Source organism: Xiphophorus hellerii, chromosome 3, assembly GCF_003331165.1.
Source record: "Xiphophorus hellerii strain 12219 chromosome 3, Xiphophorus_hellerii-4.1, whole genome shotgun sequence".
Classification (NCBI taxonomy): domain Eukaryota; kingdom Metazoa; phylum Chordata; class Actinopteri; order Cyprinodontiformes; family Poeciliidae; genus Xiphophorus; species Xiphophorus hellerii.
The window spans coordinates 8,650,415-8,938,772 of NC_045674.1; the positions used below are offsets into that span (position 1 = coordinate 8,650,415).

The 288,358-nt window shown below is 36.1% G+C and overlaps 1 protein-coding gene and 1 long non-coding RNA gene across 2 annotated transcripts; both read left to right on the forward strand.

Annotated features, from left to right (window-relative positions):
* The first annotated feature begins 22,445 nt into the window (after window positions 1-22,445).
* Window positions 22,446-38,971, forward strand: LOC116716451 (uncharacterized). Its single transcript, XR_004338489.1, has 2 exons — window positions 22,446-22,549; window positions 36,609-38,971. It is a non-coding gene; the product is annotated as an uncharacterized LOC116716451 (long non-coding RNA).
* Window positions 38,972-69,335: 30,364 nt separating this feature from the next.
* Window positions 69,336-189,499, forward strand: grik3 (glutamate ionotropic receptor kainate type subunit 3). The gene is made up of 16 exons (XM_032558977.1): window positions 69,336-70,423; window positions 134,982-135,155; window positions 136,426-136,683; window positions 136,798-136,979; window positions 140,356-140,409; window positions 144,879-145,049; window positions 146,618-146,761; window positions 150,972-151,079; window positions 153,270-153,383; window positions 157,433-157,636; window positions 166,125-166,348; window positions 171,651-171,769; window positions 178,140-178,357; window positions 181,204-181,429; window positions 181,702-181,952; window positions 183,236-189,499. The coding sequence occupies exons 1-16, from the start codon at window positions 70,309-70,311 to the stop codon at window positions 183,599-183,601; spliced, it is 2,928 nt and encodes a 975-aa protein (XP_032414868.1). The 5' UTR covers window positions 69,336-70,308; the 3' UTR covers window positions 183,602-189,499.
* Window positions 189,500-288,358: the final 98,859 nt, after the last annotated feature.

Sequence of the window (288,358 nt, forward strand, 5' to 3'; positions counted from 1 at the left end):
AGTTGAAGTCACTTCAAAATGTCATGTTTTATGGCATATAATAGACCTTAACAAAAAAGCCAACTATATATACAGTATATACTGTATATACTGTATATATACGTATATACAGTATATATACAGTATATACAGTACAGACCAAAAGTTTGGACACAACTGTGTGTCTGTGTGTGTGTCTTTTGGTCTGTACTGTATATATATATATATATATAATTCTAAATAAGGCCTTTTAAATTCTAAATTTAATTTAGAAATGATATTTTTATAATTTCTAAAAATAATTAAGTATGTTGAGAGCTAAAGTCAATAATGGCCTTTATAGAATTGCTGGAAATCTATAGCATCATTATTAGTAGCATTATAAACCATTTGCTTTTTGCTTTCTTTTTTTCAACTTGTGATATAGTCATACTAGTCATTTACTATACATTTGTACAGGCTCATTTTTGTACATTTTGGTTATCCATGTTGAGAAGATTTACACGTGTTTTACATTGGAACTGATATCCACTATGTGAGATCATCTGGTTGACGGGCATTAAACATTGCACCACGGGTTTCTAGAGTTCTCTACAACATTTTCATTGAGCTTTTAATGTTGCCTCTCAGCATCCAAACATCCTATATTCCAATAACAATAGAGCAGGAACCTTCACTCTGATCAATCCATTATGCACTGTTGGATTTTATTCTGACTTTGCTGCCACAACTGACTGTTCTTCTTAAAACTAGAAAGTGCTTCCATCTTCTAGTGCTAATCAAAATTCCTTCTACTATTTAGTCAGGTGGTTTCTGATATTTTCCGCTATTCATGTGTGCAGTTTTCTGCAGAGGCAGATTGCTGGCCCATAGTTAAATGAAATTGCCCCTCTCAAGGGTCCAGCCTTGGGTAAATAGCTTTGGATGGGTTCTATGAATTTGTAAAGGGGTTCATTAGTTTTTGGCATTTGTGGAGAACAATTGCATGGCTTTTTTGCCAGTAGGTATGAAACATGCTTGAACATATTGCATTTAAACTCATTATCCTTGGGTGTCTGCAGATAAAATGACCTTTGCTTGGTGTTTCAGAGGGTTCTATGGTTGTTTTTCAATTCCTGTCACTATGAAATGTGATTATATATTACGCTATTTAATAGTTATATTGTTGGATCATTCATTTTATGTCTTACTACACAATTAACAAGCTAAGGTATGAGAATATAATGTTTAATTAAAGAAAATCGAGTTAAGTATGCTGTTTTTTCAATTGAAAAGAAAAATGTAGAGTGTGTCAGTGAAAAAAAAAACATGTAAAAAGAAATCCACAGGCCATCAGTCCACCGTCTCAGTTTAATGGGCACATGCTGTATATTGCAGGCCACTGGGTGAGAGATCTTTAATGCAACTGTCTGAGAAAATCAGAGGCTGTAAAGAATTAATAAAGGCAGTGATCCACCCTTTTAACCATTTTGTAATTCACAGATTCAAATCTCATTTGTAAACTGTAATAGCAAGGATATCCTTTCATAAGACTAGTGTGACAGGGAGCTGCCTGCCTCAGTTGGACCAACTCATGCTTGATAGTGCATTATCATTAACAGGGAGCTGCAGATTAATATTTCATTAGGATTGTGGCTTTGAAGGGGCTTCCAGGCATACCAAGTGATATGTTATTCCCTGCTTCACACCAATCTCTCTCTCAGGGCCACAGACGGGATTTGAGGGCTCTTATTATAATGGACAGAAAGGTGAAGCAAGGTGGTCAGAAAAAAGTAATATCCCTATTCAAAGGTGAATAAGTCTGGTGAGCCTAAAACATGCTTAAAACATTTAGCGTAATGAACCAGTGTTGTACTTCTATGGGTCCCTGGGAGGGTCAGTGATGGGTCTCTTGTGGTGTTAGCTAATCCATAGCCCCCATCTCTCCAAATGAATAAGTCTGGATGAGATTTTGAAACAAAATCTTAACACAAAATGAAAAGAATAAATAACATGTCAAGCTTTTGGTTATTTATTTAGCTTTTTCAATTTTAAGAGGAAGCATGTAATTTCAATTATTGTTTAATGGAAAAATAAATCTCACCTTGGCTACAATTTTGCAAAACTGCTCAAGGAGAACGCAAGATCTTAATTTTTTTTTCTGAAAAACAAAAAGACAATATAAAAAACCCCCCAAAACATTCCAGTCTTTGTTTTTAAAGTGCAATAATTGGGCACTGTAGTATTTTCTTGTTCATAAAAACAGAAACATTTGGCTAGTTTCTATAATACTGAAAACCCTCCATCATTTCCATCCTTGATTATTTTTTTGGAGTTGGTTTACATTAATAAGTAGTGAAATGTGGGAGAATTTTACAGTCTTAGTTTTTTAAGAGTGAAGAAAGATTGTTCTATAGAACCACTGAAAATACTAGGACAGCTGTCTCTTGAGTGAGCATGCTGTGGACTTGCAGCTGTAAATAATCCAACATGTTGTCCAGTGAAGGAAAAATACCAAGCTAATACACAATTGTAGCTTGGTTCCTTCCAGTCTGCTCTTGTCTTTTAACAGTTTTTCTGCCAAGCCTGCTTGGGACTTAGTGACCAACAAAACCACAATGGATGACTTGCAGCGAATACTGGTTGAAAAATGGGATGTCATTCCATAGCAGTTGTGACCACCCTGGTGACCATTGGTGACAATTGAGGCATCTTGGTTTACCAAAGTAATGCGCATTTCTGCAATGCTTCCGTTGTCACTTTTTAAATATTAGTTTTACCTATAGTTTATCCGCAGACAACAGAATGATCAAAAACGATGTACATATACAAGTATGCAGTTTATTTGCAGGTGCTCAAAGGGGTTGCTTAATACTTGACATGTTTATCCGCAGATTTGGAAGGGAGACCAAGATTTCCAATTGAGGGAAAGAGGTAGAGGGATTGCAGACTGAAGCAGAGGTCGAGTGTCATGATGACCCAAGGTGAGGACAAACAGAGGAAATTGAAAAGAACTTAGAACCAGGAATATCACACAAAGGGAGGTTACAGGAACAGGATCCAGGAAACACGAAGGCCGCAGGCCACAAAGAGACACAAATAAGTAAAACGTCTGATGTTGATCTGCCGAATAGTAACTAAAGTTCCAGCAATGAGGTTTGATCTGCCTCAGCCTAATATACCCCTAGTAGCAATTTGATGGGATAGAAGCCTGCTGGGGAAAATCAGACTCCATCTTACTCCTCGGGATTTCGCACAACCCAGGAATCAGCCCAGTGTTCCTCCATTAGCCTACTGTTTTTTTGAACAATTTCTATCTGGCAGAAGATGTACAAGTCTACAAGCCTTTAACGAACTGCCACAGTTATTACCTCAAGCTACTTCCTTTTTAAAAGAACTGACCTGATCATTTTCTTTTATCTTGCTCTATTTTATATATGTAAACGCTAAACTATAGCATCTGAACTCACCTTATTTTCACCATTACTATTAGGGCAATGTTTAAGTAATGTCTGTAAATTAGTTTTGTATAAAAAATTGCATTTATTATTTTTGTACCACCTAAGTACGGAAGAGGATTAGGGCCACCGAAAAAAAAAAACCAAAAGAATTCTGACATTAAACTCAGAATTCTGACTTTAATCTCAGAATTCTGACTTTAAAGTGAGAATTCTTTTTTTTTTTTCGGTGGCCCTAATCCTCTTCCGTACATAAGAGATACGATACCCAGATGTAAATTCCTTGTGTGGGTTACACCAATATACCTAATTCTGATTTAATGTAAAATATACAACAGCCAAATTTTTAGTTAAATTAGTTAATTACTATTTGGTGCAAGATTTGCTAATTTACCTTAAATATTCAATCTGAACAACCAGTGTGTGGTATTTTTTTACTCTGCCTTTTCAAAGATTCTTTGATAAGTGTATGCATGTCTTGGCTACAAGAAGAAATTGACTTTTTTCCCTTGAGTTTGAGTTGCTTACACGCTTGGCTGTGTTGAACAGAATTACATTTCATCAAGACAACTGTTTGATAAAACCTAAGAAAATCCTTTTCTCTGCAAAGTGTCTGTATTATTTTTGACATTCCCTTGAAACTGGGAGTCTTCAAAGACAGTGCGCTTAAACCTCGAACTATTTGAAATATCAAAGTAGTGGAATGGCAACTTTCTAAATGTCACGGTGGAGGATCTTCCAGTCTTTTGATGCTCATTTCTTCAGGAACAGTAATAATGGGTCTGAAAGTATTTCTGCAATCCTGTCATTGCTGCAGTGCTTTTCTTGTGGCAATTTTCCCTCTCCCTGAAAACTTAATTCAGAAAATGAATGTAGTTTTTTTAATATATTTGGACTGTTGTGAATTCTAGATATCAATTGCTCCCATCAGAAGTGTATTTTACTCAGTGAAACATTATGCAAATATAACTAGAATATAAATCCCTGGAAGGAAAAAAAATAGCTGATAACCTTATTTATATCCTAGATATGGACTTGGGGAAAGTTAATCAGACTTCTGATCTTTTTAATGTCCTGATGGCCACACGTGTTGCTGTGTGGTTCACAGCTGTTTCTGACAGATTGAGTTATGTATAAGTGAATAGATTTAGCTGCAAGGCTTTTGTGTTAAATGCGATCTCTATTATTGACTTGATTGACCCAACAGGGAGTATGTAGAAGACCAGTTTAATTCCACCATGTTCTAATTAGCAGCTTAAACAACACAATTCTCTTTGTGATGGTTATCCAACACAAGGAAGGCCTTGTCTGTTTGTGTTCTGGCTTGGTTTCATTTATCAGTGTGAACTTCAGTTCATTTTAATTCATATCAACACTCATCCCATGCTCCTCATAGAATATTTAATAGGTGTTAATTAAGTTGCTCAAACAACTTCTTTTTCTTTTTTTTCTCTGCCATTCTTTTGGGATCATGAAGGCCCTGGGAAAAAATAAACAAAAGCCTGTCATTTCTAAATAAATTAAAGTATAACAAAAAAAAGAGATAAAAAAAAACTCTAGCGACATGCACAAAGTGAAAAGGTGATATTGAAAAATAAACAAAATGAAATTATGTGTTTCTTGCAGAATTCAAACCAGAGCTCTGAAGGCCAATATGTTAGAGACAAACCATCATACTAGTATCTTTATACTCATGAATCGTAAATAATGATGAATTAAACAGGTTGAACTAAAAAAAAAACAAATAATCCAGGTATCTTCACCCTCAAATTAGAAAAGTTTCAAGGCAACAGAAACTCAGATATTTTTGCTGAAACATTGCATTTACAACTAAGTGCACTTGAATTTTTCTACATGACTTAAAAGGACAATTATTACTAATGTTTTGCAAGAGGGATAATTTTGTGATTATGCCATGTTCAGGTTTTTGCTAAAGCAATTTTAAGAAGGAATGACTAAGAAGTACTCAAGCATATAAATAGTTGCTGCAACTTAGTCACAAAAATAACTGTTAGGTTCTTCTACACAAACTGTCACTCTTTGTCATATATTTAGTAAAAATCCAATTTTAGACAATGCTTTCAAGAACATTTTTTTAACTTTAAATATATTGAGTTGCCACAGTTGATAAACCTCAAAACAACAACATTTAGTCAGGACAACTTTGAGGACAGGATCAAAACATGCATTCATGAAATATATCCAGTTCCTCTGAAATTGCTTTATAATTCTGTTACATGTTTTGTAAAATTAGATTTTGGCGTACATATTCATTTTAACAAATCAAACAGACACTTCTAATAGGTTCAAAATTTATCAAGACAGTATGTGTAATATTTTAGGTTGTTTTATATTTTCAGTGGCGAGCTGCTGGATGGGTGCTGAGGTGTACTGTTGCCTCTACTTGCCATTGCATCTTCCATTCAGTTTAACATTCAGCATGGTTTCCCCGTTGCTCCCAGCCCTTTGACCCCTTCTCAATATTCTTCCAGACTGTTTCTGACTCTTTCTGACCTTGAGCTGTGAGCTCAGCAGATGTCCAGAAGAAGGACTGGGAATCGTCTTCCTCCAACAGCATCAGCATTTCAGGCTCCATGTTGACATATTCAGAAATCAAGTGGGAGTAAGCCAAATTAATTTTACTTATACAGTTTCCCATTCTATTTTTAAGAGTAAGAACAGCATAGTCATTGTCACATTTTTATAGAAATAAGCACAGAGTGTTCGGATGAAATGCTTAATGAACTACTAATCTGGCTACCTACAGCTTGATGGTTTTGTTATACAGGTAACCAGCTTTAATTGCTTTTTACCTTGCTGTCATTCAGAGCAGACAGGAAATATGACATGTGGATTTCTCAAATTACTTTTTTTTTCAAAGTTAACAAAGCTCCTTCTACTTAGAATGCTGAAAAAGTCAAATTCCCAGGGCACTTTTGTAACAGTTTCTGTGTAACTCTGCGTGGTTGATGTTATGGCTTCAAGAGGGTCCTCTGAAGTCCCAAGCTCGTCAGAGCTGATGCAGTGTGGAGTTGGAACCATCAGAAAACAAAGGGCTGAGGGAGCATAAGCTCTCATTTTCCAGAGAAAGTTAAAAGCAGCACAGCTTCTTTAATGCTCAGAGGCCTATTTTAGATATTCTGAGCTTTTAATGTCAAACGCATGCAGCTGGGCTCACCGACAATGTCAATGATGGAATAGGGGCTTAAAAATCTAAATCACCTAACAAGCAATTTTCTACTCGTGTGGGAAGCTGAATGCAAAGTTGTGTAAGGATTTTTTTTTAATGAAAATGACCAAATGTTGCTGCATATTGTAACTGGTTACAATTTAAATATTGTTTGGATAAGTAGAACATGCTGCCATTTGAAAAGATTTGGTGCACATAGAGGGAAAATATCTGTTCATTTTCTGCAGCCTCGCCTCCTGCTGAGGATTGCAGAGATGTTGCGGTCTATGTCAGCAGGAATTAGATATGAGACTTTATGTGCATGGGAGAAACACATTGTAAAGTGCTGTGTTCTGCTCCTAGATTTAAAGCTCTATATAAAAGAAACATCTTCAGATTTTTCTTGCATCTTTGTATTTTTCTAGTGTTATCTTGAGCCATTTGCATAGCAAATATATGGAGATTTTAAAAACAATAAACAAACCAAACTCTTGTCTCAATAAATGCCTGCCAGTCAATAAAAAGACATTAAAACACTATAAATACACATTATGAGAAGGTTTTACACTTATTACCCATGCTCTGTTTCATATGACCTTGGATTTCAACTACAGGGATTGTTTCAAAGACAGGAAACATGTTAAGATTTTAAATTAACCGACTCTTAAAGAATGCAAAGAATCCCTTATAACTTATTGCTGGTTATTGACTATTTTCATTATCCCACTAAAAACCTTGAACAAATATTCAAAATTGATAGGAGTCATTGGACTAAATGCATATCAATAAAAATGTTGCAAACAAAGCAGTCATAAAGTTCTTATACTTTATGACTGTAAGATTAAAGTGTCTTAAAAAGTAATTTTGGGGAAAAAAATAGGAAACAAGCAAATTTTTCTAGAATTAAGAAATAACATTAGTTCCTATTTTTAATAAAATCAAAACGTAAAAAAAGAGATGAGGGTCTAACCCAAGGTTGAGTTGACATGAAACAACCAGATAATTTTTCTATTACGTGATCATCGAAGTGTAAATTATTGCTTGTTTCTAAATTATACATATAAAAAACTACATTGAAGAAGCACTTGTTTCAGAAGACACCTCACAATGAATCATATGTAGTGCAGATTAGGCTGAAATGTAAACCCAAAGACAGAAATTAATTTAAACTGTTTTTTGCTTAACAGTGAGACATTTTAAAATGGTCTACAAGTGTGTTTAGTAATGAAGTAGTTGTAAACATATCACAAGTGTCACTGATTCATTTAAAAGTGTAAAGAAACTGATTGGGTTGTTGAGAAAACTATATTCTGCTGCTCACAGTACATCTAAGGAATTTGTTGTTGACTACCTACCTGTAAAACAAGATTGCCATACATCTTTAATATGAAACTGTGGCTTTGATAATATAAGTTGTATTATTATCACTGCTGTGATGACTGAAGGGTACTAAACTTAAATGGAAGTGGAACTACAAGTTCTCATTAAGTCTTGTTCTGGCTTTGCTGAAAGGCATGCATTTAGACTTGAAAAACTTGTTGTTGAAGGATACTCCAGGGTAAAAGTATGCAGAGGAATATTTGAAAACAATTTATTCCTATCCAAAATGTCAACAATTCTAGTGGCATGACTGCATTTTCAGAATATCCTCCAAATACAGCACAGGTTCTTTATTTTTTTAGCCCTCTTATTTCCCTTTACACCCCAGTGTCTTAAGCTTATCTTTGCTGCCATTAAGCATAAACACCTTTTAAGGTTTTCAATGCTATCAACATGGAATATTTTAAATATACATACAGAATAAACTTAACCTGATTTTAAGTTGACTTTGCTTGTAAATATTCTGCTCTCATACGTGAATTTAGTTGTTTTTGAGTATATCAGGCTCACACTTCCATCCTCCTGAAGCCATTTTTCATCTTAGCACTTTATATCCTTTTTGTCACTTTGTTTCTGTTGCTCATGAGAACAGTTCTGTCTCCAGCCACACTGTGTGGCCTACAGTGATGTGTACTAGATGTCTGCCACTTTTCCTTAACCTTAAATGTCACTCCGAGAGATCATGTTAGAAGGGATAATACACTCTCAGCCAATTCAATTGGTCTAGCTTCCACACTGCAGCTTCATTGTGCTGAGAGAACCCCATGATAACAATCAGCTGTACTGATCTGTAATGACAGGACAGGGGTATTGGGGGTCTGGCTGAGTAGATCTGATGAAGGAGTGGAGAGAGGGACAAAATTGCAAACAGAGAGTCCCTCTTGCCAGTAGAGGGCTCTGCATGTTAGAAAACTAATGGCTCTTCTTCACGGCACTAAATGTCATTCTTCACAATTATTCAAATGAGGTATTCCTGCTATCATCTTTATCATCATCTCACTCGTTTTGTTCATCTTCTTCTGTCAGTACACCCTTTTACCCCCTTATTCCCTCTCTGCTACCCTTGCCCTCTTCTCTTTATCCTGCACACCAAGAAACCGAGCATTAACACCCTGGTCGAGTCTGACTTGTGTTGAATATTTCAATATGGCTCTGCTTATCAGCCAGCCCCTATGACCTGCCTGGATGAGCAAGTGAGAAGCAGAGATTCGCATGACGAGCTGTGGAATGGATACTATACACAGTCATATATAAGTGAAGAGCTTGCCTCTAGGTGCACAAGCTCATGAATATCAGATCTACTCCCACTCTCATTTATGTGGACGAATAAAAATTCTTGATCGGACAAATTTCAGATTCCATTTATGATTTTGTCCTCTGATTAAAGTCAAATAAAGTACAATCTTGATATATCGTCTTTATTTCTGATTGTTTTTTCTAGATGTTTTGCAAAACTATTAAAAAAATAAATTAGTGACTAGTCCAGAACAATAGCACTGATGGGAGTTTGAAATCATTTTTCTATTCTATAAATTTTCCTTCTATAAAACATATGTTTTTTTATTCTTAACTCAAAGAAAAACAATTAACTACAGACTAATGTAATATAAAGCATGGACACTCTAACACAGGTGTAGAGCAGGAATTTCATTTTAAGTAATTACTAACAGCAAACTTTATCTATACAACTCTAACATTTTTGAAATCATTTCCTCTGTTGAGTATTTCCACATTTTGGATACAACTTCCACAGACAGTATTTCATGAAGATGTGTCTCTAGTCATATGTGCTTCATGTACACCTTTAGGTGTGGCTTTATTGAAATGTTTGATTCTTGTTATAGAAAATAATAATTTTCTTGCATCTGGTTGTCTGCGTAGTGGAGGTTTATACACAGGCTGAAGATGAATCAGTTTGTGTTCTGCTATGTAGTTTGTCATAATTTTTTCAACCTCCTGCTCCAGCATCCAGTATTTGGTTTTTGATAAAAGTCCAACTGACAATGTGAATGCAGATATATCAGATATCTGCAGTTATATCAAATATCACTTTTAAAAAAGTATCCAGAATAGCATATGTGAAAAAAATGCATTACCAAGCACTGTTAGGTGAAAATCACTCAGTCAGGTTTATTTAATACCATGCGCATGATATGAGAGCCACCAGATCAAAAACTCATGAACAGGTCAGACTGAAGCTCCAAGTAAGGCTCAGTGGTTTCTTTCTTGCCTTTATGTGGACTCAAAGTTGGCTCTGACAAATTTGAGTCAACATAAACCCAGAATTTATGTGGACTTTGACTGCCATCATCAAAACAGTGCCACCATCACTATTTTGATGATGGCAGACAACATAACAGTTTTATACCACGTATAAGAAACCTTCTGGAAAATTGCTAAGCAGCTGAAACAGTGAGTTCCTATAAATCAAGGCTAAAAACCCACCTGTTTAGAGTTGCTGGTGAACCATAATAAATAGAATCTTCACCAACATATTTGATGTGTATTGATGACAAAATGTAATATTTGTCACTGGTTTCTCACTTGTTGACTTTATGGTGTTCTTTAAGACTTTTTATTTTTGTGTTTTTTTATGATGTGAAGCAGTTATGAACTGCCTTGTTGATAAAATGTCCTATACGAAAAACTTGATTGATTGATTGAGTTGTCCTGTATGTACTTTGCCTTTCGCTGTCTGAGCACCAAAGATAGTACCAGCTGCCCTATCCACTTAACACCCATTTGATCCAGCAAGAGCCCAAAATAATCCACATTTCTCATAGAAGACATTCTCAACTCCAAATATATTGTTTTGAACTAAAAAAATGTAAAACTTAAGAAGGTAGCAAAACTAATTTTGGAAAAAAAGTTTTGTTTTTTTAATGTGAAAGTGAGCAAATGGTTGTACAAGTGTAAGTAAAGTTTTGAAAACTAACTACTTTTGCTTACATTTTGAGAAGCAGCAGTTTTCTTGACCTATTAATTAGGTTACAATGACCTGCATATCATTGAACAAGGGTGCATCCTTGTCAATATCTATTGCCATTAGACTGATGATTTTATAACTATTGTCAATACATCTTACCACAGCTCTTGAGTGGAGTCTGGCACGCCACTGAAATGCAAAATTGAGCCGGGAATACGCAAACAGAAAAAAAATACCCTCATGGTTTGTAATACTTGTGAGTTGACTTTGTTGTTACCAAAACTAACTCTAAAAACTAGGAAAGTCTTAGTCTTTGCAGTAAAGTCAGACCATTGGGATATTGGTCAGTGAACCACGAAGAACAGGAGGAGGCCCTGGCCCCCAAATCAAGATTTTCAGCCAAACATTATGATTGCATTGCTTGAGGAAAGGCTTGACTCAAACCAATAGTGGGGAGTTAAAAGGATCATGGGGTAGCACTGTGTGGGGGACCAAGGAGGGCAAAAGACACAATGCAGCCTCTAATTGGTTTTTCTTTCTGAAACCACTGCTCTTTTTCTCTTGAAGATGTGCTGTGCTCAGACAATCACAACTGAGAGGCCTGCAAAGCCTATTGGATTTAAAGGGAATCCGTATCTTAAAGGGGTGCTGTGCTGCCGAGGGGAGGGGCACTGCAATCAATAATTCATAAGGCCTTTCCTTATTAGGATTTCTCCTGACTGGGCTTGCAGTTTTTATGCCCAGCTCTGTGTCGGATGAGAAGGTTCCATCGAAGGCAAAGCCACACTGGAACTGCCTGTTCTTCACTGTTGCAACGGCTGCCTACTTTGTCATTCCCACCATGCACTCACAGCTTTTTCAATCTGTAGAGATCCTTTTGTTACTCTTGATTTCTCAGACTCTTTAAATACAAATACAAGTTTAGCATTACAATGAGGATACTATAGACTATTTAGTATGTAGAACTGCTTTTTCACTGCGACAGACTGGCGACCTGTCCAGGGTGTACCGTGCCTCTCGCCCGGAACGTTAGCTGGAGATAGGCACCAGCAACCCTCCTGACCCCTCTAAGGGACAAGGGTGTACAGAAAATGGATGGATGGATGGAAGTGCTTTTTCATAGCCACAATAGAGATTTTAAAATATCCTTAAAATATATCACACATTTTACCTTGTTAAATATATTTAAAGATTTATTTAAATCAGTAGGTATTTAATTATTATTATTATGTGTTGATATGGAATGTGTCAGTCAATGTGATGGTACTTGTATACAAACATTTATACCTACCTTTAACCCTCCTGTTATGTTCGTTTCTAGGGTACAGCAAAAATGTTCGTGGGTCAATTTGACCCAGGGAGTGTTTAATCATGCAATAGTGTCAGAAACCAAAAAATTCCTCCAAAACATTTTTGTATCTGATTATTAACTCCAATACTAACCATTTCAATCAATATTTGTGCAATGATGTTTTATTATTTCTCAGAAATTAAGGATCAATGACGACAACCTGCTCATTTACTCATTTGGACATAAAAAATGGAATTTAGATTTTTAATGTCCAATGAAAAAAACCTAGACACAAAAAAACAATAATTTCCTTGAAGTTGACCTTTGGTAAATTATTTTATATTATACTTTTTTTTTTTACCAAAGGGTGATCTTTATAATTGAACTTGAGACACACATACTGTTCTGGGTCAAATTGACCCGCTGATTAAAATCAAGATAAATGAGTCATGCAGAGAGTATTTATGTTTTTCTCCACTTCTGCTGAGTGTCCACTCAGTGTGGGTGGAGTTTGTCCACAGGAACAGAAAAGATTCCCGTCAAAGGTTGTGTGAACACCTGCTTTCTCGCAGTTTCCTAGTGAAGTAAAGAGAATAGTGAGAAAGTGGGCTTGTGTGTGTGTGGTTGCGTGTGTGCGTGGGTGAGTGTGTGTGTGGTGAAATATGGTTCATAACTGCAAGGAAACATATAGAATTGGACATTATAAAATCTTTTTTTGCACTTTAACCTGACTGCCGGGTCAAATTGACCCGAACAGTATCGATGTAAAAAGTAGACCTAGGGTTTGGTACAAATGTGTAAAATGAATAAATTTTCAACTTATGTCTAGAGTGCACCTATTAAGACAAATAGAAAACGTTTCATGCAAAAAAAATGCTTCTATTTATTTTTTTTTAATTTGTAAATTTTAAAACGGGTCAATTTGACCCGGAACATAACAGGAGGGTTAAGCTTGTGGTTTGTCTTCCTCTACTCTGAACATTTGAGGTCTGCTGAGTTCAGAGTCACGGGTAGCTTCTGGTCAGATCATTCTCATTATACTGCAGCTGGAGCACATTAGGAACTGATAAAATACTTATCTGTCATGTGTTAAGAACTAATCACACACACAGGATTTTGCTGGATGCCTCTCTATCATTAATTCTCCCTTATTTTCTCCCACACCTTGTTTGGCTTGTCATCCCAACCCATACAATCTATATCATTTATTATACTTAGTTTAAATTATCTTCCAGTTACCAATCCTTTAACCAGGGATGATTAAAATTACTTCAGTTTGCCTTATCACATCTGTAACTACTGTGATCGTCCTGCTATGATGAATGAGATTTTAAACATCCTGCATTACTGTTGAAGTTTCTGAAGGAATATCTTCCAGGCGGCCTGAATTCCACATGTTCATTTAATGACACTAGAAATGACTGCTGTGCAGGTAGGAGCCATGATGCGAAACAGATAAACAGTGATTACACTCACCATGATAAATGAAAGGGCAGCTCGCCAATGTGAGGAGTTTTGCTCATCATAGATCACAATTTGTAAATGCTGCTTGCTCAGGGTGCCATAGTGGAGTGGAGGGCAGCTCTCCCTAATCCAATCAATAAGATTTTATGCAACTGAATGCTACATTAAAAAGGTGGGTCCAAACAAGCAGTTTCTAAATAGAGCATTTTTAATCCATCCTAATAAAAGTATTTGTCACATGTATGAGATTGCGAGCAATAGGTGTATTTCAGTCTCCAACAAAAAAAACCTATTTCAGCCTCTTTTAAAATATTCCACCTTTGTATGTCATTTCTGGGTTTTGTGGCAATTCAGTTCCCTGACAAAATGTAATATGTTAATATTTTGAATAGCTTGTTACCACAGGTGATTTTTTTTTTTACATGCAATTTCATTAGATCAAAAAAATCTTTAGTGTGGTGGATGTCGTTTTTCTTTCATCAAATAGCATCTAAAATTTACAAGACAGTATGAAATGAATATATGCAACAGAAACTAAATCTTACGCAATATGAAAAGGTGCAACTTTTCTCCACAATACTTGTGGAGATTCACAATCCTCTTTGTGATATCATGTCTTGCCTGATTTATTTAGATTTTCCCGAGATGTCATTGAAGGAAGCAGTGTGTTTGAAGTTTTGCCTTAAAATACATCCACAAGTGTCACTCCATTTGACTCTCATGTTGTGAAATAACCAAAAGCTGACAAGTGCGTCACATCATCATCTGGGCTTTCTTTGATAATTTAAAGGCCTAATAATGTTACTGTGTCTAAAGTAAAATAAATAAAAGTTATAAAATCTGAACAAAATTCACAAATTATTCCGGTGTTGAATTAAATGCGATACATTTTGCATTGCATTAGTTACTTTTCTTACAAACCTCTGAAAGAGAACAAAGATTAAAAACAAAGTGACCGTTGCTTCATTACTGTTGTTCCTAACACAATAATGTACTGTATGTGCAAGAAGAGGGTCACTTTGATTGTTTCAATTTGACAAGTTTTTTTATCAGTTCTCCTGTTTGCAAGAGAACAACAAGTGCAATAGAGAAAAAAAGGGGAAAAAATGGCTTTTAATATCGTGGAAAGAGCATATATGTGTATGGGTACAAATTCCAGAAATAAATATGTGTGACTTGAGTTTGATAACCTTTGACATTAAAATGGCTGAGAATTTTATCTTTGTGCAACCATAGACAGGAAAGTATGTGTGTAAAAAAGATTTGTATTTATAAAAAATAATTACACAAAGTAAACATTTTTTGGTCTTTTTACAGATACAAATAAAAAAAACAGCTGACCTTAAAATTCCTCCCAGAATTACAAAAATATATGCCAAGCTATTGACTTCACACCAAGTGTTTTAAAAGCTTGGAAGCCATTCATATTTTAAAACAGAAACTTAAAGTTAAAAAACGTCATTGTTGACACACATTTTGTGCCTTGGAGCAGATGAGAAGCATGAACAGGAAGGGGTAAAAACCTTACATGATTCCAAAAGTCCTCTTTCCCATATGTCAGTGATGTTTCCCTCCTTCAGCATTCTGGAGTTCACTGAATGAGTCATCAGCCGTCTTCAGTAAAACAGGATGACAAAATTATTCAAAACAGCTGAATTATGTGTTGCAGCAAGAAAACATGTAGGATAGCAGAAGTGGGTTGGGGACCTGGGAGCTGAACTCCACCTAGCAGTGGATATGAAACAAGTGGGCTGCCAGTTGCTGCCATAAAGGAACAAATCACAAGCATGTAAAGATATACAACTAAAACACTTTATTTAAAAATTCATCTTAATAGGCTACACTACTATTGGTTAAAGTCACTTACAGTCATGATCTTTGGGACTTTGGTTTTGCTTTTTTACAATTGTGAAAAAGTAAAACCTGTATTCAATTTGGTGTTTAGTTTTAAGATTCTTCTTGCTGTTGGTTTTGTATTTTAGCATCTTGTATGTTTTTCTTTTATTCTTTGTTCCTCTGGTTCTTTTCTCCTTCAGTTTAATCAAAGGTATTTCACAATCTGTAGTATTTAAGTCTCTTTCTGTTCTTAGATTTGCATTCTGCTTATATTTCCTGGGTAAACCTGTGTTTGCCCAGTGTCTCAGTCTGTGGCAATTTAGTCTCCCTGGTATGAGTATTGGTTGGTACTCTTGTTTGTCTCAGATCCTCTGCCATTGGCACCAGCCTATTTTTGTTCTTTGTGGTCCAGCTGAAACATTGTATTTTAACCTGTATTTTAACCTGTTTGATTCTGGATCTTACATGACACAAAATGCTCTAGGGCTTGTATAAAATCAATCGTTTATTCCCTAAATCTATTAGAAAAAAATACTTGTCTGTTTTTACGTCTGCCTAGACATGTTAGTTAAGGGATACTCAAGGCTTTCTAATTGACTTCTACCCATCTCCATGGCTGCCCAAATTTTCAATATTGTCCAACAGACCTCTAATTTCAACTAAATACCCGCTCCAAAATGTGCATTGAGTGCACAGTTGGAAGCAGAAATTGTTGCATTTCCATGTATCACAGTCTTTCCATGAAATTGACTCTGAATTATTTTTGTTTTTTCTTCTCTTCTCTTTCTCCCTCTGCCTGTTATCTGGCATTTTCTTTTAGGGTTTAACTTGTTTTGCTTCTGCTTTATCTGTAGTTGGCAGCTGCGGTATTAAGTTTGCAAAAGTTTAAAAATGCAACAACAAATAATTTTTTAGATTTCGGTTACAATTGACAGAAGACATGTCTATTAAAGACATATTATAACAACCAGGTTAATATTGAATGTAGTTTTGCAGTGGAAAATGAAACAAACAAGACATTGCATCTTCTTGACAGAGAAATTGTTTATACTCCCTGCATTCAGGTGCTTTTTATACCCTCTCCACTTCATCATTTTGTACCTCACTTTTCGGGTAAAAAATTGTACCGTTTGTCTCGGGTTATTTGCAAATGGCAATTTAGACCCACCAAGGAGATGTTTTGTTCTGACTGTGTTTAAATTTGTACCCACCACAGGAACTTTTTATAGTGACACAGACAATGGATGATTTTATAGTAATTTTCTCTATTCTATTCATAGTATGCTGCAGAAAAATTTGACTCCTCTAATTAGTATCTACCGGCAAGTAGTCACTTAACATTTTTATTGCATATTTTTTATTATAATCTAAGTCTAAGTCCCAACAATGAATCAAAAACAAAATAAAAGGTAATAAAGTGTGACTGAAAATTGAAAAGTGATTTTTTTTTTCAGATAGTGTAATATAATTCAATCAAAATATGTGAGAATTTAGCATCTTTATGACAATTTATTTCCTCTTAAAACATTTTACCACAAAAAAAGAGAAAAAACATGATCTAAATTGCAATGGGTAAAGTACATATTTTGTTTACAAAGTGCAAATGGTTGTTTTTAACCATGTAACGGAGACAAGAATTTACCACAGTTATTGAAGTTGTTAGAATGACAATGGGGTGTGTGTGCGGGCGGGGGCGCGCGTGTGTGTGTGATAGAGAGTGAGAGAGAATCAATTTATCAAAAACAAAAAGTAGGTTACACAGAGAGGAGAAAAAACACTTTAAAAGTTAGAAAGTTGCTGCAAATCATCTTCTGACCTCAGGGATCTACATATTCTCTATCTGACAAATGACTCAAATGTATTTTAAATCACAAAAATAACTCACAAACTAAATCATTAAATCTTTTAAGTATATTCAATTAATTATTGAATTCTGTTTTTGATGCTTTGCTATTTGCTAATTGCTGGTTTCTTTCATGCATTGCTTTCTGCCCATGCTTCATTTTTTTGTCTTTGCTGTCTTGTGAAGCACTTTGGATTGTCTTGTATGAATAATGCTATACAGGTAAACTTGCCTTGTCTTGCCTTACCTAAAGACTAGCAAAATGCCAATTCTATCTTGGATTCTTGCAAGATTCACAATATCACAAACACAGGAGAATTCATTTTGCCAGACTTCAAGCTGTGACTCTGAAACCAAAGCACAGTTGTTTGTGATCAATCAGCATCTTCTACTAGCAGCTACAAGGAGGTTTTAGGATGTGAAGACAGTCAGTAGTGGCAGGTCCGGAAGATGTATTTGAAGAATGCTGCTTTAACAGCAGCTATATTAGAACAGGAGAGCATCTCTGTTAAAAAAAGGCAACAGAAATTTACTAAAAGCTTCTCTGTGCAACGATCTATGTATTTTTTTAAACTCTTGTACAGACTGGCCTAAGCACAAATTTAATTTCCTCAACTGGCTCCACTCTGTTGATTTGATTGTAACAGATGGTTCAACTAATCACCTGCCAATTATTTTTTAAACACTTGCCCTTCTCCAAACTGTGTTCCACACTGACTTTTCCAATAATTCTTTCTAACAAACCATCTGGAGCATTAGCTTAGCTGGTTCCCAGCACTTTCACTTCTGTCCCTAATTAAATGTAAAATAGAAAACTAAAACATTAAATAGCTAAAGATAACTTAATAGTTTTTATTGTATGTGATTATTTCACACACTGCTGTTTTGCTCAAACAATGGAAGCCAATTGAAACAAAAACTGGCTAATGCAATATCAAAGGACTTTTAGACCTTTTTCAGACTCATAGTCCACTCATAGAATTTATTTGGATGAGACACATTAAAGTACAGAATGATACAAAGAAAACATACATTTAAAAAAAAGATATATATATTTTTTACATTTATTCATAGTATGAGTGTCATACTATTGACTGTTGCCACTCACTTTGCAGAAGTATACACAAATTTTACTTGTGCAAAGTAAAATTTGCTTACTTTGCATCTTATCTGTGTCTTATTGTTCAACTAACAATAAGAATATGTTAAAATTTATGCACCAACTTCAGAATAATAAGAGATGCTGACCATGACTCAATAAAAATGTATTGCTAGTTGGACTTGATGCAAAGAAGTCCAAGTTGACTAGCAGGGGCTTTTCTGGGCCATGCAGGTAAATCAGTGGCTATAAATAAGACACCAACTTCAACATTGTAAGGACTGGACTCAAGAATGTAACTTTTTGAAACTGTTACTTAATGCAAAAATTAGGTTAGTATATTCACCAACATTTTGGAAAATAAAATGAAGACAAGAAAGAAAAAGCTAAATGGTGAATTTATTCAATTATTAAAGCATATTTATCTTAAATCAGTATTTAAGATAAATAAATATTTTAAATCAAATATTTGATTACAGGTGAGATATCCTCAGCTGCTCATGTAGAATATAAGCAACATCAGTAAATGTTAATGGATTAATGAAAGCACATTTATTTTGAACACATATTTATTTTAAACAAAAAAGAAAAAAGGACAAGAAAAAAAACGTCTCTGATCTCACACATAATTTGAACTTTGATTTAAATTATTGTTATGCACCTGTCTAAATTCTAAATATTATTATAATGTGTCTTTTTATTTGTGATAGTGTTTTGGAAAAAAAAATAGCATTGCTGTAACTTTAGTGAAAATGAAATGTATGTCTTACACTCACATCTTAGCTAAAGGACAAACCAAGAACAAACACATATTACCAATACAAACTTTGTACTTTATCTTCTTGCTTCAGGGATTTATTGTTTGTGTCTAACAACAACACTATCATTAGTTGTTTTATCATAATAAGTGTCAGATTGGGAGAGCGAATGCTGCATGAAAGACTTCTTTGTACACTGTGAAGGTATTCCAAAATAATCTCAAATAACACAGGAACGATTAGATGTTGTTTGCTATGGAAATTAATCAGGCTTTTGTTTATCAAAAGTTCATCTTAATGTTGTATTCTCTTTGAAATAATGAACCGCACCAAGATAAAAAACAAGTTAATTTCTTAATCCATTCATCACTTTGCATTGCCTTATTACCCATGAGTATTGTCAAGTTTTTTGTTTTTGCTTTTTTATTTATGTGTTTCTAGAAAACAAACAAAAAATGTTTCATTGCCATTTTACTCTAGGCTTGCTTGGAGGATAATTTAGCCTCTATTATTATTTAAATGTGTGAGTTCAGTTAATGTTCCATGTTTTAGTGCTGCAAGATAATGAATTAATAAGGTTGACGCAAGGCATGTTGTTGCTATGTTTGTAAAAGTCAGATATGAAAATAAAGACAGCAAAAAAACAAAAACAGGATGAAATAGAGGGAGATGATCAGCAAAAGATGAGAAAGCAGTAAGAATAAGAGAACCAATTATTCAATAAAAATAACTGTAATTTATTGGTTTATTTACATTTTTTGAGGAGTTTGTAACAATGTAAACAGTGGATGTATAAAAACAATGGTTAGCATCAATACATGCATTGAAGCATTGACACTGATATAAAAATAAAAGAAAATGTTGCAGACTATGGGAAACTACAGTTTATATTAATATTAAATATTTTCCTTCATTTTGAAAGTGGTTGGATTAAATCCTAATGTACTGTGTAACAAAAGATAAGAGTTCAAAAGTTCTGATTTTTTTGTTGTTTTAACAGTTACGATATGACTGATGAGAAAAACTGCTGTTATTGACTTCTCTCTGCAACAACAATAGAACAACGTCTTGTAATAAAAATAATTTTTGCATCATCATCACGTAAAATGAAAAGTGTAAGTATATGGCCATTCACCTTTCATTCACCTTCCGTCTGGGTTTTATGATAACAGTTTACAGCAGGCAGGCTTCTCCTAAAAAAGCTGAAGTGACACCTAGGAGGCATAATAGCTTCCTGGTTAAACGAAAGCTGACTGCTCATATGCATGTATTGTGTTGTCAGGAGGTTTGTTTTGTTTTCTTTTCCATGTCTGTACCGATGGATTCCTACATGCTTCATCTCAGCAGCATCACCTGCTTGTCGGGGAGCTTTAAGCTGATATAAATAGCTCCACTTTCTGTTGGTGTGTTTTGTTAGTCAGTGCTGCTGTCAAAGCCTGTTTACGCCATAAACAGCCTCTTCCTAAGGTCTGCGGTCCTCATACTGTCACATGTGATTGGCCGTCTGCTGCTCGATGGCCCATTCTGCCGACATGCAGCAGAGGGAGGGAGGAGCTGCCCCAGAAGCACCAGCCGCCGCTGTCAACTGTGGGCCTAACTCTTGGCGAAAAAGCAAAGGTAAAGATTGATAGATGACATGAACAAAATGTTGTTTAGGAGGTAGGGGGGCAGCTGACAGAATATGCTTCCGAGGTCCTGAGAGGGCTAACTTGACTTCAACCACACATGACTAACTGCCCTGAAGGCAGGTAGAGAAAAGGCCCTGTCATAATCTATTACTGCATCTATGCTCTTGAGGGAACATTACAACTACACAACAAATGCATCTGAGCCTTCTGTATTGAGTTGAGGACACACAGTCTGCAGTATCCATGTTGGCTGTACTAAAGTACAAGTTTTAGACCTAAAACAAGACACATTGCCAGCATCCCCTGAGTAATGGGTGTGATAAAGCTGTTTTCATGACATGTTTATCATGCAAATGACAGCAGAGTAGTCCAAGAAACACTTGGAATGAGATGTGTCACATTTTGTGGTTGAAGAATTATTTGGTACACAGTTTACCAAAACTGCTGTTGATGATGAACTAACATAATATATTGGTTATAGATTCCTCCATGCTTCATATTGCGGTGAGCTGCATCAGTTGCTGAGTTCCAATGCAGCAGTTTCCACATTGACTTCCGTTAAGATTTATCTTGCCATCAGGTGCATGTGTAATCTGCGGCAGCATTTGGAACATGTTTCCTTTATGAAGGAGGAAAGAAGTGGTGGTGAGCTTTGTTCTAATGTATCTCTTTCACACCTCTTTTGATTACCAGTTATTCTGATAGACTGAATCTCTTAATGTGTACTTTATCAGGTATGTCGGATGCACACATGGCAACAATGTGTTGCATTTAGGGATCTAGATATTAAGACTATATGCAGGATTTCTTACTGAGAATCAGAATAGGGAAGAAAGGAATGAACAGAAAATTATCTACACAATGAAACGTCCAGTTCTGTGGACTAAACAACCTTGTTTATGTTAAAAATCAGATGAGAATTGATACTAGTTCCACAGGATGGAAAGAAAACAGAAGGTATGGGAAATAATAACATTGTGCTGAAAACTGGTTAAAATGTTCTATAAGCAAGTACTACATAATTTGTTATATTACTTTATCTTAATTTATGCGGGCTAGATAGTCTAGTCTGTGGTCTAGAGGCCCACATGAACAGTTATGATGGACCAGATTTGGCCCACAGATCTTGAGTTTGATTTTAACAAACACCTTCTTTTTTTTCCTTGATAATTTGATAAGTTTTCCCAAGTCAGCAAGGAGAGCTGAACATGGATTTGCTCTCTGTTATTCTGCTGTGATTTTATTGTATTGATCAGGGCAGAACATGTTGGCCATGTTATTATAGGGTTGCACAATTTTATTTAGCCATGCTTGTATAATAGTCCACTGCTGAATGATAAGTGAAATATTTCATATGCGAAGCTAAGATTTGTGTTTTAATATATTAGTTTATGTTAATTTGAACCTTTTTTCATGGTTTTATGTAAGCACACATTGCTTGTAAACCTGTTTAATCTTACTGCAAAATAGTCTTAATTTTTTGACCTCACAGTTCAGTTGTGTGCTTCAGGGATTCTTCTGAATTGTTGGAGATATATTTTAAGTGAAAGGACAAAAAAAACTTTTTTTGAGAGTTTAAAATACATTTCTGTTATCATCATTATTACTCCCCCCTGTTTTTCTTTATCCAGATGGGTGCCTTTCACCTATCCATAGAGTGGTCACTCAAGTGTCACTCCATGAATAGGAGTCTGATCAAGCGGAGGCTGTTGTCATAGCAACTGCCAAGGGGAACACAGGTAAGGGCACAGTTGATTGCCTGAACTGAAGAGCGCTTGATGAGGGGTAGGGCTGCTGTACAATCACAGCTCAGTGTGTCGGGTCTCACGTGACAAAACTGGAGGGAAAAAATGCATTGACTGAGCAGAAGTTTCCAAATTTTTCATGACTTCTCTGGTTGTGCATCCGTCTTCAAGCCCTCTGTTCTTACAGCCCACAAAATGTAGACAGGGACACTTTAATGTGATGGGCGTTTTTGAAAAACAATAGAGTTAAAAAAAGAAAATGCCTCCACCAAAAAAATGATTGGAGATCATGAAAGTTTTGTCTCTGCAATACCCATTTATCCAGTATTATGTCTTTTACTCCTGACATTATCCTTGTGCAAGGTGTACCGGACTTTCTGTGAATTATAAGGATGCTGCCTCATGTAAGATTATGCCTCTAATAGACCTCTACAGGTGCCCTATTATTGATTTTTGTACAGAGGGAGAATAGTCAGCTTAATGTACCAAGCCACTCAAGCAAAGCTGACATAAGCCAAGGCTCTCTTTTTAACACAGGTCATAGAGATAAATCTCTGTCTTAACATCACAGCTTATATTTGAATCTTAATCCGGGCTAATGAAATTATGAAATAAAGAATACTTTTTTCTGCTTCCAGTTTTACGAAACATGTTGAGAGAAAATGTGCAAACGAGAGACAACATCCCAGAATGACCACTTGCACAATGCCACAGTGTGGAATTCCTATCTTTTTTGTTAAACCCTGCGTGAAGTCTTTGTGGCCATGCTCTGGCATTGCATCAAATGTGGGGAGCAAACGGGACAAATAGCACTTAAAGTCAAAATCAGGCTTGTGAGAAAGAAAAGATGTCAGCGGGTAAAAAGAATAGCAAGACAGCTGCATTTGTCACAAGAGGTGTGAAAGATTTCCAGTGCTTTTACAGCTTGGTTTGTCACACTTTAAAGTCATCAGTTTCTTAAAAGCAGAACAGAAGTACATTTTAGTGGTGAATTTAGAATTCTCACTTTGTTCATAAAAAAGAAAAAAATATTTTTTTATATGGTGTGGTTCATTTCCCTCATGCAGTGAAATATTATCAGGTAAAACTAGTATTTACTGGTGTGTATTATATAAATAGTGCCTTTTAAAAGTATTCGCTGCGCTTCATATTTTTTACATTTTGTCACATTACAAATACAAATATTGTGGTATTTGTACCACAATATTACCATTATTGAGGGTAATAATGTTGTGTGACAGCCCAACACAATGTAGCACATAACAGAAGTAGAACAGAAGAGATACAATGCCTTAGTGGGTTTGTTAGACTACATTAATAAGAAAAAGGCAGCGTAATCAAGACCAAGAAATGTGCCACACACTTCAGAGTTAAAACTATAGAGAAGTAGGGGAAAAATAAAATCCCAGACTACTGTTCAAACCACCATCCATTCATCCTCTATATCTGTTTAACTGTGTATTGTCACAGAGGAGGTGGTACCGCTTATCTCCACTGGTCATTGAGGACAAGCAGGAGACTCTAACAATAAGAGAATTAACACATTTCAATTGTTATCTATGAAAGGTCAGAAGGTCAAGTGAAGTATATAATGATAACATGAGGTTTGTGTAAACAGTCACTGGCAAAACTTAAAGGCACAAAAATCATTTCCAATGTGCAATGAGAGATGCTGAGATAAATCTGAAGTTTGAGTGAGTTCACCCACCATTGTTCTGAAAAAAAAATGGTAAGAGCTCTGATGGAGCTTCACTGTTTTTTGAAAGTCTTATAAACTCTAGTGTATGTAACATCTTAAAGGGAGTTCCATTCAATGTTGTCAGTCACTTGTTGATTTTTTAAAATTATTTCTTATTTGGTCATCCTCCTATTCCTTGACATACTTTTATTCATAGAAATCCTTGACTCTTCTACTCCATGAGCTAAAATTCAGATGTTTTTTGACACATTTAAAATGTATGTCTCAGCAGGCATCCTTCTTGCTGATGTCAGCAGGTATAAAGAGACCTTTTCCAGACAAGCATGGCAGTCATCTCTGATGGGATGGCTTTTGCTGACATTTGTCTATTCAAATAGCATCAGCACCAAAGACTGTTTGACCCTGGATGTCCTTCGTTCAGTCAGGGACAGCATGCAGTTGGTCTGTGTGATGGGTGCGATTAAAACAAACTTCCAGTGTTAGTCATGGCAATTTTACATTTATTTCTCTGCAGTAAATTTTGAATCGTAAATGTGAAGTGCTGTTTTCTGTTAATTGTCTCCAAAATATATAATAGGTAATGTGTTTTGTCTGCCTGTTTTTAAACAATGGACAGATTCACAGAGAGTTGGAAGATTTGTACATAAAGTTTAGCTCACTACAGGCATGTTGTTTTTTTGTTTTTTGTTTTAACTTGCAGAGGCATAGGATCTAAATTGCTCCATTTTTTTTGCATCATGATTTTGTGATGCCTGCGGTGAGTCTATCTTGAATTGGTATGAACTGCAAAATTAGAGCAGCCAGCATGTATACTCTATTGCCTTATATTTCTCTGTGTGGGCCAAAGAGGGAATATGACAGTGATGATTGGACCACTTGGTGAAACAAATTATTAGATAGACATTTTAATTTCAATTTTGAACTCTGTGAGCACAAGCACTGGACTTCAAAGAGCCATTTAATTCCTCCACTTCATACATTAGGATGGTTGGCTCTGGACAGAAAAATGGTACTTATCCAGCTGATAGAAACCAAAACCACTGCTTATGGAACTTATTTCAGTTTTTTAAACAGTTTTAATCATGCAGTTGCAGGATATATTACAGGAAAATGTAACATGTTATATTCATGTAAAATCCGACATTTCCTGTATAGTTTTACTTTCCTACTACAACGGTCAGAACTTTAACTTTTATCATTATTTACCTTTAAAGTACACATAATATTCACCAGTATTATCACAAACTTTTGCTATATTTATTTTTTGTTTAAAATAGTTGTCATCCATGAATGATTTGTTTTAAAGCATAAAAGGTAAGATATATAACATTTAATACATATTTTATAACACTCACACATGACTTGTAAGTTTTTTCCTTGAGATTTATTAACAAGTGACAATGTCTTACTTTATATTTTATTTAAATATACTTTTTCCTAATGTTTTTGGCTTTTGAAATAATGCTCTTTTTATTTTTTTTTCTGTTTAAAATACTCAATGTTCATGATTATTTGAGACAGAATGGCATTTTCTCATATTTTTTTATTGGTATAAGACTCAAAATATTCACAATGTTACTGTTTTTAATATTTGTTGTCCTTTTAAAATATTCAGAACATTTTTTATATATTTTTCCTCTTAAAATGCTAATAGTGAAACACAATTTTTTTCTCACATATTATTTCCTATGAAAATACACAAGGCTTGGGACATTGTCCACATTTTTTTTTTTCTTTTCTGTATATACTGATAATAGCAATGGCAAACAATGCAACTTTTAGATAAGTCCCTGTACTGAACAGGTAAAAAGTATAAGCTAAAAAAAAAGCCTGATATGGAGGCAAGAGCAGCTCCCAGAGTCCCCGAGTACTCATTTATTATCATTTGTAGGTACAGTTCTATGAAAATGGTTGTAGCCCTGTTGTGTGCAAGGAGCTAATACATTCCGATTTGGCTCTTTCTCTTGAGGCAGACCTGAGGTGTCAGACTTCATCCACTTCCGTGCTGCTGGAGGGGATATCTCCCGGTTTGATATATGATGAATTCCTGACGGATCGCCTCCAGTCAGTTAGTACACAGAAAATAGCTCAGAGCTCATATGACAAATGTTACCCTATCCGCACACTCCATTTGACCTTAGGAAGGATGGAGAGCCTGCCTTTTTGTTATTTTTTCCCTCTATCTTTATAAACAACATGCTTAGCTGTCAGTAATGCTAACAATTACCATGTCCACCCACCAAATGAGTACATTTTCAGTGGACAGATTTAATCTGGTTAACATACGCCTGGATTGATTTTAAGCTTTGAAATCATTAATTAAAGCACAGAACATTTCCTGGGAAGCTGCACATTGATGGAGAGCAGATCATTAGTGGTCCTTTGGGTCCTTGTAATATACTCTTCTGACAGTGGGCAATTCAGCATGACTTGGGTAGGAGGACCCAACTCACAAATCAAGCTTGTTGACCTGTAATTTGTTGTGGGGTGTATTTTCCAGCTGTTTCAAGAATAAGGAGCTATTCCCTGTTGGTGAAGTGGGAATTAAATGTCTAATGAAACTACAAAGTATATATATAGTAATTTATATTGAGATAGACAAATAGAGAGATTAGACCATTTATGTTTTTTCAGTACTGCAGTAAGTTGAATTATGTTCTAGCACAGGAGGTAAGGGACTTGGTTCAATAACTATGATCACCAATTTCACAATCATGTCCTTATTTCCACGTTTGTGAATATTGGCATTTTGATAGATCTCCTAACTTCAGGGTGTTGCATGCAATGAAAAGGCTTTCTAAGAAAACTTGCGGTTGCCAGGCTTTTTCTATGAGATTTCATCACTTTTACAATCATACCTTGATGGGGAAGAAGAAATATTAAATGGCAGAATTTCCGAGAATATGAAACAAAATGATATTCAGTGTCCCTGCCAACACTTTGTAGAGTAGTGACCTTTAAGAAAGAGAGAAGTATTTATACTCCATTGACAAAAAGCTCAGATATAGAAAATGTTCCATTGTTTCACTAAAAGAACATATATCACAATTTGTACAACTGTCCCTTTCTAAAAATGTAGCTCACGATAGTTAACATTTATTTCCATCACTAAGTCATAATGTCTGCAATATTAAACTCAAGTATCTTCGCATGAGACAGTGTCCAACCAAGACAAAATTAGTAACAATAAAGTCCTCAACTCAATTTTTTATTCACCAAGTGAAAATTTAGATTCTAAGATTTAGATATCAAATAATCAGAAAGTCCAGACAAAAAATGTCTGTGTGTTAGTTTATAGACTGAAGAAACTGGGACCCTATGGAGGAATTGCTCTTGTTCTGACAATTGTTACATGATGGTAACTATGATGGATGCCTGTGGTATCTGCAGCCAAACGTGTTCTTCTTCTTTTGACTTATTTGGTTGAATTGTAGAAAAAATGCTACAGCTAATGATCAATAAAATTTATTTCCTGATAAACAATATTCTCAGACAACACCCATCATTGTCTCAGTGGTCTGGCTGTTGACTCCGCTTAAAGCTGTCGGTTACAGCTGTAGCATGAACTGTGCTTTGTCCACATTCATCAGTTTTTGGTTCTGTTTTCAGCCTTAGATATAATGTCCCAACAGAAAGTGGCTAAGGAGAACTCTGACTTACATCTTTGTGTTCACTATCTCTCCACCTTTTTCTGCCAATGGGCTCACTCTATCCATTTTCTGTCAACCATCCATTCTTTTTTGTCAAGAAAACCATTTATTTTTTGATTACAATGAGAGATGTCCAAAAGGTGCTGCTACAGATGCTGTACCATAATCCAACGTTGTAAGTTGTGTCCTGTTTTCCTGGATGTGGCTCACAGTTCTTTTTGTTTCAGAAAATATGTTTCAAAATTACTTTTCTGCTTGTAAGGTATCTAGTCTTTTGAGAGGCTCTACATTTGATACATGCCTTCTAAAAACTACAAAACATAATGAATCAAATAGTGGCCTGCCTTTAGAGCAATATTTATAGGTGATTAAACATTTTAGTGGTTGCAGACTGCAAATTGTTGAATAGCACAACCTCAGGTCACAAATCAAATTAAGTCCTTGACTGCAACCCCCATTGATTTCTTGGGTCTGCAGATGACCACAATTCAATGGCTTGCTTCTGATTAAACACCAGCACCATGTTTTTTTTTTAAAAATACCAGACGTTATCTCCTGCATCCCTGTTATACCATTGGGAATTCAGTTGCGATATCTCCATGGTTTGCTCACTGAGCAGTTTGTTAATGACCAGCCCCTCTGACATATAGGTGGTTTCCAAATATCTTGATAAGCCAATAGCAAAGTAATTAAAAACCTAAACACCACAAAGGCATGTGTCAAGAAAATGGTTTAATATGGTGATATACAATGTAATTTTGTAATAAATACAATGTAATTTATACATATATATATAATTAACTTTCAAGCCTACAATGTAAAAAAAGATCAAACTAAATGAATAGATGGTGATTAAAAATCTAGCTGTACCACCATGTATGGGTTTATCAAACATTTTTATGAAGCAACATTGACCCACTCTTTTTTTTTATAACATTGTGTTAGCTAATTTAAGATTAAAGGCAATTATTTATTATTTTGGATGCTAAAAAGTTTGCCATCTTTCTGAATCCTCTGCACTTGTAAATAATAGTCCAAGCAGTAAAATGATGAAATTCATATTCCTCTCACCCTTTCCCTTCCAGAGAAATTAGCACCCACCACTGCTACTGTAAGGTTTTTTTCCCGATGTTGTCATTTGTATACTCTACACCAGCAAACTGCCAAATAATCAGTTGCATTTAATAAGCATCACCTGGCTTCCATTTTCCCTCCGGAATTTCCTGGAAGTAGCAACGGTGTTTTGTTTTCCCAGTGACTGTAATAGAACTGGACTGGACTCTCCTGTAGTCATATATTTTTCCTCAGTCCCATTGCTGTACATGGAGAAATTAATTTTACAATCTGTTCAGGTGCATCTAACAGCAAATCATGAGAGACTTTCAGCAAATATAACCCCATAACTTGTAACAATGCCCTTCCATTAACTCAAGTCATGTTGTCCAACTTAAGCATTGAAATATTTGGATGAATCAAAAAAAAAAACACAGGTTTCTGTGCTTTTGCTTTTTAACCCTAATAAAACAGCACTTTTTGCTTAGCTTTTTCTTCACCACAACATACCAGAACAATGTTTAAATTACTGCACACAAGGTCCCAATTTGTCTCTTCATTTTAAGGTTTTTGAAAAAGATACAAAGATAGTCGACCCTCCAGGTAAGGGGCGGTAATTTACCCCTAGCTGGAGGAAGCAATCTATTTTTGTCCAGTTGAGAACCATGAACTCAGGTTTCGAGGAACTGACTCTTATCCCAGTGATGGAATCCAGTCCAGTCCGGTGCATGCTCAACTTTGTGTTAGGAATACACATGCTGCTCTTGCTTCAGGTATACAATAACAAAACTGGAAGTAAAAGCAATCCAAGTATCTCATATTCATGCAGCATTGCACACAAAATACTTTTAAGGGACATGGTTGAAGGCTTTCCTCAATTTCAAAAATTGACCAAACAACCAAATTCCCAGGAACTCCTCAGAAATTTGGCAGGGACAAGGATCTGGTCCCTGCCAAATCCAGGACTCATCCAGGACAAGAGCTACCCTGATCCTCCTGAATCCATGGTTAAACAGATGGTCAGAGCCTAATTTCTAACATTCTGGTTTAAAAGAAAATGTGGAATTGCATTACAAATCTGCTGCTATTTTAATACTGTTGTGTTTTTGTGCTTATGATAAGTTTTGATTGATCCTCCAGAAATGTAACTTGCACTTAAAAAAATATTGTTAGGACAGTGCTCAGTCTTATCTGATGACTTGCTGAACACCCAAAGAAAATGTGCAGTAAGGAGTTTTCTCCTTCAAGGAGGATGTAAACGGATGGGGTGCTTTGCTAAAGTGGATTTGGGGGAACCAGCAGAGGCTGACTAATCAGGGGGTGCTTGGGAGAGCATTAAGACAGACGTGTGGAGGGGAAATGTGACACCTGGAAATTACACAATGTAATGGAATCAGCCAAGTGGTAAATGTAGCTTTTAAATAGGTTTTGTGTTCTCCATTAACTTGCCAGACACTGATTGGTTTTGACAGCAAGGGATAGTGATGGTCAGCATGTTTCACCCCCTCCCTTCAGTACTAGCCCTCATGCACATGCATGCACAGACACAGACACACAGACTTTAGAGTGTGTGACATAAAGTTCTTTGTAGTTAGTACAGTGTCTGGAGTAAAATAAAGGGCTGGCAGAAGCTCTTAGTACAGATGATCACAGCAAAGTGCTGCAGTTATGTTAAATTCAGCCTTTTGTGTTACTTTTGTAACGGCTTGTCTTTTAACGTAATCACTTTCAGTCAGAAAGATGACATCTGTAAAAAGATACAGGTAAGAATAACATATCTTTCTTTTTATGAGAGTCCATTATCTTTTTACTTCTAACTGTCCTGTGTACCTTGCTTTCTTAATGAAAATATTATTTTAGTTTTCAAATGTAATTTAGTGCTCAAAGTCAAGGTAGGACTGAATTTTTATGTAAAATCATTTTACACGTATTGAGTACAAATTATGAGACGCAATAGCAAGCTGCTTATTCTATGAAATAAATAGGCAGATTTGGTTAGTAATCATCAGCTACCAATCAAATTTTTAACTATTTTGTCATTTTCATTATTATATTATCAGATTTGAGAAATTTCTATATAGCCTTGTCCAGTAACTGTTTCAATAGTCAAGCCACTCAAGGAAATTCATTTGGTATCTAAAAATGAAGAGATGGGTTTATTTTGATTGATAGAATAAAAAGTATGATGTAGTTACAGTCAAATTGACAATATGCCACTGTTCGTTCATTTAGCAAAAATAATTGGTATTTTAAAAGTATGACCAGTCAAGTCAAGTTTATTTGTATAGCACATTTCAGCAACAAGGCAGTTCAAAGTGCTTTACATGATTAAAGAAACACACACAACACAGTAGCCAATTGTGGAACAACCAACAAACATTATATTTTGTCAAATGTCATCACAGAATTAGACTTGAATTAACACCTCTGCTGTTTTTACCTTTGTGTTTATGTCACAAAGGCATTCAGGCTGCATTACATGGATTGAATTTAAAAACTATACATTTTCTGGTTAACTTCAGGAGCACTTTGCAACATTCCATCACACTTTTAGATTTATTGTGACTAGACTAGGATTCAAAGTGAAATAGATGGCTGTTGTTAACAGCTAATGTTTGGACTGATGATAATGGTCTTCTTTGAGTACACTTTAAAGTGCATTGTGGTGTTGAAGGATAGATGTTTTGCTATAGTGTTCCTTTGTCTCAAAAACACAATAATTAGTATTCTTACAGGCATAGTATTATAACATGATGTCACAAGCATCCACTATACTTCCAGTTTCTCATTGGTTCACAAATTGGCATCATTGCTGTATTACAGTATTGCTTATTTATAATCACTGACGGACTGATCATTTCTTGTGCACATAAGCACCCACTAAGGTTTGTTAACAAGTCTGGCATTCAGTTTTGTACAGATGGTTATGCTGTTGACTTTTTAAACTGTGTTTTGCATCCCTTATTAGAAATTAACATACTTGTGCAGCTGGAATTAATAAGACAGCAGTCTCTGTGGTTATTAATTAGCCTTATAGTTCCAAAATGCTGTGAACATTACCAAACACAACATGTTCAATGACAGAGAAGTTAAACAAAACAGTGCAACTTTGCTGTACCTCATTCAGTCATTCTGTTATGCTCTCAAAGTCTTGTACTTTCTTTCACTGAAAGAGCAGAGGTTACTTAAAATGAAAACAGTTTCATTTTAAGTAACCTCTTTTGTCCCTGTGCTTTCTACGACTTCATTGAAAACTTTTTCTGACATCTACCTTTGAATAGATGTCAGATGTTAAACCCCCCCCCCCCAGATCCAATGAAATCGTTTTATTTTCTTCCAACCTGTTGAAGTTACTCATTTCCTGTGCGCTCTATGCATTTTTTTTTTTTTTTCCTAAAAAAACTTGGTAACTTATGTTTCCATGTTTGTGTATTTACTGATTAAAAATGATTTTTTTAGTTTTTGAGCCACCAATAACCATTCAAAGCAGAATAAATGGAGAGTTTTCTTATTTCATGGTGGATTTACACTTCTATTCTGTATAAAGGTAGCTTGAGAAGTAGGAAAATACTGTACCTGAAATAGAAAACATTTAACAATTTGGTGACTGAACCTTACCAGTACTTGTGATTAGTTTTAGGCTGGCAATATATCACTTCAAATAGATAAATGTAATATTTATTTTCACTTAATCAATCCTCAGTGCAGATCAAATACTTCTTACCGATGCTACTCTTTTGCCAACCACAAAAAAGAATATCACAAAATGGTTCTATAGTCTCTCTATTTTAGAAGCAAAATAGAGAAAAAAATGAAGATGCATCAACATTCCCTCTAGCAGATAAGGGGGAAAGATCTACAAAATAACTGAGAATGGAAGGCTCAAAATGACTGAATACTTAGCAGTGACTAATACCTCCGTCACACTGTTGCGTATGAGCATTTTATTTTAATGGTGATGAAAGACACAATGCCATAGGGAAATAACGTTCTTCTTCTCCTTTTTCACATTTAACACTGTAGTACACACACAATTTGATCACTGCCTAAACCAGCCTGTCACAGATTGTTGTGGAAAATGTCAAAAAATTCTCCCACACAAGCGCTGCAGTGCTCGCATGCCAACACATAAACATCAGGATCAACATATGCGTAGTAATGTTTTGCACAATAAATACACACATAATGACTCGTTACCTGGTAATAACATCACTTCATCTCACCCAGTGCTATACAGGTGGGATGGTCAGTATCAATTAGTTCCACATATACAACCAGACTGTACTTCAGTAATGGCCAGGGTGACATTGAATATAGAGCAGAACAAATTAAACTGTAACTGTATTCTCTTTTTGTGCTTACACATTTAAAACACCCCCAAAGTAAGTGTAAGATCAGTTTCCTAAGCAAACAACTGTTTAACGTTCTATTTGACTCTGATATAGTAAAACTGACGTAACCTAAAAATTATTTTCTGCAAAAAATATTCAGCCCAACCAGCCAAGTGAAATACCACCAGACCCCATAGCACATTAAAATATTCGGTACTTGAGTATTTATCCAAGTGTTTGCATTATGCATAGCGGCCTGAAAAAAAGGGACTGGGAAAAGTGAGAGCTACTTTCCAAGCCAGTGCTCAGAGCTCTTACATGTTCTCCAATATGTGGGAGTATCAGCTGGCTCAAGGGGGGCCCACACATTGACATGAAGCTCATGAGCGTCAGCCTTCACACAAGCCCTGCAGTCCCTTTCAATGCAAATGAGAGAGGAAAAGAAAGGAGGGCTTAGCTGCGTACATTCAGTATCTGCCTCCCTGCTTTTGCATTTCAAATGAATATAAGATAAAAGCTCACTTTTTAGTCAGCTGGTGACTGTCCTTTCTCAGTTCTCTCTCCCTTTACTCAACATCCCAACTCTCTGCTGACATACAATCGTTCCCATTTTAAGTTTGCTGTGACTTTCACGTGACTGCCAGGTTGTTCACCCTATTATTAACCTGAAGGTTCTTTTGCGTAACTAATGCTCATATTAAACAGCTAATTGGACCAGATGCTGTTAATTTTTTTGTGTTATACCTAATTTATTAAAAAGACCTTACAGCTGGCCATTGTAAAGAAAGACAATGGCCACTGAACGTGGGGTATTAATAAATGGTTTGTCAGGTTTAGTTTTACTAAGAAATACCTGCATTTAACTGTGGCTCAACTGTAATAGGGTGGTAATACCTATCCTCCCATCATTATTTGCACCTCTGCTCTTTAGCCTTAGCAGCCCGTGCTGCAGTCAGTACACATAGAAATAATGGGCCATTATTACTTTTTTTTTTTCAGAGAAATACTGGATGGCCATGTTCACAGAATAGTGGGAGGGTGTGTTGAAAACTGTGCCCTTCCTCATGGGATGCGGGGGTGGAAAAGAGTATGCCGAAGTCAAACACCAATTACCGTAGGCGCCGAGAGAAATACTTGTTGGAAATCTGTAGACTTGTTCACGTGTATCAGTGTTGGTGGAAATTTGTAGTATGTGAGGAAAGAAATTATATGAGTTTATCAATTTATACTGTTGCTCTCAGAAGCTCCAGATCAGGCATAAAGTGAGAAGATTTTTCTTTAGTCACTGAGGGCAATTCAGTAGTACTGTTATGCACGATATATACACAACAATAGACATTTTCTTGGTCTGGTGTGATTCTGATTGTCCATAAATGCACAGTGTACCTGTTGACTGGTAGAGAATACAGTAGTTAATTACTGCACAGAAGTTTGTTAAACACAACATGAGTATACATGGAAATAACGGGTCCCAGGTGGAGAGATGCAAGAAAATGTCCATGTCACAAAAACAATAGCATTACAAAGCATTATAGTATTCTTCGCACGTGGATCTACATATTGTTGAATGAGCATAGATTTTTAATTTCAAGGGTCTTTTAGTTTTATAGTTTTTGAGAGTGATTGATGTGTCCGTGCTTTGTAGATCTCTGCCATCTTAGTTTTTGCTCTTTTTCTTTAGGAAACATATTTGCAAGTGAATGCTTCATTAAACACTTTAAGCTTTAAGCTTCTTCGTAAACTGTTGTGTACATTCATGTGCATGACAAATACCGTAATTTGCAATATTTCTATTTCATTCGCAACTTCCAATTTCCAATAGTGTTTTATCAACTAGTGAAAAAACAGTGAAGCAGGTGAACACTGATGGGAAGAGAGCAAGGTCAGCTTACTGAACGCTGGAGATGTATATGTTGGATCAAATTTGTCTTTGGAATCTGTTTCATCTGAAGAGTTTTCAGAAACGTATTTTAGCTTTTTAGCCAAGTTAGCTGATGTTGTGCAGCATATTGATGCTGACCTGCAGAATCTGTGGTTTAGATAGAATTTCTGTTGCTGTTGGGAATAAAATGCAGTCTGCTCCATCCAGAAAGTGGATAGTAAAGGAGCTTTCTAATGATACTGATGAAATGTAGTTATATTTTATTGCACTCTAAAGGTACCCACAATCTTACTCAACTATTTTCAAATCACTGTAATAGGAATTCAAGAGAATACCTACTACAGGTCTTTGAGAAAGGAAGACCTGTAGTAATTTTTGATAGTTTGTCTCTTGATTTTAATAACCTTTTTATATAGATATAAATATGCACCTGCTGTAACATTAATTGCCCATTTGGGACTTGAATAAATCTGAACTGAACTGAACTGAAAGGAGTATGGTTGTCATGTTTTAACAGCTTGTATGCAGAATTTATATAAATAAATAATAAAAAAACACTGAGATGTTAGTGTAGCCTTTAGTAACTTCACGTTGAACAAGTTCTTAGCAGAATTTTTAATATTCTGAGGGACATGTTTCAGAACTGCAGGAATCATCTCATCATGCTTAGTGGTGCAGGGCATATGGTGACTGTGCCTCTGGAGAGCTGCATAAAATACATTAAGTGAAGAAGTTGTTTACAGTCAATAAACTACAGGCAAAGGATTTAGCTGCTGCAATTTTTTTTGTTAAATCACTAAACTAAAGGGAACTGAGACCTCCCACTCCTAATTTGGCCTGGTAGTTTTCTCTTTACCCTCCTGGCACACATGCAAATTGGCAAATAGCACCAAAAACTGACTGTGCCTGTGCTGTCGCTTTGCACCTGTGTGAAGGAATGAGTAATACAGGATGAGTATGGCAACATTTTCCAGTAACCAGTCTGAAACTGATGCAAACAGATGCAAACATTGGTTTCACACAGACAGGAAAATTGATACTGTTCTTCAGGGGGAAAGAAAAAAAAAATCCTGAGTTTAAATAAAACTACTTCAGAAAAATAACCTCGAGGGGAGAAAAAAAAAAAAACGACTGGAAGACAGTAACAGGAAAAAATAGAGCTCCTGTTGAGTTCTGAAATCAAGAGTTGACACCCAAGAAGACTGCACACAAATCTCAGGTTGTACTTGTGTGTCTTGCTATCCACAGAATCAGAGCGGCAGGGTAAATTCACTGACGAGCTGGTAGGATTAAATATCACCTCATTTATGTCTGAATATACCTGTGACCTAGTGTGCTCATCTTCAACAAAACAAGAGTGCTTCCAACATTAAGACAGTTCAGAATGTAAACTGGGACATGATCTGACAAACCTAACATTTTCTATTTCTATTTTCAGCTGAAAAATTGGGCTGTGATTGCATGAAGGTGACACTGAAAAGAAGTCCCATCACTCTGAATCCTGAATGATGCTTTTCCGGCAGACTTTTCATCCCCAGGGACTCACTGAAGAGTCACAGCATGACATTCATCACCGCGTCATTCTCTGTACCTGAACTCTATGATGTTACTTTGTATAAAGCCTGTTTTTGAAACTTGGTCTCATGAATTTGCACATGAATAGAGTGCCAGATCATGTCATGTGTCAGTGCAATGGATTTTGCATGTTTCATTTTTCATTTGTCGCTGCATGCCATGTCCTGCAAAAGCATGGCATCACTGAGCTTAGTGCAGCCATGAATTATTTTTATTACTTTATGCTGCATATTGTATGGCATGCTGCCCTGTTACCCTAATCAAATGACAGATCAATGTAACACAGCATAATTGTTAGTAGTAGTAAAGTAGATTGAAGATTATAAATTGTTTTATTTTTTTTATTTTTAGATTAGAAAAGTGTTACCAATCCCTCTACCAATCCACACATTGAAGAGCTACATATGACTTCAATTACAGCTGTAAGTTTTTCGATGCATGTCTCAACCAGCACATCTAGAGAGCCAGCTTTCTGCCCATTCTTCTTTGCAAAATAGCTTGAGATTGAGTGAAAATTAATCTCAAAGCATAAATGTTCAAGTCAACAAATTCTTAATTGGATTTAGATGTGGACTTTTGTTGGGGACATTCACACACGCGATTTTGATCTAAGGCAGAGATGTCACACTACACTGCTCGAGACTGGTGTCGCCCCTGCTTCAAGACCCCTGAATCAAATGACTAGATTGTCTTCTTGCCACCAAGCTCCACAGAGTGCTGGTAATTAACTATTTATAATGTTGAAGTTTTCTGAAGCAGAGACACTTCTAAAAGTTGCAGGACACCACCACTCAAGGAAAGGGGTTTGACAACCCTGATCTAAGGTATTCCACAGTTACTTAGGCTGAATGTTTGGGTCTGTTTCCTGATGGAGGTTGAAATCCATCCCTTAGCTTGATTATTTTTCAGGTTTTCTTCCAGTACTGACATATTTTGACTTATTTTGACCTTCTCATCAAGTCCGACCAGCATTCCTGTTCCTGCTGAAAATATTCCTTACAATAAGATGGTGCTACCATCATCTTCCAGTGAAAGGATGATGACCTAAGTGCCTTTTTCCACATGTTTGCTGTGTCTCCTTGATAGTTTGTGGCAAACTGCAAACATGAATTTGTGGGGCTCTTTCTTATTAATGGTTTTCATTAGTGTGTGACTAATAGTTGACCTACCAGCAGATTCTTCTGCTTCTCTGATTAATATTCTGATTGTTAGCTTAGCTGGAGGGCAAAATCTTGGCAAGAATGCATTTGTACACAGAATGTCACAGTGATGTGCCAAAATCTGACCTTTCAAAGGGCATAAATAGTTTTACAAGGAACTTTATTGCTCAAAGATGGAAGCTATCCATGCTCTGCCATAAGAGCCTATTGTTTTGTTACAAAGTGTACCAGCGTCATCAGATGAAATCACAAAAATAAAGTTAATAAGAATGTGAAATGTGAAAAATTTCTGAACTCAGAAATTCCTCTTCAGAATGCACTTAAGACTTTGAGATTGAACTTTATTCATAATTGATGCTAATACAAAAATGAACATAGTCAGAATCCTGAACTACTTGTAGCACATGATGATAAAATTAAAACTTAATTTTCTTCTCTTTTTTTTCCCTTAGTTTTGACTACAGACAGTTTGCATGCTAAAAATCTGGGACAAATTCATTCATTATTGATACAGCTTTTATTTCAACACTTTCTCATTTGATTATCCACTGTCTGGTGGATGGCAGCACTCATTTGCCTTCATCCATTAATAATTTAAGATTTACACTGGTTCTCAGACACAGATACATTCGCACTCGAGGTGTTGTGTAACAGTGATTCCACAAATCCTTTTCACATGCAGTTAGAGTCTCCTTTGTAGGTTTTATTGCAGTTATCAGAAGAAAAAAAAACAACTTTAAAACAAATATGTAAAAAATTTGATCTGTTGATGAAGTTGTCATCCTAGCCAGTTTTTGACTAAAACTATCAAGTAGAAAGAAAATAAGACATTCAGCAAGATGTATTCTGAAGTCAAAATCTCAAACATTGATGCACTAGTGCTTTTTGTAGTATATGTTTTGATTCCTACATAATTTTGAGGTCGGGTTCAGTCTTAAAGAAACTGATTAATTCAGAGGTAAGACTTGTCTAATTTCTTTCTTTTCTTTTTTCTTTTTTGCAGTGCAAACAGTATGACCACTGCATGTATTTTCAAGTGCATTATAAAGAGACTCATTCACCCAAACAAGTTTCTTCTGGTTTTGATTATTATTATTATTATTGATATTTTGCCTAAATTAAATAAATTGTTCACTCCTTAGGCTGCAACTGATACAAACTGGCAATATTGTTTTAATTCAAGAATTTTGGGGGTTATTTTGTATTTTTTGCACCTGAGGCTTAAGGTGATAATCTGGGAATTATGTGTCACTTTTGACATCTTTTAGCCCACTTCCTATTGTCAGCTTGTTCTGTCAAGGGATTTTTTTTTGATTCTACAATTTACGAAGTAATCAGGAACTTGGTGTGCCTTGTGGAATTAAACCAAAAATAAGTGGTTAATCACAGTTACTTTATGATTTGATTTAACAAGGGACCAATTATGGTTTTGACATAGGAATAGGTCTTTTTTAAAATATATTTTTTCCTTTAGTAACCATCAGTTAAAAAACACTTGTGCGCACTTGTCTAATATTAAAGTTAGTTTGATTATCTGAAATATTTTTCATTGAAAAATATCAACTATAGAAACAATTCTGTAAGGGAACAAATACTTGTATGAGCATTTCTTAAAAATACCTTGTTACATAAATTGCATGTGCATTCGGATGAAGAGTGTAAAATTCATCAGTCTTTGTTCTTTGAATGGACAGAGTAAGTGACTTTCTTGAATTTATTTTTCTTTGCTTAATCATTGTTTGACCATCTTGGTCTTGGAGCTCCCAGGTGGTTAAATAACTGTAAGCCGATTTATTCAGAAAATAGTAGCAGATAATGGCATGTTGGATATTTGTTATTACATTTGTGCAACATTTATGTACATTTTGTAGCAGAGGTCCCCACAAATTGTGATGTTCTTGACAAAGAAAAAACATGTCCAAAACAAATTTATGGCAGCCAAGTTTAGCTCAAGGTCACATGTATGCAGCAGTAAAATGTCAAGCATTAATCATGTCTATCAACATATTTTTCATTCACCAAAGAAATACAGGAATACACAATATTGAGATGTATGCATTTTATTTGTTAAATAAAAAAATCAACACAACGTTCTCTTTTTTGCCCCTTTTTTCAAATAACACATCCACTGAAATCATCCATGCCTTGCTAAAATGTTCAAGCCATGATGCAAGACAGGTCTTATCAGAGAAGACAGATGGGATTGTTGATAGATGACAGACATGCTGATAAAGGATTTTGATTTTATCTCTGCTCACTTCATAGGGTGGGAAACCTGACAGTCTGCATCTTCAAAGCAAAGAAAGGAGGCCAGAAACTCGCCATGGTGTAGCAGATGGAAAGACTGTGTTTTTAATAACCTCACTTCCTCAACTGCCCAGCAATGACGCCAGGCATCAGCGTGTCAGTGAGCAACGCCACACAGTTGTGCCTACTCGGTTGTCAAATCTGTAACATGGCCAAGGTGATAACATCTTTTCTAGTGTTACAAAAATTACAATATGGTAGAATGAGCACTTGCCATCTGGAATTTGCTCTTTCTGCTCACTTTGAAATGGTAATGTCTCCTGTTTTACATGAGGTCAGATTTAATTATCAGCCAGCCAGGCCAGATGTCCAGTCACAACTTAGCATTCCTTTGAGGTTTCTTAATTTAAACACACTGAATTCAATATTCCCAGAGCTGATGCTGTCAACTTCATATTGTGCTCCAGATATTTCGACTTAATTGTTTTTTATGCAATCTCTCGCTGCAGATTCAAAAAGTCGCAATTAATGTCAGGTCAATGCCACTGCTCTTAAGTAGTAAAGCTCAACTCATGTGACATTCGCGCAGCTGGGTTGATGTTTCACAAGGTGCTTTAACTGCCTCTGTGACAGTTGGAGGAAGATTCACAGCTGACCACAGAACATTAATGTGGCCTGATCTTGTCTTTGAACCCTGAAATTAATTATAATTGCTAGAGACATGCTCCTTTTCAGCAATATGAATCACTACATTGGTTTATCATGCTGTTGCTTTGGTAATGACTCACTGCTGTGTAGGTTCACTCTAACATCAACAATCCATCCTCCCTGGACTGAAATCAAACAAAAAGGATCATTCAAAGCAATCAGAAAAGGATATCTGAAACAAGAACCTCATCTTTCACATGCCTTCCATTACATATATTACCTTAAAAAGAGAAACAAAAGGAGCTCTTTAGAGCAATAAAGCTGATTGTACACTGCCCATTGATAATTAAAAAGTAACTTGACAATATCAGTGGATATTGTCCACTGAAAAGGTTTAAGGGGTTTGTTAAAGGCTTTGATAAAGCAAACATTTGCAAAACAATTTAAATGTATTTATAATTTAAATTTTTGACATAATTGATTACATTTTTTTTCTTAATTTTTCAGAAGAGCATTTCTCATTTTGACAAGGGAGATATTTTATTTTAATTAATTTTTGGAAAAAAAAATCTTATTTCTTGAAATCCTGAATAATTCATCTAAAACAGTTTGTTTTTGTAATCATACTTTACTATTTTGTCTAAATATTAAGGTCTCCAAGAACTTTTAATCTGTAAAACATTTCTGCAACTGTGTTTAACATATTTTAGGTCAACATATTAGTGTGCTTTGATGTTTTGTTTTCTTTTTCTTCTCTAAATGAGTCAACACTACCTGAACAACAACATAATTGTCCTCCAAAATAGCAATAGACTGTTGATGAGCAGCGGGAACCTCAGGCTTCATGAAGGCACATCTGTCAGGTAGTTTTGAACAAAAGCGAGTTGAAATATTAATGAAGTACCGCTTGGAGGCTAAGCCCAGGGATGACATTTGACAGAGAAGAGCACATCTCTTTCTGGTTTGTGGCACTTTATTTAAGACTAAACACAAAGACTGAACTGTGTATGAGTTTTAGAGTTCTTCCAAATTGACTTCCTGTAAGCATAAGCTTTATTCATTACCCTCTTTTCCTACAAATTTCAATGCACTCTTACACTGCACTGCTTTGTGGTGCTTTGTCAAACAACACGCTTCAGGCTGTTTTAGAACTCATTAGTTTAATTGGCAATAAACTGCAATTATTTTTGCAACTGCAGACTGCATTCCTAAGCTCCTACATACACAATAGGACGTGCAAATGAAAAGGATACCAGCAGCAGATTCCCCAGATCCCTCCCTCGGTGTCCTGGACAGAGCAATCATAATTACTGCTCAAGGGGTAGATAGGTATGTCCAACCAGAACGTTCTCTGCACCAAAAGAGTCCCCTGCTTTAATACCAATACATTTGTAGGCTTGTCAGTGGCCTACATGACTCAATAAGAAATAGATGAATTAATAATAGCCTCAATTGAAGGTATCTGGTTGACATTCATGTTTCATCCAGCTTTATCTACCTTACACTGAAACCTCCCTTTTCCCTGTTCACATAAATTATTCATGCATTTAGGAATGCAAGTGGGTGGTTGGAAACCTTACTGATTGGGGGATTTGTACAGTCATTGATTGCTGTTAGTATGCAGACATCTAATTTTATTTTGTTTCTATAAGCTTGTGCAGTTATTAAACACACAGGTTTTCACAGTAAAAACTGGTAATGACTTCATTCCAACTTGTGAAAGTGTTATTTGTAAATATATTGTTTAGTGGAGTGAAAAATGATAGTTGGCAGGAACATGAAATCTAATATAAATAAAAGTTTAAAATTCATCTGAAGCCAGTTACTACAAAAAACTTAAAGAGCAAGCCAGCCAGCCAGTCGGCCATCAATTGCTTATTGATTTAACCATCCATCCTGTGGTCTGTGCCTTTTATCAGTTTCCCATTTATTGTGTGATCACTGTTGAAATAACTGCAAGAAACACTTTTGTATTTATATTTTTCTATTTACATTTTAAATGTTTTCTAAAATTAACTAAACACTTTACAAATGTGAGCTTGTTCATTTAACCTCTGTAAACAAACTGTTAACTCAAAGGTTTGGATTTATTGTGCATTCATGTATGTGCAGATTTTTCCATAGACTTGTTTTCTGCGTGTGCATGTGTGATTGTACATTTCTGGCAATGAGACCTTGGACAGGAGAGTAATTGATTCAGAGAATCTTCAAATCAATTCTTGGACAGCTGGGGCCGAGGAGATTAGAAGTGAAGCACAGGCGGCCTGCAGTGCAGTCAGACAGGCCCCAGAGCAAACAGTCATCTCAGGATTATAGACCTGGGGGAGATGTACCTGTTTTCTCTTATTCCATTCCCTCCTGGTCTCCTTGCAGTGACAGTCTATACTCACTACTAACCACTCTTAAAAAAAAAAAAGGAATCCTGCTGTCCATCTTCAGTGCTTCTCAATAGAAGAATAACCAAACGCTTCTGCTGACACTGTGGTGAATTATGTGAATGTAAGGCTGAGTGATGCATTCTGGCGAATAAATTTTGACCTTATAAATCTCCTTTTGTTCTCCAAATTAAGCTAACTGCAAAAGTAGCAAACTCAGGGTTAGGTACATATCATATGCCTGTGTGGCTCAAAGGAGCCACTTATCCTAATGAAGTAAATAAAGTAATGTGTTCAAAGGTCATTTGTATAATTGTTTTGGTCGGACTGGACAGATGAATTGGACTGACCTTTATTCCACGTCTCAGATATATCTTACCTATCCAGCCAATTGATTCAATTAAATCAGAAGAGTAAATGTGGCAGCTTGATGGCAGAAAAATTAGGCTTAGAAGATAGAGAAGAAAAAATGAGAAAAAGTAATGCCACAAAATGAACACTTGGCACAGTCTGTTATATTTACAGTTTAAACTTGATATGTGAAGAAGCTTGAAAAATGCTGTCTTAGATATCTGAATTGATCTTGTAGCATAAATTCTGACTGGTAATATCATTTCATGTGCTTGTTTGAATAGAAAAATAAATAAATAAAATAAGCATTGATATCTTCTTTTCTAAAAAAAAAAAAACGTTTTGAGTTACATATAGGCACTACCAAACTCTTTAACGTTAAAGACATACACAAAAATAAACATTTAAAACCAAAATGTGTCAAATATTACTTAATGGTGGCAGAAAGCAAATTTAGTGAGAACATTTGCTCCAAACAACAACAGCTTACCAGGAAATGTGGGGTGAATGAGGATGGATTTCTTTTCACTCGTCAAAACCATAAAAGTTGTGAGAATACAACACAGTTCATGGCCTAATTATGAGAGAGCACTCATGCAGAATCAACAGCCAGACAATGATTCGACCACAGCTGGGTTTTTTATAAGCATAGAGTTTATCAGGTAAGAAAATGCTTTCTTTTACTGATAATTAGATGTAGCAGCATCATTATATGGTGGGCCTGAGACAAAACTAACTAACTTCAGGTGCTGTCTGAATATTTTAACTTTCCTTCCAAGCATGTCAAGTAGCTTTTTTTAGGAAAAATAACATTTGGTTGTAAATTAACAAAGTAAATGTAGAGAGCTTGATTGACCTGAGTCATGGTTGTTGTGACAACTTTGACAACTGCATGAATCCATAGTAATGAATTGTTGTAAACCAACTGTTTACAATTGCTAGTCAGAACCACAGCAAAAATTGCATAGCTACTTGAATGTTTGTGTTTCATATTACAGTTTTTGTAGCAAAAGGTTTTGCCTGTTTTTTTTGTGAATTACCGACAGACTTTGTTCAGAGAGCAATTTAAGCCCCTTCACAGGGTGGCAATTTGCTTAGTCTCCAAGTCATTGCTCTGACAAGTTTTCCTGGCTTCTTCCGTGTCACTGCACTTTGCTGTGACAAATTTTATGTTTGATTTGCATTGGTTTATGCATACAGCTGGAGACAGCAACCACCACAATTATGCAAGAATAAGCAGGTGTAACTGTGATTGAGCTACATCCTGTCCAGGTTGTAACCTGCCTCTTACCCAATGACCGTTGGAGATAGCCACCAGAAGCGCCAGTTGGGTTGGATTGATGAATGAATGGATGATCCACTGATGCCTAACATAGCTCTGCAAACGTGTCAATACTTTATTTCACAACTTTCTGCTGTGTTTGACAAGTTCTAGCTGGCTTCTTAAGACTGAGTTAAAGTTGTGCTTTATTGCGTTGAGCATGTCTGAGCCGAGCAAGTGTTGTGGCTTTCATAGTTTTTACGTACCTCAGTGCAGTGTTCTTCAAAAATGAGCCCTCACAGAAAACTCATAGTGCAGGTGGACCTGCTCTGCGAAAGCACCTACCAAATCATACAGTTAGAGTGAATCTTTGCACATGCTGCAAAGATTCAGAGGAGCACATCAGCGCGTCAGGCCAAGCAGGTTCAGTGAAAGCTAAAGTAGGACTTCCTGCCTGTTCTTTGCGTCTGATGCTGGTGGAGTTAGTTGACCACAAAGATGCTCCCAACAATGTATTACACCTCCTACACAACCCTCCCTCGTAGAGGGAGCTGGGCATTCAAATTATAGATTAGACCCAAGACATTTTGGGTTTCTGAAAAATAGAAAATCTTCTGGCATTGTGTAGGTTACAAGTGTTATTTTGATTCAGTCTGTTAAATGTTTGTTTTGGACAATTTCTGTTATCCAGATAATTAATAGTGGATTGTTATTTTTGGATTGAAAATACATTTCCTTTGCAATTTTATTAGTGATCAGCTGTTTTTATATTTTTATTGAAGTGTCAATTTATTTTCATTTTAAATAAATTCAGGATACTTAAATACAGATATATCCAAGTGATCTGTTTTAGCATCATTTACAGAACTTATTGGAAATCACTGTGCCACTTGATTTTGAAAAGTTATGAGAGTGAATGCTTAGAAATATTCACATAATTTAACTTCTTTAGAAAGTTTTCATTCAGAACCATTCACGTTGTACTTGAGTGTTTAAATTGTAAAAAGTAACAAATTGAGGTGGATGTCTCTCATGCAGCCACATAGATGAGAATGTTGCGTTCCACTCTGCTTCATCAAGGACCTGCTGTTTCTCAAGGTGATTACTGGGTGATTAGCTGTACAGTAATCAGAAGATAATTCTTGATATGGATGTGATTGTTTCTCTGGGGTTTGTGACCTCTGCAGATGCATCCTTCATGGAAAAATGAGGCTGGGCAGATGAGAAACCTCTGACCACCCATGCAGGAACATGATAAATTTGTCATACAATAGAGAGCTGTCACAATGAACCTGCCAGCTTGTCCTGCAGTGTAATATTGAATCTGTAGTGAAAAAGAAATTTTGGATGAATTTTACTGTCTTTATTTATAGATGGGATATTTTTTTTAAATACTAGTCAATTCTGCAGTTTTATTTAAAGTTTTTTAAGTTCAATATTATTTTTGATGGCTATAGAAACTTGTTTCATTATTTTACTCTGGCTCCTAAGATGGCCTCTGTGTTAGATCTATTTGATTTCATTAAACAACATTTAAAATGTTTTTATAGTAAATGCAGTTGCATTTATTTGTAACGTATATGTGGTGAAGTGAGCCAAATACTAAAAATGATGGTATCAAATAAACAAAATGAGGGAAAACATGTGCTGTTTACCATTACCCTCCAGTTCTGTTTGCTGGGCTTGCTATTTCTGTGTTTGTGTTTATTACAAAACATTTGTGCTTAGCAACGCTGAAGAGGGTACCAATGAGCAAATATGGACCACTAGATTAAACCTGTACTTGAAAAGGCAAAAAAAAAGAACAGATGAGTGTAATAATCATATTTCTGCTTTCTAAATCTAACAAGTTTAGCAATGAGAGCTCTAAGTCCACTTCAATCTACAAACTGATTCCATGTGGGGTCTTTTTGTATTTAACTACAATTTAAACAGCTGGTAGATTTAAACATGAGATACATTAGTAGGAGATTTGATGGCGAGATTTGATTTTAGATAAACAATTATGCAAAGCTCTCAACTTTAGCTGATTTTGACTTCTTTATGAGAGCTATAAATGACAATAAAAGTTTACTTTTGGATAAACTAAAAAAAAAAAAAAATCTTAAAAATTATTTGTTTATAGTAAAATAAAATGCCAATTTCTTAACAACAGTCCAAAGTTGTAGAGATGTCTTAACGTCCCTGAAAATCGTCAGATACAATATACTGGTGTTTCACAATCCTGGATCCATTGTCCTGGATGTTTTAGGTGATTATCTGCTGCCACACATCTGACTTAAATTAATGAATCACTGAAATGCTTCTGCAGCACTTGATGGTATGCTAAGGAGTTAATGCAACCAGTTGAATCAGCTGGACTGGAGCACAGGCGCATCATGTGGGGCAGTGGGCCCTGAGGATCAGTTATGAGAACCTCTGCAGTAAAGTATGCCACAGAAATATTTAAACAGATAAAATCTAACTAAACAAATTGCAGTGCATGTGTTTGCTAATGTGCAAGTCAGATTATAGCTCATATGTTTTTTTTCTTTATTTATTCCACACAGCTTTTGCATCATTATATTTCATCAGATATGCATCAGTTTTTACTTGCAGCAATCTCTGGGGATTTAGTAGAACATTGTATTAAGTGTGAGATTTCCAAAAGCTTGCCAACATTTTGTAATCCAACATTTTTAATGAGATATAGAATTTGACAAATTAAAAGAGTAAAACCAAGCAAATATGTTGTAATATGTTCAATTTTTACTTTTCTGGTGATGTCAAATTCCCAATGTGGCTGCCTGAAGGAACAGCTAATATGCCTGAAAATAAAGTTTCCTTTTTTAAGCCCCTCTTACACCTTTATGCTTCCTCTGAGTAAATTTTTACATTTTAGTTTGTTTTGTGTAGTATAACAACTTCCACATCACAGAGTCTTTTTGCCAGTGCCACCCAATTGTCATGAGGTGTGGTGCGGGTTGGTGAGGCAGACGCTGTAGACCCAGATGAGATGAATATGATGATTTAATGACGAAAATAAGTCCAGTAACGACGAACAGCAGGCACAAGGAAACACTGACGACACAGAAGCTAACATTGACGAATAATTGACGAGGACCCGACGAGGAACAAAGAACACAGGTGGAGTTAAATACACGGGAGGGTAATCACAGAGACGAGACACACCTGGGAACAATCAAGGGAAGGACAGGACAACGAAGAGACGCAAGGACACAAAAAACTCTAAATGACACAGAAAACACAGATCCTGACAGTACCCCCCCCTCAAGGGCGGCTACCAGACGCCCAAAAAAAAAAAAAAAAAAAACCACAACAAGGGTGGGCGGAGGGGCGCCGGATGGGGGGCCAGAGTCCAGAAAAAACAAAAACACAACAAGGGTGGGCGGAGGGGCGCTGGACGGGGGGCCAGAGTCCAGAAAAACAAAAAACAACCCACCATCGTGGGCGGAAACACAAGAAGGGCCAAGAGTCCAAAAACAAACAAAAAACTACCCACAGGGTGGGCGGAGGCAAAGGAGGCAGGAACCACGGAGGTGGTCCGGCGGTCGTCCGCGGCGGCGGGAACCACGGAGGCGGTCCGGCGGCCGTCCGCGGCGCTGGAGGCGGGAACCACGGAGGCGGTCCGGCGGCCGTCCGCGGCGCTGGAGGCGGGAACCACAGAGGCCGTCCGGCGGCCGTCCGCGGCGCTGGAGGCGGGAACTACGGAGGCCGTCCGGCGGCCGTCCGCGGCGCTGGAGGTGGCGATGAGTCCCGGGGGCCGCCCACAGACGGCGACGACGAGCCCCCCGAGGCAGGGTCTCTGGTGGAGCACAGGGGGTCTCGGTCGGAACGCTGGGGGTCTCGGTCTCGGGTGGAACGCAGGGAGTCTCGGTCTCGGGTGGAACGCAGGGAGTCTCGGTCTTGGGTAGAACGCAGGGAGTCTCGGTCTCGGGTGGAACGCAGGGAGTCTCGGTCTCGGGTGGAACGCAGGAGGTCAGGGTCTCAGGAGGAACGCAGGAGGTCAGGGTCTCAGGAGGAACGCAGGAGGTCAGGGTCTCAGGAGGAACGCAGGAGGTCAGGGTCTCAGGAGGAACGCAGGAGGTCAGGGTCTCAGGAGGAATGCAGAAGGTCAGGGTCTCAGGAGGAACGCAGAAGGTCAGGGTCTCAGGAGGAACGCAGAGGGTCTCGGGAGTCGGGGTCTCGGAGGGAACGTAGAGGGTCTCGGGAGTCGGGGTCTCGGTAGGAACACAGGGAGTCTCTGGAGGAACACAGGGAGTCTGAGTCGGAGCGCTGGGGGTCTGGGTCTCGGAAGGAACACTGGGAGTCTCGGAAGGAACACTGGGAGTCTCGGAAGGAACGCCGGCTGGAACGCCGGCTGACTCGGCCTCGGGTGCGCCGGCTGGAATGCCGGCTGACTCGGCCTCGGGTGCGCCGGCTGGAACGCCGGCTGATTCGGCCTCGGGTGCGCCGGCTGGAACGCCGGCTGATTCGGCCTCGGGTGCGCCGGCTGGAACGCCGGCTGATTCGGCCTCGGGTGCGCCGGCTGGAACGCCGGCTGATTCGGCCTCGGGTGCGCCGGCTGGAACGCCGGCTGATTCGGCCTCGGGTGCGCCGGCTGGAGGTGAGCCGGAGCGGAGCCTCGGGGCCGGCTGCGGGGGCGAGCCGCAGCGAAGCCTGGGAACCGGCTGCGGGGGCGAGCCGCAGCGGAGCCTGGGAACCGGCAGCGGAGGTGACAGCTCCGGAAGGCGACGAGGGGCCGGGTCCACCGGCGGCTCACGTCGCTGTCTCCGGGCGGCCTGGGGTGCGCCGGCTGGAACACCGGCTGATTCGGCCTGGGGTGCGCCGGCTGGAACGCCGGCTGATTCGGCCTGCGGTGCGCCGGCTGGAACGCCGGCTGATTCGGCCTGCGGTGCGCCGGCTGGAACGCCGGCTGAAACGGCCTCGGGTGCGCCGGCTGGAACGCCGGCTGAAACGGCCTCGGGTGCGCCGGCTGGAACGCCGGCTGAAACGGCCCCGGGTGCGCCGGCCGCACCGGTTGGGGGTGCTGGTCCCGGAACTGGAGCGGGATCTGGGCTGGCGGAGAACGTGTGCGGCTTGGGAGGCAGAGGTTCGCCAGCCATGACGGCTAGAGCCGCCATACGCTCCCACTCTGCCTCCCTCTGCAACTCCACCAACCCCGGGTGCGGAAAACGAGGAACCCAGTAATCCAACAGGAGCCCCAAGCGGATGGCGAAACCGAGCCGTCTGCAGGCAGCGTATGGTTTCGCCATCGCCTCCTTATATTCCCCGATCGTTTCCGTGAGTTCCTTAACATCTTCTGGGTCCATGATATAAAAATAGCGTGCCTCACCGTACTTTCTGGTCGGGTCCTACTGTCATGAGGTGTGGTGCGGGTTGGTGAGGCAGACGCTGTAGACCCAGATGAGATGAATATGATGATTTAATGACGAAAATAAGTCCAGTAACGACGAACAGCAGGCACAAGGAAACACTGACGACACAGAAGCTAACATTGACGAATAATTGACGAGGACCCGACGAGGAACAAAGAACACAGGTGGAGTTAAATACACGGGAGGGTAATCACAGAGACGAGACACACCTGGGAACAATCAAGGGAAGGACAGGACAACGAAGAGACGCAAGGACACAAAAAACTCTAAATGACACAGAAAACACAGATCCTGACACCAATAATGCTGATGTTATTTTAACTGATTTTAAAAAGATTCAATTTTGTATTCAGACTTTCAGAAAGACGGTTCTCCTGCTCTGTCATCTTGAGCAATAAGATTGTGCAAAAAAATGCATCAGATCATAAACAAATAGCATTCTTGCAGTTTTTGACTGCTTGTTTAATATTTTTGAGCTTTTGATAACAAAGAGAAAAAAACTGCAAAGAAGGACAGTGAAGAGGGCCAGGATTTCCGGGATTTCTAAAAATGTAGCTAAAATTGAGACGACAAATTATATTTTTACACAGACTTCCATTAGTTGCCTAAAGTTAAAAACCATGCTGTGCAATTTTTATACTTGTCAGAATTCATAGAAGATCTGTCTCATGTAAATTGAATTGACAACAAAAGCTAGGGGGCAGGAAAGGCAGCTGAGGTCTGAGGTTAACCCAAAAATCTAAACGAGCTGTGAGGTTCCTCCATCACTCTCCAGTAACATAGGGGTGGGAAGGATGAAATCCCTATACCTCACTTGTCTATTAATGCCAGTGGCAGTCTAAAAAATCAATATGTCCAAAATAAGACTCTATGATCACTCCCACATCATGGATACTTTCTGCAAATAGTGTCTTGGCTTTTCTGCCTCAGATAAATTGATTCGAATCTGCAAAACAGCTGGACCTGTTCCTTTAAAATCATGAAGGAAATCTTAAAGGTGTCATGTCTGTTTAACTTTTAGAAGTTAATAGCATAGTTGTTTTTGGCTATTGTCGGAAGAACATTTTTATTTTTCAGACTTCTTGTTTCATCAGACAGATGAAGAAACTGGCATCAGTAGGCCGGCCAAAGGAGAAGGTGAGGTGTCTACTTTGCAGAACCCACCTTGAGAAAAAAATCTGTAAGGTAGTGGCATCAAACTCAAGTCCATGGAACAGGACAGCAAGACAACATCTAAAAGTTATATGACACCTGGCCCCGAGTCTAAGAGTTTGACAAGCCACCTTTAAGAGATGAGTGATTCAGAGATAGATAAAACGCTGACTGGAAAATCTCTGTAATCTGGGATGAGAGCGCTGATGGGTAGAGCTATGTTGTGTACTTTTGTAATGTGTGTTATCTATGTGGTATTGTTGCTACAGTATAACATTTATACAATTTGATGTACTATACATAAGAATGAACAAAAAATGTTTGTGGGATCACTTGTTTCAGAAATCACAACTATCTTCAATTTAAAGAAATACATGAGCTTAGCACAGCTAAAGAGCCCTCTAGGGCCTTCATAAACGTCAACATACTTTGATGTATTCCCTATTGCAATGCATCTTTTTATAGTGACACGGTAACTGACAGGTTACTGACAATATCAGACGCAACTCATGAGTATAATAAATAAGGGGAAACAAATCAAAAGTAAACAAACCTTTGGCTCTACTCGCAATTTAAAGTATTTTCTTTTTTTCAAAGTATTTGGCTTTCTTAGGAAGTCAGATGATTAACATTTCCTCTACAATGCCAATCCTTTGCCTTTAATCCCCTCAAGTCCAATTTATTGCAGTGTCATTAGCCATCTATAGCTGGTAAATCCAACTTGTTTCCCATTTCAGTGTCCACTCCACAGGAAATTGGAGTATCACCTCCTCAGCAGCTTCCCCATCAGGAGAACCAAACAGCACACAGAAACTGCCTCAGTTGTTTCTGAAAATATGAAGCTACAATACATGACATCACTTAGCAGTAAAAGGACAGGTCTTCTACTGGTCTGCCATTATTGAAAGAGCAAACACGGTGCCTAATCAGAGTTTTGGAACTTTCTGGGAGTGAAACCGTTTAAAACTTGGTCTTTAAGTTGAGCTACCGACTGTCAGACTGTTCTTTCCAGAGCTTTCTAGTAGTCATTAGGTCTTTGTCCATTGGAAGACACAATTTCACCCAAATTTTATTTTCACTGTAAATATTATTTCATGATGATGCCATCTATTTTGTCAAGTGCACCAATGATCTTCCTCATATGTCAACTAATTTCCTTTTATTCTTCAATTATGTGGAATAATTAAGGAATTTGTTTGAGCTGTTGCCTCTAAATCACTCAACGAATATGAATTACACAATCAGAAACATACAAAGTCGTAAGATCATAATCTGGGCTTCCATATGTGTAATAAAACATTGACTTTGTGAAAAAAATTAAAAATAAAATAAATAACTGACATAAAACAGAATATTTATAGTGTAATTTAGTTTAAGAAAACCTGAATTTTTAAAAATGTTTTTATGCAGTTTATGAAAATATATCTTGTGTTTCTACATGTTTTATAGTTTTTAAAATATAGCTGAACCGGTAAAGGTGAGGGAAATAATAATAATAAAAAAAATTTAAAGACCTTTAGATCTGCTACATGCACCCATATTGTAGTTAATCTGTCAACTTTAAAATGCAGAAGTGGATCTTTAAGAGTTTTCAAATGAATACAAAACCAACAATTGTGTAAAGCTATTTCCAATCTTCAAGCTATGAAAGAAACACAATCAATATCCAACTGTAGCCCTTAAATAACTGGGAAAGTGATAGTGTGAAGCACAGGATAAAGTGAGAGTGATTCCTGTAATTCAATATATGCAAATATCAGACTGGCAAGGTTCACGTGTAGCGATTATCCATGTACAAGATCCTTGATTAAGCCAACAGAGAGCAGTGTACATTGATTAAAAGGCCACATTTTCAATGACCCTTACCTCTAATTACAAATCTTTTTTTTTTCTTAACCCACTCATTGATTACTAGGGAGTGTCAGTATTTTAAATGCAGTGACACACTGTACTGTGCCGAGGTCAGAATTGTAAGTGAAAAGTAGTTCTCAAACATTTCACCGGTTCGAAAAATGTTAAATAAATAAAATAAACCTGTTGTCATAATGTTCTTTATCTAGCCAACTTATTTTGGCATATCACAAAGTATTCTGTCTGTCCAATCATGAGACTTTGTCAAACATTCCTTTTATATCCATGAAGTATTAATGTATGTCAGTTATAATGTAATTCTCCCCTGTGTAGAAAGTGTGTGTAAAAGGGAGGGTGTGAAAAGTACAGTGCACTGCATTATACAGAGAGTGAGTTACTTTAAGATCACCAAACCATCTGGGGATGACAGTTCAATGCGTCTTGTATGACTGCCCCCAAGTGGTCAAACAGTTGTTATCTTAATCATAAATTGGATCGTATCTCCATCAGTTGGGGCCAATTGAGGCATTTTGCGTTCCAGGGTGGGTGAATCATTAGCAATTCTGCTAGAGAATCTTAATATTGTGAGATTCTTTGACTGCTAATATCACAGTATTGTAGACATTTTTTATGTGAAACATACTGTCTCAACCTTCCTGGGATTACCAACAAATTATTCAATATTTCCAAAAACCTGTAGCATCTTTACTTATAAATCAAATTGTGTATGCTAAAGTTTAAGATGTGTAAAAAAAAACAATTGATTATTGATATAAAGCATTGAATCTTCAGATTAAATTTAGATTAAATTGTGATGGGGATGTCAAAATAATGCCCATCTATGTCTGCATTTTTTCATCATTCTGTGTATTCATTGGGATGTACCATTCCCATTATTTTGATGTTCTAAAAATGGCAGTTTTGCTGCCCTACAATTAGACTTCCTGTTATCTGCATTAAGTCTTGCTCTCTCTTGTAGCCTGAGTGCTACTTTTTCTCTGGTTTCCTCTGACTCCATTTTAAATACCACATTGATACTACAGTAACAACACAAAAGAGGGCAACTATAGCACCAGCTGACAGAACTTGATTGAAGGACAGATTTTTGATCAGTGGAAGGGTGATTTCTTTTAGATATAGTTATTTTTATTGTCTTCTGTCCTTCATTTCAAATTATGGGATTAGTTAACCCATTTTTGCAACATTGTATTGAACACAGTTGCAGTTCATGTGCTGTAAGTTGGCTATCATTCTAAATATTTAAGTAAATGTATTAAAATAAATTCTCTGTTTAAAGTTTGATTTGGGTATGTTTTATCTCTTGTGTTGCTGAGCAAAGCTGTTTGTTCTCAAGCAGTCATACCTCAGATTCTTTAACTCCGTTCGTTGAGGAGTTAAACGAACTCCTGGACAACACTGGACAGTCAGTGTTGTCCAGTGTGACAACAGCCCAACATGTAGCTATGAGTGGCTGACATGCAGCTGACTCAGACAAGCTTTACCTCACAATACTGCTCCTAGACAACATTGTCATTCATTATTTTCTGAATAACTTTCAGAAAAGGGCTGTGAAATACAAAAAAATATCCATAATGCTCCAGGGATGTACTAAAGTGAGTTTATTTATTCATATTGTGAGCAACATTTGTGATGTTTTAGCTCTTTAAAAGAAAAAAAAAATCCTGCTTTTAAACTACTTTTTTTTTTCATTTCTATTTAACTCTGTGATAAATTTACTAAAATATCTGGCACAGCAACAAACATCACACTGTTAACTCATAAGATTGATAAAAATATTTTCATGATTTAAGGAAAATATTCACAACATGAGAAAGATGGCGAGCGAGACAGAGACAAAGAGAGTAATTATTAAAGACTCCAGTCATTAATGCTGGAGAGAAAGTTCACTTTGTAACATAATTAAAAGTTGTTCAGGAGCAAGCATTGCTGCAGGGTGCAATTACTCATAAATGCCAATGCGATAACATGAAAGTGAATGAATCCATGCATTGTACGCAAATTCAAATAAATTTGAAGTTGGCTCAGACACACTTTCCTTTACACACTGATCCTGAGGAAAAGTGTATCAGATTAAGACTTAGATGTATGTGATAAAAACGCAAACACACACACACACAGAAACATGCAGTCTACATGCACAGCCTACCTTTAACTGATGCACTTTAAACATCAAATGTAGTAAATGTTATGATTTCTTTTACCAGAGAAAGTTGAAAAATAAGCAACCTGGTTTTCACTCTTCCAAGATATTTGACAAGTGTGTAGTTATCTTGCTGGGGGAGAAATGGTAATGGTAAATCAGTAAGCAGCTGGATACCCTTGCATGCACCTGCAATTTTCCCCCTTCCTCAATACTGGCCCTATGATGGCACCTGCAGATTTTCTAATGGGCCATTATTTTGGCAAATACAAATGAAACCAGGGTAAAATTGCCTTTTTTACTATTTATAATGCAGTTTTGAAGTAGCTAAGGTTGTCATAGTTGCATGATGCATACAATTATTTTCTCATTGTTGGCGTTATATAGGGTCATTGAGGTTAATTGAGTCTTACTTCAGTATTCTGACAGGAAGTCACACAAGCTCTTTTCACAGCATATTCATTTTAATTAACGTGAAAGAAGTAAAAAGCTGGGCCTGCATGCGCAATGATGAGCAAACGTATAAACAACAATAAAGACCGGCTGTTCAGCTGTCTGCGGTCTTTGAAGCTGTGGAGTTAAATCGTTCTCTGTCTGTCGCTGCTGCTCTTTTACTGTAACTGAAAGATGGGATACTCAAGTGAAATGAGTAGAGAATTCAGATAACCTTCTAAACAAAGCCTTGTGGATACTGACTGCTAGAGCATTTTGAATATACAGGTTAATACAGACTTTCACTCTGCAGGAGTTTAAAAAACTCTCTTAGGTGAGTTTCTGTGCTCTAAACATTACCCTCCTCAGTTATGCATATTTTTCCACATATTTTTAGCTTTTAAACCTTCCAGTTTATTGAAAACTAAGTAGAACCAGAAAGATGGAAATGTTACAGTTTTACCCTATTGTTCAGTACTGATTGCAGTTATCTGAAATGGCAATGCAGTCCCGTACTTGAACACATAATAGCAATGTTGGTCTCCATTGTTAAAGAAATGTAGTATGGCAGTGATTTTCCTTCTTGTCTTTATGTGCTTGCAATCATGTCAAGTTCAAAAATAGATCACAAAGTCCATTCTTGCCATTGATTAGATTGGTACCCAGCAAAAAAGCTTCTTGTTTGATTTTTGGCTGAGTCCAATGTCCTTCCACTGTCCAGGCATGTATGACAGGCAAATTGGAGATTTCATGCTGTGTTTAGGAGTGAGAGTGAGAGGGCATGGCATCTGTATTATCTTATCTGCATCTCTGATTAACTAGTGATTGCACTTTTCATAACTGTTGGCATAGTTATGATAATACATGGAGGAACATAGATCAAAACACAGATCTTTCAATTAGAGCCTTTATATACCTCTCCATAGTTTGATAAGAAGTTTTGATTTATTTAAATATTTGAAACAAATGTATGGAAAAAAGAGTACATTATAACAAGTTTACCAATGGAGATAGATGAGAAAGACAGGGGAAATAAAAGGATTAAAGAGAAAAAAGAACAAAACACTTAAAAATAGGGTCATATTCAATTTTATCACAATATGACAACACACTGATGGATAGGAATACTAAAGCATTTGTCAGTATATTGCAGTCACCTTCCACCTCACAACCATGACTCAATTAAAACAAATCCACAAGACAACTTAACTATTAAAAAAAGAAGTTTAGTTATCCTTTTGACAAAAACACAATTAAAAAAAGAAGTTTGCCTTAATAGCAGCCTTTAGTTCGTCTGCATTGATCGTTCTGCTGTCTCTCATTTTCTTCTTGACTATACTTCATAAATTCTCTCCTGTGAGAAAATAAAATCAACATCTTTATAAAGCTTGTCAGCAGAGAGGGAAGCATGGAGGCTGTAAAATATTCTTGTAAGATGGCGAAGTTGACTTTGGAAGTGAGAAAACACAGCTGACCAAAAAAAAAAAACAATTAACATGGTGCCCCAAATTGAACTTTACCGCGGATCTCAGACAACTTGGAATCTGTATCGCTTCTTCCATGGCCAGGTAAAATTATTTGGTTTAAAAGTGGTTAACACTAGCAAAGTTCTTTTCAGTTCTAGCAGTTCTTTTCATGTCCTGATGGTTCCTGAAGATTTGAGTCAAGCTGCAGCCACAACTTGTGAACTAACCTCAAACTCTTGAAGGGGTTCTAACTTGTAACCCTCTGAATTCTGCAGTTTTTCCTGTAGCCACACTTTTTCCTTCCACCCAAGTTTCCATTAACATGCTTGGATGCAGCACATGAAAACAGCCAAGTTCCTTAACATTGACCCTTTGTGAATTATCCCTCTTCTGAAGAGTGGCAATGACTGTCTGCTGGATACTATCAACTTACTGTCTTCCATATGAGTGTAGGCCATAACATATAATTTAAAACAATATTATAATAATAACAATTTCCAAAAAAAAAACCATGATTGGGTTTAGATTTGTTACAAGCCATAATAATAAAAATGAACATAAATAAATGTTTGAAAATGTGCCACTCTGTGTATAACAACTCATCAATTCATGAACTTTTTCCATTTTTTGAACTGAATTAATGAAATAATGCTACAGTACATTTAGATGAATCTTTACTGTGACAATGTGTGTCACACAACAAGGGTAGAACTGAAAGACAAACTGAATACATACAGACCTTCTGCAACCATTACAACCAAAGCATCTCAATGACTTTGGAAACAGTATGACCTTTGATTTAGAGAGAAAATCATGATTACATTGTAATGACAGTCGGAGTGTAGGTCAGGAGCAGTGCTGCATATTGTACGTTCACAGGTCAGGAATAATCACGCAGGGTTTAGTGAGAAAATTAATAGCTCTTTGATTGCGATCTATAGGTTATCGTATTGAAGAGTTCAAGAGGATTTTTACTTCTCCAGTTTGCCTCCTTGACCTGAAAGGTTTTTATGAAGGAGTATTTACATGATAACCTAACAAGTCTGGATCTGTGGAGTGGATGTTTGTGTGTGTATGGGGGGGGATGAAGGGTTGCGAGGCAGGCCCATAGAGCAGTCTTTGGAAGTATGACATTCATGATGCTATTTCCTGATGCATCCAAACACTTGAGCTCCAAATGGAGAATAGCTTATTTAAAAGTTATGAAGCTGTAGCAGTTTCTTTTCCTGTCATACGCATGTATAAACTGCTCTCAAATTTGAAGCTGGCGTTCAGTGGTTACAGAAGACAAATGGCAAGGATGATGAGTATGATAACACTAATAATTCAATTGATAAATCAGGTTGGTCAGAAATCCATTATTACTCACTGCCTTTCTCATCTATAACCAGTGGCTGAATCCCGCTAGCAATCGCTTCCCATCTCACAGACTGTCTGGATGACTGATCAGGGTTGTGATTGTCTCCACTCTCCCCATCACACCACTGCCACATGCGTCAGCAACAGCACATACATCTTGAGCGGTCTCTAACTCCGAGCCAGCATAGTCTAGAGCCTCGGTAAACGTTGCAATCAGCAGAAGAATTGGGCCAATTCCTCATAACCTTGTCTGCACATGGCACCTCGCCTTGAATCATAAGACTCTGCTCCTGTAGAAAGCCTTGAGTTTGCCGGCACAGAAACTGTATGGCCCAAGTAATGTTGAAAATGGGTAAATGGATATTTAATTATCTGCCTTGTCCCACAAAAACTGGGCATGGTGGATGTATCGGGGTGACCACAGACTCATGGATAACAATGTGCACCAAAAAATACGCATGGCAATGCTGCATGTTTCAAAGCATTCTGTGCCATGATAGTGGAGAACTAGTGCTCACAAAAAAATTAAATAAATACAATAAAAATAATTGAAATCCAACATATCTGTGATCTCTTTGACTTGCATATACACATAGCTGTTCAAAATAATAGCAGTTCAACATAGCTCACTGGATCAGTAACACTTTTGGAAAAAAATATTGATTAATGTCAAACAATTTACAATATTTCTTATCAGCGTGATCTCAGTGTCCCAGGTCATTCTGCAAAAAAACAACAAAAAATATTTTAGATTTTGGATGCTGCTTGCAGTAAATCCCTGTGAAAATCAGAGTAAAACTAGTTAATCCAGATATTGCTCAGAAGATCTTTGTAAAAGTAATTGAATAACAAAGTGATTGGAGAGGGCTAAACAAATAGAGAAGTGCAAAAATACAGTCTGCTCAGCTAAACAAAAACTCCAGGAAGACAATAAAAAAGTCTTATTACAATTTAAAGAGATCAAAGGTACCCAAACTGGCTTAGACTCAGCAAATTATTAATAAAGCTTTATAGTCCCCTGTGAGTACTCTAACAATTAGATTAAATGTGCTTAAGAGGCTACAACCTGCCATAGAACACATTAAGTGATCTAAAGACAAATTGTGCAACATTTTGTGTCTGGAAGCAAAATATTCTTGTTAGGACTAGACACTTTTGATGACCCATAAGCAATGAAGTTAAGCTAAAGTACACCGTGAAACATGGAGAGTCAGGCCTCCTGTTATGAGGATGTTCCAAATATTACATTGTTGCGGTAATTATTCAATTGAAATTTATTATGGATAAGTTTGAATGGATCGACATACTCTACAGGCTCATGTTAACATGTTAAAAATAAGAAAATGCCATTAAATTACTCTTTTCATAACATATTGATACCAAATACACCAGTAAGCGAGCAGCATCTCAATGCCAAACCAACAAGGTTAGCTTCATGGACTTGCCATTAACTACTCCAACACAAAACTTGTGGGAGGCATAAAAATGCTTTTTTGGGGTTAAAACCAAGAAATTCTCATATATTTTGGAACAGCTGTTCACACAGGCCAAAGCTGGTTGACTCCACACAACACAGGTGTGCAAAGTTCTTAGAAACAATAGGTATGCTTCTAAATATCAGCTAAGTGATATACAGAAAACATAAATCTCCAAGAATTTTCCAGTTTATACATTAAATGTTTGAGTTTGTAACGAAAAATGTAGGCAGTGCTATCTATTAATAACCTAAAGTAAATTTTCTTTGTTTTGTTTGTAGTAGAGTGTGCACTATTCCCTGTGCATTTGGCTGTGAGGAAATAACACTTAAAAATTTTGAGCTTTACTCTCTTTTTTAAGCACTGCTATTTTTTCAACTGTATGAGTCAGTCACCGTTCTCCCCTTTCATGTAATCAATACAACTTTCAGAGTTTGAAAAGTTGACTTTGTGGTTTTGATGAAACGATAATATTTAAATAAAGCCTGAGCTGCTGCTTCAAAAATATGTACTCCATCAAAGAGACATCAGAAAAGCAGACATGAACTTTATAACACATTAGACTTAGAGATGAGTTCCCATTCACTATTGTTAAGGGGAGATGTTCGATCTCGAGCACTGCATTCAGTCTAGTGCCAGAGCTCTGTATGTTTTTTTTTCTTCTTTTGAGCAGAAAATCTAAATCAATAGTGAAAATGTCTCACGTGATTCATTTGTTCGGCTCAATCGAAGCAGCAGCAATTTTTCCAAATAATTATGAGCAATCTAACATCTTGGAGTGCACATCTTCTCCGTCCAATCACAGACTTACGAGCGAGCAGAGAAACACATCATGGAAAGTGATTGTCCTTTCTCAAAGACTTCAGGAAAAAAAATAAACAACAATGGGCTGATCAATCTAGTAACATAAGTATACCTCTTGTCAATGTCCCTCTCTTTACAATGGGGACTTGATGTTTTAGGAGCTATTTGTTATGACCAACTTGCCTGAAGAGACATCGATCGCCGGCTGCTTGCAAATGCAGCATCAGTCAGTTTCCAAAGAAAAATGGAGCTAACTGTGCTGTGCCACGTGTGGATCTGAGTCTTGCATAAAACGCATCAACTTAAATGACTTTTTAATTTACTCAAAAAGAGGACTGACGTTATTTTAATGGTAGCTCTTATTACAAACCTTGCCTTCCTTTACCATCATTTTTTTCACTTCTTGCTTTTTGCATCAGTCCAGGCTTTGAACAGTCACATCAAATAACCACAACTCTTGATAAAATACTTTCCTTTCTTTCAGACCTCAAAGAGAAGTCTGTTCAAACAAATTGTAGAAATTTGTTTGCTGAAGAGTACTGTCTGCTTAGCAGCTTCAAACACAAGTGGCTGGGCAGTGCAGTTTTTATTCTGTCGTAAAACTGAGGGATCATTATGCATACATGATTAATTTTGGTTTAAATATAGATTAGAGCTTTTTTTCTTTCTGTTTTATTATGTTTCATCAGTGCTAAACAAATATCCTCTTCTACTTGAATGTGTACACTGTGTAACACATTTTAAACTTCAATTGATCATTTTAATATTTGTCTTTGCTCGTGTCGACTTTTTAGTCAAACGTTACACTACAACACTTTATAAGAGCATTCAAAGGGCTCAAATAATGGATGATTAATGGTAAACCTATTCTACATAAAGATTAAAAACTATTTGGTTTATTCCAAGTAGCCTCGATTTATGGTTTAACTTTGCTGAAACTACATTAGGATCTCACGATTCTTATTATTAGTATGAAGTCTTTTGGAGCACTTTTCTGTCGCTGTCATTATAAAATTTAATATCAATGGCGACGTGGTGTAAAGGAGAGTGCTTTAAGCTCAATACAATGTATTTGTGTCTGAACCTTATTTTAAATTATAAGTGGAAATAGTTCTTCCCATTTTATTTTGATAAAAAACTTGCTAAAAGGGGGTATGGTCCCATATGGTCCTAATATCACAGTTCCCACTTCTTCCCCAATTTCACATAAGAAAGAAAAGAAGTACAGACTGCTCTGTCCCTTCATTCAGGTGGCATCTTTAGTCTGGTCTGTTGTCCTGTTGAACACAGAAGTATTTATGCTCCTCCAGCACCTTCACATCTGGAGGTGGTGGAGGATTAATACTGAAATATTGGTACCCAACAAACTCTTACGAGAATAAAGTCACAGACTACCTGAAATAATTGGAAAAAGATAAAGTAATTAACAAATTTGATCACGTTATAGTATGGTGAGACCATACCATGCATATACTGTTAGTTTTAGTACTGTTTAATATTTTTTTATAATGTATAAAACTAAATGCAGAAGCTTGCAAATCAATTAACAAAAGAAAACTAAGTCAGGACACAAAATATTTGCTTTCAGAAAATGTAAGGAAATGTGTGTTGGACAAAATTTCTAATGAAAGAATGCATATCAATGACCACATTATTAAAGTTCTCTTGTCAATAATTAGTAAATTAGATAAGGTATAAAAAACGTAAACATGTAAAAGGCTTTAAGCAAATTAAATTTAGAAGCTAAGTCTCAGAGTGAACATTTTGCTGCAGTTCTTCAGAAATAACAGGGCAGCATGATGTAAAATCTACTTTTTTTGAGTTTTACGTCATGTTATAAAGCTATTCCCTCATCAAGAACCTTCCTGAAGTGTGATTCTTTCATGCATGTTTGTTAAATACTTTAATCTCTAGTGGCAGCCATTCAGGACTTCAAAATGCTTGGTCTCACTGAGCACTGCCTTTTCCACGCAGCTCCTCCTTGGAGTTGCAGTCTCCAGGGTGAGCTCCTGCCTCACAGAGCACGCCATCACCACGGCTCCCCACTCAGCTTCTTCAGACTAGCCACCAGCAATTAGCAAACACCAGATGGGACTGCACATCTGCTGAACTTATCATATGAACTACTTTTCAGCAGAACACTCTGTGCTGATGTGTTGAAGTCAGAGCGTTCACATTTACCTTATAAGGCTAACATGTTTTCTTGCCTTTCACATTTTAAAGGGTGACAGAGAGAATGGGGTTTGTGTCATACTTTACCAACATAACTTATACATAATAACAACTTCCCTGGTGTTAGTAATTGTGTCACCAGATAATTTGGAAATGAATAAAAAATGTACTGCTGAATGTATTTACCTAAATTAAAGATTAAGTTAATTTTTTTTAGAATGAGATTAGGCTTTTACTTATTTGTTTGTTTTTCTGAATGTTTTCAATAAGGATATGTCACAGCAACATTGATCTGGTCTGTTCCAGCTGTATTCCTTACTCCACTACTATTGCACTAACACTGCCATACTCTATAGCTATTGTTCTCGTAATGGTAGAGAAATTATAACACATAATGGCCTATTTTTTCAGATACAACACTGAATGTTATGAGAATTAAAATGTATTGCCAGCAGAGATGGAAAATTCAAACACTTCCAATGTAATTCAACAATTCAAATTCAGGAACTTAACAGAGTTCCTTAATTTTATTCTCAATATTTTCTCAGTGAGGTATTCCTCAAATTTGAAATCCAGTTTCCAGCTGAGGTGATTGAGAGCACAGACCAAGATCTCTCTATAGAGGGCACCCACAGACCCGGAATGTCTTGTTTGCTTGGCCTGTGTACATTTTGTATTTGAAAGAGCAGCAAGTCAATGAATCTCCATAATGCGAGAGCCAGGCCACATAACTCACGTTGATAGTCCTTACATTGTGCCAAGAGGCGATAAATCTGCTCTGTAAGACATGAATATGCAGTGGCAGTCAGCCTGGCTTGTTCTTGTTCGCGTGTCCCCTGATGAACAGTTTATTCCTCTCCTCTATTCACAACAGAAAAAATTAAGCCAATGAGCTGCAGCACTGTCTCATCAAGACGCTTGTATTAAGCACCAAAATATGTAACATTGTTTATTCTTTCCTCAAATGTTTGCTAATTTATGCAAATATCTTTTGTGATATATATGGTAGCGAGGGAGTTTAATATCTATCTATCTATCTATCTATCTATCTATCTATCTATCTATCTATCTATCTATCTATCTATCTATCTATCTATCTATCTATCTATCTATCTATAGCACATCCCAGTTTTATGTGTCTGCTGGTTTTATATGTATACAGTATTTCTGATGCGTGAACTTACTATACAATTTAGTTATTTCTTTTTCAAAGCAAACCATTTTCTTTTTTGATTGATTAATGACAGGATTTGTAATATTATTTTCTTTAGAATGCTATAAATTTAGCAAAGTTGCTGTGCAGAGTTACACTTACAAACTTTCATACTGTTTTTATGAGTGAAATACAAAAAAAGTATTCTATTCAAACCTTTAAGTTGTTCCAGCAATACGGCTGAAAATTCTTTCACGGCTTTTGTTTGTGGTGGGTCGTCTCCAAGAGTATTTGTGGCCCTTATCTGGCCACCTCAATCAAAAGTTTCTGGAGGCAGCCCTGGAAGCCAACATTTTGCAATTTGTCTTTGATGACTCTTTGCAGTCATCAAAGAGTCATCTTTGAAGTCAGGAACTTAATAGAGTTCCTTAATTTTATTCTCAATATTTTCTCAGTGGGGTATTCCTGAAAAAATGGACAAGAGGACAAGCAGAAAGTCACTGCAGGTTATTCACACCACCACACACACCAACAGAGTGACTAATAATTAGCGGAGACTTTTTGGTATTTTTTTTTTTTTGCCTGACACTCAGCTGAAACCTATTTTCCATAAGTATCTCTGCTGTTGAGATACTTTGGGGAAAGTGTTCACCTTTCTGCTTTTGCTTGCATTCTATCATGAACATGATCCACATGTTTTAGTAATTGGACTTTGCCACCAAAAACCAGAAGTGAAAAACAACCACGTTGTTTTATTGTTGCATCCATTTTGATAAACCAAAAAAAAATGGTCTACTTTATCATACTTCTGATACTCAACATAGATTAGCAAAGCTATATTTCCCCTGTGACGTCACTGCCCATGCGCAGTAGGGATGAGTAGGTTTTTGTTTTGTTTTGTTTTTTTGATGGAAGTTTGACTTACCTGCGACCAAACTAAAAATTTCTTTTGTGACAAAAAATTATGTGGGGCACTACTTTTGAGGTTCAAACAATAAACTGCCCCTCTATTTGTCTCAATATGGTCATATAATACCATGTCTGATACAACACTATATTCCGGTCATTGGGGCCTGCCATGCAAAGCAATGGCAGGAACCTATTACTATTGTCGGAGAGAAGCGTCTCTTTAATCTTCTTTATTTTTCTTCCGTCACCGTTAATGCGGCTCGTACCGCTGGGTGCACACCTACAAATGAGGTATCAAAACGTGCAGAAAATTCACGCCATTGGAGCTATTACTTCTGGTGGGATTTGGGCTTAACGTGGCGACATAATTCGCAAAAAACTACGAAAAAAACCCCATTATAACTCAATGGGAAAAATCCTAGAAATACCCTATTTTTGAGGATTTGCTGTGTCGTCACAAATTCACCTAGAAATGCCATTCAAATTTCATTTTGTAGATACGTCTGTGATCTCTTCGAAAGTGAAGACGGCTCGTCGATACCAGTTACGGTTTGTCCACAATTTGCCTCTAAGCGACCCAAAGTTTCTCATTTTTCTTCAAATTAGAGTGACAGCCCATCTCGGTTCATATCTGGGCACAACATTTCTTTCTCTCATCACTGTAAATGTTCTGAGTGAGGTACAGATATGAATCTCGGGACTATCGCAGAAGACACATTGAACTGTCATACGCTTAAAACGCTTTTCCAATATGTATTACGGTTCCCGAACAAGAAGGATTTGTTTCCAATGCTTTTTTTCAGTAAAGTGTGTTTGCTCAAACACACTTGTGTGTTTGAGAGCTCAGAGCTCACAGCTCACACCTGCTGAGACCATTATTTACCATAGCAACGGAACTCAAGAGGCTATTGGCTGCTGGTTAGGACTACGAATACGCATCACTGTAGTTCTATCTACCCTCAGTTGAAACAGATCAGGACTGAGAACTGGCCTTTAGAACTACCTGCTGCTATCGGCTGTATATAACTGATTTAACTCAGTAACTGTTACACATGGGATTAGTTTTAAACTTTAAAATGAAGCATACTGAAAATTTCAAAATAAAAGCCTTGAATATTTTACATGACGTAATTGCTCTTTTTGGCCGTATATGACTTTTTCATCCAAAGCAATGTTACACATGGGATTAGTTCGGAACTTTAAAATGGAGCATAATAATAATTTCAAAATAAAAGCCTTGAATATTTTTACATCAGGTAATTGCTGTTTTTGGCCGTATATGACTTTTTCATCCAAAGCACTGTTACACATGGGATTAGTTTGGAACTTTAAAATGGAGCATAATAATAATTTCAAAATAAAAGCCCTGAATATTTTTACATCATGTAATTGCTCTTTTTGGCTTTATCTGACTTTTCCATCCAAAGCACTGTTACACATGGGATTAGTTTGGAACTTTAAAATTAAGCATACTGAAAATTTCAAAATAAAAGCCTTGAATATTTTACATGACGTAATTGCTCTTTTTGGCCGTATATGACTTTTTCATCCAAAGCACTGTTACACGTGGTATTAGTTTGGCCCTCTGAAATGAAGCATACTGAAAATTTCAAAATAAAAGCCTTGAATATTTTTACATCATGTAATTGCTTTTTTTGGCCGTATATGACTTTTTCATCCAAAGCACTGTTACACATGGGATTAGTTTGGAACTTTAAAATGGAGCATAATAATAATTTCAAAATAAAAGCCTTGAATATTTTTACATGAGGTAATAGCTCTTTTTGGCTTTTTTTGACTTTTTCATCCAAAGCACTCTTACACGTGGTATTAGTTCGGAACTTAAAAATGAAGCATACTGAAAATTTCAAAATAAAAGCCTTGCATTTTTTTACATCAGCTACTTGTGTTTTGAGCATTATATAACTATTTTAACCCAAGGACTATTACGCATGGGATTAGTTTGGCCCTTTGAAATGAAGTTTAACAAAACTTCCAAAATAAAAGCTTTGACAACATTTTAAATCGTACCGAATGGTGCACGTCCGCCTCGCTTAACGTTCTTGCGGTTCTCCGCGTGCCACTGATTACGTCGCGGCGTTCTTTAGCGTCGACGCCGATTTGTGGCGTGACGACGCCGGGCCCAAGCCCGACGGGCGCGCCTTGGCAGGCCCCGGCTAAATTTCTTCCGAAATTTTCTAGTTCTTTATTTTTCTTCCGTAACCGTTAATGCGGCTCATACCGCTGGGTGCACACCTACAAATGAGGTATCAAAACGTGCAGAAAATTCACGCCATTGGAGCTATTACTTCTGGTGGGATTTGGGCTTAACGTGGCGACATAATTCGCAAAAAACTACGAAAAAAAACCCATTATAAGTCAATGGGAAAAATCCTGGAAATACCCTATTTTTGAGGATTTTCTGTGTCGTCACAAATTCACCTAGAAATGCCATTCAAATTTCATTTTGTAGATACGTCTGTGATCTCTTCGAAAGTGAAGACGGCTCGTCGATACCAGTTACGGTTTGTCCACAATTTGCCTCTAAGCGACCCAAAGTTTCTCATTTTTCCTAAAGTTAGAGTGCGTCTCTCGCTGATTAGAGTGAGAGATCAAGACAACTTTTTCAGCCCAAATCATTTTTGAAATTGCCCTCACGCCCACAAATATCGCACGATTAGTATCAAAATCGGTCCTGACATTGATACGCATGTCTGCTCCAGTAAAATGTTTTCGAAATTTATCTAGACCGTACGGTTTTCTGTCACGGTGCTTCAGAGCAAAGTCATGCGACAGGATTTTCTGAGGCTCTCAGGCTCTTTCACTAACAGTTCACACCTTGGTGTGAAACTTATTTAACATAGCAACGGAACTCAAGAGGCTATTGGCTGCTGGTTAGGACTACAAATACGCATCACTGTAGTTCTATCTATAGTGGAACGCTCAGTTGAAACAGATCAGGACTGAACTGGCCTTTAGAACTATTTGCTGCTATGGGCTGTATATAACTGATTTAACTCAGTAACTGTTACACATGGGATTAGTTTGGCCCTTTGAAATGAAGCTTAACAAAAATTTCAAAATAAAAGCCTTGAATATTTTTACATCATGTAATTGCTCTTTTTGGCTTTATTTGACTTTTTCATCCAAAGCACTGTTACACGTGGTATTAGTTCAGAACTTTAAAATGAAGCATACTAAAAATTTCAAAATAAAAGCCTTGAATATTTTTACATCAGCTACTTGTGTTTTGAGCATTATATAACTATTTTAACCCAAGGACTATTACGCATGGGATTAGTTTGGCCCTTTGAAATGAAGCTTAACAAAAATTTCAAAATAAAAGCCTTGAATATTTTTACATCAGAAAATTGCTCTTTTGAGCTTTATATAACTGATTTAACCCAGCAATTGTTACACATGGGATTAGTGTGGCAATTTAAAATTAAACTTGATGAAAATTTCAAAATAAAAGCCTTGAATATTTTTACATCAGGTAATTGCTGTTTTTGGCTTTATTTGACTTTTTCATCCAAAGCACTGTTACACGGTGTTAGTTTGGCCCTTTGAAATGAAGCATACTGAAAATTTCAAAATAAAAGCCTTGAATATTTTTACATGACGTAATTGCTCTTTTTGGCTTTATTTGACTGTTTCATCCAAAGCACTGTTACACATGGTATTAGTTTGTCCCTTTGAAATGAAGCATACTGAAAATTTCAAAATAAAAGCCTTGAAGATTTTTAAATCAGATAATTGCTCTGTTGAGCATTATATAACTATTTTAACCCAAGGACTATTACGCATGGGATTAGTTTGGCCCTTTGAAATGAAGTTTAACAAAACTTCCAAAATAAAAGCCTTGACAAAAATTTTAAATCGTACTGAATGGTCCACGTCCGCCTCGCTTAACGTTCTTGCGGTTCTCCGCGTGCCATTGATTATGTTGCGGCGTTCTTTAGCGTCGATGCCAATTTGTGGCGTGACGACGCCGGGCCCAAACCCCATGGGCGCGCCTTGGCAGGCCCCGGCTAAATTTCTTCCGAAATTTTCTAGTTTTTTGTTTTTCTTCGCCATTTATGTTATGTTATATTATCTTTTCTTGTTTTAAATAACAAAAATTTAGCCTAATTTTAACTCCCAACTAATAGTTTTTGACAGCCAAATACAAAAAAAAAACATATGTCTATGTAATATTTTAATTTTAAAACACAAATCAAGTAAACACTTGCTTTGGTTTTCCATGTTTGAGGTCAAAGAAGCCAATTAACAAAACATGCACGGACCAAAAAAAGAAAAAAAAAAAAAAAGAAAAAATCACGTTAAGGACAAGAAATAATGTATGGACTGAAACAAAAGCACCGACAAATTCAGAAAAGTAGAGAACCGGGTGGTGATTCGGATCCCTCTCACCTCCACGGAACACTTGGACATAGTTGACAGCAATGCGTAACGACGCGTGCCTCTAGTGGCACCGTGGAAGCAGGGTCGTCAGACGCACGAGGATACACGGCTGCCCGCATTATATCCCAAACCAACACATAGTGAAACGTTCGTTAATTCAAAGCTAAGTAGCAAGAATCTCTTTGGACAGATGGACCTTCCTCAGTGACCTCCCTTTTGCCAATGACGGCGCGCAACCGGACCGGAGCGGGTTTCCTTTCCCTGCGTTCTGAGCAGTTTGCAGAAGTGAAGCGATTAGGACTGGAGTGACTAAACTACGAGAAGCATTTCTGAGTCACCGAAGTATGTTGAAATTTCTCAACAATCACAGTGCAAGCTGACGAAGACAAAATCATTCGAGGAGAGCCAAACTTCCGCAGGCGCAGTTCTAGTCGTCCACAGTGGCGCAGCGAAGCGCAGGAGTTCGGCTCGGCTTTTCTGCCTGTAGACAGACAGCACCGTGTGCAGGAGGGTATACAGAGAGACTCCTGCGGGGTAATTGTTTGCAGCCTGCAGAAGCAGGTGTTTTCGCTGATCCGCCTGCGAGAGACGGAGGGGGGCTTATCCTCATCTTTCTTTCTAAGACTGGTGAGAAGAAAAAAGAAAAGAAACCCGAGGAGAATGTTGCACCAAGAACAATGAGCGCAGAGTTGTCGCATTTTACCCAAATCCACACATGCTCTGTAGAATTCAGTTTTCATGAGCAATTCTGACTCGTCTTTGGAATTTTTAGAGCGAAAAAAGTGGATCCAACGACTTTGCAACCATGCGAAATACTTGGCTGTCTCCCCGGAGTGCGATTTGGGAATATTGGACTTCGCTGATTGCATTCCTCTTTTGGATTCAGTACTCTTACGGAATGCCTCACGTTATACGAATTGGTAAGTTGGAAACATATTAGCTGTATCCACTCATGCGAGCACTCACTCAGGTTTGGATGTAACCTTGGAAGTTGCTCCCAGATCATCACATTTACGCGCGAGTCACAGTTAGATATTGTTGGAAATGAGCAGCCTCTTACCAAACTCTAAGGTCGTGTGAATATTTAGAAATAATCTCAACGAGAGTGCCGATAAGTAACATTGCAGGAGTAAATTGTGAATGCCTTCTGCACTCAGGTGCCGCGCAAGTAAACACTGTGGGCTTGTGTGACCTCTATGCACTCTGCCTTGTGTGCTCCATTTTCTACGGGCAGCGTGTTGAGTCACCGACTATATTCACATTGCCTCCTGGAAATGTGTTTTAAGGACGCATTTCTGTATTTGAAAAATACTTTTAAAACAAGACAAAAATAGCACCCTTCTAAAGTTTAAAACATAAATTCTTCATGCAAACCCAAATAGTAGGAAGCATTTTTGAAATACTTATTGAATTAAATACTTGCACAAAAGTCAACTGCATAAAAAGTATTGGCAAACACTAAGTAAAAGTTGTCCCCATCAGTTATATCTCACCATTGAGGAAAAAAAGATGATGAAGCCAAGTTTCATTAGCTTTCTTTCTCAAATCACTCAGTGAGGAAACAATGTGAGAATTGTCTTTCGCAGACTGACCATGTGATAAAACATTGTGTGCGACTAAGAGACAGGGACAGAATGAAGATCAATATGTTTCTTTTATATTTTTTTGCCACAAGGGGTATAGTTTTTTACATTTAGTGGAATGATGTAAGGACAATTACTCACAAATGGCAGTAGCCCCCTCATTAAAATGCCACTACTACAGCCAGAGTATAGTCATTGGGTAAAACCATCTTAAAAGGAACTGGGCTTTTTTTTTCTTCCATATGGCTTAAAGTGGATTAATTGATATCTTGTATTCTCAGAGCTGGAAATTGTCTCTCTGTTTGGTACATCAGATCATCAACACTGTTATTGTAAATAGTAATTTCTCTGCAAGCCTCTTGGGTGCCCAATATATATGTGAGGTGAGCACAAGTTAAAGATAAATAGATTTTAGAGGACAGTGAGTCAAGAATGTTGTTTATCTTTATTTTTAATATATTTTTAGCATTTACATCTAGAGAAATGGAAAACATGAAGTGTAGTGATGTGCAAAACGAGACGTCATCTAGCTTTTAAGGGAGGCCCAGCGCAAGCTGTGATTTTTCATATCACTGTGTTCAGAATATATTGACGTTTCAGAAACTGCACAAATTCAAAAGTTTTCTCATTACTGATCTGAACTTAAATTGTTTGGGTCAAGGGTTATTTTCTTTTCATTCTCTGATCTTCTTTTCAAGTGGCAGCAGCTGAAGTGAAGACCCAAAATAGATTTGACAGGCTTTGTTTTCAAAAAATGTCAAGGTGCAAAGACAAATTTACCCAGAAATGTGCTACAATAGCACCATTGCTTTTTATAGGATCTGTCATTGCTTGTGTTGTAGAAGCGGTAAACGTGTGTGTGTGCCAAGAGGTGAGAGATGCAAGAAAAGGTTCCTTCACCCTAATAACCAAAGAGAAGAAAAGAATAATCACAATACATATCTCTTGTTGTTATCTTTTTAAAGGAAATGTTTGTGCAAAGCGGCTGGCTTAATTAATATATATTTTTCCTATGTAAAAATAATGCAAGAATCTAATATTCTCTTTAAAAACTACTCCCACATAAGCTTAATGTGTGCATAAATCATGCAAAATGCATATGTAACATTACTTCTAGTGAAAGTTTGTTCTATAAGTGCACAGATTATTTATAGCTGAACGGATTTCTGAAGGAGATGTTAGTGGGGGTTTTTTCCCGTTCTTGTTTTCAAATTTGTAGTTTGTTTGGGCGCTCTTTGTCTCTCACTCACTTTGCAGAGGCCAACAGAGGGGTCTCTCATAGTCAGCACAGTGTGGCTAATGTTGCTTCTCAGCACTGGTTACCAATCCCAGCGAACCAGTGAAACTCATCGAGGTGGGCGGTAGTATGTCTGTGCCGTGTCTGCTCTGAGTTAGGTGGCCTGCAGTTCTCCAAGTACACCATCTGGGTAATGGTGGGCATCCAAGGTGGAGTTGTTGCCATTGATTTTAGTGCTTTTACAGTGCATTGCTCCGAGTTGATGCCAGATGGTTGCTCTGTATCATTCAGCAGCTTCTATCTGTTGGAGGGAATAAAAGACCATTTCTACTGTATTTGTCCTCTCACATGCTGCGTTCCTCTTTAGTTTCCCTCTGCTTAGCCTTTGCAGTTCTTTTTTCCCTCCTTCCTGACATGTTTTGCAGCCTCCTATCTCATAAAGGAGCCATTTAAGCAGAGCATGGAGCGTTTTCTGTAAGGACAAAAAGTGATCACGGAAGCAGGGGAGATATTTTTCCCTTCACAAATAATATTTTTAGATAATTTGCATGCTTGGAGAGATAAAAGGACACTAATAATGCAGTTGCTTTTGTCTTTGTCTATAACCACATTCTATCATCAGTTGAGAAATGTCATGCACTCGTTATTTTTAGCCTCCATATTAATTCAGATATATATTTATGTAAAAATAACATTATTGCAAGTTTAAGTTCAAAGATAAAAGATAGAAATTATTTATTGAACAATTAATTTTTCTGGGGAAATATATTTCTTTCAAGCCTTTTGACATGTTAATAACAAGTCAAGTAATCCACACAAAGACATTGGAAATGCATAAATCATTTGTAATAAAATTTAATGATATGGAACAGCTACTGACATTTACTAACAGAAAAGCTTTTTGGGTCATAAAAATTTCCAGATGTTTTCCTTGTAGAGATGCTGCATGCATTGCTTACGTATGACAGGAAGTAAGCAAAATGTAATGCGATTTTGATTTATTCTTCCCCACAAACTGTTTTCTCCTCCTAATTGTTCTTGTGCAATGTGATCTTATTACTGTAGTATTTCTCTGGCTTGTTTGTATTTGTTTTGCAATACGATTTAAATTAGCGTCAACATGCTTTCTCTTTAGCAGTGGAGTTTTGTATAACAGATGTGCCAGAGGAGTGAAATAAATTACTTCATTGAAAAATTGGACCTGTTAATTTAAATAGTCTTTGGAGTGGTCCTAAACACATGAACAACAATTTTATATTATTTTGGTTCCTGAGGTCAAAGGAATAATGACCTCGGCACTATTAGTGCTAACTGGTACACTCGGAAGTTTAGAGATCCGTCTGTAACCGGTCCCAATAGTATTTTTTGGAGCAATACGGGTTCTTTGCTTTTCAGAAACCATAGGTTGATTGTTGTTTGATACCTTGGTAAAACTAATCTTTTCTATTGACTGGGATATATAATGAATTAATTTGCATTGATAAGGACAGAATAGGAAGGGCCAACTAGTTTTCAATACTGATAGACTTCAACTATTTTGTTGGTTTCTTTGCCTTCTTGTTTGTATTTTTTTGCAAGCAAGATTTTTTCTTTCAAGATTTTTTATTTTCTGTATGTATTCAAAACTTTATTATGCATAACTTGATTTGTTTTGTTTGTTTCGCCTTTTTGCACACGTGGATTACTTTGATTGTTGCTGAAATATAAATAAGTTCATAAAAAATATATTTATAGACAGAAATGCTGACTATGTTCCTCACTTATTTTCCCCAATGTGTTACCAATAGATTATACAAAGATAATCAAATATTATGTGCAGTTTCTTTTATCAGTACAGTGATGAGACTAATTTATCATTTGTTGTCACTTTTCTGTGTGTGAGGCTAGTCACTGTATGACAGGGATTTATTGAATAATCAATTACTTTATCTATTTTATACTTAAGTCACTTAATCAGTGCCACATAACCGATCTCCCTCATGATTTTATGTTTATTTCATTATCTCCACTCTTTGCTGCTCCCCTACAACATCTGCATGCATACATTTTTCATTTCGTTTTTCCAAAAATGATTTGAGAAGGCAACTTTCCCAGCTTTCATTATTGCCTTTGAAACAGCCTCAAAGTTTCAATGCGAGCTGACAAATGTGCAAGCACTTGAAGCCGCATTGTGCAGCATGAGCTCCTCGCAAGCTTCAGCAGGATAAATCAGGTTTGTGGTCACCTCTTTTAGTTGAAATCTTCAAACACAAGGAAGCACTTCAGTGGCTTGTTGTTATCCCCGCACAAGCAGCAGGAGAAGGCTGTGAGAAGTTTTCATGTGTTTCACTCGTCTGCAGGGAGCTGCAAGCAGCACACTCTCCACTCACATCCTCCCCGAGATCCTCATCGACTGGGTGTGTGCAAATGTTTCATCTGAAATGATTTAGACACATTTCAGCAGCATGCAACAAGCTGTAATGGTACTTTAGAATTCTACATCTCAACAAAGCCAGATTCAAAACGGAGGTGCTTGTATGGAGAATTACCCAAAGGAGAGCGATGTAGCTGGGTCAGAAGAGTGGGGAAGAGGATGCGTTTGGTGATGAAAAAGAACAATGAGGATGTCGCATCAAAAGTTTTATCAAATTAAGATGGCCATCAGTTGCTTAGTGGAAATGAATATTATATTAATATTTCATTTTCATCTAAATTTAATCTCTCCCTTGACAGAGATATAAAGTGAGCAAGGAGAAGGCTGCAGGCGGGCGCAGAGGGCCGGGGAGTTGTTGTGGTGAATATGAACAAAGGCTTGTAGAGGTCACAGAAGAATTGGATACACAGAGAGGCTTCTTTGATGTGTAATTCCATTATCTGTAAGTGAAAGCAAAGATTGAAATGGGAGGAACAGTGTGGTTGTTTTACCTGCTTTCACGTGTGCCTCCTTCATCCACATGTATAAGCCCAGATGGGATAAACAAAGTGCAGAAGAAATAGCACAGGGCCCATTTCCTGTCTCCTTCACTATCAGGCATCTGTACCTCAACTCTCTCTCTCACACACACACACGCCCACACATGCTTTATAAAAGCCGTACTCGATTCACAGTATTTTCTAAAACATATGTCCGGTCTCACCGGGCCTCTTGTACACAATCCAATTCCTTTCTCTCTGTCAGCGGACTCGTGGCTCATCATTAGCTTCAATCTTGCTGATGAGAAACTGCAGATGTTCTTTTTGTTGAGTGAACAACTCATCTCTGAATGTGCAGTCTCCTCTGCTCATCTGTGATTCTGTTAAAACACACTAGAGAATGTTGCGCTTTGCATAAGACATGACATTATCTGTCAGGAAAGACATGTAAGAAACATATAGCTTTACTCCAAGTCAAAAAAAATTAAAGCTTGCTTGCTTGATAAGATGAAATGGATGCATAGTCATAAATACTTTAATCTACACGTAATGGGAGGTGTTAACAAGCCTGAACTCCATCAGGGAAGCACAAGTACCTACCTCCAAATTCAGTCACACATGGTAATGATCATCCAATAATCCAACCCACCAGGGGCTAATAGAGCGGATCTACCAGACAGTATGATAATCCTGTGACATACCAGGTTCCTATCTACCCCCAGCTAGCTTATCTTTGCCGATGCTCACACACCAGATGGTGTTTTCATATCGTACTACAGAGTGGGTGCTCACCAGTGAAAGGTTCTCTGCAAACATATGGTTCTGCCTATTGATATAAATGAGGCTGTGATTTCCTGATGACTGTGATTTTCTTTTTTGTGGCATTGGAAAAATATAAATTAATTAGCATGGGCTGGTGTAAGATGTTCAAAATATGATAGGTTTGAGTAAAAGTACCACCGTTTTACAATATGTACAGAATGTTTATATTAATTTAAAACAGATACTCAACAATTATTCTTTCCGATATTTAAATAACATAATTGATTAATTATCCTGATTTTTAAAATATTAGGCAAGTACATTTATTGAGTAAATGTTTGCATAAATCAACTCAAATCTTACTAGGAGATATTCGCTGAACATTTTCTGGGGCTATCTGCAGGTAGACAGCCTGCTGTCGTCTGCTTTGTTTACATTTTGTCAACTTTAATAGATTGCCAATCTAGTCCCAAAACAATGAACAAGAATGAGTTTTGGGAAAGGAAAGAACTTCCAAATAGCTGAATTTATCTTTCTTGTAACCAAGGAAAAAGTTTAATAGCCATCTATTGTCTATGTCAGCCAGCTAACCAGCCATGTCCAGCAGCAAGTGGGGGAGTGGCAGGTCTGAATTTCTTTAAACTCCATGAAGCTTAAAAAAAACCCTTTTGTGACTCTGGCACTAACTCTGGCATTTCAGTACAACAATTTTAAACACTAAAAATTTGGAACATTTTAGCAGTTTTAAAAAATGATCTTTTTAATCCTTGGTTGTTACATTTACCTGGTACATGCCTTCAAGATATATAGATTATTTCTGTTGTGGGGAAAACTACAATAAACCATGATCTAATTGTTTTTATTTGAAACAGAAAAGCAGCTAAAATACATTAATATTCATGATAAAAAGCATAAATTTTACATGTAAATCATAGTGTGCCTTTTGTTTATCCAGCATGTTTCATAATGGAAGATGAGACTAGAACTTTGAATGAAAATACCAGTTTCATAGTATTGGGGTAACTTTACTATTTTGATTATATAGAAACGGAGAGAACAGTGGTGAGTGTTCTCAGTCATTGTTTAGAATCAGCCACCTATTACACATACTCGTGATTTTGATTTACAAATCACTTCTGGATTTCGCATAGGCTAAAGATGAAAAAAATAATCAATTATTTACTTTTGCATATGTACACAGTGATGGAAAACAAGCAAAATGCACAACACACAACTGCAGAATGTAGGAGGAGTAGCTTTCTGCACAGATAGAAGGGAAGCTTGCTAGTAGCACAGAGAGTGATCCCTTTGTGCCCTTATGCTCGAATAACACTGGGAGTCCGACAAACTGATACTAGCTGGTTAATGGATCGTCTCACCTAGTGACCTTGCAGTCAGCTGCTGTGCAGAATGCTGCTCTTCATCCCGAAGGAGTGGTACCTTAACACCTAAGTGATGGGCAGTACTCCTGAAAGTTTCACACAATAACTGATTAAAAAAAAAAAAAATTACATTAATTGTGAACAAGAGAAATGTGTAGGAGTTATCACCAGAAGCGGGAAAGTGGACCAGCTCCTCAACTCAAAAAGAAAAATCTCTGGTTACTGTAAAAGTTTGTATGTTATCCAATTAAAATACTTTAAAATGTAGGAATGGTATAATGTAAAATTTACTTCTGAAACCATATTATTTTTTGGCTTTAAGGGATTGCTGCCCCTACCCAACCAGTTGCTGTTAACTGCAGTCTCTCTGCTGTTCTTAAGCCCAGCTCAGCTGTTTTTCAATGTGTTCATTTGGGAAAACACAGACAAGGTCTCTTTAAGCTAAAAGTCCAATGGCTATCACTTTTATAAATCTAACTTTATTATTTTTAAAGTTGGAAAGCTGATTTAATCCAATATAATAATGCCATGTTTTCTTACAATTTTATTTGAAGTTATTGAGTTATTACCATGATAACGTAGCACTATGGTGTAAGGTTTTAATAATGTTGGAATCTCCAGTCAGCCCATGTAAGAAAAAAAAGACTGATTTCTATTTAAAGGAATTACAAGTCATGACTTGAGACTAATTTGTAATGTGTACAAATGCAAAGTTAAATCTGCAACTGAATTCTGTTGCAAAACATTTCTTATAGTTATTGACAATGAAAAACAATAATACCAAACAAATTACTTTTATAGACTTAAAACAGGCGTTGTGATTGTGGTTGTTGAGGTAAATGTTTGCACAAAGACATATTGAACTATGTCCACTTTTTCTTTGCATATTCATAAGTTACCAGTTTTTTGAATGGAACTTAAGTTTCAGTTGGAATGCAAGTGTAGATTGGTATTAACGTGAATGCTAATAATGTGCATTAATTTTTAAGGAATAACTAAAAAATAAATGTTGGTTAATTTGCTTAATAATTGGAATTTGTCTCAAAATTAACTATACAATAGTTGCATAGTCAGTTCTAAAGCTAAAATTTAAAAGACAATTCCAGTGATTTATATAATTTTGCCCAAGTAAATGCTCTTCGATGAGTCTTGCAATCAGTTAATTTAAACAAAATGTTATTTTCTTACATCTAGTTCAAACAGTGGAGCCAACAGGCAGGAAACTGCAATTGCACCTACAACTAAACAGAAGAGGAAAAAGAAAAAGAACAGACAAGGCCACTGGCTGTAACACTTCAGTCTATAGCTTGCTGAAAGGCCTTTGAAGTGTCTTCCCATAAGTGCTGCAGCTGTCCTTATTTGGATTTAAATTTATTTGAGTAGAGAAAACAAAGGGAGAAGCAGAGCAAAAGCTTCAGTTTTTTTTTACACCTGTAGTTTGTTTATTTTGGTCCCAATTAATTGGTTGGTTTGTTAGGTTGTAACTTTTTCCAGTGGTTGGCTTCCTTTTCACACAGAGAAAACTCAAGGCAAACATAAATCTTGTCAATGCAAGAACATTCAGCCTGTTTATTGGTCAGATGTTTCAGGAGAAGGAGTACCAAATGTAAATACAAGAAATAAAAGCTCTGTTCTGACTCCATAGAAAACACAGAGAATTGCATCATATCATTAGTGTATTTCTACACTAAATACACTAAATTAGATCAATTTATTTTAAATTGATCTAATGATTTTGACAAGACAGCTTCAAGTTGACAGGACTTTGTTAGTTTGCTTACTCTACCACATTTCACAATGCATTTCAAACCTGCCTACAGACAAAGGTTTGGCTCAAACTTACAGTGTACACTTGGTAGCTAGGGTTTCTTTGTAACTGTACAGAAAGCACCTTCGCCAAATGGTTCCAGTACAGTTGTTTTGGTTAGGAATTGCTGTATTTCCAACTACAAAAATGAACTGCACCAAGGGGGGAGAACGAAACGGAAATAATGGAAAAGACCTCTATTCTGATGAACGTGGAAGACATAGTGGCACGGGTAAAATGGAGATTGTGTTTTTGTAGCCACAAGGTAATCAGTCCATTTAAAACCTTGTGACACTCATCTCTAAAACTTGTGTCCTTCAGCATGTTGCTTGAAAGCTTTCCTGTGTTGTATGCTTAAGGAAGTTTTTAATCTTAGACATATTAATTTACAGTTTGATTGATACGATGCATTAATTGGGTTGAAGCTCCCTATGGGCCTTTAAGGTATTCAAAGTCATTATAGAAGGCTTTGAGGGCGGGGCTCTGACAATGTTTTGAAATTCATGTCATGTCAATTTTGGCCATTTCCTTGTGAACATTACTGTAGCAAGGCAATGAATCAAATTTCATGCTCTAGCCATTTGTCTTTATTATGTGCCCTTGTCCTTTCCATTTGACTCCCACCACAGTTCTCCTTGGGCTCCATTGGAAATCTCAAATCATTTCAAAACTGTTTGGGAAGAAACAAAAAGCTTGATGAAAGGGCATTGTGCTTAAAGGGTCATGCTTGCAATGTAACATAGTTAATTAGAGTGAGTTTTTTTCTAGATAATCTGGTGATTATTTTTTTACATTTCAGCACAAAGTAATTTGTCTTCCTTTATCCCACACACACTCTCACACCGTGTATGTTGGCAAACATTGCAGACACTCTAGGCACGCAAAATAATGCAGCAAAACAGGCAGAGAGAAAAAAAATAGCAGCGGGTACAAGGATGATGCTGGAGGACTTTTATTTAGCTGGTTAATTAGCTCGAACCTTTTGATCCCAATTTTAAAACTAGCCACATTGCATTTGCTGCGTTTCTTTTGTATGTTGTTCCATGCCCGATAAAAATCAGCTTTATTTGGCTGCCTTTCAAACACCGTAGCATTCACTGAACCAATATGAGCTTTGCTTTGCCTCCCTGCGTTAAGCGTCCAGCTTATCTCATCCCAGACGCACTGTGTAAACTTGGTCACCTTAGACACCTCGCTTACATACAGTCAAACACCTGCATTGCAATAGCCGTCCCTTTTCTTCTCGCTGCTTTAAAGCAATCAGAATTTGACAGTGGAGGTATCAGCCGCAGTGCACAGGTTTAAAATCCTATTTAACTTGGGCTAAGGACAATGAGTGGAGGGTGACACCATTTCATTCTGCCCTTTTAATCAAGCTCTCATTGTTATAGGTGCACCGCAAATGTCAGGTCTTGGTTGTGCGATTCCCTCCAATTGCTGTTCCATGACTGTAGGGAGATTTGTGTGCGGCAGCGTTCATTGAAGGTGGGGGAGAGGCGGGGATGAAGTGTGTGAATAACGGGGGGATGTATAAGGGGAACTGGCATAGGATCCCTGGAGCGTATGGGTAGAGCAGGAGTTACTAATCAACTGTGAGAGAGGAGACCGGAGAAGACTCACCCTCTATTTCCCCCATGCGAGAAAGAGAATGAACAGATAAGACAAACCTCCTCGGGCCAAAAACACTAGAAATGAATGGCTATCACCTAAAATATGAGGGGGGGGAGGAGTGGAGCGTTTCTTTCTTCCATGTTTTGCCTCACACAGATCTTCTTTTTCTCTGTCTTATTCATGCTGGCAGTAAAAAAATGCCACGACTACCGAAGGGAATGCAATAGACTCGAGGGTTACCTCTCAGGGCCTCTGCTCGCCCCTTCACTGATGGATAGCCTGGAGGTTAGAAGCCAATGTCAATTTAGTTAGCACAGCCGATACCCAGAAGATTCCACTCAGCACCCACGGTGTGTAGAGGCAAGACAATCTTTGAGGGTCTGTCCCCCGTCTTGGGGAGTGTTTCTTCATCTGACAATCCTCTGTCCAGGTCGCCTCTGGAGAGCAGTGTGGTTAACCACAAAATGTTCCCCTGTGACTCATGTGAAGACAGGCTGACGGCATGTAGCCACCTTCAGACATATGAAACAAGCAGGAGATTATTGTTGACAGGGAAGGGAAGCAGAGAATGTGGGCGGTTTGAGGCTGGCAGCACATTGTAGTAAGGCTGTTAGTGACGCTTGTATGAATTAGGACCTTTAATGTGGAGCCAGAAATGCTGCTAACTGTCCTGTAGGTTTAAATACTGTTTTAGATCTGCTTTTCCAGAAGTACAGATGGCTGTCATAGTAACCAATTTGTGGAAAACTAGATTGATTAGGGGAGATTGTAGCTTGTAATTAAGCAGCAGGCTCTTTTTGGTCAAATCAATTCTTTATCACAGAGAGTTAATGAAGAGTCAGCCCTCTGATTGTTTCTAAATCGTAGTTTTCAGTCTCAAAGGTTTCTCAGCAAAATGTATTATATATATATATATATATATATATATATATATATATATGTTGTTTTTTTTTTCTTTCTTTTTCATTTATTCCACTACAACTTTCATAATTTCTTGTTACTCCAATAGGATTTTCCTTCCTACTGCCATTTTAATACAGCTATTAAACATATTTGTTTAATAGCTGAAACAAATATGTGTCTTTGGTAAATAATCAATAATGTAGACATGCCACATATTTTGGTAATGTCAAAAAATTAAAGATGAAACATATCACATAGATGTATCAATCCTATAAACTTTTAATTCAAATGCTAGGCAAATGTTGCAGGAATAATAACACAGAAACTCTTTTCACACTTAAGAAGATTCACACACCTCAGAATGCTTTGATACTTCTGTAGAAGTGTCCAACCTACTTTCTGATTATTTCAACTAATAGTTAAACATTGGGGACACTAAGACTACATGCATAAAATTGAACCCTAAATGATTAGATAATTAAGTCTGGGAAAAGAAAAAGAAAACAGTCATTTGCAATTAATCATCACAATTATTCACAAATGAACATTCAATGTAGCACTCAGTCAATATTCATTGTCTGAAAGCAAAAGACCTTCATATCTTAAACATTTTTCTTTTAAATTTTAATGGAAATAAACTGGAATCATGATATTTTTCCTCAAGGTTATGACAACAAAACAAGTGTGACAACAATTTAATCTCTTGTTTTTCTTTTCTCAAACTGTCAGAATGGGCAAAGATTTCACCATTTTCAACACCATTCTGGGTTGGAGTTAGTACATGATATGTCTAACAAGCAAGTAAATTTACACAAGTAAGTCAGGGTCCCAGGAGTGGATGAATGAAAACAATTCTGAAAAAAGTCCAACTAAAACATATGGATGAGTGGTGATGGGAGAAGTCAATTTCTTTTTTGCTACTTTGACTCAATAATGTTAACAGTGATGTTTGTTGGTTTTCCATGTAAAATCCATACAGTTTGAGATTGTCTCTGAGTTTGACAACATTATCTCCACCATTTTGTCCGAACAAAAATTTTTTATTTTACATAAAATTAGTACAATACATCAGCCAAAGAAACAACTTTGACAGATAGACATTGAAATAGGGATGCACGTTATTGACTAATAAGTAAATCTAAAGTTGATTGATCTTATCAATTGACTAACATTTAGTTGACAGGAGGCCATTTTCTTTAAAACCTTACTTTTTTCCTATATCAAGGTCAGCTGTCTTTCCATGACATGAAGGGCTACATCTTATAGAATAAGATATATTTAAAAAAAAATCACATCCTTATTTTGTAACTATTTCTTTTACCAAATGTATTAAATACTGACTGAATAAAAAGAAGTAACAAGAAAACATTAACACAGCCCAGGGTGAGACCCAACACCGACAACCTGATAGTGTCAGCAGTGACAGTAGCAAAGGTTGAACATTTTTCAGTCTTGGATGTAACGTTCCATGCCTGCGTTCGCATGTTTGGGTGTACACACTCAAAAGTTGAGGATGTTGCCAGTCGCTTGCCGATTCTATCCTCATCATATAAGTTCCATAGATAATGATTAGAAAGGTTATTACCTCTTTTGTCCTTACGTTGTGCTTCCAATTCAGCTAAATATTTTTATAGGGCCTCTCTAAGCAGGTGGTTATAGTTGCTCTTTAGGGAATGTTAAATCTTTGCTCCATGAAGTGCATTAACTCGCATTTTTCTTGCGTAATTCCCTCTGTCTTTCTGTTAATACATCTTCGCCTTCTCAGCACAACAATAATCTTTAGTTGACAACTTGACTTTAGTCTACTATGCAACATGGATGAGTGCTAGGTGGTAAAGATGATAACTTAAAGAGCCAGTCAAGAATGTATACCTCAAAACACAACTGCAAAAAGTAAAATTTGCATCCCATATTAGTCTCCATTTGGACCATTTCGCTTTCCTGTTCCAGGAAAGCTTTCCTTGGATGTTTCCCCCAAGATTATTTTTCATACAACCATCAAGAAACTACAGCACTGAAAGAAAGTCCATCTAAGCGGATGTTTGTAGTTAATTGAATGGAATGAATTTGAATCTATTAAACCATTATTTGATTATTTGTTTACATCTCTATACAGAGAAGGTATTTATTATTTTTTCTGTTGTTTTGCCTCAGATCAGTTTGGGACTCTCTTTTTTTACTCCCATGTTTTTCATTAAAAAAAAAAAACTTTTTATATCATGTATTTTTTTAAGTGGAGGCTTAAAATTACATTTATGCCCTTTTTTTTTTTACCAAGACAAAACAATATACCACAAAATATGTGCAAGCCAAAACAATATGCAATCACCAAGAATTATCACTTTGATGAAAAGGATCCATTGAAATAATGCTGGAATAATCACGTGCATATTTAATGATGCATCTGCAACATATTAGGCTGATTATTTTCATTGCTTAAGCAAATGTTGAATCTGAATGCCAGTTTAGTGAGAAATGTCACAAGACATGAATATTAAATTCATATGCAGACACGTTAAGTGGGTTCTGTTTATAGTGACATTTAATATGTGAATGCATAAACTGTGTGCGTGTGATTGTGTGAATTTGCGACTCATAATCATATATGTAGAAATCTTGAAAATGTATTATTGTAAGTAGAAAAAATAATAAGATGAGGTATTCTTTGTTGATTTAAAACATAAAGAGGGCTTTAACTAATATTCAGAATCGCTGTGCATTGCTTAAATGCAGTTGTGACTATTATGTGTACATAATGGATGTTGTCTGTTAAAAATATAATTGGATAAATGCATGTAAAGCATAACTGGACTTCATCAAATTCCTTTTTGTTTTGTAAAATTTTAGGTTTTAGTTAGATTTCAATGATGATTTTATTAAAAAAAATATCTCCAACAAAATCAATGATCCATCCATCCATCCATCCATCGTTCTTACCTTCTCGTTCCGACTCAGGGTTAATGAATCAAAGGGCCAAATGCAGGCTACACCTAACACATATTTATGTATTAGTCTATGACCTCAAAGCTAGTATCTAACATAAAATATCTGATTTATATATACTAGAACAGTGCATAAACTTCATATTGTGTATGTCGAAGGCAATAGGACTAATTATTAGTCAGAAAATTTCTGATTCTCAACTGTCTGATGTGCATATGTCAACAGTCCTGATTAAAAAAAAACAAATGATAAAGAAAACATTGATTAAGTAATGCCTTTTAATTGTGTTTGTCTTCAGTTTCAAGGTTTAGATAACTGTTAAACTATATTAAAGTTTTACGATCTAAATTTTTATTCTGTTGTTTAAAGACAGATCAAAGATATTTTTTCCCCTTTTTCTCTTTTAATGTTGCACAATTGAGGGAAGAGATAATATGACAAGAGACCGATATGAGGGTGTTTGTGTTTTTCTGAGTGGAGCCTATTAGTCGAGAAAGGGTCTCTAAGTGACTGTCAAACTTAAAACACTGGACTGGGAGGGTATTACCTCCAATTATGTGCTTTGGGACATTGGAGAATATGTGCACTATGCACCTGCAGACATTTTTGCTACACTTTTGAAAAGGAGTTATTTGTTCCCACCTTTCTTGTCTCCATTCTCTATTCCCCATCCTTATTGTTTTGGCCCCATTCACAGTTCTTCTTCTTTTCTTTTCAGACAGAAAATGTGACCCATCCTAACATATGCTCATTGTGTTAATCCCCTGCCAGAGCAAAAATGAGAACTCCTCTCTCACCTGTCTTGACCCACACACCTTCTATCTCCTTAACACACTTTATTACACGCCGCACATTTCAATTTGCAAGCCCAATCACCTGGATCTTATGAGCTGCTTGTTGGAAAGCAATTGAGTCTCATTCAATCTGTTCCCCTTATGTTCCCACTGGATTTATGATTATTTAAAGAAATGAAAGGGCCCGCATTTACAGAACCAACATTTTTCTCTCTTGTTCTTTTCTTTCTGTGTTTTTTGAGCACTTCCTTTGATTGCACCCACCAGCCAAGTTTTCTTCCACCCCGTGTTTCTCTGGTCTTCTGTAGACCTTGATTTCAGAATCGAAAGTTGGGCGAGGGGGGGGGGGGGGGGGGGAATAATAGCACATGGAAATGACCTGGTGATTGCCTTCCTCCTGGCGTAGTGATAGAGGGTTTGAGCGATCGCACACCTCCGGCCCCTCCCTCCTTGGTGGCTGATTAGCTTTGAAGCCCCGGAGCTCTGGCACAGTGGCTCATCAGACCCCGCTCAGACTGTCAGGAACCCACTTGATTGCGCAATCCCTCATAATTGTCTCCTGTCCAGCTTTGGTGTACAGCATACTGCCATTTCATTTTCATGCTACATGATGCTCAACCTTCCCTGTAGGTTGTTACAATTTTTCACATATTTGACTTATTAGCTTAAAGCCACAATAGTATGGCTTTTGAGACATCAATGTGGCATAACTATCAATATGTGTAAAAAATTAATTAAATCATTTGGTAATATTTTATAATCATTCACACAGATGTTTTTAAACATATGCAAGGTTCAATGGAATCCAATGCTGCAGGAAATTGGACACTATTTTTTGTCAGGAAGTTGTTCTTTAACCATGTGTTTAACCTGCCAACACCAGCAGCTGAAATGGGCCTGGTGCAATATAAATATTTTTAGGAAGGCAATTGGAAAAGAATTGCCATCATGGCATTTATAATTATTGAAGTGTTAGACAAGATTGAATGTTAAGGCGGCCTAGAACTCGAAGGGCTCCAGCCCCTGCTATTGATTCATATAGCACAAGTGAGGGAATTGCCTGAGGTAAGGAACTCATCATAGACTGCATCAATTATTTTTATGTCCCCGCATTAGCCTCAGGGGACATTTGAGGTTCTTCAAGTTGAGTCTAATCTCACTGTGATCAAGCTGTAATTCTCCAGCTCAGATTAATTTGTTAGTCTTTGGAGACTCCAGCTGATAGTTTTGAGGTAGGACTTATGTGTAATTCATCTATGAATAAAAACAAAAACAGAATACATCAATGGAAAGGCAGATTGAGGTGGTGGTGTCAAGTCATAAGGGGAGAATGTTACAACTATTGTTGGGATCACACTTTTCAGACTTCCAGGGCATATTTACTCAAGGGTGTTGGAAAAGAGTGCAACTTTGACCAGTAACCCTTTTGCCCAAGGAACTCCTCAGGAATGAGCTAGAGAGTGGATCTCGGAGGAAGCGTATCACTCCTGGATCTGATTCCCCATCAATCCATCTGGGACTCCATCTAAAATGGAATACTATGTCTGGATAGATAAAAAATACAGGAATCTGCTGCACAAGTTTGTCTGTTGGACACAAAAGTTATGGTTATAGTGGAATCTTGACACATTGTTGGTAAAATAAAGGGTCAAAATTTCCACATACTGTATATCTTCTTTGATTGAATTATTCACAAAACAAAATGTTAATACCACCTTATCAAACGTATCTTTTAAATTGTTATCCAGAATACATATTTCCATTGTAATCATTGGAAAAAATAAAAAATAAAACAATACAAATAAGGAAACTATGTAGGTAGCACTGGTCCATGTGTGATCTCATGTGGATGAAATTAATCATATCACATTTAGAAGTATAAAAAAATAACTGTGCTCCAAAACTTCTATGTTTGTGTAGCGTAGAGTTAAATTTTCCCATTGCCTCTGGAAAAAGCTTTTCATTTTGTTAGACTTGTGGCTACAAACACTTTTGCCTGACTGCTGAGGCAGAAATAGTTTGTTGCTGGGGTGGTGTGGATCTTTTGTAATCCCACAAGCTTTGAATTTGCAGAGTTGAGAGCACAGATCCAATGCTACTTGCACCAAAGAAGAGAAAACTTCTGTCTGTGTGTATGGACTATTTCAGATTCCGTTTGTTTGGACTATGAAGCAGGTGCTTGAGATGCTGTCGAGCTGCTTCATACCACATATTTATGTCGGTACAGACAGTAAATCTGGGAGCCGTTAGGCATTTGGAGCGGCTCAAAGGGGCTTTTCAAACAGAGCGGGCATGGTTCTCATTCTTAAAGGTTTCTCCTGACAGTTTGACCAAAAAAAAAGTTTAAACAGGCTTACATTCTTTTTAGCCCACTGAAACATTAATTGTGATGACATGTGTTTGTACTACCAGCTGAAGAGAGTTGCTGATTGTATGCTGTGATTGTTATTGTTTTTTGCGACTTATGATGCTTTAATGCAGCAATCTGTTTGAAGTGATTTGTACCTAAAGTAGAGTTTGAACAACACACTAAAACTCAAGCTGTGCGTTCCTCTCTATTCTTCTTCCACTCTCTCTTCTTCTACCCTTTTTTCTTCATACTCATTCACTCCATTGTCATACAGTACAGAACCTGAAACCATGTTTCCTTTCTCTAATTTTATGTTTGAGTTTTATGATTGGTGGTGGGCTCCTGTGGATCTGGGCAGTGTCCCTAAAACTGACATTAGCCATTTTCACCGCCCCACTCTTGTTTCCCCCACCTCATCCCTCTCATTTCATTCTTTCTTGTTTTTAATTATTTTATTAGTTAGAGTTTTGTTTCAGTTTTCCATTTTGTTCATCATTGTTTGTTCATTAATTTATTTGGATAGTTTACCTGTTATGTAAGTTTTATTTTTATTTTTCATTAGATAGAAGGTTGGTAGCTAGGTGAAGAGATTTATTTATGGGATATTTCAGCTGTAAAGTTGGGATGTTTTGTTCATAAATGCTTATTTGGAGTCGAGTGTTTGTGACCATTCTTTGTTGTGTGAGGAGTTTTCTGCTTGAAGCCTTTAATTCAGTCCTGAGAGAATTACAAGTTTGGCTTATAGATACTGGAATTGGTGCAAATAAAAAACTAAACTTTATGAACAATTTAATTAATAGTAAATTGATAAACATAATTATTAATAATTACATAAGCCAAACATTGATGCAAATTTACATTCATAACACAAGTTATCATCAAATGTATGAGATGGTCATGTCATTTAAATATACTTTTAGATTATATGTTGTTGCCACTGGGGACAGGGGTAGATGGACTACTTTGCCCTGCACCAGGCTTTCCACTTACCAAATAGCTTGGATGACCTCCAGTTACTCAGTTCAGCAGCTGCTTATCAAGACACAGAAAATGACATTTTTCCCTCGCCTTCACCAATGTTGAAGTCTTTTGCTTTAGTGCAGCAACGTTCAAAGAAAACTTTCATGTTTTGTAAAATAATTTGCCCACTTTATGATGTGTGCAATTGCATTTAAGTGAATGCCAGTTTGTATTTTATTTTTCACAGACGATGTGATGACTGTGGCCACAGGCTTGTTTCTGTCCAAACTCTTACCCAGGCTTTTACTCTTGTCAGCATTTGGATGGAGAGTTTCTTGTTGTACTCCTTTCCTTCTTTTATTTCTAAAAGTAGTTTTCACTGTCTTTTGTGTTTTTTCTGCAATTTTTCTTGTGCTTTCTCCCATGTAATCTATCTACGTTGACAAATTTGCTTTATTCGTCTGTAATGGCAGCAGTTATTCCACCAGATGCACATTCACACATTCTTTATATTGTTGCTGCTCTCGAATGAAATTGGAATCAATGTCAGCTTTGTACAAGGTGATAGACTTCATTGTATTGGAAGAAACTTGTGATAAATTGTAAAGCTGCCATCAAATTCAGGACAAGCCCTTACATAAGTAGAAGCTGAGTGGATTGTTGTGACATTACACATTTGTTCAGTCAAAAAAATGAGTCAAGGTGTTTGCCATCCACACAAGGCCTCAGAGAAAATATCAGCTTCCTCAAGAATCTCTGAAGAGCGCTGTGAAAAATGACATGTTGGTTTATCTTACCTCTTCATCACTGTCATGTGTTTGAATCACTGCACAATGAAAATAATCTAAGAGAGAAAGACATTGAAGTATTTCTAGCAGAACCTAAAATTTTCGGCTGTCCTTTCATTTGTCATGTGATTTTAGTCTTAGAGAAATGCATTGAAATCAGTTTATCCTATTGTTTGATTGCACTGTTTGCTCCATTGCTTTATGAGACCCATTTTGTATACTTTTAGCACTGGGTTCTACACAGATAACTTGTCTCTTATATCAAACGATACAAATGTTAACAATTCACATAGACCTTTTTTTTTCTTACTTATTCTGTACAAACCAAGTACAATACTTTGGGTGTCAACCTGAGTTATTTTTGGGCTGGTGTCAGAAACACCATCTCTTCACACTTGTTTACATTTTGAAAAATTTGACTAAATATACAGACAACTGTGACATCGTCAGAGCTATGAAAGGCGGAAGTATGGAAAAGTTCTTGAAGTTAAAAATAGAACTATTGGAGAATGTTCTCCTAGCTTAATCATGTGCAGCAGTCAATTATTGCCCTTACTCTGAATGTAGAGATGCATTCCTGACCAAGCGATGACGCACATTGCCTAACCAAGGGCAGTTCCTTCAGTTTAGGACTAAATATATAATTGCTGCTGCTCTAAAAGGAAACACTACTTCATTTGAACCCTTTTTTCAAAAAAGATGCAATTTAATTTTGGATTCTTCAATTGATATAAAAGGAGAGCAGTTGTTTATTTTTCATTTATCAAGTTTCTTTTATGTCAAAATTATGAAGTTATCTCTCTGAGTCTTTTTTTCTGTCTTGCATTTGTCCAGAACCAAATTCACTAAAGTTGATTAATATAAGACATCTCCATCTGCAGTTGAGCTCACAGTTGTGCTGATTCCATTATGATGAAGTAATATGAGTCTTTTGATATAATACCATGTCTACAGTGAGCGCCTGTTGCATGTGGCTTAATAAATGAGTTCACTGTGGGTGTTGCTGCTTATGCCACCTTTTTGAACAGAAAACTGAAGGCAGTAGATGACTAATGCTTTACCACTCTGTAACGGAAAATTGTATTTGCAATAATGCACACGTGAATATATCAGACCTCATTAAAGTACTGAGTAGAACAGGAAATAAATAAAACCTGTTTCACAACTTCATGTTACCTCACAGTTGATTGTCTTTTCTTACCATTTAGTCAAGATGTGATTGTAAAATCAGAAGTAGTCTCCAATTTACTGTATATTGTCATTAATCACAGCTGCTTTGTTTTTAATTTGTTATATGTGGCTCTTGTGCTCACTCTCTGTACAGTTCTTTTTAATATTCTGAATGCTATGTAAGATTTTTCAGAGTTGAAAATTTAATGTGCCACCAGTAGAGATAGATATTTGCTTGTGCTCAAAGTATATGATGTCAGTTTGTTAATAATTGGCTGGCAATGGGCAGTGGTGAATCTACAGAAGAAGACATTTAGTATAATTTTTTTAGAGTTACTCATTAAATTCATTAAACAAGACCATTTAGCTGTGACTTAATATTTATTGTAACGTAGTTGTGAACTTGCAGAGGCTTGAGTGTTCCACCCTAAAAACAGACTGAACCAGGTGAAGACTGAATGCTTTGATCTATTCAAACTGGTATTGTCCATCTTCTTGGCTTTTGCCCATATTTAATGGTTTGCATCGTATGTAACACACACAGTACATATACACTTTAAATATAAGAATAATTTAGAACATAAATAAAATTATACATTCATTAGATCAAGACAGATTCGCCCAGCTTGATATAAAATATTTTCTTGTATCTGTTAATATTTTTGTGGAAAATTCACATTAGAGCCACATGTCCAGCTAACTCAACGCTTAATATGTTTGCATAATGATCTTGAAATTTTGTTGGTTTAATTATAGATGTCATTAGTAAAATGTTTGTTTAATTGCGTTATCTATCTAATTTCAAATGCACATGCTATCTTACGCACAAACCCATCCACCTCAGTGCTTTTGGTCGACTAGCTTTTTGTAATTTTTTGAACTCAGAAATGTAAAAAAGGCAAAGGAACAGATTACACACTGGCCAAATATGAGATGTATCATCGTAATTGGGTAATTACTCCTCAGTGGATCTGCTAAACAATACTCTGGTTCAAGATAGTCAAAAAGAATCATCAAATAAGCTATAAAATTTTAATGACCAGCAATTTTTAAACATAGTCTTTCCATTTTATTTAACTTTCATACTATCCCCCTGCAACTGTCTTAAAGTCTGTCTAAAGGAAGCTATATAATGTAAGAATGTCTGAATAAACTTGCTGCTACTACTAAAAGCTGATCTTGATAAAATGACTTTGTGGAGAAGAAAATTAATCCAAAGCAATGCAGATGGCATGCTTTTACTTGTGACAGTCATTAAGAAAAACAGTAGTAACTTAGAGGTGGCAAGGGAAAATATAAACCATAGCGACTGGACACTGACATATTATTGCTGCCAGATTTTAAACTAATGAATGATAAAGAATGCTGCGAGTCCTTTCACCATTTGTACTTTTGTATTTCATATTTGGCTGTTTGGGACAAGAAGCCATCTGTCAAGGGATGTTCTGTGTCAAACATGCATGAGTCTACTCTGCTTTTTCAACTGACTCAGATTCATTAGGGATCTGAATCATAGTCAGTGGAAACTGGGTGTAATAAAAAGTCTTAATATATTGTGATGTCTTAAACTTAACTATATTTAAGAACTGTTACTTTTTAAAAATTATTTATCAGCTTGTTTCCTGCAAAGTGAGGCAAAGTTTACATTCAAACATACATTTAGCATCTCTGAATGCAAAGACGGCATTCAAAATGTGGGATGTTTCACACAAATGCATTAGTTTACTGAAGTTGGTTTATGAGTTTACAAGTTTTTCTTTAGTTGAAGTAGCCACATGAAACATAAGAGAATGGATTAATTCTTAACAAAACATGGTGGTTTCTGGTAAAATTGGTATGTATTATTATAATGCTTGTTATAAAATGTTTTAGTCATTCCCCTTGAGCCATCTGCAATATTGAAATTCGGATAATTTGAAACTCATGCAGGCTTATTGCCCTGTTTGAACATTTATATGACATAAAGCTTTAATTCATTTAAGCTAATCTTGAAATTTATACAAAACAACATATTTCTTGTTGCAAACAAGCCAATCTAAAAAGGCACCTAACAAAACTGTTGATAGAATGTTTTATAATAACTTTATGTGGAAGCACGGACTGAGAAGTAGAGAATCTCTTGGCTGTTCAGTTTGTTGCACCTTCTGTGCAGAAAAAAAGGAATTATTAGATTTAATAGTATGTAGGAGAGGGGAAAGCAATGAATAAATAAGAGGTTATACAGTGCTGCAATTCAAATCAGCCTTGGTTTCAATTTGTTGATGGAATGGTAATAGCTAAGGCAGAGAGTGAAGGCAGAAAATGGTGTGTGATTTCCCACACTTGCTTGCATCAGACCATGCTAATTTGTGTTTTCATGCTCTGAAGCTGAAAAGCAAACCTGTGTACAACATTATTTTTTATTTATGAGAACCATGTTCTACATAATTATTTATTTGATTATTTTTAAAAGAGTTCATACCTGTCCTTGGCTTTAATTTGTTATTGATAAAAACCTTCACTGCTAGCGTTGGCTCCTGGATAATTTTTGTCATGTCTGAGTAGGCTTGTGGATCTCTTCAAAGACGACAAAAAAAGTATGTGAATAAGAAAAGCACAGCGTAAATGTCCCTCCTAATGACTCTCAGCAGGACTGCTCCTCATATCTTTTATGAGCCAGGAAGAAAGGCGTGGATCATTATGGGGTGCCCATGTGAAATCTACTACCAGCATGATGCTCCACAAAAAGAATCCCCTCCTGGCAAATCGGGCGTAATGGGACACATTAGCGTATCGTTAGCCTGTTAGCATGCCTGGAGGTCAGACACTAGCTGCCAAATTCCTGCTGCTGCGGAAAAGAAGAGCTGGCTCTAGATGTCTGCTCAGTCATTTCAGAACAGATAAGACAGAGAGGAAGACATTTCTTAATAAGACTAAATATATTCCAGGGATTTAGGGAGGAAGGGGATTAATAAATGCAATCCCAACCAGTTTTTCCTAGTTTAGTTTTAACATCACCCAAACACTGCAATCTGCAGTACCTTTCAAAAATGTGATATTTCTTTACCAATGTGCTCTAATAATCTAATAGATATTGCAAGACACCTGTGTTGATAAGATTATATGGGCGTGCTGTGGTGGCATAGGGGATAGCGCGACCCACGTTTGGAGGCCTTGAGTCCTCGACGCGGCCGTCGCGGGTTCGATTCCCGGACCCGGCGACATTTGCCGCATATCTTCCCTCTTCTCCTTCCCCCTTTCCTGTCAGCCTACTTTTAAATAAGGGACACTAGAGCCCACAAAAAAGACCCCCTGGAGGGGAGAAAAAAAAAAAAAGATTATATGACGCTCATGTGTATGTAATGTATAATGATGATCGTTTACAGTGGATTTTATTTAGGGATTTTAGAGAAAATGTGGTTAAATTCAAATGTTAATTTTTCAGATTTTTATCTGTAAAAAAAAAAAGAAAATTAAAAATTCTGAAATGTTCAATTTACTTTAAGTTGATGTTGGAAAATGCCAAAATGTAAAACAAGGTGAACAAGTATCAATATTTCTCTGACAAACTGGATAGAATAAGTCATCCCCATAGACACACCTTGTCTACTTAATACTTTTTGGATGTTTTCAGTAAGTTTTAGTGTTAAAATGCACTGAAAAACACTTTAGATGTCCATTGTGTTATTCGATTACTAAACTGCACCAGAGAAAAAAGTTCTGTTTTAATGACTAATCAATTTTCTGGCCCCGAGTCTGAAACTGCCTGGAGTCTGAAAACAGTGGAGGATAAAATGTCACCAGCTAGAGCTGGAGCAAAATATGAGTCTATAAAAGAGGAGAGGCTCTTCAAGATGCCCGATGCATCAATCAAGGAAAATCTTTTATTTTGAGAGTTGCTAATGGAGAGCTCGGCTTCATTTATTGGTTTTGCTTCCTCATAAACTTATAATGCTCATCTCCCTCATACTTATAATAGTTCCATTATTAAGCTGTCAGTAACTTGAAAAAGAGAACATGAGGCTTATTTACTTAAACAGTTTACACCACAGCATGGAAGAGATAAATAGTAGAGCGACAAAGACTATGTTTGCAAGGAGAGATGATTTTCAGTTCAACAGTGGAATATGAGGGTTCTATAAGTCACTTCTCTGTTGTCAGTTTTTCTGGTGGAAATGTAACTCAAAATCTGATCGAATTCAAAGGATATTCACCAAGAGAATAACAAACACTCAACAGTAAAGCAGATGATCTAAAAGACTGCACTGCTCCATCAGGCAGTATTAAACAAGAGATATTTAGATTTCCTTAAAATGATAAGCGACATCTCCATGCACTATCATGCAATCTTGTCTAGACCTGAAAGGTGAAAGATGAGGGTTTTCTAGGCCAAATTAGAGCAGAAGCTAGTCAGCAAATAATGGGCAAGTTATCTGTGACCGATGACTATCAATTAAAGACACTTAAGGCACTAATGATCAGCAAAGGGTTACTAATGAGGATATGTGAAGGTGGGAACACGTCTCTGGAAGTCAAGTGCGGTGTTAAGATTCCAGCAGTATGCTAAAAGCCATCAAGACACACAGGCCCACTCATCACACTATCAAGGTCATTATACGCTATAATCTACTTAGTTAGCATTGTTTTTACAGGAAGCAAAGTTGCCTCACTTTAATGTGGCGTTTGGAAACCATGTACTGTGTTACAGCAGGTGATTACACTAATTAGTTCCCTCTGTCAGCTAGAAGGCATGCTAATCAGTGAAATCGTTTTGTGTGGTGTTTGGCTGGAATTAAAACTTGCACACTCTGGGCTATTATCTGTCACACGGTTGCTTATTCCCACATTATAGGTGAGATTTTAAGACAATAAACTCAGCAGGGTCCTTCTAACTGTGAATAGAGGCTCAAATAATTAGTTAACATGCTTCAAATATGAAACTAGTTTAAGACCATCTGACATCATAAGCTACAAAGCCTTATAGCAAATGATGACAAAAAAAGCCCAGTGGCTTTAATTTTACTGATGCCTTGAAGCTGTATCTGACTCATTCTTTATTTTTATTCTAGAATGAGCTCAGAGTCCAGCTGTTTTTCTTGTGCTTTGAAATAATCATTATAAATTCTCTATTGTAAATATTTAGAATGTCCATTTTAGAACTATAGGCCTGACTTTAATGACTTGGTCTCCCCTCCATTGAAGTTTTCCTCTTGACTCAATCTCAGGATTTGTGGTCTTAACAACATTACCCTCAGTCCTCCTGCTTTACCAATTGCAATTGGTAAAGCAATGTGTTTGAAGGACTTAATGTTTTAACTGTCAAGATTTAAGTTATAAAGAACATGTTGATCTCATTAGGCTCACTGAAGCAACTTACTGTCTTTTAGTTTTAAATGTTAACATCGCTAAACTATTTAGAAAACTACTAATTTCTGTTTATTTTGTTTCTGTTTATTTTGTGTCTTAGCTTAGCTTAATCATTTTAGAGAGTGGTCTTAAATCTAAATGTAGGATTTAAGAATGCAAGTTATTGATTAATGGGTTAATCTAAAGTTGATTGATCTTATTGATTGACTAACAATTAATTTATATGTAGCTATTTTCTTAAAAATGTGAATTTTTATGAAGAATGTCTTCCCATAACATGAAGGGCAAAATGGATTATACTTTTTAATAAACCAACTGAAAACATTTTAAGCTAGGTTGCTGAATGGAACAAAGATAAAAAGAATAACATGGGGGCGTGCTGTGGTGGCGCAGGGGGTTAGCATGACCCACGTTTGGAGGCCTTAGTCCTCGACGCGGATGTCGCGGGTTCGACTCCCGGTCCCGGCGACCTTTACCGCATGTCTTTCCCCCTCTCCTCACCCTCCTTCCTCTCTGCCTACTGTACAAAAAAATACGAGCCACTAGCGCCGCAAAAACTCTTCGGAGAAAAAAAAAAAAAAATGAATAACATATATGAAACGCTTAACCCCCTATGAACAGTGAGATGTAAAACTATAATTTACAGACAATGTAGTATCTAAGATTATGTGAAAAACTCCTGATGATGAATATACATGAGGTATGAGTCAAGATTTTTTCACAATACTCTAATTTGACAGGGCAATTTTTTTTCTTTGCAGTCACACACTTGAATGTACAGTATGTCTATGGCTACTTAAGGATTCAGCAACTTGACCAAGGACTCTTAAACTTTTGCAGTGATGGTCAAGCCAGAAAGACAACATTTTATTGTTTCCACATAGCTGTCTTTTGCAACAGTTTGTTCTGATCTCCATCGGCTGCTGGAAGGTACAAGAACAGGCAGCAGATATTGTACATTTAGAGTCATTCACACATTCTATTTCTCCACCCACTTGGCTCCATTCAAGGTTGTCAGAGGGCTACAAGCAATATCTGATCAGGTTTATAACCCATCATCGGGCTACACTAAGCCAAGCATTATACTGTATGTGTAGAATATTATTGATGTCTTTATAACCAAAATAATAGTAAATAACATGTGCATTTGATTACAATATCTCAAAAACCTATTAAACTTTACTCTAATTATTTATATATATATATATATATATATATATATATATATATATATATATATATATATATATATATATATATATATATATATATATATATATAACAAAACAAACAACAACAAAAAAAACATTGCTTTCTGCGTTTTAAAACCCAGAACTTTGGTGAAGTCTAAATCAAATGAGCGAATAAGCTGTGAAGGATGAAGCTTTCCGTGTAGAGGAGGGAAATATTGTCTGGGCAGGAAAGAGCATGATACCAATGACACTGAAAACTCTCTCACACCTCAGGGTGTTTTATTATCTCCTTAGCAACCTGCTCACAGCTGACCCCCATTACCACCCTGGCACACAGGTCAGGCATGTATTGCATCAAATAAAATGTATTTCCTGACAATCTCACACAGAAGGCAGCAGAAGAACACAGAAAAACTAAACAAGTATGTTTTAGGACAATATAGCTTGATGGAAATGTTCCATGAGCGTCATCCATCCCAGATGACTGGACAAAACTGAAGGGTTTTACTTTCATTGATCAAGGCAACTAATGTCTGGGATTTTAAAAGTTTAGTATTTATTTACAGAAAATGAGAAATGGTCAAAATAACAAAGATCTCAAAAGATGCAAAGAAAACACGTTCATATTCATTTAGAAAGAACAAAACTAATGTTTTAATTAAGCAAGAGTTCAGAAAACCATGAGGTTTTCAATGGGATTCAGTGCAGTGGCCTCTTATATTTTTCCAGAGCTGCATATATGCATATATACACATCCACATTTTGCAAGGGTTTATTTGAACGTGTTGACGTTACTTTATTGTGCCAATTTAAGAGATTTTCTAACCGTAATGAAATTGTATGGTTTAATCCTGTTTAGATTTAGAAAAATTAAAATTAAAACAATTTCTAAGAGGGTGACATCTTAAAAAAAAAAAAAACATTCTATTTGCTAACCAATATATATATATATATATATATATATATATATATATATATATATATATATATATATATATATATATATATATATATATATATATATATATATATATATATATATATATTTTAGTTATAATAAAATATCATCATTAAAAGCAAATTGGAACTAAAATTAAAACATATTCTGATTCTGTAGCTCTTTGCTGTGTGTTTCAGAGGTAGAGATAGTAAATCCTTAAGAAACTTTGTCTGGATTTTTGCATCATTTCAGGCAGTTCATTTGTGAAACCACAATTACAATGAGTGCAAGTTCCTCAGAGAAAAATAGAGAGCGTTATTTTATGGATGCCAGAAGCAGTAATCATTTTAATAGAGGTCCTTTTCTCACCCTGTTTCCTCTGGCAAAGTCGAAGTGTGTCTGAATATGTCTGTGTCATTTGGTCATGTGGGTGTGCTGGAGTAGACGGCAAGCTTTCACATATCTTGTAGGTTATTTTTTCAGTCACTCAGCTGTGGTAAGAAAATGGTGAAAACATATGCGGTTCGTCAGTTATTATGTTCCTGTCCTTGAAAATTATGAAGAGAATGGTTTTCCATATGTTGCAGAAATAGTGTTGTTCTTGAACTGTGTATAAAGGAAGCAGTGCCTAAGTGATTGTGTTTTGATGCTCAAGCAAATTGAAATTAACTTAGTAATTTACTTGGATTTGCTTCAGTGTTAGTCTAACATCCATTACTAATGGCATGCACAATGTAAAACAGACTACAAATATGTTCAAATAAAAATAAATAAAAAATAAAATAAAAAATCTAGACCATAGTTTAATCAATTGTAAATGCACATTCGGCATATTTCACTGTTTGAAAATCAAGTGAAAGTAATGGTTTTCTTGAAGAAAGCAGGATTTTTCCAGATTCAGATAGATCGCTCAGTAATTAGAGTATCATTGAGAAGGTAATTTATATAGCTCATATACAGATTCATTACACAAAGTGATATTTTTCAGCTAGTCATCACTCTTATTGCTCATGACAACGGTTTACTAATGAAAACTTAAAATTCAGCTTTTCAGAAAATTTAAGAATTTAAGAACATTTCCTGAAATATTAAAAAAAACCTGATTTTTGTAAACAGATATATCAATCCACTCACAAGTATATCCATCCTGCGCAGTAAATGCGATATGCCTGTGGCATGGCTGAGGAAACAAAGCCCACTATACTTAAGTAGCAGCTTTTGGATTGTCTGTGTTGGCTTACACAGATTTTCTCTGTTAAGGCCTGATATTGATAAAGTTTGCATCTCCTCTTATTTTAAACTTAAACACAATACTTTTTCTCTGGTTTAAGTTTAACAATGTCAAAATTAATAGACACACCCTAGCTAATTAAGCTGAGATACGTTTCTTGCTCTCTGATTTTGCAGTTGTATGCATTCTGTCATCTCTGTTTTTTGTTGTTGTTGTTTTTATCTCGGTTCACCGTACATTAGTGTAAGTAGCTTAAATGACAAAACAAATGTCTGTAATTTACTTGTGTGACAATTTTGTCAGCTGACATTCTTAAGAATTAGGATTTTGTTAACACATAATTCTTTAATGTTATTGCAGTAACAGAAATATTCTTAATGGATTGCTTTTCAATCAACATTCCAGACTAGCTTTGCTTTCTGACAACAAACACATATAAATATATGAATGAGAAGTGCTGTTTTGGGAATTTGGCCAAAACAAAGCATAATTTGTGTTAGCAAAGAGAACAAAATAAAGTCCGGGTTGCAAAAACTGGGTAATGATATTTGATGTACCAATAGGTGAGTGATATCATAATCGACCTATTTATGCATTTTTACATGTTATTTCAGACAAAATATAACAAATTAATAGTAACTTTTTCCATTTTGGAGCTGAGAATTTATTTCAGGATGTTTAGATGGTAAAACAAATATGTGAAGTATTTCTATTTAACCTGGCTGAACTGAATTTAGAACTAGTTTTTGTTTGGTATGAACTCACACAACTCTGAGTGGGTCCTAGCACTCAAGGAAACTTGCACTGAATGGAAAGAGTGATTATTTTTGTTTAGTTTGTGTGAAATAGTTTATAAAAACTATTTTACAAAATAGTTTAAACTATTTCAGTTTGCATAGCTGAAGTAGTTCAGTTGTGTAAACTGAACTATTTATTCAATTTACACAAAACAAATACATAAATGTTGTTTTCAGTGATAGGACTACTCAATTTCTTTCCAAAAGCAAACAGACATGATTTTAACATTTGGTTTTTACTAATGTAGGTTTCCCATCTTCATGTTTCCTTTTTTTCCTGAATTCAAACTGTACACCAGAATAACAACAATTCCCTGTATTTATTCACATCATTTTAATTTAAGTTGAAGTTAATGGTTTTGAAGATGTGTCATTTCATTTTTGGTGAGGAAAACATTTGGTTAAATTCTGTTTTTCTGTATTTATACAAACTGATGGAAATTATCTTTGTGGTAGCCACAGTGACTTCAAAAGACTAGCAAGTTTCTGACAGTACCAAGCAGTTTTTTACCAAACTGAGCTCCAACTGGGGAGGATCTACATGACGCTCTCAAGAGATGTTCCTAAAGCACCCTCCCACACCTGCCTGGGACAGGCTTTCCTACCAATCCCTTTCCGCTTCCTCCTCCCACTGGCAGCAGGGCAGGCTGTAATTAATTTCCACATTTTAACTAGGAGGCAAAATGCTAGTGTCCTGGGACCGAGGCGCATGCCACCAGTCTAGGTTCTGGATTCAAGGGATTGGGATAATTAGCCCCCGGAAGATTGGGCAGACAGATGGAGAGAGTAGACGGTGGCACCTTATGGCCTAGGAGCCTGATCTCGCCTGTTCTTTTCACTAGCTTATAGAGTAGCTGTAAACAATTATTTCCTAACTTAGTGAAAAAAAATGCAACACAAACAGCTGAATATTTTTGCCTCAGGATATATATTTTTTTCAGCTAATATACTTTTGGGAAGATTTCAGCTTGTGTTTCTGTGGCATAAAATCCTCCTAACCTTTTACAAACATCCAGAACTGAATAAGAGATAAATCTTAGGATGTGTGTTAATGTGTATGAACACAAATATTTCCTAAAATGGGTGGCTGCTAATGTGTGCGTTGACTGTGCAGACTGTTTTGACAGCAGCTATGCTCTCCGTCTCACTCAGCCTGCAGGAGCCCTCAGTCACTTAATGAAAAAGAGAGTGAACTTGTTGTAAGTCACTGATGCAGAAAACAGATTAACTCTGGTGGGCCACACTCATTCAATATCATGTACAACAAAAGCACCACCCCAAGTGGGCATGAACATAGAAAGACCCTGCATGATGAAGAATATATACGCTGCATCAATGCTTAGTAGTGGCTATATTAACCTGGCTAATTTACAGGTGCATCTTAGTAATTTCTACTATCATAAAAACATAATTTATTTCAGCAATTCACTTCAAAAAGTGGAACTTACACTTTATATCTGATCACCACACAGAACACTATGTTTATTTCATATTTATTTCTGTATATTTTGATGGTTATGGTTTTCAGCTACTGGAAACCCTAAATTCAGTTTTTCAGAAAATTTGAACATTACATAAGACCAATGAAATAAATACATTAATAAAATGGTAGACTATTGAAATGCATGTTCATGTACTGAACTCTATGTTTGCTCAGTCTCTGTACTATTTTTGAGTAAATCACTGCATTAATGTGGCATGTCATGAAAGCAGTTGGTCTGTGGCACTGCTAGTCCCAGGTTGCTTTAATGGCAGCCTCCAGCTTGTCCACATTGTTGGGGCCGGTGTATAGCTTCTTCTAGGCAATACCTCATGAAATCTCTATTGGGTTTATGTCAGAGGAGTTTGTTTGCCATTCAAGTGAACCATGAGTATTTACCAGATATTGCTACTTGTGATAGTTCTTTGTTTGACAAAACAAAGATCAACACTTGCAGATGTTATGGCTTCTCAAATCATCACTCACTGTGTGAGTGGTATATTGACTTTGATTCACATTGTTTTGAATACTGCAATATTTTGTACATGGAATTCTGTTTGCTATAAATGTTTCTTATGCATTATGATACAGTAATTACCATATTTTCGGGACTATAAATCACACTTTTTTATAGTTTTGTTATAAAAAACAAAACTATAAGGTAGTTTTGTGGGACTTACAGTATATGTTCTTATTTACACTGCATGCATCTCCTCTCCGTTGCGCACTTTGCCAGCAGAGTGGAGATGTTCCTGACCACTGAGATTTAGAGCAGTGGTTCTCAATCCTGGTCCTCAGTTATCCTGTCCTACATGTTTTAGATATATCTCTGTTCCAGCTCACTTGTTTAAAATGACCTCCACTGCATATTATCTAGTGCTGTTGAAAGCCTGTTAATCACAGGGTTATTTAACTCAGGTGTATGGCAGCAGAGAAGCACCTGAAACATTCAGGACAGATGAGCTTGAGAATCAGGGTTGAGAACCACTGATTGAGAGGACAGACATCAGTGCGTCAGAAACTGGCAGCAGACTTTTAAGCCAATGCTGGCAGTTTCTGTGAGTCTGTTGAAAAGCAGGTAACTGAACACAGCATGTCACAAGATTATATCATTAAAATTGACAAGGTACCCTTTATGTTTGACAATTTCTAAATAAATAAATGCAACTTACAGTCCAATGTGACATATTGTTCTTCTCTTCTTCCTGGCATAGTTTTTCACCTGTGCAGATTATAGTCCAGAAAATATACTATACAAGTTGTTTTGTGGGGCAGTCAGAACGCTGCATTTGTTGATTTGCTTTGATGTACTTTCAGTGTTTTATAGTGCCCATATTTAGTTTAGTTAGTATTCAGATATCAATATCAATAAATGAACAGAAGTAGGATTTCAAGAATGCTTAATAAATAATTAGTGGACAAGCCAAATTATAAAAGCATTTTGGATATGTTGTCATTAAAATAAGAAAAAGAGAAACTATTATTTATATAAGTAAGATCAACAAGACTACTTGAATAATGATTGTATTATTCACCTAAGGTAAATTCCAAACATTCAATTGGTTAACAGACTGCGGCACACACCAAAAATGAAAATAAATAAGTAAATAAATTGAGTCAGAAAAGGTTCACAAATAGTGAATTGTTGCATTTTTCTGTGCAAAAGAGAGTTGGCTGTGCACATGGGAGTAATTTATTCTACCACAAAATCAAACCACGTCATATTACTGTGAGTGTTGATACACAGCTCAAATTGCTTCCAATCCTCAACGTGAGCAAAGTATAACACTCAATATTTGCTGTCCAGGCAATCTGCTGTTACAACTGGCCTTTCATGTTTTTCTAGGGATAATTTCCGGCTGACACATTATATAATTCAGGATACGCAAACACAGCTACAACCGCTTCCCTGTCAGTTTCACAGTTACGAGACACAGCTTCTGAGTATTGCATTGGTTTGTCTGAAAAGCAAACATGGTAGTCTGAAACAAGGGAAACAAACAAGAAGCTTCCTTAAGAGTGCAGAAATTTTATCTAGAAAAACCTGTAGTTTTTTCATATATACACACAGAAACACACAGAGATATGAAAGGGAAAGTGCTTTTCTGATTTTCCTGGGAGTTACAGCTTTTTTTTCCTAGGCATCAATGTACAGCTACCTGTATCTGATCTCTTCTTATGGGGAACAGTAGAAGGAGCTTACTGTTCCCACAGGCACAATTACACCCATATAACCAGTCAGGTATTAAAAGGTTAAAAATTAACTTTAAAAATGTGAAAATGAAAATCAGATTTAAAGTAGCTGGTAAACTGAGCGGAGCTTAGGTCAGCTAAAATGGATTGCTCTGATTGTCATAATGGATTACAGATTTCTGAGAATATTTAACTTCTGTATTATATTCAAACTTTTCTATCTGTATGTCAAAATCTAAGTTTGTTTGGCTTTGAGTTTACATTGATCCTGCATTGTGTTAACTTGTACTTAGTGTAAAGGCTGTCAGTTTAGCATCTTAGCATCATTGGGGAGCTGCATAGCACATTAGATTATAGTTGTCATCACAATATCAATATGTGCAATACTAAAATCTCAAAGGACTGCTTAGAAACAATATTTGATAACCTACTTTATTCCACATCCCATGCATCCAACCTTTGAATGCCAAAATTATATTTACCTAGTTAGATGGATTTTCACTGCCCTTGATGCCCAAACCTGATATGCATTTTTTCAACAGAGAAGCAAATCTCATGTAGAGAGGTGGAGGGCATCATAATAAAAGAAAAAAAACAAAGAGTGATGAAAATATGGCCTAAATGTAACTGATAGTGCCATCTCAATATTCAGTCATAAAACTGAGGTCAAATGTTTCTCCGATATGCAGCATGATAGAAAGATTGTTTACATCAATTGAAATTATGTCAGTGTGATCGAATAGTAACCTGAGCTTGTTATTTTTCAGACAGGATTTGGCTGGTTGAGTAAGTGGATAAATAAATGATGCTTATCGGCTAATATACATTTACATAAAAACGTATGAACCATTATATTGAAGTGTGTTTGGCTATGCTTGCATGTCATTCTGTGGTTAAAGAATCTAAATAAAATCAATCAGTTTTATGGCTATTTGTCATTTGAGGTGGGTTCTGTCTGCACACAAAGGAAGAAAGGCAGATAAAAGACAAATGTGTCAAGAAAGGGACCAAGTTTAGAACTGGTTAACATAGAGAATAAATGGGTTTTATGTGCTATTAATGGTAAACCATGCAACACAAGTTTGTGAGAATTAAATTACTTAAGTCTCAAGATTAGAAGAAAAAAAATTACCATGTATTCAGGGTTATATTTGGAGCAAAATGTCATGTGATGACTAATAAAGTTGGTTGCAGGTTAATCAAGAAAATTCAGTACTTATTCTGAGAGTTGTTCAAAAAGTTATGATAACTGCAAGCTACTGGAGTGTAAGTACTAAAATTTAATGAAGTTAATGTTGTGAAATTAATTAGATAATCAAGCCTATAAAGTAGTTTTATTATCATTATCACACACAGGTCCCAATAATGTATGTCCTCTATTTTATCTGTCCACTGCCCCTCCTTGCTCTAAATTATACAATAAAGATGCTGAAATCTGACACCAAAATCTGCTGATCATTATATGCTGACGGCACATAAATGCAACATATGGTGTAAAGGGGGAGAAAATTCAGATATCTGCCTTGCCCCTTAGCATACTGTAACAACATCACTGGCTACACTAATATTACATGCCTCCCAACATGTGTGCAGCCTAACGATTCCCATCTTCAACTGACAGTTTTGGCCGTGTCTTCCCTCCCTGAGTGGGTTTTTGCGCTTTTTGCTTCCTCGCCCTGTGAAAAGCACGAGAAAGAAATAAGTGACAGTTAACTCCAGAGACTCCTGCGCAGTGGTGCAACATGTCTGAGGCTGCTATCTGACAGACAGCAGTAGGGGGCCTGTAAATTGTGAAAAAGGCTGAGGTAATGTGGGGGGCCTGGCAGTAAAGGAAGGGGAGCCAGAAGTATTTTGAAGGCTGTTGACAGGTAGACAGCAGGAGTGTGTAAAAAGGATATGCTTCTACCTGCGCACAGGGGCTACATCAATCTTGGTGTCTTTGATATCATCCTTTTTATAAAAATATATAAATATGGTAAGATGTTTATGTGAATTTAGGTTGTGTGGACTGAATGGTGAGCTCTTGCTCCACTTATTTTAAAGGCCATAAAACTCCTGCTCACACTATTCTACTGATGTACTTTGTAGATTTCTGGTCACTCTTTTAAAATGTCAAAGAAATGGCTACTTGTTGATCAGTAATCACTCTCTCAACTGTTCTAGAAAACACGGTGAATGGAAAAATGCCTTTGAGGTCAACTTATTGAAATGCTGCTGTTTCTATTTTGTGTAATTAGACCTCACTCTGAAGTTAACTGCACTGTTTGAATTAATTTCTGCCCAGTTCCCATTTTCAATTAAGTTGACCTTGAGTTTCTGAAGTGAGTCAGTTAAATGAATGCAAAATAAGTATATTGTATATATATGTATACTGTATATATATGGTGCTCGTGTGGGGGTGTGTGTGTAGGGGTGAAATCGGGTCACACGCCTGTTGAGTTGGCACTTCTGCATTATCCTCATCAAACAGAGAAAGAATGATTGAAAACATTCATTTTTTATTTTAATCAAAATGTGTTTATTTTGTTTTCTTTTAAGAACATAAGTTTCAAAGAGACCAGGTGATATACCTGCAGATTAATAATTCTTTGATTTGTATAAGAGCATAACAGAACTTCTCATGAACTTTCCATGAAATAAATTGCTGACTCTTGCTGTTTTGTTTGTTGTGAACACTCCCAAAGACAAATAAAATTTGCTGTTAGTGTCAAATTTCTGCTTATAAATTCAGACAGATTTAGTGGCTAAATGTGGGTCACCAGAAGGAGACAGGTGGTAGCTGAGCAAGCTTAATTGCTTTACATCTCCTAAGGTTTGAGAGGAACAAAAATAAGAGTGCCCTCGACTGAAGTGAAACAAGGCTACACAAATGCTAAGACTAGTTATTATTATTTTATTATTATCATCAGGACAATTAGAACAAACATGATAAATTATACTAAGTTTCTTTCCAATCATAAATCTCTTCTGGGAAGTTGAGCAAACAATCAAGCTCTTGAATTTATAAGCCTTAGTCTAAGTTTAACATTATTCCACCTTTACAGAAACATATAGAGCTTTTTAGGTTTTTAACATCAGCAGCTGGCAGAAAGAACAACCGTGTAAAGTCATGCTGCTCACTATAACTTGAAAAAAAGAAAAATGATGTCCAGATTAGTTGGTAAGCAATCATTTAATTTTCCCTGTCACAATGAATAAGGATTAATTTGCAGGCAAATATTACAAAATGAATTATTAAGCAACTCATCTCCAAGGCCAAATTAATCTTGAGGATTGATGATGTGCATGTAACCTGTGATCGGAGGAACATATTTCATGTGTCATTGGCCAGTACAGTTTGCATTCACAGGGGCATTACCAAATGATGACTTGATTCTGACTGGCTCTCCCCATTTGGAATCTAGGTTATATAAACAAACAGGAGACACTGGTTGGGCAGCAGACCGAATTCTGATTGCTTGGAAAGTCAGCTTTTTAATTAAGTTCATTAACGAATTATGACAGTTACTGAAACATTGTGATTTGCATGTAATGGCTCATGAAGCGGCCCTTCCTGATTCCAGCAGACACCCAAAATGATTTATTGGAGTGTCCTTTAAAAGCTGAGTGAGTCTCCCTTGCTGTTTGGGTTTGGTACTCAGCAAAATGCATCAGCTCTACTACTTTATTTTCTACAATCTGTCATTTTTCTTCAGAAAAATCATAGCATAATGGACATGATAGTCTAGATCATGTTGAAGTGTCCTTAAAAATCATACTGCTTTCTGTTGACTCTACTTTGAATGACAAATTGTAGATATTTGACTCCACATTTAAATTGTATACACAGTATTGCTGCTGTTTAAATCAAAATGACTGTACTAGTTCTGTGTGAAAGCCCAAAGGGAAAAAAGTTTGTCATGGTGGATTTTCTTTGTACTGACCTTTTTCTGCTGCCGCACTATTGGCTCTCTTTAGGTCAGGTGTTACGCTTGCTTTAGGCTCTTGATCACAAAAGCACCCTTGAGATTTGCCAGGTAGGATTTAATTTCTGCCTCCGGCTTATGGTCTTCATTTTACTCTTGGAGTAAAGACTATGTGAGGTTCAAAGGAATCAGCAACATGACATAATAGTTCTTAGCCACCTTTAACGCTGCATCTTATGCCTCCTTTAAGGAAACTTGCATTAATTACATTAATGTCAGGATAATAGTTGTACCAGGAAGTGGTAGCAGGATGGCAGGGTGATTCAAAGATAAGAACACTTTAATAAAAATACAAGTTCAAATTCCAGAATCCAGAGTTAATACAGGCAGCAAACAGGAGAAACAAACAGTAAAGAAACAGAGAAGTAAACAGAAGGCAGAATAAGACTGGTATAACAAAAACGAACAAGAAGATCTGACAATGAATAGAAAAAAACAATGAATGGAATGGAGTCCATCTCAGAGCAGTGAGTGCGTCTCAAGTGATTGCATAAAGACATCCGTATCTGAAAAGTCCAATCATTGGTTTGTATTACTGGGTACAATTACTGTACGAAGTCAAAAGAACATTCCAAACTGACCAGAGAAAAAGTTATTAAAAAGTATAAATCATAGAATGCTTTCTGTATTAAAGTTAAATCATCCAAATATAAATGTACATATGATCATTTTAAATTATATTTCATGAAATGCTGCAAGTGCGACCCCTTGAACATCAGACAATGGTTGGTTGATTTGGGATTTTAAGAACACATGGTGAAAAATTTCAGAGAGTATATTGGGTTCTTCTGTCAGACACTGTTGTTAAATAACATGGATACTTTTTGAGAGGCACTTTATTTAGGAAAGTTTATTCAGCTTTTGAAAGGAACAAACAGAAATCAATAATTATTTTGGGATCCATTTATGTTGAGATATATGAAGGATTAGGAAACTGAAGTATTGAGGGAAAGTGAGTGCACTCCTTAAGCGCTATCAGAGGACTAAACATGGTAGAACGTATTGACAAGTTGGAGTGGAAGGGGTTTTCTTTTTTAATGGGGTGGAGGGGTGGGGAGTGTTTTTTGCCAGTGGGAGGAGGTCAGACACATCCTGTCAGTTCGATTGATTATTATGTCATTAACCACTGACAACATAAATGAGCGAAAATGAAATATAAGCTATCAGAGATGCCCTCCTGGCTAACATAACCTGAAAGTCATCATATTCTATGGATTTCCTGACATTATGCACTACACTGGGCACATTTTTATCTTGACATATAAACATATAAACTACTTTTTATGTTTATTTCTATCACATGGTCTCACAGGTAAATCTTAAAGAAGAATGCATACACTAACGCATGATTCGAAATGGTTTGCAAACAAATATCCAGCACCCCTTCTCCCCCCAGTTGGCAATGGCGTTCTTCCATTGATTTGAATTGATGCTGAATGGAAACAAACACAAAGGAAACACAGAAATCAAAAAACAATCAGTAATTACATTATGGATTACAAAAGTTCAAGAGCCAACCATAAAAATCAAATAGCAGTTTAAATACATTTTATTTTATCAGTGATTATCCTACACTATCCTTTAATAATGGCTACTGTGAATGTAAACTGTTGCCAATAACAATTTTTTTTCCAAGCAAATGTAATTAAGAGAGCTTCTTTTTGCAGGTAAGATAGTGACTGCTGCTATCCTTGCCACCAAATTCCACTTTAAAACTATTTCAGCCATCTGTCCATCTGCTTTTCATCTAAAAGGGCCTCACATCCTCCTCTACGATGCTTCAGTTCCTATTGAAGAAATGTAAGTTTTTAGAATGACTATGACCTTCATTTTACATTCCGTATTGACATTCTGTAACATACCAGATATGTTAATGACATTTTATTGTTTGAATAAAATACTTGCTGGGTAATGTAAAATTTATGAAAAGACATTTAGCATATTAGTGTTTTTATATATAAATACAATTTATATTGAAAATAAAATAACACTCTTCTAGCAGTGGTTTTGTAAGTGTGTATTTGTGTTATACTTTATGCATTTGCATGATTTATTCACATTTAAATATGTGGCTCACCCTTCCACTACTTTGGACTGAAAATTTATCTTCTAGGTTTTTCTTATTGCACATGGACAGTCCGCTGTCTCTTCCTTTGAAGAATAGAATACAAATCTGCTGAGTATGATATGCAACATCAGCTACAGAAAATGTGTGTGAGAGCAACTGTAAAGCATAGAAGTAAAATCATGACCCTGAGTCGACACCAAACTAGTAGCAACCATATAGAAAATGCAGAGTTTGCAGTTATTTTTGTTTCCTTTTCTGTTGAAGGTACATAAAAAAAGCTGTTAGCTAGGTGATTTCATCTGGTAATAAAGTTGTCACCAGTTGTTTTTTTTTTTTTGCTTTATTATTTTCCTGTGATTATTCAGCTCACCACCTTGCACACTGTTTACTGTGCTCTCTTTTAACACTTTAGTTTTCCCACTGACCCATACGTACTTAGCTACCTCCCTTTTAAAATAAATGATCTGCTTTGGACACTTTCCAACTGTATTACAAAAATGCTATGCAGCTAATTCTAACAGAATTCATTTGTTAAGAACTCAAAGAATTTGTGGTAGATAAATCATATCAGCAAATGTTACACTGGCATGAAGTTAGTCATTTCTCAGCTAAAGATGTTTTTGTTGGTAATTTTTATTGATGAACTTGAGAAATATGTATTTAAACAACACAAAATCAGAAACAAACACACTTCTTACTGTTTGTATAAACCGTTTCCTGTTTTCTATAATTTAGGATGATCAAAACTGTCTCTGTTTGATAAGTTGTATTTCTTATAGAAATATATTAGTTTTACCTTTTTAAAAATTTGATTCATAGAGTAGCGCTTTACAATATTCTGACGTATATTGCCAACTGTTAAATTAAGTGTTAAATAAAAAATAATAAGTTACGTTACCATACATAACTGTATCTTTAAGCCAGATTACAGGAAGTATAAACTTTCTTTCAAACATTTGACTACAGCAACAGGTGGGGGAGGGCACCACTCTGGTTACTGTCTTTTTTTTCTGGCATTTAACTAAGATAAAAGATCTTGGTTTTAAAACCATAACGTTTTGCCATCTTTGTGGTGCTTTGTACTAGTTAATGAACTACACTTACTTGGCACTCTACACAGCCATAAGCTAACAAAAAGGTTTGCATTAAAGAGTAAGCATTGTTGTCTTTCTACAGGCTGCCACCTGCATCATTCATGACTCACTGTGTATTTCCTTTCCCAAAAAATGTGAATGCATCTGAATATGTAAGAGTCTATGTCATAAAAAAAATATCCCTTTTTAATTAGAATTTTAGTCTTGCATGAGAACTTTCTGCAATCAACTGATAATGTCAGAACAATAATTACAAAGGATGAGCATAGGGTAGATGTCAACAAGGAAGCAATTTATGTTGATCACATTTTAATGTAGGGATAACAGGCCGGAGTGAGTGTGTCATGTACAGTGCACTTCTAAGCTAAACTTCTTATATTAAAATAATAGCAATCCATTGATAGACATCCAATTTTTCAAATGGATAGGACAGAATAACAAGTGGGACAGAAAAAAACTAAGTTGGTAGAAGTTGTAACACATCAAACAATTTATTGTATTTGTCATTTATTGTCCAAATATTGGTTCACATTTTTAAAGTAATGGTCCAATACATCACAAAAAAAATAAAAAATAGAATAGAAAAAAATATTGTGTGTGCTTGAAAACTTATCAGCTGTGAAGTGCTACAAAGTGCCACATTTAATCTGTTTTAGAAAACAACAGATATTATGTACCACCAGAAGTTTCATCAGTCAGAGGACCTACAGTCTTCAGTAATCTATATGTTACTGCTGCTGACATCTTTTGTATAGAGGAAGGCAAATACAAGCAAGCTTAACCTTGGTTTGACTTGTTGACTTGCTATTCTTTTTGAGGACTGTCAAAATTTGATGTAGTGTTTTAGATGCTCACTATCCAACTGTCGCTCCTATATTGAGAGCTGTCTGGGGATGTCAAAGCAGAGTGCAGAGCAGGTCACATGTCAGAGACAAACATGCCATTGCAGCAGTAATACAGTCACTTTTTTCCAAGAAGCATTCTTTTAACGAGTGAAAAACACATGTAGGGGAGATTCCCAACGAAGAAAATAATGTGCATGGCCACAAAAAAGACTGGTTTTGTGAAACATGGCTTTAAGCAGATATGGAATACTGAAAGAATCAAACAACATCTATTTAAATGGTGGTTGCTATTACAATTCTCACTATTACATTTATTCCAGGTCTCTCCTGTGGCTGAAATAAAGTTGCAGACAGTTTGCTGACGGTAATTATTTTGTGATGAGTTTAATCTGGTACTCCAATACTGATCATTTAAAATTCTCTTGTAGGGGAGACTCCACACAAGAGATCGTCTGTAGACTCTCATTGCACTGCCAACACCATACATTCCCCTTGGAAAATTGTGTTAATGAGCAAGTTTGAAATTCTCAGTTCTAAAAGTAACTTCAATAAATCAGATCCAAAGGTTAGTACTAGTCTCCTTTGAGCCTGTTTGTCCCTTTTCTGAATCAGCAAAAATATGATTCAGATTCATCAAGTGATGATTAGACTTAGACTTAGACTTAGACTGACTTTATTGTCATTTTGCATGCACAGGGTGTATACAGAACGAAATTTCGTTGCATACGGCTCAGGACATGATTGTTGAGATCATCACTTCCAATGATCCCAACAAAAACTTTGGTGTCTTTAACTTTATTTAGCAAAAATCTAATTTTTGTGCCAACCAAAAAATTAAACAATACTAAGAGTAGGCCACAACCTAACAGCCTTCAGTTCTTAAATAATTTTTAACAGCAATATGCATGCAAATTTGAAAACTTTACATTTATTGCACATGCATTAGCTGCATTTAACTGAAAGTTAAAATAAATGAAACATCTTTCTGTGGAGATATGTAAATACATGCTTACATGGCAGCTCTTATCTATTGCTTGTCATAACTAATCAATAAATTTTGTGAAGCTAAATAAATTATATTTACACTTTAATTTAGGAACTCTGCCATTTATAATAAAGACTTTATAATACTAGCCTTTATTATAAAGTTAGTATTCTGCTTACAGTGTTATAGTTTATAGACCAAGTACAGATGGTTTAAAATTTCTGGTTCTGTTTTCAAGACTAACACAGGATAACTATATACCTGCTCTATGAGATTTTCAAAAGGTGCACACATCTTGTGTTCTTTGAACAACAGAGTGTTGAATGATTGCTAGTGAGTCCACACGATTCTGCTTTAGCAGAATGCCATGTACATGCCAAGGATCAAAGCAAACTGTTTTTACAGTTTGCTTTGCAGCATGTGTGACTATCAAACACTGGGAGAGTGAGAGAGAAGCTACCTGAAAATAAAACAAGCTGCATGGTGGAGAACTTGCTATTAGAGCTCCTCTACGAGTTTTTCTCAAGAGTTTTCTTGGGCATTTGTTAAATTCTGTTTTTAGTAACTTTGAAAGCGATGATAATTGAAGGCCATTCTAAGCTACATGTTGATATGTTTTCATTTAGTTTATCAAGTCATTGAACACTGATTATGTAGATTGGTCTTTTAGATACTATGTGTCAAACTCAAGGCCTGCTAGCCAAATCCAGCCATAACTATTTATGGGACTCATAAATAATTATAATTGTTCAGGGTCAGGTGGGATAATAGGTATTTTAGGAATCAAATCAGGTTTTCTTTGTATCAAGCCAAATTACATCAACGTGAAAAGATGTTCAAAATTTTAAGAAGTACTCATCAAATGCAGAGATGGCTATTTATTAATTCTTTTTTTAAAATGTGTAGCTCTATCAGTACATTCTGCCACAACTGGCCTTCTGATCTTTATGTGGCCCAAAATGAAAATGAGCCTGACACCCCTGCTTTAGATAAACAAGTTGCTCTTAATTTTTGTGATTTAATAGTCATCAACAGACTACAGTGTACTGAAAAAGTTAGCTGCAGCCACATTAAATTAATTTCCTTAGTAGGTCAGAATAAATACAGGACTACTAGAGGTAAACTATACAACATAGTTTCCTTATTTAAATATCAAATCAAGCTGCTCTTTTCCTGTTTTTTTGTGTATTTAATGGAAGAAAATTAAACAACATATCTGTATTGCCTCGGGACTTTATCAGTTGTGCAATAAAACACACACTTAATGGGTTTGTTTAAAATGGCCTAATGGTGTTCTTGGTCTCTGTCCAAAATACCCAGAAAGGCAATGCAGGAATAATTTAGACATTTAACTCTAAGCCGTATGTTTTTGTCAAGGGCACTAGTCTAATTAGAAATATTCCCCAGTGCTACCAAATAACTCTTGTTTTTTGCTATTTGACTTTTTGACTCAGAAATGTTTTCTTTGATTTTGACTTCACTGCTCTTGGTGGTGCAAGGGGTTCTTGGCACTATGAACACAGCTGAGCGAGGAGACTCTCTACACCTGTCAGAGCTGACCAGATCAGGTAATGAGGATAGTCCCTCAGGATGTTAACGAAGCCATTAAGCGCTCAAGTGTGAAACTGCTAAGAAGTCGTTGTGTTAAACTGCGGTGGCCAAATTAAAATTCCCTGCACATGGCACTGAAATGTAAATATCCAGCCTTCGCAAGGATGAGCTGGCCTCCTTTTCCGTGCCCCTAATCGGCTTTGAAAAGACGGTGCAAAGTGCTGGGGAATAATGCTTGTGTGCTGAGATAAAACAGGCACTCTTTATTATAAAGCTACAATAGGCATGCCATGTTTAAAGAAAAAAAGAGCTTTGTGCATTTTGTTCCTTACACTGAGTAGAAATGGCTCTAATTCAGGAGATAAATGCAAAAGTTTTTTCTCACAGTATCTCATGGCTTATCATTTTGTTTTGTCTCATCAGAGCCAGAGAGACACTGATGTGCCTGGTATCTGCTAAATTTTTTTAACAAGAATGTTTTGAAGTAAAACCATCAAAGAAACAATGCTTTTGCCATTCAGAGCTACAGCTTTTTCTTTAGCAGTTTCACGAAACTAAACAATCATTCTTTTTTGAATTTTACAAAAGAGATGAAAAAGTATTAAACACAACTTTTTCCAAAGTAAATATATTTCTAATATATTTTACTAACAGCCAATGAAATACACACAAACAAAGACATAAAACTGCATTATTCTTAACGGGGAATAGATTAATATGTTTCTATGAAACTAAATGAGAGTCCTTTTCTAATACCCTAAATATAAATTTTCATAAGTGCAGACTTTGGCTCCCAACCATCATTTAATGTTGCTTGGTTGACTGGTCCTTCACATTCCTTGCTCCTTGCTCTTTGCTAATCCTCTTGACTACATGGTCCTCTACACATGTTCTGAGGGGGAATAATCTCCCTCCAAGCGCCACCAAAAACGTTGAAGAACATGGATACAATGTTGGTGCCTTAGGCTTTCAGTCCAGATGTTTTAAGATCGGTCTTGCTCAAGGAGTTGCACACATTTGTGTCCGTTGCAAAGTTATTTTTAATTTCAACCTCTTTTGTCCCAGAAACTAGTCAGAGGTGCCCCATATGACCTGACCAATGTGTTCTCCCCTCATTTGTCTACATTAACTTTGCATGTGTGGTCCATCCAATAATAAGTGGGGCAAGGTTTATTTTTAGCAGCACCTGCAAGGACTTTGACAAAAAAGGTTAATTCTGTCTTGTCCTCAATCAACATTTTAATCCCATTGTTCTGTCATGGGCCATAAACCTAAGTTTTAAAATTTGAGTTCATTAAAAAAAATTTGACATCTCTTTGTCAGTATTTGGGATGCATCCAAACTGCATGCAGTTTTTTCTGCCTCATGGCTGAAAATGTTACAAAGCCTGCCAGAGATGTTTATTGTTTTTTAGCAAAGTAGAGCAAGAGATCATAAAACACGCTTAACATCCAATTTCCATTACGCCTCTGGCAAAAGACACTAATTTCTGAGGGTGGGTGACCATAATAGCACTGTCAAAGGCTTAAATGTGTTGCTGAAAATCGTGTTCTAATTATGTAAAACATTAAAGCAACTAAGTGGCTGTCAAAACCACACAGTGGTATTGTGGCCTGAACTAAACAATACCCTTCCATTTTATCTTGGACTCTTAAGAAACATGTAATGATAGACCAAGGCCTCGCTAATAATTTCAGCCCGGATAGTAAAATCAATGTGCTAAATATAACTATTAAACTGTTTGCCACATAAACTCCAATGGATTCCACAAATTTCTATCCTTTCTTTATTCCGGTGGTTAGCTTTTGTTTTTCCAATAAAGTCATGATATAATAAACTGTGATGTAATGGTAAACATTATAGACTATTGATCAGCTCCTACGTAATAAATGTAGTCCTCTCAGATTCATTTTGGACTATTGTTTATAAAAATTATTTTATTGTGAGTTAGATATCATGGGTTTTGGAACAGAGTTAATTTACTTTTCCACTGTGTAGAAAAAAAAATATGTATATAATATTTTGAAACCAATGCTTAGTATGTAATTACCAAAAGTAACTGAAGTATGCAGCCAGAAGAAATAAAAAGAGTGGAATAGTTTAGATTAAAGCATTTTTTGTTGTAAGAATGATCCAGTCAGAATCCAGATCTAACCTCAATTGAGAATCTGATACATAACCTGAAAATTGATTCAAATGCAATCTGAGTGATACTGAACCGTTTTGGGAAGACATTTTACATTTTTTCGCTTTTTACATGGTGTGATGCTACTGTGAAGATGCTTGACAATAATTTCTCTATTTTTCTGAGTACAAAACCCACTTACTAACACACTTGAGTAGATCACTTATTTAAAGCAACCTGCTTAAGTGTGTGAGCACATCGCTTTAAATAAGCAATCTACTTGGGTGTATGAGTAGATCACTTATTTAAAGAACAACAGGCTTTGAAAATGCATGAATTTTTGGGATTCTACTGGTGCACAAGCTGTGCTTACAGATCTGTGAAGGAACAATGCAGCTGTCCTGTATGATGGCTGCTTTCTGCTCTGTGAAGATTTTTACATGTTCATGCTTATAAATGTATTTTCTTTTCTTGAAATCTAACACAAATACAAGGTTGCTGTTGGTAAAGAAGACTTGTTACATTTTAATCATAAAACACTTTTACTAATCCAGTCATAATCAGTCTTCAGTAAACTTTTTTACATGTTGCTGTAAAATAATATCGCATATTTTACTGTGATAGTCATTTTTCTCTATCTGATACCCATTGTGAACATTTACGTTGAATATAAAGGTGGATATACTACACATGTAGAACAAGAAACTATCTTTACTCTGCTACTTAGCAAAGAATTACCATTTAAAAGTGAACAAGTCCAAGGTTACATCCAGTCTCTGTGCATTAATGTTTTAAGACTTTTCACAGTTGCATAAATACTGCTGACATTACAGGGATGTGCTAAAAAGAGAGGATATGCATGGCCAACGGCAAAATAAGTGTGAGGCTTTATAGTTGGATTGTGTGCTAAATTGTGTCTTTGGGGACAATATCATGTTACAGAAAGGTTAAAATGTTATTTTAAAAGGCACATTTAGAATTGTACTTCTGCTTATATCTCAATGTAGTTATCTTAATTGTAATGATCAAAATAGAGCAATATGAAAAAAGATACAAAAGAAAAAAGCCAGCACAATTCAGTTCATAATTCAATCAAAAATGGTCTAATAGTGATGATGTCACATTTGGAGCACCAAGCTTGGCAAATCATTGCATAAAATTACATCCAGCTAGGAGTAACAATAAAGTCTCCAGTCTAAATGTGAGTTCATGAAATGAATCTTTCTATGATCATTTATCGAGTGAGAAAGAAGTCAGGACAAACTTTGTTTGAGCAGTAAGCTTGGAGATCTAACAAACTGGCACCCTGTGGTGGGATTTAACATTGCTGTTAACCTAAAGCAGCTTGTCAAAAAAACTATAAACTATAAGCAAACAACAGTTACAGTTATCTGTTCCAGCTGCTGTTCCTAACTCACCTATTCTTTATCAATCCTTTTTCTGTCTTCCCAGTGATGCTGGCATTTAACCCCTTCGCTGTCACTTCCAAAACACTTACAAATCACTTATGTTCCATGCGGACATCAGTGTTCTTATGATAGTTATAAGGTTAAAAGAAATTTATTTACCAGCTCTGAAACACAATGAAAATACTTATGATCTCTCTGTAATTCATACTTCACTTGTTTTTTATTAAACTTGTTTCCTAAACACCCACACACGTAGGCAAAGACACACACACATACAGATATTATAAGAAGGTACATCTTCCAATCCTTTTTTTTTTCATGCACAGTGTGGAGCTTTTTTGTGCTTTTGGCCTGCTTTGAGTCCCACTGAGATAAAATGCCAAGGCTGCAGGTCTGCATATTCCTCCCAACACATGTGGACAAAGAAAGGTGACTGCAGATGAGGAGATGGATGGGGTAAGGGATGGTGGCAGACACAGGTAGCTTGGCAGATCTCAGAGCCACTGCCCACCTGGCGTTACTTACTATTGTCTCATCCCCAGTTTTCCTGGCAAAGCCTTTGATTGAACTGGCACTGAGACAGGGATTTGGCAAAGGGAGTGTTTTACCTCCATGACAACAATAGGCCTACAGAACTGGGAGGTGGTTGTTTGTGTCATGCATTGTGCAGCAGTATTGTGTAATGTAGATTTACTGTGCATTGTTTTAGCTTTCTGGAAACGGATTTGTGATTTGCCAGCTGTCAATCAATTCTGTGTACTCTGCTGTTATCCTCACACAGTATATAGCAGATTCTCTCAACTGAAAGATCAGATTAACAATTGTTTAAACTTGTAGGGAGAGAAGGACATTCCCATTATTTATACTTTAAGTGAAAAAATTTTATTTTTATTGCAAGCACGCCCCTACCTCTAATCATGGCCAGGGTGCCCTGCATGGTGCGAAGCATAGGCCCCCGCCCTGACAGATTATCCAGTGTGAATGTTTGGGAATGATAATGAGATCAAAATACCTCACTCACAGCTGGGAGGAGAGGGTAAAGACTGAAGAAGAGAAGGGAGTGAGAGAAAAGTTAGTGGGAGCGTGCAGAAGGAGAAGGTGAGCGATAGCTGCGATAAATTGCAGAAGCAGAACCACTTGAGCATAAAATTAGATTTTACAATTGTGTTGTTACCTGACAGTTCTCTGACAGTGGAGATATCACAACATTATAGGGCTGCATGAGTGGTACTAATCGTATCAAATAAATAGGAACCTTTAAGCTGTGATGGAGCTAAATGAGATTCAGTGAGACATTAAGTGCGATGTTGAAAGAAGTAATTAAAATAGCATATATTTTTATGAACTCAAATGCTAAAGTCTCCAAATAAATCTATAGTATAATATACAGTGTGAAAGCAAAGCGATATCTATTGTATCTGTCCCCATGGTCTATGGGTTAAAAAATGTCACTCATTGCTGATTTCATACGTTGAAGAGCTTTTACACTTTAGAAATGAGATTTTTAAGCTTTGTTACATACATTATTTGGAATTTTGCTACTGTTTTATGTCTTCTAGTGTATGCTATGAAAATACTCAGCATGTTGGATTGTTCAGGATAATACTTTGAAAATTACATGTGGATTGAGATTACTTAAACAGTGAGATTTGTTTTGTTTGGGATTCTACAAAAAACCTGATTGAGAAGAATCTTCCCTTTATTAGATGGTAAATGTGTATAAAGTAATACAATAAAACATACATTTTACTATTAGCACAGCACGTCAAAGTAAATAGTAATTCTACGTAACGGATGGCGATGAGGGATTAGAGGAAGCAATTATTTGTTGCTGGGGGTTACAATAGTAAGTTAAATGCATCATTATGACAACAATGAGGACTGAGTGAATCAGTCTGAATGACAAATGGAAGCTCTAAGTCGAGTCAGCTTACAAGAGAGACAGTGTAAGGAAGACACGTCGGAAAGCAGGCTTTATCTGTAGTTTTCTGAAAAGGAAAAAGAGCTTCTTAGTATAAATCCTTCACAATGAACAAATGCACGAAAGGTTTAAAACCTTTAGAGAACTATTTTGTCCTATTGTTTATTGCTTGATATTGAAAAGCGATAGAGTCTTCATCAAACTAGTGCCAATATTAGAAATTAGTTCCACCTGACACTGCGGATCCTCAGCCTTCTGAACAATAAATTGAACTGATAGTGATTTAATAAAAGTTTTGGAAAATATTTTCTGTTTTATTCAATTCAGTGGTCTGTGATCATTGTGTTTGCTATGAGGGCTCTAAAATGATTATTTCTGGAAGCAATGATCTCACTGTATGAGAAAAGCTTAAAACCTTTTTTTAAGTTCTGCTTTTCAGGTTTGATATCTGAATTTATGTATCTGAAGATATTGATATTTTCCAATGCAGAACAAATTTCATTCCGTATTATTTTTAGTTCTCCGGTTGCAAAATCTAACATAAGTAACCCAGGCAAGAACAGTCAGAAAGTTGTTTATATTTACAAGATGGTTGATAAAATAATGAGGATCGGGATGATCTTTGCAAATCTATGTTCACTTTTCATCAGCTGCAGAGCTGCTAACTCTGGACTACAAACTGTAGGTGGGCAGAGAGATGGCAAAATGGTATAAGGGTAACAAAATTAAACAACAAAATTACTTGCATATTGTGTAATTTAATAGCATTTTCATCACAAACAGTGTTTAATCATGTACACATGTCAGAGATTGAGGGAAATCATACCTAACATTTCTATAAAATGGATGATTAGCATTATTAAACAAAGTTGGAACATATGAATGTGAAATATTAAGGCAGTTTTTAAACTACAATAGTCATCAGCACCATAAGCATTTGTAACTATAACAGCAGTAAAAGTGTTCATACCTTTACAACAAATGCAAACATTTCTAGATCCTGCATGTCCCAGTAAGCCTGTCAGTCGGCATGCATTGTGTGCTAATCTGTAGAGCACAATGTTGCAAACTGTGTCCTTAGTAATTACTATTGTACAACTGTATTGACACACATTTTAAGGTTGTAAACATTTGCACTAAATACCAACAGCTATCTTATACTATCTCTCAACTTTAGCATATTTCCACAAATATAATGTTCACTGAGGAGAAGACTATTGTAAAAAGAGCTGCAGGTAACATTAAATCTTCAATGAGCTCACTCCTCTGAGAAATGCATCCAAGACATCTCCTTATGTGTACATCATGATATTACTGTGAATATTTTAGAATTTAAATGGGCTATAATTACAGTTACATAGTATTATCAACCAAAATGTGACCTGCTACTGCACAGTATCATATTGTGTGGATCCATGACTTCAGTCCAATATCTGTTCTTAAATTCACATCAGCATCATGTCCAGTGCTGATGCTAAATTAGATAACTCCCATCTCTTTATACATGTCCGAAAAAATTTAAATATAAAATTAGTACTTCTTATATGTATTCTCCGATGAATTCAGATGTTAAATTTTCTGCTTTTTGTATCCATTAATTATCTCTGCCTAAACAAACATCACACTCACATTTAGTCTGTGAGAACACAGAACAATAAAACATCCTCCCAAAAAAACCCTCTCCTGTTTAGCAAACCTTTTGTAGTATATTTTAAAGCCCACATCTAAAACAATCAGTTGTTTGATCAGATAAGAGCCAGACAGTTCATCATTTCCCAAGGTAATGCAGTAAATACAGAGTGGTGGCAGCTTCAGGTTCTCAAAACTGCAATTAGTTGTGAACAACTGGATGATGTGGAACTACTCCCATCTTGGTTTGAATGACAACACAGAAGTTAGACAGAAATATAGTACCTAGAAAGCATGGCGAAAAAAAGTGTTTTCCCCTTTGTGGTTTGTGGTCTTTTTGTTTGTAAAAAGTATGTAAATGTTTAAGATCATCAAACAAATTAAAATATGAAACGAAAATAACAGAAAACACTAAATCCAGTGTATATATGAAGGTATTTATAATGGAGATTCAGAATTCACCAGAACCTATTAATCATAAAATATGGTTGAGATATGCACATCTGTTGTGCTAATGTGCACTAAAATATTTTGTGTTGCGTTGCTTGAGCAATCTTCAAAAGTATCAATTTTTTTCCAAGTAGTTTAAGTGGCTCGGTCCATTGATGTTATGTATCAACTATTCACAACTATTCAGCTTATACTATAGGAAAAGTAATCAAAACTAAATTTTGCCTTTGCGTTGTAGCAAAAAATTTTGTCTGTCGGAAGTGGGCATGACCAGTGTAAAAGTGATGCAGACTCATCACTTTTACCACATTGCTTTATCAATTTTTTTCCTGCATTTTCAATTTTTTCCAACTAACACTTTTTATCAGACGGCTGCACAGTGGCAAAGTTGGTAGCACTGTTGCCTTGCAGCAAGCAGCTCCTGGGTCGAATCCTGCCCCCGGGGTCTTTCTGCATGGAGTTTGCATGTCTTCGGGTAGTCTGGCTTCCTCACACAGTCCAAAAACATGATGTCAGGCTGATGGGTCTCTTCTCCTTAGGTGTGGGTATGTGCGTGCATGCTTGTTTTTCCTATCTCATCTCTCTGTGTTTCCTGCGATGGACTGACGACCTGTTCAGGGTTTACCCCAGCACCTCTTACAACCTCACTAGGGATAAGCATGTAAAGATAATGAATAGATGAACCTTTTATCAGAGGAGAAGAATAATGAACAAGAATAAAGAATCCGTACAATTACAATAGCTGGAGCTATTGGGAGCAGGTGAAGAGTCATGCTTTGCATGACTTGTTTGCTCTCTTCCACAGTCTTGGAGCCCTAAAAATAAATAACCAATTATTTCGTACTAGTCAATAAACTGTAATACAGTAACAAAATGTATTCTGCTATTATAATGAATCACATTTTTGTAGTGAAAGTGATAGTGAATTATGAGATCGAATTATATCTTATAATTCAAAAGCTTTTTTGATGATGCTAAGGTCTAATGTTTATTTGTTTAGAATGTTAATCAATGAACATATTTGTATATTAGGTCACCTGCTAATCTATACTTCACCAATGCCTTTCATTGATAAGGCTTATATGATAACTCACAAGTAAAGAGGTGTAAACAACATGTGCTGATCACCTCTCCTCATTCTAAAGACAATTTAAAGTCTTTCATTCATTTAAACTGAATTTGTTCAGACTCCAAGAAGTAACCAGAGCCACAGGGTGAGGGAGGAGGGAACATGAACAGATATACCACAGCTAAGATCAAACTCTGAACTGTCTTGCTGTGAGGTGACTTTGCTAACTAATGAGCCAGCTTGCTGCCAGACACCATTAATTAACCAGCAACCTTAATTTCCTCTCATGATACTCATCATTGATTAAATGAAACAGATTCTTGGCCTGATTTTCTTTGTCTGGTATAAAATACAACACTGGCTAAGTCTAGCACTAGCTCTCAGTATTTTATAAATGTTGGTCCCTAGTGTTGTGTTGTTACCCATAATTACGAATGAACGCATTCTTTCCAAAATTGGCTGTGTTTCCAAATGTTCATGGTGATTTGTGTATGCGCTTTGTGCTGGTCATTGTTTGCTGCCATCATTGTGTTGTTGCACATCCAGGGAGACGGGAAGCTATTCAGAAGGAGATTGGTAATCCCACCAGTGAGAAGAATTACAAAAGAGCAACACTCAGAAATGCAGTGGGCGAGTACACATGCATCCAAGAGCATAATGAGTGAGTTATATTGTTTGGGCTGCTGAATTGGTTCGTCTGGAAGCAAGGAATTTGTTCTAACAGGCTGTATGCATGGGGCAATGAATGAAAACCTCAGATTCTATTTATTTATCTAACTTTTTTCTCAGCTTAGACCAGATTGAAGTTGCATGGTGCTTATCTGACTTGAATTGAATCCATAATACTTCGCACAAGAATATGTATTTTCAGTGTGCATAAAATGCATTGTCCATTTTTCCTTAAACAAAAATTAGTTCTGAAAATTGAGGATTGGTCAGATTCAGAATGATGAATTATTTTTATTTTAAGTATCTATCCATAAATAATGGATTTTAGCTCTTGATAAGAACAAAAACTTCACATGGATTTCATTCTACTAAAGTGGGCCCAAGTTAAACACCTCCTTTTGAAACCTGTCTAAAAATAGCTGGCAGTATCTGCAGATACAGTATGGCCAGATTCCTACTGGCAAGAAAATTATAGAAAAGGTCATTGATCTTGCCTCACCCCAGCACAAATTTCATGTTGGACAAGGGCAGGGGCACTGCCATTTTTTTGCTACCTCAGTAGCAAAAAAGTTCAGCTAGCAAATTCGACCTTTCCTTCAGTTTGAAATTGTGGTTGCTACATTTATATTGAGTGTGCATCTTGTTTGACAGAAGGAATAAAAAAAGGGGGAAAAACTCCACTGTGATTTTTATAGCAAGAACATGCTGGGAATATTTTAGGTGAATGTTAAAGGTTTCTCTATGCTCCAGGTGATGAATCCTAATGTAAAAGATCTTTGGTTGAAACACAGAGAACATTAGAAGCATCATACTAAGGGCAAGGAGCAATAGGCCTGGACTGCTATTCAGTGTCTCACAGTCCTTTTTTTATTCATTTATAGACTGCACATTTTATTTCTAATTCTTAGTCACTAAGGTTGCAGGAAGAGAGGTGAGGCAAAGTATCCAAGAAGATTTAGGTCTACTGCGAAATGTCCAAAGTCATTGAAGATTTGGAGCCTCATGTGATCTGCTGGTATTGGTCAACTGTGTTTTCTGAATACAATTTTAGAGCGCTTCATACTTCCAGCTGCTAACACATTTTATGCAAATGTCATGCTTTTTGTTGATTTCTTTTTTTCCAGCAGGTTGTGGAGTGTGCCTGTAGTACCAAAAGTACTTATACTTGCTTTAATGATTATGGTATCACTGTGCTTGATTAACTTAAACCCCATAGAAAATCAATGGAGCATTGTCAAGAGATCCAACCATGGAGAAGAGCTGAGGCTATTATTAAATCAACCTAAATACCTCCATGCCATGCTGCATTGGTGTTTGATTAATGCAAAAGGAGCCCAAGCCAAAAATTGAATGCATTCACTGTCATAGTACAAGGACATATTTTTTTTATAAAGGGTTGACTTTAAGATTCTTTTTTTTTACTCGTGTGATTTTATAATTCTCAGACAACCTGAATTTGAAGTTCAGTAATTGGATTAGAGACACTGATGTCATTTTGTCTTATTTCATTGATTTTAATGCAGTTTTCCTACCACATAGGATCACATTCCTAAAGTTTTATATTCCAGTGGTATCTTCATGATTCCAAACAAATTAACTAAGCTGTCTTACAGCCGCCTGCTGCTACGTAGCAGCAGAGGTTGGGGGTTCATGCCTAAGTGTAAGCCTGTGTTGCTTGCGGGTACATGACATGTGAAGCTTCCATGCTGCTACATCAATTTTTGGGCGGGCATATACATTTAAAATGTGAAACCTCTAATTCTGACTCGACACAGCATGTCTCTGTCAGTTCCTTCAGGCCCAGCAGACCTCGCAGCACCCACTGGTTCTGTTTGAGATTAAAATTCAGCCTCATTTTTATTCATACCACAAGTTACTGAGGGCTTTCATTTTTACACAGACCACATGTTTTAATGTATAATTTATTCCCTCAAATAACAACCTGTTATCAACATTAAAGAGGGGCTTTAGTCACATATTTAATGTGACTATGGATCATTTAATTTAAAATGGTCTGTTTTAAAACTGCAATAATTGTATACTTATTATTTGTTCTATTACTAATATTTAATAAAACACACATACTGTGCATCTTTTTTTTATTTTAGCTGCTTTTTGGCAGTCAGTCTCATCTATTTTTAACCTTTTTCTTTTTTTCATGTGTATCTTGCTGCAAATTTTTAAATGTTATGTAAGTGTTCAAGCAAAGTTTTGACACCACTGATTCAGCTTTAATCTTTTAACACCTGGTGCAAGATATGGTAGCCATAAAATTAAATGTTTAAAACTTTGAATTCATTATTGAATGTCTTTATTTTTGTATTGAATGATTTTAACGTTTTTCTTCTATTCACCAACAACCTGCCCCTTTGTGAAAAAGAAATGGCATACCTTGTTAAACCATTAATTAACTGATTAACCACATTTTTGGAAACCCTATTTCAATTTAATAGGTCAAACTCAGGCCTGATTTCTGCCACATCTGTACAGTCAAGAAATTATTTTAATAAAACCTTTCTGAATACATGAAATGAGATAAAAGATTTCAGAAATCGTTTATCCTCATAAAGGAGGATAAAAATATTTCTATGATATTTGGGAATATCATAGAAATTCCCAAATAGATAAAAAACAAAGTCATAAAAAACAGATTAGTCTGAAAAAAGGCTGCAAAGCTATTTCCAAGGCTTTGGGAATCCCGAAAACCACAGTAAGAGCCGTTGTCCACAAATGGAGAAAACATGCAACGATGGAGAGCATTCCCAGGAGTAAAAGGTTCAGAAAACAATAACTCAGTATTGTATGGACAGGAAAAACGACAGTGAAACTTTTTGTAAGGTGTTTCTATTTAAGTCTATCACAAAGCTAACACATTACAGAAAAAGAACATTGTACCGAGAGGAAACATGAGGATGATTGCTTGATGGTCTATAATTACTGAAAAAGCAAACAAAAAAAAAACAATATGAAGGTTTTGATGTAGACGTAAATCTGTGTTTTCTCTCAAAACTGGGTCATCATTGGAAAGCTGGTTTTACGTTTCCTCAGGTTATCTTTGTATGACAGTCAGATTTGTTTATCCATCCATCCATCCTTGTCCCTAGTGGGGTCAGGAGGTGCTGGTGCATATCTCCAGCGAACGTTTCGGGCAAGAGGCGGGTTACACCCTTGACAGGTCACCACTCTGTCGCAGGGCATCACAGAGAAAGACAGCACAAACAGCCATACACACACACACTCACACCTAGGGAGAATTTAGAGAGACCAATTAACCTGACAGTCATGTTTTCGGAGGAAGCCGGACCCACGCATGTACAGGGAGAACATGCAAACGCCATGCAGAAAGACCCCAGGCTGGGAATCAAACCCAGGACCTTCTTGCTGCAAGGCAACAGTGCTAGATTTGTTTATATATCAAAAAATAAAATCAGAAAACAGTGGGCAAATACTTCCTCACCATCAGTGGTGGGAAGTAACGAAGTACAAGTACTTCGTTACTGTACTTAAGTACAATTTTCATGTATCTGTACTTTACTTAAGTAGATTTAATAATGGGTACTTTCTACTTTTACTCCACTACATTTTACAGTAAGTATCTGTACTTTCTACTTCACTACATTTCTACAAAAGTGTCGCGTTACTCGTTACATCCAAGTCGCACTGCTCTCTTTTTGTCCGTTAAAATATGAAGTTCAGGGACTTTAAGGTGGCGCCGTAAAATCCAAGCAATAACGTGACTTAGTGTCTGTTGTCACCCATCGCCTCCCCCTTTACTAGCACGCAGAGCTCCAGACATGCGCAGTGGTTTCCTCTGAGCGGGAGAAGATGTCTAACTAATTGATAATAGCTGCATAAATCATAAGATATGACGACATGTAAAACCAGCAGCGCTTCGCTTTCACAGACGGTGGGACTTTGTCCAACTTTTAGCGTCACTTGGAAGGAAAGCTTAAAGAAAGGTAAGATCTGTGGACGTGATGCTAGCAAAGCTAGCTGTACTGAGACACATGTTGCATCTGCGATGAAAAAAAGTTGTCACTCATGCGCTGAATTATTGTGTGGATTCAGGAACGATCCGATTCTTCTGGACGGATCTTTACTAAGGTTGATGGGACTGAAGCCTCACTGAGAGCCATTCTTTGTTCTTGTATACACTGCAATAGCTATATATAGCTATATATATATATATATATATATATATATATATATATATATATATATATATATATATACACACACACACACATTTATTTAATTGCCGAATAAGTAAAAGTTGAACGTATGAACACAGAGCATGCTCATTGATTGATTTTGTCTCCTGTCATGGTGGCAAACATGCAGTGGGAGGGAGGATGAAAACAGTCATGGTGCTCCTTCTGCTTGTTGCGCCGTTGGACAGTGTTCATAGTGTTGTTGTAATGTTACAATTACAACTGTAATTGTAACATAACAATTACAGTTAATTGCTATGTTTCATGGTTTAATGGTGCAGACAGTTGTGGTTTCCGACATGGGCAATATGGGCAACCGCCCAGGGCGTTATTTTTATAGGGATGGCAGGCGACCTCTGCGGATTGTAGCACAGCGATGAAAGCAAAACAGAATGAAATGAGTTGTAATTGATACTGGTTAAATATATTTCAGCTCTAAGTATTTATATCTAGGTGTTTTTATGGAAATGTGGATCTTTCAGATCAATCTGAGAACCAATTTTGATAGGTGCACTTCATTTTATTGTGTCATGTAGCGCAGGGCGCTGGTCTTGGTCTCGTGTTCAGTGGTCTTGACTACAACTCTGCTACGTGGCTCCTCGATTGCATGTCTTCCCCCCCACACCTTCGTTCCATCCCCTTTCAGTTGGATTTCTTTCTAAATAAATGTCACTAATGAAGTTCATGCTACGTTAGGACAGGAAATAAGATGTTTCCATCCCTGAAATTATGATGCATAGAATCACATATCTAAGTCTAAACTCTTACAGAGAATAAACACAATAAGAACATGTTTAATCTGTGACATTGTTTATTAAAATGGCACATTTATGATGTATTCAAATTAAATACTATCGGCACACTTAATGATATTAGCGATTAGGTTATGTATTCAGCAAGTACTTTTACTTTTAATACTTAAGTATTTTTAAAAGCCAGTACTTTTTTACTTTTACTTAAGTAAAATGTTAATGTGGTACTTTGACTTTTACTTGAGTACATTTTTGCCTGTGTATTTGTACTTTTACTTAAGTACATTTTTTGAGTACTTTCTCCACCACTGCTCACCATGCTAGAAATCTTTCACCTGAAGGCAAGAGACAAGTGTAGCATTCAATAGAGCAGATTTTTAAGAAGGGCAACAAATAAACAAATAAAGGACTCACCAAGTTATGAGGTGCATCACATTATTGATAGTGACAAATTTTCTTTCTATGCACAGTTTAAACTACTTAAACATGGCCTTATGTAGTAAATCACCTTAGTGGCAATGATGAAACCCAGTAGTGACACTCTGCCGAGGTGTACTAAGTTTAGGTGATCCATGCAGTTAAAGTTTTAATCATCTGCTATTCACGCATATCCTTATGTGGCTTTCAAACAGAGATGATCCACAAAGTCCTCAAAGGACAAATTATGGAAACAGCTGCAATTAGTGTCTGATTTATATATTGTGGTAAAACCTTAGAGACTAATTAAAGGCCTTTGTGCTCCTGTCTATTGGAGACATGCTAATTTAAAGCCTTTTGACTGTGATTCACGAGGAACAAAATCTGAAATTCATGCATCTCAATTCATGCACGCCCACTACGATAACGAACACTCAGCGTAGTTGTTTAAACGGGGCCTAGTAAACATCCAATCTCTGCATCATTAGACCAGAATCTCCTATGAGGCTAAAAGGAACAGCTTGTCCTTTATTTGATGGCGTTGCGGGAGGTCTACTGCATAAAGCCCTCCGTATTGTGCTTATGGCAGATATCTGGAGAAAGGCAGAGCAAATTATCTGCAGGATTTTCCTCCCAAGAAGCGGGATTCCTAGTGTTTATTAAATTTTTTAGAGTGCTTCTGAGCAATGCACATTTTATCCTCTTAACAGTCAAATTACTATATACTCCAGCAATTACTTAATGTACTCTAATGAGATTTCCCCATGAAATGGAAGGATTCATTTATTTTAATGTGACGCATTCCACTGGGCAGGTTTATGCATCACATCCCCTTTGCCATCCAGAGGAGGCTTTGAGTCATAAATAGTAAGATGAGCTTGGCTTCCAGGTTTACCATTTCCCCCACAGCAACTGAGGTATATGACTCTGTGATCCAGGCACACAGGATCTGATCAGGGGCATCAGCAGGTCACTGTCACCGTTCTGAAGCTTAGCTCTCTACAACCAGACATTTTCTGGGATTAGTAAAATAATACCATCCTGACAGGTAGTGTTAATATCATGGACCATGGAAGTGCAAAATCCACCACACAACTAAAACACAAAGATGATGCAGTGTTGCTTCTCACTGTAAAATAAACATTTTTAGATTTTTATAATCCTAAGGCATCTAACATGAATTACATTTGTACCCTGTTTTATACAACATAGACTGGTGTGAGATTCTCAGAGTAATAATGTTGAATAAAAATACCAAGTTTTCAAGATATGATACTGCTTAAAAAGCATGGTGCCGATAGCTTGAAAATTCATGTTATTAACTGCCAGAAATGTTTCCAAACATCCAAATTGATTAATAGAGAACAGCAGTAGCTTTTATCTGACAACTTACTAGCAATGTGCTGCAACAAGTTTTGGAAGGGACTTCTACTTATAAATTCAAATTACAGTAGATCAGCATAATTTATTAACAACTGTATGCAATGCAATGACTATACTTGGTACTTTATGTCAATAGGCAGAAGGTCATCTAAAAAGCACCACCCATAGGCGGCAGGTCTGTGTCTGGTGTATTTTTGGTTAGCATGTTTTTTCTTCATTGATAGGAAGTCAGGTTATCCAAACTGGTAAGCCGTATTAATAAAATAATAGTGAAATAATACATTAAATAACCACTAAACAATGTATTCATAAAATATATATAAAAAATTTAAATAAAACATACAGACAGCCCTAATAAACCTTTTAAAATTGTATTTAAATATACATTGCCATTTAAATTGCCATTTATATTATTTTTGTCGGATACTATTATACAATAAGCAAATAATCAAACCATAATAGTCTAAAAGCACAATAAGAAACTTAATCATGGCTAAACGTTCTGTACCATATCAGCCTGCAGGAGATGATTGAGGGATGAAGAGACCATGTCGCTGACGTGTGGTTCTTTAGGTTCTGACGGGTCTGCGTCTGTGTTCCTCTCTGATCCATTCTGTCTGGTATCACACTTAAGTGCCCTATGTTCATCCTCACTGACATTGTTCAGTCTGGGATTTGCCTCTTCCCTCTCACGTCTGTATCTTTAAGAGTTCTTGCTTCTAAGGACATGGTGAAGTATCGGATCGAGGACAAACAACCAATGAGAAGCAGGAGGCGGGTTTTAGCGCTGTCAATCACAATCTCGTGGCTGCTCATCCTCACCTCCTCTCCCCTCCGCTCTGTGCTATGCTGTAGCTAGTGCAGCCTGTTGTGAATACTCAGTTTAGTTGGCATAGATACCAATGATTTCAGATAAATGATTTTCCTGTAACAATAAGTTGTTTATCCACCATTAGCACATTTAGTAGTGAGTGAATGAAGTTGACTGACAGCACTAAGACCCTCCTCTTGGTTCTGATTGGTTGTTTTTAGTTGGAACAGTGCATTACGTTAGCCAGTTATAGTAGTTCAGGGAGGAGATGGAGGAGATTGATTGTTCTCACAAGTTATCTGTCTCATAACAAACTGTCACGACATGGTGACAATTTTAACAAATACGGAGAAAACATATTTTTTATTAAAGTTATATACTGCTGCTTGAATAAAATGCAACAATATAGCATTTTTGAGAAGTGTGAATTGCTACATGTATATTTTGCACATTGCCTATGTTGCTCGTGGGGACAGACAAGCAACAGTTATTTCAGTAATCTAAAACTAAGAAAAAATTTAAGCAACCTACTTGCATACTGTATGCAGACTGTTGCATGCAAAATTCATGAGCAGTAAATATTGTGCTAGTATTGAACCAAAGAAAGCAAGGCAGTTGCAAGCCTTTAAAATTATGCCGTTTTTTATGGGTCAAATAAACTCAAGAAATTGTAACAGTAGCTGCATGGGGTGGCCCAATCTAATTTTTTGTCATGGGGCCCAAGATTCCTGGCGGCGCCCCTGTGTATTATTCACTTATCTTGTGTTATGTTATACATAAACTGTGTGTACTTCCTTGAATACATCTCTCATACAGATGCAAAGCTGGAAAAGCTCTCAGATTTTCCAGTATTATTTATCACCACAATTAATTATGTTTTTATTAGCGTAGAATTTCAGAAAACCTCATAACCAATTTATGCTACTCTGTCTTCCCTTGTTCTCTTTCACTAAGCTCACCATGCTGCACCACTTTGTTTGAACACCTTAGCAGGCATACGAAACACTGGTTCCAAAATAGTATTTGTTGTAGCCTCCATTAATTTTTCAGGGCTTCAGAGAAGTAAAGGTGATGCTGAAGATTTTTAGTTGGTTGCTGTCTGAAACTTCACCATAGATCTCAAAATATATTCTAAACATATTCTCCTTCATCAGTATGTATGGTGATGCAGTTTCAGACTCCCACTGTAGAAAAGAATTGTTTCAAAAATCATATCGCACAGCAATGTAAAAATGGTAAAATAAATTAAAGGACAAATTGTTAGGACAAAGCTTTAACAGCACCAACTTCAAATCCGATCCGAACTTCAAATCAAGATCACTTGACGCAGCAGCTTTAAGTTATCCTAGGATGTTTCTCGTTTTAGTCTGTTACCTTTACATAAAGAGAATAAGTTTAAATTTTATTTTATGCTAGAATTTAATAAATTACTTTTTTTTTTTACAAACGCTTATTAGAGCTCCATTTATAGATTTTTGTGATAATCAGAATATTCAAAACTTCAATAAAAAATTATACAATTATACAAAATGTAGTTACACTCTAATAGATGCCACTTCTGTGTCGAAATTTTTATAACTTGGCTATCTTAAGGATTTCTCCCTATCATGTATGATATGGTTTCAATTATCTGTTACTCAATATTTGTTGATCATTAGCCACTTCCTTTTTTAATCTAATTGAGGCTTTTTCCATTTTCAAAGCTGGATTTTTTTATTATTTGGTGGTGTCCATAGATTACCACCAGCAACTTCAATTGAACCTTTTAAATCAGTTATTATTTTATAAAATTTGAATTCTCAGAGATGATATTCTTAATAGTCAAAGAAATAGGGGAACCAAAACTATAACTTCACTTTAGTTATACATATTTTTAAGCATTGAAATGTGGAAAGGTTTTGAAAGGTTGTGTCTGTGACTCAAATGATGAATAAAAGTAAACCTGATGACAGACATTCAGTCGCTGATAAAAGTGGAAATTGTCTTTCTTAACTTTGTTGACAGAAGAGGAGCGGAGACATTTTGGTTTCTGACAGAGGGGGATAATTTGATGAGAGTGGAGGTTGAGGAACGAATCTCTCTTCATAAACTGATGTTTCTGCAAACATCTTTTAAGAAGCTGTCTGAGCTGTCTTCTTAGTCTGTTGCCAAGCCACAGGGAGACTTTGTTGTCTTCCATTCGACAGAAGATGCTACATTCATAGTCTTGCCAATTAGCCATGAGTTGTGCTTCTTCACATATTTTAGTTTTAAACATCAGGCATCATGTTTGAATGTGTTGAATGTTTTTAGCTGTTTTCGCAGCAGTAGTAGTCTGGATGGTTACTTTGTGAATGAGTAAGAAATGTGCACCAGGTTAAAAAAAATTTTTCTGCTAACTCCACACATCCTGGTTTCAAATTGTTTAAATGTATACCTGAAGATCGGTGCTACAAAGCAGTTTATGCAAAAACCAACCACCACTGAGACAGATTTTTCCCCATACAGTTTCTGATGAACACAAAGAACACCTCACAAGAAGAGTAAAGTAAGACCACAACATGTACACATTCTTCTTTCCCCTTGTATATATGTGTATGAGATATAAAACAGGGAAAAAGAGCAATGTGTACATGTTCTTCATGTTCTTGCAGTTGTAAAGTACAGTATATAAATATACTGTCAGCACTTGAAGACTGAAGTCAAATTCACATTTTGGGGCCACGGTCTTCGAACTGCAAATGTAGGCTAATATTAACCTTTTAGATTGACCCTGATCTCTACTGAAAATTTGTGAACTAAAAACTGATTCTGTGCCAGGGAAACAGTTCAAATGAAGTCTGCTATTTTTGAGAAAAGGGTGGTCAAATGTCCAACTAAAATTCTGTCTGAACCTAGTTGATGGAGACAAAACATGCATGGTTTCTGCACAGCTTGCCAACCAACATTCATTTAAAAATCACTGAAGTGCATTTTATTATCAGTCTATCTATAAAAATCCTAAAATGATGGTATCTATTTCTAGCTGTCTTTGAGTGAGAAGTGGGCAGGCTGCCAGTGCATTGGGTAGCAAGACTATTTTTATTTAATATGTTTTAATGTTTTTATAGGTCCTTATTTTATGGATTAACTTGAGGAAACTTGATAAATGCTTGAAATATTAAAATAAAACAGGTTTTTCTCTCTCTCGCTACACTGTAGGGTGTAGAACTGAACTGATGGTCTAACACTCACTACTATCTGAAGCAACACTTTACTTTGATGTTGATATAGACATGTTTTGTAAGTTTTGAGCTGTAGTCTATGCCATCTTAAAAGGAAAAAAAAGGCATTTCTTTGAATTTTATGTAAAAGAACAGTGCTGAAGTCCAGTTATTTGCTCTACCAATGTGGCATTCAGGTGAAATGAAAGGATATCCTAATGGAGAGACAAGAGCTTAAGATATTCTGCTGGTTTGATGGAGTGGACATACAAGCACAAACACACACACCTACATACATGCTCCTTAAATCCATTACGGCCTCAGACTTCAAAGCTCATATTGGGTTTTTTTTTGTATTCCCTGAAAATGGAGAGGGTTCCTGAATGTTTGCAGAGTAAATTCAATACCTCATGTAATGTGCACTGCTGCCTTTACTGCTATTCCTACGTGTAAATGTCTCTCAATATTTTCCTGTCTGTGACTATCCAAAACTATGCCTGTATATCTTTTTTTCACCTCTCTTTATGTTTGAGAGCTGATCTCATGACCGCCTTGTGTGCTTTTGTCTTCTGTTTTTCAGGTGGGATTTTCGAACAAACAGACGGACCTGTTTCACTTGTTAGTGCAGAAGAACTTGCCTTTAAATTTGCTGTGAATAATATAAACAGAAACAGGACTTTGTTGCCAAACACAACACTAACATACGACATACAGAGGATTAATATCTACGACAGCTTTGAGGCATCAAGAAAAGGTAAGTGATGTTATTTATTGAAGGATTTGTTAATGACGGTCATTGCATTAACAAGCATTCAACTGTAAAATCTAACAAATAAATTTGGGAGCATTGCCTTATTTAAACAAGAAAACTTTCTCTTTATAATACAATGTAAAACTGGTAAAAAAATATATATATATATATATATATTCTAGTTTTAATGAGATTAAAAAAACTCATTATACCAAAATTTATCTCTCAATGAAACCAAAATATATTATTTTTTAAGTAAGAAAGGTCATAACAGTAAATAGCAAAACCTCTTGGGATTTTTAGATGTAGTCTTAAAGAAAGGGTGAGAGGAGAGAGAGTTATGGTGATCCCCTCTATGCCTTTTTTGCAAGTCGCAAGTAGTCAGAAGAGTGTAATCTTATATCTTGTTAAAATAAGAGACTTTGTTGTTAAAATAATTTATAAAACTCCTCTAGTTTCTACAGGAAACTTTCTTGTGAAAATGAGAATTGAATCTTGTTATGACAAGACACTTTATAGTTAAAATGAGAAAAAAATGACTTAAAAGAACTCATCTCGTTATAACGACAATGTATTCTTCTTTAATTAGAAAATTAATTGTTTTAATAAGAATAAGGACATAATGCACCTGAATTTATTTACCAGATCTGGCATCGAGTCGCTTCCCGTAAATCTTAATAAATAAGAATATAATTGAAATGTTGTTTATGTTGTGTACAGTATGCCTTTTAAGCTTGGCTGGAATGTGTTTGCATGTATTACTGCTCCCCCACCCCAACAAAAGTACTTTAGTAAAGAGGAGTTTGGACCATTGAGTAACAGTCTAGACCTTCCTCTCATCGTCCCAACTAACTTTCATCTGATGTCTCTTGTTCAGGACTGGCTTAAGACAAGCAATGTGACAGTTAACAATGACCCATTTTGGCTGACCATCATAACCTAGAGTGCAAATGGCCGTTTTCTGAACAACAATTGTTACCTTAATTTTGACTGCTTTGTTATGTCGTCATTTGTAAGTCATTTTTGATCAAAGCCCCTGACAAATGCATTAGCATCAACATAAACAACTGTTAAGTCAGTGGTTGTGTTTGTCTGGAAGTTTTTATTTCAACTCTAGTTTAGAGGAACAATATCAGAGCCCCCTACGTGCACAGTTTTTCTGAAATAAATAACTAACATTTGCATTTAAAATCTTGTATTAGAGTTTTCTTGTTCTAGGTGCTGCACAGCAAGCGTACACATTATCAAGCTCTCATCTCTTTCCTTCCATTAGCTTGTGACCAGCTGTCGTTAGGTGTGGTTGCAATATTTGGACCTTCACATAGCTCATCTTCAAATGCTGTGCAGTCCATCTGCAATGCACTGGAAGTGCCACACATCCAGGTGCGGTGGAAACATCACCCAATGGACAACAGGGACACTTTTTATGCCAATTTATACCCAGATTATTCATCATTAAGTTATGCCATTCTGGACCTCGTGCAGTATCTTAAATGGAAAACAGCCACTGTTGTATATGACGACAGCACAGGTGAGGAGACTACAAATAACTGCATATTTTTAAACAGAAATGTATGTGTGTAAAAAACTGCTATGCTCTAGTAACAGAAAAAGCTGTGCCTTTATTTGTGCTGTTTTCTGCAAGGTCTAATAAGGTTACAGGAGCTGATAATGGCCCCATCAAGGTATAACATTCGATTAAAGATCCGCCAGCTTCCTCTAGATACAGAGGATACAAGGCCTCTTCTTAAGGAAATGAAGAGAAGTCGGGAGTTCCGCATCATCTTTGACTGCAGTCACCACATGGCTGCACAAATTCTCAAACAGGTGAGTTCTAAACTCTTATAGACAACCTTATCAAACCGGAAGACTAGACAACTTTAGGTTCCCATCTAACCAGTTCCAGCTTCAGTTACCTCAGCTATGATTCTAATGCTGTGAGATCTGTAAAACATCAGCTGCACATTTTGAGATGCACTGAAGAAGAGACTGTTCTCCTGTTCTCCAATGGAAAAACGGAATGCAGGCGTTCCATTGCTTGTTATAGGGATTAAAGCAATATTTGATGCACTCATGCATTACCTTGCTGAAAGCATTAATGTCTCTTAAACATTTTCATATTTTGTCAAAAACTTAAATGTACTCCATGTGATGCACCAACATAAAGTAGTGCAATAATGTAGTGTTGAGTGAAAGCAGTGGATACATGTTTTTTTTTTTTTACAATTAGAGTTTGGACGGGTAACATTTATATATGTATTCAGCCAAAATGAAGTGTAATACCATTAATTAAAATCTAGAGTCACAAATTGCCTTTAGAAATCACTTAATCATAAGCGGAGTCAAGCTGTGTGTAAATTATTGTCAGCATCAAGACATCTGTTCTGTGAAGGTCTCTATTTTTTGTATAGAATATTAATTAATTTTCTTATTTATACAGAAACATCCAAGACACATTAAAATTATATACATGCAGCACTGCACCATTACTGTATATTTGCCTCCTTTATATCTTAAGGTTCTCATTAGTCACAACCTGTTTGACTGTAGATTATATTTCCATTTTGTGAATTTCATTGTTTTGATGCATTCTTTCACACAGTTTATGAATGCAAAGCTGCATAGTGAAAGTGGATCAATCCAAAAGCATATTTGCATATTCCAAACCTAACACCATGTTATGCTTGCTTATTGAAACACAACATAAATATGATTTGATATGAATGTCAGTCAACAGGGAGCTGTCAGCATTTTGCACTAAGTGATGAATGTGTAGGTGGTCTGATGTTTTATAGATGTCAAGAATAGGCTGTTGAATCCCCCTCATTTCTATATATTTCTGTCAACTCATATTAACATGCTTACCAAAGGCATCATTGCCAAAAAAGTTGTTTAAATAGCTCAGTCCTCTATTGTTGCTGTGATAGAAGATGACATGATCGCTCCTAGCCAGAGCGCACATCTAATGCAAAGAAGTCAGTGTCTTGTGGAGTCGTGAGATAAAACTTTGAGGCAAAAAAGTTGCACCATCAAGTTTCAGTTTCAATATGACACATTTTAATCAGTTCTTTATCCAGAGGTTGTTCGTGTGCCTTGGAACAATAAAAAAATAATGACTTATTACAACAATTGAATAGATGTTCAATAAAAAGATTACTGGAGTGACAATTAAATGCTCTAACTGTGATGATAATAGCATCAAGCAACAGATATGTTTTTCTGATATTGTTATTTTATGGGTTAAACTAGGAAAACTTTTCCTCTGCCATAACACTTTGTGTAATTTTTCTCAATAAGATGAAGCAACAGCAGCAATTAGAACAATCTTTTAGACAGGAAGAACCCTTTGTTTGTCCCTCAGCCTTGAAATTAATATTGCTACAGTAAGTAGCTCTAAAAGACACTGCTGTCTGACAAAACTTTCAGTTCTTTTTCTAACTTCGCTTGGTGTTTCACTATGGGAATCGCCTCAGCGTGACCCAACTACTGAGGCGATTCCCATAGTGAAACACCTCACTCTTTTATGAAAGAACCAGGGATTACGTTAAGTAACCCAATGTTTCTATTTTTAGAATTTTTTGTACATACGTCAGGGGTGTACAAAGTCAGTCCAGTTATTCAGTTTTGGGCAACCTCTATAAATTGTAGTCTCAGTTTCTTGTCCTTTGCTAACAGGAGTAACACTCATTCTGGTCATCTGCTGCCGTGGACCATTTGCTTCTAGATTTGACATGTTGGACTTCCAGAGATGGCTTTCTATGTCCCTTGGTTGGAAGAAGAGGTTAATTAAGCCAGTAATTAATGTACTAATGTACTTTAATTTGTACATTACCTTGTATAAAATTGTTTGCCCATTCTCTTCTATATCCTAACATAATAAAAAAAAATGGTCATTTGCACATATGCTGGTCACTAGAAAGTTTTTAAATTATAGACCATTCTCCATAAAGCCAAGAGATGTTTGTGCATGAAAATCCCAATAATTCCAACCAGCCTGTCTGCCACCAGCAACTGTGCCATATTCAAAATCTCTAAAATCCAATTTCCTCTGAATTCTATTGCTGTGTTTGAACTTCATGTACGCCACATCTAGATGCCTAAATGCACTGAATTGCTTTACAACCAGATTCCAAGGCAAAATAATAATAATTGTTCTTCACTTCCAGTCTATGTATTATTCATGCATGACAATATGAATCCTAAAATAATATGTTTTGCAGCACTACAGAGCTAAATTATGTTAAAATACAGATCACCTCTCTGTCATGTCTTTGGATTTTCTTCTTGACATTCGATGATGCTTAACAAAATGAAAGGCTACTTTTTTCTTAAAAATCTCATTGTGACTCAACATGCATCTATCAAATTATATTCAATTTCTGATTAAGAAAATGAAAATGATAGGGAGGCCTGTTTCTTACTTACAAAATAACTGCCTTTATCCCATGGCTTAACCATATTATTGATGAGAATATTTGAAAAATAATAAAATAAGTAGATGGTACGTTGTTTGAGTCTGAATGGAGATATTGAATAGTAATAATAACCTCTGAATGGATTAAATATATAAGACAAAGTTTCAATGTCAGGTATTTGGCTTGATGTCTTTAGCTGCAGAGGTGAATTTTCTCCACAGAGGCTTAACATCTCTTTTGCATAACCTTGAGTTTTGAATGTTGTTTTTTTGTTGGTTTTTTTTTATAACACATGGTACAGTAGAATGGAAAGCACAGACACCATGGTGGATGCGGTGCTTTGAATGTAGATGGAGTGAAACAAGTCGGAGTGATGGAGTGTTTGGATATAATGCAAAGACTAGTAAGCTCTTGATTGGAGACTCTTTTCTCTGTTGCGGTGGTATCAAATGCCCCAAACCATCTGCAAACAGTTTAAATACAAAGAAAAACATTAAAGACATGCTAGTATATGGTAAATCAACAGTCTGCTTATGCTTAAGAAACATTAGCCAGTGGTAGCGGAATCTTGCTTGGAAAACTATCATGATAAGAGTCAATAATCTCATTAAAACAAATGTTTTCTCCATCACTGATGGCTCCTTTATTGAATCTTTGTGAGACTGCTTGTTGTAAAGACGCTGTTTGGGATAATGAACACTTGCAAATGACAAAATAATAATTTTCCCTACCCCAGCTCATTTCATTCACACCTTTAATTCTATGTTTTTGTCTCTGTATACTTCCAGGCCCAGACCATGGGGATGATGACAGAGTATTACCACTATATCTTCACCACTCTGGTAATGTACCATGCTTGTTAATGCAAATAGTCTCGTTTGTTCTCATCTCTTCTCCGCTAGAATTTTTCATGAATAGTGGCTAATTGCCAATGGAGTTTGGATCCACTCCATAACATCAATTTAGTTTGACAAGTTGGAGGCACAATGGAGTCCCAGGTTTGCAGTGGTAAACACTGCTTCCTAGGACTGTCAACAGCAGTCTTTGAAATACCACAAAACACCAGATTAAGATTAAAAATGTAAGGTTTCATCATTGTAAACTGATGAAGATTAGACCTATTGCTTTGGAAATTAAAATAAACAGTTAAAAATAATGGGAAGTTTGGTAAAATGTGAAATGAATGATTACAACCTAAATATATAAAACAAAGTTTCAATGTCAGGTATTTGGCTTGATGTCTTTAGCTGCAGAGGTAAATTTTCTCCACAGAGGCTTAACATCTCTTCTGCATAACCTTGCAGAAGAGATGTTATCTCTTCTGGTACCTATCATACCTATGCAGTATGATAGGTAACATCATACTGCAAAAATTACAGGTCAGACTACAAACATGTACAGTGCCTTTAAAAAGTACTCACCCTTTGAATGTTTTATATTTTTGTTTCTTTTACAAACCAAAAATAATGATAAACAAAACGTGTTTTTCATGACAAAAATTCAAAAACACTATAGTTCAAGTGGAAGCTTATTTCCATGAAATAATGAAAATGAAATAAAAATATCAAACATAAAACAGGTTATTGCATAAATATTCACCCTCTTTAAAGTGACTGACCAAATTCAACAGAGGACCAGCCAATTGTTGATGGTACTCTAACAACGACTGGAATTGAAATCACCTGAGTGCATTTCAATAGATTGTAGTATAAATACACCTGTGTTTGAAACATCCATTATCTGTTTAATAATGGCTACCATTACCATGTTGAAGAAAACCCATGTTAACAATGTTCTTTGGTCTGACAAGACCAAAGTTAAGCTTTATGTCAACTAGACAAGATGTAAACAATAAACGCTGAACATCGCTATAAGCACACTATCCCTAATGCGAAGTATACTGCCTTTGCCATATGAAATGTAACTAGACAATACACATTCAAAAATATTTAACATCCACCTCAACAACCAGACATGATGTAAGAAATGATATATAATAATATATTAAACATAACCTACCCACAATGCTTTGTCCGGGCAAAGATGGATACAGATTGAACTGGATTGACTAAACACATGGGTGACATGAAATCTAACTCAGCTTGGCTTCCTGGCCAAAGTCACATGACATGCAGCTGGGCTGCGCCTCTTAAAGGGAAAGCCCCTACACATACACACCCACATAAATCCCCAACAACACAGGAAGCATTGTGGTGGCAGCATCATGCCTTGGGGAGGTTTTTCTGTTGCAGGTCCTGGAAGCTCTTGTAAAGGTGGAAGATAAAATAAATGCAACAAAATATAGAAAAATTGTGGAAGTCTTGTTTCAACTGTAAGAGAACATTTAACTTTCAGACTTTCAGGACTTGAAGCATTGGACTTGGGTTGCCCACGCAATTTGACAATAGTTTAACACTTTTGGAAAAATGGAGTAAAATTGCAATGTCAGATGTTCAAGTCTGATTGAAACTTGACTGTACAGACTCTGTTCAGTCACTACTGACTTGGAGGGGGTGAATATTTATGCAATCACTTATTTTAGGTTAAATATTTTTATTTAATTTTGTTGATAATGATGACTTACAGAGCAATGAAGATGTAAAACATCCACATGGATGAGGGCACTGTCGTATGATGAACTTCAGAAAATCCTGCGCGGTACAAAGTCTAAAAATAGAAATGTCTACACAAACAAAAATTCCAGCCAGTTCTTTTTTTATTTACTATTTTATTGCTAATAATGTAAACTACTTAAAATAACTGGCTTTATAGAAATGACCTTCTCACCTTGTATGATAGAATTAAAAAAACTCAACACAAGTGTCCGTAGGGTATTGCTTTTCTCCGTTACCCTGCCTAAATGGGAACCAGCAGATTGAACTGGAATACAAAGCAGCATGCTCTGTGCTGTTCCTTTCACCCCTTGTTACTGTCTTTGTCTCCTGACTCTCTTGAGCGCTCACACTCACTGTCTCTGCAGGCATGGCCAGTCTGTTGTGATAATATGTTATGACACAGGGGTCCAGATATGATGTGTGTCATTTCTCACAGTTGACAGCGTAGCAATGACATTGTTATGTGGTGTGTCATGTTCATGTAGCATCTGTTTTGCTTTAACATGGATATCTGAAAATTATTTTTTATTCTTGTATTGTCTTTTTGTGTATTCAACAGCATTTTTATGTATTTGTTTTATTGCATTTTCCCAACTATCTTTTTTGTACATAAGACATGGGTATCTTGATAGGATCAGTGTTATACCTATCTAAAACTGCAATATGGTGTCTTACTGATAGATATCCCATTAAGAAGATTATACCTGGCAACTTTATTTGATCCAAAGTAATGAATTCTTGCACGGTGTACATGGCAATACAATTTCCTCTCGATGGAGTTCACTGATGTCTATGTTTTATCTTCAGAGGTGAGGGAAGTGCCGACTTATTAGAGCGTGAAAAGGCAAAAGCACAGAGCTATGGGGGTAATAACTTCCTTGTCCTTTGAAATGAAACTGTCATAGCTCTTGTCTTGCCACAGCGATCTTAGAGAGCTTTAGGCTAAGAACTTAGTTGTGTTTTCCCCTACTGTAACACTTTTGCATTCTCTCAACGCATCTTAAACTGGAGAAAACAATTCTGTATAAGGCAAATGTAGGATCATTTTACGTGTGTGTTTTGTTTTGCATGTGTGCGTGTGTGTGTGATACTTAGTTCTGGTAAAAGTAAACTAGAACTTTTCATAAGTTTTTTTATTTGTCTGACTTTCTGTAATATGAAAAACAGGTACAGAACAAATCACCATTTTCTCTGTAAATACAATTCTACTTGTATAATTCATGTGGAATTCACAAAAGATGTTGGTATTAGTCTCAATAATCAAATTATTACCTAACTTATATTATGCGAAATAAAACTGAATGACATAGTAAAAGAGGATTGAACATGTTTTGCTTTAATACTTTGTAGCAAAGTCAAGACGCCTCCTGTATTGAGAAACGGTTCACATCCTTTGTTCAAGTGTGATTTTGAATCTTTCTTACGTGCAAAATGCCTTCAAATCTGGGAGGTTCTGGCGTTCTCTTCTAATCACACTGATCTTCAGGTCTTTGTATCAAGTACATCAGTAACATATCCTGAAAAACAGTCCCACACAATGAGTATGAGCTTTTTGAGGTAGTTTACAGTGCCAATTTCACTTTTAACATTATGTTTTCAATGGTATTTAAGGAGTTTAAAGTCACATCTAATATCTTGGCATTAAAAACATTCTAATACATTCAATTACAGCTAGCCAGTTGATAGTAGAAATACGCTCTTAACACTGACAGATTTCAGATATTTTGTTGTTTAGTATTTTTTGCACTCTCTTTTCTTAATTTGTTAATAGGTTTTCCTGTCAGTGCACTTTATTACTCATCATTTATTTGTCTTGCTTAGATTTTTTTAAATACAGAACAAAATCATCAGTATGTTCAGTGCTGCATCTCAACATCTTAGTTTCAACATTGTATTGAAAAAATAAAATAGAATTCTTATAGTCAAAAGATACTGTTTCCGTTAGTTTACTTTCCTAACTTCAAATCTATACCTCAGACATTTTCAGCTGTGGTAATTTGGGTTACTCTTTACTTCATTTAGAAAGGAGAAATTATTCTGCACGCTAAAATAAGGAAAAGGACAGCTTTATCAGAGGGTAACAATGACCATTCTTTAGTGAATGTCTTACATGCTCTCCGTCCCCCGGCTCTTACTCCACAGGGTGCTAATGAAATATCTATGTTCATCCAAATGTCTTTTCCAAGCCCCGCGGCCCAATTTCACATGACGTGTGTCAACATGTGACTTCACACATCAGATACAACCGCTGCCCCAGAAATAACAAAGGCTCAGACTGAATATTAATACAATACAAAACAAATGATTTGTTTTGGTGTTTTCTTTAATTTTCCAAGCTACAAGCAAATAATTAATAATCTCCCAGCCTGAAAAAAATGCCTTTTTAAATCCAATTTAAAAAGAAAAAAGTGGATGGGATGTTTGTTGCTTGGGCTGTTTAGCCATTTTTCATATAAATGTGACAATGTTAAGAAAAAAATTAAAACTCTAGTGCTCTGTCTGATTTGATTTATAATGGAAAGTTTAAATTATTCTTTGTTCTGTCTTAAATAGATATTTCTCTGTTTTTATTTGATGCTGTCCAAATCTATCTCTTTATGAGGACAATGATACAGAGTATGTACTTCAAACACAAGATGTTCAGTACTGCCTGACTGCATAACAACCTTTCATTTCTTTCTTTTGTCTCTCAAAAGGACTTGATGGCTATTGATCTTGAGCCATATCGCTTTTGTGGTGTCAACATGACTGGCTTTCGCATCCTCAATGTGGAAAATCCCCAGGTTGCATCTATTGTGGAGAAATGGTCAATGGAAAGGCAAATTCCACCTAAGCCAGATTCAGGCCTGCTGGAAGGCATCATGACGGTATAAATATAGAATTTTTAATTTCTTTTTAAAACTACAAAATCAGAAACATATTCAGTTTGTTTTTCATATCTAATGATAATTTTTATTACATGAATACAGTATTTCGAAAAGTAATCCAGTGCACCGTATGGATACTATTTTTCATGAACTATTTTGTAATATTTTTCAAATTCCACACTTGAAATGCGGAATGGGCAGGCATGATATTTTGATTTGTTTTAAAAGTAGTGCAGTCAGTATTGCACAACCATTGAAAATGAATTTTGTTTTATTTCATTTTGGCTTAGAGATCATCTATGTCATGAGAATTATCTGCACATCTATAGACTGAAGTAGAAATCATTACGAAAAATCACTTCAAATTGAAAATTGATTTAGTATCGAATTGTGACACAAAAATTTAATCAAATCATGAGACACTAAAATATTCCCACCTGTAAAATAATAGGTACCTTCTGTGCCAGTATGTTTTAACAAAATTTATAGTAACTTTTGCCCATTCAGACTTGACAGCAGACAATGTTAAGAACATAAAATGTCTTTACAAAAAACAAGACACTATCTATTTCATATGTTTCTTGTCATCTCTTCGATGACTTAAAGAAGACAAAATACGAGATACTTACCAGCTGGGATAAACACAAGACAACTCAAGATTTTAACTTTTTACTGAATGTGTGGGTTAGTTAAAAATACTAATTCTTAATTTGTGATTTATTCTGAGAGTCTGAAGTAGAATTTGGCATGAAATCTTATTAAAGTCCAGTATGTACCACTGACTGCTGTCACTTAAAACAAATTCAGACACACCATTCCAGGGAAAACAGTCACAATCATACTTTCTAAAAGAATAACTAACAATGCCATTTTGTTGTCTTTTTCATGAAAGTTGTTTGTCTTGTATTAGCAGATACCATGAAATGTGTTTATGCTTAGAATATGAAGTGTATCCAAAAAGTATTCACAATACTTCACTTTTTCCGCATTTTGTTATGTTACTGCTTGATTTTAAAATATAAATTTAATTTTGTTGTACATTATTTTCTAAAGATTTATAGGGATCATTTTTGTGGCTCGTAAGCATGATTTACATTTGTGAAATCTGTATTCCACCAATCTGGACAGATCGTGACTTCTGATCAAATCAAAGGAACTCTGTGTGACCTCCTGCTGATAGATATATTATTTTTTGTTTGTTTTTTTCCTAACAGGCTGACATTATTCACAAATTTTGAGTGGTTGCCAGTGTCACCTCTTGACACAAATGTCACACAAAATTGCCATTTACTTCTTCTTATAAAAAGAGTTGCATTAACAGCAATCTAATAGCAGCTCTCATTCATTTATACACCCAACAGTAGAAGCAATTAAATGCCACTCTCCTGTTTAAATTGTAACCTAGCCAAATTTACCAGACAGATAAATGTCCCTGCATTTGGCTTGTGGTGTGCGTTAATTTCTACCCCTAATAGTGTCTGTGTTGAAATGGATTTTCAGTGTTATGTCAGTGTAAAAAAATATTTTCTATAGCCACCAGCTGAAATAATGTTCACCCCTTATTCCAGACAGATGCGGCTCTGACCTATGATGCTGTCCACATTGTGTCCGTCTCATATCAGCACGCTCCACAGATGACTGTGAACTCACTGCAGTGCCACCGACATAAACCCTGGAGATTCGGAGGCCGCTTCATGAGTTTCATCAAAGAGGTGATGGGTCACCTTTGGCCTGCTGCTGTTTTACTCTCAGTTATTTATGTTGAAACACACTGAGTGGTTAACCAGAGAACAGAAGTGGAAGCCTAGTAACTGTGTCTTATTTAGATCTTTAGCTAAATATGTCAAACCCGCTACCGAGAGAAACTAAGCTTGACTCACACATCAAAACAGTTTTTTTGTCAGCTTCATCATTTCTTTGTACTCATAACCTATTTTTCAGGATGAAAGATGAGATAACCTTTTGGAGGCACATGTTGTATAATTGCCTTTTATCACATTCAACATAAGCATTTGACAGTGCCTCAGACAAAATGACAAATTACAGATGTGCAGAGTTGCTTCAGTTTGTATCTGGAAGTTTAAATAAGAAAATCATTTGTCATATATTTTTTTTTTCTTTTGTATATTCAGATATTTTACAAATAGTAGGAATTTTGTTTATTTATTGATTAAACTTTAGCTTTAATAACATAAAGCTACATAATTTTTAAAGTTTAATCAGTAATACTTTTTCAACAAATTTATGTCAGATCATGATTTCTTGGTTATTGTCAAGTTATCATAAGGAAGACATTTTGAATAATGCCAACTTTGTATTAAAAGTGTCATGATTTACCGAATGACACTTTATGACAACAGTTATAAATATTCATGAAGACTTACTCATGTTCATGACAGGTGTTACGTCATGTTTATGACGATGCCATTACAGTCTTATTCACAACCCGTCAAATAAAGTGTTACTGAAAATTCTTGTAATTTTCCACAACAATTCTTTATTTTGTCAGAGAAAATTACTGACAACCTTTCCCATCCAATGTTGACAGAAAGATCTCTGTGCTGCACGTGCTATCAGAATTTGCAGCCAGCATTACATGTGCTATTTCTTGTAGGGTTCCCCCTGAGCCTTCATTGTGATGTGATTCAGGCAAATTATCTCTCTAGATATCTCGATCTCCGCGTTTTTCTTTAAGATCTATAACAGTATTCAAAATATTTTGTTAAATCCCTACTGCTATGCATGGTCATAAATTTGTGATATTTTGACCATGCATAGTCTCATGCATAGTCAAAATATGTATGGAGTTTTCTGAATGTACTCCATTCAGAGTACAGCTACTCTAAATGGAGTAGCTGTACTAAATTCAGACTTTTTGTTAACTGGTAAATGTCTTACTCTCTTATAGACTGAATGAAGCACAAATATATCTCAACAGATTGTAGAAAATACAATTTCTTTTCAACCAGCTTCTTACAATTACTCCATATATAGTATCTTACCGGAAATACATTACTAATACCAAAAGTAGCACATGACATTTACTCAGTAACAGCATCTACACTGATAAGTATCCTTGTTCATTGTTACTCAGATTCGTACTAACCTTGACTGGGGAAAAATGAACCGTTTGAATTTTTGTTGCATCTCTTGTGCAGATAAGTGTTTATGTAGTTCATCTTTTGACTTGTGTAAAAGTACTACTGCATGAATCCAGACTTAGTTACTGCATTGCTTTTACCTAAATAATAGAATGAAGAATTAAAAAGTACAAATATGATGTTTAGAAGATTCGTAAACAGAAAGAGAATCAATGCTAAAACATTTTTATCTTTTCCTTGCTCTAATGTGAAGCTTTGATAGAAAGCGTAGGCGAGGTGTATATTTTGATCAGACACAGCTTGTGGGTTTTTCAAGAATTTCTTTTTACCAGCTGATATCTTTGACAGAGATAAGCCAGATAGTTCTGTATGGTATCCCTGGCTCAATAACTTCACATACGTTCAAGCAATACATTGCTTGAAATTGGTGTAGCCGAAATCCTCTGCTCACTCCAGTGAATATGAAGCAACGTATCATTTGTGTCTGACCTGCAAAGATACCTAAGGTGGGATGATTCAAGTCATTTCTGCTTTTCATTCAGCCTCTGTTCTCAAGATAACAGCCCCTTTGCACACATGTTCAAGATTTTCTTGAGGTCTATGAATTACACAAAAAGAAACCTGTTAGGATTTTAGAAGGTATTTGTGATTTTGGTACACTTCACTACAGCCTTTGAGGTATTTGCAACCGTGCACGCTGATATTTTATATTTGTGTGCTAAAACAGCCTACCTTTGTCAGTTCGCAGAGACACTAATTTTACTGTCGGTGATATGAAATATTATGTTCAGACTTGCAGTAATGAGGGTTTTTTCTGTGCTTAAACAACATCTAAGGACTTAGAATGTGTATATAACATAAGAGATTACAAGGATTTTGATTGAATTAAATAACCTTGTATTTTACATACAGTTGATTCACAAATCCTTTGCAAAATAGATGTGTGCTTCCAAGTGCAAAGTCAAGCAAATAGCTACACAAATTTGTATATATTTTTGCTTGTTATTTCCAGGGTAATAAAACATCAGATTCCTAAAGATCAGTCTCAATAGTAATAAACAGTAACTACAAATTATTGAGAGTATTGTTAAAGATAGAGTCCACATTTTACTTCAAAAAAGAAAAGGCAAGAAAGTGACAGGGTAGATATAGATATTGGATGGATGGAGCAAAACCATCCACTTATAAAACACTGTCTGGGTGAAATGACCACAGTCTGCGTTGGTTGGCACAAAATGGCAATATGTAATTTGTAAAAGAGTTCCAATGGAATAAAGTTAATCAGATTGAGTAGATAACTGTAGCAAATGAAGTAGGAATAGCACAATATGTGAATCAGTACTATGAGTCTTTTATATATTAACCTCCACATAGTAATCAGTCTTTACTTACTTAATAAAAGATTACTTTAAAGAACTGTTAGAGCTGTAGAGGCAATCCTTTCAGCCAAAAGATAAGCCAGAAATGTGTTATTTGCATAACATGTACATGCTTGTACGACAATGTCTGGTGTTTATTTGTTCCAATTAGACTAAGTAAACATCAAAGTATTGTTGGCCAATTTTTCTTTCGGAATTATGTTGGAAAAGAGTAGCAAATCCTGATAAAGGTTAAACAAATGCTAAACATTTACTGTTTGGTAATAAAACATTAACTCACCGCTGATTTACACTTGCTTCAAGATCAGAGGCTGACATGTTCTGAAGGTTGAATTGGCCCTCCGGATGTGATACGGCTGAGGCATAGTATATGTCATTTTCTGAATTAAAGCTGTTTGAACATGCCTCCCACCTCGGTGGCAATAGGCCAGAGGGAATGAGGTATGGGAGGATTTTGAAAAATAGAGTGTCACAGATTTCTCCTTGAAGATTCGATCTTTGCACAACAAGTTCTTGCAAGCTAGAGGCTGGACAGATAGCTGGTTGTGAGGTTGTCATAGAATGGGTTTTAAATATTAGTAAAGTGCAATAGGTTGACACACAGTGATTGATTGCCTTATTGTGTGAAGACCTGTTAAACATCCAGTGTACACATCAGAGACTGACAGGATGAGAGTGACATTGATGCCTAATTAGAAAGCTCTTTTTCTATGCAGAAGCGTTAATTTATACACATTCTTTAGTTGGTATAGCATTTAAAAATAAAAATGCTAATTCAGGGGCAACGTCATCAGCTGTTAGTATCATACAAGCTTACAGATGGCTTACATTTGAGAGGATCAGGTAAGTAGCATACTGTTGTGGCTGCACCTGCAGTCATTTCTGGAGGGTGCCAGTATCAAGGAATCATAATAGGGGGCAATCGTGTTTTTCTCCTTCGGGTGGAATCAAGAAAAAGATGATGGTTGTTAATTAACTACGTAGTCTGGAGGGAAAATGTGTCGGAGGCGTTGAGATGTAAAATGTAATTAAAAAAAGGAAATGCAGCTTGTATAGTTTGTGTTTATGCTTTTGGTCTGTGTATGTGTGGGAGTGAATTTTTTTTCAGCAGGAAGAAAAAGTGCACTTTTTTTGGCAGGAAATATATTTCATTTTATGTGTTTGAGCTATCAAAGTATTCGCTAAATATAAAGAATACAAAATAAATTAAATAACAAAAACAATAGTGTAAAATTTACATTTAGGCAAAGCTTTTACAATTTACGCAACAAGCAAATATATTCTGTTATTCCACCTCCTAATGACATTGTAGCAAGAAGGGCAGATGATAGAAAGATGAATGGATGGATCACTCAAGCCTCCATATTAAAAATAAATCTGCTATTGTGCTGATGTAATTCAAATGTTCCTTAATATTAATATGCAACATTTTTATGTTTCAGTCTCACTGGGATGGTTTGACTGGAAGATTGTCCTTCAACAAGACAACTGGGTTACGTACAGACTTTGACTTGGACATCGTCAGTCTAAAGGAGGATGGACTTGAAAAGGTGAGTTTGTTTCACCGAACTGGGATCTGCTGAAGATTTCTTCCTGTTAAAGGAAAGCTGTTCCTTTCCACTGAGGCCGTATGCTTACTCAGGATGGGGGCGATAGCTGCAAAGTCAGTGAATGAATACAATCTGCTTTTACTACATCCTTTGCAAATTATATTTCATTATTTGAAACAATAAAGTATGTATGCACTCCAATGTGAATCTGTCTTTAGAAGTAGATTGATGATATATTTATTAAGATAATTGTAGATGTTCGTCTTGAGATTGCAGCTATAGAAAACATTTTCTTTAGATTCTGTTTCACATCTTTCGGTATTAATCACAGATTTTTTTAAAATATTGAAATATTAATGTTAAAGCGTAATTTGACTTTTTTAAGAGGAGTATTGGGAGCTAAAACATAAGCATAAGTTAGTAGATAATAAAATAAATTGTTTGGCTACACAATTGGGTGTTAATAGCAGAATGTCTAAGTGATCATTTTAGGTAATGCTTAAATTACCTAATTTATGTTTGGTACTAAAATGAATAAGGACATTTTACAAAAAGATTAAAACAACATCTACCAGGTCAAAATTGTAGAATGTATTTTATTATACTGGAGGGCAACTACAACAGCTATTATCTGCTAAGTGGCTTTCGTACAGTATGAATGAATAAAATAAGGATGAGTCCCATTATGACTTCTTCAAAAACTCCCTAAAGGCTTAGGACTCTACAGTATAATAGCAGAGACTTTTCAGCTTGTAACCCTCCGGAAAAGAGCTTTGAAATAATTCTTCTCCTTTTCACTGGCGCCTTGTCCTGCGCGCAGCCATTTAAACTGAAGCGTTGCAAAAATTATTTGATGCCATATTATTATTGTGCTTTTGACAAATCCTTCACTCAGACATGTTAGCGTTGATCCACAACCTGCTGCAGTTTGCTAGATTTTTTTTTTCCTTCCTTGTATATCCACGGAATCGGCTTTAACTGGGTGAGCCTGTTAAGATGTGGACTTTTTTTATCCCCAACTAATCCCTTGTAATTGAATATTAGCCTAAGTTTATGAACAGGTTTTCAGTGTCACTTTTGGTAGATGAGAGCATGCCCAGGATGGTGAATTAAGTGTAATGCTCTTTGTGTATTTGCATGAGAAAATAACTTTTGAATCAACTAATTCATGCTAATCATGTTAAATGAATTGAACTAATTGTAATTGGATACTATTAGAAGGAGTTTTGCAAAGCGGGAGCATCCTGATATTTTTAAATTCTCTCCTGGAGTCCTCTTCGGTTTTGTGAGACAAGCTGTAACTAATGTGGTTTTCAAATTAGAGCATATGCCTCTCCCTGGATTAGCCAGGGAGGACATTAACAGGCATTTTTCATGCTTTTGTGTGTGCTTGTGTCTCTGTGTGTTGGATGGTGAGCGTCTTTAAATGGATTCACCTCAAGCACAAATCCCAGTGAATATTAAAAGCTCAGAGTGTAGCAATAGAGGAAACAGAGGAGGGCTTGGTGGAAAGCTTGAGTTGCAAACAGAGATTGCTATAGACAGCCACAGGACTATTTGTGCTAATGATATGTTCCAGAGTGTGTTTCTACAATGTGCTGAGATATTTGCCTTAAGGCTTCTTACACGTGTAACATCTTTTTATTTGCTCAAATCACTTTGCTTATTTCACTGACACTGCAGAGAAAAATTACTCGCACAATGGAATCCAAGCTCCAATTTTTCTCCTTCTGTATTCTTTTCAAATTAGCTGTAAGATTTAAAATAAGCATTGTGTTTGTTAGTGTCCTACTCAACATTAAGTTGTTTTTTTCATTCATTGTTACATATTGTTAAAACTGAGAGCACTAATAATATAATTACATATGAGGTAATATGGTTTGTTTTTAGCAGTTCAATAGAATTTTAATGATCACCTCAGGCAAATAACAACACTATTCAAAGAATTTTATCATTGTGTGGTTTACCCAATATCTTTTTTTTTTCTATCAGTGTATATTCTTGACTACCCATACTTTGCAGAGCACCTTAGCCTGCTGATAAAAGGTGACACAGCCAATCATCTAATGCTGCTGGAGATGTGTTCAACCTGGCACTAATGCAGGAAACAGTTGGCGGAGGAGTTTGTGGAGGTCATAGCTCGTCAACAGACACAGCACACTTAGCTTGCACACTTTTCATCTTCTACAGGTGGGGAAGTGGAGTGCGTCAGGAGGTCTTAACATCACGGAAGTGCCGAAGCGAAAAGGGATGAACATCACTGATTCTCTGTCTAACCGTTCTCTTGTCATCACAACCATTCTGGTAGGTCACAAGACGTCACCATGTCTTCCTACTTTTCTTACGATGATGCTGATCCCTAGGAATCAGGTTTAATTCTATTAACATATTTACCTTTCTTTTTTTTAAAAATCCACTCCAAAAATATTTTTTTAATACACTATATTGCCACAATTAAAATAACAACCGCTTTTGCAAACACACAAGCTTTAGTGATTAATATTCCATTACAATATATAGGCTGTAACATGTTTAATCTTCTAGGAAAGCTTTCCACATGCTTTTGGAAGGATCACTTTTAAGGGAGCACTTGAGCTCAGGCAATGACATTAGACAAGATAGCCTGGATGACAATCTATGCTCTAATTCATCCCCATGGTTTTTTGTTGGGTTTAAACAATAAACTCATTCATCCATGTGTTTATGGACTTTACTTTGTGTACTTCTGTCACTGGAACGAAGGGACCTAGCCCATACCCTGAAAAAATGTACACTTGGTATAATAAAGTCTAACAATACCACTTTCCTGATGACTTCCAAACCAAGACTCGTCGGTTTGATTACCAGACAGAGAAGAGTGATTTCTCATTCCTGAGTTGATTGGTGCATAGTGTTGTGTTTACACGTCTACATCTTACAATTTGCATTGCTCTTGATGAAGTAAAGTTTATATGGAGCTCCAACGCCATGAAAACCCATTTTATGTGCTTCTCCACTCATCATTCTTTAGCTAATCTAAGGGCCATGTAAAGGGCATCTGCAGGGTGTTATGCACTCTGTTCACTTTATTATCTACATTTATTTTAGTCTCTGTAAACCTGATAGATGGTTGTTTGTGAAAATCCTAGTAAACCACGTTGACTGGAGCAAACGTCCATTTCTCATTCAACTTCACTTAAATCTTTTTTCTACCTCATTCTGATGCTCTGTTTGAACTTTAGCAAATTGTCATCACCTCTTCTAGATGTCTAAATGGTTTGAGTCTTAACCAGGGAATGCTTTTACTGTTTCTACTATGTTGTCTACTAACATCATAGGATAATATTTTTGCCGAATTGTGTGTTGTAACAACTTGGCTCACTGGATATTTAAGCTTTGGGAGTGGAGATCAGGAAGAAAGCAGCACAAATGGAGCAAGTGAGACTATAAACGAGCATTAATTACACGTTCAGACAAAAAGACCTAGAAAATGCCTCTTTTAGACCCACATTGCCATTTACTTGGCGTTTGTCCTTAGCTCTGTCACCTCCGGTTGGTGTCTGTGGAGGAGCTATTACAGAGGTGATGGCACAGACCTTCCCCTGCACACCCCTTAAAGTTACAATGATAAACACTGTTATTATGCCTGTATTGAGCCACAAAGCTATAATTATGACAAGCAGGATTGTGGTAAGGAATAATTATTGCCTATCAGGTGCCATCTATATTAATTCTGTCTCAGAATGGAGAAAATGAACAAGGATTTAAATGGTCTAATGTTGAACCGCGATACAGTACCAGTCACTGATTTTATGCCATCGTGGTGTTAAGTAGCTTTTATTTTCTTTCTATCTTCTTAAATATATATTTTTTGGATCTGACAAGCCTTCTTCATTTTGCAGTTTCTTCGGGAATCATTAGTTTAGGAACATAAAACTTTCAAACTGTTAAGAAGAGCTTATATTTTAATATCAATCTCCCCTCGTAGTGTAATGAAATTGCATCACACTGATTCTCAGTGATGCATGAGCAAGACATCTGACAGCTTTATACTGATAACTTTGCAGTAGAGATTAGGGCACTTAATGTGTTTTTCCTCTTACAATAATTGTTTGCACTCCATTGCCTGTAATGTCTATTTGCAAGCCTGCCTTCCTCCTCTTTTTGTTGTGCACGCTCATGCTGCGACTGGAAGGGTTGAGCTGGTATAAAGACTTTGATTTGAGTCCAAACCTTGGGGAATTGCATAAACGGGAAGGCTAGAAACAGATGGTAATGGCCTTCTCGTTAAACATGCAAACTTTTTGATCAAGTTAATTGGACAACTTAAGCGAAGTTTTTGGCCAAGCATTTTGCTATTTAAATGCATTGTCATCAAGTATTCATGTCACGTTGTTTATTTAAGAGGAAGTTTTGTGTGTATAATATCCAAATAGATTTAAACAGGAACAGTCAGAGAAATTTTGCTAGCACTCAGTGGGGAAAATTTGGGAACCTGTGTACCCTTCTTCATTTTTTGCTGATATTTTATTTGTTCAATTTCTGTACCAGATTCATGAAGAATATTTCTGTATTTAAATGCAGAAGCAAATAGGCCCATGTTAGATGGACAATTTCTCAGACAAAAAAAGTAATATCTTCTTTGCAGAGATCATTTATGGGAGTTTTATTTATTAACCTATTAATGTGAAGCATTTCTTGACCCACAATCTTGAAATGGTGATAATGTATTAAAAAATGTAACACATTTTTTTAAAAACATAAAATTTAATACATTTAATTTAACAAAATATAATAAAAAAACTGCAAAAAATCAAGCACAGCTAACTAAAAACGAAGACCCTTTGTGATGATTCTATTTTATTTTACATCAATAGTTCAACTGGTTTCTGATTTTTGAGTATGTCAAGTTATTTGCATTGGGTGTAATAAATATTAACAAATATGGGTTGGGTGCCCCCTAGTATATCCCTAACTCTTGATTCTCCAATAATTGATAATTTCCTGATGGTCATTCCTCAAGTGCTATGGTCACCAGTTTTCTCCTTTGTGTCTCCCCCTTTTTTCTTTTGTACCTCTCTCTCCCACTGACAAAACACAATGGCATGGGGTCACCTTCACAAGAAAATTAATTACTCTGCTTCTGAGCTCAGTTAGTAAATTATACAATGGCAGTTGCGTGTAATAAATTGTAGCTTACTTTTGCATAAATGGACCGACATGTTTTTAAATGTGCAGGAGTATTTGCAAATCTGTCTTTCAGGGAAATAGTAACAAGCACCAAATAAAGGAAATCATTTATGAACAATTCAGATTTAGTCATTGTCTCTGCGGGCAACAGTGCCGTTGCTGTCATTTGGAGGATGATGACAATTTATGAAGGCACCATCGTGTTCATGTTCCTTTTCACATTTGCTTTCCATCTGTAATCAGACAGTCAAAGTTTGATGAGTTGGGTGGATTATCGCAGGCCTCTAAAGATTGTTGGGTAACTGAACAGAAAATGTTACTTCTTTATACTAATAACGCTGTCTCTGTTACTTTCATATATAATGTTTAGTTATTTTGATATTGAATATTGAAAAACTAATCACTGAATTGTGTAGCTCCAATTATATTTATTTCTCATGCAAATAATACCTATTTGCCATACTGGTCTTTATACGAGAATTACTTGTACCAGTCACTGATTTTATGCCAGTGACTGGTTGGGGTTTGTGCTCAAACAGCTAGTCTGCAATTACTACTTATTAGCTTAACGACATCATCTGCCTGTTTTTCCCTGAATGTGTCTTTCTTGTACATTGTAAAAAAACGGACAACCCCCTTTGGTTAAATGTTCCTATTTTATTTGTTAAATGCCATTTGCCATAATGAGTCTTTTTTACACAGAATTTAAGTTTGCATGTTTTCCAGTATTTTGCTCATGGTTGTACATACCCCTCGATCTTTTTTACACTTGTCACCACTGATTTAACTTATAGCTGAAAGCTGATTTTCCTCATAGTTTTAAAGCAGATATGAACTTTTGTTTCTAGGTTAAGGGACTTTGTCACAGTTTATTACAGCATCTGGCTACGATGTATCCACCAGCTAAATAAGTTAATATCCATCAATATGTTTAGTTTGTATAGGCCTATTGGAGCTTAGCATTTGGGTATTTCATGTTTCTGTATGTGAAAAACTTCAATCTCCTTTCATATTTTAAGTCTCTGTAGCTGCACACTGAACTTGAATCTGCTGTCACTATCTGTTAAGTGCTACAGCGACTCGTCAGCTCAGATCGCTTTTCTTCAATTAGGTGCATGTGCTGAAACAAATTGAAAAAGCTGACCTCACCATTGCTTCTCATTTGATCTTTTGGGTCCGTGCAGGAGGAGCCATATGTCATGCTTAAGAAGTCTGACAAGGCACTGGTTGGGAACGACCGTTTTGAAGGATTCTGCATCGACTTGCTGAAAGAGCTTGCTAAAATCCTGGGCTTCACGTATGAGATCCGCCTGGTGCCTGATGGAAAATACGGCTCACTGGATGACAAGGGACAGTGGAATGGCATGATTAGGGAACTTATAGAACATGTAAGTCTTGCTTTATATAATTTTTTTTTTCTTTTTTTTTTCTCTGGCTTCAGCCGATGAGATAATGACTAAAAAAAAGCACCTTTTGCTTTGCATAATGGGAATAAAATAAACCTGTCAGCATCTGCAAGCCTCACTAATTAACACCATAATTGTGTTTGAAATGTTCACACAAGCATTCACTCACTATAGCGATGAATATGAGCAGTCGGATGTTTTTGCATTTCAAAGACTGCCTGGGTGCTGCAGTAGTATGAGAATTCCCAGTTATATTTCATGTAAATAAACACAAGCGGGACGAAACAAAATGCTTGGAAGCCATGCTAGGCCAAGGTCCATTCCAGATTGTGCATATAGTAAAGAAAGATGGTTTGAGGTCCCTTCCAATTCAAAAAAGGGCAAATTATTGAAGAAATAAAATCTTCTAATTTTACTTTCTTGTTAGGGGTGAGTGGTAGAGTAAGATGTCAATGTTATATTTGAGAATTCAAATAAATGAAAATTTTTCAAATATCTTAAACCAAACAACTGTTTTCAATCAGGATGTCCTGATCAATAATGTTAATAAAATCAATTCGAAATGCATGCTGTAAGAAAGACTACATTTATTTTATCAGTATTGCATTGTCAGCATTGGTAATGTTATTTTATCCCACTCACCTCAAAGAATATGATCCGGACACTTCATTTTCAATCTGTTTACCTTGACAGTGACATATATTTTGTCCCATCCAATTTTTATGTTTTAAAGCTCACAATTTTTTCATGTAGTGTGAAACTGCTAGACTAACACTAGCATAATTTGTCTCTGTTTTGATATGACTCATTGATTATTTGTGTCGTAGCTTGTTTCATGTTAATTATGGCCGAGAAAGTTCTCTTTCTTCATCAATTCAGCTTTTTTGGTTTGAACATTCTAGACATTAATGGCACTTGCTTTAGCTGCTTCTTCTCCAATTCTCCAGCTTTTAGTGGATGTTACACTTTTGTACATTTTGTACACTTGTAAAACCTTGCGTTCTTTTTACACTTCTCAATGATCAGTGGTTGCTTGTTAAGTGTAAAAACAGAAGTGTGAGTTCTTCACAGGCGCCCGAGTTCTTGAGCCACAATTTCTCTCAGGTTCAGTTAGAGCCACTCACTTTATGCCCAGACTGCTTATGAATATAGCAGTGATTATTATGTGTACTTAAAAACATACAAAGCTTTAAAAGGTGTCCATGAGAAAAAAATTATTAACTTTAGAAAATAGGTTTTATTAACTTTATCTGTTTCTACTCCTCAGGTGAGCTTAATTTTAAATACTCAATGATTTTTTGTCTTTGAACTAAGAAAAAAAATTATTTAGAATATTATTATATATAAGTCAAAATATTCCTTTTAATATTAGATATCATTGCTATTTACTTTGTAAATAGCACTTTGTACATTTTGTGTCATTGTAGAATTTTCAAAGGCCTGCCTTTCAGCTGAACTGCAGGTTGTGTCCTCCATGTAGACAGTGATATAGTTATGATTGAATACAAGTCAGGAAGAGCCTTCTAACCTGTCAGTTACATTTATGGCACAATTATGTCAAGGTTGCCTAAAAGTTATGAGTGTGCTGATGTCACTCGGTGAAACGCAACGCTTGCCACAGCTGGATGACCAGAGGTCTGGAAGAAAGCGTGTGATGAAGCACATCTTGAAAGGATTTTTGCAAACACGTCGACCATCGTCTTTCCACAGGACAGTAGGTGATCGCAGCAGTCTCTGTCAAACTCAAAACTTTAGCAGTCATGAAATAGCCTTGCATTCAATTGGTGGTGGTTATTCTCTGCTGGCATTTCATAAGTGTCCCTGTCGGTGCACTCCCTTTGTCCTCAGCCCCATCAGGTCAGAGCTGTACGCAGCTGAAAACTTGTAATAGCGTAAGTGGCATTTAGTGCAGGGAATTGTGTGGCAGGAGTCAATGGCTTGGTGCTGAAAGGGTTGGAAAAGGTGGACTCCCACTGCAGCACTTTATTTTTACACGCAAGCTTTTTGCCAGATCCACGTTGATAACTATAACCTTTAAGGGAACAAATGGATTACCAGAGGCAGACAAGTCAGGCACAAACTGGAAATGCACGAGGCCACAATTTAAAAGCACATATGTTTTTTGTCTTTGGTTTTTAAGTGAAAAGTTCCTCGTTACCATAGTGAAAAAGGTTACCGGTTTGTAGGCAAAGAAAAAAGCTGTAGTACTAATAAATGACTGCTTATGACTTAAGATATAAATACTGTTTTGCAAAGAGGTAGCGTCAGGTGATAGACACCTCTGTGCTGTGTATAAATTCTAATATAAGCTGTTAAAGGGCAAAACATAAGTAAGCAGTAGCATCTAGAGTTTAAACAAGATATTTACATTAACTGCATGCAGACACAACAAATTTTCCTCTTTTTTAACTTCAAATTAACTCAATCAGGATTACAAATTGAGGCGACCATAATTAAAGTTTTTTCTGAGATTATTTCTTTGTTTTGTTTTTTAGATTTAGATGTTTATAAAGAGTTACTTACTAATAATAGAATTGTTTCTTAAACTGTATGACTGGGTCAAATGTTTTGAGTATCACACTAGTTGAAATAACTGGAAGTTTGGCTCATTCCTCTTCATAGACCTTAGTCAGCTTTCCAGGCCAACTTGCGATCGGAGCCCTTATTCTCAAAGATTCCCAAGACTAAACCTTTGCTGCCAGTGGCATTATTTTAGCAAAATTCTTAGAAGTTCTTGAATTGTAAAATTTTTCTTAAATTTTGCCCTGGTAATGTGTCGTTCATACAGCAAGATTTAAAAATTGTCATTGACTTTGAAATCCTGAGAGACCACACACATAATGCCAAAAATCTTTGATGTAACAATTTTGGTTGGGTCACACAACAAGAGCAACACACCACAGACAAACTGATTTCCCAGACAGGAAGTTTTAAAAAAAACTTCTAGAATTCCAACGTGACTTCAGTCTAAACAAACATGGCAGACTTGGAAGAAGCCAGTTTTGACAGTGTTGTGAGCTTTTGTTGTTTTTTTTGTCAGTCATTTCACCAGATCAAATACAATGAGGCAGTCAGAGTAAATTGCTGACAGCTGAACGTCCGCATTAATATCAAGTAGATGACATAATGAAATGACCAACATGGTGAGAGGCTGTAATGAATGACAATAATGATGAGAATGTAAATATGGTACAATCAAACATGTTGATACTGTGTGGTAATTAATTACATTTGGTATAGTTACATCATCATAACAGTTTTCTTAATTCAGACTAGATTTTATGACAGGTTCATTTCTATCAATGGATTGTTTTAGGTGTACACACACACGCACCCCCCCGCCCCCCCCCCACACACACACACACACACACAAATATATACTGTATATATATATATAGTAATGGCCACTTCAAAACATTAACTTTGTTTTGCTTTAGCCAGTTTATAGCCAATTTAATTATATTCGTAGACTTATTGTGCATTAGGAGAAACTATTTGTTCCTAAGCCTCAACTTGTCTAAGGCTTAGTAACATCTAAGATATTCTCTAATCAATTTTTTAACATTTAGGAAAATAAAAAATTAAAATACTTATCCTAACTGGCCTAAAACAGAAATTTTTAGTCTGACTTATTGCCACAAAGTGAAGAAAATAACTTTATTTGCTTATAGAGTTTACATAAACATCAGGGCTTAACTATTGGTGTATTTTCTTTTAGTTTATAGCTTTGAAAAGCAAGAGAATCTAAAACCATTGAAGAGCTCACCCAAAGTGTCATCTGAATCATCAGTTTACTCATTGCTTCCAGTGCAACACCTGAATTGAAGATCAGCATCTATACTGCCGGTTATTGCTTTTACTTCTTCTTATCCAAGTATTATGGATGCAAGGAGATAACGCTGTAGATATTTATTCAGTTCTATTTTTTGGTTCAGTGCTTTTGGTTCAGTGCCTTGTTGATAAGAGTAAGCTGATCATAATTCGGCAGACCTGAAGCATGGGCTAAAAGGCAAGCTCAGTCGATTTGACCCCGAGATGACATGAGACGCAGGCATCAAAAGGAATCCTCATATCTACAAATCTGTTGGAAGGAAAAGTAATAACAGTTATGCACAAGATAAAGAAAGTACATGTGGACATGCTGGTATTTCTTTCATTTTTGTAATTACTTTGTGTTAACCTCCTATAACCCATTGGCCCTTCTGTTTAGAGGCAGTAGATAAGCTGTATAATATTTGAAAGTGTTTTTTTTTTTAGAAGGGGTACAAAAATAAGTCAGGAAAACACATACCGGTAATTGTCCCCGAACACATAATGTTGCTTACTACAGTTGATATGCTTTGAAAGAATTGAAAGCATTCTTTCAAAGCATTCTTTTTATTGATATTTATATATAAATAAATATTCATTGATATTTATCTATAAATCTATGAATATCAACTTATCTGATTTTCTCCACAAGAAGGGACATTTTGGGTTGACATTGCCAAGTGTCACAATTTTATATGTGCAACATGCAGTGGTTTATTTTACTGTAGTCACAAAACTCACTGCTGTGCCAAAGGGCATTGTTTGTAAGGTGCTAAATGATGCAATAGGCCTTGTTAAACTTGATTTAGTCAAAATAGATGATCACGTTAATCATGCTGTGATGCAAATGTTAATAGCATTCTTACCACATCGTTTGTTTCAAGGCAATTAATCTCTTCACCGACAGATACACTGAAAGGTTTTAACCAGCACACTTACTCTTTGTCTGTGCATGTTGTCAGATAGATTTATGGTAAAAACATAAAGTTGGAGATTATTTAACAGTGCTTTAGCAGTATTTTATTTGAAAAAACCCCAAAACAAAACAAAAAAATTATTTGTGAGGAATTCATTCTAACCTGCATGAGAGTGACTTTGATTTTTATCAGACACAGCAGGGCAACTTGTTGATGCTATTGACCTGTACTGTTATTGCAGTCCTATAATTGATTTATTTGCCTCAGAAGACACACCTTTTGTTAAATCAGTTACAGGCTGCAACTAAATAATGCTTTTGTTTTTTTTCCCCTCCAACTTCTTTGTATGCTTCAATACTGCAAGACCAGAATCCCCACAAACATCTTTTAAAACACATTTTCGGGTCATCCAGCCATCACCCCTATTTAACCTCACGAAAAAAATAAATAAATCGACTGGAATATCGACTTTTTTTTACCATATACCAGAATGTCCAAATAAAGGTGCAATAAAGACAGTAGAAGTATGCAGCAGGACTGATGATAAAATGTTATTGTTTATTGTCAGAGCACTTGTCAATCTATTCTCTTAAAATGTAAAGAATAAGCCACACCTAAAAACCTAAAAATATATGGCCGTTCACCTAAACTCATAGACAGGTCAAACAATGAATCAGAGAAGCAGCCAACTGGCCACAAATATAGCATGAAAAAACCCAGAACCCCACAAGAAATCACATTATTAATTTGTCAAAAGTCATACAGGGCACACAGAAAACATCTGGGAAATGTGCTCTTTTCAAATTAGGCAAGAATTGAAGGTTTCGGTTTGTATGTATGACAAAACAACAACCGCCTTGAACACATCTGTAGCATTGTAAGACATGATGTTGTAGGAATGTTGATCTTTAGCAGGGATGGGGAAGCTGGTCAGAGCTGATGGGAAGATGAGTGCAGTTAAATGCAAAGCATAATTGAAATTGTGTCTCAATTTGGACTTAAGAAAAATATAACATTTATTTAATTCTGCGTGCTTATGTAACACAACAGAAGGAGAACATGCATGCCTGATAAAAAGCATTGTGGGTAATATTTAATTACTGCATGCTGAGAGCGGCCAGAATATATAGCTCTAGCTTACAGTGCTATGTATTAGTGCCTCTTGAGAATATGTTGATCATGTTAGTGTTAATAAATGTTCTCAAGGTTGTTATCAGGTGAGAAGGTCTGCAGGGACAGCAATGTTAAGCCTACCATCTGCAAACCCAGATAACACTGCACCATGTGGCACATACTAGGACATTGTGTGTGTAGTGCTTGCGCCCGGTTTGTGTGCAGAAGCAGAAAGCAGAACAAGGACATGCTGCATGTATATTAACCCACCGTAGGGATCTTTGGAATAGCATGCTGGCTGATCTTATGGCTGAGTGGCAGGTTGGTTCAAAGCAGCAGTTGGCAGCAGAGAATACAGTGAACAGGATGTGATATGCGAATTTGAATAGTTTAGGAGAAACAGCGAATACGCGGCAGGATTCTCTGGTTTTTCTGTCTTTTTATCAACTGTGTGTTTAACCACCATGGTGCAGACCACAGGAGCACATAATTCAAGGTGCCACATGTGAAGTGAAAATGTTTAATTTCTGACCTGCTTTTACGGGTACACAGAGTGTAGATCTAGGCCAAGAGTTGTGTAAAACAACAGAGTTTAATTCTGACTAAGTTCAATGTTAAGGATAATATATGACAGAGGAAGACAAAAGAATTTCTATTCAGTGCTCAACTGCAACAACCTATAAACATAAATTATTGTGTAACAAAGCCCATCGAAAAAACACAGCTTTTACACATTCTTAATTTTTCTCTATACTTGATTTAAATCTGTTTTTGAATAAGCCTTATTTTCACAAAATAGATAAAACATAAAAAAACCTATCATTTCTATGTGTTGAAAATGCAGTTCTGTGAACTGTTGTATATTCAAGCCCTGTTACTCTTGCACTGCTCAACATGGAGGAATTAAAGAAAGCCTTCCTTTGTGGGTTGTGTCGTTTCTTGGAAGGGAAAAGGGTATCCGAGCGTGAACCAAGCAGCTGGTTTCATTAACCTCCTGCCCAGCCATCATGTAGGGGGAGAGGATGGTGGTGGTTCTCGGGTTGCACAGCGTACGTGGGTGGTTGGGGCATGGATATTGAGACCATTTAAATTTGCAGTCCACGCATACTTCTATAATGGGTGGCGACCGCAACTTAACCTGCTATGCCATGCGTGTCTCAACTATGTGTTGTTCTATGTATTCACAAACTCACAGCCTAGCTCTTACACTTTGACATGTTATTCTCTGTATCAGTTTGATTTATTGAAATTATTCACAATGTGCGATCAGGGGCTTCCGACGCAAATTTTATATAAATTCTTTATCAGACACAGTACCTTCCTTAAGTCTCATACCTCCTCAACTGTGACAAATTTTGTCATTACAGTCTCAAAAAATGTGACATGTAATGCTATTCAGCCTCATTGAGTTCATACTTTGTAGAGCCACCTTTTATTGCAATTACTTCACCAAAGCTTGCAATAAAATGAATATATTTTTGCCCTTTCTTCTTTCCAAATTAGCTCAAGCTCAATCAGCTAGGATGAAAAGCATCTGGAAACATAAACTTTCAATCATTCTCAGTGGTGTGAAAACGTTTTTCCCTTCCTGATTTCTTTATTTTATTTTTTTTTTGCCTGATTGTCACATTTCATTGTTTCAGAATATTATTGGTTTTAGTGGGTATTCACTTTTTCAAGCAGAGCCATGCAGGTTTGGATTTATTTTTCCCTTAATAACAAGCATTCACAAAATTAATTTAAAAAATACATTTTATGTTAACTTTTATTGGCTTTGGCTAATATTTAAATTGGTTTGATGTCCTGAAACATCTTTGTTTTTTTTTAAAAAAAAAGGAAATCAGGGAGGGCACATGCATTTTTTCATACCACTGTAGTTTGGGATTTTAGATCTAAGACATTAAAATCTAGATCCTTTGATTTATGTAGTTCACTTATGATTTTACCTGCTTGTTTTCTTGCTAGAAGATAAACCCTTGCCTGTTTCAAATATGGCCACTCACCATTGTTTTAACTACATCCATCTCTACTGCTTCTCTCTCTTTACCAATGAACTTTAGATGTTCTCTTATAAACTTACTACACTTTAAATTTATTTACAACTTTATCCCTGACTTGTCTGATGACTTTCTTAGTGCTCATTATGGCAGTTGTTCCTTAATGTTCTCCAACAAACATATTAGGATAAACACAACTGTTCTCTGAAGGCCTGAGATTAAATTAAACACAGTGGGAGTTTATTAATTAGGTGATTTCTGAAGATTTTGATGCTCCAGATTGTGCTTAGGTATATCAGAGTGAAATTTACTAATTAAATGTACAACATTCTTCAGTTAAAATGAAGAATGTTTAACTGAAGAATGTTAAAGTTAAAGAAGACTGTTCGTCTTTAACTGAAAAAAAAAATTGCAAAGTTGCAATTTTGTGAAATTGCAACTTTTTGTTGCAATTTAAGTGTGAACAATTCTTAATACTTCTGTGAAGTACAATAAATCAAAAGTTGAGATTTTAGTAGTTTGATTAACAAATGAATGTATACATGCAGACTGTTGGCCCAGGATAGCCAAAATTAAAGTGTTGGTCTGAAAAAACAAATCTACAACTAAAACCGTTTTATTTTCCCTTTTCAGAGAGCAGACTTGGCAGTGGCCCCTCTCACCATTACCTATGTGCGTGAAAAAGTCATTGACTTCTCAAAACCCTTCATGAGTATGGGCATCAGCATCCTGTATCGCAGACCCAATGCCACAAACAACGGCTTCTTCTCCTTCCTAAACCCCATGACTCCAGACATCTGGGTGTACATTCTGCTGGCGTACCTGGGTGTTAGCTGTGTTCTTTTTGTCATTGCAAGGTAAGTACAGATGCTTTAAGCTGTTTGTCCTTTCAGTCCTTCATTCCTCTCCTCATGTGGTTTTCAGGAGTCACAGTAATTTGTTATCATTGCGCGTCGAGTTTTGAGAACATGAGTCCAGTCTTTCATACTGTGTTAACTGCTGGGTAGTGATCAAGGCAGTTATGTCTGCATGAGCTCTCTACAGCCCAGCAGTGTGAATATAAAAAAAACCCTTCAAGCATAGTTTTAAAGCCCCATCCGGTAAGTAATTTCTGGTTTCCTACATGATGTCTTTGGGAATCGCAAGGGGCCTTATAAAGACTTTTGAAGAAGAAAAAGAAGAAAAAAAGACAATCTTGTGTAATTATCATATTCAGCAGCATAAAAAAAACATTCACACCTGATGTGAAATTACATCTGAGGAGTTTATTTATAGTTAATCATCCACATTTACATATTTTATAAATAATGAAGTTCAGGTTGTCAGCATATTTTTTTTAGTGGGGGATTATCTGTTTTTTTTGTTTGTTTTGTTTAGTTTTTTTGGTCCTGAATACGATTAATATCCTTTTAGTGTCACTGCCTGCATTTCCTGCTGCTTCTCATGCAAAGTGGTGCTTGAGGAAGTTCTAGAAAACAGGCGCTGGAGGAAGTTCAAGGGCTTGAGAGCAAACAGCTGCACTCCTTCATCCTCATTTGCTTCTGTGAAACTAAACTAATTATGGAGTGGCTTTACATAAGTTTAAAATCATCTTAAATTTTTGCAATCATTCACTAAAGGGTACCCCAGAGAGCTCAATGGCTGTCTGTGCCAGGGAGAAGTAAATTGCCTTAAATATTCTTAAATCTATATAAAAGTTAATGTACAGGATAATTACAGTGTTCTTTCAGACAGAAAGGGGTAATTTTAAAGGGATAATAGAAACTTCAGTGTGTTCTTAACAATATCACACCTAAACTGAACCGTGATAATTATATTGCTGAATATCGTTTTTGTCAAATGTAAAAGTTTCATAATAACATATAAATACTAGAAGAACAGGAGCTTCCTTTCATATGGTATAAAACGTGTGAAAGGCTTAAAATTAATATGTTTTTAGTTGCTGTAAAATAAATTTGCCTTGTATAAAGTATCAAAGTCCAACTTTAAATCTGTACATCATGAAGTAAGGGAAAAAACACCCACTTTAACATTTTTTTGTACCAAAAAAAATCAACAATTCTTCCAAAATACAACAGATTGAGACATCTGTTTTTCAATATATGCTTTACTTTAAGTAACCTCTGTCAGTCATACCACAAAATGAGAAAAGACAAGAGGCCAACCTATTCAAAATAAAGATGATTTGACACTTGTCTGTATCTGTTGTGCAAAGAACAAATAACGGTTTCAAAACAGTTAAAATTTTTATAAACTAGTTTGGAAGATAACCTAAGTTTGTCTTGACACTAGGCACCCTGAGGAGGATGATAACAGTTAAAGAACTGCTGCAAAGAGTGGTATTTTGGGATCACTCTTTATTTTAAGGCTTTTGTATTTAAATATAAATATAAATTCCCTTAAACTTCCATCTTAAATTTCCACCTTAAATTTCCTTTAAGGTGTAACTATAAATTCCATCTTAAAGGGAATTTAAAATTTGCATTAATTATAATTTATGCTCTGTTTATTTGTTACATTGGGATAGTTAATTTAACACAGATATCCCCAGGCAAATACTTTTTTTCTGTTTTGCTATTGCATTTTTTATTTGTAGAGAAGATTTTTGTGTTATAACACATTTCTTCCAACGGGATGTAAAGGTGTTCTGAAAGTGAAGTTGTTTTACTAATCCATTTATTTTCATGTCAGTGGTTTAATCTTTACATTTTATACTTTGTTATGTCAATACAATTCAAATATAAAGTACTATTTTTTGCTACTCCTAAACAGTACCACAATAATATAAAGAGTAAACATAAATTGAACTTTCTGTGCATATTTTGTTCAATATAGTGAAAAAAGACACGGTGCCTCGATATTGCACAAATGGATATCAAAAGATATTTTTCACAAATATATATATATTGCTGTTTAAATTAGGACTATATAAACTGACACTCAGTCTTTGTCCAGAATGATTTGTTGGCCTGCAAGGATTTAACTGAGAAATTGCACAAGAACTCAGAGTGGTTAAATAATTGTACTGCATAACAAAATCTATGCATCTGTTCATTGATAGTCAATTTCCCCTTTTACTTCCTTGGTTCTTTTGTGATCAGAGTATTATTACCTTAATGTGATTAACTGGGTGAAATAAACTTTTCTGCAGTATTAAACAATGTTCTATTAAACAGATCACCAATGGTTTAGGTTAAAGGCAAAATCTCTAATGTGGAGTTGAGATTAATAGTGACTTTGGAATTAAATTCTACATACAACATATATTATAAAAATAGACTAGGACAGAGTTTCTTAAAGAAACAAAATCAAAAAAAAAATGAAACAGTTTTTGATTTATGTGTGTGATTTTGTGTTTTCATACAAACATATTTCTAGATTTCTTCCTCGTTGTGCAGCCTTTAGGACTGTAAGCATGTGATCTGAGGCAAACTAAAGTCTTTGACGGACAATAATCTTTAAAGATACTAGCAGAGAAAACAGAAGTAAGTGCTCCAATTTTACATACAGCCATTTAAACCTTTTATAGGCAGCACTCTTTTTAGAACATACAGTTCTTGCTAATAAATATTTGTCCTCAGTATATGTGCAGGTTTTATGGGCTTATTGATAGTGAGCTCATCCAAATTGCCTCGTAGTCATGGCAATGTGTACAAATTGACCCCCAAAATTCTAACTGGACGGCACTCTACCATTAAGCTATGGCCAAAAATGTCTGAACTATTCTTCCAATATGTCTCAATTCAAGGAATGCACTCAAATCATTTGTGGCCGTTTTAAGGCTTATTCATGTGTCTTTCAGCTACACAGAAGGTCTCTTTGAGTCTCTGTGCCTCTTCACCATCATGTAATTATTTGGCAATGGCTTTCCATTTTAACATTTAAGTAATACAAAATGAGGCTGAAAGGATTGGTCAAAATGGAGACAAGTCAACAGCCAGACGGAGCCTGACTGCAAATGCCACCCAGGTAAAAGATAGCAAAGTAGTAGAATATAACTTAACAGAAAACTTCACCTATGGAGACTTTTTGTTCGTAAAAAATAAAAAACATTTGATTGATTTTTTCTAAATAATTCAATACATATAATGTTAAATATTTTTTTAGCAAATAGATATGACATTTTTAAATGAAATGTTCATAATCAATCTCATTCAGGTCTGTGTGGATACATTCTTAACATACATTAGAGAAAATCCATTTTGGGCATTTTCCCAAAATAAAGACAACAGTATTGAAAGAAAACTTTTGTAATCGGCTAAGCAGTGACGTTTCATTCAGCATCTGATGTCAAAACCAATGTTTACCCTAATGGTATTGCAAAGTTTATGGCAGATAGTAAAGTAAATGGCAAATGGTTTCACATTCTCAAAGATGACATTTAATACCCTGTTTGTGTATCCATGACTCATTGGTCACCTTTAAGCACAAAACATGTTTTAAAAAGGCATAAGGATTACCAAAGGTAATCCTTAAAAACCAGGTCAGAAGAGTTTGAAAGTATTTTGATGTCCTGTTTGATTAGATAAAATAGATATTGCAGCTGTGAAAAGAATTCTGGCCAACGCCTTGGAATGGCAACACAATAATGGAAAATATTCTTGCAAAACAGCTAAAGTTAAAAATAAATGCCAGACAATTATTCAGTCTTTAATGTGGAAAGGTTATAAAATATTTATGGCATACAGTGTGAGCTGTCTGTGTAAACAAACAGCTTGCTAAAATGGGAAATTGGGTAGTATTTAGCCAAAAGCTTTCAGTAGTTTTCTGTTTGGCACATAGAATTACAATAATAAGTAAAATTGTTCGAAGCTCAGGAATTTCTTGCATCAAACTGTTAAACCTTAACAAAGATAAATTATGGCTTTTTGTCACACATACATTTTATTCTCTCAAACTAACTTTAAAGTTAGACAATGATAACATGAGCAAATATGAATGCAGTTTTCCAATGATAATGCCATATTAAGGAGAGAAAGCTATTAAGACTAAACTGTATCTATGTGAAAAAGTAATTGTCTTCTAAATCTGATTGTTCCAACATTGGCAGCCACAGCTACCCTCAAGCTTTTATAGTAATTGGCTCACTATTCTTTACAGAATTGTTCAGCTAGAGGGTTTTAAAAATATGACCAGTATGGTCAGTTTAAATCTAGGCTTTGACTAGACTTGCTGATATGCAATTTGGGTTTGAGGTCACAAACAAATGATTTATAGTTTTCACAATTTCAGAAGTTCTTTTTCAAAATTGTGTGTTGAGATGTAACGGGACATGGAACTTTGACTTTACTCTTCCTGGAATATTTTCCGGAAAGTTTAAAATTCAACAACACGTTTTTTAAAAGAAAATTTGATATGGGCCTTTGTTTTTGTTTTTCCTGTGGTTGTTTTTCATCTCATACATGGATGCCATTTTTGCCCCAATTCTTTCTTTTTGTTGAATCGTGAACATTGACTTTACCTGATGCTCGGTTGTTACTACTGGTAAAAAACATGAAGAAGATGACAGGAAGTAGTAGGAGGATGATAGTTAGTTCCTCTTATGGTTGTCAACTTACAATGTCTTAAATCTGGATTTGTAACCCTTTGCAGGCTGACTTTGTTCTGATCTGTTTTTCTTTAAAAATGTGGTACATTGAGATTATTTAAGATTACATTATGTAATCAGGATTACTTCTAATAGTCAGTCAGTAATCTGGGTGTGGCTTGTGAAATAGTCTTTTCACAAAATGTGGTTAGTCAAAGTTAATTTCCGTTTAACAAGGGGGCAATTACTTTTCACATAGGACTTGTATGAGTTTGCTAGTTTATCTGTTAATCAATCACATTATAATTAAAAAAGAAAAATCCTTTGATTTATTGGGTAGCCTTTGTGACCAAAAAGTAAAGCAAAACAAATACTAACTCTGTTAGAAATATATTTTCCAAAATTTATAGTTAGCACTGTACATCAATTTTTTTTATTCCAATAAGAAGATTGAATCAGCATCTTCAAAATTTTTTTTTTTTTTTTTAACCAAGATAAAAAATTGTAGTGATGTCCACATTATAGATTTTAGTCTGGTTTATTCCAAAATTCTTAAACAGCCCAGTCAGTTCAGTTCTGAGCTGAAATAATTTACAGAAACAGTATTTCAACCTGCTCTTCCTCCACCCCAGGTTTAGCCCGTATGAATGGTACGACGCTCATCCCTGTAATCCTGGGTCGGACGTGGTGGAGAACAACTTCACGCTCCTCAACAGCTTCTGGTTTGGAGTTGGTTCCTTAATGCAACAAGGTATGTCAGCGAACACGGCTGCTTATCTTTTCAAAAACAGTGTAATCATCGCATGACCTCCTCCTCTTCATCATCAGGTCCTAGTTTGTGCCTCTTTAGCTGACAAGCTCCAAGATTTCCTTCACCTGACTGTTTCATAAGACGTTTACCTGTCAGGAACAACTGCAGGGCTCTGTCTCACATGACAGACAAAGGCTGTTGTCACCTAGCTGCTGTTTTAAAAAAAGCAAAGAGTAGGTGCCAGGTACTTGTCAGAGATTGGCAGGTCGGGATGGAAAACATTGTTCCATGTATCTCCCTGTAACACAGTCACTGGCCCTGTTTAAGAGCATCATGTGTTGGGAGAAAAATAATAAAATGAGAAAGAGGTTTGACAAATGCCTTTTGTCAGCTATGCTAGATCTGAGTGGTGTGATGTTTTCAACTCTAGGACTTATACAGAAGTTGACCTAGTGAAAGAAATGTATATGCCTGACTCATAGCTGTGCAATACACAACCAGATATTACAATGATCCTGCAAAACACTGTTTTTGTTCTGTCAGTGCACTTTTATGATACCATTGCTAATCTTATTAACTCCTTTTGCATACTTTGTGCTTTTTAAGCTATTTGAGTCTCACATCATTCAGTTCATTGAGTAGATGTGTGTCACCATGTTTGGTGTTTAGACCTTTTGTACTTTTGTCAATACTCAGATTTCTGTAAAAAATGTATTTTTCCAACATAAAGTGAAGGGGGAAGCTTTCAAACAATTTAAATACCTCATGTTCTTTAAGGGCTAAATGCTAGCTTTCAACTAGCAAATATTTTCAAACTCTAAGCAAGTCCCAAGACATTAGGATTTTAGGAAACAAGTCAGTGTTTGATCTTTATTGTTAAATGACAGTTTGTTTGATAAATATTTCAGTCAAATACTACACTTTTCAACAATGACATTGCCCAATGTAGGATTCAAATGAGCTCCTACCTTCCACATTTTTTGCAAACAAATTTTTACTGGTACCACAACTTAAGCAAAAGTTAACAATTTATTAAACAAAGAAAATATATTGTCTTTAACATTGTTTCCCTTTGACATAACATTAGACGAACTACATGACACATGAAAATACCATCTTCAGCTTTAAAGTCTGTACCGCTTAACACTTATTGATATCAATTTGAACTATCTATACTAAAATGTATTTTTGTTTTTGCAATTTCCTTGTAAAATCTTTTGGCCAATTTGAGCTACTCCTATCCGCTTATACTATTCACTCTTATGATTTGAAGTACTTAACATTGACTCAAGGAGCTGATTGTTCAGAGTATAAAAACAAGGAAGGGAAGTCCTTTCCTTCTCCAAGGTATTCCTTAAAGGGATGAATAAACAGAGGAAGGGCCAGGATTTACATAATGGAGTTAACTGCGGCAAAAAGGACCCAAGTAAGAAAATGTTTAACCTCAGTGTAACAAGACAAATCAAGAAGGTTTAGTTAGGCTCAGTGGATCTTTGGCTGCAAGGATTGCAAACACATTCAGCAATTCATTAAGCACAGAAACTCGGCGGCACTCTTGTGAAACTGCACAGCAGCTCTTCCAATTTGCTGATACTGGCAGAGAAATATGAGAGCAGCAGAGGTACGCTGTGAGAGGCAGAATCAAATCAAAATGAGCTAGTTAGTTGCCTATATTATTAAACTAAACAGGGGAGAATTTTCTATTATAATTCATAATGTGGCGCACACTGATTTCTGTAAATGCCAGAGCTCCACTGTTTCTCATTTTCAGGCATTGACTGAGGCTCCTGCTGTTAATCAACTCTTATTCATAGTTCCCTGATTTATTGTTTTGTTTTTTTTTACTTTGAAACATAAAAGTTCATACAAGGTTATGAATACTGCATATATGCACTTAAAAACAGTTAGCTAATTGGCCAAATAGTCCAAAGGATCTTGCCAATTACTGCATGAATGCATCTAATTTTAAAACTGACACTGTACCTGGCTTTCAGTGACATCGTTTTTGCAACAGCGCCTTGTAACACATGCTGCACAGCGGTATCTGTAGCGAGGTGTATATTTTGTCTGTGTCACATTAACAGACACCCCTTGCTTGTCTGCCAAACACGGTGACAGCAGCTGAGGCGGAAGCCATTTCCTTGACATGTTTAAAATGCAAATGGACGCGTTTGAGGAAACCCGCAAAAAAAAAGAAAAAAACTCTACCAGCCTGTCTGTGGGAGGGAGGTGTCAGAGACAACAAAAAGAACATAAAATATCAGGAGGTGCAAAAGCACTCAGATGCATTCTCGGAGGTCTGGATTTCTCACAACAAACACATATGTGATTATTTTTTACCAATCGGTTTCCTTCTGTAAAATGTTTGAAAGTATGTTTGATCTAAAAAGTTAAATGTAAAAGTAAACATAACAACCTAACAAATTAGTCTGTTAGATTTTGCCTTCAGCATCTTGAAATGGTTAATAGACATTGAACTCAATTTTTCTTAGAAAAACATATACTTGTAGAGAAAAAAAAAATCAATTATTTGTAACTCCAAAGAATGTCTAATATTTCCACAAATATAGGATATTAATTTGTTGCAATCATTTTGCAGACAGTACTTTGCTAGATCTGATATTAATTGGTATAACTCTCACCACATGAGTAATGATACTAAGATTAGTTCAGAAGCTACAGTGGCTTCTGGTATCACACCAAAGAGATCTGAATAAAAAATGCATCCCACACCACTTTTTTTTTTTGTTTTAGTTCATATTTATGCACTACTTTATGTTGGTCTATTGCATAAAATACAAGTAAAGTAAATTAAAGTTTGTGATTTTAACCTGACAAATGTTAATCTCAAAATCAAAAATCAGTAATTCAAGACATTCTGTTTTGGCATATTTGGCTTATGGCAAGGTTTTTGCAATATACTAAAAAACACCAGAAATAACAAAAATTTTTTTGCAAATTTGTACTTTCTGTGTAATAAGACTTTCTTTGACTATACACTGTTAGAGAAAATCATTTCAGCTCAATGGCATGATGCAGAAATTATGTGACTTATAAAGTTCTTTGTTGTGATTTGAGATTCATTTCATTAGATGAAACCCTCTGACACATAATGATATATAATGGTTCCAATTATGAGCTTTTAATCAGGAAAAATACCAACTTTCTCATTTAGCAAAAAGTCACTATTTTCAACACAATTAGGGGTTAGCTTCAAAAAAAAGAATTATTTTTATTATGTTTTTCACTTTTTGTTCTTACTTATTTAAAAAGATATTCTGCTGGAATAAAGTCTTTCAGTATGAAAACAATTCTAAATTAGTGCCTATTCAAATGCTATGGTGATTTATTGATAATTAAAGTATGTCCATGTTAATTGTATATGTTAACATGGACATATTTTAATTAAATAAAACAAACACTATATTATGTGTTTGTTTTTATTTTTTTGTTGCTTAACCATTTAAAAATTAGCACATCAATTTAATGTAGATATATCAAAAATTGTAATAATTCTCTGACCCTACTCAACATATCATTTGGAAACAATAAATGACTCCTGCCATCGCCTTAAAGTAACAAGAACATTTCTAAATATTTCCCTGCTTAATTTTATCCAGTCTCAATCAATTACAAAAAACACAGACTCTGTAAAAACACTAGGAAGTGGCAATTAATGTAATCAAGAATTAATTTTATAATTAATCACATAAAGCTCTACTTACTAATGATTTAATTAGGTAAAAAGAAAAAAACAAACAATATAAACAAAGATGCTAATTGGTAACACTACTCCTGCTCTACAACTACTGAAGTTGGAAGGGAAGTGTATTTTGAATTAGAAACTCAACATTCAAAATATTGTATATGCAGATTTAAAAACAATTGTTTTTTTCTAAAGTTTATGAGGTTTACAGGCTAGAATTCAAACTTATTCTACCTAATGTTAATTTGAGTGGAAAAGTAAAAGAAGGATCAATTCTAAGTTCAGAGCTGACACTAGAGGACAGGAAAACAGAGAGCCTAGAGTAGGTCAGCTGCTGCTACTGTCTTCCTCAAAACCTACTTACATTTCTGGTCAGTGAGATTGTCGGCTTCCCTCCTCTAGGAGCGTTTCTGTCTGCACAGAGGTCACTTGGAGACTTCCAGCTGTCTTGTTCTCAGGTCTCTTGGATATCTTGGAGAATCCCCACTTTGGATTCTGAATCAGGTCATACCCTTGAAGAAAGTCAGTGAGGAACACTGGTATGTCCGAGGAGTGAAGGGAAAATGTACTAGAAATGAAAACAAAAGTTCATACCTAATTAACAAGGGTTTAAATCGTTTGCCCATCAGCATATTCACATATGGTAGGAGGAAACTAGCTAGAATGGAACAAACAAATTGCATGACATTTGCCAAGATGACAACTCTTTCCATGGAGTGACAGTCATTCTAAAATATTGCAATAAAATATTGTCAATTTAATTAGACTTCTCATTGATTTGTTTGGAGCAAAAGAAATAATAATTGTTGGTTTTGGTTCTTTGTGTCTGAGTCTCAGAACACTGAAGCTCACCAGTGAAATAGTTATCAACAAGGTGCCGATCAGTCAATCAGATTAGGATTTTGGACAGCCTAAGTCAGAGGTCCTCAACCTTGGTTTTCAGAGCCCACAGTTAGGTGTTTCCCTGCTGCTGCACACCTGCATTATGGTTGATAAAGAAGCTTCTGCAACAATTAGAGGCATGCAATCTTTTGAATTGAACTCAGCTGTGCTGAGTGGACAACATCTAAAACATGTAGGAAAGGACCAGATTTATTTAGCAAGTCAAGCTAATGTAAAAATTCAGCAATTTAACATACATGATTCCCATCACAATTTTCTTTTCAAGTATAATCCAAACAGTAAAATTTACTTTGAGTAGACAGTGCATTATCTAGTGAGACATATGATCTTTTGACAGCTAATAGTCTGAACAATGGCCTCTGTATGAGAACATTGACTTGGTTTACAAATAATGACCACTTCCTCTGAGAAGTGGTCATTATGGTGACCACTTCTCAGAAGTGGTCAATGGTAGCAAGATACTGTATCTTGCTACCATTTTATTGTTGGCACCATATGACTGATCTGCTTCTTGTATTTATTGGAGTGTTCTGATGCAGTGCCATATATTGCTCCCTGCTGACAACAGTGCTTTATAGTGTGGAATTCAATTGAGTTACCCATGGCTTCACTTCATTTTTAGTGTGACCAGAGAATGCATCTGGATCTTGCCTCTCTGAAGTCATTGTGAATTAAGGGAAGCTTCTATCTTCCCTTGTTTGTAACCATGTAGAGTCTTTGTCAAACCACAAAGGACAAATCCAATCAAATTTGGTGGAAGAGGTTAAAGAGCTGACCAGGCTGCCCGCCTTCTGTGGGCTTGTTACTCTTCAGAATTGCCCTCATAAATCTTCTCAGTAAAGTAACAGAGTGCACAAAGCACAAGGGTATTTTAAAGGTTGTCAGAGATGAGATATAAAGTAACTTTAACACCAGTCAGTGAGCCATTGTAAACATAATACTGCTCAGAAGAGACCCACTCAAAGTCAAGGCTGATGCAGAGCTCTTCTGTCAACATATTATGCCTTCTTTCTATTTTTTTTTTCTTGATGCAGGCTCTGATTAATTGTTCTTATATTTCAGCAATATATATTTTTAGTGGACCCAATGAGGTATAAAAATATATTTTATAGGGTCACAGAAACAGTTTGTGCTTTAAGTCCTTTTAAAGGTGTATTTCAGCAAATTAAAGTAAAATTCAAGCATTAAATAGATTCAAAATTGACATGATTTTAAATTTCCAACACTTGTTTTGATGATTATGGCTCGCAGTTAATGAAAACAAAAAGTTTTGTTTTTCATCAAATTTGAAAACAGAAGATAAAAAGGGGTATTAGAGCATAAATCTTGGCCCACTGAAAAGCATCTCAATGTACTGTACAAAATATACACTTAATACTTGGTCAGGGTTCCTTTTGCATGAATTGCTGCATCTGTGTGGCATGGAGGCAATCAGCCCACTGTATAAAGATATCATAGATATAGCATTCTTTATGTTTTTTGCAGGCATTTATTTACTATATCTATTCTAAAAACAGGAAAGAAATAAATGTTTGTATTTCTATGAATATTTCTGCTCCTAGTTTTAGCTCATATTTTGACTATCTTGCCCTGCTGACTTTAATTTCCATTTACCAACTCGCAGCCCCTTAATGAGAAGCAGTGGCACTGCCAAAAGCATTTTCAAGCTAATTAACAAAAATGCAAGCAGTCATGTTACTCCGTTCATTTAACTCGTTTACAGTATGTTTCTCTCTTTCTCTCTCATGGTGTTGCACACAGGCTCGGAACTGATGCCCAAAGCCCTGTCGACCAGGATAATAGGTGGAATCTGGTGGTTCTTCACTCTCATCATAATATCGTCATATACAGCTAATTTAGCAGCTTTTCTTACCGTGGAGAGGATGGACTCACCGGTGGATTCAGCTGATGACATTGCCAAGCAGACGAAGATCGAGTATGGTGTGGTCAGAGATGGAGCAACAATGGCTTTCTTCAAGGTAGGTAACAAAGCTATACAGAGTAGTACACAATAAGTAGTATAAAATACAGAACTAATATTTTTCTCAGATTCTAGAAATATTCTTTTGTAAGTATACAGTGCAAGATTCTGTATAGTTTACCTTATACAGTATTTAATATGCACATTGGTAGAGACTACTTCTGAACAGCTATGCAGACCATATTCAAGATTTAAAATTTTACTTTTGGAGTATTTTTAATTCTACATATTATACAAAAATATATATTTTTTAAAAATCAATATTTTCTGTTCTATAGTTACAATGTCTTGGAACCAGATACATAAACACTTGTGATCTTTGAATAGCTATATTAAAAATAAAAGTTTTGGGATTATTTCTGCTATTCAAGAATTTTTAGCAATGAACAAGAGAAACAGGTGGCTAATTACACATGGCTCAAGTGTCCTCTGCCTGCTGTTGCCCTTGCAGAGGGGCTTACTGATGCTAATGCAATGAGGCAGAAAAGGCTGATAAATGATGTTGAAACCTGGATGTACAAAAATACTTTTTTTCTGTTGTTTGCTAATGGGTTCTAACCACTAATGTGGATTAGAGAAAAAAATAGAAAGTAAAAAAAATGTTTAGACTTTTTACTCCAGTTCAAAAATCAAAAGGGTAATGATTGAAAAACTCCTGGTGCAAATTCTGTTCAAGAGGTTTTTTAATTGTCAAAAAGTAAATTTCCCATAAAAATAAAAAGTAGAGTAAATACAAGTTACTTATAACTTGTATTAATTAATTAATTACTGATGAAACTTTTGTGGATGTCTTCGAACTCTAGATTTTGTCAAGTTTTGTTCTGTGCATCATGATTTTGGATGATTCTCATTCTCTTTAAAATGAGAACAACAAAATTGAAAATACATATGTCTTGCTGTCATGTGGTCATCTATTTTTTTATATAATGAGATGTATATGGGGAAAAGTAAATGTAAGTGTTTACCAAAATAATATAATAATATACAAAAATAATATTTTAAACTTTTTATTTTAAACTCAGATTTTAAAAGCATCACTCAGTCTTTTTCAATCAAACCAAAGAATCTTGTTGTCTGTGTGATCTGGCAGAGCCTACATAAGATGCATTCGGTGATTAGAAAAAGATCACATTTTTGAGTTTTCAAAAAGGCTGGTCCAGGATCCAAGCTTTTCAAGATTAAAATCAGATTCTGGTCAGCAGCCAATTTGTGGGTCATGTTAGCCTTTTAGGGAGCTCATTAGATGATTAACTCTAGGCAGGAGGACAATAACTTTGGTCATTGTCATAAGAATGTTTCACAAAGAAGTGATCAGAGTTGTGCTCCTGATGCGGAGATCATTTTACTTATCTTGCTTGGTAAACATTTTACATCCAAGCAACCGAACGTAAATATAGACATAGCATCAGAAAACATGATTAAAAGTCATGTCACACAAATGGAACTGAGGCATTATTAAGAACCATTGAATGTTAAAAACCAATTAAAAACAAAGCAGACACTACTTTATATTGTATACTTGATTAACAGTGTGCATGAATAATTTGTGATCTATAGAAGTTCTTCTCACATCTTCAACAAAATTTTTAAATGCCAGTAATAAAACTAATCACCAACTTAGGATTGTTTTAAAGACATTCCAACATTATTGCTTTAAAGGTTAGGGTTTGCAGGACAAATGTAAGAAATGAGATCAAATAATTCATTGCATTAACTTTAGAGCTTTACTGATGGTGGGAGGGGGTTTCCTTGGTAATATGGTAATATTAATTAAACATTTAGCAGCATGAAAAATAAAATGGTAATTAAGTATAGGTTAAAACATATACAAGTGAATCTCAATACACTAGAAAATAATGTATTATAAACCAAAATCATTGTGGATGGCATGACTTATTTTAGAGTTTAAAGACTCTTTGTATATGGACTTAAATAGTGTTACTAACTTCACAAAAGTTTGATTAATTTACTAATTTAATCCCCCATAAAAATGCATCTATGCTGTAAGCTGTTAAAATTTTGTATGAGTAAAAATGTGAGTGACAAAGCAAGAGTCACATCACAATAACATCATTATATTCGTGCTGCACTTTCTTCCTTAAAAGAAGAAACAGAATGTTCTTGCATTACCTCAAATTCTTACAAAAGTGAAAGTTGAAGACTGCTAAAAACATAACAATAAGTGGTTGTATGCCAACTTAAAATATCTCTTCTAAGATCGGCAGGGCTAGACTGCTACTGGATTTAACACCAGGAGCAGATTTCTTATAGGAGCATCTCACACAATTTGAAATGGCTCATAGTTATTAGACAGTAATTATCTTGGATTAGACATGGCATAAATGTGACCTCACAGAAAATTGCATGAAATACCTCATAGACTGATGCAAGACGAATGAAACGGCATTCTATTATTGCTGCTTCAGTAACACTTAAGAGAATAGATGTGTGTGTGAGCTTCAATTCATCGTTCTTTAATCCTGTTATAATGGAGATCTGAAAAGTAATCATTTAAATCTATTTGGTTTTTAACTAAATACACCACTAAGAGCTGTAGAGTAATTACACATACCATTTATATAGTCTCTATGTATTTTTAGCATTCAGAAAATCTCCATCGCTACTGAAGAACAACCCATATTTAATAGTTTATTTTTTTTTACCTTAAACACCTTCGGCTATTGCATTTTAAAAATTGCTTTATTTGAATTTAGCATTCTTATGTTAATATAAACATTGTATGCTTTTCCAGCTACTTCTTCTTTGCCTCCAGCATCGAAGAATGTTAAAACGTAGTTCGGAGATTAATTTACTTTTACAACTTTCTTTGTCCATCCCTCACAGAAATCAAAGGTTTCTACATTTGAAAAGATGTGGGCCTTCATGAGCAGCAGGCCGAGAACGTCTCTGGTGAAGTCTGTGGAAGATGGGGTCCAGAGGGTGCTGAAGTCTGACTATGCACTCATTACAGAGTCCACCACCATTGATTATATCACTAGGAGAAACTGTAACCTAACACAAGTGGGAGGGCTTATTGACAGCAAAGGCTACGGCATCGGCACTCCCCTCGGTAAGACTTATGAATAGCCTTTAAACTATATTGCAGAGCTTCAGTACTATGAAAAATTCAAACCCTTTTCGTAAGTTAATTGTGTTTTTTTCCCCCGAAAGATGAGGGCAAGAGAAATAGCCCTCAGATGCAGTAGCAATGCAGGGTAAAAAAGAAAAATAAATATTAGCTACCCATCAAGACAGTGTACCACAACGTGTTTAAGAACCTTATTATCACAGAGTCCAGCTGGTTTTTCATCCAAAGTTAAATGGACCTTATGTTACTTTCAGGCTCACCATACAGGGACAAAATCAGCATAGCAATCCTCAGCATCTTAGAGGATGGGCTTCTTCACGTTCTGAAGGAGAAGTGGTGGAGCGGAAGCAGCTGCTTGGATGAGGAGCGTCGTGAGACAGGCCCCATGGGGATCCAGAACCTGGGTGGTATATTCATTGTGCTGGCATCTGGTCTGGTGCTGTCTGTCTTTGTGGCAATTGCTGAATTTATCTACAAGCTGAGAAAGACCGCTGAACGTGAACAGGTATATATCTCCACAGATCATGAATTTAAAGAGCTTTTTCATGAATTTATTCTCACTGTGTGGTTTAGAAAGCTGGTCAAAAGCATGATGTCAGCATATTGTAATTGTACTGGGTTTCAACTTATTTTGCCCATATGGGTGCATGTCAATCAATTTGAAAATAATTTAAAAAGTAATTTATTTCAATACTTCCACATATATTTCACATATAACAGTGGATCCAGAATGTTTAATTATAACCCTTATTAAAATGCCATGGTATTGTGACATAGAAATATAATTTTCTTATAGAGAAAGCTTCTAGGCCAAAACAAAACTTTAACTTATGACTACAATTTTGAAAGATGTTTATATTGCCATCTCATAAAGTCATACCTGTACCCATCATGTCCTGGATTGCTTTTCTCTAGTTGGAACTTGGATTTTGTTAAGGTGCATTGAATCATGAACGTTTCCAAAAATTATGCAGTTTTGACCCCAAACCTATAAAACTAGGTTACTGTGTTTGATTTTTATATTTAAAGTGGAAAACAGATTGAGAATTGTTTATCCTGACCTCAATTTTCATTTATCAGAAGCATGGTATTTTATAAGTGTTGTACATTTGAGATCCACTGCGTATGAATTTCTTGTTTCAGATTAAATTGCAAAAATGAATTAACGTCATAATGCTATTTTTATTTGTAAAAATGCACCTGTATTTTACAGAAGCTAGGAACCATAGCTATTTTGTTATGATTCTTTTTCTGCATACCTTAAAGCTATGCTGTATTCATAGCTTTTGATTCAAAAATTTCATAAAGGGATTTGCATGCCTTTCTTTGACTAATCCCTTGGAGTACCTGGCCACAGCACCACAACATTTACTCATTTAACTGGCACTACTACAAATTGGAACAGGGGATTAATCCATTATTAGTCATTGGAGATAGCAGAATAGCATCAACCCTTTAATGGTGTAAATCAATAATTTTGAGTCATGCTGTGTGCATTTTTGCATGCATTTTCATGTATTATGTGTTCAGTGCCACTGACACAGCAATATTAATGAGCTATGTGCATACCACATGTGGTGGTGAGGTTGCAGTGTAACATTAATGACAGCCAGGCGCATATGCACACAAAGCTATTAAGGCAACATGAGTACTCCACATCCATTTCCTGCTCTTTAGACTGTAGACACCCTCTGCTGTCAGAACAATTTAAAGCTAAGGCATTTACCCCCCGTCCCTTTCCCCTCTGCTCCGCGTGTCCCTCCCCGGATCCTCCCTTTTTGCCCAGAGGTCTTTGTGCAGCGCCATGGTGGACGAGATCAGACTGTCGTTCACCTGCGAGAGACGGGTGAAACACAAGCCTCAGCCCCCAGTCATGGTGAAGACGGATGCAGTGATCAACATGCACGCCTACAACGACCGACGACTCCCAGGAAAGGACAACATGAGCTGCAGCACTGGGATGACTCCTGTGTTCCCCTGACAATGTGTTCCCTGCAGGGCAAGAACCTCGTGAGCAACATTTCAGGGGCAGTGCCGGAGCCCAGGGACAATGGCATAGACGGAATCACCAGATACATCATTAACAACAGTGACATGGGAACACTTACAAAACATGGGCAACTCAAATTGGCAGCATCAGCCACACAGGTATGACAGACACCACTGTAATCAACACTACAAAAAATACTTGGTTGTGGTTGTAAAGGTTGTGCAAGGGGCAGAAAAACAACCCGACAAAGGTACACCCAAATATGAATCAGTTCAAGTCTGATGTTTACATATGTACCACAAGAGAAAACACAATATTCAGCGGACCCTGAGTCACTTAAAAGATTTCAAATTTTATGTGAAAACATGGCCTGGCAAATGAAACGAGGCTTTTTGAAAATGGCAATAAATGACTTTGGTACAGTTCCAGAAGGATAAGGGAGTTTTGTTATAAATCATGGTAATATATGAAGTTCTTTTGTTGAGCCTGTTGATTTTCACAAAACTGAATGACCTTTGGCAGCAGAAAGTGTTACCTCAAATATGTACAGGTTCAGCTGGGTGTCTGTGTCATTTAGTGTTGGCAACACTGTGACTGGTAGAACCTACAGCAAGATGTGAAACAGTAAATTTACATCTGATGTAGCTGTGATGTGTACCTAAAAATATTATCATACAAAAACAACCGCAATCACTCATGCAAAGTGGATTGTGGACACATCAGCTGTATATTAAAAACATAAGATTCAAACTTGGGATATTTGACATGATTTTTGACATTTTTTCCAAGGTTCATTTTTCTTTCAAATTACTTTGTACATAATTAGATTGTTACCAGATAACATGTTGATTGCCAAAGACCTGACCATTCAACAGATTTATACTCAGAACATCAAGAGCCAGAGCTGTTTAATAACCAGGTGTTCAATTAAGAGTGAATTGGAGGGGCTGAGTTTATTTGCTGTAAGAGGCATTCAAATCTATCTATGTCTGGTTATGGCTAGGCATGGCTCACTATGTGATTCCAATTATATGATAACCTAGAATAAAGAACACCATCGAATCAAATCATTCATGCAAAAATCTAAAACTAAAATGGATAACAAAATCCGATAAATTTTAGTAAAAAAACAGAATAGCAACACATATTTTAATTTGTACTAAAATTACACTTCAATTTTAACAGAATAAGATGATCTATAGCATTTCTTGACTACCTTTTTCATTTTGATATGTAGACTGAAGCAAAAATTAGGATCATCACCTGTGAAATTGAGCATACATTTTTAAGTGCTTTAATTTACACCACCGAGGCATAACAAGATGAATACTGACAGGTGAAGACAAGAAAACTGATTAGAATTTCAACTTGATACTCAGTAGCGGGTGATATAAATTTGAAAAGAAGTGAATATTTAATATATATAGTTGCTGCATACAAGCAGGAAAATATGAATTTGAGTAAGAGTTTAAGAAGGGCCTATTTGTGTTGGCTTGACAACTGGATCATAGCATCTACAAAACTGGAGCTCTTGGTTGTGGTCTGCAGCGACAGTTTCAATTTAAATTGTCCAAGGAAGAAAAGTGGTGAACTGGGATCCCAGTCAGTCAAGGTTTATTGATGCACACGAACAGAAAAGGGTAGCCTGCTTGGTCCAACAGATGTGTTGTGGCTCAAAATGTAATACTACTTATGAAAGAAAGGTGTCAAGAATGTCCAGTGCATCAGGGATTGTTGAGTTAGAAACTGCATAGCTACAGATAAGTTTGGGTGCCCATCCATTTGCTGACCCCTGTCCACTGCCTCAGATCTGGAAATAGGACAGTAGAAGATGGAGGAATGGTTCCCATGAAGGGTGTTTGTCTTTATTTTTATTTTTTTTTACATGAATGGGCCTTTGCCTTGCCTATCTGTGGAATACAAAGCACTGCAGGAAAAAGACAAGCCAGCATAGGCCATGTGATGCCTTGGCAATGTCCTGATGGTAAACTTTGAGTTCTGGGATCTATGAGGTTGTTGCTTTGGCATGTACCAGTTACTCAAGATTTTTGCAGACCATGTACACCCTTCCATATAAAATAATTTCCCTGATGATTGTAGGCTCATTGGAAATAATGTTCCAGGCCACAAAACAAAAAATGGTTCTCCATTACTTTGATTTGTCAAATTGCCCTCCAAATTTTCCAGATGTCAGTCTAATTGAGCATCTGTGGCATGTGTAAGACAAACAAGTCTGATTTATGGAGGGCCCATTCAAAAGTTACAGGACTTAAATGACCTGTTGCTAACATCTTGGAGCCAGATACCACAGCAGACCTTCAGGGGTCTAGTGGAGTCCATTATTCGACTAGTCATCGATGTTTTGTTGGCAAAAGAAAGACTAACCCACTATTTGTCATGTGGCAGTAATGCCATGCTTTATTGGGTGTATACAATACCTATTTTCTATATTCTTCTCGTTTTGCGGAAAACAAATATCACACTAATATTAGCTAGTGGTCTACCTGGGCCATTTGCTGTTGTTGGCAGTTGACTACTGAACACGCTGCCAGAAGCTAGCTACCCTAACATTCACTTTTCTTGAAATATCTTGTTTTACCCAATCAACTACGTTTCTTTACAGCTTTATTGTAAGAAATGAAAAATTACTGGAGTCATCTTTTGGCAGTATCCAGAAACAGGTTGGGGAGGAGTGGTGTTCCATTAAATAGACCAATAAAAATGCTGGTTACTCCAGAACTGCCTGGACATTAAATGGTAAGGTACATTGAAAAATTTGAGTATTTCTTGCCAGTCTTCTCAGAAAGTGAAACTCATATTATATAGAATCATCACATAAGTAATGGTATATTACAACCGTTTGTTTCTTGTAATTTTGATGACTATGGTTTATAGATAAAAAAAAACTCAAAATCCACTGCCTCAGAAAATTAGAATATTGTGAAAAAGACCATTATTTAAAATTCCTGGTGTCTCATGATAATTAGCTAATTAACTCAAAGAACTTGCAAAGGTTTCCTGTGCTTTTAAATACTTTTAATCTATAAAACGACTTTTTTTCTGAGATGACTGGCAAGAAATATTGCACTTTTACACAATATTAGATTTTCTTTAGAGCTAGCTATTATATTATGGATAAATGGAATGACATTACTATAACTTGATTATTAAGATTCAGTATTCCTTGTTTCTAGTAAATGATCCATGCCTAGTCCAGGCATTGCAGCTTCTTCATGCAAGCCTTTGCATTTTGTTGAACTATTGTCCTTTAATGCCGTTGTGCTCCCATGTTTTCATGAAATGACAAGTCTGAACATAAACTAAGTTATATAAAGTAATCTGTGATAGGTTCTCTCTGTTCTTGAATAGCATTTTTCTTCATAAAATTGTGCTTTTGGAGCAGATACAATTTATTTTTAGTTTACTGACTTTTATGTCAGTGGGCATAATATTCTACAAAGTTCAGTGTATAGACAAGAGCCACAACTTCAGTGCTCCCCTTTCCAAACAGAACACTATTGTTGTTGGCTTCATTTTTGTAGTTACTCCAGTCTTCACCAAGTATCATATTATTTTTTTAAGAAACATGAGTTCTGTTTTATATGAGTCATTTTTGTGGGCAACTTCAAAATTCATATTGAAATCCGTGATAGACTCACTGACCGATGTCCTCCAGCAGAAACACTCCTCCCACAATGTTTTATAGCATAATGTCTCCTTAAGCAAGACTTGTGTTGACTTTGACAGTTTCCCTTTGGATGACTTTGCAACCATTTTGTAGTTGCTAGTGCCACTGCTTTATCCTATGTTGGATTGATTCTGAATTGCATTGCACCAATTAAATATTCAAGTGTAGATGCTTGAAAAACTACAACTTCAAAAATTTACGTAGTGCTTTTCTTGTCATACCATCCACTAAAAGCTCTTCTACAGTACAAGTTGCATTCGCTCAACATGTCAAACAATGTCTGACTTGTGATTAAATGTTTTGCCAATAGACACTTTGATCAGCATTGACTAAAACAGAGAATATTAGATAAGGTTTTGTATTTATCCACCTTATTCCTGCAAGCTGTAAAAAACATTGATCTTGAATTGCATTGTAAAATGAAAATAAATTTTCTGTAGACACATATGAAAGACATTATGTTTCAATACTGTTACCCAAAATTCGTTCCATTATGAGTCGTGGATGACCAGCCTAGGTAACTTATTGCAAACCAGTTACATCAGAAAAAGTATGTCTAGCTAGTAAAACAAATTTTGTTACTCTGCTACCTTCCTGGAAATAGCACCAACAATCAATACTATAGCAACAGCTCTGGGTAAAAGGTGGATATCTTAAGGGAATAAATAACTGGTATTTACTGAAAGTTAAGTGGGTTTTATCAGGCTATATTCATTAAATTCTCAACTGCTCTTTGGTTGATTGTGACCACAGAGTGCCTGGATGACACATTTTTCAAACACATGTTCAAACTCTTTCCATGTCAGGTGTAATTTACAAGATTTTTGAAAATAAGTTTAATTATTTTATTTTTGCAAAATTAAAAAAAAGGCATAAAAAAGGCTTGGGTTTAAATGAAAAATGAACCATTTTTGAAGGGGATCTCTGAATAGATGATTGGTCAGCTTAATTACCTGGTGTGGACTTATGCTGAAAGACTGTATGGTAATTTGAGAAAGAGCAGTCAATTATTCTGTTTGTTTGTGTTGACTGTAATGCCTATAATTTTTTTAATCTCCAGCAAAATCACCCAGAATAAAGATTGGAGGAGTCTGTAAGATGCCATTATGCTGAAGCAGAGAGAACATTGAACCTCTGTGAGGTTTACATTGTCTATACACAGTGACAAAAGAGAGAAAATATCTATTCAAGGAAACTTTAATCTGTAAAATTTAGCATTGGTTTGGTAGAGACTCGCTGTATAATTGTTTATCGATTCTCTTCTGCTAAGTAGAGTAAGTAGAGAGGATTGGCAGAAGATGTATTTTACTAAATTTATACAGTTATATATTCATTCTGTTCACAAATATGTTCTAGATGCTATTTATTTCATCAGGCCACTTTACCCTTCCTCCCCACTTTATCCCAAATCCACTTCCCCCAAACCCTGTTTATTTAATAGAAATACGTTTGAAAATGATATATTGGATTCTTTTCTATCTAGATGAGAAAATGTATGTAAATCGTCTTTTATGATGGCTAATATATTTCTATATGGTGAAAATAAAGTGGAGAGATTGAGCTCCCTTAAGAGTTCAAGGGATATTCCCTCAGAGTAGGCGTTTCTTGTGTCAGTGGACCTTTATTCTTCACAAATTCCCCTTTACAACCTGGTCTAAGGTATAACTGCTGCTGATCTACAGTTATACTATTGTACCGTCACACTGATGTGTACTGGAACTTTTCTTGCAGGTCATTAAAAGACTTTTGAGACTCATTGTACAACATTTCTTTAATATGTGGCAACAACAATACATGAATGAAATTTTGTTGATTCTAACATGGCTGGTTCAGTCCATTTGGTTACTGAATATAAACATCTTTTTTTAAAATAAATAATGTGAATAATGTCATTTTACACAAAACTGTAAGAAATGTGAGAGAAAAGTAACAGAAAATGTAATCTACATAAACCTGTTCTATTACCTGTATGTGATAAACGTTTTTATTTTCATTCTTTTTTCTTTTTTACCTTTTTATTTTTCCTTTTTAGCCCTAACGCTTCTATCATCTGGCAAAAAACCCTCCCAAATATATGAGAAATATGTTGGTGCCAACCAGGGTTTTCTTTGTGAACATACAGACTTTCTATGAATATAGTTTTTGTAAGATTTTGCTAAGAAAATATGAAAAAATTATTGAAAAAGTGGGACAGGTGTATTTGTTTTCATTGTAACTGTATGTGTAAAAAGAGCATCTTAATAATACACTGGAGGGTATCAGCAAACTACTATAGAAAACTTACTGAACTATTCTTTTTAACACACTGTGAATAATTTAATTGTACAGTTTGCTGTATGGGTTAAATGAAGTTTTAAATAAAAAATACAACCTACTTGTTCTTCTACTGATTGTTGTTATGCACTGAAAAAACAAACTAACAGGGGAAATAAAAACACATTATTTAGACAATATTTTGGTGGCACTGTATGTGAAGTGGAGTTTGTGTTTACAACTGCAGAAACAGTTACAGCAGTTTCACCTACATTGTGAGAGCACATCATATAACACAGACAAAGAGGAAACTGCAGTAGCAAATAGTCTCTTTTTTATTGTAAATGTCATTCTAATGTGTAAAAACATTAAGATTTCAGCAGAAAACCCAGTTGGTAGCTCATGCTTTGTTTTTCAAGCTGCGCGCACTAAAGTAGATGGGCATAGATCAACAAGTATCAGGAGAAGCAATGAACGAACTCCTTCTGTACTTCTCAGACAGCCCTCACTCTACCGCAACAACCCCACACACAAACAAAAAATACCCTCAAAACAGAGCTGCTTCTGGGGAAAACAGAAAGACAAAGAGAAATATTGTCATGTAAAATGCCTGTAGACGATACATGCTGAAAATTGGTGTTTTATACATAAACTGAAACAAACTGAAAATAGGACCACAGTAAAATAGAATGATATGATGATGGATGACAATCCTAAATGAAGAATCAAACCTTATCCTTCTGTCTTATGATCTTGAAGCTTTGAAACTGTTTTCCTACTTTCGTTAGACTTTTGTTCATTTTACTACCTTGACTCTTCTTAGAGACAATTGCATCTTTATGACATGATGCATCTGTTTTGGACTAAGTGGTACATTAGTACAAAACAAACATTAGACCAGTAGCCATAGTCTAGATGGTTATTGGTAGCATTCATTTTTGACATAAAAGCACATGTTATTTTCTGCAAAATAAAAACACATAAAATGTCTTTTTAGAAATGTAGAAGAAAGAAGACAAACCAGATTCCATGCTGCTCCCATGTAAAAACAAATATTCAAGACGTTCAAATGTCTGTTTATCAGTACAATACCAGTAAGTATATATATGAGTTTATATATGAGTTTATTTTCATGTATAGAAAATAATTGCATTGAAGTTAAACCTAAGAATTTTTTTTGAGCTTTCGGTTTATTTCTGAAACCAGAAGAAAGACAATTATAAATTTAAAGGACAGAGGCTAAATACACACTTATTCTATGTTCATTCATGGATGAGCCAGAGTCTCAATGTAAGGGATCCAATCAAGTGCGATAGGGAGAGATTAACCTTGCTGGCGTTGCAGTGGCAGATGTGCATGTTAAAAAAGCCAGGGAACCCCAGGCCACAGCATTGAGGAGCAGCGGGCGGATAATGAGCGATGGGAAGGGGCCTTGCGCCTAATGGGGAGATTTATTATCTCTCACTATCAATTAATCCCCTTGGACAGACCGGGGCCAGCAGGAGCGCATCAGGAGTATGTAAAAGAGAAAAAGGCAGACTGGGGAAAGATGGGAGCTGGCCAAATGAAGAGAGAGATGGAAAAGGACACAGGGCTGGCAGCACCAGGAGCACTGGGGCAAAACAAAAAATTATGTGGTGGGAATAGAAAGAAAGCTTGAAAGATGTGACAGCAGAAGTTGAAGGACAATGAGTTTATATTTATGATAAAAACTTGTTTCACAAACATGTAACATAATTAAATAGTTGGCACAATTACATGAGTTTTTGCCATGTTTAATAGATACATGTTTAATATAAGCTGCAGAAGTGTTAAGTAAATCCAATGGACTATATTCCAGAAACTACAGATTCAATAGATTTTTATTTATTTGTTTTATTTTTTTACTACAAAAAGCCATTAATTGACATCACCCGGTTTCATGAAAGGAGCTCATCTATCATTGAAGAAAAGAAAGTATTTTTCTTCAATGTTGAAAGGTTATCTTGATGTTTGAAATAGTTTTTATGATGTGAATAAAAAGGCAGAAAATTACACTTGGGGGTATGTAAATTTTTCACAGTATTACTGTGAATATGTGGTGCCTTATTTACAATTCTTAGTTTACATGTAGGATATATAACAAATAATTTTTTTATTCACAAATCTTATTGTGTAAATGTGTTATAAAAGTTTTCAAATGGAATAAAAATATACTTCGGATTGAAGTTAAACAAATTGATCTGGGAAGAAAACATGTCAGGATGTAAAAGAAAGTTCAAAGAAAGTGAAGGAAAGCAGTGTCTGATTGGGGCTGAGGAGAGCGCGAGAACATCAGAGAACCAGGAGAAGGTAAGTCAATCCAACAAATTGAGTTTGGCTGGAGACTTGTGTATGGTGGTGTTAAAAGGTTTGCTCTTTTAATCTTCCAGGTTGGTAATTAGGATCACTGAAATGTTGAATGCACATGCAAGTGAGGGGAGCAACAGTGGCAATAGGAATCCACAAAGCTGTTACCAGGAGGGTTGCTTGAGGTGCAGAGGAGAAGAAAAGAAAGGCATCCAGGTACGATCCCTCGATACAGACACTATAAATATTCCAGTGGACCACTGTAGGATTTGGACAGTAAAGCCAGGATCAGGTGTCTGTCAGGAGAGACAAAGAAGGTAAGAATCAGAGCTCAGAGGAGCAAAGAACACAAGATGGGAACCTGATTACCACTCGTGAGCAAAACGAGTGGTAATCGAGTAATATCAGTGATATTACTCTCACTGATGGAAAATATCTGTTCAGGCTCATTTAACATAATGCAGGTTAAAGGAATGTGAAGTGCTCTAATAACTTGTCAATGTTTTTGGACTTGCTTTACTATGAACAGTGATGAAATGCAGCGTTATGAGTTATGCCACTGAATTCAAAGGGAAAATGTCTAAACATCTAAAAGACACCTAAAATCTGAAGGGAATATTGGTCATGCAACGGCACAAAAACTGAAGATAAACAGACTGTTGTAAAAAGAAAAAGTGAAAAAATATGTTTAGAAGTGTATCTAGACTTGGTTGTTTTTGCTGTTGGTTTGGTTTGTTTAGCCTTTTTGAGTGGAATTTCTATTTTCTCCCAATTAATGCGTGGGTTTTCTTCAGGTCAGACAAGTTCACTGGCCAATGAATCACAGAGTTGCCATGGTTATTAAACAGGAAAATCAGCATCTTCATCAAGCTTGTCAGCTATTGGAAGTACCATTTACTAAATTTCCTGGCAGACAGCTGCTATGATTTTAGACTTAAAACATAATGACAAAGAATAATCCATAGGGTAAAAGCAGTGGTTCTATAAACTGTAAAATCTAGCCTAGCTTTTTTCAAGTCAGGGAGGTATGACTTTAAATCACTGCCTTGATAGTGTTTTGGCTGACAGTGGCATCACAACCAGCTGTTTTACTTCTGCTTCAACATTTAATTATAAAATGTGGTTCCTTATGTTTGTCCATCCATCCATCATGTATTCCCACATGTCCTTGCTGGGTCACGGGAGACTGGTGCCTATTTCCAGGCAAGAGGGTTTGCCCTGAACAGGTTGCCAGTCCATAACATCCTTATGTTTGTTGTCCTGCAAAATATTTAATTTTAGTTTCACAAAACCTGCATAGGGTGGATCTCTAGTTGAAGTCATTTCCCTATGATGCAGCGGGTGCAGGATACACTCTATTTGACCTTGTTGTGTTCATTATAAACTATCCAAGTGCTGCTGTCACTCGCTTCCATTTTTTGTATTAGTCAAAATTGGATTACATTAAAAGATAATTGAAATTTGATGTTGTTAATTGATTCAAAATCGGTTTTGTCTGCATCACAATGCATCAAAAAATATATTTTGTTCCTTACCCTTGTCGTGGAAATCATCATTGACTGTCTGCCAAGACCATTGTCAAATCAGCAGACTTCCCCATTATTTTGTTGGCCAAACAGTCGTAACACAAGTTATTTATCAAAAATGTTTTTATTGGTCTTATTCTGGTATAAATGTCTTACAAACTTAATTTTATGGTTTTCACTACCTGTGAAAACCGTGAGCCTCACAAAGCACACATAGCTGAAATCTATCAAATTTATCAGGCAGTTTCACTTTTTAGAATTAGATTTCTGAAGCAAAATGTGTCAGATTCTGATAGTGTTTTAGGCCATGCCTAAGTAAAATTTTAAAGAGCGTGACTATAATTGACAAAACTGCTGCACAGAGACTTTGCAGCAGAAGCTCTCCCCAGGCTTTTTTGCCATTATGGGAACTGCCTCAGCTTGTTGCTCATTTGAGCTCTTGCCAGTTAGCTCTCTTTGATGGCACATGTCCAGTCAAGTTTTCTTTTTGATGACCTTGACAGAGACGTCGCTGGGTGATATTCAGCTCCTCACTCTGGGACGATGTGTTAGATGATGATGGCTGTGCATCATTGACCCATTTGGGGGTGAATGACTGCCTGACCTGTGCCATGCCCATCTCAGTGGACCCACTGGGTGAGAGATGTATCTCAGCAGAAGCTGCATTTCGAAATTGACTTGAAAGGAGGGCTGGTGTGCGATGAACCTTGTTATAGCCTATGTCATCATCTTAGAAAAATAACATCCCCCCAGAAAGTAGATAATGTTTCTGAATGGAAATTGGTTTGGCGAAATAAAAAAATTTCATTTCAGCAAAGGGACAAAGCTTAGAAGGAGGTTACAAATGGAAAACTTTTCATAAATTATGATTTTTCTGTATTGTTATGATACTGTTTTAAAATCTATTCTTGCTTTATATTTTTCCACTTTATCCCTGATGGTTCTACTGTGGTAATTGGTTCACATGATGTTGTTTGTTCATTACTGCTCTCTCAAAAATGGATGCCTTCACAGAACAGCTGTACTTATAATGGAGTGAAATTACACACAGGTGGAATCTATTTACAAATTAGATGATTTCTGAAGGCAGGTGGTAGCCCTGGATTTTTTTTAAGGAATACGAACACATGTGTATGCTCCTCTTTTCTCTTTTATTTCTCATCATCGTGCTTTACTTGGTGTTTTCCTATCACATAAAATATACTTGCAGTTATAGTCAGACCAAAGGTGAAAAGCTTAAAGAGTTGTACATATTTTTAAAGGACCTAGACTATCTACATTGATTGTATTTTATATTCTAATAATAAAACTTGTTGATATTTGATGCTTGCATATTTCCAGTACACCATAGTATCCTATTGAGATGGGAAAACATATGTGTAATTTTACTTCCTTAATGATTATTGCATAACATTAATGACATTTTTCAGAGCGATTATACTGCAGCGTTAAGAGACAACTGTTGTTTTTCACCAGCCTCCATCTCTTGTTCACCAGCCTCCTTCTCTTATTGAAACCACAGCGCTGGTATCAGAGCTTTATCTCTGCACCATCATGTTGAATTATCCATTTGAGTTTAGGTGAAATAGCGTGATAGAGACATTGCCAATGAAATGCCTTAGTGACTTGCTCTTTCTCTTTGCTATCTTTGACCCTGATAACGACTGGAATAGAGGCTTTTCATGAATATAAATATAAATCGTGATGAAAGGCAATTTTCCCCAGTGCACATAAAATAACACTCTTGAACATTTAGTGTTTGTCAAGAAGGTATGCTTTCGCAGTTCGACTTCACTTTGTACAGAGTGGCCAGCAAAGCTCTCTGTTTACATAAATCACTCATTTTGCTTGGAGGAGAGTCAAATGTAAATGAATCATTCTGTTGCTTACAGTACCGATACAAATATAAAATACGTAAAAATGGAAATAAAGCAGTAAATACACAAGATCAATATTGTAAAAAAATGTTTTCCACCATCTGAGACCACATACTTTAAATACAGTAGAAGAAACAATCAGACACAATAATGCATAATGAAGTTGTTTACAACTAAATTAGGGCAGCAAAGAATTGCTAATACTATGCCAGGGGAGAAACTTAACCAGCTACACACTACTAACCACATTAACCCAGTCAAATACAGACTTAAATAAAATTTGACTTAAAATTATTGTCTTTTTTTCCTCATTTTCCAAGAATAGCTGAAATCAAGTTTTCACCAGCCACTGTTGCCAAAGGGAAATTTTAACCTCATTTTAAACAGCGAGAGTAATTTTTATTTTATATATAGAGAGATTCTGATTACTTTTAATATTGAAGAGAGGAGAAGAGTCCAGCAGCTGGCTGAACTGACTGACTGAAGATGCAGGAACTGTGGAGTGCTGGAAGGTAGCACCGTAAACATGCTATTTTCTACAAGACATTGTTGCTTTCTACTGCTAATGTCACAGCTGCAGGTTTGAAACTGCTGAAGTGTTATTTTTCATCACTTCTATTGCAACATTGTAAAAAACATCATTACCTCCCAGACTGGAATTATTGGATGCCTTATAGCACATAATTTCATCAACCAGTCGCAGAAAGCCAAATCAATGGCAAAGAAGTGGAAGGATATCTCACTGCCACCTTTACTGAAGGGCAGTTAATGAACAATGAATCAAGATCACTTGGTCTGCCTAAACATTGTGTGTTGAAGTTGGCAGGGTTACACACTTCCATAGCCGGATCGTCTATTCAGTGTTTACAACACATGACCAGAGACATTACTGAATGTGCAGTATTATGTCCGACCGCTTAGGTAAAAATCATATTAGAGGGTTTTTTTTGGTATTAAAAGCTGGATTTGACTGAACTTTTTTCATGAAGGTTAAAATAAAGGATTCAAATTTAAAACTGAGTAATATCTGGGCTAAGTCCTAAAGCATCCTTGGGATTGGTGGGACTACCATAACCATGTGCCTGTACAACAGTCAGTTGCTCCTAGAGTGTGAAATACTCATGTTGGTGAGCACCAAGACATGTGTATGAGGGGCCGTTTAGGACAAAATTTACGTTTTGTCTCTCACACACTACCAAAAACTCTCGCATACTCCAAAAAGGTAGCCACGCACACTCCAAAAAATTACGTTTTGTCTCTCACACACTACCAAAAACTCTCGCATACTCCAAAAAAATAGCCTCGCACACTCCAAAAAATTACGTTTTGTCCCTCACACACTACCAAAAACTCACGCATACTCCAAAAAAATAGCCTCGCATACTCAAAAAAATTACGTTTTGTCTCTCACACACTACCAAAAACTCACGCATACTCAAAAAAATTACATTTTGTCTCTCACACACTACCAAAAACTCTCGCATACTCAAAAAAATTACATTTTGTCTCTCACACACTACCAAAAACTCACGCATACTCAAAAAAATAGCCACGCACACTCAAAAATTACTCACGCACATTCAAAAAATACTCAAATTGCGTATACACACACTACTAAAATGTCACACACACACACACAAACGTTAACTTTCTCGCACACATACACTGTACTAACAGCTCGCACATTCACAAACGTTAACTTTCTCGCTCACATACACTACTATCAGCTCGCTCACATACACTGTACTAACAGCTCGCACATTCACAAACGTTAACTTTCTCGCTCACATACACTACTACCAGCTCGCGCACATACACACAAACGTTAACTTTCTCGCTCACATACACTGCTAACAGCTCGCACACACACAGACGTTTATCTCTCACATACACAAGACTAAAGTTGAACACACACACAGTACTAAGACTCGTTTTATGTATGTGTGAGAGCGACACTCTTTATGAATGTGTGAGAGCGAGACTCTTTTTGAATGTGTGAGAGCGAGAATCTTTTTGAATGTGTGAGAGCGACACTCTTTTTGAATGTGTGAGAGTTGTCACGGAAGAGGCGGGGCATAATTTTTGGATCAAACTGCGCATGCGTAGATCCTAAACTATAAGTTTCGATTGTTGACTCACTGTATGTTCTATTACTTAGTATATTTGTGCTTTTAAATATATATAGAACGTTTAACTTTCTTGTAGATTAAATGTGCTATAAAAATAAATGAATCTGATTGATTGATTAAAAATAGCAAAATTGCTGTAGTACAATCTGTCCACTGGGTGCCAGTATTACAGGAATTATTAACCGGCGCCAACTAGTGCCGAAGAAGAAAGAGTTTGCTATACCGAACATGGCTAACTCTAATTCGAAACGAGAGAGAATTGGTCAGGCAGCTGCCATTTTAAACACCATTCTATCTTCTCCGGAGGCAACCAGCACTTTGACAGGCGCATTAAACGATTCAACGACTGCCCGCAGTGCTACAATCTGGCACCCAGTGGACAGATTGTACTACAGCAATTTTGCTATTTTTAATCAATCAATCAGATTCATTTATTTCTATAGCACATTTAATCTACAAGAAAGTTAAACGTTCTATATATATTTAAAAGCACAAATATACTAAGTAATAGAACATACAGTGAGTCAACAATCGAAACTTATAGTTTAGGATCTACGCATGCGCAGTTTGATCCAAAAATTATGCCCCGCCTCTTCCGTGACAACTCTCACACATTCAAAAAGAGTGTCGCTCTCACACATTCAAAAAGAGTCTCGCTCTCACACATTCATAAAGAGTGTCGCTCTCACACATTCATAAAAAGTCTCGCTCTCTCACATACATAAAACGAGTCTTAGTACTGTGTGTGTGTTCAACTTTAGTCTTGTGTATGTGAGAGATAAACGTCTGTGTGTGTGCGAGCTGTTAGCAGTGTATGTGAGCGAGCTGTTAGCAGTGTATGTGAGCGAGAAAGTTAACGTTTGTGTGTATGTGCGCGAGCTGGTAGTAGTGTATGTGTGCGAGAAAGTTAACGTTTGTGAATGTGCGAGCTGTTAGTACAGTGTATGTGTGCGAGAAAGTTAACGTTTGTGTGTGTGTGTGTGACATTTTAGTAGTGTGTGTATACGCAATTTGAGTATTTTTTGAATGTGCGTGAGTAATTTTTGAGTGTGCGTGGCTATTTTTTTGAGTATGCGTGAGTTTTTGGTAGTGTGTGAGAGACAAAATGTAATTTTTTTGAGTATGCGAGAGTTTTTGGTAGTGTGTGAGAGACAAAACGTAATTTTTTTGAGTATGCGAGGCTATTTTTTTGGAGTATGCGTGAGTTTTTGGTAGTGTGTGAGGGACAAAACGTAATTTTTTGGAGTGTGCGTGGCTACTTTTTTGGAGTATGCGAGAGTTTTTGGTAGTGTGTGAGAGACAAAACGTAATTTTTTGGAGTGTGCGTGGCTACCTTTTTGGAGTATGCGAGAGTTTTTGGTAGTGTGTGAGAGACAAAACGTAAATTTTGTCCTAAACGGCCCCTCATACATGTGACATGTGCTACACTCCTCTCAAGTGCTGGTTAATCTGCATTATGAAAGCAAATACTAGTCATGAATGTCTCCTAGACAAGAGAAACTCACATTTGTTTTATTATCCATCCATCCTTTATCTTACATTTTTCTTGAGGTGTCGAAAGGGGTGCTGTTGCCTATCTCCAGAGGTTAACGGGCAAGAGGCAGGGTACACCCTGGACAGGTCACCAGTTTGTTTTATTATGTATATTTTAATATAGACATTTTTACTAAGAAAGGCTCATATTGATGCCTAATATGTTTTACATAGTTTCTGAAAATAAAAACGAATTAATTATGCTTAAAAAAAAAACTAAACAAAATTTTAAACAAAATTGTATTTTAGTAATAACTAGAGCTAATCTTTCGAAATAACCTCTGGGAAATTTCTGTAGTCTCTGATATTGGTCAAAGGGAATTTTACACTACTCCCCACATTTAGATTTGACATGTATGAAGGGTTTCTTCCATGTACAAGCCAATTTCAAGTCATTCCACAAATCCTGGTCTTTGTTCATGTTCTATGGGGCAAACATCACAGGGCATTCTCTTGCACACCTCCCACATCACCTAAGCTTGTGCGATATCAATGTGATTTCAAAGGAAATGACAAAATCCTGCTGTAGATTCCTTTAAGAAATTGTTGCTTTCTTGAGTTTTTTAAGTATCTTATGGTCAGATGCAAGGGTACACTTGATTGGACAGATAGAATTGGCAATTATTTTTAAAGTCCTTTACTTAAACTACGTTCCGAACAGCAAACAGGCTAATTTGAAATTGTTTGAGACCTCTTTAATTTCCTCACCTTTGCAGCTTCAAACCTTTTCCTGGAGGAGAGAAATAATTTGCTCCTCAGGTGCTGTGGGTGTTACACACTTATGTGTACACTTAGCCATTTTAGATGGGAGTATATGTGTGTAGTCTCCTAATTTATTCATGGGACTACATAAAATGACAAATAACCTTATTTTCCACAATCTTTTTCTTACTGCTGAACATTAGTTATTTGAAAGATGCTATTTTTTTAAATTATGCCACACAAGACTCACGTGTTTCGTCATATTTAGGTATATGTTTTGTATTAGAAGAAGGCTTATCAGACCAAACAATGAAACCAAGAAACTTACTACCGTTGAGATGAAACATTACCTGCATGAATGGTTCACTGAAGTTACTTTTGAAAATGAAGGATATTTTCTAGTCATCAAAGGCCTGGATTCCTTTGAAAGCCTTTAGTATCTTATTAAGTCCAGACAGAAAAACATGGTCTGTTCCTGATGAAACAGACCTCTTTGCATCATTCCCAGTGATGAAAAGTTTCTAAAAGCATGCTAAAGCTTTTGCCCCAGTGCCTGCAGAAAGCAAGTAGCATTTTTTTCAAACCATCACTTTTGTTTCTTTGAGATTGGAAAATATGCATACCACAAAGGGATTTATTCTCACATATTCTTATTCAAGATAAAGCCTAAATATATATACCGGTATTCGTTTAAGTCATCAACTTCATTAGTTCATAAATATCAATCTAGTCTTAGTAACCATAGCTCAGCCTAGTTCAACCCATTCAGAGTACCATACTGTGAACTTAAATTAGGATCTGGAATGGTAAAATTGATCTATTTTAGTACTTCCTTAAGTTCTATCTGTGCAGTACAATTAAATCGAAAAGTTATCTTTTCAGTCTCGGTTAGTTTCAGTTACTTATCTATTTATAAGATTTTTAAGATAAAGTATCTCTCTCTCATCATCAAATATTACCCCTCTGTGTTCACTTCTGCCTGAGAATATACTGACTGTGTTTGATGTGTTTTATTCCATTGTTGCCAACAGCAAGGCTGATTGATGTTGGCCTAGAACCAGACTATGCTTGGTTCCAGAGGGTGATGAAGTTCACCAGCACCTGATTTACTATTCTTTATCAAGCTTCATCCCTGCGATTTCCTCCATCAACTTGGGAAACAGTCGATTCAAGCACATCAAGACTCAACTCAAATACAAAAGTGCTACAATTTACAAATGGCAAGACTGCAGCAGCCTTATTTGCCATTAATATTTTGCCTAGACTAAGATGGGGCTTACCCTTGCTTGCTTAGTCCTGAAATGACATATTTTAATAATTGGCCAGAGCAGCAGCTACCCTGGTCTGACAGATTTAATGTAATGGCTTGATTGTAATGATAAGTTTAAAGTCTTTTACTATAGGAGGGGGAGACCAATTTTGGCCTACAATTGCTTAGAGAAAGTAATTATTCTCAAATCAAACTTTAAATGTGGCTTTTGCAAAATCTCCCTTTGACTCTTTAATAGAACATTAAAATCCTTGGCGATGAAAGTCAGAAAGTCTCTATTCTCTCTCAGTTGCCTCCTCCATGAGAATAAGTTATGTGGCCTGTCCAGGGGAAAGGTGGTGGAAGGTATCTGGCTGCCTGGAGGAAAGTTTATGGTCTGTGAAGGCCAATTTGAGCAGCATGAAGAAGGAAAGATGCCCTGGCACCACTCTATCTCCATTATTTTGTTCTAGATAACACACAATAACTAATGATAACAATAATAGTAATAATATTAAAAATAATATTCATTATCATCACGTACAGTCTAGCCTTGCCAGGTTGTTTAAGACTAGTTGACATTTTGTGACACACCAGCGTGCATTTGTGTCTGTAAACGGCTCATTAATATTAAACAAGGAAGTGGCAGTTGGAAACACTTGGCTCCCACTCTCTTGGCACATCAAGCAGAATTGCAAGTGAAAGCTGGGTGCTTTGTTGAGCCCAAAATGTGGTTGTGAAATGAGCGAACAGCTGCTTCCCATTTCTTAGACCAAGTTACTGCTTGGCTGTGCTAGCAAACCTTTTTTGACTGCAAATCCTATTATTTAATGGAAACTTTCTGCAAAGTTAAATCTACTTTGGAAGAGTGGCATAAGGCTACCAATGCAAAGACATTGATCAATACCAGCTGTCTTTAAATGCCAGTGAAATGACAGTTTATTGACATTCCCTTATGCCACACTCTAAATATGCAGTTGTAAACCTTACAATGTAGCCATGATGTGCATAATAAAGTGTGTGTTAAGGATTCAGTTTTTATGGCAGATGACTGATGCTGTGCTACACTGGTTTTAATGGTTTTTAGCCAAAGTGGTAGTCTCTGAAAATAACTCTTTATATTCTGTTTTTGTGGCTCCTAATTCCTAGTTTTTATGAGTAAGGCCAAATATAGTTATATTTAATTAAGGAGCATACATAAATACCCATAAAATGTTATGTTTTGGCATGTCAAATATTCTAACTAATATAAGTGCATCCCAATAACTTAAAATATTATTACATTTTTAAATACTTATAGCAATTCAATCCAAAAAAAAGACACATACAGTATACTGTATTTATAGACTCACACTGGATCAACTGGGACCTTGATTGAAATACTAAATACTTTCTCATCTGCACAGACAAGATGCTTCTGACTCTCTGGTTCAGGAATGACTTAATACAAGGAATGAAACTGGTTTATTTCCTGTTTTTTACCAACACACACACTTCTTTTTTCCTCTTAACTTCCTGTTAACATTTATGGATACATGTTAAGATGACTAGTCATCTTATGATTAACCATCTTCTTTCGTAATGATATTTTGTTGCTTGATCCTCTTTTTTGAAGGCTTGGATAACTGTCTGCTGTATAAAAGTCAGGTCTGCAGTCTTTTTTTTTTTCATCCATTTCTATGTCAAAAATATATGTATTTCTTGCCTCGTGTATTGTTCCTTTTTCCTGATAAACTTCATTTGGAGTTCTTCTCTAGCTGTAAGCTATAATCATCAACATTAACAGAAATTAAGATTTCACTATTTGTCATAAATGTATATATGTCTAACTATTTGAAACACATTACTGAAGCAAATTAACAATTTTAAACAGATTCAAAGAACCTACAATAATTTATTCTTTGAACCATAAAGCATGATTTACAGTGAAAAGTGTGCAGTTTTGATAGGAAATTTCAGTTTAGGAGCACCATGTGAGTTCCAGTTCCTTGCCTTTTGACTTGTTCAGCTAACAGATCGTTTGGAAAAATTGTTTGGCATAAAACAAGTGGCAGAGGCTTCGTTGGTGGTTTATGCCATTGCATATGGGAAGTCCTTCAAAGTCAACCCGCCATGCTGCAGGCAGCATTCTAATGAGGTCATCAATAACCTGCAACAGCTGCTCGGAGAGAGATCTCATCTGTTGAGCTCGAGACACCAGTGACTCTGCTATAACTGAACAAACAGCTCCGAAATAATGAGAAGAATTCTACGTAACATACTGCACTACTTTACAATAAAACATTAATTGGCAGAAATGCAGCAGATTCTTCTTTTTATTTTACAGTAGAGGGAGTAAAAGTGAATGAGAATGTGAAAGTACTCCTCTCAGGGACTGTTTCTCTATTCACTGTCAGAATTCGTCAAGAATGATTCTTTCAAAATAAGATAGTAGCAAACATGTCATCATCTACAAAAGAGTAAAGAAAGAAGTCCCTCTATGACCAGAATGATTGTTATTGTGCTCACAGTTTGCAATCAGATCACCATAAATATTAACAAACTTAGCTGGGCAAGACAGATCAGAACAGAGAGGAGTAAAGAAAGGCTCAAAACCTTCACTATATCTTATCAGAGACACAAAGACATAGTTCACAATTTGCTCTCTGAACTCTTGCTGTTTGCTTGGAAAGGCCACGGTGCCCTTCAGCTTTTCATGGTGCTGCTAAATTTGGACGAATGACTTCAGATCCTCAGTTTTCTTCCCTGAAACATGTCAGTGTCAAGCCTTTCACTGGTTTCACCACGCAACAATATAATGGCTTTCATCATCACTCATTGGTTGACTCCTACCTCTTTTCTCCAACCACAAATCACTCAAATCACCACATTTGCAGTGTGACACCTGACCCAGTACAAAAGCAGTAAAAAAAATTTCTGTTGTCTTTTCAAAAGGCAAGAGTCAGATATGAAAAAGGTGCAACTTTACTTGCTAGTAAGAGTGTCTTCCTCCCTATCAAAAAAGCTTTTCCAGCGAATGCAGCTTGAAGAAGGTCCTAGTTGGAAAAGAACCAAGTCCATCCCATGTTACTAAGGAATTTCTTGGAAGGCCAAGGGCTTTTAGAGGATTGTACTTCTAGGTATAAAAATGTAATGATCTGAGATTGGTTAATGTAGAAGAGTGAGGAGTTGGATATGTTACAATCTACATCTTAGATTTTTTCATAAGAAGTTTCATTGTACAGTATAAAAACATATCTTGGCCAGTTCAAGCACGTACTCTGCAGTATGGAGACTTCCAGTGATAAAAACAAAAACAAAAATCGACTGTATTGCTGTTGCTGTGAATTGTCCCAGAAATTTTTGTAAAATTTCTAAGTCAGAACCACGGGTCACAAACACTACTCATTTTGGACAAAGACAATAAGACCACAGGTTTTCAAACTTCATGTAAGAAGTTCCAAATTAGATTTTTTGACAATGACAAATATCCAGAATATCTAGCAATGAGCAAATCTCTTTTACTGCTTGGAAATTAAAAGCTAAATAAATGGCACTTTATGCCAGCAATTGTTATTAGCTGTTCTAATTGTAGACAGTTAAGTGTTAAGAATTTTTTATAGAAAACTTAAGACAATCTGACTTTGCATACATAGCTATAAAAGGTCGTTAGTAAAAAAGTATCTCACCCCCAGAATCTTTGTACAGGGAAGTTTTCTCTTAGAAGCAAGGCCAATGCTTAGGTTGCAAAGTGTTATTATTATTATTATTATTATTATTATTATTATTATTATTATTATTATTATTATTATTATTATTATTTTGTAATTCCCAATGAATAGGGTGATAGCTTTGATGTGCTATGCTCTCTCTCACCTATCAGTTGAGCTTTAGCTGAATGTGAGCTGAAATAATGTTTGACTGAACATAGATTGACTTGAAGTTCTATCTGAATAATAACTGTAGTACTAAGATTTACTAGACTAAGATAGATAAAAGCACTGAACTCTGCAAAACCTAAAACCTGCATGAGTATTAATGATTCCATTAACAGTAGTAAACCTTGAGGCAAGTTTCATTAACAAACTTCACATCTTACTTTCAAAAACAACTTCAGCAAGACTTGCGCTTCAGCATTTCGTAGACCCGCTGAAGTTGGGCAATGTGAATAAAATGTTGATAAGCCTCCATTTCTTTGTAGTTGTGCCAAGATTGCTCACATGCAGAGACTGGTAGGAGGGGAGTGGATGGATTAGGAAGACGTTCTGTCTCACCTAGAGTAGGACACGCTGAAGGTGGTGATCTAGGTTGGGCAGATGCTGCTGGAGGATTGCCATATTGAGGCTACACAGATTAGAAAGGGACACTAAGATGACCAAACTGCAACACGTTTTATATGCAGAAGTTTCACATTAGATAAATTGAAGTGGAGTCAATGAATGAAACGAGATTGTGAAAACACACACTGTCCTTCACATCTAATATAATAGCATATATACATATATAATAAGTACTATTTATTTTAATGTCACATGTTAAGCAAGTAAAGGTGTCCATGAACTTAGTAACCAATTACTTTCAGTTTCCTTGGGGTATGAATATAAAATGACATAAAAACCCATTTTAATCCACTTCTCACTAGACCCTAAGAGGGCCTATAATTATCGTGTCACCCTGCACAGTGAGCAGTATCGCAGTGGAGATATACTGTATATATATACAGTACAGACCAAAAGTTTGGACACAACTGTGTGTCCAAACTTTTGGTCTGTACTCAGTTCAGACCAAAAGTTTGGACACACCTTCTCATTGAATTCAATGAGAAAGTGTGTCCAAACTTTTGATCTGTACTGTATGTATGCATATATATATATATATATATATATATATATATATATATATATATATATATATATATATATATATATATATATATATATATATATACTAGACCTGTTTTCTAAGAGTCACAAAGTCTCCACAAAAACCATTACTGTCAATGGTATCTACATGCCATTGACATAAGTGATGGATGCCAGAAGGTGCACTTTCTGTCCTACAATCACAAGCATAAATGTGTAGAGATTTAACATTGCCAGAGCTTAAACTGCAGCTGTGTGGTAAATGAGACTAAGACTGATCAGTTTGGTGTTGAACAAAGATTGAATATGAGGAAATTCCCACTCTTAAGTACAGCAGAGGTTCAGTGATGCTGAGGGCATGTGTCTTTTACAAAGGTGTTGCAAATGTTAAGAGTGCATGGCATCATGAACTCCCTGTAATACCAAAAATAAATATGTTCATACTGACAAAAAGTGAACAAAGTGTTGACAGTTAGGTACTGATAAGGGCCATCAAAAGGTCAAAGAACAAAGATTTATTAATGTGACATTCTTTTCCCCACTAACTAAATTTCCATGAATTAAAGGCTAATCTTTTCTTCTACAATTCTCAGTGGGAGATTTTGCAACTGCATTAGAAGATCATGTAATTTTACGCATTTCTTCACTAGAGGTACAAAATTATGTGTCATTGTGCATTTGCTTGGAGTATTTTCAGATACTTTGTCTTTTCATTTACCTTTTCATTTGCATTTTTAATTATTTGAGTGACATTTTTAATTGAGATTTTTTTTGCTCCCTCTTAGTCAGGACTCCCTTGAAAAATAAATTTTTAATCTCTGTGTGACTTTTCTGTTTAAATAAAGGATAATAAATGCTGTTCCTGTAAATTGTGATATTTGTCTTCTTTCATAATTTTGGTTGCAGAGTATTCTACCTAAGTGATTATACTTAAAGATGCCAGTCCTCTATAAAATAATGCACATCTCCTACAAATAAACATATTCCTGAGAACTGTATGTAGCAATCTTTATTGATTGACATTATATGATATTTCTGTTTTCGGTGATATTTATTTTTACAATGCAATTGTCAGAGTGTAAAAACAAAGGCAAAATTATTTTTTTGGTTGTCAAACCTGCTGGGTTAAATTTGACACACTGTAAGTCAAGTGTGTCAAAGCACAGTTAAATTCTAAATGTTCACTAAAAGATTTAGACACAGGAAAACTTCATAAACAAATTAAAGCCCTGGTGAACTGATGCAGGCAAAAAGAGTGAAACCTGAAAATTGACCCTTCCTCGTCCTTTCTGTAACTTTTGCAATAGTTAACATCATAATGGTGCTATTTATGGTACCTGTTTAATAAGGCAATATCTCAGAATCGATTTTGCTGCTGGTTGCTCTCCCCTTTGGCAGTCCCCTCAAACACACGCTGGATTTGATAACTCAAGCTTTATTGATTTTACTATAAGCAAAAATAGCTTTTGGAAAGCTATAAACAAAAAATATTTGTTACAGCTACCATCCTTTCTATAAAGATCAATATTCAAATGTTTTTGTTTGGGCCACGGTAACTTAATATAGTGAGGTTTATTAACAAAAACAGATGAGAAAATTACCAATCAAATGAAAGTATACTGAATAAAAATGGAGAATATTTAAAATTCTGTTGCCTAAGGTGACCCTGAGAAGCATTTCAGTTCTTGCCATGCAAAATTGCTTTGTATGCTCTATGTGTTCTTGACAAGGGCACGGGCAGACATATGATTTTAAAAGGATGCAGCTGATATAACATGAGTGATGACATACCAAGCGATTGCTGCACAGACACAAATGGAGATATGCCGAATACAACAAATGCAAACACACAAGAAAATGAAAAAACACACTGTTTAGGCAGTGTTTGGAAAGGTCTTTTGACACCCAAATGGCAGATTGCCATCTAACTTTCTGAGTTGGGGAAAAAGTGACAAGGATTAATGGATTTTTGTGCCTGCTGTGATTAAGAGGCTATACTAAACCTGAGATAATGTGCTGATATCTGCTGGGAGCTGTTTGATGCTGGCTGATCATAATCAGTAAAGCCAAGACAGTCAGAAAGCTGCTCACCTTCCTGGAGCACTCATGACTGGTCTTCTCCATAGTCTCCCACTCCTGAAATAACAACATGCTTGTTTGGAAACACAAGTACAGCTTTGTATAAAATTTTTTTTTAAAAGTCATGAAGACTGCTATTATTGACAAACAAAATAAAGCCTATTCTTGAGTAGAATATTAGTGCATTCAAGTAATATACAAAATTATTGAAAATTTATTTCAGCAGTTCAATTAAAAAAGTGAATCACAAAATATTTTAACTGCACACAGATATACCATCAACATAACATTGACAAGATATGATATAGCACAAGATTTTATTTCTATCACAACCTGTCTCAATACAGTATTTCTTATCTGCCTTTCATTTCAATTGTATTGGAAGACATAATACCACAAGAAAGTAATCGTCTCACATTTCCTTCCCATATTTCACATTGTGGCATGCACAGTTTGACCAATCCCATCAGCCAGGAAGACAACAAATTGTTTTGGACATGTCCAAAAAATTGTGTCAAAAGTGCTGCAGCTCACACACGTAATAAACTGCACACATGAACCACTGTTAAAGAAATAACACAACTGTGACTCAAATATCACAGTAATGACCCAGTGATAACAATATATAATGCTGTGCTACACTATTCAGATCATTCACTTACCTATGCTGACTAACGCTTGAAACCGAAAGTTCAATGTCTGGCTTCCGTTACTTGATAATATGGCTAATAATCAAAATAAAACCCGCCTGTGAGAAATTTTATTCTCAGGTTGTCAATAGATCTAATGATCTGAAAATATTAAAACTTAAACAGGAAGATGGCATAACAGCAAAGTAACAGCATCAAAATGAATAGAAATGAACATTGAAAAACTCTCATTTCACTTTTAAATTTAAAGTAAACAACTGAAATGAAATGACTGCATACATAAAATTGGGATTATAATTGAATTAAACTAACACATAATGGACTTGGAGTTTGAAAAAAAATCGTTCCATTTCATTAATTTGGGGGCAATGTCGTAACAATTGGTGTGAACTTGTAAAGCGGAGTTAAAGTTTTATAATGTACATTCAAGCTGTGGTGCATGAAACATTGCTGATGTTTCTCCGTGTGGCCCTCGGGTTCCACTCTGCCGTTGAGCAGTTTAATTTTAATCTTAATCAATGTTCCGTGCTCTAATGAGAACACTAGTTTTACACGCTTCTTAACCTGCCAGATCAGTAAGTGCTAAATTTGATCAGAGTCTTATTAGGCTTGAAAAGGTATAAGCTTTACACCCATCCTTACAAAAAATAAAAAAAAAACAACTCCTGCTGAGAACTCTAAATAGCAGGAACAGGAGTTTAATGCGTACATCACTTCACCAATGCTATAATTCTCTTTGATAAGCCAATGAATTTCTTAAAAAACAATGAGCGAGAATTAGAGCATCGACCTGTGGAAATACGACTCTCATCAATTATTTCCGTTCTGTCATTACAGTTTAAGTGGACCAGAGGGACTACTTTACAGCAGAATAACAAGTTTCTGCATTGCAACAACCATATGTACTCGGCTTCCCTGGGGAAAAGGCTTCTGGCTGGTCGCATCTTGTTTCCTTGCTGTCATTTTTAGGCAGTTTACATTGTACACACCTGACAAGTTTCTTGCATACAGAAATCTTTCAGACATGAAAAAGAAAAAAAGTCCACTTTTACAACTTCTTTTGATTAATCTTGCATGTGAATATGGAAAACAAATTGAGTAAACTGCCATAGTTATGAGAAAAACAAACTGCGGTTCCATTATGTTTACCACATTCTTTCTGTCTTAAGTTACATTTCCACAAATTATATCACAATGTCAATTCATGATAAAAGCATTTTGGAGAATATCTTTTCCTTGTCAGCTGTGTTCAGGTTTGGTGTTCACCATCGTTATAATTATTTTTATGACTAATATATGTATTTATGTTTAAAAAAGAGATCTTTTTGTTGGATGAGGAAAAACCTGTCCTCTTTATGTGTACCTCCACAAGGCTAGTCCAAGTTTCCTGGATAGCAAACGTGGTCACTTGATAGTTATTTACCAATTTCCCTGCATGCATCCATTTCTCATTTCCATTAAAAAGTTTTGTTTTTTTAGTGTAGAAAACTATCTTAGATGACATAATCATCCACATATGGTGTCTACTTCCTGTTTTTAAGAGCATTGGGTCTACAAGACCTTTATGGTTTTTAATATGATAACTTACTTTGAAAAACGATGATAAGGCTAAATCTTATTTATTTATTTATGTTTCATTCCTTAAATATTTACAGTCTTTTTTTTATTTCCCATTTAAGTTTGATCAAACACGTTGGAATTTTCAGACTATAACAATTGTTTCATCTAATTTTATCTGTCCTAAAGCAAAAGTTAATGGATGAATGTGGAGATTAAAATAAATATATATGTTTCTCTGCTCTGGGTATTGCTGAAGGAGCTGAAGAAGACCTTTGAAGCTCATACGTAGATAAAAAGCACCTAAAACTTTTAAGAATTGGACCACTTCTCTTTGTGAGCAATAACTTTAGTCCAGAGCAGTCTTCCATTTGTTTTACTGCACTATGTACTTAGGGGCACTTTAAATGTAAGCTTTTAATATTAATATCTCCCCATGCAGTGACACTTACAATATGATTCAGAATTAATTGCATAAATGAGTAGAATATCTCATTTGTTTATGTTTTTTCTACTGTGTTCATTATTGAATTAAATAGCAAAATCCAATTAGCAGTGTGCATTAGCCTTTCTCGCAGTTTGATTAAGCAAGTAAAATATTAAGGCTGATGCTTAGCCAAATTACGTTGCATGTGAAATCCTCCGAAATAGAAGGTTTTAATTCATTTGCACAGATATTATTCTGCAATAACTGTCTGGGATGAAGGATGCAAACAAAAACGCTCTCATGTGCACAAAGTGGATCGGACGTGGAAGATTTAAACCAGCCTAATGTTGTTTCCTTGAGCAACATTTGTACTTGTTCCATACAACATGTTCAAGCCTTTCTAAGAGAATATTGTGATCAGCTATCTCAAATGCAGCATTGAGTTTTAACAGGACAAATACAGCCACAAGTCTCATAGAACCTTACCGAAACTCTTCCAACAGGTTTTATCTTCAAATGGTTGTTTGATAACCTAACTGTGGTTCTCCACCACTTTTTTTTATTTCAGTTCCCCAATGTTTTTTTTTTTAACAAACTACTGAGGCTCTCACAAAGAAGCTGCATTTATGTGGAGTTTAAATTACACAGAAGTGGGCTCTGTTTACTTATTAGTGACTAATAAGTGTCATTTCATAAGTATGTGCTACTTTGTGTTGGTCTATCACATAAAGTTTCAATATAATGCTTTGAAGTTTGTAGTTGGAAATAGGTACTTTTAGAAGGCACTGTACAAGCTGCTCAAAAAATTACAATTAGGCTTAATGTTTTCCAGTTGTTACTTCTTCAGTATTTTCCTTCCTGTTTGACAGTCAAAAAAACTTTTTAAATCGAAGGGGCCCCATTTTAAAAAATCTATTTGGCTGCAGTATGTGTCACAAATTGAAGAATAGCAACAAATCAGGCCTGCCAAAATAATTTCAAGACAAGCTATAAATGACACAACTTACATCCAGTGGGTGTCAGAAAGTTTGGATGTCACTGTTTTGCAAACTAGGGGGGTAGATATTTTGTTTTGTGTCATTCTTATTATCTGCTTGTTTTTTCTTTTTGTGTAGTTGTTGTTCCAGGGAGAGCTGTGACACACATGCACACACACACCCCCACACACACACCGTGTTTTCATTGTCCTTTAAATGATCGCCTGACAGGGCCTCTAGAAAACACCTCTCTCTGTCTGTGCCCTCATACATTACTGCAGTGGTGTGTCTGCTGGAAAAAACAACAGATGTTGAAAGCTGAAGGTTATCACTTCTTATTTTAACAAAACATGGCAGATGTCATTAATAACCTACTGACACATTGCAGCTGATTCTAAGGATTCATTTCAGCTATAAGTGAATTAAATGCTTCATGCAACTTACCCAGAAATGTGAAGACAAAGATGGAAAAATAATGTATTACCCCAATTTTTTTGAAGCTTCTGACATATATCTTGCTTTGCTGGTCTGACTGAATATAAATAGGTTTACTTTCTATTTTACCCAATCTTTAGCGAGGGTTGAGACATTAACTTGGCAAGGCCTGTGGTCTGTAATCTGGGCGAATTGCGATGCTATACATCAAAACTCTTGGCAAAGCTCCTGGGTTCAAATCTGTTTGAAAACCCAATAGATGGCAAGCAAGTCGCCTGGTGAGTGATTACAGGACAGGTGACAAAAAGAATGAATGTCTCCCCCTCACACTTGCTTTTAGTTTTACTAATACTCAACATCCTGAATGACTGATTTCAAGGCTTACCCCTAAACAACCAAATCCATTTGTCCTGCAAAAGCTTAAATGCAAAGCAGTAAGATGTATTTGCTCACGTTACACAAACAATCTTTCCACTCTGAAAAAAAAGATTGGATGCAGACATAACCCACATTTAAAAGTGTGAAGCCTAACTTAGGGTTCCTCAAACTGACACTGGAGAAATTGAGAAGACCCAAAACAATTGTGTAGATGGGGGAGGGCAGCTATTTGCAATAATAAAGAGCAAATATGAGCAGCCTCTCCTTAATGGAGCGCCTCACTGTATCACTCATTGCAGGGGTCCCCCAAGGCTTAGCAAGATTGAACACGCCATATGTTTATCTGGAGCTTCTCCCTGCATAAGTGTTTCTGACTGCATGGTTTTGGCAGTGCCCTTGTTCTTTCCATAATGCAATAATACAAAAGCTCATTTAGCCAGTCACTTTGCAAAAACCCCACACAAAGGAAATATCAGGCCTTTGTTTAAATGAATGATTGCTGAACTATCTGCTTTGTACAATTTGTATAATTTACTATTAAGAGGCTATATTTCTTGTAATTATGTGAAATGTAGCATGCTGGAAATAACAGCCAGAAACACTGTAAAAAACAACAAAAAACATAAAGTTGTTGTCTTTTGCCTTTCCCTGAAATGGAGGTTTGGGTGTCTATTTTTTCCAACACAAATATTCATTTTATGACTTTAGTATGTGGACAAAAAAGTGTTCTGAGTCGATTTGGCATTGTATAAATATTACTGTCAAATTAGAGTGTATGTAATAGAATAATTCTATATAATTGTATTGTACTGATATAAACTGGACTGATTCAGTTTTACTTCTCTACATAATGGGGTATGAATTAGACCTGTTTTTACGAAGTGCTTAGAGATGACATGCTCTAAACTGGCACTATACAAATAAAATAACATAAATTCAATTACAAATGTGTCAAGATGTATGAAATTCTTTCAGTTTGTGATATGTGTTTAGAACATAATAATTACACAGACCTACTAATGATTATTAATGGACAACAAAAATGACCAATTAAGGCAGAAGTTCAAAGACTTACTTGAACAGAAATCTGCTTTAGACCTAGCCAAAACCTCACTAACTGTTATCTTAACTAAAACTTTTTAACACCAATCTACACAATATGCAACTAAGATAAAAAAATATATATATCAGAATGATGGAAGATTAAAAGTCACAATAGGCCTGCTTTCAGTTTTATTTTATTTTATTTTTGCCATTTATTTTGCTGAAATAACTGTAACTGAACAGAAAAGGCCTTTGAACCAAAGTCAAAATCTATAAAATATCTTGTTTCCAACATAGAGGAAGTACATCTAAAAAAAAACAAAAAAAACATAAGTTCTCTCAGAGTGGCAATTTCAGCTCTGGTAAAAAAGCCTGGCATTATTAGTTTGGTTCTGTTGCACTGCTAATACAGTACAGTGAATCTCTTAAAATTGAAACCCACTGCTGGACTGTTGTTATTTTGTCATTATGTGCCTCATAATGTTTGTAAACATAAAGAAATCAGCTGCAGTTTGAGTGAAGGAGTACCTTACTTAAAAACTTACTTAAAAAATCAAATAAATCAAGAACTGTTGTGCCATACAACTGATCAAATTGTATAAACAGTGTCAGATGCATGGAAGGGCTATACTTAATTGCTATTTACATAAAAATGTATTGTCTTCTTTAAAATACACCACAGAAATGTGATGCAATACATTCTGTCTCATGAGCCAAATTGACGCAGTATTTGTATTTGTTACACGGAAAAGAGGTGCAAGGAAATTTCTGGAGTAGAATAGTGCTTGTTTTAGTGAGTTGTCAAACTCCTGATTCCTAAACAACGGAATCAGCAAGGTTAGAGGTCAAAGTAGAGTGATTAATAACTTTATTGGGGAAAAAACAAACCCAAAAGTGCTACCAATGCAAGTTATCCAGCAAACACCAAACTAAAGCTGAACTGAGCAACAATACAGTGAGGCTGAGGACAGAAAAAGAGAAAAGGGGTTCTTCTGACAAACAACTTAGAGCAATCCAAGTACGTACATACTGGTGACAGTGATTACTCGAGTGGCAGCAGGTGACTTAGCTAACAGGACAGTCTGTGTTGGCAATCAGTTATAACATGTGGGAAACTGGGAACAGTAAGAAAATTTATCAAATCAAAAGAAAATGAGAACTGAAGCCAATTGCTAATGTATTACTTTGCCATTTTTATTTTGTACTGTATTGCCCCAAACAGCTGAAGCACTTAACACTTTCAACACAAGCATTTTTAGAATCAAATGGAACCCACACACTGGTTTAAAAATATCACAATTAAAGGCTTTATATTTCTACCCATCCTTTGAAAATTTACAGCACCAAATGTTTGATAATCTTAATTTTCTTCAAAATATACATTTAATCATAAGATAGATTTTTTTTGCATTATTTTGAGTGACGTTCTCCTAAAGCATTTTAAATTGAAATAGATTATGACAATATTGCTTTATCAGTGTGACAGTCGAAGGTCTGCATGCTCCTTGTGTGCGAACAGAGCTCTGATTATTTAGTGATATCCGTATCTCATCTAACCTTGTAATGATCTTCCCTTGTCCTGCCTTAGTGGCCCTTCTCTCCACATTTACCCTGCTGTTGTACAGCCTTTTTTAGCCCCATAATTTCCTTGGCAGTAAGGTACTGATGAGGTTGGTCAGGGATGAAGACTTCTATTAACTCAAATGTTGTACATGAAGGGAATTGCAGACCCATAAAGCAAGGTCTTGTCAGTCTCCTAGGTGAGCTCTTGCATGAAGAGCACGGTCTCCCGCTCCATCCCTCTGGCAAATTTGCCTTCAAAGTTACCCCAGTTAAGGGAGGATGGAATAGAGAACAAAAAATGTAAGTGGGATTTATGCTGTAAACTAGACTCAGAGCTTAATTAGGTACAGTAATAGAACGATTTAGACCTAGAAAGACCGGAAGCCCACACCCAAATATAAATTATCAAAATGTCACTGGAAACATGAAAAAAATCTAATAATCTGTGGGCATAAGCAGTCATAGGTTGTACATTGCTGTAATGCTAACAAATGCTAACAAATATGTCCTCAAAATGTAAAATCTGAGAGTCCTCTTATTTTATCATGTATATTCCACTAGTTTTGAGATTTAAAAAAATAATTAAGTTTTAGTTTTCCAATAGTTGTAAATTCTGATTGTTCTTAAGCTTGTCAGCAATGAGTTAACTCATGTCTGGAAGTTGTCTTTACTCATAGTCTTAAAGCAGATTTTTTTTTACTTTATTTTCAAAGATAAGATGCACTGTATTAAAGTGCAGTGTTTGAGAAGTGTATATATATGTATATTTTTTTTCACATGCCAATTTTTTTATTCACATAACAGCAGATTTTTATTTGTATTTATTTGTATTTATTTATTTATTTTTCAAAATTTGTCTTCCAAACACAGTTCTTACTTGTTGACTGATGCCTCACTCATCTTCTAACAGACACAAACATGAAGTTTGTGTCTGTGTCTGTCCTGTTAGAAAACAGGACACAAAGATGATTTTAAATCTAGATCTGTCAAGGTTATGAATATTACATTCAGAATTGAGGGGAACACGATGTGTCTACTGAAACCGTCTCTTAACTTTTGAGACAACCCAAGTTTCCATGTCAATATTTCTAAAAACTGGATTTAAAAACAACTTCAGCAGAGAATGTTTTTTTCTTAGTGTACAGATGGAAACTATTTTACCACAGAGCAGAGTATCTACCTCATATGTCTGCTTGCACATTAATGAGAGACAGGGTAATGGGCTGTTTAATCTGGCCTCAGAGCAAGGATGGATATTATGATTAAGAATATGACAGTGCCACTTCCACACCTTGAGAAAGTGATGATTCTACACGTGTTGGTTGTCACCTTGCATTAAATGGATGTTTCATCATTGTCAGTGCCAGATGCCGCAAACCCCATCCTTCCATTTTGAGCTCCTGAAAAAGAGCTTCGTTACAACCGACTAATGTGACAGGAGAGGAAATAATTCACTAGTGTGTATTGTACTGTAAAGAATATCAATCCAGCTGCAATGTATGTGTAACCACAGGAAATACTGAATCATCACTGACAACAAAGTTCCTGCTGATATATGATGAAATGCTGTGTCACAGAAAAGGAGTCCTGGAGACCTCCAGATCCCCAGCTGGAAATGAAACACTTGCTGTAATAGATCACCTGTTTCAAAAGAGGTTCACGCTTCTGGCCATTAGTACCTCTGAGGGTTTAACCACAACTAGGCAATAAGTTGCAGTCATAAACTACTAGAGTGCAATCATGTGGATCTGTATGAGCAGCACTCTTGGTGATGGAGTGCCCCAGACTCCACTGAACAGCAGTTGGATCATTTGGGCGTCATGCTGTTGAAGTGCAATATAAATATAGATTGTTCTGCTCTCACAGGGGCAAAATCTATAACCATGTCCTGGGAGGCTTTGATCTAGGGCTAACATATGACCAAGGCCATTTTTGTTTTCTGAAGGTAAACAGGGCAATCTATAAAGAAACACAACCTCTCTGGATTACAGATGTATGATCATACTTTTAAGGAGGTTCCATGGAGGAAAGAAAAAGAGCTTGTGAGTGTTCTCTCCAGAAGACTGACAGCAGCAGATTTTCTGTCCTAGTTATTTTATATATGATGTAACATTTTTTCACTTCAACTTGCCTGAAAAGTTTAAGAAAATAATTAGATATCACAATTACAATGATCGTTAAATTAAGGTTGTAGCTTTGAATGTTTTGAGAATTGAGTACTGTCATGTTCTGAGTTTTTCTGTGTATTTATTTATTGTTTTCTGTGTCCTTGAGTCTCTTCGTTGTCCTGTCCTCCCCTTGATGGTTCCCAGGTGTGTCTCGTTCTGTGATTACCCGCTGTGTATTTAACTCCACCTGTGTTCCTTGTTCATTGTCGGGTCCTTGTTAATTCAGTGTCTTGCCTCATTTGTGCGTGCTGTCTCTCCGTGGTTCCTGCCTCCGTATAGCTAGTGCTACCTGTGTTGAGCCCTGGTCTCCGCTCTGCAGTGCTGCCTGGTTTTGGACTTTGTGTTGGCTTTTTCATCATTAAATCATTATTATTCATCTACCTGGTTCCATCTGCGTCTGCCTCACCACCTCAACACCACCGTTTCCTGACATGTACTCTGAATATTATTTTCTTTTGTTGTTTTTAGAGACCTGCAATTCAAGTTTATCCTGATAGATTAAGTGTTAGAAAATTTAATTGAGGAGTTATATCAGTCTACCTTTAAGTGCTATTTTTAATGTTAACTTAAAAGAAATAAATTGTGTGTCTAAAAGTCATTCCATAATAGAACAAAATCTGTTTGGCTCCTGAATATGATTTATTTTATGATTAGAATTTTTTTTTTACAAACTTTAGACACTATGTGTGTCTAAACTGTGAACTGTACAAACTGTGAAAAAGTGTTCCATCATTGTTAATTGATAAGCTAAATGTAAATATATACTCATATTGTCTGAAAACATAGTTCAGTTTTACCAGAAACACTTCAGTCTTATTACTGAAAACCTGTTGAGTGAAATGTGGTCGTTCAGCTAAGGTAAATATATAATATGAATAAACACCTAAGGTTGTCTGCAAGGTCTAAATGGCTTACATACACTGACAAAAAAAGGTACTTCAGACCCTGAATGTGGATGTTACTGGAATGGACAAAACATAAAATTAAAGACTATTACAAGCATAAACCCACTGATATAAACATTTTTTAGTTTGATGTATTTTAATTAGCTAAATTCAACAAAAACAGGCACTGCATGTCTGACTAACTTGTTTTTTAGCCTACTCAGATTATTTATGTGCATCACAACATGCTCAGCGATGACATCATCTAGTAACAGGAAAATAAACTTTACTTAAAAAATTCTATGTGGCTAAATCTTAAGCCATGCTCTTAAAAATGATGGATCAAAACGTTTCTAAAATTATGTTGAACACTAATTTCTAATTACTGCTTGATAGCAGTGGCTACCCCCAAGGGTGAGACAACTAATTATTAGATTTTGGTGACATTTAAATTAAATTTTTCACATAGGGCTTTGACTTATTTTGTTCACAAAATGAAATCATCCAGACATAGTCTGAGGGTCTTGGTTACTGAGCCACAACTTTCTGCAGGGTTAACCACAGGAGGAAACATTTATTTGAAAATATTTCTTTAACAAGCTAGTTGTCTCCTTATAGCTAAGATAATGCAGATCCAGGCAGCTAAAGAGTCCTTTAAAAGAACTTGGAGATTTTTAATAATCAAGTCTTTCAAATCATTTAAATAGCTGCTTTAAGGAATATGTATCATAACGCTAAACCATGCACTATTAAGCATTAAGAAGACAAAAATGATTTGGAAATGTTTTTTGGTAAATTGAAATAATTTTAAAAACATAAATAAATTCATGTGTGCTGCACATTTTGAAAGGATTTAATGGTAACTCAAATCAATTTGTCATGAATACTCTGACCAGAATGGTTACCTTTGTGGACTAGTGCATACAGAACCCTTTTGTTCAAAAGACTGAATGGCTAGTGAGTGCTGACATGATGATGGAGGGAGTCCGGATGAGACCTTGTCAGCAGGCGACAGCGCCTCCCCCACGAGCTGAGCCACAGCGGATAAAGGTGCCATCGTCCTGTCCATTAACATGGAAAAAATGAGAGAGAGGTAAGCCCAGGACCGTTGAAACAGGGTCACTGGGGACTCCCTGCATCTAGTCCCAGATCAAGAAATGAGAGGAGACACACAAGCTTGGCTTTTAGAGGGAGCACACTCACAAAGGAAGCATTGAATGGTGCTCTGTCAATTTGCCAAAGTAGCTCTGGTGATTAACATTTGAACTGTGGCACATCAAGAGCCCCCTGCGGATGAATGGTCATTCTATCAGCATCATTAGGGCAAACCTATTCAAGGATGCCAAGCACAAATTGCCCTGGCCGAACTGTCTAGCATGAATACAGACTGACAATGGCAACCCAGAGTAAACAGTCATGTCTCGTGGATTGTTCAATTCCTTCAGTAAACAGCATTTAGGAGCCAAGATAAACAATGAGCCTCTTAAAATGTTGGAGTGTCATAATCATAATCTGTCGAGCAGCATGCTCAATTGTTTCAGTGTGGGTACCTTCTCTGAGTAAATAATATGAAAAAGGGAGGTATGAGATACAAACAGAAATAAGTGGTTACTTTCTATTTACACTTTAAAATAAAAAAACGATTTCTAAATTTTTCAGGAGAAGTTAAATCACAACTTACCCTAAAAGTTGTGTGATTTACTTTCAGGAAAAAGATGTCAAACAATGTAAAATGTCAGATTTTACATTGACGTCTTTAAATTCGAACAGTGAAAAATGTAATCCCTGTTAAAGATATTTTAATTGTGGTATGTCCTGTATCTATGTGGTTTGATTTTGCTTACAAAATGAGGACAACAGTGCATGGTAAAAATCAATACTAAGTGAATTTTTTCTTTGGCCAGAAAAGAAATGAGGTTTCTGAAATCTTGCAATTTAAAAATTTCAGTACAATACATTTAAAATGATTAGATTACTGAAAGATCCTTTTTTCTTCTATATCCTATGTGAGACCACTTTGTATTGGTGTCAAAAAATTTTGGTTCATGTTTGCTCTTCAACATTTATGTTTTCCTTTCCCTCTCTCTTTCTTTTCGGTAAAAAATCAGCGTGATCTTGTTTGATAGACATGTTTACTCAAGCTCTAGATGGAATTCATTAGCCATAATTAAGCGTTTACTTGATCAGGAGGGTATAAAAAAAGGATTATGTGAAGTCAGATTAAAGGGAGCCGAGTGAAACCAACGGAGAGATTATCAAACGCTGCCAGGCAAGCAGCCTGCCTTTGGAGTTGGGGCCTTTCTGATCGCTATCTCGTTAGTGCTTTATTCGTGAAGCACAAGCTAATGCTTGAAACAAGCTTGGCTTTATCCAGACTCCTCAGGAGGAGCATAACTCTGGAGATTAATTATTGACCAATGGTAGAGTGCATGTACTGAGTCAGACAAAAGGTTAAAAAGACTTGAGAGACCAGTGAAAACAGCTGGAAAAAATGCATTGAGGATGAGCATGCATTACTCACCGTTACATGAAAGATTTTTTATTTTTTTTGTTCTTTATGTTTGGACACTTCAAGAATTTTAAGCAATAATAATTCAAGTTCTAAATCTAAATTCACATTTAATCTATAATGCATGTTTGTAAAAGAAAAAAACAAAACATGCATTCAGGGTTATTTTAACTTAAGAATCACCTTAAGACTGGACAAAAATACTATGTATAGATTAATCAAATATGGATTGATATATTGTGCACTCATTCTTTAAACCTGCCAATATGCCATGGACTTTGTGGGTTTTTTCTGTCTTATTTATGTATTTTTTGTCTTTGTATTTTGAGATATTACTATATTTTCTATTTGAAGCCATGTTTTCTTAGTGCTGTACTTATAATTGGTTCTATACTCTTATCAGTCCATTCTTCTCTACTCATTAGTCTTCTTCCTTGCTGGTTTCTGCAGTTGTCATTTTGTTTCCTGTCCCCATGTTTTCCTTGTGGTTTTCTTGAAAGTTCTAATCTTTTTGAACTTTCTGAAGAAGTGCACTCCTGCTTTTCACAGTTCATCAAATGTTATGGTGAGAAGTGTGGAAGGAAAAACTCAGCAAACTTGACTATACAATAATCAAAGCTGGCTTATTAGGCCTCCAGCACCACAGCATAGTTCATACACAGTTCAAAATGGCAGCTTTCCCATCAGCCAGTCTGTCTGCTACATCCTTTAGTCCACCTGCTACATCCAGCAGTCCACCTATATACTGGTTATTCCCGCCTTCTCAATTTACCGCCAGTCAATCAAACTTCAGCTTCACTGTTACCTCCATAAAAGAGCTGGGTTTGAGGCGGGCCTCCTTCTTAGCAGGGTCCTAAGATGGCAGCTACCATGACACACCCACAAGGTAACAAACATTTCACAGACAAAGGATTATATACACACTCTAGAATTCAAACATTACAGATAACCTTATAGCTTTTTAACATTAAAATTAAATGAATGTTTTTTACTACAATCTTAACACGAACAAACTCTTATAACATTGTGTCCTGGTTACTCTCATGGTTCACTTATGAGACGAACAGCATCATCATCTTTCATTGTTCTCTTAGAAAATTCTTAACTTAAAACACCATTTAAAAAAAAATCTTTGCATCTCTTTAGGATCTTACATACTTGTCAGGTATTCAGTAACTCCAAAGTAAGCAGAAAACTGCATGTTGTTATCAATCTCACAATAGAAATTGGGCTTGTAGATAGGGGTCTTTATGTTTCTCATGAATGAGAATTGTTTTTCTAAAGTTTTTTATTCTGAAGAGGTTTTATTACACCTCATTTCAGTATTTGGTTACAAAGTGGAACATGGTTTATCAGAATATCTCTAAAGCTAAAAAAAAAAAGGAGATCAGTGAATCTTATTAAAGTAGATTGTAAAGCTGGTGTTGTTACTTGATGAAAAAGTGACTTGTCTCTTTTAATCAAAGCTTCTGGTTTATTTCCTGGTGATTTCTTGACATACACGTCAGCACATGAGTAATTCCTCTCACACTGCCTTTGCGTCTCCCATCTCTCCAATGATTTTTCTGCCCTGATCTAACTCAGAAGTATTTATACAAGAGTTCAATAATACAAAAGGACTCTGACAGATTCCCTAACACAATTGTGTGATTAAGGTCAGAAATAATAAAATATTTCAGGCTTACTGATCTTCTGACTTGCAAAGCACACCATGTTGGCTTGCTCTCGAGAACCTAGAAAAACTGCAACAAAGCCTCAGCGGTTAAAACTGAAAACTAACTGCTGCCTGCTAAAAGATGCAGATTTCTGGTCTGTGACTCATTGGTGTCTGGGGTCTGTTTTGCTGAAAAAAGAAATCATGTCTATGTTAAAAATTAGATTTATGTCTAGGTTATTCTGACACATAAATATGCTTTTATCTAAACCATTCAATTATAACTATGGCAGTATCTATCTGCATATATACAGATAAATCCTATTCTCATTTCCTTTGCCGCATGTCTTTCCTTCTTTCTTTCCTTCTTTCCTGCGAGATTACTGGCCAATAGTGCCCAAACCCCCCAAACGAATAAATAAAAAACACAGCAATGGATGTGTGGGAAAAGCAAGGTAGTACGTAACCTTATTGCATCAGTCAATTATCGTTCCATGGAAGCATAACCAGTTTAAAGTTAGCATTTCTGAATTACATTTGAAACAAAATGACTTCTTTTAAACCTCCCTGAATAATGAAAACCTGGAAAACTGAGATGTTTGGTTTGAAACAATAAAACATTTTCGTGAACATTTTTGAAAATTGGCATGTTTATAATGCAAGTTTACAAAATTGCAGGATAGTGATTAATCCTGATTAATAACATCACTAGAGTGTGATTAATGAGATTATAGTTTTTAATCGATTGACAACACTTATTTATTTACATATGCGGTATTTGTGTGCATGCTTTATATTTCAGTGGATTTGTTTTTAGAGAAAGAGAAAGAGAATAAAGGATGAGGGTTATTTTCCCTAGTAGACCAAGGTCCAGCAAAATCTATGACCTGCATATATTTATCTGTGTGAATGTGAAGATGCTGAAGGTTAAATCAGTGAACTGTTCACTGACCAAGTTGCCAAGGCAAAGTCTGTCTGAAAAGAAAATGTGTTTTTATGGACCACTGATTTTCTCCCCACAAGGGAGTGAAGCATTCAACCTTCTTTTTTCCTCCTTTTAACTAATTGTTTAATTTGTTCTTAAATTTGAAACAAGAACAACAAAAGGAACTGATTTACTTCAGTCATCTTTCCTCTGAATTTTACTGCTACACATGTGGCTTATAGCTTTTCCCCGAAGCACTGCCACCCTGCAGACGTCAGCAATCATTTCCTAAATGTGTGCACTTTTTGCACAATGAAATGTTTTCATACATCCACTCTGGAGTACGGCACCCTCACTCCACAGTAAGCAGATTACATGAGAGTATAACAAGTTTCACTGTGGCTTGAAAATAAATCAGCTTGTACTTGAATATCTACACATCAGAGCCTTTGCTTATTGTAATTACGATGTGCAATAAATCAAAATGGAAACTGGATGTGTTTGCAGTAGATTTTCTTTTTCCCAGCTGATTTTTTTTTTTTTTTCAGATGAACCTATTGCTGAGGCAGCTTTTCTTGAGACAACAAGCTCAGGAGAATTGCACATGTCTCAGCAGATATGAAAAACCGACATGAGAGGTAATGAAGTGACTGAAATAAGAATGCAGTGTGCAAACTTGTTGACCTACATCATCCTGGAAATATGACTTTTATGCTGCAATAATCTTAGCTTTGAATTCATAATTAATAAAAAGAACTCGATAATCTGATGGATAGGTGGAAAATGTCTTCTCTACCAAAAGTGGCTGTTATAGTTACAGTATTTTCAGTTAAGTCAGTCATAAGATTGACACAATATGTTAATTTCAGTGTTCCTTCCTTTCAGGGAACAGTTACCAAAGACATGGACAAAAAAGTACCTCTCTTGTAGTTTTCATTGGTATATTTCAATTCAACAGCATTGTCACAATAAAAAATAATCCACAAATCATTTCAGGCTTTCTTCAGACTTTGTGTTGCAGTGCAGTGAGAGCAGTGGGGTAGGATTCTGTAGGGCACATCGCCCTTCCAAATGCCCACAAGGGCAGCAGGCTGTCACAATCACTCTTAAGCAAAACCCTTTTCAGAGATGCATCAGCATTTCACACTGTGTGGACTGAAGTGATAAAGTCATTTGAATGTAGTCTGTGTTTTGAGAGCAGCTTATTAAAAATGCAGCAGTGGAAAGTATCCTGATGCTTTAATTAAGAAGAAGTTACAACACAGTCTCCAGATAAGCCAGATGGCCACAATCTCTGATTCCAGTTCTGCCGATGGTTTCCCTCTGCTCTGAGGGGAGTTGTTATTCCCAAATGCTGCCAAGAGCTTCCTTAAAAGTAATTCTTGGGTGCTTTTTATCTGAAATGCCTTGAGACAATTTTTAGCACTAAATTGGCACTATATAAATCAAAGTAAAGTGATGTGAATATCATTTAAATAAAAACTGCTCCAGCGACGACATCCGTCTCATTAGAGCTACACAATTTAAAGCTTCACCAGGCTAGATGATTCTTATACCCCAGTCATATTATTGTACATCTGCCTACAAAGATATGTGGCCTAAAGTAAATAATGTCACAGCATCAAGCTTCTACACTTCCTTTCCTGCAACATACATCATTTTTATCTCCATTTTGCTCTTGGACTGTCACATTTAAAGAGAACAATAATGGATGCCAAACACAGACAAGATACATTTTTTCTTCATCTTGGAGCCAACTTCGACTAAGTGCTTAATAATTGGTGCTAAAATCATTTAACAAACAGAGCATAGATGGTTAAACTTTATCATGTGCATTGTGAACACATAAAACTCAATTAGTGATAATAAAACTAGCTGATAGTAAAAAAAACAATAATAACAATAATGTGAGCTTAGCATCTGGCTAAAGTACTTTTGATTGACTTACACTTCACATGTTTATGTTGAAGTAAGGTGCAAAGATAACAGAGGAGGAAAATAAACTTTCTTTTGTTTATAGGCCATTTTGTCTTACTTCTTTAAATTGACATTGTCAAAGATATGGCCTTCTATTAAAAACAAAGATACAAACTGTGCAAATCCATTAATCAGATTCTTAGCAGCATCAAATAAGACAGCTCTGAAGAAAAACAAAACAAAAACATGAAAACTTGAGTTAAACAAATCTTACAAGAACAGAAGGACCTTTCATCATTTAGATGTGTTTTTTGAGTGATAAAAAAAACTCGGAGTAGAAAAGATTTAAGCTCAGCAAAACATATTTTCAGAAATTCATGTCAGTATGTTTTTTTTTTTTAATATTCCACTTTTACAACTTAGACAAACTAAGTCTAGCTGTTTTTCACACAGGAAAAGAACATTAACAACAAATTCTTGATTTGAAGTTTGATTGAATTGAAGTTTCTCTTCTGAAGTTTTCATTTCTTGTCAGTGTCTAGGTTGATTGGTTGAATCAAGGAAGAACAAGAAGTTATCAGGAAATGTAGGCCTCTTAAGATAATGAACACTCTGGTTTCTAAGGCTACCAGCAGATGCCATGCAGCCGTGCCGACTTGTCAGTTTCAATTACAAAACGTCTGATTAGCATCAAGGTACTTGTGCAGGAGGAAATAGCAGAGCTTTCCAGATCTTCAGACAGCTGTGAAACGCAGAGGCAATCAAGGTGTGTGATTGCTGTCATCTCACAAGGGTTCTGTTTGTGTAATAAACTAGCTGCAAAATCCCCAAGAGGTCACTTCATCTTCATTTTGAAGTACATCTTGGGTGCATTTTTGCTCTAACACTTAAAAGGTTTCCGAGCTGTTTGACCTATTTACCAGAGTTATAAATCTTACGTAAACTTAACCCATAACATTGTGTTTTATTCACTTTATGAATCCACTGTACAGCTAAAGAGAAATATTTTGTTATTTATCTCTATTGCTTTCCTTAGGTCAAACAGAGGACATAATCAAACTAATAAGAAAATTAGGCTTGATCAAATTACTTCTGCCTTGGTGGTTAATGATACTGCAAACTTTGGAATCCCTTCAAGCAAGGAATGCACATTTATGGGATGGTCACAGTGCACATGGAGCTAAATTAACTTTGAAATCACAGATCACCATGCTTCTGTGGACCTTTAGGCTCTCTCAGCTCCAAATCCTCACAGCACAGCAATCACTGCACCTTAGAGGCAGCAAATGACTTTGACATGTGCAGTGTCAGCATACCTTCACTGCCATTTCTATGTACACAGGAAAAATCAGATTGCATATTATGAGGGTTGGGATAAACATTGCTTTTTTTTTCTTAGGCTCTGTAGATTCAGTGATTCAGTCAACAGTAATTATAGTGTAACAATTCCACTACCTGGGACCTGATGTAACTGTGCCGTGGCTTCTGTCGGTGCCAGAGGCCACTCTGGCGCTCGGTCAGACTTCACAGCCGCAGAGCTCTCAGTCCCACAGTGGGAGCTCATGTACAATGTCAGATGTCAGGTGGTATTATCTGGGTCCCAAAAAGAGGACTCCATTGTTTGTGAAAGCCCTGGTCATTGTCACACCACATCTCTTGCCTCAAGGAGAGATGGGATAGGAAAGATTCTAAAGTGATCTAATTCTCTTAGTTGATAAAACTGTGATTGGAAATGTGGTTTACTCGTACAGTAAAACTGTTTTGGGAAATGCCTCATAGGTTGAACCGTTACATCATAGGTTTAAATAAAGAGTGTAAAATCTTTTCTGTAACACAAGATAAAAAAAAATTAAATGACATAGCAGGCTTTATCCTCAATTCATCTTGATGAATTTGCCTAGCAAAAGTAGTAGTATCATGCATCCACAAACTTCAATATTTTACTGGGCTTCTATTGTAGTAAAACAGCAGCAAAATAACACATACTATTATTGTTTTCAGAAATACAAATTTAAAATGTGTGCAATAAAAATGTGTCAGATAATTTTAATCTAAAACATGTAAATGGAATCCAGAAGTGCTAATTGCCTTCATTTGCCACTTGTTTGGTAAATAAAGTCACTCCGTGAGTAATTCCATCTTAATAGAAATGTAACTGTTCACTGAAAGCCAAAGAGGCTGTTGTTAGGAAACATTAGTGAGCAAACAGAATTATATTGACCAAGAAAAATAGCAAGATAGATCTTAAATAAGACTGTTGAAACTTTTAAAGTAGGCCCAGGTTATAAAACAATATCTCACACTTTGGACATTTTTATTCAGTTCGTCATCTGAAAACAGTAAGCAGAACTGCTAACCTATAAAAATATGGTCGGAAAACGGTTATCAAAGAACCAACCAAAAGTCCGTAAGTGGAAAGAAAGTGTGGTAGAAAAGGTTTTACAAGCAGCAGGGATAGCCAGTGCTTTAAGAGGATTGTGAAGCAAAGTCAATTTAAGATTTGGGAAAGATTCACAAGGTATGGATTACAGCTAAATTTAGTGCTTGATGAGTCAACACAAACACATGTCCACAGGACATGAGCTACAACGGCCACATGACCCAGAAAAAAAACTGAAAAAATATATATTTCTTGGCCCAAGGAGAAAAAGGATAAGACCTTTGCTCAGTGATCCAAAGTCATCCATTAATACTTATATTTGTTTTGAAAATAAAGTTCTCAAAGTATGTAGAAAGAGTGGATATTCACAGAATCAAAGTTGCTTGAGGTCCAGGAAAGCAATGTCAAATTCTGGTTTTGGTCTAAGTCTGAAGTCAAGGCAGCCATCTATCAGGAAACTTTAGACCAGGTCATGCTTAACTTTTTGATTACTGAATTTAATACCACATACCTTCATATATAATTAATATATATATGTAATTTAGTTATTATTTTTTTTTAAAATGACAATAGTTGGGACATATGAGTTTTCCGATGACCCCAACCAGAACACACAGACACAGAAACTGAGGAGATAATTAAATCAACTTGCAAATGAGCTCAACCCTTTCCTTACTTAGAATTCTGCTGATTCTATTCACACACACATTGACACACACTCACAAATACTAACCTGTTCACAGACCAGTGCACAGACACATCATCCTCAAAAGGGAGCTGCAAGGTGAAGCATGATGAAGAAGAGACCAATTATTCTCTGGAGAAATGTCTCAACCTGGCGTTTCTGATAAATTTACAACTTTTGACTTAGATGCACACCTGAGGCGGTATTTCAGGGCAACATTATGTTGCAGCATCATGTTGTGCTGCAGGAAGGACTGGCACACTTCATAAAATTGATAGCATCCTGAAGGAAAAAAATATATTATGTGGAATTAATGAAAGACACACATAACTTTGGAGCCGTCATGAATTTTAAAAGGCCTCTTATATATAATATAATATAATATAATATGATATAATATAATATAATATAATATAATATAATATAATATAATATAATATAATATAATATAATATAATATAATATAGCAAATAGAGATTATTTTTGTAAACTTGTAACTAGAGAGGAAAATTTGTCAAATTTGTTGTTAGATCTGGAGAATCAAAGTTTTGTCCCTCTTTTATGCAGCATGTACATGTTTGGTTTCAGCTGTACATTCACTCTAAATACAGACTCAAAATAAAATGAATCATCATGTCATTAAATTGAAAATAAAAAAACTCCTACCACACAGCCATTGATGTATTCACAATGTGAAACCACAAAAATAATAAGATGAATTACTTTAAAAATCAATAATGTATTTTGAATTTCTAGTTACTTTCCTGCTAATCTTGATATTGCGTTGCCAATGGGCGAGACATAATCACCTTTTTTTTTACTTCAAAAATATTTTCATTTGTTAATTGCTTTGTTATTGTTGTTGTTGGGCTCTGTACCATATGGCTGATAGCCAAGGTTCTTTGTTAGGTCAAAGTAACATGCATGAAAATGCCAGGACCTAGAGTTTCCTAGTTGTATTTTGCATTTTAAACCATCTGTCACTTGTTTTGTGTCTTCTCACAGTATGTAAATTAAGCCGAGCAGCACTTCAAGCAAATTGCAGCTGTAAAAGCAGATCCATCCTCCATGGAGCCAAGCCTTGAAGGAAAATATGAAAACCAATACGTTTTGTACATGTAAGAAAAAAAATCTGCAGCTTATCAATGATGAGATCACTTGCTGATAGTCACGATCTGTCTTTGCTTATAGTCACAATTTGTCTGCCTGTAAGCACCTTTCTGTTTCTGTTTTTAGGGCTACATTTTTCCAAAAAGATAAATATGTTTTCCGCTCCGCATGAGTGAGGAAAACAAATTACGTATCCAAGTGTTCACTGTAACAGTTTTAAATTTAGCTCTGTTCTGAAGGACAGAATGCTCATCCACAACTAACAAGTGTAACTCCACTGTTCACTTAACATCAAATATAAGTAGTATAAGTAGTTAAGTAGTTTCAAACTCAACCCTTGTTGAGTTTATGTCACTGTATCATTTCTGTAACATATCGGTTTTTAATACACATCATTAACCACCTGCCCATGTTTCCATTCAGAAAACCTTCAGCTGCCAATCTATTTGTTTTTTTTTTCTAACAATAACTTTGCTTGAGTGTGAAGAAAATCTTCAAATGCCTTCTTTCAGGACTGGTTTTGGTTCAAAGGAAGGGTTAATTTTGTTTTGGGAAAAATGGACCCACTTATTAAACATATGTAAACAACATTCATCTGTTATACATAATGCAGAGACAATATGAGACTACAATACAATGCGACCTGGGGAGTTAATCTACTCAATAGCACGACAAGTTGCTTAGTCAATGAGAGATTTCAGAATAAATTAACATAAGAATTTCCCCTGAGGTCTATTCTAATCAGAGTATACCATCGTTTTCTGTTCCTGCTTAATGAATCATACGAATTATAGTCATATTATAAATGGCAAGTCTTTGCAGGGCTATTAGTTTGTTTCTTTAGGGGTCTAATAGAAGACATGCTTCATTTAGGGCCCTGTAGTGTCCCGCAGCAACAAAAAATGAATTGCATTATTTTCAACTGCAGCCATTTGCCAATGATCTTATCAGAAGTGCACTAACATAATGTGGCAGAGGAAGTTATTATTCCAGACCAGCCGTCTCACCCTCACTTCATAATAGCATTCATCTTCCTGAGCAGGTCTTTTACTTCTACCTCTCCGTCCTCCTCGCATATTTCCCTACATTCTTTCTTAATTACAAAAGATGTATTCCATCAGTAGATACTTTCCTGGTGAAGATTGATATTCAGCAAAAGCTGGCATTTAACTTTCATTTTAATGCTAATGCTTTTTTTCTGTCTTGTAAACCGGCATATGGAATGCGCAGCAGCCTGAATGCATTAGCTCCTTATTCAATGCACCGATTAAACTTTGGTGCATCTAAACAAGAATTTGTAGAGATTTCATTGGGTAGAGCAAATAATTCCCCATCAGCTGAAGGGTCTTTCTTTCTTTTATTTCTCTTCCAAACATGGTGAACTGTGTTATATTTAGCTGGTAGTCTGGAGGAGAATGGACCACAAAGCTCTTTGTTTATCTTTGGACTTGTTTATCATCAGTGAAGCAAAACCTTGAACTTCTATCTCTATTGCAAAGTTCAACTGACTATAGATGGGTATCTTGCAGCAAAACAACAAAAGTTCTGAATTAATGGGCAAAATTTGCAGGAAAATCCTCTAAGATAAATGGAGCCTTTTTTGATGGAACAAGGGGAAGAAGTTTGGCACAGACTGACTATAAAAAAGTATTCACCGCCTTGGATGTTTTACTCTTTTTCTTACGTTTACAAATCTGTCATGACCAACAACATTGGTCTTGTGGAAAATACCAGTCCGGTTCGCTGGAACCAGTAGACTTGTCTGGACTGTGATTGGCTGGTCTGCCTGTCAATCATGGTTGACGACAACCTATCAGAGCCTTAATGTGTTAGAACTTTCTAGAGTGTGGCAGAATGTTTTTTTTTTTTTTTGTAGTAGTAGTAGCTTGCAGTAGTTCAACAGTTTAGCAACTGTATTGTCAAAAAGGAGTTATAAGTGTGATGTTTGCTGATTTAGTTTCATTTAGTTTTGTTGCATTAAGAATTGTAAGTTGAGCGATAATAAAATAATGCCACATCTTTGAACGGATGCCTGCAGTTTTTTCTGATACAAATCACCACGCCCTTTAGTTCAGGTCTTTTTTGACAAAAAGAATTAAAAAGACCTTTAGCATCACGATAAAAACTCTTTTAAAAAATAATCCAAATTAGATTAAAAAAATTAAACATAAAATAAGTGATTGCATAAATAAACTTCTATTGCCCATGAAACATGGCTGACGTAATTTGACAAAGATCTTGCCAAGTGGTGCTAGTACGTAGTCTCACGGTGAGTGGGATGGAGATCACATGAATGTAGTGAGAGTGTTTCAAGTGATTGGTCCATTTTCTGGTTAGTCAGTGTTCCTGGCCAGAACAGGAATACAACATGGAGACGAAAGAACATGTCCCCTGGTGTTCAGTTAAATCAGTCACCAAGAAATGGAAGGAATATAGTCCATCTGTAAATGTCCCTAGACAGGCCATCCTCACAAACTGAGTGGCCATGCAAAAAGAGACCAGTGAGAGAGACCACTAGACACTCAAGACCACACTGAAGGAGCTACAAGCTCCAGATGATGAGATGAGAAAGACTCTGGATACAACTGTTGCTCAGTTTCTTCACCAGTCAAAACTTTATGGTAGATGGGCAATGAGATAGCGGGTGTTGAAGAAAACTCCAATCAACACCAAACGAGTCTCCACTGGCAAGTGGAGGAAGGTTTTTAGGTTTAAGAAGACGAAAATGGAGCCTTTTGGTCATCAGACTAGACGCCATATTTGGCGGACACCAAACACTGCCCATTATCACAAACACACTGTCTCCAATGTGAAGCTTGGTGGTGGGGATGAGCAGCAGCCCCTGGAAGCTTTGCAAATCTAAAAGGTAGAAGGTGAAATTAATGCAGAAAAATATTCAGAAATCCTGTAAGAAATTTTGTTTCCATCTGCAAGAGAACTATGGCTTTGGAGAATATTTATTTTCCAGCAAGACAACTGACCTAAAGCATCCAGCTAAAGTGACAAAGAAATGGTGTGAAAACAAAGAAGTGGATGTTTTGGAGTGGGAGAGTCAAAGCCCAGACCTCAATCTGATAGAGAATTTGTGGCAGGACTTGAGAAGGGGTGTTCACAGGCTATGCCCACGCAACCTGACAGAGCTTGGCCAGATTTACAAGTAGGAACGGAGTAAAATTGTAGTGGCAGATGCCAAGCCTGATAGAGACCTATCCAAACAGACTCCATGCTGTGATTGCAACCAAAATCAAAGGAGGATCTACTAAATACTGACTCGATGAGGATGAATATTTATGCAATCATTTATTTTATGTTAAATATTTTTATTTAATTGTCATTATTCATTTTTTTGTTATTACTATTTTATTATTATTGATTTCCACTTTGACATTATAGGGTTTTGTTTTATTTTTTTGCAACAAACAATACAAATTTTATTGGTCATGATTGATTTGTAGATGCAATAAAAAGGTTAAAACATCCAAAGACTTTTTATTGACACTACGTATACAAGTTTACTCTTACCTTCTGGGCTCTCCACTCATCAACTGTGGATTAACAAAGTCACATATACTCTATATTTATGATAATATGACTGCCCTGGCTCCTTTTGTACAAAAGGTGTGTATACACAACAACCCACCATATGTCACTTTAAACATGAATGTTCAACCAGGCCCAAGAAATGTTCTCAGCTCCAACTTCATTGTTATCACATATACAGTATATTTCTACAGTTATGGTCCGAATGGTAACACTAGAGGGTGTGCTGGCCAAACTTTATTTATTCTAGTTTCAATGTTATGTTCTCATGTTGAAATTTAGTTGAATTTCTAAAATAGGAATAAGATTCAGTATTTCATTGAATCTTATTCCTTGCTTTTTGAAAACTTAAACTTTCATGACTGTAATCTTTACAACTTAAAACTTAAGCTACTAAACTCACCTACATTTATGGTTCTATAAATCTGCCTCCTTATTCTATTCAAAGTAAACATGTACATATAGTAATTAACTTTCATTTAATCTACACACTAGAACAAAGGCATCTCATTCATTCTGCATCTGTCACCATGTTTTCCTCTTGTTTAAGGTTTGAAGCAGTCCCATTCAGACTGAATGTAAGGGCATAGTTGTTTGATTACTTTAATAATACATGAGAAATCTAATGAAGATATTCAGAAGGAGGCACAGTACTTGTTTGTGTGATACTGAGTGCTGATTAAAGTTTGCCTGCTTGGCATTTGAATAATACGCACACACTGTGGAGAAATGGCAGCCATTAACCTTTCAAAGGCCCTCTTATTTTAAACAACATTGTATCTGGCTGTTCCAATTCATGATTCCTATTTTCCACTACATTACCCCTTACTGATTCCAAATGTGCCCCTGTCAACACAAAGGTGGATGTGAGGACTTTCACTGTAAGCTATCCAACAAGCTGATCATACTGTCAAAACTGCTGTAAAGTACGTGTGGTGTGGAACAGAGGAGTCCTGTGACTTAGAACTGAGTAAGATTCAAATCACAAATGTAATAACTTTGGACTTGACTTGATGATTTCATGAGAGACTTTGGACTTGACTTGGTCTTTCACACCAATAACTTGTGACGTCTCTTCGACTTGAGCTAAAGAACTAATGTATACTTAATGCTAGAATAAAAACTAATGTTTTTGTGCTAAATTATTTAATCATGGAGCCTGGAAATTCACAAACTCCATGATTAGCATAGCATAGTATAGTATAGTTACTATGCTATATTATACACCAGTATAGTATAGTATAGTATAGTATAGTATAGTATAGTATAGTATAGTAGTATAGTAACACTACACTCCTTTTTACTTATTTATTTGGTTAATTCCTTTGATGAGTTTTATATTTTATTTACTTCTTGCTGTGGTTTTTAGGCATCATTTATTTCTAGTAAATTATCATTTTCTTGCAAATAAACAATGACCGGTGAATAACTGCTTTCATACACACAATTGTTAGTTGTTGAGAATTATGCAATGAACACAACTAATAACACAAACATTCTGTCACAGGAAAGCTGTTGAAAGTTGGATGTCTTAGTGTGCTCAGAAACTTGCACTTCCTTTTAAAATTTTGGTCTTTGTGATTTCTGGCATATTTTGGCTTTTAATATGGTGAAAATATATATTCTTTTAAATCTCAGAAGTGCAACTGTAAGTTATGGAAATAAATTAGGAATGAAAAACAAATCTTTTTATTGTTATGAGATGTACCAGTAAAAATAAAAACATTTTGCCAACTCGTACCAGTCATAATAAAGCAAATTGTCAAATGAAAAGAAGTGTGGTTTCTAATAGCTGAAGTGAAGCCAGATGTCATAAAAATTCTGAGTCAGTTCAGCAGCAACCCTTCCCTTTGTTAAAAGTTCTTTGTACAGTGATTTGTGATGACTTTGAAACAATAAAAGCTGATTGGAGATGAGTGTGCTCTCTATTTTGACAAGGACTTTGCACCAGTCTTTTTGTTCATTGCAACACATATTTTATAAAGCACTGATACAATCACACATAATCAGAAATAGCAGTGACTCAGAGTGTGTATCTGTCCTAATTATTTGGAAAAACATTAGCCCCTGTTAGACCACAGAAAATGTACTGTAAAGTAAAATATGTAGTATATAATCGTATATGTTGAGTGGCGCATGCAGCATGCCGACATAAACTAAGACTAAGCAACATATTTGCCACTGCTTCTACCACACTCATGCCATGTGCAAATGTTGATGTCGGGTGAAACCGTAAAAATCTGTCAGTTTCTGAGCTAATGTTCAGCATATGGTCACAAGCAATAACTGTGACAGTCAACACCAAAAGGTGCAAACTTTTCTAAACAAGTGAACAACATGCCATCTGTGGAATATTTCCTGCTATCTCTGCAAAGAAGAGTGATTTTAAAGGACATAAGATAAAAATAGTTGATGACATGCAAAGGCAATGCAAAATACAGGACTTTGCCCTGTATTTTTCTATTACTCAACCGTTCTCAATAATGGTCTACCTTTCGAATCTAAGTCAAAACTTCACATACACAAACATAACACAAATCTGGATTCACAATCTACTTTGTGTAATAAAGGTTTGTCAAAGAATAGACCAAACAATGAACAGGGAAGTAAAGTTAAGTAAAATAAAGTTTCTGAATCACTTTTGTTAGACAGGTTCTCTCAAAGTAATTGGACTTATTTTTATCAGGTTCAAAATGACTCAGGAGAAGTGGTTCTGAAAGAAACAGTTCTTTTAACAACGAGCAGGACTCCCGACATGTCTTAGCTACATCTTTTCAAACTCCCGGAGGTCGTTTTCTGAAAAGTAAACAAACACCAAGAAAAGCAAAGTCAAGTTCTTTGTGAACAGTAAATGATGAAAAGCCATGTTCTATGTTGATGGAATGTCCACCTGCCCACACCTGCTGTGCAGATTGCCAATTTTGAAGTTGTACTACTTTTTTCTGCTAGCGTCTTGTGAAGAAGCACGCCACCAACTGGGACTGAAGTTCAATTGTTTGCCTTAAAAAGAAAACCTGGACCTTTTCCCCCAAAAACACCATATTCACTATCCTGGTCAGTAAATTCTGATGGCTCAAACAAGAAAACATTTGTGGGTTAGTTTTTATTTTATCATTAATTTGTGGTCAATTAAAATACATTATTACAAAGACAGGACCCTGTGCATATTAAAGTATGATAAGGTTTAAAAAAACTTTTCACAGGTGAAAAAATAACTAAAATACTAAAATCATGTATGGCTTTGAGTGTCTCGGGTATCAAGGGACATCTGCCCTTAATTTCTACCAAGCGCGTCACCTTTCCAAAACATCAGATTTCCTTTTAACTAGGCCTAAAATGCAAACCTTGAACATTCTGCAAATTTTCTGAACAAAATTGATGCATGGTGCAACATTTTCAGTTTGACAGTACTTAGAAGATATTATAGGTAAAAAGTCAAGCTGTCTGGCAAGGAAACAATTTCACAACATTGATGTAGTGATCACATAGTGACACATTATTATACAAACCTTTTTTCTGAGTGCATTGATCAAAGCAGACCTGTTCAATTTATGGCCTGCAAGTCACATCCGGTCTACTTATTTATTTATTTACTTGTTTATTTATGTAATAAAAAGCTGTTCCTGGCATCAATAAACTGGTTGAATATGTTGACATCTGAAACTATCCTACAATGATATGCTCCTATCTTCCTATCTATACATTAATTCAATTCAAGGTTCTTGTTGGGTTTTTTTTTTTTTTAGTTTATTTTTGTTAATTTCTTGTAGAATTTGTAAATGATTTTACTAATTCTTCCTTTATGTGCCGAAGTGCATGCTTATTTTTTAATGTAACATTTACAGGCTCAGTCAAAGCAATTAGTCACTTAATGGCAACAAAATTCTTCTCCATATCCATGTTGTCATAGTAGATTAGCTATAATTTATCATAAATGTATATTCTAAAACAACTCACTACCTATATTTAGTACCTGTGCTTGACCTGCAGTCATCAATCAATATCCCATTTGGATTTTTGTCCTACATTGTGACTCACTCTACACTTATCACTCAGCGCTATAAGAATTTAGTAAAACTGAAAATATGCTAACGTCAGTGGGTCATCTCATGTGAGTAAATGTTGTAAACATCTGCTTACATGAGAAATAAATGGATGTAGAGCTAATAAAGAGTATTGACTTCATGCATCTTACTTACTATTTTATTTAATTACTTATTTGTCAAATCAAAATTACATTAGTCCCCCCACAATGCAATAAATGACCTTATTTTAAGCAAGCATCTTAAAAGCTAAAGTCACACTTCCTAAAATATTTATTTGCATATATGAATAAGGTCACCATAGAGTAATTCTCATGTACAAAGTTAATTAATGTTTCTTTAAAAGGTCAAAACTTTACAAAAAGCAGTGACCAGTTATCTGCCACAAAATACCAGTTGGTGCATCTCTGTTAAAGTACCTCTTTCATCCATGTCTTTTTTTATACTTCCTCACACAATTACATAAAATAACATGAAAACACTCTTTATCAATTCTTTATCTGTTTTGCATCTCCTTGTAAACTTGCTGATATGCTTGGTATGAGATCCATTAGCCTGGCAGGCAGAATGTATTTGATCAATGAGGAGAAGTGTGCTGTGAGGCTAAGTCCTTCTCTTTTAGAGTTCACCTTGTTCCTCAGAACTGCAGGAAATCTTTACTTAAATGTTTTGTTGAAACTATACTAGAACACCGGCATTAATGTTTGGAGTGTATTATTCACTTTCAGATTTACTTGGTGAACTTGTATGCATGCAAGTATTTAACTTTAAATCTAAAAAAGAGGTGTTGCCTTTGGCAAAACTCATTAATTACAACATTTTTAAATGGTGACTACACTACAGAACATGAGGTGACAACATAGAGCAGCATAAATCTGTAAATATTTTTTGTTTAATACAGTCAATACAGAACAATAAAAACAAACACTGAATCAAAGAGAGGTGTATAAGCCTAACAACTCAAACCCGACGCTGCACTTTGTGTTCAGTTGTATTTTATCAAACTTTTTTTAAAGTTTGTAAAGTTTAATGTGAAAATATGGCACATTTATGCCGACACCAGCAGTTAAATGGTTCCAGTGGCTGCAGCTAATTGTCTACTGCAGGTGGTAGCTGTATATACAGCTATAATCATGAGAGCTCCTTCCATTAAAGCTGTGTTTATCTTTCTCAGCTGTTACATCATTGTTCAGGAACGTTCACTGCTGTCAGTGGTTTTGTAAAGATACTCAACTTGGGTGTACAACATGAGGAACAATGAGATTTTGTTTGTGAAATTGAGACCAGAAAACAAAAGCCTTTCCCTCAAATTTTGGCTGGGTTCTTCTGGTAAAATGCGAATCTTTTGGTCAGAATCCCCCTCTGATTTGTTCATATGCTGTAGGCAGCGTCTGATAACACTCCTATTGTTTGATAGCATTGGAATACCAGCGCACGCACACACACACACACATTAAATAACACTAGCATGGATGTACACTCACACTGACACATGCACAGCAAGCAGTCTCTCTCTCTCTCTCTCATACACCAACACACACATGCAAACTGCTGCTGTGGAAGGGGGACAAGTGTCAGCTGGAGGCATAGGAAGATAGGCCGCCCCCGCTACACAGTTAATCTTAATGAAAAACGAGTCTGCCTCCAGACGGGGTACTTTGGCTGACATCCATTGATGTTCTCCCCTCAATGTATTTATTATTTTTATAATGTGTCATAGAGCTTAAAATCACTACATTTGACATTTACTAAACCTATTATTCAGCCTTCCTAGTTTCCCTGTGTATCTCTTTGGTTATCAGATAAACAGCAAATTATCCATTTGATTAACTGGAAGAAACTTATAAAGCATACATAATGCAATTTTAAGTATGCTCCTTTTAACATTAAAATTACATTGAATTACATTTAGCTTGGTATTTTCGCCCCTAAGTGACTCGATCCTTCAATGATTAAACTGTAATGCGATATTTGCTCCTTTTCAAGCAACTTACATTCTTGTGTCAGCCGTAGTTAGTATAGCCAGTCAAGTTTTATTTATAGAACTCTTTTTATTTAATCGGATGCAACAAAGTACTTTACAAAATTTTCAATTCAGTAGAGATGCATAGTTAAAATGATCAGATTAAATAGACAAAACAAATTATACTGAAATAGTTATAGAATTAAAACACAGAAATTATAGCATAAATAGTAAGTGAGCTGTACTTGCCATGATTAGTAATTACTTAAATAATAAAGATAATACAATATCAATAGGTAATATAAACAAATGCTAGAAGTCAGAATGAATAGATTTGCCTTCAGTTTAATCCAGTTCTTAAATGGAAAGGCATTTGCAGCACCTTTAAAATCAGTGTGATGAGAGGCCACTTTCTGGTCCTTGTCACCATAGCGACTGAATTCTGTGGTAGTTGGCTACAGTTCTTTACAGTTGCAATAATCTAGTCTATACATTTTAAAAGCATAAACTAAATTCTCTGCTTTGGACTAGGATACAAACAGTCCCATTATGGAAATGTATTTCAAGTGTTAAGATGCATTCTTTGTGACATTTCTAATGTGATTTGTGAAACTTAGGTTTGAATCAAATATGACACTGGTTTAGACCTGATCTAAAAGGTTAATTGCCATTTGAAGGGGTCATTGCCAATTTAAAGAGTTAGGCTGTGTCACATTTACTTACATCATCTTTGAGGATTTCATGCTTTTGAATATTCATGCAAATTTTTGGCTGCAGTTTTGTTTTCAGAAAGCAGCTATTCTGTTTGTTGCAGATAAGGAAAATATTTAATAAATAAAAGTATTAAGAAAATTGAACAGCAACCGTTGCAGTGTGCTTCCCCCAAACTTACAGAATATCTTGGTACAATACAGTTTGTGAAGAAGTTTTCAAAAATAGTTTTTTCTCAAAACAAAATGAACACAACACACAACTGAGGGAAAATCTTTTCTGACATGAACAACCAAGAATGAAATCTTCTTTGAATCATCTTATTTTTACTCAGTACTATTTAATTTAAAAAGAAGATAAAACATTAACTTAATCTACAGGCTACTTATCAAAACATGGATACAAAAAATGAAAGGAATACTTAAGTTATAACAGGATCAAAGTGATCAAAAGACCACTGGTTTTTCATGATAATATAGCTGTAGCATAATTCAAAGCAGCCGAAGGATTACACAATGTAGGCCATTAATCACCCCCACAATAATTATGAATGACAGAAGGCTTAAAATATTGGACATCAGTTTATTTGTGCTTCCTTTTTAAGGGAATAAACATCAAAAGGACTACCTGTGGCAAAACTAGATATTTACCAGCAAGGCCAGAGTGCGCCACAAAGAGAATTGCTCTCCTCTCTTATTATAAACAAGAACTTCAAGCTCAGTCCTGACCCTTTGCCCCAGTCAAATGGTGAACTTTGCAGTGAGACTTCCAATTTACTTCTTTGGTTGTTGCAGCACTAGAGGAGACGTGCTTCGTCATTACTTCTCAGCAGATAGACACAAATCTCAACTCAGCAATCTTGTTGCTCGGGGACCTTCTGCCGGCTTGGTTTATTTCTAAATTCTTGGAATGACGCAGTGCATTAAGGAACCACTGTGCTTAAGTGAATGAAGAGAGTTGACACTCTAACTCTGAATAGCCAAGGGCTTTGACACTTAATTAAGTCCTCACAGTTCTCTTCAGTATTCATTAATGTAAAGAACTGCTGAATCCAGTGAGCACATGAGCTTTGTCAGATGTGGTCTTCTCATGTGTGCAGTTTATCTGCACAACTGCAGCCACTTGCCCTACTATTAAATATCATGAAAACGGTCTCTCTCAGGGTTAGGCTGCTATACTGTATGCAACCAATTCTCTTTTTGTGCAAAACATATTGAAAAAAAGTCAAGTGTGGATCCCAGTAAATGTATATATTGGGTGTACGAATTTGGATGAGAGTGATCAAGTTTAACCCTGCATGCAGTTTGTGCAGTTTTGTAATCTGTGTTTACAACTTCAAAGTATGAAGAACTTTGAAGTTGAAATATTAACTGTACAAAAAGCAACCACACAACTTGTCAGGTAATTCTGTGGGCATGACTGACATAATTCAGAGATAATACAGCAGCAATAAGGACTGGAGTCAACAGCATTAAGAGACAATATTGACAATTAAAAAATGTTGCGATAGAACTGATACCATGTGTTAGATTTGTATTTGGTATTAATAACTTTCTCAACTATCTAGGCAAAGGTATTTGTAAATCTATTTTGAGATAGAAGATAAATACTGACAGGATATTATTTTAAGCCATTCAATTGCATTTAAGAAAATTATAGAATGCTGTGAGGCAGAACATCTGTTTTTGCATCTAATAAAAATATTACCCGGCAGCTAAATTTCAGATTGCGTTACAGTCAATGTGGTTTGGTGTTGTAATTCCTATACCTTTAGTAAAACTTCAACTACTGTTATAATTTCAGGAAATGAGTCAAATGACTACTCAACAGAAAATGTACAGCCGCCTAGTCTTTTGCAGTTTCTTTTGTGTCAGCACATATGCAGAGAGAAATACTGTATGTTCCAACACATTTAGACACTCACATTTAGTCACATTTTTAGCCACTGAAAATTCCATTATTTGAATGGTACTTGATTGAAATCACTGGTTTCGGGATTCTCAAAGATTCATGAGCAGCTTTGTTGTCATGAAACTTTTTATCATTCTGCTGCATGATTCTCCGTCTATCAAAACGCCGCTCACACACTCATTGCTTTATGAGAGAAGCTCTGAAGTAAACCACCTTTCAATTCATCAAACATACTTGTACAGGCCTTGAGTCTCAGCTGCACACCTTTTTGTGTTTCGCTTCATTGTGTGTGTCTGAGGTGGAAGTTGTAGGTCTAAAGCAATTACGTGCCACAGACGAGCCTTTTGTTGCACCACAGCAAACCAATTTCCGGAATCTATGGCAGTCAAGTGACTCGTCACTTAATGTTTTTTTTTCAGACTTCTTAGCATACAGGTAACACATAGGGCTCTCTGAAATAAGCAATAAATCCCATCTAAATGAATCAATAACCGCCATCTGCACACACGCGACACGAAAGCTGAATACTCAATTTCTGCTACAGTCTAGTCTCAAATAGCAAGTGATCAAAATACTGGAGCAAAGCAGCTTCATAATGCGGAAACTGTTGTTGGGTGATCTAAATTTACAAGTTCCATTAAACAGAGGGCGGCTCATCAGGTCTGAATAACAATGACACTGGTGCCCATTTTATAATAAGTCCTGGCTTTATGTGGAAGACAGCTTGAGCCGCTAGGGCTGAAATTGAATTTGGTTCATTTCCTTTGGCTGTCTGAATTCTTTTGTGCACTTTTTTTCCTGCTTGGCATTGATTGTAACCAGGTGCATTCAGGCTAGCTTTCATTCACAGATGCAGCATTCATATACAAAAAGATGCACCTGGGCTTGCAGAAAAATATCACAAACAAGGGTAATCATTTAAAGCAAGCAAAGAAATAAATAATAAAACTATTCTTAAATTCAGTTTTTACCTTTTAGAACTTAACCATACATAGTTCACAAAATTTGTGTAAGATGCTGGAATGATATTATCCATTTAAGCATGGATAAGATGTGTCTGACCACACAGTCACATGCAAAATGGCATGGGATCCAGATCTTGTTACTCTAAATATAAAAAAAGAAAGAAGAAGGTTAAATTTTAAGTTGTGAGTGAATAATAATTTGATCAGCGCTTTGAATATTCATGCCATCTTGTGATTTTGAAAAAACTATTTGTTTTTATTTGCATCCTTATCTGACTACGATGTATTGCTGCTACTACTAGGCGGAGGTAATGAGAAACACTTTTGGCGCTCAAGAAATAATGTGTAAATGTTACCAATAGGAGCCAGTGATGCATCAGCTCAAGTCTATTCTCGCCAAAAAAGTTTGGGACTGCTGCACCTTTGTCTGCTTCAGTTTCCAGTTGGCAACAGCAATATCTTATACTTTTTTATCTGAGGGGGAAATGATTATAGCAACTTCTTTACCTGTCATGAATAATGAGGACGATGCATTCCTGTGAATGGCTGAACTAATATTCAGTTGTATAACCATTATTTCTGAGAGCTGCTTCTAATGTGTGTTACATGGAGTTCCCCAACTTCAGACAAACATACCAACTTACTGATCTCTTCCTGCTGGCACATGCTTTGCTCTCAATTAAAAATAAAAACTTCTCTTACACTGGCTCATCGTCAATTTCTCCAGGGTGATCCACTGGTTGACTGTTAAATAATGTGCCCAGTCTCTCCCAGCTGCAGTCAGAGCCGCTGCTTCTACAACCAGACTGCTAATGAATGATGCATAGTCTGCGCACTGCCACCATAGGCTAAATCCCCTCATAGTCAAGTTGGAGTACAAATATAAAATACATCCATCCACCCATCCATCTATCCATTATCTTACACGCTTATCCACCCCGCCTCTCAATGGGCGAGAGGCGGGGTGCACCCTGGACAGGTCACCAGTCCATCGCAATTCATTAATATAAATTGTATTTAAAGTTGCTAAAGGCAGTTCAATCTGGAGAGACTCAGACGGAGAAAGACAGCGATTAAAAGGGTTTATTGACATACATATATTAAAGTTCTTTGGCGCTCAGGCCCCGGCTGAGGACATCGAGCTGTGAATTGCAATAAGCTCGGATGAGCATTCCCGATGTAGGTTAGGAATGTCATCCCCGGGCCCAAGGTGGTGATGGAGGTCGGTGGATGATGTGTGCCTGGAGAGCCGGGAGAGTGGAGGTGGAGAAGGGGTGGAGGAGGGTTGAGCGCAGCTGGAAAGCGGAAGATGCCATGGATGGAGGTCCTTATCAACTGGGGTTTGGTCGGTGATTGGCTGTGACGTGGCTTGGTCCAGCGTTGATAGGTCGGCGGCAATGAGCGGGACGCACCGATTGGATGATGTGGGTGAGACTAAAGAGTCTTCCAGTTTGAATTTGCGCCTAGGCTTCATTTTTACTACTATGACTTATAAGAGAACCATAGGGTTAAAGGCAAACCAAACTCAAGAAAACAATGAATATGAAAGAAGAAAATTAATTTTAAAAAAAGTTTAAAAACTTAATTTTTGTTTCAAATATTTTTTGAGCTCCCTTATTGTAACTTTCCTGTTGTTTTAAATCTCTCTACAGCATCCATCAGCTACTTTCTTTGCAAAGAAGTTGGAAACATTTTTGCGGAAAGTTTCAAATACTCGGTTTTCAGCATGTTTAAATCAATACTGGCTTTGTGCTCCTCATAGTTCTTACACCAAAAATTTGGTCAAAGTTGGGGAAAAAACGTATTATTTTTAGCCATCAGGAGAGTGACATACATAATTCCCATTGCCTTCTTTCGTACTAACACTTAAAAATGACTTGGTTCATTTTTTCATGTGTTTTAAGTTAAGTTAAGTTAAGTTAAGTTAAGTTCGTTATGAAAGCCGAGGCATAAATTCAAGCTTTGAGACTCTCCTCAGGTTATCGGCATCAATCAATTACCACGCCTCCGCCGCAGCCAACTGATTCTTTTTCTCCGTGTGAGTCTCTCCAGATTGAAATGGTGACAGTAGTATTTTATGAATGAAAGAGGAAAATGCATCAGTTCAGTGCTAAGTTGAAACTGGGTTGTTTTATTTTCAATTCTGGGGTTCTAAGGAGGAAAATAATACAAAAAATAATTGGTGGATAGTTTTAGATTATTATTATTTAGATTTGGCTTGAAATGCATATCTATATAACTAACAAACCTTATAACCTTTAGATGAGGTGCCCTAAGGTTTGAGTTATCTCAGTTAATTATGTTGCCAAACATTTTGAGGAGGCCTTTTCAGATTTATTCCCAGTAAGTTTTAAAATGGTTTGGGTTCTCAACATCACAAAGCATGTTTTTTACTATCCTGGGACTCTCTTTGTGCCAATAGGAAGCTAACTAGAGGTTGTTCTGGTATTTACCCCAAATTAGCACCATTGTCAATAATGATCACACTGGGCAGAAAAACCATTTTGGTCCAGCCAAGTCCCACTTTAGTCCCACTTTGTTTAACACATCTTAGACAATGGGGAAAACACATGACTGGAGAAAGTAATTTGCTGAAGTCATTATAACTGAGTATTTAAGCAAGGTGCAGATCGGCATTAGGTGGCAATATAACGTGATATGTTTTCTTCAGACACATAAATGCCTGAATGACAATTCTGAAATGTCTTTAATATATATATATATATATATATATATATATATATATATATATATATATATATATATGAAGCTACAGTATATATACATATATAGCATCATAAATTTTGTCTTGCACTGTTAAATGACTCTTGTAATTGTTAGAGGTACATAAAAAAGTCTAATACTGTGACATAATACAAAACATGCACATTTGTTGCATAGTGTCTGCATCAATGCACTGCAGTTAAATTTTGTATTTTCTAATGTATCTAAAGTTAATGAACGTGTTATAGATAAGCAAACATTTTTAAAATTACAATTATTACTACAATTCATAGAGTTGAAACATTATAAAGTAAATAATTTCATTATAGAAACATAATATATATTTTTAAAAATAAAACCACCATCCTAATATTTGTGAGAAAGGTGTCATCATTGGTTGTATTTTAAATCCTTCACTTTTATTGATGTGGCAGGGAGTGAAAGGCAAAGGCAGTAAATTCTCACATTAATTGGGTCATACCTGGTGTGCAGGGAAGGAATTTGTAATGAAATCTTATACACCTGAGAGTGTGTGCTAAGTTCAGATAAGCCAGCACTGCATGGATTCTCCATCTTATCTCGAGTCAGCAATGGGACTGTGAGATTGAATAATCCGAGGAAGGTTGGGGAGCAATGGTTCAGGCATCTATAGGCACTTAAAAGCAATTTGACAATGGCTCCACACTCTAATAAGTGTGGCACATTCACTCTCTGTGCAGGATGTCAAAATAACAGGCTGCTACTTGACATCCTCACTTTCAAACAAATAAAGCAGCTAATATCTACGGAGTCCAGGGAGAGCAGCACAGTGTCAAAGTCACATAATTTGAGGCCTCAGAGACTCCTTCATTTTCATCTTCAACGTATTGAAGATCTCATATTGACATCAAAATATTAAAATTAAGCCCAGCCAAAAGAAGTTACTCTATCGATATTTTTTTTTCTATTAAACCAAACAATTAACTAAAATTTCTTATTGAATTAATGACTCTCTAAAAGTCAAATAATAATGCTTGCATTTAACTTGATTCTGATTCAGTGTTTAAACAATTTGTATATCTAAAACATACCTAACCATATGGTTAATATATAACATTTCAAAAGTTCAAGACAAAAATAATCCATATTACCTAATTTCACGGAACTGATATGTTCTCCGACTTGTCCTTGGTAAAAGCGCATCTTGCTCTGCAGAGGATAATTTCATAAGCAGGTATTTGCTGAGGAACTAACATTAGTTTGCTTCCTCTCTATTTTAACATGACTTATTGGTACTTTCACTTGTAGTATGTCCTTCTCATAATTCCTATTAGAGAAAGTTGTTATTTGATCTACCTACTGTAAACATAGGGCTAACCTACAAAATAACCACTTCATCAATAAACTCAGTCACTGCTTATCACTGATTATGGATTAAAGAGTGGGAATGAGGATTAAATATCCATTTTACAATTGTGTCTATTTATGCGATGCCATTCAAGTCTTAATGCTTTTATTATCGCAATGTCTTTCCTTTGATTTCCTGAAAAACAGATTATATTGCTTTGTGTATAAACAAATATTTCATTATCTCTATAGCAAATACAGGTAGTACAAATGCCTATGACATTAGACTTAGGGAAGCTTTTATTCTAGGAGAAACAAAAGAAATGCACATCTAAAGTTTCTCATCAGTAATCTTAAAGCCCATTAAAGTAAACAACCCTCTTCCTGTTGAGAGAAGGAAGAGGTTAGAACTGACACTCTGGCTTATTATTAATGCAAAGATTAGAGAGCATCAGAGTAAGAAGCTATGAAGTGTAAGTAAAGGAGTGGAAATTGAACCTCACTGCCATAGCACCATTCAATCAGATAAATAAGAGTATAATCGAGTTTTACCCCTCAGATGCATAATTCATCTGACATTCAGTTCCATATTCTTCCCCTTCCCAGAGTGACTTTCTTGCTTCAGATAAATTGTTGTGGGCTCAAACATATGAGTATTTTCTTTTTACATTTTCAAAAATTTTATAGTTTTATAGCTAAAATGAGATGGCTTTATGAACATCACTGTTTTGTCCTGCAGATACTTATTCCTCTCATGGAACAAAAGGTTTATTTTTAACAAGAATACATGTTCTGAGTGAAATACTGTTAAATCATATTTACCCACTTGAAGGTGTGTGTCTTTTACAAAAGTGTTTTTTCCCATTTTATTTAGTAAAACTGTCACCATGTCATGACAGCATATTATGAGACAGATAATCTGTGAAAAAAAGTCAAGTTCCTCAACGTCCTCGCAGTGCTACTATTGCTGTCTGCAGAACTGCACCACTCCAGATCAAAAACAACCAATCAGAGCCCGTGTGAGGGTCTTAGCATTGCTAATTAACCTCCTATTTGATCCTTCATGTGCTAATTTTGAAAAAACAACTTTCTGCTGAAGGAAAACCATTCATCCACTGACATCACTGGCTATGCCAGTGTTGTAGTCAAGACCACCTAACCCAAGACCAAGACAAGACCAAGACCAGAGTGTATCGAAACCTAGACAAGACCAAGACTTTTAGGGCCCGAGACCAAGTCAAGACCAAGACCGAGGGAAGTCGAGACCGAGTCAAGACCACGACCAGCGCCCCACGCTACGTGACACAATAAAATGTGAAATATGATCAAAATTGCTAATCAAATTGATCTGAAAGATTCACATTCCCATAAAAACACTTAGATATTAAATACTTAGAGCTGAAATAAATTTAATTAATATTAAAAGCAGAACAAACTCTTTGTTCTGCTTTGTTAAAAGCACTTAGAAATTTGGTTTTGGGGCCCTATAGTTCTGGTAAAAATGTGGCCTCCCTGCAATCAGCAGTCCGATCATTAGGTTATTCACACACCCGCAATAAACTTATAGCATCTCTAGCAAAGCTGTTTACATTATATACATATACACACATAATAGGATACATTTATTGGCCAACTGATTTATCTACCAATTGATTTCTGGGTGCCAATTTCCTTAATTTTGTGGGATCGTGACTGGCCAATACTACACGTGAAGCCCCTAATCTTATCTTCATCAGCAAAGGTTTATAAATCAGTCTCTGTCCCCTTGTGCTCTACAGTGAGAGGTTTGACAGACAGGCCGGCCCACCAATCAGGTCTGAATGTTTACAGTTAACAATATTCACCCCACTGTTGCCAACTCAGCGACTTTCTTTTTTTTTTTTTTTAACCCCTCCAGGGGGTCTTTTTTGGGCTCTAGTGTCCCTTTTACGAAAGTAGGCTGACAGGAATGGGGAAGGAGAGGAGGGAAGACGTGGCAAATGTCGCCGGGTCCGGGAGTCGAACCCGCGACGGCCGCGTCGAGGACTCAAGGCCTCCAAATATGGGTCGCGCTAACCCCTACGCCACCATGGCACAACTCAGCGACTTTCTTGCTATATTTAGCAACATTTCAGACAAAAAAAAAATTATATCAACCAAAATCAAAATCGGCAGGTCAGGCTCTTTAAAGATAGGTAACCGGGGAAAGGCCAGAAAACTGCAATCGGTGCAGCCAACACTCTTTGATTAAATTTCTCTTAAGTGTTACTCCAATAGCTAAAACTTAATTTACACCAGGTGAGTCTTTCTCCCCTAAGAATGTGGATTGGTACTGGACTGATTCTATGCATTCAAATGATTTTAACTGAAGTTTCACATAACTTAGAAGTTGATGTAAAAATAATGTTTGTTTAAGCCACAGAATGATTATGCTCAGCAGCAAACAACATATCCCCAACTACAGCATAGAGTAGCTCATCGATGTAGCAGCTATGTAGCCTGACGTAAAAACATTTTGCTAGACAATGTCAAACATTGAGAAGTTTTAATTATTGTTATCAAACATTATCAAACACGGCGTTTTGAAGCCAAAAATACCTCAGAAATATACAGAGCCAACCATGAGAATCAACTCATTTAAAGTTTAAACTCAGTTTTACACAAACACAAAGACCCTAGCATAAATGTTTGGTTGTTGAACTGGACCGTTCAAGCTAATTTTCTATTAGCAGCTTTACAAATCTTTTAGATTACATTACCAAGGCACATTAAAACAAACTTTATCTTGGCTTTTTTCTATTCTTCCTCTTTTCTCCCTCCCTGAAAGATAAGTCCTTTTTTGAGACATTGTTTTGCTTCCTTATCTTCTGACCGGAGCTTTGGACATTTGGATGCGCTCTGCACATTGCACGGCAGCTTGCTGTACCTACCGCGACCACCAGGGGCCCCCAAGAGCAATTTTTTTTTTTTTTCTTTTTATCAATAAAATAATAATTTTTACATACATTGTCAAATATATATTATTGTGAAAACAAATCACTTCATGGTGAAATGGTGTGTTTTTTATATTATAATGACAGAAATTATTACTAAAAAGAAAAATCAGCTCCACTGAGGGGGCCCCTTAGTGGCCCTGGGGCCCTAAGCAGTTGCTTAGTTTGCTTCTGCCTTGGGCCGGCCATGCTCTCTTTACTATCTTCTTAGTAAAGAGAAGTCCAGAAGACTCAGATCGTTCGTTAATGTCTATATTGCAGACTTTTAGACACAGTGTTGTCCTATTTATGTGACACGTTAGTCAATACCTCTGTATCTGTATTATCTGTCTTATATTTTATTCTGTCAGAGCATAATAATCCTCTTTTGACAAATATGTTAAAACATATAAAAAGTATAGAAAAAAATATTACAAAAAACATATTTTTATATGTTACATACTGCAGCTTTAAGACTGAACTTTAAGGAATTATTCAATAAATTGTTGGCAGTCTTGTGCGTTTTGATTTGGTGTGATACTAAACTCACCTATTATTATGTCTCATTTCAGTACTGCTTAAATACAACCAGCTTTTTGCAAAGTTCACAGTACTGTAAAGAATGATCATACATAAATATCAGCGAGATACCACTGATATATTAAACCCTTGGGAGCTGCGGGACAGTCACCCGGGTAGAGAAAAATAGACTGTTTTCTTCTAGCACAGTTCTTGGCAGGTGAAGAGGCAGCTCACTCACAACTCAACAGACCACCTGCTGCCAAATCTGATTTAGTGCAGGGGAATATTTTCTCTTCAAGTTCCTGCCATTGGTTTAGAAGGCCAGGCCACATGTTGTGAAACGAAGTAGGCCGCCAAACTAAACGGGTTGTCATTTGCCCACACTGCGTGGCCATTGATTTACCGCTCCTTGCTGCTGATTTCCTGGAGGGGACTGCGAGCTCTAAAGAAAATGCCTGCGTGCTCCATCAAAAGAAAGGTTTCCCCCAGGTCAAACCTCCTATGAGGTTTCACCGTTAGCAGAAGGCACAGTCAGAGGTTCAACAAATGAAGCTGAATTATTATTTTATAAGTTCAAAATTACCAGTTGTTTTGTTAGAGTTGCACTATGTTCCGTCATTTAAGCAAACCCTGGACAAAGATTTCCAAAACCATTAGTGTGTAAATGTAGCAGGTGTTGGCTTGAGTTTTTCTTTTGAAATGGAGCTGAGGAGGTAAATCTAAATGAAGAAACAGAAGTAGGCACTATTTCAGAAGTAAAACACGCATTTAGGCAAAAATCAGCTATGCATATGTAAATGAATATTATATTATATTATCTAAGAGGCTTATAGTTTATATTATATTGTTTTTATAACTCTTTTTTCTGTGTTGCTATTTTGCAAAACTGGAAAATGCTGTTTTTGCTTTGTGTGTAAAAACTGAGAACAAATGTTATGTACTCTTCATATTGTTTTGCGTGCTAAATATCTCATTACCACAGGAAAACACAATAAATCTCTTTCTAGGAACATTACATTTCTTTTCAGTTTTCGTTGTGTGCTTAGTGACACTTAATGAATACATCATTGGGGGTGCTGTGGTGGCGGAGAGGTTAAACACAACTTAGTCCTCGATGCGGCCGTCGCAGGTTTGATTCTCGGCCTGGTGACCTTCCGTCTCAATAGCACTTTAAATAAAACTTGCAAGACTGACCTACAGTTGAACTATGTCATTAGATTTTGGATAAATTATGTATTGTGGAGATATTTGTTTTTTACCAGTACAATTTCTGAAAATATACTGTAGAAGTATTTGTATTTTGAAAAAACAAAAAAAGCCTGATCATTTAAATTTTTTAATGTTTTCTTGGGTTTGAAAATGAAATTGTAATCTAAGTAGCACTGAAGTTAATCTATTCAGACACGATCCTTCTGAGACTGCAGAATAGATGTATAGTATAGATTTGACAGTACAACTACAAAAAGTAAAAGGAGTTTTAACAAGACTGCTCTCTTCTCTGGTTACATCTTATTTACCATATCTTTATATATTAAGAAAAAACTTCATATATTACGACATAATCGTGTAAAATACTGGGTTATAAATATTACACAAAAAGCAGAGAATAAAATAAGGATGTCAAATATTCAGTCAAAACAGTGCTCCATTAAGAATTTGCCTGTTTATTTTAACCAAGCTTAAAAATCATACTGATCAAATATGAAGTATTTGATTAAATCTGGGGACCAATTTCAGTTCCACCTCACCACATTCATTCCTTAAAAAAGATTGTATTCCAATCTAGACCTGACTTATTTTGCTCGAGAGTTGGCAAATTGAGATAGTGATGCACTTCAATTATTTCAAAACAAGTTCACAAGGCAACGTTAATGCAATCTGTTTGTGTGATTAGTGCTGGTGGCGAAGGTGCAGACTGGCTGCACGTTGCATATGATCAGCCCATTACATGCTGCCAGGGCTGGTTATGGAAATAGACTTATAACAGTGCTACCTGATGTTGCTGCCCACTGAGACAGAGGGAGAAATCACATTCGTTTCCCAGCCTCCAATTAGTGCTGAGCCCACATCATCATCAATTCACATACTAATTGTCTTGTGTGGCTTACACAGCATACCACCATCTGTGCAGGTCCTCTAACTCTTGAGGAGCAGGTTGGGTATTTTTAGGTATGACAGAGAAGTGGTTGCACTTGAGATGTACATATTTGCACTGTATATATTAAGAAGGTTAAACCCTTGTCAAAATTTTCAGCGCCTCATTAAAAGCTATGGGGAAAAAACGAACGCATACTGTGGAGAAAAAATAAATATTTAACACGTCAACATTTTTCATAGTGAAAGACCAAGAAATCCTTACATACAAAATAATTAGCAGAAAACAATCCAGATATCAAGGTATATCAGAAAATGGCCTGAAATAGGGAATCAGTGTTAAACACGTGAAGGAAAGAAGCTTCAACATGTTAGAGGTGGAGATGAGCTACAAATACATGTGTTGATTGACAGCGATAAGAACGTCCTCCTGGCTCTGATTGGTTGTTTCTAGTTAGAACTGGGAGAATACAGAGAAGCTGGATTTTTTTCCCACAGATTATCTGTCTCATACCATAATGTCACAACATAGTGACAGTTGTAACAAATATGTAATTTTTTTATTATAAAAGTTACACACTGCAGTTTTAACCTATCAACCTAAGATTCTTCCAGTGTTATAGTTCCAAAACCAACAAAAAAATGTTTGTTTACATATTTCTACATTCTTCAATGTTCTAGTGAGCAATGCTTGGATCAAAGGAGACCAGTTAGGACTAGGACCTTGAAAGATCTTTTAAGAATTAATCAAAAATTAGGAATTAATTCATTCATTCATTATTTAGCTGAATAAAGACAAACATAGATACATACTGAGAAATTACTTTTAAGAATCCAAAGCTTAAACAAATAGATTTTTCATCAAGGCAAAAGCTTCTTTTAAAATCAGAGGCCAATTTCAATACTTCAAATTGAGAAGTCAAATGTGTTTTAAGTTATGTTTGATATATACAGCATTTTTATAACAAATGAAGGTAGTTTGGTTACTTTATAGTGCTATAAAATTGCACTATGTTCATGGAAAATACATAATGGCACCCCTTTAAGAAGAAATCCTTACAGTATCTGCTTCCATTCTATGTTCATGATCAAACACAGGAAAAGCTCCATCACAGTAAAGGTCATTTTTTTTCTAGCTGTAGGTTGAACAAGTTAAAATATAAAGCAGCAAGATAAGTTCAGTTTCAGTCTGTCAGCATTGATTGGGGAGGTGAAATGATCATGATGTTGGCTCCAAAAGCTGCTATTAGACTGTGAGGTAACAGCTGCTGTGGTCTCTCAAAAAAAACAATAGGGTAATTTAGTTGCTCTTTACCTGCAGATTTTTCAGAAATCATGAAGATGTGCTTAATTATTTTTAAATCTTATACAAAGATGGACAAAGATGGTGGGTGGCAATGAAATGAGGCTTCTGTATGTTTTATACACTGTAACAGTTCCCTGCAGGTAGTGTAACATGTTGTACATTAATCTTAAAGTGAATGGCTTCTGTTCTGTACGAATTCAAAAAAAAGAAAAAAAAAACTTTGGCCAGGATAAAAATGCTATAATTACAGAACGGTGACAGAAAGACTAGCTCATTTTCAATGTCTTATGTTCAAGTCATGTCCTTCCTACTGGAGTGGAGTCCCTTTTAGAGCACATGACCTTGTGTAAACTGTTATGCAAGTAACCTAGGGTAATGGTATTGGAATTACAGTATTATAGCGCAAGTGTTACACCTTCTCACAGGCCAATGATATTCATCTTGCTCCAGTCTTTGTTACTTGTTGACAGAGGCAGGATGTTTTGGCCGAACCAGTTTTTTTTTTCTTTTTTTAGAAGGAAAGTAATAATGTGTTGCTACAATATAAGATAAGCTTCTAAAATGTTCTGATATTATAGCTACTGTCATATTTTCTAGGAATTTCCATTAATTTTACATTCTGTACTTAATGGTCTATGTATTAGTTTGAGTTTACATTTGAAGTTTTTGTTTCTGGTTGTAGATCATCACTGGGTCTCTCATGATATTTTATGCAATGCTGTTGAATATTGTTTTTAAAGCTAATTGATAATGGATAATAATACATAATGGAAATAAGAGTATCATAAAGTTTCCTGTTCCACAGGAAAAGTAACAAATAAGGTTTACTTTTCTTGGAGCTATTACTGTTAGGTTTTTTTTAGAGAACCCCATTTGAACGGCATATGTCTCGGTCTGTATATGTTTTAAGATATCAGTGGTTAAGTTTATTTCCGAAAACACATTTCAACTTGACTCTGAATCCGATCACGCATCCCATTCAATCCCCTTGGCTGGCTGCAAAGTAAAATGATTCAATACATCCAATAAGCTTCTCTCTTTCTTTTCATTTCCTTCATTTGAAGCTGCCTGTGTACTGCCATCCTGGGTCACTCAACCCCATTTCAAGTGGCTCTCCTTCAATCTACACGATGAATTTCCTCTGTGGCTTTTCTTTTTTTCTTTAAGAAAGATCCACAACTTAGAAATCAGGGCAACAAAAATCACAAAAGAAAATAAATCCTTTGCAAAAATAACAAAGTTCAGTGTGCCAAAGAGGATTAGTTACAATAATGCCCCTGCTTTGTTTGATCCAGAGTGTTTCAAGGTATTACTCTATTTGTCAGTGAACAAGATGAATCTACTTTGTAGATACCCTTCCTAGAAGTCCTGAACAATTGCTCAGTGAATTCTCTAGGCCATGCATGTGCAATATTGTATGTACTATATAAAAGATTCTTCTTTCTATGCCCATGAGTTTGAACCAAGCACATTTGTGAGAAAGGACAGACATAAAAAGGGGCATTAAGAATGTCATCTTCCACTCTACCTTTGGTGACTGCCCTTTCTCCAATAGACACAATTGTCTGAAGGATAATGTTCACATTAGTACTTGAATTATTCATCGTCACCATTCATAGCCTTCTATGAAACAGTAAAGTGAATATTACTGTGCGAGCATTACATCTCACTCCAATGGAACTATTTCTGCTTGAAACAAATCCTCAACATAGATCACCAAACTAAAAGAAAGCCTTTGATTAGCCTACTGATTGTCCTATCAAATCCAAACAACTGGTCCTCTAACATTAATGACACTGTTAACCTTGATACATTTTCAAATCCCTTCTGGAACATTAAACATTTTGAATTTGTTTTGGTCCCAATTCAACAATGATGATGTCACGTATCTATATGTTAAGAGGTTATCTTGGACATATATATTGATTTTCTATCTGGCAGGAGTGTGGGTTGAGGACTTGGTCATGTCTGTGATGTTCATCACAGCTCAAAGACAATTATGGAGTGAAAACTTAAGGGTAGCAGAGGGTAATCCTTTTACCAAGCTTCCCAAGAGCTTTTCAGTGGGTTGCTTGATTCAAGATATTGATTCAACCACTCTTATCTGACCCCAAAATTACCTATTGATTTACCCTTTTAACAGTTGTTAGTTGGAAACGTAACAACAATGACCTACATTGTCATAAAAAGTACATGTTGTTTGGCACTAGCTGTTGCTCCTCCTTTCATGTCTTAGCTACAAGTATTACTGCTGCTGAAGCACAGACATGGAAAATCAATACAGTCAGAACACAAGACACGTTTTTGCAGCAGGACTTGATTATCTATACTTATCTTACCTTCAATGATTAATTTTAAAATTCATTTATTCATGCAACTTGTGGTCGACTTCCTAAAATTATTTACATTTTCAGAACATTCAGTGCTATTACAGTCAGGTTTACTGCAGCGAAATTTGTTCCCTGTGATAATCACAAAGACACAACACAATTACTGCACTGTTTTCAAGACTTAGTGTTATGTAATGCTGATAAGAGAGCTCAAAGGCAACATTTTCATTTTTTTAAGTAAAGATTATTCATGATTTTAATATTTTTTGTGAATATTATGCTCAGCTACTACCATAGTCTTGTGTATGCCTTAAAACAAATTTTCAATGTTTATAAAACATGGGGATGGACAAGTTTTATTTTTTTCCCTCCAGGGCCACATGAGGTTCAATGATTGGTGCTGAAGGCCATATCATTTATATAAACTCAAATATTCCAAAAAACAAATTTAGTAATCAGCTTTAAACTTTTTTCTCTTCTGCTATAACAGTACCCTGTGCAACTGAATATTAAAATGTTACAAAGATTGAGTCAAATTAAACTATATTATTTAACTGGTAAAATTGGGTTTTAGAAAAACAATTATTTTCTTATATTTCACCGTTTATAAGAATAAGTCTGTTCTTCACAGTCAGTCAATTTGCATTTTACTTTTGTGAATAGGTACTGCATGACTACATGATATTACGATTTGGGTTGAAATAAATTAAAGCCCTTTGTTTAGCTCAAAAGAAATTCTGAATTGTATGATGTGAACCAAGATGACGCTAAAACTTTATTTGCCCTAAATAGTGTACTATATTTATATATATATGACTTAAATTATCTTTACAGATATTAAAATAATAATAAAAAAAACCTCAATGCCCCAAAGTCCAAAGCTCATCAAGATGTTTTAAGATCTAAAGAAACACCTCCTCTGTTTAACCTACTGAAGTCCGGTCAAAGAAATATCTGAAATGCTTGGCCAAGTAGAAATTACATTTTCTGTTAATTGCAGTATGCTATAAGATGTAAAAAACATTTATACAGAATGTACAAATGTACAGTATGAATGCATTTTCTTTTACAGTTGCGATTATCTGTGTATAATAACACATGCTTATCCTCATTCCAATTGGAAGAGGGTTATTCCTGTCACTACATCATTAAAGATTTATATTATTTTCCCATTTTATGCAGTAAGATTCCTCTCAGCAAGTTATGGATGTATATTTTCTCTCCCTGCTGGATCTTATGTTTTTTTATACCCATTACTGCAGGCGTTAGTTGAATGTTTGCACTCTGCACTGAAGCTTTGTGGCGTAATAAACCATACATTTTTCACTCCATCTGACAGAGTACCATTAAGCTCAGTTATAATGTAAAGACTGAAAATAAAGTAAGGCATTCATACAATAATCTGCTGCACAAATTTAGTAATATTATACTACTGGGCGCCAAACAAATATTTCATGGTGTTGATCTGTGGCACCAATGACATATGATGTACATGAAACTGGGTGTAAGAGTAGACGATGAGTCTTTTAAAAAAGAACAATGTCTGACATAAAAAATATGGAAAAAATATGCAGAATAGAAACGGTAAAACTGCAGCCAAAATCAATTTTTCGTGTATACATTTTTCTCGCTTTCACTACCATCTTTTTAAAGACTGCCATCATGTGTTTCCTTAATACACTCTAAAAAGAAGAAAAGAAAATTTCCTTCAGACCAAGAAGCTTCAGAGTGCAAAAGAAAACTAGTTTGCAGATGATATCAGTCCATCTCCAACCATGGAGATTATAGCAATGACAGCTGTTGTGGCAAACAGCTTACAGCTTATAGAAGTACCTGCAAAGAGATGGACATGATAAAATAAATTACCTGTGTGACAGCTGACAGCTTAAGAACACCAGTTTATTTCATTTCATTTTTTTCTCACTAACAGAACATATCTGATTTTGGTTGGGCTAATATATATATATATATATATATATATATATATATATATATAAAGTAGTTTTTTTTCCCATCATAGATGAAATTCTCATTCTAAACTAAATGCCTTTATGTTTATGTTTGACTCCATGTGCTACAATGTGGGATTATTTATGTTTTGTAAGAGGCAGAGACAAGATTCAATAATTTATGAAAGACAATAGACTTCTTGGGATGAAATAGAAGTTCACCCACAAAACAAGACTGCTGTGTTTTTGATTTTCACCAACTCTATGGCAACATCTCTGTATCCAGCTTCATGTCTGAATGTTCCATAAATTTTTTCAAGCAGACAACATACCGGTAAGCCTGTTGTGAAATCCATTTAAATGATGATGCATGAGTTAGATCCAGAGTTCAACTCCTGTCCTTGGTCCCTGCACCACAAGTGCCAAAAAAGTTAAAAAAGAAAAACACCACCACCAGAAAAAAATAAATAAATAAAAATAAAAAAACAACCTGCAGAGAAATAAATAAATTAATGGAGATAACCATCATGCATCCAGTTAACACAGACTGAATTCAGGCTTGTTGATAGACATGGCTGACCTGGGACTCATGCTGTTAAAGCATTGGTGGATGTGGCAGGTGAAACTCTCCTCTCCAATTTAAAATGTTGCATTTGAAGGACAGATCTACTCCCTTTAACACCATCTAAACAGAACAAACACAGTTTTATTTCATAAATAATTTTGACTAAATAAAATAATTTCTTGTCATTACTTGTTGATTTAAAAAACATTGTGGTGGTCAAATGGGAAAATCTCTTTTAAAGAGAGATTAAAACAGAGTGATACATGCGATCATGTCCCATGCCTTCATTTGATATGTTGAAAAAACCTTTATGTATATAATTTGTCTTCCACTGAAAGCAAGAAAAATAGACTTGGCAGAAAAATGTGATCGTTGATGTGAAACTGTGGTTTTGGTAATGTTGTGTACTGCTCTGCTACTCTCTTTCCATGTCCAGGCTGTAGAGATGAGGTTTAAACGAATGGCCTTATCTATGTCCTCCAGGTCCAAAACCTCCACTGACGTCAGTATTCTCCAGGGTTTAGGTTGGGGGAAAAAGGGGAAGACTGGAAGAAGAGAGTAGAAGGAGAAACACTCTTAACATACAAATAGGACAGAAAAACAAAACAAAGGGGGCAGGATGATGAAAGGAAAAAAAGATAACTAAAAATATAAATTGACAAAAACTAAACTGGAATACGTTGACTGAGAGAAGTGAATAGATTATCTTTGTTCTAGCACCTTCCTACCAGTATGGTAAATCTAATATCACCCTCTACCTCAGTGAGAAAGGATTAGGGCAATGGTCATAACCATTACTATCTTACTGGTAAGGATTGACTCTACCGCAAAGGATGGCAGAGCAAAAAAGAAGGTGGGCACCATGGAAGAGGGGTCCAACTGACATATTAGAACTCAGAAATTATCCTAAATACGGTCTAAGACCACATTAATTACTTTTTTTTTTCATTCCAGAGCTAGAGCTGCACACTCTGCTATTTGTCTGGCTTTTTGTATCCTCTACGTACAGCGTCTTGTAAAGGACATCCACCTTCTGCAACACAACAAACACCTGTTACAGACTTGAGATTAATAAATAAACCTATTAGTTGATTGAAATTTATTAGCAAAATATTTAACAACCCTAATTATTCCATTGATTGCTGAATTTTAGCAAGAATAAAAAGCATGCTCTCTTAATTCTACAGACTTGAGTGGTCTGCATCTTGAATTCAGTGTATTTGCCAAAAATTACATACCATTGAGAGAACATGGGGTACTTGAATGCCGAGCACATCAAAATATGGCAGAAAGGCTAGAACAGTAGGACCTACAGCCCTCAGACAACAACAAAGGTAGCATGAGTCGCTGTTGGTACGTTCTAATTTAAGACACATCTCCAGGGGCAGATTAGCCAGCACAACACACCCCCACAATGGCAAGACATATTCCTTTAAATTAAGGCCTAAAATACTGGAGGCTGATTTGATCTAGAGGTGGTCAAGCCATCTATGAAAAGTGGGCTGAAGACAAAAGAAGAAAATATTATCAAGGTCAATTGGTTATATAAACATATATTTCTATAAAAGTTATTTCACCGTGACGAGTTTGTGTTGAGATATTGTGAACAAAGACGTAATAAAGAAAATTTGATACAAAAGATATACAGTAGAACCATTAAGGCATTTTCAAACTAACAGTTTATAGATTCAAATAGGATTTTATAATCAAGTAAAAAGTCTCAATCAGAGATGAGAAAATTCCCTTTATTACATCTGATTCTAATTTATGTTGAGGAAATGATGCCTTATGCCTACAACTGCTTGCTTGTGGCCCAAACATTTAAAAGCATCCCTGGCTCAGTCTATCAAAATGAATGACTGAACTACCTCCTCGGCATGCCAATAATTTTTATGGACTGCTTCTGTTGACCTAATTATAATATTTAAGTGTGTTTAAGCTAAAGCACATCTAAAAGTTCCAGGATATGGGCCCTTGAGGATTTTAGTGTGAAACACACTGTTTAGAACATAATGGCAGCTGCCGTTTGAGATTCTAACACAACATATAAAACATGTGTAAGCTTTATAATCTAAAACTAAGTTTTAGAGTATACTATATAAAAGTAAGTTAATATGTCAAAGAGCGGTCCTTATAAATTGCTTACAAATAGTAAAATGTGAATTTAACAAAAAAAATAATAACAAAAATCCCAAATTAATTGACACAACTCTCTGTAGAAAATCAAAATAGTGAGAATAAAACTTCATGCTGGTCAACACACCATTTAAACCACAAAAAAACAATGTGTTTATTGTGGCGTTATAGCTAAACCTAACAAAAAGGATTAATTTAACTTTGTCAGATTGATCAGGCTCTAAAAAACTGATGAAGCTCCAAAAAGTCTTTTTGGAGTCTATTTTGAGAAACTTGTTAGATTTCACTTTGCAAACAGCAGGAGTCACCACTGAGATAAACAAAACCTCTCTGAAGAAGGAAGGCAGCTTTAGGAGTTTATCTACCAATTAGATTTTCATCTTTGATCTAAAGTGATCTAGACTGACTTATCAGTGCAAGCATTTAAAACATGATCAATCTAAAATTCATAGAAAAACTGCATCCAATCACACATGCATGCATATGAAGCTCTAGTTTCAAACCCAATTCAACCCAGTGCCCAAACAATCATGCACACCCTCTGTCTCAGGAGGTGGAGCTGTTATCACCAATCATTATAGCCTGTTTGACCTCCAGTTTTACTCCACATGTTCAGTATACATTGCAATGTCTTTTCCTGAGACGAGGTTTTAATGGTTAGCAAATGTTGTTCTAGTACATAATTTCATGTATCAATATTTTACAATATTTCAATATTTTACAATATTCCTTTTACAATATTTCAATTTTCAAATTGACTTGGACATCAGTAGTTAATGTGTCTGATTGGTAATGCTAAACTGAGAGATTTTGCTGATTACAGTGATTAAGACCAACAGCTCTGAGAGTAAACTATGTGACAGATTCTGCAAGAATACCAACTGTCAACTTGCATCACAAATTTGGTTATGAGCCACTAGATTGTAAAATAAAGAAAGACAAACTGTGTCTGAATGGAATGCTTGAAATTATTTAGGTTATTTAAATGAGACCATCAAAAACAGTGCTACAAAAAAAACTATTTGCCTCATTGATTTTTTTAAACACTTAACTGTTTCAGATCAGACAAATTTTTATATTAAAGACAACCTGATTAAATACAAAAGGCAGTTTTCAAATGGTGATTTCAATTCTTAAGGAAACAATGCCCTGGTAAGTCATTAATTAATTTTAACCACCTTTTTTCAAAGAGTTCAATTTCTGTTGCTACCCCCAGGCCTGATGCGGTGAGAATGACAGAATCAAGAAATCACAAAAAAATATGACCTGTTTGACCACATTAAGAAAGATTAAAGGTATCTTAATCCAAAAACAACAAATCATGCTGATATGAAAAGAACAGATTAAACACAAACTAACATCGCTCAGTCTGGGAAGGGTTATGAAGCCATTTCTCCACAGATGGAAAAAAAAAAACATGAAACAACAGTGAAACTTTTCAGAAGCGGCTGGGATACCAAGAAGACTCCATGACCACATCAACAACTCAAGTTACGTTAATACCTTTGTACACCAACTACCTCAGGAGAAGTAGGACATGATATCCATGCCTCCTTCATGCAGGATGATGTTTTGCACCATTTGACATTTCTGATGTGGTTCAATCATTTGATAAGACCTTCAAAACCTCACAGAACAGGACTTTAAAAACCAACACAGAACATCATACAAAAAAAATAAATAAATAAATAAATAAAATGAATATGTTTCTTTACTGTTCTTAAAGGGCAAGTTAAGATCTATTCAGTCTATGAAATCATTTTCTGAGCTCCATTGTGTTGATTGTGAAGTTTAGAGCACACTGACATTTCCCTTTTTTATCAAGAAAGATTTAAATCACTTATCAGGGAACCAAATACGAAGGAAATCATGAAAAGAGTGGCTTAAAACGGCACAGCTTTGAGATAATATTCAAACGTTTTGATGTAACTTTAAAAGCTTTTCTATTAAGGCAAAGCTCTCTGAAATCCGATGCAGCAATTATCTACACACTAGTATTGTGCTATGAACCTGCTAATGGAAGACTGCAGTGGTGATTGTTATTGCAGACCCAAGGGTGCACACTTCAGTGATTGTTTATTTTGCGTATGAAAGGTATGATAAGATTTTTTTTCCCCCCTCCATAATCTCACAAATAGCAAAAAACTAAGGTGACTTTCATAACGCTTGGCAACCTTCTGTAATTAGAAGCTTTTATAATAGAGCAAAGCTGCTTTTGAAGAGACTCTCAGGGCATGAACGATCCAATGGAAAGATGTGTCCTCGACCCTAGGTGAAAAAGAAAGTTTTGTTAAAACGACTGTTTGGCTACTTATTGAAAAGATCTTTTGTCTTTTTTTAATAGAGGTAGCATCCTTTCAATTTGAGGGAAAGTAGAAGAAACATTTCATATGATTATATTGAATCATTCTTTTCCTTAAGCTAGTGGTTTTGTTTTTAAATTGAAGAAGGTATTACATTAAAAAACATTACATTCTAGTAATGTAAAAAAAAAATTAAAATATCCGTATGTATTGGAATTAGATGCATTTTGATAAAAGCTTTGGAATGAGGTGCACACACTGAGGCCTAAAGGCCATTTTTGCTGACATGAATGCAATTCACCACAAGCAACCAAAAAAAAAAGGGTGGGGTTAAATTGTGGGAATTATGATACCCTATTTTCCTCCATGCTACATTAGATATTGTCAGACATCCAGTCAGAAGCAGAATAAATCTGTCCAACTGAGGGAAACCGTTAACACCTCACAGACACATTCCCTTGAAATGACAAGTGGGCACCATGACACACCAAAGTGTTGCAGCAGGTGAGCCAAATCATTAGATTAGGCAGATTTATGGCTTCATGAAACTTGTTATTACCCACGGTGTGCTCCACTGATGTTTAGCGTGATGTCTTTATGAGCAGGCCGGTGTTCACCTTGCCCTGACAGACACTGTGTGGTGATTAGAATATTATAGACTTCATTTAACTCATTTTTCGGGTCAGAAAACCAGATGCCTGTCTTGGCATTTAAAACGCATTTGCTTGAAGTAATATCCTACATGAAAACATAATCCCTCAAGCAGGTTTTTTCCCCCTTTTATTAGCAGTGTGTTTTATTTGGGCTTTTTTTTTTTTTGTCTTGGTTTAAAACACTTAACGCTTCAACAAAGGAGCAACATAATTCTAGGGTCAGCATGTGAAGTAGGGGGCTCCTTCGGCTGCAGACCTTTTTTTGAACTACGATGAACCTTTTTTTTTTTTTTTAAATTCAGTCAGCATCTTATATCAATCAAGAAATAAATCCAATGTTTTTCAAAATAAGATATACTCACTGTTTATTAATTAAGTAAATCAGAAACTATATACTATAAATATCTTACACTTTCACCTCAGGATAAAAGGAATATTTATGTCTATAAATGAACATTTAAAATGTTATCTGACTAATTAAAGATCCTATATTTAAAAACAAAACATTTTCTTTATACTCAGAGACTTAAAACAAATCAACAATCTTTTACTCTAGTCATAATATCTCATGAGAGAATGTTTTAAAATTTTGCAATCATCTCATTGGACATAAGACAGAACTCGCATTCAAGCCATAAACACATGCAACATCATATCCATTAAATGTTGCAGGGTGAAACACCTTGCCACTAAAAGAGGACTCGAAAATTGCATTGGAAATGGAGCACAGTGTGTTGCAAGTGAATGACAGAAAAGTAGCAGCTTAGAGTTTAGAGCACCCATGAGCTATAGCTTCAAAGATTGTAGGATGTTTTGTGATCTTTCTTTTGTTTGTTTTGCCTTCTAGCAAATTATGCTGATGTGTTTTTTTATTAGCTTTTTTAAACTTGTGCAATATATATAATATAATGTAATATAATTTGCCTTATCATTATATTATATTATTCTTCCATTGTATACTTCCAAGTTTCATTGTAAAATTAACTTGAATATGAAGGCGCATACAGCACATCATTCCATGCATATCTGAAGTTTTTAATCTTATGTATTTGTTTGTTCTACATAAAAAAAATATTTATAGACACATATTTTACCATCTTTGTGGCTAGTGGTTCAATCCTAAGAGTATTTCTTATGCTCAGAAGGGCTACCAGGATGGATCACTGAGGCTTAATTTAACACTACAAACAATGGAAAACAGTCGCAAATAACGACAGCCATTACAAGCTTATCAGGCTGAGCAGGGATTACAAGGGAAATGATTCATTAACACTATTGCCACTTGAATGGGGCTAAAGCATGATTGGCAGGATGAAAGCTGGGTGTTAGAAGGGGTGAAAGGAAATGGGTGGAGCTGTGGTTTGATATCCACTGAAGCGGGTATCATTATCGGATGAAAGCTCCAGGACGCTGAGCCAAAATGACCCTCAGTGTTTGAGTATAAGGCAGAGCAGGGGGAAAGAATACATGAGAGAAAATTAAAGCATGAAAGATTGAGCATAGTTTAAGCTCGGTGCCCACCATGCTTGGGTGAATAAGAGACACACCAATATCAGATTAAAAGTCCATGATCCTGCTCACAAACACAATATGCTCCCTGCAAGAGTTGAACTGCAATTTTGATTTCTCTTTCTGTTTCTTTACTGCTTTTGCAGAGAGACATTGGTACATACAAGACAGAGTGGTCCACATCCCCAGAGTCCCCTCACCCAGTATGACACCAGGTAGATTTTAATAGTTTTATGGAAAATAGTAAGATGCCATGCTGGTGAAGGGGATTCTGGGTCATGGAGGGATTTGTTAAGCTATTACAGTGTCTGGAGCAGGGCCCTTATCGGCACCTGCCAAGTCTTTGGCGGACCCAGTGGGATTGTAGTGACCCTGGTGGAAGTAATGGATATTAGAAAATCTTCACGCTGTGAGGAACAGGTGAAAGAGCAGGGAGAAAAGCAGTGAGGGAAGAGAAATGGACAGAACATCAAGGACACAACACCGGGATATAGAAACACTAAACTAAGGCTTGGGATTTAACTCTATCATCAAGAAGAGTTGTCAAAAATGAGCAAGAGGTTTAATTGGATGTTATCTAATCAGAATTTTAAGTTAGAACCAGTTCAAAACAAAGCAAAATTGATCACAACGAGTACGCTAATGCCTTAAATAGGCTGGAACAGAGGAGACATCTAAAAAAAAAAAAAAATGCATTTATTTAGGATATGATCCGTGTTATCTCTTTGTAAGCTTGAGGATTTACCCGGTGTCGAGATAACTATCTGCAGCAGACCTCATATTATAGGATGAGCCAGAAGAAAGTTTTCAAAAGCCTGGAGAACACAACCATTTAGGTAGGGTCAAGCATTTAGGATCAAAAGAAGCATTAAATGGCTGTCGACTTGTTTCTGCCTGGTGAGTAGTGAATTGTGCTATTTTAAGTAATTAGTCTATGATAACGATGCTTTCGCTAACAACAAGCTAACCCATGTTATTTCTATGAGTTTGGATCTGCTTATTTAGCTTCTGTAAACCCAAATCCATGCTAGAGTTGTATGTTAATGTTGAGTCTTGTAGGACGCTGGAATCAGGTCCAATATAGGTCAACTATTCGTACCAATCTACAGAAACCCCATGTTCGTGTCTTACCACCAATATAGTTCGTAGCCAGACACGAAGCATGTGGGGGAATAGTCACAGCTCACTGTGACTGTATGGCTGGGTAGGTTATATTTAATATATCTAGCCTTTATGTTTGTTTGTTTTTTTTTAGCATGAAAGTCCCACTGAATAAACAAATTTTCTGTCCGTGACTCGGCACTAAGCTAGCTGCTAACAACATTAGCACTCTGAGCACAACCAGGCTAGGGCATAAAAATATTATATCTTACCTTACATATGAATGGTTGTCCTTCTAAGTAACTGTCCAATAAAATATCTGAAAATACAACTTAAACGATGCGATCGTTACTTGTTAGAAAGTGGGCGCTGCAAACTCTGGCACTGTTAGTTTCCGCACCTCCTGTTTTTGATTGTTGAACCACTTTTCTCCTCTTTTTTCTGTGAGTTTAAAAAAAAAAAAATTAACTCCCTTGTGACCAACTACCTTTGAAACACGAAAATAACGTTTAACTTTCTCTCTATTAGAACGGCACTCACTCACCTGCGTTCAGGAGGCCGAGGAAGAGAGATTCTTCATGCACACAGCTGCTGTTTAACACTGGGCAGGAGAGTTACCTTCAGACTGGTAAGATTACTGTTTTTTTATTGTGTTTAAACTTTAAAGGGAATCTTGTAGTGATGCGTCGGTCGCGAACGTTTCGGCTCTCCTGTTCTAATGTAAAATATGACAGATTACTCACACATAACAACCATTGAGAATTTCTTAACATTTGGTCTTTATTTGCCAAAGTTACCTGGGGGGAACCAAATATTGCAGCTGTCTGAAATAATCTGTTCCCCCTGCATAACATAGGAACACATTAATTTACCTGCAAGTCTTTAACTGTTTTTATTCCTCTCATCATCAACAACAAATCCTATAAATTTGGTAACATTTGCTCTGTATTTGCCAAAGTTAAGGAGGGGGGGGTACCAAATATTTCAGCTTCCTGAAATAACCTGTTCCCCTGGTCAGCCATTACAAAATAAAGTTTATGACAGCAAGGACAATAGAAGAGAAAAAAAATGCATGAAAAGCACTGGCAACATGCTGACTAACACAAGTTTGGTGTTAATGCATTCTTTATCTTGACCTTGGAACTTTTATCTGTGTACAATAGAGTTTAGATTTATAGCCAGAGCCCGACCCAAAATTCGGGCCGCGTTGGGCCAAAATTATTTGCTTAGTGGTTGGGTTGGGCTCAGCCTTCTGCAGCGCATTTATTAAGCTTTCAAGACATACATAGAGCAAACTAAGTCAGAATGCACAATATAATGTTGCGTTAAACTATTTCTTGTAGTCTAAATAGAGGAGAAGGTAGATCAAACTGTTGAGGAAAGACAGAAATTAGGGTGCAGCATGTGATTAGACTTTAACAAGTGCAGCACACAGCATATTGCGATGGTATGGTGTGATGTATGGTGTGTGTGATTGATGGTATATGGTATGCGCATATACCATCAATCACACATCTCTGAAGATTTGCATTTGTCTCACCTTACAGTTACAACAAGTGACAAGATTGAGCTGGAAGATGTTAAACGAAAGCTAAAAACAGGACAAGTTACACTGCTTTTTAATTGAAATCATATTTTAGGTTTACTTCTTTCTCAGGCTTATAATTCAAGTCAAGTTGAATCGGACTCAGACACGATGTCAATGCCGGGTAGTTTTTTTTTTTGTTTGTTTTTTTTTTAGGCCTGATCTAAACTGTAGTGTGCAATGTGCCTTGAACTAAGGAAAATGCCAAAAGAAAGGCTTAGTGTCTAAATGGCAACTTATTGGTATGTGAAAACATTGAAAAATGTGATTTCTCAGGGTTAACATTTAGTCTTGTGTGGAACAAAAATGTGTAAATCTTTCTAGTCCTTAATTTAATTTTTATTCAGTATAAAAACTTAGTAACTTTATATTATGATGTATGCTGATATCCAAAATGGCACATGTTCCCACAGTGAACTCTGCCTTCTGACAACATGTTTCCCTTGTCAAGGTTAACCAGCAGTCGGTAAAACTTCTTTGCCCATAAACACTACTCAAACATGTTCCACACTTTATATTTGGCTCTGCATTACATATTTTAGGAAAATTTGGGTGCCTCTCTTTGATTAAGTTTTGCATTTATGACCTAACAGACACAAACCAGGCCAAACAAATCAAAGCTGTGCATGAATGTTTCAGAGCTTGTCATATTCCCTGTTGGTTCTTAGAGTAAAATGATTTCCCTTTTCCTTTAATGCTAATCTTGCAGGCAGACAAAATATGATATCCAGTTGCTGAACTGTCAGAAAAGGAGGTAGGATCAAGTGACTCCTTATCAGGATGCAAAAAATAGACCAAGAAGAATCAAATTTTTTTTGTTGTTGTCAGCGCTTTCATGTTGTTCTGTCATCAGGCATCCCATGTGGATTTGGTCTCAGAGATGACGATGTTTAGACATCGCACCTTGCCCTACTGCTGAGTAAACACCAGAGCAAAAGTACACACTGCAAAAACAGCCTTGGTAATCAGTCATCAGGCAGCTAGGATATTGAGTCAATGTAACAGCTTAGATGGAAAGCGCATTAGGACACAAGGAAAATCCATTGTCTCCATTTTTCACTGTTATACATCATGTTCCAGGGGCAGACAGGAGATTTAGAGGGGGAGAAAGACATAGTTTTGCTTTGGGGATTTGAAACCCAGAGGATGGAAGGGGATTTTTTTTTTTCTGTCTGCACTTTAGTGTAAGGCGAGACAAGAAAAATTACTGACAGTAAATAGATGAGTTTGATAAGGTCTCCTAAATATAAGTCTTATCTCTCTCTCAATTTGAAACAGCCATGGGAAAAATAGGCCATGTTGTCACTCAAGCTTTTAATTAAAATCAGAAGAAAAGACTGCATGTGCGTGTGCATGTGATCCCAGGAGAGTAGTTTTAAAAACATTTATTCATACTTAATGTTTATCACCTCTGAATGACCTTGCTCTTTTGATATTTTTTCCCCTTCTTTTTCTGTCTGTTTCAGCCTAATTCACCCTTCGTCAAACAGGGTGAATGACACAGTCGGAGACGGACAGAAAAACAGAAAGACAGGAGAGGGGTGATGTGACCCCGTGTCTATTAATCAGCAGCTCAGCCATAGGCTCACATCACAAGAGGAGATAACGGTGAGTGTTGTCACACGAGTGAAAATAATGGCCGGGACGTACCCGTTTTCTGATAGCGGCTTGTCCAAATCCTGAGATGTAGACCGACAAAGACACGTACAAGGCTGGAAAACAGAGAGCCGCTGTCAGGCCTTTGACTGATAACAGCTTGAGTGAGTGGAACACGTCAGAACGGATAACAGTGGCCTAAATGTGATTATGGTTCATCATCAGTTAGAAAGCCCTCCTCGATCTGTGCCATCTTCTTAATTTATCAGACATGACGTAAAGCAGCCATTAGTTCAATGCTACAGAAAAACAACGTAATTTCTTTTAGGATGATAATTCATTTGAGTGCTCTGTTCCTAAAGCACACTCTATTGTGATATTTGGCAAAATGCCTGGGTAAAACCAGATAAAAGCTGGTTTAGATGTAGAAAGGTTTAGCCAGATTTAGCTGTTTTAGATTGCTATTTTAAATCTAGTCACTTTCTCTAAATACACCAGGTTTCCCACATTTAATGTTCAACTACACCAATAGCAATTTTTCAAGGGTGTTAAAAACACTAAACTCACAAATCAAACAAATACCCCAAATCAGACATAACAGTATAACCATTAACAAGTGATTATTTGATACCAATGTTCTTCACTTTATTTTTGCCATCTACATAAAGTTACCAAGTTAAACGTTCTTTTCCAAAGGCAACAGCTTGTCTTGTCTGAATTTACTGTGATTTTTCTCTAATACATAAATAGTGAAATTATACAAATGGCCTCAAATGTACAAATAATACCCCAACAGATATTTTGATAGATGTGGTTTAGACAGTTGCATAGAAACCACATGTCTTTTGTTACATTGAGCAAGGTCTTTTCATGCTTACGGTGGCATATTTAACCACTTTTCTTATTAAAATTGGCAAAACTCTTTTAGCTGGTTGGTTTTCTGGCATAAACCTAGTTTATAATAGAACGCTCTGGAGAACGAGGCCATTAGAGATACATGTTGGCTTGCTTTTTCTTATTAAAACTTGTTTTTATGTGTTTGGGAATATTTTCTTTTCAGAACATCTAATAATATCCAAGTTACAATTCAATTATGTTCAGCATCTTTATTTTACACTTATTACAATCAAATGTCATCTCAATGCACTTTTCACAAAATAAACAAATAAATTAGAAACATTTTAGAAATCCATTTTTCATTAAACTTTATTGTCAATTTGATCCAATCATACAGTCAGATTTAAATCAGTCACATTCCAATTTAATCCTAGTAATAAAACAATGCAGTGAAGTTCAATTAATTATGGCTAATGTTAAAAATATTTTTATCATATGAATCCCAACTGACTGCAGGATTCTGCATCAATCCCTCCTTGTGAATAAGTGTATAATAGTGAGAAGTTTATTTTAATAATCCACTGTCCAATCTAGTAAAAACTGAGGACAGGCTTCCTTGCAACTTGCAATGGACATTTATCTAGTTAATACTGGAAATATAAGTAGAGTGCATCTGGAAAGTGTGCTAAATTAATCTCTTTCCTAAAAATTGCACACACACATGCCCCATTATGACAATGTGGAAATGGGGAACAAATTATTTCAGGTGATGTTTTTTGTTGTGTTCCATAACTTTTTCTAAAATTAAAGTAATCATGTTTGGAGGAAACTACACTATCTTTCAAAATTGAAGCATGGTGGTTGGGCTGTTAGCAGCAGCAGGAACTGGCAGACTAGTCAGGATAGAAAGATGAATTCAGCAAAGTTCAGAGGCTGCTGAGAACCTGCACCAGAGCTCTCTTGACCTCAGACTGGGGTGGCAGCTCATTTGTCAGAAGGACAACGACCCAAAGCACATGGCCAAGTTCTCAAAGAAGTGACTTCAAAACCACTCGGTGAATGTCCTGGAGTGATCAAGCCAGAGTCCAGACTTGAGACCGATTGAACATCATCTCTGGAGAGATCTGAAAATGGCTGCACACACGACTCCCATCCAACCTGATAGAGCTTGAGAAGTTCTGCAAAGAATTGGTAAAACTGCCTAATGGGTTCGCTAAGCTTGTGTCATCATATTCAAACAGACTTAGGGCTATAAAAAATGGATCAACAAAGTATTGAGCAAACACAGTGAATACTTGTGTGATTTTTTTTTCCTTCAAAAAATGTTTTTCCAGGCTGTCATTATGGGGTATTTGTTTGTATTTGTGGGTTACTCGCCACTATCACATATAGTAGTCTTACTGTTTCAATCCTTCATTCACTTGGTATAAAAATGGGCCTTCAAGGCAGCTGTTACCTTTTTTTGCCCCTCCATTTAGCATTTCTTCAGCTGTGCAAGCTCCATTGTTTTAATTTCATGCAAGATGTAGTTTTTTGTTTTGGTTATATTAGAAGTGAATTCAAAAGTGAAAGCCTTTTGGATTTCTTCTGATCAGGAGCTGATGAGAGTATTTATGTCTTTTATCTCGCATTTAAAGTCAAATTATATCTTAATTTTGTTTGTGTGTGCATCTGTGTGTTGATAAAAGGAAAGCCAGAAGGTCAGACTCCTTGGTCTTTTTGAGTATTTCAGTCATGGGCTGCAGATGAAATTCTCATCTGCATGCCTGCTGAAACCACCCACTCCATACATCAACCCACTGGGTGATCAAAAGTCAAGTTAATAGGGATACGGCACAAGGGGGAGTTTAATTACTAACCTAAAATACTTTGAAAGGATGCTTGGACTGATGTGTTGCTGGAGGCAAGAGTCTAGCAGTGAGGGGAGCCTGAGTTTAGATAATTTCAGAGTCAAAGCAGCTGCTTTATTTGTGTTGTGGGATTTAGAAAGTAACTGGAGCAGAGATCAATAAGGTTTAATAGGCCTGGGAATGAAATGATGCCAAAGTGTCCCTTGTCAATGACTCTGCTTATCTCTCTGTGCCAAACTCTAGTCTACTCACTCATGCTTGCTCACCTGTAGATTACTGATATTGAACTGGAGGGGCTGTAGAAGTATTGAGTAAAGCCTGAGTTTAATTCAGTGCTTGAATTAGAACCAAAGGTATTTCCCTCTGTAACTACATGCTTGGCATCTACAGTTCCCAATAATTATGAGGTAAGACTGGAATTATTATTGTTAATAATAATGTATTATTATTATTGTATATTAATATACGTATATATGTTAATATAATATATTCACGTATATTATAATGTTAATATAATATATTAACGTATATTATAGCGTTAATATTATCAATCCATGTCCTATATATATATAGGACATATAGGATATATATATTTTTCATAAAAAAAGTTTTTATATAATTTGAGAGTCAGTGAGATTTACAATGTTTTAATTTCAAGATGTCTGAAACAATGTTCCCATTTTGAAAAACATTAGTTGTGAATTAATGTATTAATGCGAACTATGAAGGGAATTATAAATAAAACTCAGCTGAAAAATCAAGTTTATTAAAAATGACAACATGCTCAGATGTTTTAAAATCAACACCTTAAAACAAGGAAAGAATTAAAAGTCGGTCTCTATTATTTGTGTTTTTGAAGGGGTGAAAACATGGAGGAGTTGTTTCCTGCATGTACACAAATGCATTTTAGGTTTATTGTTTCAATTTATAAAAGGAACTATTCTGGAACATTGAAAACTAATACGTAACTTTTATGTGTATTGTGTAAATATAAACTGATACCAAATTGTTTTTGTTTCCCTTGAATCTAAAGAAGTATTTGTCAATTGGTTTTAGGAAATCACATGGCAGTTATATGAGCAACATATGCTGTGTGTGTTGAAAGATTAGAGGGACTTACCAAAGAAATCAGTGTCACCCTGGCCAGCAATATCTCCCCACTACGCTTTCACCCAGAGTCTCCATGGTAACTGAAGTTTTGGTTGATTGGCTAATCACTTCCCATGATGTTTTATACTTTAACCATCAAAGACACCCTAGCACCATACCATGTTTTAGTGCAAATGCCTTCCATTGTATTGTGTGGACAGGTAAATGTTGTCAGTACTGTTAGCATGCCCAGTAACATGGCTATTATTAATGTTATGTTAAAATAAGGTAATTTTATTTATATAGCACGTTTTCAGCAACAAGGCAATTCAATAACAACATTTCAAAAGTACTCAGCAGCATAGCTCCTTAATGTGTACCTCCACCTTTAAACAATCTAGTCTGCTGTCCAGCAGGTAAAGATGAGCAGGAACATAGTTGTGTAGATATTTTATTCAGCTCAGCTCATAACTTGTCTACCTAACAAGTTGGCTACCCGTCTCTTTCTGTAAACAGAAAGAAAGAGCACTGAACACCCTGCATTCAGTGCATCCTCAATTACTCAGCTCTGGCAGTTAACTGCCTCTCCAACAGTTGGCCATTCAACTTTTTCTCCATTACAAGCTGTCCAGTATCTGCCATCCATTCTCAATGGTTATGCTGGGATTTGTAATAATCTTGAAACAAATCCCAGCATAACACACTGAGACTGAGTGGCAACTGCCAACCAGGCAGTCATTCTTATATGAAAACAATATTTGTAAGGAAAACCAAACATAGAAAACTCAAAATCAGAATCTGAACTGAGGTCTCTTAAACTTGCTTTTTCTCACTGACTTATACAACAATCTTGTAGCAGATTCCACTTTTACTATCATGTTCCGTTAGCTAAATCCTTATTATGTGATTTGAGCTGGTTTCCAATTGGTTTAATCACTGCCTAAACTAATTGATTAATTGTGCTACATTTTTTGATAATTTAATTCATTGTCAGAATAAAAACCAAAAAGGGCCCAATAGCCATCATTTGATTGTTACTGGTTTATGGTATGACAAGTGTCTATAGAAGGTTCTCAGTTTTTCTTCAACAACTTTTACATATTAGATAATACCTGTCTCTGGGACTTTCTGGACACAGACATGGCCATCTGTATTTTATTTGTTTCTAAAACAGCAATTACACACGTAGTGCATCACGCCTTCTTCCATTCGTCCACCTGCATCTCATGGATATTCTGCAACTTCACCTTTAAGGTTGTAGCATTGTATAAAACATGAAGAAGAAAAACAAGTAAAACCTTCTCCTGGCACACTCTGATAAGGCATGTGCACATGCACCCTGCTATTCCCTTATCTCACTGACATGCTCAGAACGCCCCCATACCAGTGCCGAGCATGACATGTGCAGCCCAGCGTTATTAGTGTGATAGCAATAGGCTCTTTAATGCAAGGACGTGACAAACATAGCAAATGCTACAAAAAATATGTAAGCAGCTGTCGTCATCTTTCCAAACCAGTTTTCCAGTCATAGGTACAGCTGGGCTGATGTGAAGCCAGAACTGACCAGGAAAGTGAAGCTAACAGTGAGCAGCGAGTCAAATTGAGGAGTGTGTGTCAGGTTAACACCTATCTGTCTGTCGCATGGTGGGAGCAGGTGCTAGTCTCTCAGGTTCTCTTATGGCACTGATGTGGAGTGTTGGAGCTTGACCTGAATGGATGAGTCTTGACATCCACCAATTATTTGTTAGCATATTTCTTTTTCTTAACAAAGGTTTTAGTGCAAAGATTATAGAATGGGCTAAAAAATATGATAGCATAATAATGTTTTCATTTGTAAAAAGAACCAAATATATTGTCATATTTACTTGAAGAAACCATGCTTCTGTTTTTATTATAAGGTACACAAAAACTACCCTTATTATCTATACATAATGGATAATATATTCACCCCTCTATTATATCTATTTTTTATACATATAATGTAAAAATGTATACATGCTTAATTTTTATTGCTTCAAATATTTGATAATTTTAAATCTATGCAAATTGTGTATGACAGAAAACAAAATGGATGTGACATAAATATTAGTATTGCAAATATTAGTGCACCATATGTACATGTGCTACGAAAGACTGGCGACCTGTCCAGGGTGTACCCTGCCTCTCGCCCGGAACGTTGCTGGAGATAGGCACCAGCCCCCCTCCTGACTCCACTAGGGACAAGGGTGTTAGAAAATGGATGGGTGGATGGGTGAATGGATGGATATGTACATGTGTGTAAAGTTATACCTCATTTCCACTGATCGCTGTAGGACGGTTTGGTTCGATACGTTCTTTTATGGTCCGGCATTGCATAACAGGTGCCATACTAGACAAACATGACACACTAGTATCTCTTGTGCTTGTTGCAAGCAGTGACAGTTTTCTGTCCCACAATCAATGAGCTATGTTGTGTGATGCCAGTAGCGTTGCCCTAACCTCCACCATACCATTGTACTGTGGGCTTGCAAATGAACAGGTTAAAAATTAGTGGTTTATGGTCATTCAGTCTTACAGGCGAAACAACTGCTTATGTAGCGCTGTATTGATCAAAGATGACAATAACAAAACTTTAGGGAAAATTCTTCATTGTAACTGCCACTGCTCCCTGTCCCTACATACCCCCTCCTCCCTTTTCTCCACCCTCTTCGTTGTCTGACTCTAAACGTACTAACACCTGTACTGTGAATATGATTTCTCAGTGGGTTCAGCCTGGAGTGATATTTTTGCATTTTAAGTTACCATGCTACCATTAAGATTTTATGATCTCAACGAGTACATTTTTACATATTCAAATCCTGTGTGATTTTGCCACGCTTAAAGAGACAGGGGAATGGGTTGTCTCAGAAGGATTGTGTTCAAATTGGAAAACTATAATGAGAACTTTCTAATACAATAATTTAGGATTTTTTTCTTGTCTTTTAAAGTTAAACTTTCTTTTTAAAATGGTTTATTTTTTTCCATGCAGTAATATTACTTGAGTCATACATGCATGCCCTTATTTTAACATTTCATGAATTTATATGAGGCATTACTTTTGTCGTATTAACCAAGATCTTTTCTTTGGATGGACTTTGGACTAAAAGTAAACACAACCTCCAATTGTCCTTGGCTAGCTCTTGACAAATAAAAGAGGACTTTTATGATAAAAAGGGTAAACTACTGTTGCATTCAGGAGCTTGACTGTGGATCTTAGAGTTTTATTGGCACGCATTGCTCTATTACTTGCCAGACACTTTTTAGCAGATGACTCAGATTTTATTTGTTTTTCTTTTTTCTGGCTTAATAAATGTGTGGGCTACAGCACAACTATTGACCTTGGTAAGTGCTCAGGGGTTGAAAGCCTCTTGAGTACAAGTGTGTATAATTTTGCACAGTCCAACGCAAACACTCGTATGTGATAAAAAGTAGTCAAACCGTGACACTCGGATAAAATGGATGCAAAGATAATAAACTTTGAATAGTATCATCAATAGTCTATTCATAATGAAGGAGTTAATATCAGACAAGCATAGAGAACATGCATAAGCGTTTGTGTTTTATAACAAGATTTAGGATTTACTGTTCATGCAAGGGGTTTCCAGAAGCAAGTAGGGGTAAGAGGATTATAAAAAAGGATAAACGTAACAAAGGATGAGGAAAGAATAAAATATTTATTGCATTACTTCCCCTTCCTACAATAAATAAGAATGGCATGGTAGGGATTGTGGGATACAGAGGAGAGAGATGACGTGGAACAGATTTGTGTATCCAAATTTACATGACATAAGTGATTTGAGGATAAATGGCTGAGTTAAAGGGATGGTAGAAAATCCCAAAATGCAATTGTATTTTCATATAGTTTTTTTTTTTTTACAAAAACTTAGATTATTTTATTCCTTTGTACAGTACACTGATCAGCAGCAACAGTGAAACTTTGTCTGATAGTGTGTTGGTCCTCGTTTTGCTGATGAAATAGGCCATATCCATCAACATGGGCACTCCATTAGAACTCTGAAGGAATGTTATGGTATCAGGAATCAAAATGTTACTAACAAATCAGTTAAGTCCTGCAAGTTTTGAGTTGGGGTCTACATGGATTTGCATAATTTTTTATTTAAATGACATTATTTACCCTTGATTTGCTTGGTCACAACTAGATTTTTATTATATTACCCATATGTGTTTAAGCTACTGACTGAATCCTCACTTTTTCCATATTGCTGAAACCGCAGTCGTGCACATAGGTAGTTTTTAAGGTTTTGTGTCATCAGAGTGTAGTCTTAGCGCAACATTTCATCTCCACCTCCTCTTTGCCCTCTACATGACCAGTATTACACAAACACAAAACAAGCAACTTTAAGGTTATTTAAAGGACAGTGATCAATAATGGTCCTGTAACTCCTACTTAATCTCCATAATGAGCTTTATTGCGGCAATTAATCATGTCTTAGCAGCCAGCATCCCAGAATAATGCAACCAGAATAAAGGCCAGGCCCAGCTGGCACAGGCCACAGTATCCCAAGTGAGGTGATCCAGCTTCAAGAAATACAGTGGCCTCTTGAGTTGTACCAATGGCCGCTTGGACATGTTTTAAAATTTTCTCTGTTGCAAGTGAGAGGTTCAGTTAAAAAAAACTAAGCCGTATTTATTAAAATGCATAAACAAACTAGACAACTAAGAGATATTGTTTCACAGCATAAAAACAATGTAGAAGTATGTATAGAGGAAAGCAGTCGCATAAGGAAAATCAGTGGTACTGCAGATCAGCAGCAATAAAATATTACAAATTATTAGACAAGTCATTGCACAAAATGTTTCAGAATTGACTGCTATACATTTCTGTTAGTGAAGAAACCAAGTCTAAGAAGTAAATGTACATGCATGTTTTGTATGTGTGCATATTAGCGGTGCACCAATAAATTGACCAGCCGATAAATCAGTCCCGATTTTCTTAGTTTTGGGACGTTGGTGATCACCACATGTGAATCCGATCTTATCCACCGTTCTTATCTACCACAGCAAAGGCCTAATGGTCAACCACTGTCTTCTTCTGCTCTCCTGTGAGAAAGATTGGACTAATAGACTGGCCCACCAGGTCATATCTGCATGTTTGCAGTTAACAATAGTGACCCCACTGTTACCAACTCAGCTACTGTCTTTCTGTATTTAGTGTTGTTTCAGACACACACAAAAAAAGCTAAAATCGGAATCAGCAGACCCAAGTTTCTTTAAATTGGTAATCTGTGAACGGCCAGAAAACTGCAATTGGTGCACCCTTAGAGTTTATGGATAATATTTCCATGTACCTGTATGGATATGCCTAAAAAATTAGCATCTTGTCACAAAGGATTTGGGGTTTTGGGTCCTAAGGAAACTTTAGAGTGTACAAAGTAAGTGACAAAGTAGTAAACTAAAAACTTATAAGGTGGTAAAGTATGACATGCACCGCTCTAGTTGAAAAACATAAGGATTCTTAATGGCAAAAATGAACATAAGAAACATATGAAACATTCACAAATTAATCATTCACAAGGAAAATATTGTAGTGTACTGCAAAGACTTAAGTTAGTGGGGTAAATATGAACTTATGGTTAAAGTGACTGGAAATGTTTGTTGTTTTTGGTTAATGTAAAGGTTATATTATGATAGAATACTGAGGATTTCTTACTGACATGATTTCAAGATATCAAAATATTTCCTTCAGGTTCCTTATAAAATAAACTAATTTAACTCAAACCTTCTAATGTGAAAACATTTTCTATGGCGCATAAAAATGTGCTTTCATGTTTTACATTTATTACTAATAAGTCAATTTGCTATGCTTCTGTTTGAAACAAATTCTTTAGGAGTTATTTTATCACAAGCCACTTATTCATGCAGACCTCAGCTTCCCCAACCAAGTGTCTCGTAGGAGTCAGATTTTATTTCAACCTTGGGCTGTAAGGTATTTTCAAATCTTTGAAACTGATGGAATCTTCACGCAGCATGATCAAGCTTTGCTCTTAGGGGGGTTTGCATAAATGACCACTCAATTTTCTCTGTGTGCTGGCAAAAGCAGCAAAACAAGTTGGATGGGGTAGCAGGCGGTGGATGAGGTGGACAGCATAAGGCCCTTTATGATGAACAATTCCCCTGCATTTAGAAATCTATTGATTCTGTCCCAGCTCTAATAGAAGGTGATGATGGCACAGAGGTGAATCCATTACAAGGTGGGAAGCTGTGCGAGCCGCGCAGGGGGATAGTGTGTGTCCTATTCCATTTGTCCCCACCACAACATACAAACCAGGAGGAAGAAACAAGTGTGACTAGAGAGTGTCCCTCTAAACATGAAGTCAAGAGCATTGTCTCTGAGAACCGACAGCAAAAGGATGCCATCTGTGGATTCTTAATTAGAAATTATTTTCTATAAGTAGGACAAATAGAGCAAAATCTAAAAGATTATCTGATGTGAGCAGGATTTTTGAAGTGAGGCTCAGTTGAAAGTTTCTTAGCAGTTAATATCTTATGTAGAGTACATAATTCATTTGGTTTTGTCATTTAGTATGAACCCTGATTAGATAGTTCTGGAGACTGAATACAGCAACTAGTCTGACAGACCTTTAGGCCAATGCAGACTTTAGTTTTTAGCCAGCACTTGATGTCACTGACTTGACAGGATGAGTTGAATCTATTTTCTGATTCATCAAAATTATACTCCTTGATCACTTGGCATACTAAAAGCAATTTTATTGTAATTGATTTTACAACCACATCAAGCCAGCTACCAAATCCACTTACAACTATCTTGAACACATGTCTAGAATAAACAGGACAGAAAAAACTGAAACATAATACCAGTAGGTAGGATTATTGTGTATGTACTAATTTCTGTAAAAAAAATCAATCAGGTAGCTGTAGCTCATCAAACATTCTGCCCAACACCAGGAAACACAAGGGAAAAGATTATATTATACTAGTTCTTAAGTTGCTGCGCTGGCTTCCTGTTTGCAAAAACAATAAAAAATGTCTGTCTATATAGTTGCTTACCTAGACTACTTTTAGCTGCTTCAACATCAGGGACCTGCTAGATTTATACTAAATATGCCTCACAAGTGCTTTGCTGAAAAGACCCAAAAAAGATCAGATCAATAAATGTGCAGAGCCTGTGTTCTGTTTAATTAAAAATGCCTATTTTTGATCAATTTTAAATTTGTACTTTAGAGTGACCCATGATTTGTAGCTTTTCAGAAAAGTACTCATTCGAAAAAACTTAGTCTTTTTAATTCAAAGTGAATAAATTTTTCAAAAATATTTAGCCTTCTATTCCATTGAGGATGAAAATATAAGTTGTTCAGTTATGCATAAATTATATCTATCAATTCAATCAATCTATCACAAGCTTTTTGTAAAACATAGTTGTCCTCTGAAAACAAGGCTGGAGTGCTTCAGAGACCAACAAAACTCTCATGATTTTCTTACTCTTGCCATTTCAGTGGCATTGCCATGGGCTGATCTGCTTGACTGTTTCCATGAAGGTCTTGTGACATTTGATTAGAAAGCCTTTTGGGAATTTCTACATGCCTTTTCTGGACTTGTTTGAAGTGTTTCTAGCTCAATGGAGGTGCATAAACAGCAGCTATGAATCCTGTAGGGCTTTTTCTTAAGAATCCAAAGTGTGTGTCATTCCTTCTTAAATTTTGGGCCAACCCTTTGCTTCTCTTGGGTGAGAGGGTAAAGAAACTTGGACCTTCAGGTCTCCAGTGGATCCTAATGGCTTAGTTAAATGTTAAAATATTTTTTAGCCAAATCAATCAGAGAACAGGTGAGAGAATGTTTGCTTGAGCTGAGCAATGCAAATTTTCATCAGTACAGAAAAAAGCACCTGTATAATCTATCATAAGATTATGTAATGCTATTTAAAAAGTGCTTGCATCAATTCCATACCAGTGGAGCATAAGCATGGAATTTCAAAGGGGAGCACATAGTGGGGAATCTTACATGTTCCTTAAAGCTACAACATTTAATTTTGTATGCTACAATGTAAAATCCATTGGAAGGCAATGCTGGAGCTTTAGTTATACATGGCAGTGTATCTGTCTTATAATGGAAGACAGATACACTATTGTGTGAAAGGGGCTTACGAGATTATACACACCCACTTTTATTTAGATTTTAGACAGTTGCATTGTCAAAACAATGCTGTCATTTTTGTGACCATAGTTTGGCCGGGAATTGGCATAACCTGATTTGTTACGCCATTAACCCAGATATTGATTCTATAGGAATCGTACCCTTTCACATCCATCTGCATGAAAATACAAATACATAACTTTAATGAAAATCGCTTTCCAGCAACACTTTTATGAATCTGATATTGTATTTTGATGAGTAGGTAAGCCAGTGTACCATGGATTTTGTGAGAAATGTTGCAACTCAAAGACACCACATACACCAGATAAATGATCGGCTGCAACAAAATGTACATGTGCTACACAAATGTTGGGGAAATTAACTGATGATACCATTACTTAATCTTATCACACATGGTGCAGACACTCGGTCTGTGCTGATCAAAATTTATCCACCTTGACTTGCCAAATGCTTTAAGTGGCCAACATAAACAGGGAAATTGGGTTTATGCACTTATTTCATCTAGCTATTATTTAAGGTCACTGATTGTTCATAGAACATTTAGCTTTTTAAGAAATACATTCAAAATGCTTAAAAACCTAAAGTATAATTATTTTCAAAAATATTTTTATTTGATTTGCTCAGACTGGATGAAAAATAATTATCTGAACAAACATATAGGAAGAAGAAACAGAAACATAAAACCAGTTAAAAGTGAGATTTGCATCACCAAAACCTTTAGAATTGTAACTATATTTTTCTGTCATGTCTTTAATTCCCCACTGTGCTATTGTAAAGGCTAAACTCCAATCCTTATCATAACATGCAGCCATTTGCTTAAGGGTAAAGCATTTTTAGCTCAGGAAAAAATAAATATATATGTAGGGAGCCTATTTACCACCATCATATCGTGAAACTGTCAAGAGCCATCTTTTGCCTACTAAACCTTTTGCATATCTGTGTACTCATAATTGATTCTTTGTTACATTGCCAGCGAAATGCCACCAAGATAACTGAGCATTGCAGTGTAGCTGTTAAAAAACCTTCACTGAGGTTTGATAGACTGTCACATCTTATCATCTTTGAAACACTGTGGAGAAGAAGAAAAAGAGGGGAGAATGTGCTCTCAACTGCTGTACCTCAAAAGGTGTTCCTGTGCTAAACATTTTCAAAGCACTCTGCCTTAAAATATCATTTTGTATTTTTCAGGTAGGTGGAAGTGTACAAGGATTAGGTGAGATAGAGGTAACAACTGACTTCAAGAGAAAAAACTTTGGGATTTAGCACAAGTTTGTGTTTGGAACTTTCTGTGTAAAGTGCAAAGAGAAATGTGAACACAGCAAATACAGCTAAGTCTGCATACAAATTTTTGGCATATGTCCATAAAGTAGGACATGTTAACTGGCATTCATAAGGAAATGAAATCTCCTGAAAAGTAACATTTGTGAGGCATATAAAATTTTCTGAGATTCATGAGATCATAACAAGAGACATCATGCCCCACTTAGCATATTGATTATGCGCCCATATGAGCAATAGGCCTGATTTCTACAGGGAGGATAAATATGTACTTCATGTAGACATAATTCAATGTTAGGTCCAACTATAGCAATCATATAATAGCAAATATCCTGTCTTAGTTAGAATCAAGAAACCTGCTTAGTTTAAATGGGGTAGAAACTTAGAAATCACGTTAAAAGATTTGTAACAATTACAAAAAACTGAGTCATACAAAAAAGACATCTTGTTTTGATTTAGTTTGAATAGACAAATATCCTTGTTTTAGTTGTAAAACTAGGGTAAAAACATTGTGTGGAAAAACACTAAGAATTGATGGATATTTTTAATACTGAAACTAAATCAAATACAATCCTGGTAAGTATGATGACATATTTAGATGCATCTGCTAATGGATGGAAACAACTTACATTTTTATCTAGAAAGAAAAATGACATTTGTTCCAAATGGAATGTAACATGGAAGAAAGTTACCAGAACCACGGTCATAAAATGACAACAGCTCTATGACCAACTTGATTATAACATGTAGATATGAATTGACAGAATAAATCAGGTTGTGGACCAGATTTTAATCAGCATTTAAATTTTAATAAATAAATAATTAACAATATAAACAGTGACAATAATAACCATCACTGGCACACTGACTGCATAAATGAACATGATTATTTTGTAGCATTTCTATCCAAAAGATACATAATATTTGTCATTCCAATGTAATTCAAGCCAAACAGTTCTACAAACAGCCAGCCATAAGCCAGAGTAACATCTGCCAAAAGTAAAAAAAAAAATCACTCTGCTTCTCTGCAGACTGACTGCATTATTTTGCTTCATTTTTTACATTTAGCCCCTGATAGAATGGGGAGGTTCAGTGTTACCTCCCATGTGCTTATCTTTTTTCAGTTCCTGCTCTGACTGGCTATATGGTTTGTTCTACAAATTGAAGTGCTGGCCTTTGATGTAAAGTGTATCGGCTGTAGTGACATCTAACAGTAGAAGCCACAAACTGCAATCTCACCTGCCTCACACTTCCCCTCCCAAACACGCATGGTTGTGAAAACATAAAATGACTTTTCTCGTGTTTGTAGTTTCTGGTTTGCTCCTTCTGGGATGTTGAAGGGACAGAAGAGGGACCTGCTCCATTTCTTTGACATGAATTGTTAAATCTGACATAATGAAAACAACAAGTCTAATTTTTACTCATACACCAAAACAAATAATACATTAAAATATTGTGCATTGTTCTTGTTTCAGTCTTTTATTCAAGTGAATCCTATACAAATGAGACTATTTTTTAAAGGTTTTATTGGCCTAGTGGCCTTTATTTGAGAGTGGTTAGACAGGAAATTAGGTAATGAGGGAGGAGGAAGACATGTGGAAAGGATCATCAGGCCAGGACTCGAACCTGTGACACCACGTCAAGGATTAAGGCCTCTATACGTGGTTTGTGCTTTACCCCTGCACTACCACAGCACCCAAATGAGATTATTTAAAAATAAAAAATACCCCAAAAGACCTCTGACTTATTTCCACGTTTTACTTAATGTCAGTATACAAATTTGTCATTGGTTTTCACTTCCTGCTTTTTGTTGTGCTCAAACAACTATTTTAATTTTATTCTTACATTTTTTAGGCATATTATGCTGAAATGTTGTTCACTTTGGCCAGTGCAAAATTGCTCTAAAAATAACTAGATGGTATCTCAATTGCTTTATTAAATCAGGGTTGTATCTGGCATCACGGTAGACAAATTGTATCAACAAACTATGAACCCTTGTTTATATGACCTTCAACCTCTAGGATTATTTGTATGGAGGGGTGTGTGGGCGTGTGTGTGTGTATGTTTTAGCATTTCTCACCTTGTAAGTTCCAGTTTTGCAACACATGCTGTATTGTGAGGACCCCCTGCTTATTGTGGGGCCCAAGCCATGGGCCCCATAAGAAGTGAGTTTTAGAGTAGGGATTACATTTAGGGCCCATTTGTGAATTGGGTTTAGGTTAGGCATAAATACAGTCACTAAAATGAATGGAAATCATTGGACCAATAGAAATACAAGGATTTGTGTGCGGGCGTGTGTGTGCATGTGTCGCCTCAAGCACTTTGTATTGCCTTGTTGCTGAAAATGTGCTATATAAATAAAATTACCTTTACCTTTTACCTTTACCACATATTTGATACATTTCAAGGCCCAATTTTCTAACAAATACTACATTGTGAGGACTCACTGTTCTTTATGGGGTCCAAAGCCTGAGCAGAACAGTGCTGTCTTGGGATTAGGGATTAGGTTTAGGACTAGGGTATTAATTGAGTTTAGGTTAGTGTTTAAGTGTAGTTGAATTGTCAGGGTTACGCCATTAAATGAAAAATGAATGGAAGTAAATGTAAAGTCATTGTGAAGATAGAATGATATGCTATGTCTGTGTGTGAACGAGAGGGCATATCAGACTCACTTTACTGCTACTATTCATCCTCAAAGCTGTGGAGTACTACCAATAATTAGAGAAATCATATGGCAAAATCAAAATGAAGAGATGTTGTTATAGTTATTTTGTAATCTTGCAATATTAAAGATGTGTTGACACTGCAGGCCTGCCATGTCCTGCTGCACAGTGCGTGAGAAAACTCCCTCCAACAAAGAGTTCCATCTTCACACAGCTTCAAAAGCCACCACAAAACGATGCTTCGTTCCAAGCTCCCAGTTTTTTTTCTAAACGTGCCATCTTTGAATGTCCACTTTGAAACCACATCCCCAAATCACATGAAATCATAAGCATCAACTGTCACATCAAATTTATGTCTCACAAATGAGTTTGACAGAGTTCCTCTGGGTCTTCCTTTTGTCAATGTGCAGTAAAAAGACATCAGCCTCTGACTGTAACCATCAGATTGACTGATGCCCAGCACGTCAGTGACCTAATTTAAATTTCTAAGTTTCACAATTTCAACATCAGGCTTTCAGATGTTTCTGGTCTTATTGAATACATTACACATTACCGTTACCAGCTTACAGCCAAATCATGTGTTGCTACAACTAGTGATACAAGTCTGTGACCTGGGAGGTTAAATCAGATGAACTAAAATGTACTGTCTGTACTCACATTGTTTTGTAATGATAACTCCCTCATGTTTTGAGTTCAAAGGCTTTTTTAATACAGATTTCCAATTGGATTTAGGGCTTTACTTTGACTGGGCCATTTTAATACAGATTATATGTGTCATGTTATACTGTCACAACAGAGTTACAGTGTTGACAAATATGTAAAAACAAATTTATAAAGTTGCCTATTGCAGCTTCAGATACAAAATAATTGAGCTTATCAGCTAAGTTCAGACAGTTAAAAAAGTTAAAGTCCAAAACATATACAATGCAAAATTAAAGAACAAAATAACAATACAGGGGCAGAAATTAATATGTTTCATCTGTCCTAAAATGATGTGTGCTCCAATGCTCTTTATGTTAGGCCTGTCAGTTTAGGTGGAAGTCCATATCATGGTAGATTTATAGATATGCCATATTATTTTCATTTTCAGCTATTAGATTGAGCAGTACTCAGAGATATTCAAAGCCTGGTTGCTTATAATCTAACTCTACTTTAGGCTTCTAAGCAACTTTATCCTTGATCAGTCTGGTGTGTTTCTAAGAGAATCTCTAACAAACAACTATCTTTGATTAAATTTGATTAACATGGTTGACGGTCGTTACCACTTAACTGACGTTTGACAAAAATATAGTTGCACTGTAATTTATTTTGGAGTGTCAGATGAAAGGGGGTTGCATGCATACACATGAAAAAGTATATGTATGTAAAATATGCACTGGGAAATATTTTAATGTATGACACAGTGATGTTTTAGTAATTTGACAAAATGAGAACAATTATAATTGCTTTTCAAGGCGTCATAATTGTGTCTGAAACTTCTCTTGTCAAAGATGCATTTCTCACAAAGTTGCAGCATCTCTTCAAAATAGCCGTTCACTCTGCTGGAAACTTGTGCTTTTATGCGCTGTGGGACATAAAAGATGGCAGAATTACAGCATGTGTTACATAACGAAAACATAAAGACCTCAAAATAAACGATAACATCTCAGTAGTTTTATGTCATTGTACTTGAAAGTAAAGAAAAAATGTGACCTTTACCTTAGCATCCTGCAAAAAATCCACAATAAAAGCTTTTTATGATGCAGCCTATATAGCTTTTTCACAATGTGATTCGCAGTTACAATGAGTCACCATGTGACTTGTCAGAGAAGTTTAGTTGGTGCTGAGCCTGTTCAGCCTCACTGCCTTAGGAAAATGAGGTTGCATGTCAAAGATGCACTTTTCGTTCATTAGGCATCTTGATACAGCTTGCATAAAGCAAGGTGAAGCATAAAACATACAGAGGTCATATTAGAACTGATTAATAAATCTTGTAAAATAAAAGTTACTTTAAGTGGAAAAGACCATCTTCCTTCCAAAAATTTCCCATGAAGTAAATTTTTAATGGTATATCTTTATATGTTATAGTGCTTCTCCCCAGGTAGCACCTATTACTGCATGAATTGACAGGGATGAGGAAATTAGGTTTTATTAATTTACCTAGAAGACAAAATGAGAGGTAAGCAGGGGAGAAGAGGAGAGACAAGGACTCCATCTTTAATATAAAGGTTAATTTGGAGATGAGGGTGGCAGCACAGACAGTGGTCCTGACAATATTTTGGTGCAACTGGATGTGAGCCAGCTGTCCCACTATGGAGTCCACTCTGGGACCAGAGAGATTGAGAGATGGAGGAGGGTAGTGATTAAACACCAAACATTTTAGGGTCAAGGCTGGGAATCACGCCAAGACAATTAGGAGTGCTAGCTTCCTCCTTAACGCCAGTGGCTACATCGGGCCATTTTAGCTTTGGTGAAAGCTTCTAGCGCTTCACACGCTGGGTTAAGAGGCATTAGTAGCTCAACGCTCGACTTTGATGAGGTCAGGCTTGAGGAGCAGCCGGCAGAGTGGCATGGGGCTGATGACCTCATGCATTCCTGCTGTTGACCTAGAAATTCTCAGAACCACCTTCCTTATGGATAATGACCAAGATCACCTCCTGACTATTACACATCCATAAACAGTAAATTGTCATGCGAGTACTGCTGGTGTTCTAATCTTTTTAAGGGCCATGACCTTACTTAAATAATATATCCAAGAGGTTTTGTAAGAGGTACTTTTGCAGTAGTTCAGGGTCCAGATTTTTAAAGCTGATTAAATGTGTTTTTGCCAATGGAAATCTTTCACCTCAACATTTACAAGCCTGCTGGTAACTTGGGTACTAAACATAAAAATAAGCAGCATTCAGTATCTACAATATGTCCCACAAATCTGGAACAAATGTCTGTCAACCTGCAAAACAGCTGAAACACTGAGTTATTTTAAATCAACATTGATCAATATATTTGAAGTACATCTGATGATTATTCTTAATAATTTTGATGATGGAATTTGACTATATGTAATGTTAGTTGCTTGTTTCATAATTTGTCATATTACGTTTTCATCACGTAATTCTCTTTGAACTGCCTTGTTGCTGAAATGCGTGATACAAATTAACTTTTTGCAAGGCACATTGTGTCTTCCAAAAGTCACAATGTTCCTTAAAAAATGACTTTACCAGCAGAGAACATGCAACGATGTTACCGACAGTGATGGATACAGTCAACCATGGTTAATAAATTAAAAGCAAACATACGCTTTACTTATTAACTGAAGTAACATTACATCCGTGTTCTCTGCTGTCACATAGTCAGTAGCTCTGTTTACTTTAAAAATTGACATGTAGCCAGTGTGGAGAAATTCATATTCAGTACCACTCTCTTCAAATAGCAAGTCACTTTTTCTCTACAAGTATTCCTATGACATTATATAATTTAGCCCACCTTTGTCTTGGGTTTGTTCTACCACATTTTCCTGTCCACCTTCATGTTTTATTCAAACTATTTTGCCATTTTGACTCCATATTATATAATTTTCTAATTGCCTGTATTTGCTTTCAATCCTCTGCGGTGGTTCTCAAGAATTTTTCTTTGGAAGTGAATGTGGTGGCGAGGCATGCTGCTTTAAAACGCATCGGCTCTTTACCAGCTGTTTGCACAGTTGTAGCTTGCCCTGTTTCTGTATTTTTCCCTGTCCTTCCATACAAGCATAAGCACTTATCCACACAAAAGTCCTCTCTGTGAAACAGCAGTGGTCATGCACTTCATGCCCACACACACTTTT

Bases quoted from the DNA above. Each gene is read 5' to 3' on its own strand.
- grik3 (XM_032558977.1), top strand. From the start codon at position 70,309: ATGCGAAATACTTGGCTGTCTCCCCGGAGTGCGATTTGGGAATATTGG. The intron at 70,424-134,981 runs GTAAGTTGGAAA...TCTGTTTTTCAG, and splicing joins GCCTCACGTTATACGAATTG to GTGGGATTTTCGAACAAACA. The intron at 145,050-146,617 runs GTATAAATATAG...CCCTTATTCCAG, and splicing joins TGCTGGAAGGCATCATGACG to ACAGATGCGGCTCTGACCTA.